The sequence below is a fragment of the Pleurodeles waltl genome, chromosome 10 (genome assembly GCF_031143425.1).
Source record: "Pleurodeles waltl isolate 20211129_DDA chromosome 10, aPleWal1.hap1.20221129, whole genome shotgun sequence".
Classification (NCBI taxonomy): Eukaryota; Metazoa; Chordata; class Amphibia; order Caudata; family Salamandridae; genus Pleurodeles; species Pleurodeles waltl.
In genome coordinates, this window is record NC_090449.1 from 33,915,105 (window position 1) to 34,190,720 (window position 275,616).

Consider the following 275,616-nt stretch of genomic DNA (forward strand, 5'->3'; position numbering starts at 1 on the left):
GTAAATTCCAGAAAAACACTGGTGAACATTAGAAAAAGAAATATAGTCTTCACCATTCGTGTTAAAGCATCACTGTAGGTCTCTTAGGTTGTTTGTTGAGCTCAGATGCCACATTAGACTGTATGATTTGGAGGGTGCGAATGTGAATTTGAAATGTCTGTCTAATAAGACATCCATGGAAAGATTGATATCTTCACCGAGTATTGTGTACAAGTTACTTAGAATATCCAAGATCTTCTCATTGGTGCTGAGCCAGGATTTTGTGGAGTATATTATTTATTTATTTGTCCATGTATGTAGCGCACCTGGACATACCGGTATTTGGGTGCTCTACGTTACACTAGGGTTAGCAACAACTGGATTACACTGAAATAGGGGAAGGATCAATTAAAAAACAATGATTTTCTTAGAGTAGAAACTTAGAGTACATTTCTGTAGTAACTGTGTGGGAATTAGACTAGAAATGTGAGATGAAGGGAGGATTAATGAAAACATTGAGACAATGCTGATTTTTTCAGGTTAAAGAAATCTAAGTAACAAGTCCGTATGATCAATATGGAGTCAGTCTATGAATTTTCTTTAAAGTTGAGCTTGAGCTGCTTTCAGAAGCTCGGTGTGCTGAGGTTGGGAGGTATCCAGGCTGTGGCCACCCAGAGAAGGACTGTTTCTGTGCTGTAGTCGTGAGTGCGCGATGCACAGATGTTTAGTACATTTAGATCCATGACACGCTTTGTAGCCTTGTTAGAAAGATAGGTTCCCGGGCCTGATTTTGCAGAAATCATCTCCATCTAGTATGTTTTGGAAATGTGTGTTAAAATGATAGTCTTCTTCTCAACAGCCAGTGCACCTACGATCATCTTTCTTTGTTGGTTCACAGGACAACAAGTCTGAAACAAATGTCCAGTCCACAAGGCCTGGATAATCATCAGCTCAATAGTAACGTACAAAGCAAATCATGCATATTAAGTAAGAAAACTGGGTGTGAGCTAACTATATGGCTGCTATTGCCAAGACACACGTGTAGAGGCCGCCCCCCATCTCTCCTGTCCCCCCCCCCACCACCACCACCTTTGTCAGACGGTTCCTTCTTCCAGTGTCCGCATCTTTCTCATCTTCCTATTTCTTTCTCATTTGAATAGCCTCCCCCTTACCAATTCTGGCTTCTTGCAGAAGGATAATCTCTTCTGTAAGACTACGGCAGTGGTTCTTAACCTCTTGACATCTGTGGAGCTGTACTGAATCACTGGTCGAAGTCTGGGACTCCAACCAAAGCAATGTCTGCGACGTGAACTTCAGAAAATACCCATAACTACAGAGACAGGTGTAGAGCAAATCAATACAAAATTATGAAATATTTTCTGTAATTCACAAAAAAAACCTTACATTTTAATTTTAAAGCTGGAGCTTTTCAAAATGTTATAATTGTTAAACACAAATTGATATGCTAGATTCCAGAATATCACTCTGTCTTTTTTTTATCCTAATGCATGCTGTCTGTCTTTTCGGTTCATGCTAGCGCCTGAAATGAAGCCAATTGTTCATAATACTTGCTATATTGGCACTGCTCCCACGAATAAAGCTCAAGAGATCAACTTAATTTTATCCTTCAATTTAAGGTCCTTTCACATTTACAGAACTTTTTAAAATGTTTAATTTTTACGTTTTGGTTTTTTTGTGTATATACCTTATTATTCTGCATCAATCTTACATTTTCGAAACAGTCTCGACCCTGTTTTCCAGTAACCTTGCTACTCTGTGCGCATCAACAGCAAATCTCGCGAGAGTGATTTAAATGTGACTTTGACCAGGAAGTCTCCCGTGAATGTCTCTCCCTGCACCACCCGATACAGGCACTCCAGGCACCAGTGTTAGTGGCTGAGTGGAAGAAGCCAGTGGAACGGCTTGTGAGAACCAGGACAAACACAGATAAGGTTAAGGATGCATCAAACACAGATCAGGTTAAGGATGCATCAAACACAGATCAGGTTAAGGATGCATCATAGTCCCCTACAAAAGTGATGCTGTCTGTGCCAAGAGATTAAGCCAAGTTATAAAATGAAGACCAGGACCTGAAGCTTTGCATGCTTGGCAACCTTTGTTAAGAATACACTATGAACGAGAAGTATAATGAACCATAGTAGTGATAAAATATGAGGGACGGGGGAGAATCCATCGTCCACTCCCATTTTTTAACTCTATGGGGAATAGGGCTGCGCTCTCCCCCATTCCTATGTGCGCCAACACCTTAGCCCCACTCAAGAAACCCACCGCCAACCAAGGAAAGAAAAAACCAGCCTGGTTCACAGACGAACTGACCGCCTCCAAAAGCCTCTGCCAGAAGCTCAAGAAGAAGTGGATCTTAGAGCGCACACCCGACAACCTCGCCTCCCTCAAAGACGCCAACCGTGAACACCACCAACGGATCCGAGTCGCCAAGCGCGCCCACTTCACTGAACGCATCAACAACAACGCCCACGACTGCAAAGAACTCTTCGGCATCGTGAAGGAACTCTCAAACCCCAACGCCAACTCCAACGACATCCCGCCCTCCCAGAAACTCTGCGACGACCTCTCCACCTTCTTCCACCAGAAAATCACAACCATCCACGACAGCTTCAACGCCACTCCGCCGCCAGACCCCACCCCTGACATCTCCACAGACGCCTGCCGCCTCACCGCCTGGACCCATGTGGACGACACCGAAACAATAACAACCATGAACACCATCCACTCAGGCTCTCCCACGGACCCATGCCCACATCACGTGTTCAACAAAGCCAACGCCATCATCGCCCCCAAACTCCACAAGATCATCAACCTCTCCTTCGACTCCGCCACCTTCCCAGACAGCTGGAAACACGCAGAAATCCAACCCCTCCTCAAGAAACCCAAGGCTGACCCCAACGACCTCAAAAACTTCCGACCGATCTCTCTCCTCCCTTTTCCAGCAAAAGTCATCGAGAAGATCGTCAACACACAGCTCGCCCACTTCCTCGAAGACAACTCCATCCTAGACCCCTCTCAATCCGGTTTCAGACGAAACCACAGCACCGAGACTGCACTCCTCGCCACCACAGATGACATCAGAACTCAAATGAACAACGGCGAAACCTCGGCCCTCATCCTCCTCGACCTATCAGCCGCTTTTGACACAGTCTGCCACCGCACCCTACTGACCCGCCTCCATGAAGCCGGCATCCAAGATAAAGCCCTCAACTGGATCTCATCCTTCCTCTCCGACAGAACCCAGAGAGTCCGACTCTCCCCTTTCTGCTCCAAAGCCACCAACCTCATCTGCGGCGTCCCCCAAGGCTCCTCCCTCAGCCCTACGTTGTTCAACGTCTACATGGCCCCCCTCGCTAAACTGGCCCGCCAACATCACCTCAGCATCATCTCCTACGCCGACGACACCCAGCTCGTCCTCTCCCTGACCAAAGACCCACTCACCGCCAAAACCAACCTCCACGAGGGACTAAAAGCCATCGCCGAGTGGATGAACGACAGCCGCCTGAAGTTAAACTCCGACAAGACGGAAGTCCTCATCCTCGGGCGCACCCCTTCGGCCTGGAACGACTCCTGGTGGCCCACCGACTTCGGACCCCCACCCACCCCAACCAGCCATGCAAGAAACCTCGGCTTCATCCTGGACTCCGCCCTCACCATGTCCAAACAGGTCAGCGCCGTCTCCTCTTCCTGCTTCAACACCCTTCGAATGCTACGCAGAATTTTCAAGTGGATCCCAACAGGAACCAGAAAGACGGTGACCCAAGCCCTCGTCAGTAGCAGACTTGACTACGGCAACGCACTCTACACAGGCATCCCAACAAAAGACATCAAACGACTCCAGCGTATCCAAAATGCATCCGCCCGCCTGATCCTCGACATACCCCGCCGATGTCACATCTCCCCTCACCTGAAGGACCTCCACTGGCTCCCCGTGGACAAGAGGATCACCTTTAAACTCCTCACCCACGCTCACAAGGCTCTACACAACACCGGACCTACCTACCTCAACTCCAGACTCAACTTTTACGCCCCCACTCGTCAACTCCGCTCTGCCAATCTCGCCCTCGCCATCGTCCCCAGGATCCAGCGCAAGACCTCCGGCGGCAGATCCTTCTCCTTCCTCGCCGCCAAGACCTGGAACTCTCTCCCCACCTCTCTACGCCAGACCCAGGACCTCCTCACCTTCAGGAGACTCCTCAAGACCTGGCTCTTCGACCGTTAACAGCTCACCCACCCCCCCCCAGCGCCTCGAAACCCTGACGGGTACATAGTGCGCTTTACAAATGAAATGATTGATTGATTGATTGATTGTGCCACAGCCGTGTGTGCCAGTTATATCACAGGGTCTTTACTGGTCACGCTGTCCCCCCTAGTACAACTAGTGATGCACCTCATCAGTGAGAACAGATCCAGCCGTCGGTGCAGATCAACCCTAGGCAGCTCTCACAGGAGATGCGTCTCTCAAACTCAACAACTAGAGCAAGCAAATCACCAACAACGCGGGCCCTACCTGTAGACAGTGTGCTGCCATATTGGACGGCCACTGAATAAAGCAATGAGAGTGGAACGGATGTAGTACCTTACCACGTCTAGCTGTGATGCACTGAGCGATGCTGCCGGGACTTTGTGACCTACAGGTAGTAACGGGCCCTTTCCAGGTCTTGGTTACGGGTCTGGGTGTGTAGCACTCTTAACACAGGATGGAGTTTGGAGGATGGGTTACTCATTACAAATGTGACAGATGTCCCATCTGCTGAATGACAGGTGTCCTGGCGTAGTATATACCTGTAGGCTGACAGGGTATCCATCACATATGCGATGATATAACCTGTCCTCCAAACTCTCTATCAGATCCTTCATTTTCCCAGATTCCTTCCATCTTGAATTGATTACGTTTTTGGCAGTTTTTCAGTAATACTTGATTTTCACGGTGGTTTGCCAAGATTCGGCTCCTGGTAAGTTGTGGGGGCGAGTTGCTATTTCTTTATACGGGGGTCACACCTTTACTATGGCCAGCAATGTTTATTTTCAGTGTTTTTGTATATGTATTTTGGGAGCTTGTGCACCCGTGCTGTGCAGAACTAACTTAACTTAGCGCACCCAGAGTGGACTATGGAGCTCGCCTTGGCGAGACAGAGGTTGTACGCAGGTGGGCCCTATTGGCCGTAATATTTCTTGATTACACCTACAAACAGGCATTTGCTTCATCAATATTTACAGACCTGATGGGTCCTACCTTTGGCGTGCTTCAGAAACCTACGATACTTTATCACGTTGGGCCAGAGTACTTGGGTGGACATAAGTGACACACCTGTGCATCTGAGTTTGCAGTCCACAGTTAGTAGTAACATAAATACCTATGTGGGACTGTTTGAGGTCCAAGAGATTGTTGTTGTATTTAATGAATGCAGATGGAATTAAGAGCAAGTTATAAGATATACTACATGGTTTGAGGGTTTTTTGTCTGCTTTTTGATTGATAAATACAACTGAAATTATGTTCATTAAATGTAACTGGATAACACACTGTTAAATAACCAAGATTTGACGTGACTGGAAGAATAATTAATTTGTTATAATTAAATCAGTATTACATGCAACATGATTATTATTGGTAGGCTTGGAAATGTGATACGATCGTATGAACCATTAATTTGTTGTACTTCAATGATGATCTAAAGAAAATGTACAGTTTTTGAGATTGAAGAGAATTTGCCTATTTACTATGGTCATATTGTTTAATATGTATGGATTCATGCCGGGTGTTAGGAAATGCCTCCTTGGCATGGTTACCCCCTGACTTTTTGCCTTTGCTGATGCCAAGTTATGATTTGAAAGTGTGCTGGGACCCTGCTAACCAGGCCCCAGCACCAGTGTTCTTTCCCTAAACTGTAACTTTGTCTCCACCACTGGCACACCCTGGCATCCAGGTAAGTCCCTTGTAACTGGTACCCCTGGTACCAAGGGCCCTGATGCCAGGGAAGGTCTCTAAGGGCTGCAGCATGTCTTATGCCACCCTGGGGACCCCTCACCCAGCACAGACACACTGCTTGCCAGCTTGTGTGTGCTAGTGGGGATAAAACGACTAAGTCGACATGGTACTCCCCTCAGGGTGCCATGCCAACCTCACACTGCCTATGGCATAGATAAGTCACCCCTCTAGAAGCCCTTACAGCCCTAAGGCAGGGTGCACTATACCACAGGTGAGGGCATAGGTAGATGAGCACTATGCCCCTACAGTGTCTAAGCAAAACCTTAGACATTGTAAGTGCAGGGTAGCCATAAGAGTATATGGTCTGGAAGTCTGTCATACACGAACTTCACAGCACCATAATGGCTACACTGAAAACTGGGAAGTTTGGTATCAAACTTCTCAGCACAATAAATGCACACTGATGCCAGTGTACATTTTATTGTAAAATACACCCAGAGGGCATCTTAGAGATGCTCCCTGAAAACATACCCGACTTCCAGTGTGGGCTGACTAGTTTTACCAGCCTGCCACACACCAGACATGTTGCTGGCCACATGGGGAGAGTGCCTTTGTCACTCTGTGGCCAGGAACAAAGCCTGTACTGGGTGGAGGTGCTTCTCACCTCCCCCTGCAGGAACTGTAACACCTGGCGGTGAGCCTCAACAGGTCACCTCCTTTGTTACAGCGCCACAGGGCATCCCAGCTAGTGGAGATGCCCACCCCCTAAAGCCACGGCCCCACTTTTGGCGGCAAGGCTAGAGGAGATAATGAGAAAAACAAGGAGGAGTCACTGGCCAGTCAGGACAACCCCTAAGGTGTCCTGAGCTGAGGTGACTCTGTCTTTTAGGAATCCTCCATCTGTGAAATCCTCCATCTTGCAGATGGAGGATTCCCCCAATAGGATTAGGGATGTTCTCCCCTCCCCTCGGGGAGGAGGCACAAAGAGGGTGTAGCCACCCTCAGGGCTAGTAGCCACTGGCTACTAACCTCCCAGACCTAAACACACCCCTAAATTGAGTATTTAGGGGCTCCCAGAACCTAGGAAGATAGATTCCTGCAACCTGAAGACGAAGAAGGACTGCTGACCTAAAAGCCCTGCAGAGAAGACAGAGACACCAACTGCTTTGGCCCCAGCCCTACCGGCCTGTCTCCCCACTTCAAGAAAACTGTAACAGCGACGTGTCCCCCAGGGTCCAGCGACCTCTGAAGCCTCAGAGGACTACCCTGCATCTAAAAGGACCAAGAACTCCTGAGGACAGCGCCCTGTTCCACAAAGACTGAAACTTGCAACAAAGAAACAACTTTTAAAGGACTACACGTTTCCCGCCGGAAGCGTGAGACTTTCCACTCTGCACCCAACGCCCCCGGCTCGACCTGCGAAGAAACAACACTACAGGGAGGACTCCCCGGCGACTGCGACCCTGTGAGTAGCCAGAGTTGGCCCCCTGAACCCCCCCAGCGACGCCTGCAGAGGGAATCCAGAGGCTCCCCCTGACCGTGACTGCCTGCTTCAAAGAACCCAACGCCTGGGAAACCCACTGCACCTGCAGCCCCCAGGACCTGAAGGATCTGACCTCCAGTGCAGGAGCGACCCCCAGGTGGCGCTCTCCCTTGCCCAGGTGGTGGCTACCCCGAGGAGCACCCCACCTTGCCTGCCTGCTTCGCTGAAGAGACCCCTGGGTCTCCCATTGAAACCAATTACAAACCCGACGCCTGTTTGCACTCTGCACCCGGCCGCCCATGTGCCGCTGAGGGTGTACTTTTTGTGCTGACTTGTGTCCCCCCCCCGGTGCCCTACAAAACACCCCTGGTCTGCCCTCCGAAGTCACGGGTACTTACCTGCTGGCAGACTGGAACCGGGGCATCCCCTTCTCCATTGAAGCCTATGTGTTTTGGGCACCACTTTGACCTCTGCACCTGACCGGCCCTGAGCCGCTGGTGTGGTAACTTTGGGGTTGCCCTGAACCCCCAATGGTGGGCTACCTTGGACCCAACTTTGAACCTTGTAGATGCTTTACTTACCTGCAAAACTAACCAATACTTACCTCCCCCAGGAACTGTTGAATTTTGCAGTGTGTCCAATTTTAAAATATCTTATTGCCATTTTTGCGACAACTGTACATGCTATTGTGATGATTCAAAGTTCCTAAGATACCTGAGTGAAATACCTTTCATTTAAAGTATTGTTTGTAAATCTTGAACCTGTGGTTCTTAAAATAAACTAAGAAAATATATTTTTCTATATAAAAAACCTATTGACCTGGAATTGTCTTTGAGTGTGTGTTCCTCATTTATTGCTTGTGTGTGTACAACAAATGCTTAACACTACCCTCTGATAAGCCTACTGCTCGACCACACTACCACAAAATAGAGCATTAGAATTATCTCTTTTTGCCACTATCTTACCTCTAAGGGGAACCCTTGGACTCTGTGCATGCTCTTTCTTACTTTGAAATAGTACATACAGAGCCAACTTCCTACATTGGTGGATCAGCGGTGGGGTACAAGACTTTGCATTTGCTGGACTACTCAGCCAATACCTGATCACACAACTAAATTCCAAAAATTGTCATTAGAAACAGATTTTTGAAATTTGAGCTATTTTTCTAAATTTTTTAAAGTCCTGCTAGGGCCTTGTGTTAGTCCCTGTTAGCATTTCTTTTAGAGTTTAAAAGTTTTGTAAAAGTTTGATTTAAGTTCTAGAGATAGTTTTAGATTCTTAAAAAGTATTCCAGCTTTTAGAAACTTAGGCCCTAATTCTGAGTCTGACGGGCGGCGGAGGCCGCCCGCCAGACTTCCCCCCTCCGAAATACCGCTCCGCGGTCGAAAGACCGCGGAGGGTATTCCGAGTTTTCCCCTGGGCTGGCGGGCGGTCTTCGCAAGACCGCCCGCCAGCCCAGGGGAAAACTCCCTTCCCACGATGACGCCGGCTCGTAATAGAGCCGGCGGAGTGGGAAGGTGCGACGGGTGCAGTTGCACCCGTCGCGTATTTCAGTGTCTGCTTTGCAGACACTGAAATACTTTTAGGGGCCCTTTTACGGGGGCCCCTGCCGTGCCCATGCCATAGGCATGGGCACGGCAGGGGCCCCCAGGGGCCCCGCGACTCCCCCTCCCGCCATCCGGTTCCCGGCGGGAGAACCGCCAGGAACTGGATGGCGGGAGGGGGAGTCGGAATCCTCCATGGCTGCGGAGCGCGCTCCGCAGCCATGGAGGATTCCTACGAGCGGCGGAAAGTCAGCGGGAGACCGCTGGCTTTCCGCGTCTGACCGCGGCTAAACCGCTGCGGTCAGAATGCTCGTAGGAGCACCGCCAGCCTGTTGGCGGTGCTCCCGTGGTCGGTGGCCCTGGCGGCCACCGACCGCCAGGGTCGGAATGACCCGCTTAATGTCTACTATAGAAGAGATTGTGATGGAACTCAACCTCACCCCTTACTTGCATCTTAGGATGGCAGAGTTAAGGTCTCTCTGTAAAATCAAAAAGATAAAAACTGGTTCAAACCCTACCAAAGTACAGCTCCAGGAGCTCTTGGCAGAGTTTGCTAAAAACAACCCCTCTGATGATGGCCTCACAGAGGGGGGCACTAGTGGGTTGGAGGAACTCCCACCTCCACTCCTAGTCAGGGAGACCAGGGTTTCTCCAACCCTGACTCCAGAAGTGATAGTCAGAGATTGTGCTTCTCTCACAGGAGAGTCCAACAGCTCTGCAAGCATTGAGGGCAGCCTCAATGAAGATAACCTCCTGCTAGCCAGGTTGGCCAAAAGATTGGCTTTGGAAAGATAGATCCTAGCCATAGAAAGGGAAAGACAAGAGATGGGCTTAGGTCCCATCAATGGTGGCAGCAATATAAATAGGGTCAGAGATTCTCTTGACATGCTAAAAATCCCCAAAGGGATTGTAACTAAATATGAAGGTGGTGATGACATCACCAAATGGTTCACAGCTTTTGAGAGGGCTTGTGCAGCCAGAAAAGTAAACAGATCTCACTGGGTTGCTCTCCTTTGGAAAATGTTCACTGGAAAGTGTAGGGATAGACTCTTCACACTCTCTGGAAAAGATGCAGAATCCTATGACCTCATGAAGGCTACCCTGATTGAGGGCTTTGGATTCTCAACTGAGGAGTACAGGATTAGGTTAAGGGGGGCTCAAAAATCCTCGAGCCAGACCTGGGTTGATTTTGTTGACTTCTCAGTCAAAACACTGGATGGTTGGATTAATGGCAGTGGTGTAAATGATTATGATGGGCTGAACAATCTGTTTATGAAAGAACACCTTTTAAGTAATTGTTTCAATGATAAACTGCATCAGCATCTGGTAGACCTAGGACCAATTTCTCCCCAAGAATTGGCAAAGAAGGCGGACCGTTGGGTCAAGACTAGGGTGACCAAGACTTCCACAGGGGTTGACCAAAAGAAAGGGGTCACAAAGCCTCCCCAGGGGAAGAGTGTTGAGACATCCAAGGGTAAAAGTAAAGAATCTTCTACAGGGCACCAAAAACCTGCTCAGGAGGGAGGGTCCAAAGCCTCTTCACAATCCAATTTTGGGCACAAGGGTAAAAACTTTGATCCCAAGAAGGTCTGGTGTCGTAGCTGTAATCAGCAGGGACACCAAACTGGAGACAAGGCCTGTCCCAAGAAAGGTTCCACTTCAAACTCTACTCCAGTTAGCACTGGAATAGCTAGTCTCCAGGTGGGATCAACAGTGTGCCCAGAGCAAATCAGGGTTCACACTGAAGCTACATTAGTCTCTGAGGGTGGGGTGGACTTAGCCACACTGGCCGCCTGGCCGCCTAATATGCAAAAATACAGGCAGCAACTCTTAATTAATGGGGGACTAGTATAGAAGGCCTGAGGGATACAGGTGCCAGTGTCACCATGATGACAGAAAAACTGGTTTCCCCAGGACAATACCTGACTGGACAAACTTATCCAGTCACCAACGCTGACAATCAGACTAAAGTACATCCCATGGCTATGGTAACTTTAGAATGGGGAGGAGGTCAATGGCCTGAAACAGGTAGTAGTCTCCTCAAATATCCCTGTAGACTGTTTGCTTGAAAATGACCTGGAGTCCTCAGCATGGGCTGAGGTAGAACTCAAAACCCATGCAGCCATGCTGGGTATCCCTGAACTGGTGTGTGTCAAGACAAGGGCACAGTGCAAAGCTCAGGGTGAAAAAGTGGTGTTGGAGCCTGGAATAATGATCCAACCCTCCAAGAGAAAAGGAAAGAAGACTGGGGAACCAACTTCAACACAACAAAAGAAAAAGAACCTCTCTTCCCAGGAAGAAGTTCTGCCCTCTGAGGGAACTGAGCCCATGGAGTTAGAACCTTATCAGGTTGAGCTCCTAGGCTCAGGGGGACCCACAAGGGAACAGTTGTGTAAGGGGCAAGACACCTGTCCCTCTCTTGAAGGCCTTAGGCAGCAAGCTACTGAAGAGACCAAAGGAAAAATCACTGGAACCCATAGAGTCTAATGGGAAGATGGACTCCTCTACACTGAGGCAAGAGATCCCAAACCTGGTACCACTAGGAGAGTGGTAGTGCCTCAGGAGTTTAGGAAGTTCATTCTGACCTTAGCTCATGATATTCCACTTACTGGGCATTTGGGAAAAACCAAGACTTGGGAAAGGTTAGTTAACCATTTCTATTGGCCCAACATGTCCCAAAAAGTAAAGGAGTTTTGTGTCTCCTGCGCGACCTGTCAAGCCAGTGGTAAGACAGGTGGCCATCCAAAGGCCCCCCTCATTCCACTTCCACTGGTGGGGGTCCCCTTTGAAAGAGTGGGTGTGGACATAGTGGGTCCACTTGAACCCCCCACAGCCTCAGGGAACCAATACATACTAGTAGTCGTGGATCATGCTACTAGATACCCTGAAGCAATTCCCCTTAGGTCCACTACTGCCCCTGCAGTAGCTAAAGCACTCATTGGTATTTTTACCAGAGTAGGATTTCCTAAGGAGGTGGTGTCTGACAGGGGAACCAACTTCATGTCAGCATACCTGAAGCACATGTGGAATGAGTGTGGGGTGACTTACAAATTCACCACATCATACCATCCACAAACCAATGGTCTTGTGGAAAGATTCAACAAGACATTGAAGGGCATAATCATGGGGCTCCCTGAAAAACTCAAAAGGAGATGGGATGTCCTCTTGCCATGTCTGTTTTTCGCCTACAGAGAGGTGCCTCAGGAGGGAGTAGGGTTTTCCCCCTTTGAACTTCTGTTTGGCCATCCTGTCAGGGGACCACTAGCTCTTGTAAAAGAAGGCTGGGAGAGACCCCTTCATGAGCCTAAACAAGATATAGTGGACTATGTACTAGGCCTATGTTCAAGGATGGCAGAGTACATGGAAAAGGCAAGTAAAAACCTTGAGGCCAGCCAACAGCTCCAGAAAATGTGGTATGACCAAAAGGCTGCTATGGTTGAATTTCAGCCAAGGCAGAAAGTCTGGATTCTGGAGCCTATGGCTCCCAGGGCACTTCAGAACAGATGGAGTGGCCCTTACCCAGTGCTAAAGAGGAAGAGTCAGGTCACCTACCTGGTAGACCTAGGCACTAGCAGGACCCCCAAAAGGGTGATCCATGTGAACCACCTCAAACTCTTTCATGACAGGGCCGATGTGAATCTGTTGATGGTGACAGATGAGGACCAGGAAGCTGAGAGTGAACCTCTCCCTGATCTCCTCTCCACTGACCCTAAAGATGGCTCAGTTGATGGAGTGATCTATTCAGACACCCTCTCTGGCCAACAGCAATCTGACTGTAGGAAAGTCCTGCAACAGTTTGCTGAGCTCTTTTCCCTAACCCCTGGTCAGACACACCTGTGTACCCTTGAGGTGGACACAGGAGACAGCATGCCTGTCAAAAACAAAATTTTCAGACAGTCTGGCCAAGTTAAGAAAAGCATCAAAGTGGAAGTCCACAAGATGCTGGAATTGGGAGTCATTGAGCACTCTGACAGCCCTTGGGCTAACCCAGTGGTCTTAGTCCCCAAACCTCACACCAAGGATGGTAAGAGAGAGATTAGGTTTTGTGTGGACTACAGGGGACTTAATTATGTCACCAAGACAGATGCCAATCCCATTCCAAGGGCAGATGAATTAATAGACAAACTAGGTGCTGCCAGACACTTAAGTACCTTTGACTTGACAGCAGGGTACTGGCAAATAAAAATGGCACCTGGAGCAAAAGAGAAAACAGCATTCTCCACACCTGATGGGCATTATCAGTTTACTGTAATGCCCTTTGGCTTAAAGAATGCCCCTGCCACCTTCCAAAGGTTGGTGAATCAAGTCCTTGCTGGCTTGGAGTCCTTTAGTGCAGCTTATCTTGACAATATTGCTGTCTTTAGCTCCAGCTGGCAGGATCACCTGGTCCACCTGAAGAAGGTTTTGAAGGCCCTGCAAGCAGCAGGCCTCTCTATCAAGGCATCCAAATGTCAGATAGGGCAGGGAACTGTGGTTTACTTGGGACACCTTATAGGTGGAGGCCAGGTTCAGCCACTTCAACCCAAGATACAGACTAATCTGGACTGGGTAGCTCCAAAAACCCAGACTCAAGTCAGGGCATTCCTTGGCTTGACTGGCTACTACAGGAGGTTTGTGAAGGGATATGGATCAATAGTGACACCCCTGACAGAACTTACCTCCAAGAAAATGCCTAAGAAGGTAAACTGGATTATAAAATGCCAACAGGCCTTTGAGACCCTGAAACAAGCTATGTGCACAGCACCAGTTCTAAAAGCTCCAGATTACTCAAAGCAGTTCATTGTGCAGACTGATGCCTCTGAACATGGGATAGGGGCAGTTTTGTCCCAAACAAATGATGATGGCCTTGACCAGCCTGTTGCTTTCATTAGCAGGAGGTTACTCCCCAGGGAGCAGCGTTGGAGTGCCATTGAGAGGGGGGCCTTTGCTGTGGTTTGGTCCCTGAAGAAGCTGAGACCATACCTCTTTGGTACTCACTTTGTAGTTCAAACTGACCACAGACCTCTCAGATGGCTAATGCAAATGAAAGGTGAAAATCCAAAACTGTTGAGGTGGTCCATCTCCCTACAGGGAATTGACTTTATAGTGGAACACAGACCTGGGACTGCCCATGCCAATGCAGATGGCCTTTCCAGGTTCTTCCACTTAGAAAATGAAGACTCTCTTGGGAAAGGTTAGTCTCATCCTCTTTTGTTTGGGGGGATGGGGGAGGGGTGTAAGGAAATGCCTCCTTGGCATGGTTACCCCTGTGACTTCTTGCCTTTTCTGTTGCCAAGTTATGATTTGAAAGTGTGCTGAGGCCTGCTAACCAGGCCCCAGCACCAGTGTTCTTTCCCTAAACTGTACCTTTGTCTCCACAATTGGCACACCCTGGCATCCAGGTAAGTACCTTGTAACTGGCACCCCTGGTACCAAGGGCCCTGATGCCAGGGAAGGTCTCTAAGGGCTGCAGCATGTCTTATGCTACCCTGGGGACCCCTCACTCAGCAGAGACACACTGCTTGCCAGCTTTTGTGTGCTTCTGGGGAGAAAATGACTAAGTCGACATGGCACTCCCCTCAGGGTGCCATGCCAACCTCACACTGCCTATGGCATAGATAAGTCACCCCTCTAGCAGGCCTTACAGCCCTAAAGCAGGGTGCACTATACCACAGGTGAGGGCATAGGTGCATCAGCACTATGCCCCTACAGTGTTTAAGGAAAATCTTAGACATTGTAAGTGCAGGGTAGCCATAAGAGTATATGGTCTGGGAGTCTGTCATACACGAACTCCACAGCACCATAATGGCTACACTGAAAACTGGGAAGTTTGGTATCAAACTTCTCAGCACAATAAATGCACACTGATGCCAGTGTACATTTTATTGCAAAATACACCCAGAGGGCATCTTAGAGATGCCCCCTGAAAACATACCCGACTTCCCATGTGGGCTGACTAGTTTTACCAGCCTGCCACACACCAGACATGTTGCTGGCCACATCGGGAGAGTGCCTTTGTCACTCTGTGGCCAGGAACAAAGCCTGTACTGGGTGGAGGTGCTTCTCACCTCCCCCTGCAGGAACTGTAATACCTGGCGGTGAGCCTCAAAGGCTCACCCCCTTTGTTACAGCGCCACAGGGAATCCCAGCTAGTGGAGATGCCCTCCCCCTCCGGCCACGGCCCCACTTTTGACGGCAAGGCTAGAGGAGATAATGAGAAAAACGAGGAGTCACTGGCCAGTCAGGACAACCCCTAAGGTGTCCTGAGCTGAGGTGACTCTGACTTTTAGAAATCTTGCAGATGGAGGATTCCCCCAATAGGATTAGGGATGTGCCCCCTCCCCTCAGGGAGGAGGCACAAAGAGGGTGTAGCCACCCTCAGGGCTAGTAGCCATTGGCTACTAACCTCCCAGACCTAAACACACCCCTAAATTGAGTATTTAGGGGCTCCCAGAACCTAGGAAGATGGATTCCTGCAACCTGAAGACGAAGAAGAACTGCTGACCTGAAAGCCCTGCAGAGAAGACGGAGACACCAACTGCTTTGGCCCCAGCCCTACCGGCCTGTCTCCCCACTTCAAGAAAAACTGCAACAGCGACGTGTCCCCCAGGGTCCAGCGACCTCTGAAGCCTCAGAGGACTACCCTGCATCTAAAAGGACCAAGAACTCCAGAGGACAGTGCCCTGTTCCACAAAGACTGAAACTTGCAACAAAGAAACAACTTTTAAAGGACTACACGTTTCCCGCCGGAGGCGTGAGACTTTCCACTCTGCACCCAACGCCCCCGGCTCGACCTGCGGAGAAACAACACTACAGGGGGGACTCCCAGGCGACTGCGACCCTGTGAGTAGCCAGAGTTGACCCCCCTGAGCCCCCCCAGCGACACCTGCAGAGGGAATCCAGAGGCTCCCCCTGACCGTGACTGCCTGCTTCAAAGAACCCGACGCCTGGGAAACCCACGGCACCCGCAGCCCCCAGGACCTGAAGGATCCGACCTCCAGTGCAGGAGCGACCCCCAGGTGGCGCTCTCCCTTGCCCAGGTGGTGGCTACCCCGAGGAGCCCCCCCTTGCCTGCCTGCTTCGCTGAAGTGACCCCTGGGTCTCCCATTGAAACCAATTAACCAATTGCAAACCCGACGCCTGTTTGCACTCTGCACCCGGCCGCCCCTGTGCCGCTAAGGGTGTACTTTTTGTGCTGACTTGTGTCCCCCCCGGTGCCCTACAAAACCCCCCAGGTCTGCCTTCCGAAGTCGCGGGTACTTACCTGCTGGCAGACTGGAACCGGGGCACCCCCTTCTCCATTGAAGCCTATGTGTTTTGGGCACCACTTTGACCTCTGCACCTGACTGGCCCTGAGCTGCTGGTGTGGTAACTTTGGGGTTGCCCTGAACCCCCAACGGTGGACTACCTTGGACCCAACTTTGAACCCTGTAGGTGCTTTACTTACCTGCAAAACTAACCAATACTTACCTCCCCCAGGAACTGTTGAATTTTGCACTGTGTCCAATTTTAAAATTGCTTATTGCCATTTTTGCCAAAACTGTACATGCTATTGTGATGATTCAAAGTTCCTCAGATACCTGAGTGAAATACCTTTCATTTAAAGTATTGTTTGTAAATCTTGAACCTGTGGTTCTTAAAATAAACTAAGAAAATATATTTTTCTATATAAAAACCTATTGGCCTGGAGTGTGTGTTCCTCATTTATTGCCTATGTGTGTACAACAAATGCTTAACACTACCCTCTGATAAACCTACTTCTCAACCACACTACCACAAAATAGAGCATTAGAATTATCTCGTTTTGCCACTATCTTACCTCTAAGGGGAACCCTTGGACTCTGTGCATGCTATTTCTTACTTTGAAATAGTACATACAGAGCCAACTTCCTACACCGGGGTAATTTAGTTTTTGTAGTGGGGTTGAGAGATTAATTAATGTGATTTTTTTATGATGGCCTCATGTGAATGTAGTAAGGAAACCAATATGTCAACTAGAAAACTGCTGTTTTCTGCTCAACGAACAATCACCTTAAAACCAAGAAGAGTTTAAAACAGAAGACCAAGTCATTCAGCATGTGCCACAGCAGTGTTGTTACTGTTAATATGCACTTTTTAAGATGTTCTATGCTGTTATTCGCGTCTTGGTGTTTAAGACGCACCCGTCCACAGAGTGATGAAAATTTTCATCTATCTATTGGCTTTGTTTTTTTGCATGTTGTACAACAGTTGAGCTGCAGCACAACATGGCTTAAAGTGAAAAAAGTGCTATACCGAGGCCAGCATTGTGAGCGTCAGTTTTATTTTTTACTTTGTCATGTTGCAACATGTAAAAAACAGTGACAATTTGCATAGGTGAAACCTGTTGGCTTTGCCAGTGGTTTTTCTTCTTATCCTCATAAGATTCAGCATAGGGCAGAGCGTCAGCCCAGGTCAGTCACTGGCTCTCTTGCACTGAGTAATGACATGTTGTATCATCACCTGTCACATCATATGCTAACAAGAAGTGCACTTCAGTGTCAGGGCTGCTGGGCCAATACTTTACTAGTGCACTTTTTCTTTCCAGTCTTTATCCTGTTTTATTGGTCATCATTTTTAGCTTAAAATATATTTTCATGTTACAGTAATTCAAAGCCAATGGTACCTGTTTTTTGCCAAACATTTGGCTGGCTGGCATATTTACACGGCATGCTTTTCTATTTCCTTTTTCAATTTGTAATATATGCTTGCAATAAGAAAATCATATATATATAATCAAACACACACACACACACACATATATATATATATATATATATATTTGATCTGGAACAACATTCTTTCAAACATTTTCGTAATCACCAAAATCCATATATTATATCCAATTTTGCAGGAGAAACGTAGAATAGGTGATAATTATTGCACCCCAGTGAGGGCGGCAGAAATGCGTTATCATTATTGAGGACTTTGATAGACGTTTTCCTATTGTAGTAAACTTTACATCATTTAAACTTGTTGTTATTGAAGATTCGTCATAGTTGGAATTTCATCATGATGTTTCCTCATAAAAGTGTTCAACATATATCTGTGCCAGTGCCCTTCTGGCACTTTGTTCCTCTGAATCTTAAAAAAAGAGTGATTATTGTGGCAGGGTGATGCTTGGACAACTCTATTGTCTATTTCAGTGGTTCCCAACCTGTGGTCCGGGAACCCCTGTGGATCTGCTAAGCCTTCTCATAGGGTCCGCAACTGCTTAGGAAATTAAATAATATTAACAGATTAGGTCCCCAGCTTTCAGTAATAACTCACTAGAGGTCCCCGGATTCCAATAATGATTCAGTGGAGGTCCCCGGGTTCCAGTAATGATAAAGTGGGGATCCACAGAAGTCAAAAGGTGGGGAACCACTGGTCTATTTGGAAATGTTCTTTGGCTTTTTCATCAATGAGAAAATGTGCCTTCCATTCTTTCCAAGTCCTCTTTCCTCCCCAATGTAGTTGTTAGTCAGGTTCGAAAGATTCTGCTTTCATAGAATGTCTCTCCGCAGGTCCTGCACATACCTCACCACCACAATTGTCCAATAAGATGTAGAGAAATAGGTGAGCAATGTGGATGGTCTTCTTTAGTGCATACTGCTTTAGCCTCACAATTCTACACCTCCAGGTGACATCCCAACACTCAGAAAGCATAGTGTTTTTGTCATAATTTTCCTGAATACACATTCAGGGCAGCTGCATGGCCCGCAGCACATGCCTTGAGCAGACATGGTCACTATCTGTATCTTCCTAACTCGGATATTCACCTTAGTCATGTTTTCAAAGGTTCTTCTTTGCATTATAATAGTTGTTCTCTGTGGCAACTCAGCAGCAAGACTCATCCTCCACCTCCCAAGATGGACCCACATCTCACCCCACCTTAAGAAGCTACACTGGCTTCCAATCCAGAAGAGATGGCAGTTCCAGATGTTGACCAGCACAAAGCCTTGCACAATAAAGGACCAGCGTACATCAACAAACGCATGACCTTCGACCAACTGACCAGACACCTGCGATCCACCTCCCTCTTCCTCGTAGACACCCCCCAGATCTGCCGAGCCAAAAGTGGAGGATGCTCATTCTCACATCTGGCGGCCAAAGCTTGGAATAACCTTCCCCTGCTCCTCAGGACCACTTCATCCCTCCAGCAATTCAGGAAATGACTCAAGAACTAATTGTTTGCATGACCGATCAGCACTCAACAGCTAGCAACTCCAGCACCTCGAGACCCTCACGGGTGATCTGCAGCGCTATATAGATGATTGATTGTTCTCCCCTTTGTTCACTTTCTTGCACCTGACCCCCACAAGGGGGCGATATAAAATCCACTCTATGGTGAATCCAGTTCCTCTTGTCCACCTCAACAGTGGTGGTGAGGGAATGTAGCATTCCCATGATGTGCGGCCCAAGGTGGACTCCAAGGAAGAACTGTGGACACCTCAGCGACAGTGGGAACATAGTGGACTGCCATCACCCACCGTCCCGCTCTCTTATAGCCCTCAGCAAACATGACTGGTGTCCCCAGTGCAGTTAGAGGGTGCAGCCACGAGCGCTGCATGAGGTACTTATGTTGCACCGGCCTCACATGGTTTTGTGGTTCAACAACATGAGAAGCAGTCTCTGGCCCCACCACCAGGCGGCGCTAGCCCCTGGGAATGGAAGAGGTTTGTGGGAGTACCAGCATCATCCCAAAATTAGCTTTTAAAGGTAAATAACTCGTGTCTCTTGCTGATTTTGGTAGTGTAAGCACCACGGAGTTGGCAAAGGTAAACAACGGTTATGTTTGAATAGCGCCAAGAAGCCCAGTTGGATGAAGATGTACAGAAATGCACCTGTTGTTGTGCCACTGGGCAGTGTGCGCATAGAGGGTTTGCCCGGGTGCTGCCCTGGCACACTCTGAGGGCTGTCACTAGAGTGCGGAGCCGTGCCAGGGCTCTTTCACGAGAAGTAGGAAGTGGGCGCTGCAGAGAGGAAGCAGAGAGGGCTTCTCGGTGCTACCAGAGTGAGCCCTCAGTGTGACGAAGCCCAGTGGTTTCTTCCCCGCTTCCTGTGCGAGCAGAACGACTTCAGCAGAACGAGGAGGCGAAGTCACTTCTCGGCGGAAGTCCCCTAGCAGCGCCCAGGCCACCCACGTCCCGGGTCCCAGGTTGGGCCCCGCCGCAAAGAGAAGGGAGGATGAGCCGTGGGGGCAACAGGTCGGCCCCCCGGGACGGGCAGGTGGACAATGTGCCCTCCTGCCTGCTGCAGAGCCAGGAGAACGAGAAAGTCTTCGAGCTGCTGGGCAGGAAATGCACGGTGAGGCCCTCTCGGTTATAGTGCCTGGACAGCCGAGTGCCTTCAGGCGCTTTTGACAGCGCGAGGTTGAGGGGACTGAGTTGAGTGTGAAACATGGCTGTGTGTCTCTGACTTTGAAATCCACCAAGGATGCCAAGGCTCTCAACCTGTTGGGTCTCAAAGGAGGATACGTTAAGGTGTATGTGTCAAGAATGGTGCCTGGTGGCCATTGTAACGCGCGCAGCGCTAGCTTGGTTTGATCGCAGGGTCACAGATTTGACCATCGGCGCTTCCTCTCCGCCTTCGCCCCTTTGGAGGTTGATGAGTAGCAAGAAATTTACATTGTCTTGCAGTAGCGCCTAGAAGCCACAAATGGAGAAGGTGCGATCGTGAATCTCGTTTGGGAGGGTGGGGACGGTGTGCAGGGTGGGAGTGACTAAATTCTATTCTACTTGTCTCGGGGGGGTGGGGGGGGGGGGGGGGGGGGTTGACTAAATATGGTTCACTGGTAGGCGATATTCTCCAACTGAGGGTGAACTGAGAGGTGTGTAAACGTGCTGCAAAAGTTACCACTGGGATGTTGATTTATTTTGGGGCTTTGTGCACCTGATCTGGAAGCTTCTTGCCTGCGTCACAGGGAATGACGTATTTCACCTGCAGGCCGAGCTAATTCCAGCATGTGCTTGTGGAAATGGGAAGCCTGTAGCATTGCACACTTGATGGGTGTGGGAGCCTGTAGCATTGCACACTTGATGGGTGGGGAAGGACTATAGCATTGCACACTTGATGGGTGGGGGAGCCTGTAGCATTGCACACTTGGTGGGTGGGGAAGGACTATAGCATTGCACACTTGATGGGTGGGGGAGCCTGTAGCATTGCACACTTGATGGGTGCGGGAGCCTGTGGCATTGTACACTTGATGGGTGGGAGGGAAGGACTGTAGAATTGCACACTTGATTGATGGGTGTGGGAGACTATAGCATTGCACACTTGATGGGTGGGCGGGGGAGGACTGTAGCATTGCACACTTAATGGGTGCGGGAGCCTGTAGCACTGCATACTTGATAGGTGAGTGGGGAAGCCTGTAGCATGGTACACTTGATGGGTTCGGAAGCCTGTAGCACTGCACACTTGATGGGTGCGGGAGCCTGTAGCACTGCACACTTGATGGGCGGGAGCCTGTAGCACTGCACACTTGATAGGTGGGTGGGTAAGCCTGTAGCATTGCACACTTGATAGGTGGGTGGGGAAGCCTGTAGCATTGCACACTTGATGGGTGTGGGAGCCTGTAGCATTGCACACTTGATGGGTGCGGGAGCCTGTAGCATTGCACACTTGATGGGTGGGCGGGGGAGGACTGTAGCATTGCACACTTGATGGGCGCGGGAGCCTGTAGCATTGCACACTTAATGGGTGCGGGAGCCTGTAGCACTGCACACTTGATGGGTGGGCGGGGGAGGACTGTAGCACTGCACACTTAATGGGTGCGGGAGCCTGTAGCACTGCACACTTGATAGGTGGGTGGGGAAACCTGTAGCATTGCACACTTGATGGGTGCGGGAGCCTGTAGCACTGCACACTTGATAGGTGGGTGGGGAAGACTGTAGCATTGCACACTTGATTGATGGGTGGGGAAGCCTGTAGCATTGCACACTTGATGGGTGCGCAAGCCTGTAGCATTGCACACTTGATGAGTGGGCGGGGGAAGACTGTAGCACTGCACACTTAATGGGTGCAGGAGCCTGTATCACTGCACACTTGATGAGTGGGTGGGGAAGCCTGTAGCATTGCAAACTTGATGGGTGCGGGAACCTGTAGCATTGCACACCTGATGGGTGGGCGGGGAAGCCTGTAGCATTGCACACTTGATGAGTGGGCGGGGGAGGACTGTAGCACTGCACACTTGATGGGTGGGGGAGCCTGTAGCATTGCACACCTGATGAGTGGGAGGGGAAGCCTGTAGCATTGCGCACTTGATGAGTGGGCGGGGGAGGACTGTAGCATTGCACACTTGATGGGTGTGGGAGCCTGTAGCATTGCACACTTGATGGGTGGGAGGGGAAGTCTGTAGCATTGCACACTTGATGGGTGCAGAAGCCTGTAGAATTGCACACTTGATGGGTGCGGGAGCCTGTAGCATAGCACGCTTGATGGGTGCAGGAGCCTGTAGCATTGCACACTCGTTGCACACTTGATGGGTGTGGGAGCCTGTAGCATTGCACATTTGATGGATGCAGGAGCCTGTAGCATTGCACATTTGATTGGTGGATGGGGAAGCCTGTAGCATTGCACACCTGATGAGTGGGAGGGGAAGCCTGTAGCATTGCGCACTTGATGAGTGGGCGGGGGAGGACTGTAGCATTGCACACTTGATGGGTGTGGGAGCCTGTAGCATTGCACACTTGATGGGTGGGAGGGGAAGCCTGTAGCATTGCACACTTGATGGGTGCAGAAGCCTGTAGAATTGCACACTTGATGGGTGCGGGAGCCTGTAGCATAGCACGCTTGATGGGTGCAGGAGCCGGTAGCATTGCACACTCGTTGCACACTTGATGGGTGTGGGAGCCTGTAGCATTGCACATTTGATGGATGCAGGAGCCTGTAGCATTGCACATTTGATTGGTGGATGGGGAAGCCTGTAGCATTGCACACTTGATGGGTGCGGGAGCCTGTAGCATTGCACACTGGATTGGTGGGAGGAGAAACCTGTAGCACTTCAAACTTGATAGGTGCGGAAGCCTGTAGCATTGCACACTTGATGGGTGCGGGAGCCAGTAGCATTGCACTCTTATTGCACACTTGATGGGTGCGGGAGCCTGTAGCATTGCACACTTGATGGATACAGGAGCCTGTAGCATTGCACATTTGATTGGTGGATGGGGAAGCTTGTAGCATTGCACACTTGATGGGTGCGGGAGCCTGTAGCATTGCACACTTGATTGGTGGGCGGGGAAGCCTGTAGCACCGCACACTTGATGGGTGCGGAAGCCTGTAGCCTTGCACACTTGATGGTTGCGGAAGCCAGTAGCATTGCACACTCATTGCACACTTGATCGTTGCGGGAGCCTGTAGCATTGCACACTTGATGGGTGTGGGAGCCTGTAACTTTGCACACAATGGGTGGTGGAGCCTGTAGCATTGCACACCTGATGGGTAGGCGGGGAAGCCTGTAGCATTGAACACTTGATGGGTGCGGAAGCCTGTAGCATTGCACACTCATTGCACACTTGATGGGTGCGGGAGGCTGTATCATTGCACACTCATTGCACACTTGATGGGTGCGAAAGCCTGTAGCACTGTACACTTGATGGGTGCAGGAGCCTGTAGCATTGCACACTCATTGCACACTTGATGGGTGCAGGAGCCTTTAGCATTGCCCACTTGATGGGTGCAGGAGCCTGTAGCATTGCACACTTGGTGGGTGCGGGAGCCTGTAGCATTGCACACTTGATGGGTGCGGGAGCCTGTAGCATTGCACACTTGATGGGTGCGGGAGCCTGTAGCATTGCACACTCATTGCACACTTGATGGGTGCGGGAGCCTGTAGCATTGCACTTGATGGGTGCGGGATCCTGTAGCATTGCACACTTGATGGGTGCGGGAGCCTGTAGCATTGCACACTTGATGGGTGCGGGAGCCTGTAGCATTGCACACTCATTGCACACTTGATGGGTGCGGGAGCCTGTAGCATTGCACACTTGATGGGTGCAGGAGCCTGTAGCATTGCACACTCATTGCACGCTTGATAGGTGCCGGAGTCTACAGCATTGCACTCTTGATGGGTGCGGAAGCCTGTAGCAATGCACACTTGATGGGTGGATGTAAGGAAGGTGCCCCCCATGTCATTACGTACTCTTTTTCCAGTGTTAAGCTTTGTGTGACAACCTATTGCATTCTGGGTGTTTTGCATCCTTTTTAGTAATTAGGCTAACACACCTGATCCCAGGTATTTTCAGGTGCAAAGCCCAGGACAGGAGACACTGTCGGTAATGACAGAGTGATGTGGTCACCCTTCAGCTAGCTGGCATGCTAGAGCCCCAGGCATGTCACGTTCACTTGGCCGACAGGGATACTTTACCCTTGATGCTGTTGCCACCCTGTTCAGGGTTTCAGCCAAGAGAGCAAAAATGTCCTCTCCCTGCAGAGGTAGAGTTGTTACCTTGCTCCTTGTTTCCAATCCAGGGATTTTATTTTTCATTGTTTTCAGGTGCATTAGTCCATTTAGTTCACCAAGACTGCAGCTCCCAGAATGCCATTAGTTTGTCAAATAAAAGCGCAGAGATGGAAACCTGATAATACTGTCCCTGGATCGGGGAAAGGCTTTTGCCATTTTTTAGCTTGGCGTAGGTGGCACTGGCTAATCCTGTACTTAAAGACTTTGCTGAACAAATGGCAAAGGACTTAGTCACTTTTCTAGTTTGGATGAGTGGCACAGTGCGGAACCTGTGCTTAACAACTCTGTTAGAAAAGTAGACATTTGAAGTGAGTAGTTTCAGGGTGTTGGTGCTGCTGTAGAGTGTCCATTATCTCTTCCTTTTTGCATTTGTCACCCTAAATGGAAAGGGTATGCCCAGACATGGGCTTCCGTGCTCGCTATGCCGCCATATTGAAGATAGCCTGGCTCATGAGGGGTAGTACCCCGAAACCAGTCACAGGATGCTTGTTTCTGGTCCAGGGAGGGCCTGCCTGGCAGCTCGGGCTAGAGTGTTCCCAGAGGGAGCAGGGTCATGACTGATTTGTATACGGCTGGGTGCAAACTGGAATAGCACGGTGAGCAAAAAATGTGATGGATCAAACCCAGATCTGTGACTGGGTGGTGAATGTTTGATTTGTTCTGCATTCCATCCATCATCTGTTCTTTTTGCATTTGTCACCCTAAGTGGAAAGGGTATGCCCAGACGTGAGTCCTGTGGTCACTATGCCATCAGATTCAAGCTAGTCTGGTTGATGAGAGGTTGTACCCCAAAACTGGTCCCAAGATGCTTGTTTCTGGTCTAGGGAGGACCTAGCCTGGCAGTTCCAGTTGGACTGTTCCCAAAGGGAGAAGGGTCAAGACTGATCTGAATATGGCTGGGTCCAAACTGGAATGGCATGGCGAACAAAATAAACTGATGGAGTAAACCCAGATCGATGACTGGGGGTGAATGTTTGGTTTGGTCTGCATTCCGTCCATCAACTGTTCTTTTTGCATTTGTTGCTCTAAATGGGAAGGGTATACCAAGATGTGGGTCCCATGCTCGCTATGCCACCAGATTCAAGCTAGCCTGGCTCATGAGGGGTAATAGCACGAAACCGGACCCATTATGCTTTTTTCTGGTCCAGGGTGGACGTGGTTTGGCAGTTCGGGCTGGACTGTTCCCAGAGGGAGCAGGGTCAAGACTGATTTGCATACGGCTGGGTCCAAACTGGAATGGCATGGCGAGCAAAAAAAGTGATGGATTAAACCCAGATCTGTGACTGGGCATGAATGTTTGATTTGTTTTGCATTCCGCCCATCATCTGTTTTTTCTTGCTGTAGTGTTCCATATTAAGGAGCTTCTCTCCACCTAAAAGTTTCTATTACCCAGAGTTCCCTACTTCAACACACACACACACACACACACACACACACATATAATCTATGTATTTATATATTCACTTAAAAAATCCAAAGGTTACAGGGACGTTATAGTTAGGCTCACATTTTAAACATTCAAATCTATAGAAATTCACCAGTTATAGTTAGTTACCTTTAGTAACTATAACTCATGGCCTAAGATAACTATTATTCATGCCCCCACCATGCACAGTTTTTTCGTCAAACATTTTACTGCAAATATTCCATTGATATTATCAATGATGTTATGGAAGATGGCAGGAGTACCGTAATTTGTGGGGTAATTAGCAGTGCATGGTGAGAGCGTGAGTTATAGTTATCTAATAACACAATTTATAATTATTTGAGGTGACTATAACTATAACTGGTGAATTTCTATGGTTTCGTACATTGAAAATGTGAGCCTAACATTTTGTTTTTCTACTCGCAATTTGCAATTCCCAAGCAGATCGAAAATTGCGAGTTGTAAAACAAAAATTTGTACATCTGGCCCATAGTGTATATGTGAGAGAAAAGAGATTTCCTGTGAACTGAGCTATTGCTGGTATGTGTGTGACCCTTCCGCCACTGCTGCCTCTGCTGCTCTTGTTTTGGGCGTGTTTACTGTTCTATATCTTTGGACACATGTGTGTGTGTGCACGTGTGTCTGTGCTTGATTGAGCACGTGTGCACGCTTGTCAGCCTTCCTCCACTGCTGCCTCTTCTGCACTTGTTCTTGTGAGAGACGTGTTTATTTTTGTTTTAGAAGTTTGCACATGTGTGTGTGTTGTGTGTGTGTGTGTGTGTGTGCATGCGCGAGCCTCCCTCCACTGCTGCATGTGCTGCCCTTGTTTTTGTGAGAGACATGTTTACTGTGTTTGTAGAAGTTTGGTTGTTTGTGTGTGTGTCATGCTCTGCTGCTTCATGTATGTGTTAGGGAAGCTTGCACTGCCTGTGACGTCCATGTTTTGTGTGGGCGAAAAGAACTTGCACTGCTGCCAAGAGAGGTGGAAGGCGATGGTGCAAGCAGGATGCTTTAAAAAGCGCGAGTCATGGCTGCAGAATCTCAATAATGGCTTTTTATGGACTCTTCATTGTCAGGGCAGGGGCAAGGTTAAAAGAGGCACACGTTCCATAAAACAAGCATTTACAAATGTAGGTTTCAATTGCCTGACCAACTCTCCATGACCCAGGCATTGGTAAAGAAGTGCCTGCACTGGGTTTTGGAGGGGGGGTGGTCTAAGAAACCCCAGTACATTGCACATTGCATAGGATCTTTGGCATTAGTCCCTCCTTTCCCTGAGTGTGTTTGGACTTTACTGTAATCAACATTCCCACATTTGTGCCTTGGCACCACCATACCATGGGTGCGCAAAACGTTACAGACATTATCACTATTCAGTCAGTGGTAGCATCATGCCAAGGTGAGTGACTTGATGCTATCCATCCCCAGTGTGTCGCAGGTATCACTATGCAGGGCCAGCAGTATAGCATTGTTGGTCTCTTTGATGCCTGCAAAATGACAACAATTAACCCTATTGTCAAATCAATGTCCACAATATTTAAAAAATCATCACAATACTGCCAGAACCACAATTGTCCCATGGATATCGAAACTACGCCAGAAAATACTACTATAGCGCCAAAGTGAACGTTGGGCATGGGGTGGGTGTCTTTGTGCAATAGATGCCCACCATATGCACAGAATTACCACCATAGAACCAAGACCACCTTTCTTCCATGGGCAGTAATTCCAGTGCCATGAGTGCGCAAAGTATGTTAGGAATGGCCACCAATCTGTCAGGACCAGCATTATGTCACTGACAGACACCATACCACGGATGCCCACAATATGGCAGGAATGGCAACAAATATGCTATGCCCATCATTTTACTAAGGGCTTTATGGAATGGATGCCTACAAATTGTCAAAACGTACTATCACTGTGCCAAGCAAGCATTTTAGTTATGGTGGTAAGCATGCCAAGGACGTACATAAGCTGCCAATACATATTATAATTATAGTAGGGAGATCATTTTACCAGGCATGGCCAATGAGCCTTTTGCCCTGGCGGAGAGGAGGTAAGCTGATGTGCCTGGGTAGAGGACTAGCAAGCTCAAATGCCTAGGTAGAGGGCTAGCAAGCTGGAGTGCCTCTGTAGAGGGCTAGCAAGCTGGAGTGCCTGGGTAGAGGGCTAGCAAGCTGGAGTACCTGGTATAGAGGACCAGGCAAGCTGGAGTAACTGGGATAAATTGCCAGGCAACCTGCAGTGCCTAGGGATGAGAGAAGTCAGGCTGGTGGGCCTGAGATAGAGGGAAGGCACGCTGGAGTGCCTGGGTAGAGGGCTAGCAAGCTGGAGTGCCTGGGTAGAGGAATAGTAAGCTGGAGTGCCTGGAAAAAAGGGCTAGCAAGCTGGAGTGCCTGGGCAGAGAGAGCAAGCTATGGTGCTTGGGTAGAGGGCTAGCAAGCTGGAGTGCCTGGAATAAAGGGCTAGCAAGCTGGAGTGCCTTGGCAGAGAGAGCAAGCTATGGTGCTTGGTTAGAGGGCTAGCAAGCTGGAGTGCCTGGAATAAAGGGCTAGCAAGCTGGAGTGCCTGGGCAGAGAGAGCAAGCTGTGGTGCTTGGGTAGAGGGCTAGCAAGCTGGAGTGCCTGGAATAAAGGGCTAGCAAGCTGGAGTGCCTTGGCAGAGAGAGCAAGCTATGGTGCTTGGTTAGAGGGCTAGCAAGCTGGAGTGCCTGGAATAAAGGGCTAGCAAGCTGGAGTGCCTGGGCAGAGAGAGCAAGCTGTGGTGCTTGGGTAGAGGGCTAGCAAGCTGGAGTGCCTGGAATAAAGGGCTAGCAAGCTGGAGTGCCTTGGCAGAGAGAGCAAGCTATGGTGCTTGGTTAGAGGGCTAGCAAGCTGGAGTGCCTGGAATAAAGGGCTAGCAAGCTGGAGTGCCTGGGCAGAGAGAGCAAGCTGTGGTGCTTGGGTAGAGGGCTAGCAAGCTGGAGTGCCTGGAATAAAGGGCTAGCAAGCTGGAGTGCCTTGGCAGAGAGAGCAAGCTATGGTGCTTGGTTAGAGGGCTAGCAAGCTGGAGTGCCTGGAATAAAGGGCTAGCAAGCTGGAGTGCCTGGGCAGAGAGAGCAAGCTATGGTGCTTGGGTAGAGGGCTAGCAAACTGGAATGCCTGGGTAGAGGGCTAGCAAGCTGGAGTGCCTTGGCAGAGAGAGCAAGCTATGGTGCTTGGTTAGAGGGCTAGCAAGCTGGAGTGCCTGGAATAAAGGGCTAGCAAGCTGGAGTGCCTGGGCAGAGAGAGCAAGCTGTGGTGCTTGGGTAGAGGGCTAGCAAGCTGGAGTGCCTGGAATAAAGGGCTAGCAAGCTGGAGTGCCTTGGCAGAGAGAGCAAGCTATGGTGCTTGGTTAGAGGGCTAGCAAGCTGGAGTGCCTGGAATAGAGGGCTAGCAAGCTGGAGTGTCTGGGCAGAGAGAGCAAGCTATGGTGCTTGGGTAGAGGGCTAGCAAACTGGAATGCCTGGGTAGAGGGCTAGCAAGCTGTGGTGCTTGGGTAGAGGGCTAGCAAGCTAATGTGCCTGGGTTAGTGGGAACCTTTTACCAAAAGCGCTTTCTAAATATATTCATGATTGTTTTTTAGCATTTAAAAAAAAATATTGTGTATTATTATTGCGATTATTTATGCATTGTGATTTTGTGGGGGGGTGGGGAAGGGGAGCTCGAAATACGAACTGTTGTGAGAAGTCCTATGGTAAAACTGTGATGTAAGATCATGTTAAATAATGATATTCATACCAGAATGTAGTAAAATTTCTTAAATGTTTCTAATAAATGAGATCATTTTTTAACTAAACACAGGTGTGCTAGTGTAGTACATGTTGCTACTGAAAATTCCTCCTCAGAACTAAGGGACATATTTATCATTGAGGTGCTTCTCCCGTGCGCCACGCAAGGAGTCACAGCTACTAAGTCAGATATATCAAGCCACGCAAGCCCACCCTACGTGGCCTGCATGGCTTGATAAATCTAGAGTAATGCAATGCAGCACAAATCACTGCCTTGCCCTACCTCGCCCCAGGAAGGCGTTCCATGGGCGTTGCGGTGTTCCCCCACATCCACCTATGGATTTCGGCACATTCCCAGTTTACCAACACCTGTACTGGGAACACTGGGAATGGGTCAAGATGCTGCGTCTTCCCACAGGGGGCTCGACAATAAGGGATATCTTTATTTCTACCTGTTGTTTCCTCTTTCTAAGTGTGCTGCATCCTGCACAAAAACAATCCTGCATCCAATGCAGACACCCTTGTACCACGGTGCAAGGGTGCCTGCGTTATCGCTAGGCATCCAAGAGGGCGCCGAGCACGGAAAGGCCAGGAATGCGCTCTATGATGTTGAATATGGCACAGTCCTGCCCTTTCATTTTAACGCAGTGCAGTGCAGCACAGTGGCTTAATGCGCTGCAGTGCATGAAAGTTTGACAAATGTGGCCCGAAAGGTGCAAAAGGTAATACTTGCTACTCTCAAGGTCTTGCTTAAAGGGAGCACCTTTTTGTAATAGGTTTAATAAACCCTGCCCCCCTCTGCAGTTTGAATGGTTACTCTCCAAATTGGGGAATATGGAGTAAAGGGCCAGGCAAGCGGGAGTGCCTGGCATGTGGGATGCAGGGGAGAGGTTGGCCAAGGAGGACTGCCACGTGTGGGAAAGTGGCCATTGGGTATGGTGGGGCAGCCACAGATAAGTTGAGGGGCATTGGGCGGTTGTGGGTGTTGTAGGGGAGAGAGGTGACCCCAGAACCCGTTAGTGGGAGGTTCTCCTCAGCAGGGAATTGCTTTTATTGTTTCTTCCCTTGCTAGAAAGGCTGGCAGTCGATGCACTTTATTTGAATGTTTCAGGAATATCCAAGTAAAACGAAATTAGGTTAGTCTACAGGGGAGCTGTGAACACACACTAAGCACCAGAACTGCCAACTAAAACAAACATTTCACAGTGTGAGGAGCGGGCAGGCCTTGGAGATGGCATGGCCTTCTGCCAAGAAGCACCTAAGATGCACTTTTTCCTGTGCCCATCCCCAAACAACCTCCTCCACAACAGAAAAAAAGAATTGCTGAGGCTGGTGCCGATGGCCCGGGGTCTTTTCACACCCCTCAGTGGATGTTGGCAGTTCAAAGCTTCCGAAAAAGAGCTGGAAATCTCTGCCAATGTGTGATAATTCCTCGTCACCGGGTGACCATGTGAAGGGAGCTGGTATTGTGTGTCACATGATGGCACCCTGGGAGTTGGCAGGTCTGCAGCACAGCCACGATATACAATTATCTGGCAATCTTTCATCAGCAGATTGCCCCGTCTGTTTCTGATTTGATGGTTGTGCATAGAAGCCAAGAAGATCCGTATATCAAGCATCAGATGTGACACAATCTCATATGCCATGGACCACCCAGCGACACAAACCATTCCAGAGTCTGGTCTGTGATGAAGATGGTAGAACCGCTGGGAAAGAGACACCCCCGTCTTTCAGAAAGCACTGCAATACCATGGATGACTGTGTGCTCTATAAATACCAAATAGCAGTACGATAACATACTCAGGGGAGAGGGTCTCAGACTTGAACTGTCCTATAGGGCAATCTAGCAGTGCCAAAAGGGTTGGTCTGACAGGTCATTGTGTGGGCCATTTTTGGGCTGTTTGTGGGCTTGTTTTATGGTCTGCTGGGCTTATTTCTCTGATATTACCACAAATATTGCTTGCAGCAAGAACAAATGCCTGCTATGCCCCATACAGTTTTAAAACATCTATACAGTTTGTCTTTACAAGTTCAAAACCGCCTCAATTTACAGAAAGTAGACAACTTGGTTAGCTACCTGATTCGTTAATGGACGGCACATTTATTTTGGTACCCAGGCCTGTTTCCTATCACAGACTGACCCTGGAGGATCTTTTCAGTTCTTGACTGTTATGAGCTTTTCAAAGTGTTTGGTGGGAACATGATAGGGTTTGGGTAGGGAGATGTGAGGCCATGTAGGCAGGGGCTCCAGGCTTCGGGAATAAAATCCTCTAAAGGGATTGTTGCCTTAAAGAACATCCTCAATGTCTGTGCAGTCGGTGTCAGAAGAGATCTTGTACGGCGCTCTGTGAGTATTTTGAAGTGGAAGGAATTTCTTGCTAAAGACTGTCCATTTCTTTATAAATGTGAACATGGATCTCCTGATGTCACAATGCGAGGTTCATGTTCAAATGAAGACTCATGTTTATGAGAGCTTTTGTGTCTTGCTTGGATAAGGTCTCCTTGACCTTTATGAGATGGCCTGGCTCTCCTCTTTGGTGCAGTGGGAGTGAGGACTCCGTCATTTGGGCAAGACGTGTTCTTCCACCCAACTAGCGACCCACCTGTGCCAGGTACTTGCCATTAGTATTGTCAAAGATGTCTGCCATCTCTCAGAATTCAACCAAACTCAGAGATATTGAGTTAAAAGTGAGCATGGTCTTTCTCTGAATGCCAGTGCATCACTCTCCTCACTTGGGACCACCGGGGCATGATCTTCCAGTGTTGGAAGTCCACATGCTCAGCGAAGTCCTTGAACTCTTTCCCGGGGACCCTGTCAGGACTGACAACTGTTTGGGTTCCAAAGGTATGGAAGAACTTGCTCAAGGCTGGATCGATGACTTCAGCCGAGGTTCTTAGAACATCCATGACCTAGGAAGCTGGGACTTTTCATCCATGACAGCAGGAAGGTGTTGCCCAGTGGGAGCTGGTCTAAGGAAACCAATGTCCAGCTCCTCCCTTTTGACAGCAGGGGTAGGGTTTAAATGGACTATTTTTACTTAGGGTCTGACAGATAGTGACATTCACTGAGCATCTCTTACAATTGTCCAGAACTCGATATCAGGCCTTTTATCACAGCAGTAGTTTGATGTCCTCAGTCCCCTGTTGTATTCATGAGCCAGATCAGGGGCACATTTTCTCTAAGTCTTTGGTGAGATGAATTGGGTCCCATGGAGCAGCAGACCCTCGGACTGGCCTGCAAGTTCTCCCTGAAAGTCCTAAAACTTTCACAACATCTGAGTTGCTGCTTTTGTGGACCCTCTTCTCATGCTGAAAGTATGTCAGATGTCAAGTGTATACTCAGAAGTCAGGACGGGATTCTTTCGAGCAGCCTTGAAGACATTGTTTTTTGTCAGTGGACATGGGTCGGGCTTGCTGTAAAATGTAGCGCATGCCTTTTGTGGCGGAAGATGGTCAGAATTCTATAAAGGAGAACAGAAATTTCAAAAAGCAACTAGTAGGTTTGTGGCTTTACCTAGTTGGTGTATTCCAGGCCAAATTCGAGGGTCCTTGGTTTGTGCAGGGATTCATAGGCCTGAATCCTGAGGGAACTAGGAGCTTACTACTGATATCCATTGGTCCTACATACTATTTCCCCTGCAAATCAAGCACCAGATAGACCCCTTTAGCACTTTACTCCCAATGCTAGATGTGGACGAACAGTCCAAGGCTTACTCAGGGAGGTGATTCGGGGTCCAAGACTCAGAACTTACCTGAGCACACAGTGTCCCATCAATAATTACACTATCCAAGCAATACTTGGTCTTAATAAAAGATAAATATCTTATTCTCACATCTCAAAACTACTCAAGTGCTTAATGGATTACAAGCACAACACCAAACAAAAGACTACTCTTCTGCGTTATTATGTAACTAAAGCACTAGACTCTCTCAGGAGGTGGTAGCGGATGCATTGGGAATAACATCTTCAACACTAATATGGCAAGTGCTTGGGCTATCATCTTCCCCAAATCTGTGACCGTCTGGTCTGTCTCTGGTATCAATGTTCATAAAGTTCTGTCCTCCCTTCCCTTGTTCAGCAATTGCCAGCGGAGGAGCAGTTGTAGTTTTTCCTTGGCCACAGATACAGTACAGCCTCCACCACCACTTCATCCGGTCATTGCAGGCCTCATGTGTAGGCCAACCTCTCTTTCTGGCGCCTTTGCAAGAGACAAAAATGGAATGGTTACTCGAGTCAAGCGGTTGGAGGTTGAGTTCACATGCAACCCGGCATTAACGAGTGGTATTCTGAGGACAGAGGCACCCGCCAAAAAGTTTCTTTTGGGCATGGGCTCCCCACACTGGGTCACAGTGACATTGGTTTTTCCCATGCACAGTGCTTAATTTGAGCCAGTGGGTTCCGGTGCTCGACACTGGCACTTTAGGTCAACACCGGCTCTTATAACAGCCTGCCACACGGTGGCACTGTTTGTCTAATTTTGTAAGGAGTACAACAATAGTTGCTTAATAATTAAAAATACATTAAAACACTAATATCTATCACCCAAAGCTATAAGAATAGCTTGGGTGGCATGTATTAGTCATTTTTAATGTATATCTGAAGTCTGAATTGTCACACTTGTATGAGTTTGATGATTAGTTGTGATGGTACTGTCATTGGCAGTGCTAGTGGGGGCAGTGGGTGGTGCAAGCTGTAGTGGCCTTCGAGGACCCTAGCACTTTTATTTTTACAAATTAAGTACTGCCCACGGGCACTGACATAATGAAGCCGCACTGGGCCTCAGTGACGCAGGCAGCACAGGTAGTCACATACTGAAGCTGCACAGTGGTGTTGAGCACAATTATGTTGGCAGTCTGTGCTTGTTCATGATGAAGCAGGACAGATGCACTGGGGCATCAGGGGCATGATGATCTCTGCAGCCGAAGCAGTCATGCAGAGAGCGGTCCCATTGCTCCAGGCCTGCTTTGTTCCACAGTACGATACTGCATGGGGCACATACGTGCATATTTCTTATGTGGTCAACCGCTGCACTGTCACAGCAACAGTATCCCTCAGTTCCTCCAGATATTCTCCGTCTGGTGTGGTGACTACAGCACTCCTCCACACAGCTCCCAGGCAGGTGCCACACCGGGCAGCCCACTCTGGGCTCCGCATCATTGGAAGAGGCTTTGCAGGGGACACTTAGACTGCACCTATCTGAGCACAGCAGGTATTCAACAACAGGTTGCAGTCTATTGGGTGATGGCCCCCCATCCCTTTGGGAAACTGGCAATCAGGCTTCAGCTCTGGATCAAAGACGTCCTCCTACACCCTGGCGAGTGCAGCCTCCGTAGGGCCTGCGAAATCCTGCACCACTAAGTCGAAGCTCCAGCCACTCATACAGTCCTTCCAGATATCCTTTGACGGTTCCAGGTTCTGCCCAATAAAAGATTTCTTGAGAGTTCTACATTTGATGTATTGGTTGCAGCAAAGTTAGACACAGTTTTTATTATTCAGCTGATGGCAGGACGGAGTGGGGGCTTGTGAAGCTCTCTTGCAAAGTGCACTCTTCTAGATCTGAGTAACACTTGCCTCAGCAAGAGTCTTTCAAAACACCTGAATCCCATCACTTGGTTCAAACAATTCAAAACATGAAATATCATTCTGATGTCCTTTTAAAATACTACCAGGTGGTTGAGACACCAGAATTCAAGCGCTTGTATGTTTACTATCCTGCGTATGTCCTGAAAGTCATGATGTAACTGGGGAACTTTATGAGCTGACATTGATGGTAATTAGGATGAGTTTGGAGAAGAAATGAGGCGCGTTGAGTTGATGTGGCATGTCATGGTTATAAGAGGTCTCTGGGTCTGGAGCTTAGGTTAGGTTGTCTCATGAATGCACAGATCCTGGCTCAACATTCTGAGATTTTTGGGCACTTGAACAGTTTTTGGGCACTAGAACAGTTTTTGTGCACTTGAACAATTATAGAGACTCAGGGCATGTGAAGATACACTGGTTCAGTGCTGTCCTGCTGAAACAGATTCTGTCTCTTTCCCGTACTTGTTGCATTACTGTATATTGTATATGATTCCTCTGTAGAGCCGCGCAACAAGTTAGAAAGACTCTTATATGTGCAGGTATTTGTCGTCCTTTAAGCTTTCTGAGGTTTTGGTGCAGTTTGGGTGACAAGCATCTGCTTTGTGCTTTGGAGGCGCTGCAGCTTGTGAGATTAGGTGGCACAGCACCTGTAGGCAACATATCTTAATAGCTTCCCTCAAGCCTAGCGACACAGGAAAGTGGAACTCCCACAAGTCCAAAGCCAACTATTGTGAAACTTACATGTGGAAAGTGCCTTTTGTAAAAACGCGTCCCTGTTTTTGAAATGCAAAAGGGCCATATCTTCAAACAACAGTCCAGAATGTGAAAGGATCCTTCGACAGTAGCACATAGTTTCAAAGGTAAGTCATTTTTCAAGTGCCAGCCAGTGCAATTTTGACAGAGCAGATCCCATAGAACACCGCCTAGGGAGGGTCAATCGCAGGCGGGCTGCTACTTTATGTCAATGATGGAGTCTCATCAACCAGGGCAGCTTAAGTCCTAAATTGAGGACAATACAATAGTCCAGTCTTGAAATAATCAAGGTCTGGACCACTGTCTTTCTGGCATCCTCAGGAAGAAATCCAAGAATCCTGCTGAGGATTTCAAAATCCCAAAGCTTGCTAGGGCTGTGATCTGATTATCTAAAGACAGCTTGATGTTAGACGTGATGAACGAGTTACTTACCTTCGGTAACGACTTTTCTGGTGGATACATTAGCTACCTGTGGATTCCTCACCTAATGAATACTCCCATGGCGCCAGCATTCGACGGAAATCTTCTTCCTAGTCTCTGCACGTCGACGAGGACGTCACTCTAGCCCACGCAACGCCGTCTGACGTCATACAGGCAATAAGAGGTCCTCGCCGACGTGCCGACGTCAGTACCAACATTTTTTACGTGCATGAGAATAACAACCCAATGCAATGAAAGAGCAAGGCAACATCCCATAACATTGTAAAATACACAACATTGCAATAAAATGGCTGTAGATTTAATATAACTCTCTCTTTTTTTTTTTTAACAAACAAATATATGCAAATCATGTATATACACAAAGATATATACATATATATATACATATAAATATATACAAGTATCCATAATTACAACATCTATTGCAACCCTGAAGACCAAGAGGAGCGCACTCAAAGATTACTTGGTAAGACCAGAAAGGCAACGGGGAGGCGAGTGGGACCGTGAGGAATCCACAGGTAGCTAATGTATCCACCAGAAAAGTCGTTACCGAAGGTAAGTAACTCGTTCTTCTGATGGATACAACTACCTGTGGATTCCTCACCTAATGAATAGAGTCCCAAAGCAGTACCACTCCCGGTGGTGGGTGCCGAAATGGTCAAACCAAGAAATCCTGCAGCACTGACCGTGCAAAATGGCCGTCCCTTCTGACCTCAGAGTCCAAACAGTAATGTTTCGCAAAAGTGTGAAGGGACGACCAAGTTGCGGCCTTGCAGATGTCGACCACAGGAACACCCCTGGCCAAGGCCGAAGTGGCCGACTTAGCTCTGGTGGAATGAGCTCTAATGCCATCAGGAGATCCTTCTTTGCCAAAGAGTAACAGATTTTAATGCAAAGAACAACCCACCTGGAGAGTGTTCTCTTGTGGACTGCCTTTCCTCTCCTCTTGCCCACGTATCCGATGAACAGCTGATCCTCCAGCCTGAAGTCCTTTGTTCTATCAATGTAGAAGCTTAACGCCCTCTTTAGGTCCAAGCGATGTAGTCTCTCTTCCTCCTTTGAAGGATGAGGCGGAGGATAGAACGTGGACAAAGTAATTGTCTGGGCCAAATGGAAGGGTGAAACAACCTTCGGGAGGAAAGCAGCCTTGGTCCTCAACACCACCTTATCCCCATAAAAAGTTGTATAAGGGGGTTTTACCGATAAGGCTTGCAACTCACTCACTCTCCTTGCAGATGTTATAGCCACCAGGAAGACTGTTTTAATAACCAAATACCTTAAGGGGCAAGAACGCATAGGCTCAAAAGGGGACCCCATAAGGAAAGTGAGGACCAAGGACAAATCCCATTGAGGCATAACAAATGGTTTTGGAGGATATTTATTTCGAAGACCTTTCAAGAATCTGAGAACAATAGGGGATTTAAATAACGATGGTTGGTCTGGAAGACAAATGAAGGCTGACAAAGCCGACAAATAACCCTTAATGGTAGCCACTGCACAACCTTTCTGCGCTAGAGACAGAGCAAAAGACAAAACGTCCGACAGATGAGCTTATAAGGGATCAATCTGTCTCCACACCACATAACAAATTTAGACCACCTATTAGCGTAGATAGATTTAGTGGAGTGTCGCCTGGCCGCTAATATAACATCCACTACATCAGGCGGGAGAGAGAAGGAACTCAGGTTGCCCCGTTCAATCTCCAGGCATGTAGGTGTAGACTCTGGAGGTTGGGGTGTAAAACCTGCCCCTGCGACTGCGAGAGGAGGTCTGCCCTGAGAGGGAGACGGAGCGGAGGGCACAGCGAGAGTTGGAGAAGGTCGGAGTACCACACCCTCCTTGGCCAATCCGGAGCTATTAAGATGACTTGGGCCTGGTCTTGGCAAATCTTCCTCAACACTCGAGGAATCAAGGGTATGGGGGGAAACGCGTAAAGCAACTGGTCGCACCAGGTTATCAGAAACGCGCCCCCCAATGCTCCCTGCACCGGATACTGGAGGCTGCAGAATAACAGACAATGCGCATTCTCCCGAGTGGCAAACAGATCTATCCGAGGAAACCCCCACATCTGAAAGATTAAACGGACTTGATCTGGATGGAGACGCCACTCGTGGTCGGCCGAGAATTGGCGACTGAGACTGTCCGCACGTACATTCAAGACCCCGGCCAAATGATTTGCTACCAAGCAAATCTGATGGTCCTTTGCCCAGGACCATAGTCGAAGAGCTTCTCTGCAGAGAAGGTACGACCCTACTCCTTCCTGTTTGTTTATGTACCACATCGTGGTAGTATTGTCCGTCAGGACCTGTACCGACTGACCACGAAGGGAAGGGAGGAAGGCCTTGAGAGCCAGACGTACAGCCCGTAACTCTAACAGATTGATATGAAACATCTGTTCCTCTGGAGACCAAAGTCCTTTGATCTCCAGATCCCCCAGATGAGCTCCCCACCCTAGAGTGGAAGCATCCGTTATGACCGAGGCCACTGGTGGCGACTGCGCGAACGGCTTTCCTTGTGAAAGATTGTTGCTCGCAATCCACCACTTCAAGTCCACAGCAGCATCTCTGGAGATCTTGACCACACCTTCTAGATATCCCTTGTGTTGAGACCACTGCCTTCGGAGGCACCACTGAAGAGCCCTCATGTGCCAGCGAGCATGCGTGACCAACAGTATGCAGGAGGCAAACAGACCGAGCAGACGAAGGACCTTGAGGACTGGAACTACCGCTCCATTTCGAAACATTGGAACCAATTCCTGAATATCTTGAACCCGCTGAGGCGGAGGAAAGGCTCGATTCAATGTTGTATCCAGTACTGCCCCTATGAACAGGAGGCGCTGAGAGGGCTCCAGGTGAGATTTGGGCACGTTCACCGAAAAGCCCAGGTTGAACAACAACTGGGTTGTTGACTGCAGATGATACGACACAAGCTCCGGGGACTTGGCTTTGATCAACCAGTCGTCCAAGTAAGGGAATACTGCTTTCCCCTTCCTTCTGAGCTCTGCCGCAACCACTGACATCACCTTCGTGAAGACTCGAGGTGCTGAAGTAAGACCAAACGGAAGGACCGCAAACTGATAATGCTGCGACCCTACCACAAACCAGAGATACTTCCTGTGTGACTTGAGTATCGGAATATGAAAATAAGCATCCTGCAAGTCGACAGACACCATCCAATCTTCTTTGTTCAACGCCAAAAGCACCTGTGCTAGGGTCAGCATCTTGAACTTTTCCTGATTGAGGAACCAATTCAAGACCCTCAGATCCAGGATCGGTCTCAACCGACCATCCTTCTTGGGAATCAGGAAGTACCTTGAGTAACAACCTCGACCCCTTTCCTGCTCTGGGACCAACTCCACCGCGCCCTTTGAAAGGAGGACTTGAACCTCCTGTTCTAGCAAGAGGAGGTGTTCTTCTGAACAATAAGATGGGCGGGGCGGGAGGGGGGGCGGACCCTCCCGAAAGGGAAGGGTGTAGCCTTTTTCCACAATACTGATAACCCAAGTGTCCGTTGTAATAGTCCCCCACTTGTGGAGAAAATGCCGTAATCTTCCCCCTACAGGAGAGGAGTGAGTGGGAAATGGTGGAAGCCTAAGGCTGCTTTCCCTGCTGCACCCCTCCAGAGGACGAGGAAGAGGCAGATTGCTGTTGAGAGGCTCCTCTGGTGCGGCCCCTACCTCTCCCTCTAAATGATCTATAGGGGTGGGAAGAGGCGGGTTGCTGGAACCTCCCCCGAAAGGAAGAGGAGGAAGAGCCACGCCCAAATCCACGAAACCTCCTGAAAAACCTGGAAGAGGCAGAGGAAGAAGGAGATTGCAGCCCTAACGATTTGGCTGTGGCCCTGCTCTCTTTAAACTGCTCCAAGGCCGAATCTGCCTTTGCTCCAAACAGTTTGTCCCCATCAAACGGGAGGTCTAATAGGGTCGACTGCACGTCCGCAGAAAACCCTGAATTACGGAGCCAGGCCTGTCTCCTCGCCACCACAGCCGTGCCCATCGCCCTAGCCACCGAGTCGGTCGTGTCCAGCCCAGACTGGATAATCTGGGTTGCGGCAGCCTGGGCGTCCGAGAGCACATCCAAGAGTCCCCGGGGAAGCTCTGTAAAAGAAGATGAAATATCATCCATAAGAGCATGGATATATCTCCCCAGAATGCAAGTTGCGTTGGTGGCCTTCAACGCCAAACTGCAAGATGAAAATATTTTCTTGGATTGCGCATCCAGTTTTTTGGAGTCCCTGTCTCCAGGTACCGTCGGGAAAGATCCAGGCGCTGATTTCGATGAACAGGAGGCTTGCACCACCAAGCTCTCCGGCGTAGGGTGTCTTGAAAGAAAGCCAGGGTCAGATGGTGCAGCCCGATATCTTCTGGCCACAGCCCTATGAACTGCCGAGGAAGATACAGGCTTCTTCCACACCTCCAACACCGGATCAAGCAAAGCCTCATTAAACGGCAAGAGAGGCTCTGCTGCAGCAGAGGCCGGATGCAGCACCTCCGTCAATAAATTCTGCTTCGCCTCTGCCACCGGCAAAGGCAGGTCCAGAAAGTTAGCTGCCTTCCTCACCACCGCGTGAAAGGTAGCAGCCTCCTCCGTATACTCCCCTGGAGATGAAAGGTCCCACTCAGGGGAAGTATCCAGCCCACTGGCCGTATCCAGACCATGCAGTCCATCACCAGAGTCCTCAATCTCTCCTTCCTCCAGGACTCGCTGGTACTCCTGCTCTTCCAAAAGACGGAGAGCACGCCTCCTCGAATGTAGTCTCTGCTCAATACGCGGAGTCGACATGGCCTCTGCCGAAGTCGAAGATCGGCGCCGATCTCCAAAAGCATCCGACGCCGCATCCGGCGCCACAGGCAGCTTCGGCGCCGATGAAGGAGCAGGACGAAGAGATCTTGGAGCAGATGGACCCACCGGACACACAGGACGAAATCCCGACGTCAACGGGATGGAAACCTCCGGAGCCAATCCCTCTGAAGCCACCGGAGCGGCCACCGGCGCCGACACCGGCGCCGAGCCCACATTCCCAAAAGGGAGAAAGGGCATAAAGGGTGCCGGCCGAATAGGCGCAGGATCACCCAATGAAAAGGCCAAAGGCCCCGAAGGACCAGCCGGAGCACCTCCTGGAGCCATCTGCTGAAAAATGGTATACATCGCATTCAGAAATGCGGTACTATCGGCTCTAGGGGCGGGAAAAGCCGGATACTGAGGTGCCTGAATCGAAGGCGACCCAGACGCCGGCCTCGACGTCCACGACGCCGGAGACATCACAAGTGGCTGCATCACCTCAACCACAGACGCTTGTCCAGGTGAAGTCGGTGACGCCAGAGAGGGCAACGGCGTCGATGGATGCGGCGTGACCGTGGGACTGACCTCCCAAGTCCTCCGACGCCGAGCCGAAGGCGACCTTGAACGAGTCTCCTTGCTGGAATGATGCCGTGAATCTCTACGGCGCCGGGAGTCTCGATGACGCCGATGAGACCTTGGCGAGGAAGACTTTTTGTGATGTTTTTCCTTTCTCTTCGACAGGAATAGTTTAGCCTCACGTTCTTTGAGGGCCTTCGGATTCATGTGCTGACATGAATCGCAAGTCACGACGTCGTGGTCGGAGCTCAAACACCAGAGACAGTCGGAGTGAGGATCTGTAACGGACATCTTGCCCCCACACTCTCGACAGGGCTTGAAACCCGACTTTCTCTGAGACATTGTTACCGCAGAGAAGAACTACGCAGCAGAAAATACACTGTAACTACTAAAGTAACAGTAGCTCCCTCGAAGATAACCGTTTCGAATGCACGGAAAAAAGGGAACTGACGTCGGCGAGGACCTCTTATTGCCTGTATGACGTCAGATGGCGTCGCGTGGGCTAGAGTGACGTCCTCGTCGACGTGCAGAGACTAGGAAGAAGATTTCCGTCGAATGCTGGCGCCATGGGAGTATTCATTAGGTGAGGAATCCACAGGTAGTTGTATCCATCAGAAACCAAGGTTCTTAACTTTCAGTTTATGAGAGGGTAGAGGGCTGAGCATTTCCGGCCACTAGGCAGGGGACCAGATTGACAGCTGGTTCCCAAGAATACGGACCTCAGTTTTTCCAGCATTTAGTTTGAGGCAATTCTCGGCCACCTCCCTCAAACAAACCCTTAACAGAGCAGCAGTGTCAGTTTCCTTCTGAGACAGCTTGATAACCAGTGGCGTATCATTGGCATTCAAAATGATGTTAAAGCCGTACCGTGCGATGATGTCAGCCAGGGGCGCATATATAGATTGAATAGCATGGAGCTCAGAAAAGAGCCTTGAGGCACCCTGTTGGCAAAAGGTTCATCCACAAACCTTTTGCCTCCTTCCTCCTATTTCTTAGTGAGCCTGCAGCACTGATTGTGTGACCCAGATGAGTAGCCCTGTGAACCTGTCTCAGACCTGCCATTGCAGTGTCTGTGTATGCAGTTTGACACTGCCATTTCGTCCCCGCAAGTGCACCCACTTGCCAGGCCCAAACCTTCCCTTTTACTACATGTAAGTCACCCTCGAAGGTAGGTCCAAAGCAGCCCCATGGTCAGGGTGCAGTGTATTTAAAAGGTAGGACAAGTACTGATGTGTTTTACATGTCCTGATAGTGAAATACTGCTACATTCAGTTTTCACTATTGCAAGGCCTATCTCTCCCATAGGGTAACATGGGGATTGCTTGAAATATCTTTTAAGTGGAGTTTCCCGTTGGGAGCAATTGGAGATTTGGAGTTTGGGGTCTCTGAACTCACAACTTAAAAGTTCATCTTTTAGTAAAGGTGTTTTTTAGACTTTAAGTTTGAAAATGCCACTTCTAGAAAGTCGCCATTTTCTTGCTTAACCATTCTGTGCCTAAGCCTGGCTGCTGAATACGTCTCGGTCAGACTGACAGCTGGGCAGTCTGTGAATTCACTCTAGACAGTCACATAATGGGAGATGAGGTGTGTCCTGCATATCCTAATGGGTCTTCCTGAGCTAGAGTGGAGGGAGGAGCTGACACTTACACCTAAATAGGGCTGTGCCTGTCCTCACACAAAACAGTCTTCAACCCCCTAGAGTGTGTCTGGGCCAGGACAGGGAGAAGCAGGGTCTTGGGCACTGCAAAGACTTTCCTTTTATGTTTGCCTGCTTCAAAGGCAGCAGTGAGTATAAGTATTGGACTGCTGACCGCACAACTTCAGAACACTTCTAGACTGAGGACATTTTGCCAGGAAGAAGAGCTAGATGCTGTATAAAGAACTGCCACTCTTCCTGTTGCTTTGATGTGCTGGCCTGCAGGTTTCTACTGGACTTGGCTTTCTACATCCTGCTTTCTAAGGTTCTCCAAGGGCTTGAACTCAGCTTGCCTCCTATTGTTGAGTCCTAGGGCTCTTCTGCTGAGAGTCCTGACTTGCCAAGTGGTGCCAAATCTACTCCCTGGGCCCTAGGAAGTGATAGCTGGTGACTGAAGTAACACCGAGGCATCAAAGCTATTGCAGCAGAAAAATCTAAGCAGCGCCGGCACTGTGGCTGATAAATCTAAGCAGCGCCTGTCTCTTGGCTGCAAAATCGAGGCATCACCTGCTTCAGTGTGGATCCATTGTTGCCATGTGTCTGGATTTTCCACGCATCATTCGTGGCTGTCATTTTCTTCATCGATGCTGCACCGCCGTAAGGAATTGACGCCTCGCCAGCCTGGCGAGGAAAAGAATCAAAGCATCGCCCCTCCGTTAGGAAAAGAATCAATGCATCACCAACCTGGCAGGAAAAGAATCCATGCATTGCCCGTCCAGCGGGGGAAATAATCAATGCATTGCTTCCTTTTTCGACGCATCACCTCCTTTGCGGCCTGCACCATCTTTGTTTTGGACACATCCTAGTGACTGTGTGTTTTAAGGATACAACCGCTGATTTTTCAGGATTAAGATTCTTTTAAACCTTTAAAAGGTGATAACTCTGTATATGTTGGATAGTTGTCGTTTTGGTCTTGTTTTACTCAGGTAAATATTGGCTATTTTTCCAAACTGGTATTGAGTACTTTTGTGGTGTTCTCACTGTGTTACTATGTGTGTATATACAAATACTTTACACATTGCCTCTGAGATACCTCTGACTGCTTGTGCCAAGATACCAAGGAGATGAGGAGGGGTTGTCTTAGGTGTGACTCCTTTACCCTGAATAGAGTGAAGGTCCCACGTTGGACCAGGTGTAAACTGACTGCCAACTAGAGACCCCATTTATAACACAATCCCTGTTGCAGTGGGAGAATCTAGGATTGAAAAGGTTTTAGCAACACCATTTAACACCTGCTTTCAAAAGGTATTATTTTGTTTTTTTAAGTGAATTTCTATAATTTTTTTATTCTATTTCCTAACTATAACATCCTTGTACCTTTGCAGCCCTCTATAACCACCGAAACTTGTGCAACACACGGCCTTTGTAGTACAGAAACAGGCAGGGAGAATGTCCCATTACAGCGGGACCAGGGCAGCCCAATAATAAGTAAAAAGAAAAAAGAACAGTGCAAGATCCGCTACTCTAAAAGTATATTTTTTCACAAATTGTAAGGAGGGCATGCATGTGTCCCCCTCCCCGAGCCACTTCTTCCCCCAGGAACCAGATTCCATGGTGCCTGGCGTGCTATTGATAGGAGCCCTTGAGCCCATTCCTAGGCTCCAATGTGAGGTGTTAGAAGGGGGAGCTCGGCGCCTGGTGGTGGTGTGGCGCTCTTTCTCCCCATGCCTGTGGGGGGTGGGGCAACCACCATAGTACAGAAACCCTACCTGCATGGAGCGAGCAGGGAAATGGAGATGCCTGCTCCTGGGCTGGCAAAGAGCACAGTGCAGGCCTGACTGGGAGCTGGCTGGGCAGTGCAGGAACAGGTTCCACGTGCTACCCCAACATAAACAAAGGCCACTTGGTACCCCGTGGGAGACCGAAGCACCCATTAAAAAAAAGAAAGAAAAAAACAATCATGCTGTGCAAAGCGCATTGCTCTAATTGTCACGCTCCGGCAAAGTAGCCTCTCATAGTGCCTCGCAATGGCCAGGGCACCACAAAGGTACCACTGCAGTGTTGTGGCGGGGGCTGCAGACAGCCCAGTAGGCCTCTCACCAAAAACGACCCATAAGTCTCCTGAGTTACTGAATTCATGATCCCAGAAGAGTTCTTAATTGTTTTCAAAGCTCTCCAGAGCTGGAGTTTATGCTCTACCTTTCAGGGGTGCAGGGACCCTTTGTGATTTGGTTCTGTGGCTGCATTTTATGGCCTGAAGCATGTTTAAAAAAGTACTAAAAAACTCAAAACACATTCTGTTTTAAATAAGTGTTTTATTTTAAGTAGATTTGCAACAATTATTATTATAACATGAAATGTGAAGCGTGTTAAGAAATATATTAGATGACAAGGGTGACTTTTTGACGAAGCCAATAGGTCTAACTTTCATATGTTGATGTGCTGACCCCTTATAAAGCAAATAGTCATGCCTTTTATATTTTGGTCAGACCCTTTGACAGAGCCAGTAGGTTCGCAATACTTAAAAAGACACCAGTTTATATTGTTACATTACTGTAAAAAACCCTCAGAAATTCACTGAAAGTGAAAGTGACTTTATAGTTAGGTATGGTAATAACATCTTATTTTACTTTTTTTTTTTACTCAGAAATTCGCAGAAAATACCAAAGGTTAAAGTGGCGTAGTTAGGTCTGGTAATGATATCTAACCTTACATTAATAAACCTGCGAAATTTACTGTAAACTACTAAAGGTTAAAGTGACGTAGTTAAAGGAGAATCTGAGTTAAAACATAACATTTGAAACTAAAAAACACTGAAATTCAGCACTTATAGTTAATTGAATTAACTATAAATTGCATACTTCCTGTGCACTACTTATGACCTGACTAATTACATTACTCATGTGTTGTGTGAATTATATCATTGATAACATCACCAATGACATCTGAAATTACATTACTGATGACATCACTTTTAATTTTGTAGCTGTGGTGACAGAAAAATATGAAAGTTACTCCCAGCAGCAACCTCAAATAAATGCCCGGGTGTGTAGAGCTTTAACGGTTTACAAGGTAGATGCTTCTGAAAGGCTTTGAGGGAGACATCTAGTGGCATCATAGAATTACTCACTGCATTACTGAAATATTACATTGATTACTTTTGAGTAGGTTAAATGTTAATTTGCCTGGCCCTCAGTGCAGGAACTCAAGTTGATCTGCAACTATTAATTAGTTGGACCCGGGATCCGTGCTGGCCTAGTGAATTATGCTGAATTTGTCACAGTGTAATTTGCCAACACCGAGACAAATTCAGAAGTACCTGCACATTGACTTTGTTTTCACCTGCAGCCCCGCCCAAAAGAGAGGCCTGATTTAAAGGGCCATTAGCCCTCCTTTTGTTTGCTAAATGGAGCTATGTGGAGCCTAACACGTAGATGTCAATGCAATTGTGGTGAAACAAAGGTGCACAGCTTGTTCAGTTCACAAGTACTTAAGAGGAACTATGGTTTCCTGGCAGGTGTTTGACTTTGTGCATCCCCCTTATGTAAGATATCTTTATGTGCTGTAAGAATGTTAGATGTATCTGTCTGTATGAGTAATTACACGAAACGATTTAAATAGCACCGATTTTTAGCAACCTTGAAACATTGAAAGATTGTGGGAAAAACATTCTAAACCTATTCCTTGCAGTATGCATGCAGTTATTTGTTGCCAGTTAATGCCTCACTGTGCTATATTCGAAGGATCCCAACTTATGAACTGCAAGTAACAAAATAATCTTTGTGGCAAAAGTAGCAAACCAGCGAGCTTTCTACATTAAATATAAATCTGTGATCTGCATATTACACAATGTGCTTTGCAGCAGGCACAAGAACCCACTATGCTACATCAATACTGTCACTAGACAAAACAAAGATTTCTACAGCAAGCGCATTAAGCACCAGAGTTATCTTACCAGTATTATTAGCTATAAAAATTGCTGGGCACACAATGAACTATTCATTAGGTTCCTTAACCCCTGAAAATATTTTACAACACTGCCTCTTTGTGACAAATTAGGCCAGAAAAGATTTACAGTCACATTTCTCTATGTTGCTAATTTCTTTGCAATAGAGTTTAAAAAAAGTAAATGTGTAAGTTGACTGTCAACTTTCCATGACTCTGCCCCTTGTGGCTCCACACCTTTCCCGCAGCCACACCGCTGGCGACATTTGAAAGTGGTAGGGTGTAACATTTGGGTACGATTTTCATGTAGCGAGCTAACTCAATGAACAAACATAGGTTTCAGAGGGGGGTCCTCCTGAGAAAATTTTCAAAAAAGATTGGCAAATGATGCATTTTAAAGCTAATTTTAATAAAGAATTTAGTGAGTAACTAAGAAAGTTTATGAAGCAAAGGTAAACATGTAGTCTTGAAATATCTAAACACATTAAAAACTGTCCACATCTTTATGCATTAGTAAGTTCCACAGTCACGGTAGTGGGAAGATTGTACATCGCAACAACTTCAAACCCTTTAAAGTGTATGTTTGCCAGTGTCTTCCACTGTATAGGGCATCAACATTGGAAGAAAATGCTGTAACCAGCCTTTGCGAGCACCCACAGCTGCTGGCTGTAGTCAGGCATGCAGAAATATTTACAGACAGGTCTTTAAGTGGGATGAAAAAAGCGTGAGATGAAAAAAGTGTGGGGTTTCTAAAAGGGAGCGTGTGAAATAAATTTATGTGATTCCCATAGTGGGCCACCCTAAAGGTATTTTTGTTTTCCTCTGACCTGTTATTGCATTCAGATACATAACAATGGTTGGTTGCTCTTTAAGATAAATAAATAACAACAATGATTTGTCATAAATAACTAACGTTGAAAATGTTTCAATTCTGAAATTGTGAGCCTGTGAATTAAATATCACTGAGGCTTGTGGAAGGAGTATGGGCCTAATTACGACCTTGGCGGATGTGCTAATCCTTCACAAAGGTGACGGGTATCCCCCCGCTGTTTTACAAGTTCCATAGGACATTGTGATGGAGTAGCCCATCCGCCAAGGTCATAATCAGGCCCTCAGTTATGTGTACTTTATGTTGGATATGCATGCTCTTTTTCTCTCCACATCCCGTCCATTTGTGTGTCTTCAACCTGATCTCTTTCCTCTTCAGCACCCTCTTTTCACCCTCACCTGAGTTCACTTCCTTGCATTTCCCTCACTTCACCACCAACAAACATACACCGCATTTAGTCACATGTAACCTCTTTATTTTCTCTTAATTTTGCCTTGTAAATATTTTGATAAGTGTGTACCCTTTTCACACACATTTACACACAATTTCAATTGCAACTGGAATGCGTGACCATTGCTCTGTGTACTCTGCAGAGAGGCCAACCCACTGACAGGCACTGGGAAAAGCTCGCACTACCTTCAATATCAGCGCCAGAGCTCACAATCATGGCCTTTCATAGACCCCTGGCGCGACTCAAAGTGTGCAGTGTACAAGAGTAAAAATATGCACAAAACAAACGCAGAAACACAACCTGATGGAAATAACGAATACACTTGAGTAATGCAAGATTAAGTAAAACATGTGAAATGAAACAGGAACTAAATCACTTGACATCCAATAATGTTTTTAACACTCTTTATTTGGAAATCAATCCGTGTTTTTGGCATTAATGTTGAGGGCATGAACATAGGGCCAGTTTTAATGCCAAGTGAAAGAACCAGATCTCCAGAATAACCCAACCACAAATATCAATCATGTTGCAGCGTGTAATTGTCTTTTAAATCAAAAAATTTCCAGAGTGGGGATACATTTGTATTTGTATTTTGTATTTGTATTTGTATTTGAAAAGCGCGTTCTAGCCATACCATCAAGGGCTAAGCGGAAAGAAGTGACAGTGAGAGAAAAAGAAGATGTGGGAGTAGCATCAACTTTCAAGTAAAAACAGTTAAATTTTGAGTGAAAAGAGCCAAGTTTTTAGCTGTTTCCAAAATGGCATAAAAATTTCCCCTTTCCTGATATGGAGCGGTAGAGTGTTCCAAAGTTTGGCTGCCGCCACCGAGAAAGCTCTGTCACCCCATTTAGATTTCCGGCTGCGGGGGACTGTGGCCAGATAGACTGGTGGACCTAAGGTGGCAGCTAGGCACATACCATTTCAGAGTTGTGCAAAGGTATTTGGACCCTTTGGAATGCAGAGCTTTATGTGTGAGGTAAAGCGCTTTAAAGAAAATACTTATGGCTTCTCTACAGGTAGCCAGTGCAGCTGCCTCAGGCTTTCACTTGCGGGCGCCAACCTCGGAAGATCCAGCACCAGGCGGACTGCAGTGTTCTGTGTCAGTTGCAGTTTGTGGAGAGAGCCTTTGTTGATGTTCGGCATCAAAGCATTGCAATAGTCCAATTTAGATATTACTAAAGCAAGAATCACTGAGATTCTGGGATCCTTCTGTAAGAAGGGGAGAATTTTCTGGAGGGTTTTGATCGCCCCTCAGCAGGTTTTAGTAGTATGATTCATCTGTAGGTCAAAAGACACAGCGTTGTCAAATAAGATCCCTAAACATCTTGCCACTGGTATGGGCACAGGCAGGTCTCAGCAAGATTGCGGCTACCAGCGAGAGTTCCATAAGGAGCTGTTGGCACCGAAGGATTTCAGTTTTCTTTCTTTTCATTTTTAGTCAATTGTGGCTCATTCATTTATTAATCTCAATTATGCAGTTGTAGAACCTGTCAGCTACCTCTTCCCAGTTCCTATTAAGACATTCTAGAAATATTGAGCCAATCAATCTAAATATAAAAGCACTTTAATAGGCAACACATATGTGCCATATTGTAGGCACTCAAACTATTTAATGTTTGTTTAAATTTTTCTGGTATTCCACAAATCAGGACACTAGAAGCACATATTTCTCCATTTGTGCTTGAGCCAGATATTTGGATCAACTTCCCAAGGGAACTAAAGCCCTGTCTATCTTTTGGATCAACTTCACCTGTGAACAAATAAAGTCGCTCCACTTCTAAAGGGGCCAGCAACCTACAGACAAGGCATTGGGTGTATCAGAGTTGAAGGCCAGCATGACCAGGCATCTTAGCTCAATATACCTAATCCACTTATTGCATCACAACACTTACCATTACAAGGACAAGGACCAAATCTCTTGTACATCGCTCACATCCAGTCCTACACTATGATGATTGCAAAGGATGGGATCTATGCCTGTGGATGACAGATGTCTGGCCTCACTCAGGGATTCAACCTGCAATGCCTGAAACTAGCATCACTAGCCTACATTGGATACCACCATAGTCTACATTGGCACAGAAGGGCTTTAGAAAGGTGTTCCCTGCCCTATATCATGTGTCACATTGCAGAAAGTTTATTTACTGCCTGGCTTCCGGTTCATTGTTCAGAACGAGGTGGGGCAGGCAGCCTGTGAGAACCAGCCCTGACTTAAATACATTGATTTGTTTAGAGACACAATTGTATCTCTAAATTAATCAATTTATTGAATATTTTTTGCTGTAAACATGTAGGAATTTCAGAGGGGTGCAGTCCCAGAGTCCTAATGGAAAAAACGCCCCTGACTTTTACCCCCACTTTATGGGTATTCAGCTAAAATATTTTACATTTCCAGCACTGCCTGGACTAATGAAAATCCTCTCACCGTCTCATTTACCCCCACCCCCCAACAACACAACCACAGAACCTTCCTACTAAAAAGTGGACTCTCAGTATGGGTGACTGCTCACCCGCCTTCTGAGGGACAGGGAAGGTGCAAGCTGTGAGGCCATATCAGACACAGAGTAGCAATGCTGGGCTGACAAACAGGAAGTACACGCTGTAGAGCACTTCCTACTTCAGCTGCAGTGGAGCTTGAGATACACAGGAAGCAGGCCTCCGGCATGAGTTACCACAGCGAGACATCCGATGCTCCTCCGTGCTTCTGGTTGATGCTGGGGGAGGGGATTATTGGTACTTAACGTTACCGATTGGAGGTGGGACAGAGGGATCCCCTTGAAGTGAGCGAACGAAACTACAACTATGGCATTAGCAAACCAGCCATGTCACGCAAAGGATCTTTCTTCACCCAGACATGGGCGGAAGGATTGAATCACACAAAGGCACTTGTTATGAGTTTACAGGATTGTGGTGAGGTAATCCCAGGGAAGGGGACATAAATCTTCACCAAAATCAGGCAAATACAAGATTTGCATCCAGGATGTAAAGTAATCATACAAACCAAGAATACCAGGTCTTTTTCTGGTGTTTTTTAATCAGACTTGGGGTGTAAATAGACTGACAACTCTGCACTGCTTAGCGCAGACCAAAACTTTCGTGGAGGGACTGGTGGGCATTGGAGAGAGGCACAGGTTAGCAAGTATGGTATAGTAAGAGAGTTCATTGTTTGGTCCCTCTATGTTGTGTCCTGGGCAAATGGGAGAACACTTGGCCCCAGACCTCTGCCTACAACGTGAGGCTGTTCCTGCTTGTCAGGCGAACCCATTAGGCCTGACCTCTGCCAATGTCCTATGTCTCTGCCTGGGGGAATGGAAGGTTATATTTAGTAGTGCGCACTAACACCAGGCAGGGTATCCTAGCACTGAGCAGGTGTAAGTCTAGGCATATCTAGGACATAGTGGGGCTATCTGAAAAGCAAGGGCCTCAGCTTCTTGAAGAATTCAAGAAGTGAGGAGGAGGTCCCGCAAGTCGTTCTCTGTAAGGAGCGACTGCCAGATCTAGCTTTCTGCATGTGTGGGATTTGTGCAAGCAAGAATCCAGGTGAGTGGAGGTGTCTGGAGTTTTTTAAAAATAAAATTTGATTGTTGAAGTATTTTGAGCCATTGTTATGTAGTGCCTTGAAAGTATGCGGGAGAATTTTTATCTGCATTCACTTGTTAATAGGGATGCAGTGGAGCTCCTTCAGGTGTGGTGTGATGTGAGTGCAGTGTGGGAGATTGAGGGCGATTCTGGGTTTCAAGCACTGAATGGACGGCAGCCTTCTGGTGAGTTTTTGTTGATCCCAGGATAGAGGGTGTTCCTGCAGTCAAACCTGCTTGTTACCAGGGTGTGCATGACAGTTTTCCAGATGCTGATTGGGAGCCATTTGAAAATCTTCATTGTATGGAAGCATGAGGAGGTGACGGCACTGACTTTGGCAGCCATACTGAGTTTGCTGTCAATGATACACCCAAGGTCCTTGGCAACGGTGGTAGGGGTGGGTGTAGGTCCTAGCTCTATTGGAAGCAGGAGAAGTCTCACGTAATGTGCTCTTCCCAAAGATCACAATTTCAGTCATGTCAATGTTCAGCTTTAGACAGCCGGTCTTCATCTAATGGGTGATTTCAATCATGCAGCCATTGAATGTGATCTGAGTACTGGGCGTCTTGTCCATGCAGGAGAGAATGAGTTGCGTGTTGTCGGCATGTAGTGATCTGTGCATCTACCAGCAGGAGAGGTTGTGGCATGGTTGGCGATAGCATATCCTATTCCCCGATGCAGATGGTGGGGTGGATAGGGGCCCTTTTTGCCCTAGTCCACAGCCTGTGGCCGGGTCCACTGGATGTGACTAGGGGCATAGTTGGAGGTAGAGATTACTGCTTAGTGGGGTTTGATCAACGATGGGTTAGGTAAAGCCTGGGCCTGATTGTGGTGAGTATTGTATGCTCCGCCTATGGTGTTGCAGGGGTTTGGCCTGTGCTCCTGTCCACTGCCTCCGTCTCTGTCTGTGTAGCAGACGGGCACCCAGTGAAACAAGGCCCTGTGTCTCAGTGCTCAAAATTACCCGGCCTAGTATTTGAAAATATTATAATTCTGAACCCAGAGATATCGGACTACTTGGAATGCCCCTTGGCGATATCTTTCCTTCAGGATTAATACCCATGAGGTGGGAGAATGTCGCTAATCATAATGAGAGTCACGGTAATCTTGAAAAGTGCTATTTTACGGCAAGTCTGGACCAGAGTTTTGGGTTGAGTGATGTCATTTAAAAACCTGGAGTTGATGTACCACATCTTTGGTAGTGGTAGTTCTCTGTCAGGTACTGCAACTCCAATGTACGCTGAGGTCAGTCTCTTTCATGAATTCGCCTGTGCAGATCTTGATGTGCCGGAGGCTATATTGAATCCACCATACTTAGATACAATTCCACTCTACACACAACTGTGCACAGACTATACAACAGCCAGACCGACAAGTTCCAGACATCCGTTCTATGATCCCTGTGTTTCACCAGATGTGCTGGGTCTTAGTGAGGATGGCTCTCTGGCTCCTTGGGCTGCTAACGTCTTGCATCCTACTGGCTGATCATGCCAATTGGCACATGAAAGCCTTGCCATGGGACCTGAAGTCTCAATGGACCCAGCACCAAGGGAACCTGTCAGATTGCATCCAGGTGCCGGATGAGACTGCAAAAGGTCTGTAGTCGTGCCTGCTTGACACAATTGTACCAGCGGCAAACCCTTTCCCTTATCTCACCTAGAGATGATAGAGGTGACAGATGAGTCACTCCTGAGTTGGGAAGGTTTTCTAGGAGAGGTGGAGATCAGAGCACTCTGGTCTCCACATCAGTTTATTGGAGTTGTGGGTGATTCACTTGAAGCTGAATGCCTTCGTGCCCTCCATCAAGGGATGGCTGGTGCCAGTTCCCATGCACAACAACAGCACCATATAGGACTTCAGCAAACAAGACAGGCTGGGGTTCTGGATCTTGTGCCAATAGGGCCTGTGCCTCTGGAGCTGGCAAAATCGTAGGGGATTTCCCTGGTGGTACACCACCTGGCAGGATCCTTAAATGCCACGGTGGATTAACTCAGCTGGCGATGCATAGCAGATCATAAATGGCATTTTCAACGTGATGTGACACAGGGTATCTTCCAACAGTAAGGAGAAACCTGACTTGACCTCTTTGCCACTGCCAGGAACTTGCTATGTCAACACTTTTATGCTTTTAGGAGCTGGAGGTTCCAAAAAGTCTCTCTCTGAGATGCATTCTGCCTAGTGTGATCAGACTCCTGTATGCCTTCCTTCTGCTACCTGTCCTGCCCCATGCTCTGAAGATCAGGAATGACCGTACCTAAAATCTTTTTAGTGGCTTTAGATTGGGCCTGGAGAGTGTGGTGCACAGAACTGATGGGCTTAAGCATCTGTCATCTGATCAGGCTGCCACTTTCTGAAGACCTTCTGCAGCAGCAGCAGGGCAGGACCTTGCAATCGAGCCTGTGCAAACTGTACCTTCATGTGTGGAGCTTGCTCAGTGATGGTTGATCTCCCTCCCGGGTTTGTGGATGAAATCCTGGCAGGCAGGAACCCTTCCAAAAAATCTGTGTTTGCAGGGTGCTGGGACAAGTTTGTGGCTTGCTGTGGTACCCGGCAGTTGGATTCGTTGCATGCAAAACTGTCAGATGTGTTGTTGTTTGCTTTGTTTCTGGTCTAGCAAGGTCTAGCTCTGGGCACCTTTAAAGGTTACCTGTTGACGCTCTTGACCGTTTTATGCATAACGGACCAACCTTTCCTGTTCCAATCTCTGGTTGTGATGTGTTTCTTGAAATTTTTACAACACATGTTTACACCTAAGCACCTTTTGGTACCACAGTGGGACTTCAATCTGGTTCTCAATGAAACCAAGGCGGCACCTCATGCTGCATCCATAGCAACCCAGGTATTCACACTAAACACCACAACCTTAAAAGGGAAGTCAAGGGCTAGTATTCAAACAAAGGCATCTTTGCAAATGAAATTCCCTGAATGGAAATGTTGGTGTTGAATGAGAGAGCTTATGGATTGGTTGTTGTTTTTCTTTAACATCTAAATAGTTGATAGTCTCTTGTGTAGAGCACTCTCTGGATTTCAAATTTGTATTCCTGAAAGGAGAACTCAAAAGATTGCAGGTTGTGAGCCCTGCAATGATGTACCTTCATTGAGTTTGTTAATTGTTGTTTAGAGGACTGCCTTAGGGGGCTATTTGGTGGTTGAATGCTGCTTCTTTGGTTTCCAGGTTGTGCAATTGTTGTGTCTCCTTATGTAAGGAAGCTGCTGGCAGGCCTATTTGGGAGACAAGGTTCAGTTTTGTCAAAAATGTACTCAAAGCTCCTGATGACTCAGGCATGCAGAGTCATGAAGGTAAAAAGGTTTTCCGGTGAGAAATCTTTGGCTCATCTTTGTTAGGGCGGCAAGAGTATCAACCTTATATTCCAGGCAAAAATGCCTATGCCTATCCTAACAGTACCGTTAAATGAAATTAAAACTCCAAGGTCCAAACTAATGTAAGATAAAAGGATGAACAAATTCTTTATAAAAAGAAGAAAAAACTGATCATAGGAAACTAAAGAGTAGACTTAGCCAAGTCTTCTTTAGGAAGTTGAGAGGGGTACTTGATAAAAACATTAGTGAGGCAACCCCTGGGATCCGTCTCAACAAGAGTATCAATGTGTTTTTAATTAGATCTTCAGATAATTCTCCACTAGATTCTAGCCATGAGGTACTAGGTTGTGGGGGCTTCTCCAGTTGACTGCTCCACTCTTATTTTCAGAAACTGAGCCACACATGACTCACTCCATGGATGGCTGACCTTACTTGTACTGGCCAGTCCACTCACAGATTTCTTGCAAGTTATGCGCATCTCTTAACAAGCTGCATTGCTTCCAGCAAGCTGCAGTCTCCTATGAAGCAGGTGTCATGAGCAACACAGATACCACATTTTTGCGCCTGGAAACTCCCATAGGGCTTTGTAAAAAAAAGGTTCATCGTGGCAGGAAAAGGCTCTCAGATTAAAAATCTTTTCAGGCACCAAGCTCCTCTGCTAAGTTTAGCTGTCAAAGCCCCTAGGAGAATAAAGAGAATGTTCAGATTTACCTTTCAACAGCTGTCAGGTCACTAGCCTGTGCAGATAGAGGTCGTCATTATGAGTCTGGTGGTGTTGGACCGCCCGCCAGCCGTGGCGGTGCAGACGTCCGTATGAGTGCTGTGGTGTACTGTGAGCAATACAGCCACTTCACCACCTGTACCGCCAGTGCGGTACGACCACCGATGACGGCGGTAGCCATATTCAGGCCGGCAGAAAGGCCCATCCAGCCCACTGTATTACAATTCACCACACTGCCACAATTTCTAAGGCGGAACCACCGCCACACAAAGCCTGGGGGAAAGGAGCCGTATAAAAGGAAGCACTCACCGTAGGGACACATACGAGGCTGACGATGACATGGCATGTGAACTCGAGATCTTCCCAGTGCACCTCTTTTGAATCAGTGCAATGATGTCCACTCCTCCCCTTAAAAATTGTCTTCCTAATTGCAATAACATCCACTCACAGGGTGAAGGTACTTTGGGCCCTTTCAGTCAATCCTTCCTATACCACCTTTTTTCCAAATAAACTGCTATTAAGGACTTCAACTGGTTTCCTACCAAAAGTGGTGACACTTCTCATTTTGGAGAAGCCATCAGTCTCCCAACCTTCTTTGTTCCACCTTGTCACATGAAAAAAGAAGAGAGACTCCATCTTTTGGACCTCAAGAGGGCACTCAGCTTTTACATCAATGGCACCAGAGAACACAGAGTGGACAATCAGTTCTTGATGAGATTCTCTGTGGGAAAGAAGGGCAAGGCAGTGCAGAAATTGACTACATCTTGATACATAGTCCTCTGCATTAAAATCTGCTATGCACTGGCTCGAAAGCAGCCTCCAGAAGGTCTAAGGGATCACTTCACCAGAGCCAAGCCTCCTACCACTGTTGGCACATGGAGTACCTGTCCTCAGTATCTGTAAGGCAGCTACCTGGACATCTGTGCACACATTCACGAAGCACTACTGCCTCAACAGCCAGGTCTGATGAGATGGGTATTTTGCCTACTTGGTCCTGCAGGTCCTTTTAGTCGGAGCCACAGACTCACCACCTGGGAAGGTACTGCTTTGATATCCAATCACAAGATGAGTAATCTGCACCTAGAAATATCCATCAGAAGAGCAAGCTACTTACTTTTGTTAATCTATCTAACCCTGACTGCCATAGCAGTGTGCCCGTGCCCTTGTTGCCCACAGCATTTGGAGGACATAGCAGGACCGGCAGCCGCAGTCTTCTCTAGATCCATCTTACCTATTATGCATTTGGCACTGTGGTAGCTATGAGCTGTCCCAGCAGCCAGGATACCATCAGACTCTGACTGCAGACTAAGAAGTGTAAAAAATAAGGGAGTATGCCTTTTCCATCTATGTATGTGTACCCAGGATTTGAGTAACATCCCTGTATCTATCACGACCAAGCAGATGCTACTTCAGGTTAGGAAAGAACTGAAGAGTCACCTCTTTAGAGAAAACTACATCACACTGCATTAATGCAGAGGCCTAATGTAGGCCTCTGCAGAGCAGGGGGGCTCTAACACTTCAGGGGGCCTCAGTCAACCTAATGCCAAATAATATTTGTGAACTATAGAACACTCGGGCCCCTCATTCACATTCTACTGGGGGTAGCGATAATTTTGCAATACTCCGCTGCACTAAGAGTCCACCACCCAGCCACCTCTCACTCATTCACTTTGCGCTTGCCTTTGACCCTGTCCAGCGCTCCTCTGCCTTTTGGTTAGGTTTGTGCTATAGAAATACCACATACATACATACATATATACGTTGGGGCACTTTACAGTGCTGTGCAAGAGAAACCACACTATTCCCTGTGGGGTATCTGTTCCATGCGCAGGAAAGCTCACATTTTTAGCTGTTTTCCTCAAAAATAGTGTGTATGTGAGATAAACGTGCTTTCCTTTTACATGTGTTCTGCTTGTTCTATATGTGTGTGTGTGTGTGTGAAACTCCCTCCACTGCTGCCTGTGCCCTACCTGTTTTGTGAAAAAAGTATTTATTCTGATGACTGATATGATTATGTAGCGCTACTACCCCAAAAGAGGCGTCCTGATGCTGATAAAACTAAGGAAGAGCCTATATTGTGATTGCGGATAGAAGGGTTTTAGACTTCAATATGATTTTTTCCGTACGAAGATTAGGTGGCAAAGCATCCCAGACCTTTGCTGTCCCTACAGAAGGAGATCGGGTTCCAATCTGGCCCCTTTATATCTGGGAACAATCACGAAGTTGAGAGACCTGGAACAAAGAGCACAAGCAGGACTGTCCCAGAGAAGAACTGTGGACATATAATAACTTCTTGCAGAAGGGGCGTAAATGGCTTTATGACATAGGCCTGATTTAGATCTTGGCGGATGGGATACCACTTCACAAATGTGACGGATATCCCATCCGCCATATTACGATCCCCATAGGATATAATGGGATTGTAATACGGCAAACCGTATGTCCGTCACGTTTGTGATGGAGTATTCCCCTCCACCAAGTTCTAAATCAGGCCCATTGACACAATGGCCCTCATCGCCAGACTTGCGGTGGCGGTCCCACCGCCAACAGACTGGCGTTGGGACTGCCACATTATAACCGTGGCAGAGCCGCCACAGTCGAACCACCGACACCGCCAGGCTGCCGCAAGCCGCAGCCTGGCGGTCCCGGTGGTTGTCATCCTCCTTGCAGCACCCCCCTGGGGATTACGAGTCCCCATACCACCAACCTTTCCATGGTGGTTTAAACCACCATGGAAAAGCTGGCAGAATGGGGGCATTGGGGGACCCAAGCACTGCCCATGCAATTGGCATGGGCAGTGCAGGGGCCCCCATGCACAGCCCCGTCACGCATTCCACTGCCCAAGTTACGGGCAGTGGAATGCGTCCATTAGGAGCCGGCATCAACGTTAAGGCCCTGTTCATCGCAGGGCCAGTGGGCAGAAACTCTGTTTCTGCCTGCCAGCCCTACGGTTAACTTCTAATAGTGCTGGCGGGGTTCAGGCCACACAGGCGGCCTGGAGGCGGGAAGAGTTTGGCGGGAGGCCTCCACCACCCACCAAACTCGTAATGAGGGCCTATGTCTTAAATAGACTCCTTTTAGGAACTGTTAGCTGGGTCATGTGAGAGGAAACCAGGCCAGACGTAGAACAGAATTCTGGATTACCAGTAATCACCAGATAAGATAATGGGGAAGAGCCCAAAACAATGAATTACAGTAGTTTGATATGGCTATTTTTAGGGCTTGCACCAGACATTTCCTGGAGGAAAGAGGCAAGTATAGTGCAATCTTTCCAATAATGCTCAAGTGACAGAAGCAGGTGGAAGTCAGGCTGTTTATACGGTACTCAAAGGAAAGCAAGGGGTGAAAAATGACCCCAAGATTTCTTGCACATTTAGTCCGAGTGGGAAGAGGCCCTAAAGTTCTAGGCACTATTCGGAAGTCCAGTATGGGGTATTACCAAAGAGGAGAACTTCTGGCTTTATCCAGAGGAACACTTACCTCTTACGCAGTACCTTTTGTTTATGTTTATGAAACAGTTTGAACTGCTGCTCTAGGGGTGGGGAGATGGGGTGCATGTGCATCTGTGTGTGCGCGTCTATGTTTGTGTGCATGTGTGTGTCACTGTCTGTGTGCATCTGTGTGTGTGTGTACATCTCTGTGTCTATGTGTGTGCATCTGTGTGTGTGTATATGTGTGTGTGTGCATCTGTGTGTGCATCCATGTATGTGCGTCTGCGCGTCTGTGTATGTACGCGTCTGTGTGTGTGCATGTGTATGTGCACCTGTGTGTGTGCATTTCTGTGTCTGCGTGTGTCTGTGAGTGTGCATCTGTGTGTGTCTGCACGTCTCTGTGTGTGTGTGTGAATGCGCTGCAGCGCGTGGAACTCCTTACAGGGGTGCGGTCAGGATTTTGGGGAAAGATAGTTAGGACTCAATTTTCATGATGACACCAAGGGCCTGACTTATACTTTTTTTAGCGCTGCATTATCGTAATTTTTTTTACACAAAATGGCACAAACTTACAAAATTCAATTATATCTTTTTAAGTTTGCGCATCTTTTGTGTCAAAAAATGACACAAATGCGGCTCAAAAAAAGTTTAAGTGAGGCCCTAGGATCACCAGGGGATGGGCTCTGTTTTAAAGTCATCAGGGGCTTTGAAAGGCTTGCGGTGTCTGATAAGTCTTAGGGACTGATTTACAGTTTGACACACCCCGGACATCTGCCCTTCCTGCACAAAAACAATCACAAAGCGTGTTTTCCTCTTTCTATGTGTGCTGCAAAATGCAACACACATATAAAAAGGAAAAAACAAGGAGAAATTAAGGTATTTCTCCTTGTTACACCTCCCTTACAGGATGTGTAGGCTTTTGACGCATTCCCAGGTTTACAAATCCTTGTGAATCAGGGAATGCATCAAAATCCATGGTTGTTGCGTGGCTGCGTAGGAACATGCAGCCCCCAAAACACCCATGGAACAACTCTTTGATGCAGACTAAGGCAACGCAGCGACTTGCGCTGCAATGCCTTACTCCATGTCTACAAGGCCATGTAAAACTATGCAAAGAGGCTCTGTGTGACCTTGTAGTTATGGGCCTGCAGCCTGTGCTGTTGATGCATCAAAAAAAGCTCGCACCAGTGGAGCATGCCGCTTGTAAATATGGCCCTTAGTGTATAAACATAAATGACCTCTACAGAAAAACAAGGGGTGTGGAGCGCGTTTGAGTAGATGTTTTGCATCCACCAAACTTTAAATAACCCTTTAGTTTGTAAATGGCCTTTGAGGACGCCTTGTCGACACAAAGCTCCTGGTGGAGGTTCTGGTCAAGTTTAAAGCGTAAGGACTTGGCTGAGTTAGTACCTTGAGGCTGACATTAGTCTGGCGTAGGGCGCACAGCAGATGTCATTGAGTTTACATTTCTCCTGTAGTGAGACAGAGAATTTCTACTTTGGCATTATTTAGGAGCTGATACAGTCTGCCAGGACAACATTTGCCATTGCTGCCCTCCACCTGCCTTAATTAGACATACTTATCAGGATATCGATGCCTAGAGTGCTTCACTGGTGTAGTGGATGCGTCAAAGACACATATGAATGCCATCGGGCACTATATTTTTTGGCCCACTCAGCATTATTTTTTGTTTTTTTCTCATACAAACTCCCAAATTAGGACTATGTTTGCAAAAAACAAAAAAGTTGTGGCTTTTGGGTGTGAGGTGTTTTCTCCCTGCACATCAGGACTATTGTCCTTTCTGCTCTCCAAGCCCACCATGCAGTGACTATCAGGGGAGACAGCAATGCCTACATAGGGCCCGGTCCCATCACTGTGACCAGGAGGTCCTGTGGCAGGTGGCTAGCTGGGTTAAGGGTTTGAGGCTGTGGACACTTCCTTCCATGTCCATTCCTTCAATTGGAATCCATAGGAAGATATAATGATTGACATTGTGAAAGGCTATTGACAGGCAAGTAGTAGTAGGAGCCAGATGTTCGTTATTGCCGTATATGTGGAGTATGTCATCAGCAGGTATCAAGAGTAGTGGCTTCTGTTCTGTGGCCTCAGCAGAATGCTGCTTGTGTTCTCCTAGGTGCTTGTTTGATTCAAGTAGAATTTCCGCTGAGGTGTAACACGGTTTTGGATTAGATTAGCTGCAAAGGTTAGGTCTGTGATGGGGCAGAAATGTTCTGCTTTGTTTCCATTTGCTGTAGGTTTTTTAGGAGCGGCATTACATAGCCTGTTTTTAACTATTCTAGGGCCTGATCTAGGTAAATGGGATTATTCCATCACAAATATCGGATATCCCGTTCACCGTACTACGATCCCAATATATACTATGGAGGTCGTATTGTGGCGGAATGAATATGAGCTGTGTCTGTGACAGAGTATTCCATCAGCAAAGATCATAATCAGGCCCCTAGCCTGTATCTTTTTTTGTGAGCATCTGATTTTTTTCAAGGATGGGGGAGCCAAAGATAGTCTCTTTTTCTTTGGCGGTTGCAAGACATTGGGTCAATAGAGTCATATGAAGGTTTTGTGTTATGGATGATCTTTTCAATGGCAGAGGGTGAGGTGGGTTCAGATTCTGACCATGAAGCTAGTTTTTCCTTGATGCAGGGGAACACTGTGATTTCAGGCCATCTGAGAGGTGCTCTTGTTCAATGTATGTGATTTTCTTCTGACAGAAAGTGGTACACTACTCATATCTTTCCTCAGGCACAGAGTATATACTTGTACGGAAGCGGAATTCTTGTACAAGTCTGAACAGTTTTCTGGATCTGTTCTTGTTCAGACCAGTCTTTTATATGCTTTGGTTTGGAGTATGTTTCTCTTGTTCTCTCTTGTTTCTCTTTGATCTGATTTGGTTTTGAGTATGTTTCTCTTGTTCTCGCTTGTTTGTCTTTGATCTGCTTTGGTTTTGACTATGTTTCTCTTGTTCTCTTCTGTTTCTCTTTGATGTGATTTGGTTTGGAGTAGGTTTCTCTTGTTCTCTCTTTGATATGCTTTAGCTTCGAGTATGTTTCTCTTTTAGTTGTGCCTTTTTTATTTTGGAAGGAATTTGTGAGATGTCTTGTTTTTCCTCAATCCTCTCTCAAACAAGCTGACTTTCCTCCATTCATTGTTCAGTTGCTTGAAGTATCATTCTGATGTTTCCTTTTCCATTTAAGTGGGGCCCTCTTGATTTAGGATGTTGAACAGTATTTTGCCATAGTGTCCTAGGACTGTGGTTATTTTCAGAGAATGGTTTGTTGTTTCTACAGTTTTGCAGTTTTCATTTTTTAGAGTGCAAAGTTTGTTTCTGAGAAGATTGCCTGGTGTTTGCACTTGAACAGTTTGCAAATTTCTGACTCAGGTCAATTCTTTTAGGGTTTTCTTATCAAGCACATGACCTTGAGTAAGGGGGGCATTGCATTTTATTTTATTTCCATACCCATACCCCGTGTGAGGCATAGAGCGCTTTTTAATGAAAGGGATTAAACAGTGGTCAGACCAATCATCTAGTTTGGGTGAGTGTAGACTTGTTTGATCTTTTTTGGCAATATTAATAGATAAGGTACCTCCTGTATTGTGCATAATAGACTTCAAGTGTTGCGAGAGATCACGGTTGTTGGAAAAGACTGAGAAGGATAAGTTACTTACCTGTAAATCCTAGTTCTCTTCCAGGGGTATCCTCATCAAAGTCATAAACATTGAATATTACCGCCCTTGTGCGGGGACCCCGGAGCATATATAAAATACACACATATTATACATGTGTAAAACAGCAATGCAGGCTATAATGTTAAAACAGGCTAAAATGCTTTATTTCTATGAAGTTTTTTTTTTTTTTTTTTTTTTTATATTATAAAATTACAATAGAGAATAAATATCTACCCAAGCCCCCAAAACTGGGCTTAGGGAAGTAAGCAGCAGTAAACTCTAGAGAAAAAAAGAAAAAACTGCATTGAAAAACAATGGAGCATTCTTAGCCAATAGGCTGCATGCAGGTTAACACAGGAGAACCATAAAAACTTTGGCACCGTGCCTTTAAGACCCTGAGCACTCCAGTATCCCACCATGCCTCAGGGGTGAAGGAAAGGTGACAGTTGGTTCACAGTTAGGTCAGTTCTCTTTTACGGTGACAATCTGTGTAACTAATTCAAAATACAGTCTGTCCTGCACTTCTAGGAGACGTGCGTCCGGGGAGGAGGGTGGGTTGTTTATGACTTTGATGAGGATACCCCTGGAAGAGAACTAGGATTTACAGGTAAGTAACTTATCCTTCTCTTCCAGGGGATCCTCATCAATAGTCATAAACATTGAATAGATTAGCAAGCCCATCCCTAAACTCTGTGGACTGTCCGATACAAGTGCAGGAATAGATACGTATTATGCAAATAAATTTCTCAGAGAGGCCTGCCCCACTTGGGCATCCGCCCTTGCATCTGAGTCTAAACAGTAATGTCTAGTAAACGTATGCACAGACTTCCATGTAGCAGCCTTACAAATCTCAGATATTGGAACATTGTTAAGGAGGGCAGCAGTAGCCGCTTTTCCCCTTGTGGAATGCGCTTTAGGCCTCGCTATTAATTGTTTATTAGCCAGCTGGTAAGTATTAACAATACAAGAAACTATCGATCTTGAAATTGTTCGTTTAGATGCTGCCTCTCCTGTCCTCAAATGACCATAGTTTACAAACAAGCGGTTAGAATGTCTAATCGATTTTGTCTTATCCAGATAAAATTTCAGCACTCTTTTCAAGTCTAAGGAGTGCAATGCTTTCTCTGCCGGAGTCTCCGGATTGGGAAAGAAAGTCGGTAAAGATATGGTCTGATTGATATGGAATTCTGACACCACCTTCGGAAGGAAAGATGGGTGAGTTCGTAGAACCACTCTATTGTCATGAAAAACCGTGTACGGTTCTTTGGAAGACAAGGCCTGGATTTCACTGACCCTCCTCGCTGAAGTAATGGCCACTAGAAAAGCCGTCTTCCACGTAAGGTGTTGTAAAGAGGCCTTATGTATAGGCTCAAAAGGAGGGCCCATAAGTTTTGCCAAGACTATGTTCAGTTCCCATGGAGGAGAAGGTCTCCGAATGGGCGGAAAAACTTTCTTCAAACCTTCTAAGAAATCCTTGACTACAGGTTTCGTAAAGAAGGATTCCTGAGAAGGTGACTTGCGATAGGCTGTAATAGCAGACAAATGTACCTTAATAGACGATACCTGCAGACCGGACTTCGCTAGATGAAGCAAACAGGACAGTATGACATCCTCCTGCGCCCGTATGGGATTATGACCTTGCTGACAGCACCATATGTAGAATCTCTTCCACTTAAAAGAGTAAGAACGCCGCGTGGAAGGCCGTTTGGACTCTTTCAAGATGTTCATGCACTCCTGTGAGAGTCCTAGGTGCCCATACTGCAGGAATTCAGGAGCCATGCTGTTAAGCTCAGAGAGGGTAGGTTGGGATGTAGAATTCTGCCCTCCATTCTGCTCAGAAGATCCGGTCTGCACGGCAGCCTCCTGTGAGGTTTTTCCGACAGGTTGAGGAGATCTGTGTACTAGAATTGACGGGCCATTGTGGCGCTATAAGAGTCATTCTGGTCCTGGATCTGTAAAGTTTGCTGATCACTGCCGGAATGAGGGGAATCGGCGGAAAAGCGTAGAGAAATATCCCTGACCAGTCGATCAACAGGGCATTCCCTCGAGATCCCGGACGGTAGAACCTGGATGCGAAGTCTGGGCATTTCTTGTTTACTTCGTCTGCGAAGAGATCCAGTTGAGGCCGACCCCATTGCGCGAAGATGTATTCTGCGACTTCGCCGTGTAGGACCCAATCGTGAGCGTCCTCTAGGTGTCTGCTCAGAAAGTCTGCTTCCACGTTCTGCTGACCTGGCAGGTGAACCGCTGTAATTGACATTCCTCTGGCCAGGAGCCAATGCCATATCGCTTGGGACTCTCGCGATAGGGGTAGGGATCTCGTTCCCCCTTGTTTGTTCAAGTAATACATTGTGGTTGTATTGTCCGTCTGTATTAAGAGCGTTTTCCCCTGAATTAGTGGTATGAAAGACTTGAGAGCCAGATGGCCCGCTCTGAGTTCTAGCAGATTGATGTGGTACTGCTTTTCCTTGTCTGACCACAGACCTTGCGCTTGAAAGGGACCCAGATGAGCCCCCCATCCCTGAAGAGACGCATCCGTTACTAGGGTGTCGGATGGAAGCACCTGGTGAAACGGAGCACCCACTGACAGGTGAGGTCTGTGCATCCACCATCTCAATGACTGAAGTGCTACCGCCGGTAGCTGCACCGTGTCCTCCCAGCGACCTGTTCTTTGGCTCCAGTTGGTCTCCAATGCCTCTTGGAGGGGTCTCATGTGGAGCCTGGCATTTGGGACAATAAAAATGCATGATGCCATGGAGCCCAGCAGCGATGTCACCTGACGTGCCGTCGGTGCGTTGGCTCTCTACAGGTCCTGACACTTCCTGTCTATTAGAACATTGGAATGTTGGGGGCTCCATTGAAAACAATGGAGTGCTGCGGGCTTTTACTGGCCGGTAAAAGCCCGCAGCGCCAACATTCCAATGTTCGCTTTGTTCACAGCAACAGCTGTGAACAAAGCCTCTCGGAGCCCTAGGGGATTTTAATCCCCTCGGGCTCCGTGAACATTTTTTTTTTTAATAGAACATTCTGCCCTGTATGGCAGAATGTTCTAATAGCCTTAGAACCCGCCGTAGCGGGCTCTACCGGCTATTAAAGTCCCTCTCCCTTGTTAAATGCCCTCACCTTCGGCTCGGGCATTTAACGCGGGCAGCGGGCCTTTAATAGCCGGTAGAGCCCGCTACGGCGGGTTCTAAGGCTATATTGAGGATAGTCGTTCCTCCGAAGGATACACTTTTTGGAGTTCTGTGTTTATGATAGCTCCCAGGTAGTGAAGATTCTGTGTTGGAATCAAGGTTGACTTTTGGTAATTGACCTGAAGACCTAGAGCTTCGCAAACTCCGAGTACAATGTCCCGATGGCTTCTCGCCTGCTCCGGAGAAGAAGCCTTTAGTAGCCAGTCGTCTAGGTATGGATATATGTATATCCTTTGTTTTCGAAGATGCGCCGCCACCACTGCCATACATTTCGAGAAAACTCTTGGGGCAGATTTCAGGCCAAAGGGTAGAACTCTGAACTGGTAATGCTGTAACACTACTCTGAAGCGCAGGAATTTTCGATGTTTGGGAGCTATTGGGATGTGAAAGTACGCATCCTGCAGGTCGATGGAGCACATCCAGTCTCCCTGATGTAGTTGAGGGAAAATCTGGTGAAGCGCTAGCATCCTGAACTTCTGCTTCCTTATGTATTTGTTCAGCAGCCGTAGGTCCAGAATTGGCCTGAAAACGCCCTCTCGACCCTTCTTCGCCACCAGAAAATAACAGGAGTAGACCCCCTGTCCTCTGTGTGCAGGTGGAATCTTTTCTAAGGCATTCTTTTTTAGGAGGGCAAGAGCCTCCTTGCATAGCAAGCTGAGATGAGATGGATTGTCTTTGGTTGGTGGCAAGCGTGGTGGAGGCTGTTTGAAAAGAAGAGAATAGCCATGTTCGACAATATTGAGCACCCATTTGTCTCTTGTGATAGAGTGCCACTCGCGAAGATAAGCTGTAATACTTCCCCCCACCGGAGTGGTGTACAGTGTCGAGGGAAGCGAGATTTCATTGCTTGGTGGGTGCTTTCGGAGTGGACTGTTGAGGTCTACTTGACCCTCGCTCCCTTGTGTTTCTCCGTTGAAAAGGAGGGCGTCTCTGTCGTTGCTGCGACCTTTGCGACCAATGAGGGGTTTGAATCCTCTGCTGGAAAGGGCGCCTGTCATACGGCCTGTACCTCCGCCTGAAATCTTTCTTTCTTTCCAGGCCCACTGCCCTCATGGTATCCACCTCGGTCTTCAAGCGGGCCATTTCTTCGTCTGCATGGGCACCGAATAGAGAGTTCCCGGCGAATGGGAGATTCAGGATGTGTTGTTGTGCTTCCTGTTTCAAACCAGTGAGTCTCAGCCAGGAAGATCTCCTTGCACAGATTCCATGTGCGTACCCATGAGCAGCTAAATCCGCCCCATCTGCTGCCGCGCTGATAACCTGGTTGGATACCAGGCATCCTTCTTGCAGTATCTCCTGGAAATCTTGTCTGTCCTCTCTGGGCAATTTTTCTGTGAATCTACTGAGCGAGTCCCACAGAGAACGATCATACCTGCCCAGGAGCGCAGACGCACTGGAGACTTTCATTGCCGAAGCCGCCGTCCCGCATATCTTTCTCCCCAGAGAGTCTAGATGCCTGCTCTCTTTATCCGGGGGTACCGTGGATGAAGATGCCACCGAGTGGGTTTTTCGGGCGGCAGCTATTATAACCGAGTCCGGTGGCGGATCCTTCCTAAGGAACAAAGGGTCCTGTTCAGGAGCCTTGTTTTTTTTGAGAATCCTAGCCGGGGCAGATTTAATCGAGGCTGGGGCCAGAAAAGTGTCCATGGTTGGCTGCAACAAACCAGGCACTAGAGGCAGCAGCTTTTTTGATGCTGATCTCTGTTGTAGAGTCTCAAAGATGACTGATGAGGAGGTAGATGGCTCTGGAACCTCTATGTTGAGTTTCTGCGCTCCTCTTAGCAGCACCTCGTTAAACGTGGTAATGTCATCCACCGGTGAGACTCTAGCAGGTGGTGAATCTGTTAGGGTGGGTGAGTAACGCCCCACAGATGAACCTGATGAAGACCAAGAGGGTGATCTTCTTGAACGAGACCTGGATCTTCGTTGAGAACGAGACCTGCTGCGAGACGCTGTAGCCGAGCGCCTAGGCCTCGCGGCCGGTTGGCGAGGAGCAGAACGAGCCCGTTCTGCCCTGGCTGTCGGTGATGGCGTTCTTGGCAGGGAGGCAGTAGGCGAATACATTCGCGAATATTGCGAATCTGGGGAGGCCGCTGGTCTGTTAAGGCTCTCCAGCCATCTCGGAGATAGATTGATGGGCGAGACATGCCCAGATGATGCCGCTCTTGATCGAGAAGAGTCGCTTGGTATGGAGACCACTGGAGATGGCGTGGCCTTGTCTGGCGTGGGGCGATGTTCTGCTCCCTGTGGGACAGGTAAAACCTGCGTCGACGGCTGTGTCGACGTCGAGGGGGCCCAGCCGGTTGCTCTTGCCTCGACGTTGAGTGCCTCGACGTAGAGTGCCTTGACGTCGAACGGCGATCCTTGGACCTCGACCTGCTCACCGTCGTGTGCCTCGGCGTGGAGCGGTGGGAGGTCGACGGCGGATGTCTCTCATGCCGTCGTGGTGATTTCGACGTCGTGTGTCCTGGCGTCGGGGGGCGCACAGCCTTTGGCGGCGACCGGGCACGCCGGCGATGGCTCGACGTCGATCGGCGGGCTGCCGTCGACGGAGACCTGCCCCTGCGATGATGTTCCCTCGACGCCATTTCCTTCGACGTCGGGTGTGTCGCCGTCGACGGCGATCTATGCCGGTGAGACGGTGGTAGCGACGACGTAGACGGTGAACAAACAGGTACTTTCCTACCTGCTGACGTCGACCGAGCCATTCTCTCCTGAGAATGGCCTTCTGGTTGTCTGGGAAGTGAGGAGGACGATGTTCTTTGCCTCTCCTGAAGCCCATGTAGCCGGATCTTCTCTCTGTCTTTCAGAGTCCTCTTAGACATGTTCTTGCAGTACTTACAAGTGTCAGGGCAGTGACTCTGAGGCTGGCACACTATACACAGAGAGTGGGGATCTGACTGGGCCTTCTTCTTCCCACAAGCAGGGCATTTGACAAAAAGTGAAGGCATTTTTCTGTCAGGAAAAAACTGCCTAGCTCAGACAAAGATGTTATTTGTCGAATGAAAAGTGAAAAAACGCTTTTTTAAAGAATTTTTCTGAGGAAAACTCAGAAAAACTGAGAGCTCAATGCTCCAGGATCCTCTCAGAAGAAGCTGGAAAAAAGAACTGACCTAACTGTGAACCAACTGTCACCTTTCCTTCACCCCTGAGGCATGGTGGGATACTGGAGGTGCTCAGGGTTTTAAAGGCACGGTGCCAAAGTTTTTATGGTTCTCCTGTGTTAACCTGCATGCAGCCTATTGGCTAAGAATGCTCCATTGTTTTTCAATGCAGTTTTTTCTCTTTTTCTCTAGAGTTTACTGCTGCTTACTTCCCTAAGCCCAGTTTTGGGGGCTTGGGTAGATATTTATTCTCTATTGTAATTTTATAATATTAAAAAAAAAAAAAACTTCATAGAAATAAAGCATTTTAGCCTGTTTTAACATTATAGCCTGCATTGCTGTTTTACACATGTATAATATGTGTGTATTTTATATATGCTCTGGGGTCCCCGCACAAGGGCGGGAATATTCAATGTTTATGCCTATTGATGAGGATTCCCTGGAAGAGAAGTTTGATGTAGCTGTGTAAACTTGTGAGTTCCACTTCAGTTTACAATTCTTTGTGAAGATATTCTGTCAGCAGGACCGGTTTGGTTGGCCATATGGTCTGTATATTCTACAGCACATTTCTTGGTATTCCTTTCAGCTCCCATACAGCACGCTATGCTTGCACACTGCCTCAAACCGCAGTATCATCTAACAGTCCCATAAGTTTCCCAGTTCTCTTTGATATCTTCGAGTCCCACGTTCCATAGCAATTGTGAATCTTTCAGCGGAGGGATATCACCCCACTCTCCCAGCACTACAGACTGTACACACTCTTTGTACAGTTACTTTCATGACGTCTGGTGGAGCCTCACAGACCAGTTTCCAGAAGGTTCCAATTCTAGGGCAGAACCATAAAGTGTGGAGTAAAGAACCTTGTAGGTTGCATCCCCCTAGGTACAGATTGACACTTACCCACCCCATTGTAAGAAGGAGAATATGAGTTTAATAAACCCTGTTCAGGATTTTAAATTGCACCAGGTGGGAGCTAAACCTACTTCTAACCTCCCTATGATCCATGAGTGCTTCATTGCAGTACGAGTCATCCATGGAAGCCTGGGCACTTCCTGCCTTGGCCAGAGATGACCCAGGTCACAGGTGCATTATTTAGCAATGTCGTGTTTACTAGAGACGTCTTCAAGGGAGCTACAGAAAGTTTCCTCACCAGGTGGCGTTTCTCCAGGACGTCCCTGTGAGAGTTGTACATCTGTGTAGGGCATATGTAAAGCAGTTGGATCTATATCTGTCTATCCTGACTAATGTAAACTTGATCTGGAGCTGCTGAAATGACACCCGGCTTTCAGTCCCCAAAAGATCTCCTAGCGTTGAGACCCCTATGCACACCTTAGTGTTAGAACCTGATGGTGTACCATTTCCAACATCATTAGTGCCTCCTGAAAAACTGCCCTCCCCATGAGCATGGATGAAAAGTTGCGAGAGGACCACTGTTGGGTTGTTTAACCAGATGAAAGATGCAAGTTAAATGCATGCAGGGGAGATTCTAAGTTAGTTTACCTGTACAAGACACTGGGGGTCATTACAACCCTGGCGGTCAAAGACCGCCAGGGCTGTTTTGACGGAAGCCATGGTATTACGACCAAAGGCGGAAGCGCCGTGGTCGCACCGTCGGGACCGGCGGTTTACCGCCACTTCAGTCCCGGCGGTTTTAATCCGCCAGGGCAGCGCTCCCAGGGGATTACGAGTCCCCCTACCGCCAGCCTTTTCCTGGCGGTTTGAACCGCCAGGAAAAAACTGGCAGTACGGGGAGTCGCGGGGCATGGGCAGTGCAGGGGCCCCCTGACACGGCCCCATGCAGCTTTTCACTCTCTGCTATGCAGAGAGTGAAAAGCGCGACGGGTGCAACTGCACCCGTCACACTGCTGCAACACCACCGGCTCCATTTGGAGCCGGCTCCTGTGTTGCGCCGTGATCCTCGCTGGCCCGGCAGGCGGAAACCAGGTTTCTGCCTGCCCGCCCAGCGGGGATTTCAAAATGACCGCGGCGGGAGTGTGGCTGCATTGGTGGCCGCCCGGCGGTCCAACCTTGGCGGGTGGCTTCAGCCGCCCGCCAAGGTTGTAATGAGGGCCATTGTTTTTCTTTTCGTCCAGTCACTTGCCAGTAGGCATGTATTTGCACACATTTGGTTACTGATTAACCCTTGAATCTCCCGTACAGGATTACCAAATACCTGCTACTTACTGCTATAAGTTCTGAATCACTTTGTGCTTTATAAGCATTTAGGTTGTATGTTTTGGCATAAATAAAATGGCATGCTTCAGTACAAAGGGGGACGTGATTGCTATGTGTGTTGGTCAGTGATATTGGGCTTGGCCTCCTGAAGACTAATGTTCTTTCCACCTTCTCTGTCTCCAGACATTGGCCACCTCGGTGGTGCAGCTCTACCTGGCCCTGCCGCACAGCAGCAACCGGTGGTCCAAGCAGCAGACCGGGGTCCTGTGCTTTGTGAAGGACAACCCCAAGCGCTCCTACTTCATACGAATCTACGACCTCAAGGTAAAGGAAGAGGGTGGCGGCCGAATGGTTAAATTCGCCTCGATAGGGCGGGTTCCCTCAGCCCCTGCTAGAGTCCAGCCTGCTAGGACCTCCCTTCCGTCCTCGTCTCCTCCCTGGCACCCGTAGAATGGTTTAGTGGTGCCTCCTGTACATGCCATTATCGTCTCTAGCATCCCCTTGATAGGGCCTCGACAGACTGGTGATGAGCAAACTGCAAACAGAAAGATGCTCCTCTAACAACTCGCCCGCACGCAACTTATTCGGCCATAAAATAACTCTCTCAAACATATGTGTCACTCTCACACTGAGGCCAACCCTGAGGCCAACCCTGAAGTCTCTCTCTCAGTCACAGCTAGAGGCCCGGTCACTCACCAAGACTTGGCCCACAATCACCTGATGACCTCACTCTACCTTCCTCCCAAGGGCCGAATGTTCCTCCTAGGGTCCTGGTCAAGCCCAAAATAGCTTGCAGGAACACTAGAGAAACATACCTGGCATGAGGCCTGGTTTCCATTTAACCTCTCTTCTCTCAAACCCTATTGAACCAGTCACTTTAGACCTGTGACCTTCTGGATACAAATATGTCTCTGAAGAGGTGATTGTGACTTGTTGGACATATTTATGTCTCTGAAGAGGTCATTGTGACCTGCTGGTTATACTTATGTCTGTACAAGAGGCACATTAAGCCATCAGGCTGTCTTAGTCCATATTTAACGTGTCCATGTATTACCTTCCATATACAACATTCACACAGAGTTATAAGTTGTTTTCATTACAATGGGCTATCTCACTCTTGTTTCATCGGGCCACAGCTTTCGTCATCCATGCACTACTCCCCTGTTTAAAGCTGTTTCACCTCTTTCTTTCAATATTTGCTCAAATACCAAATCTCCACTATAGAGTGTGTCACTGTTTTGTTGGCAACTGTTCCCAAGTTTGGCATGATCTTTTCGACACTCGGAGGCGAAGATGCAGAAGTTTCTCTGAACTCCCAATAGAGGTTTGTTGATGCCCGAACAACTCTCAGCAAGAGTTTTCATAAGACACACTCTTGTTACTGGTCTACTTTCATTGACAAGTTTGGCCCCACAGCTTTTTTCACATCAAAGGCCTCTGCACAGCAGAGACCCTGTCTTGGGATCCCTTGAGCATCTTTGCTAGGCTGTTGTGGGCTCTGAAGGTGCTCAGGGTCACCTGGAGCCAAAGCTGCAGGATTAGGCAGGGATAGGACCGACACTGGGCTGTGGAACTGGGGCAAGATCTACAGTCGAAGCGGGAGTGAGTATGGGCAGGGGATGGAGGGGCATGGTATTGAAGTGGCAGTGGGCCATGGGAGTTGGAGGGCAAGCTCGGCTGTTGATGAGTCATAAAGGAGTTTAAACTATTGGTGAGAGAGTGGAGTTGCAGTAGAATAAGAATAATGTTCCATTGTGCTTGATTACAGGGATATTGGGGTCAAGGACCCTGGTGGGCAAGAATTGATTTAGGGGCCATGATCATCTGGTTTTCAGAGGTTTGCCTCTTCCCACGGACAGCATTACGTTATGATATATTAACCATTTCCCAAATCTTGCTTTTCAGGAAGAGAAGATGGTTTGGGAACAGGAGCTGTTTTCCCAGTTTACCTACCTGACGCCAACTCCATTCTTCCACACCTTTACTGCAGATGTGAGTATCACACAGCATCTCTGAGGCCAGTGGGGGGTCCCAAGTCATGAAGGATGCATTTGTCGCATAAGGACTCACTCCAGACAACTACCTCAGGCGAGCTGAGGTGGGCCTGGGTACTGATACTCCCCACACAGAGTCAGCTTGACTTGTCTACGGGACCAGGAGTAGGCCCTATCTGAGGACACAAGAGCTAACTCCAGGGGGAGCAGGGAACACCTGGTGTTTGATCACAGTATTAGATACAGCATTTTAGGTCTAGGGACATCCCAGATTATATTAGAAATACCCTCTTAGGGGAACCTGGCAGAAGACAAAGAGTTAGGTATGATCAACAGCTCATGGCTCCTTCAGTGCAGCATCTGCAGCAGTGTTCGTCAAAAATTGGTGTAGAGAAGATCTGGCAAGAAAATAAAAGAAAGCAAAAGCCCGTTCTTGGGCCTGTTTTCACGGCATACTGGATAATGTACGTCTGTGGTCACAGGTGGACAAAATAATTGAAATAGTGAAAGGAGAGTACCCATGTTTTGCTGTTGTATTGGTGGGGCTAAGGACATGCTTGGGCCTCAATTGTAGTCTTTATTTAGTAGCCCAGTACTGTACAGGTGAGGCCACGCATAGGCAGAGACCTCCAACGTAGTATGCATTTATTAGCCCGTTATTGCAGTGGTGGGGCTGCTTATAGGCTCTACTATACTACGGTAGTATGCATGTATGAGCCCGGTACTGCAGTTGTGGGGCTAAGAATAGACTTAGGCCTCCACTGTAGTATGCATGTAGTGCCTTGTTACTGCAATGGTGCGGTTGTGCATATACTCACGCCTCCATCGTAGTATGTATTAGGCTGTTCCTGCAGTGGTTGAGCTATGCTTAGACTCAGGCCTCCACCGTAGTATGCATGTAGTAGCACAGTACTGCAGTGGTGTGGCTACGCATAGAGTCAGCCCTCCACCACAATATGCATGTATTAGCCCATTACTGCAGTTCTTGGTCTACACATGGACTCAAGCCTTCACTGTAGTATGAATATAGTAGACTGATATGGCAATGGTGGGGCTGCGCATAGGCTCACGCCTCCATCGTAGTGTGTATGTATTAGGCTGTTCCTGCAGTGGTTGAACTAAGCTAAGACCCAGTCCTTCACCATAGTATGCATGTTTTAGCGCAGTACTGCAGTGGGTGGGGCTGCGCATAGACTGAGGCGTTCACAGTAGTATGCATGTAGTTCTCTGATACTGCACTGGTGGGGCTACACATAGACTCAGGCCTCCACCGCAGTATGCATTTATTAGCCTGTTACTGCTGTGATAGGTCTAAGTATAGACTCATGCCTCATAGTATGCATGTAATAGTCTGATATGACAATGGTGTGGCTGTGCATAGACTCAGGCCTCCATTGTAGTATGTATGTATTAGGCTGTTCCTGCAGTGGTTGAGTTACGCTTGGACTCAGACCTCCACTGTGGTATGCATGTATTAGCACGGTACTGCAGTGGTGGCACTATGCATAGACTCATGCCTTCACCGTAGTATGCATGTATTAGCACAGTACTGCACTGGTGGGGCTATGCATAGACTCAGACCTCCACCATAGTATGCATGTGTTAGCAAAGTACTGCAGTGGGTGGGGCTGCGCATAGACTCATGCCTTTGCCATAGTATGCATATAGTAGCCTGATAAGGGAGTGGTGGGGCTGCGCATAGATTCAGGCCTCCATTGTAGTATGTATGCATTAGGCTGTTCCTGCAGTGGTTGAGCTACGCTTAGACTCAGGCCTCCACCATACTATGCATGTATTAGGCTGTTACTGCAATGGTGGGGCTGTGCATAGACTCAGGCCTCCACCTTAGTATGCATGTGGTACCCTTATACTGAAGTGGTGGGGCTACGCATAGACTCAGGCCTCCACAGTAGTGGGCATGCAGTATCCTGATACTGCACTGCTGGGGCAATGCATAGACTCAGGTCTCCACCGCAGTATGCATGTAATAGCCCGTTACTGAAGTGGTGTGTCTACGCATAGACTCAAGCCTCCACCCTAGTATGCATCTATTAGCACAGTACTGCAGTGGGTGGGGCTGCGCATCAACTAAGATCTCCATCGTAGTATGCATGCATTAGCACAATACTGCAGTGGTGGGGCTATGCATAGACTCAGACCTCCACCGTAGTATGCATGTGTTAGCACAATACTGAAGTGGTGGGGCTGTGCATAAACTCAGGCCTCCACCATAGTATGCATGTATTAGAAAAGTACTGCAGTGGTGGGGCTTTGCATAGACTCAGGCCCCACTGCAGTATGAATGTAGTACCCCGATACTGCAGTGTTGGGGCTATGCATAGGCTCAGGCCTCCACCGCAATATGTAGGTATTAGGCTGTTACAGCAGTGGTGGGTCTACGCATAGACTCAGACCTCCACTGTAGTATGCATGTAGTAGCACAGTACTGCAGTGGTGGGGCTGTGTATAGACTCGGACCTCCACCGTAGTATGCATGTGTTAGCACAGTACTGCAGTGGTGAGGCTGTACATAGACTCAAGCCTCCACCGTAGTATGCATGTAGTACACTGATACTGCAGTAGTGGGGGTACGCATAGACTCAGGCCTCCACCGTATTATGCATGTATTAGCCCAGCTTTGCAATGGTAGGGCTACACATAGGGTCAAGCCTCTACTGCAGTAAGCATGTATTAGCCTGATACTATGCATAGACTCAGGCCTCTACTGCAGTAAGCAGGTAGTAGCCTGATATTAAGCATACGCTCAGGCTTCTACAGTAGTATACATGTATTAGCACAATACTGCAGTGGTGAGCTGTGCATAGGGTCAAGTCTCTACTGCAGTAAGCATGTAGTAGCCCGATATTAAGCATAAGCTCAGGCCTCCACAGTAGTATGCATGTATTAAGCCGTAACTGCAGTGGTGGAGCTGTGCATAGGGTCAAGCCTCAAACCCTGATATTTTAGATAAGCTCAGGCCTCTACTGTAGTATGCATCTATTAGCACCTTACTGCAGTGATGGAGCTGTGCATACGGTCAAGCCTCTACTGCAGTATGCATGTATTAGCACAGTACTACAGTGGTGGGGCTGTACATAGACTAAGACCTCCACCGTAGTATGCATGTATTAGCACAGTACTGCAGTGGTTGGGCTGTGCAAAGACTCAGGCCTCCACTGTAGTATGCATGTATTAGCACAGTACTGCAGTGGTGGGGCTACGCATTTAATCAGGCTTCTACTGTGGTCTGCAAGTAGTACCCTGATACTGCAGTGGTGGGGCTATGCTTAAACTCAGGTCTCTACCGTAGTATGCATGTAGTAGTACAGTACTGCAGTGGTGGGGCTGTATATAGACTCAGGCCTCCACCATAGTATGCATGTATTAGCACAGTACTGCAGTGATGGGGCTACGCATAGACTCAGGCCTCCACCATAGTATGCATTTATTAGCACAGTACTGCAGTGATGGGGCTACGCATAGACTCAGGCCTCCACCATAGTATGCATGTATTAGCACAGTACTGCAGTGATGGGGCTACGCATAGACTCAGGCCTCCACCATAGTATGCATGTATTAGGACAGTACTGCACTGTTGGGGCTACACATAGGGTCAAGCCTCTATTGCAGTAAGCATGTAGTAGCCTGATATTACGCATAAGCTCAGGCTTCTCCTGTGGTATACATGTGTTCGTACAGTACTGCAGTACTCCACCATAGTATGCATGTATTAGCACAGTACTGCAGTGGTCGGGATACGCATAGACTCAAGCTTCTACTGCAGTATGCATGTATTAGCACAGTACTGCAGTGGTGGGGCTACGCATAGACTCAAGCCTCTACTGCAGTAAGCATGTATTAGCACAGTACTGCAGTGGTGGAGCTGTGCATAGGGTCAAGCCTCTACTGCAGTATTAAGCATGTAGTAGCCTGATATTACGCATAAGCTCAGGCCTCTGCTGTAGTATACATGTGTTCGCACAGTACTGCAGTGATGGAGCTTTGCATAGACTCAGGGCTCCACCGTAGTATGCATGTATTAGCACCGTACTGCAGTGGTGGAGCTGTGCATAGGTTCAAGCCTCTACTGGAGTATGCATGTAGTAGCCCAATATTTTGCATAAGATCAGGCCTCTACTGCAGTATGCATGTAGTAGTCTGATATTACGCATAGGCTCAGGCCTCTGCTGCAGTATACATGTGTTTGCACAGTACTGCAGTAGGTTGGTCTATGCATAGACTCAGGGCTCCACCGTAGTATGAATGTACAAGCACAGTACTGCAGTGGTGGAGGTGTGCATAAACTCAGGCCTCTACTGCAGTAAGCATGTAGCAGCCTGAGATTTCGCATAAGCTCAGGCCTCTTCTGTTGTATGCATGTAGTAGCCTGATATTTCGCATAAGCTCAGGCCTCTTCTGCAGTATGCATGTAGTAGCCTGAGATTTCGCATAAGCTCAGGCCTCTTCTGCAGCATGACTGTAGTAGCCTGATATTTCGCATAAGCTCAGGCCTCTTCTGCAGTATGCATGTAGTAGCCTGATATTACGCATAAGCTCAGGTCTCTACTGCAGCAGCATCGATTAGCCCGGAACTGTCCTTGAAGTGGAGGGAGTTTGAAAACTTCAAATAAGGGAATGAAGGGGCTGTTAAGAATCCAAGATTTGCTATTTCTGTTTTCAAACGATCACGTATGAAAACAGAACTTTGATTCTTTTTTCACTTTGTCAGTTTCATTTTGAAGTGTGCAGCAAAAACGAAGCATCTCTTCCCGTCACAAAGTGTGACGGTTTTCAAGGCTGGGAGTTGCCCACGAGCCATCTTCACACTCAAATGTGTTAAAAGTGAAACTGCGAGTTAGCATTTTTTAAATTTGAGTTTGTAATTCTCCACGTTCAATGGAAAAGAAACCACATGCTTACTTCCCTGTTCCCCCTCGATACCAGGTGTCACCCCTGACAACGGCCGTAAAATGACGTCAGGATGTGGATGTATTTGTGATAATCGAGTACATTTCCTCAGTATACACACTGTTCTTGTGCACAGAGATGAGCTTCACGCTGCCCGATGCCCTGGGTTTGAGAGTGATGCACACCTCGGCCGCTTTTCTCATCTGCTAAGGGCTTTATTCCACATTCACACCCAGTGGGCCTGATTCCCAAAGGGAGCTTACACTTTTGAGAAAGTTGCAGTTTCGAGTAAGTTTACCACCTTTTGACTATTCATAAAATCCGGGTGTACATATATTCCAAAAGTGCAGCTTACTCTTGGATTTTGTGAATAGCAGAAAAGTATTAAACTTACTCAGCAGTGTAAATTACTCAAAAGTGTGAGGTACCTTTGTGAATCAGTCCCTAAGAGTATGGGAACCACCACCGAGGAAATGTCCTGCCTTCCCAGTATCTTGCTGGTGCTTCAGAAATCACACCATGAGGCCCAGCTTTAGTAATGCACTGCGCTAGCCAGCCGCAGAGGGCCCTCAAGGGCACAAGGCAGAGACCTTTTAAGGCATGGCCAATCTAGGCTTTGGCCCTGGGCCCCGGCCTTACAGGGCCCCTGCTAGAGCCAGCTCTGTTCTGCAGAGTCTTGCTCTGATACCTTGAAGAGTTTGGTATAAATGAACGAGTTACTTACCTTCGGTAACGACTTTTCTGGTGGATACATTAGCTACCTGTGGATTCCTCACCTAATGAATACTCCCATGGCGCCAGCATTCGACGGAAATCTTCTTACTAGTCTCTGCACGTCGACGAGGACGTCACTCTAGCCCACGCGACGCCGTCTGACGTCATACAGGCAATAAGAGGTCCTCGACGACGTGCCGACGTCAGTACCAATCATTTTTTACGTGCATGAGAACAACCAGGCAATGCAATGAAAGAGCAAGGCAACATCCCATTACATTGTAAAAATACACAACATTGCATGAATAACTGTAAATCTTTTATATATATATATAACTCTCTCTTTTTAAAATATATATACACATCAAGTATATACACAAAGATATATACATATATACATATATAAATATAATATATACAACTTCTATTGCACCCTCAAAGACCAAGAGGAGCGTACTCAAGGATTACTTGGTAAGACCAGAAAGGCAACGGGGAGGCGGGTGGGACCGTGAGGAATCCACAGGTAGCTAATGTATCCACCAGAAAAGTCGTTACCGAAGGTAAGTAACTCGTTCTTCTGATGGATACAACTACCTGTGGATTCCTCACCTAATGAATAGAGTCCCAAAGCAGTACCACGCCCGGTGGTGGGTGCCTAAATGGTCAAACCAAGAAATCCTGCAGCACTGACCGTGCAAAATGGCCGTCCCTTCTAACCTCAGAATCCAAACAGTAATGTTTTGCAAAAGTGTGAAGGGACGACCAAGTTGCGGCCTTGCAGATGTCGACCACAGGAACACCTCTGGCAAAGGCCGAAGTGGCCGACTTAGCTCTGGTGGAATGAGCTCTAATGCCCTCAGGAGGATCCTTCTTTGCCAAAGAGTAACAGATTTTAATGCAAAGAACAACCCACCTGGATAGTGTTCTCTTGTGGACTGCCTTTCCTCTCCTCTTGCCCACGTATCCAATAAACAGCTGATCCTCCAGCCTGAAATCCTTTGTTCTATCAATAAAGAAGCTCAACGCCCTCTTTGGGTCCAGACGGTGCAGTCTTTCTTCCTCTTTGGAAGGATGAGGCGGAGGATAGAACGTGGACAAAGTAATTGCCTGAGCCAAATGGAAAGGTGAAACAACCTTCGGGAGGAAAGCAGCCTTGGTCCTCAACACCACCTTATCCCCATAAAAAGTTGTATAAGGGGGCTTTACTGATAAGGCCTGCAACTCACTCACTCTCCTTGCTGATGTTATAGCTATCAGGAAGACTGTTTTTAAAACCAAATACCTTAAGGGGCAAGAATGCATAGGTTCAAAAGGGGACCCCGTAAGGAAAGTCAGGACCAAGGACAAATCCCATTGCGGCATAACAAATGGCTTTGGAGGATATTTATTTAGAAGACCTTTCAAGAATCTGATAACAATAGGGGATTTAAATAAAGATGGTTGGTCTGGAAGACATATGAAGGCTGACAAGGCCGATAAATAACCCTTAATGGTAGCCACTGCACAACCTTTCTGCGCTAGAGACAGAGCAAAAGACAAAACGTCCGATAGATGAGCATGCAAAGGATCAATCTGCCTCTCTCCACACCACGCAACAAATTTAGACCATCTATTAGCGTAGATAGATTTAGTGGAGTGTCGCCTGGCCGCTAATATAACATCCACTACCTCAGGCGGGAGAGAGAAGGAACTCAGGTTGCCCCGTTCAATCTCCAGGCATGTAGGTGCAGACTCTGGAGGTTGGGGTGTAAAACCTGCCCCTGCGACTGCGAGAGGAGGTCTGCCCTGAAAGGGAGACGGAGCGGAGGGCACCTTGAGAGTTGGAGAAGGTCGGAGTACCATACCCTCCTTGGCCAATCCGGAGCTATTAGGATGACTAGAGCCCGGTCCTGGCGAATCTTCCTCAATACTCGAGGAATCAGGGGTATGGGAGGAAACGCGTAAAGCAACTGGCCGCACCAGGTTATTTGAAACGCGTCCCCCAACGCTCCCTGCATCGGATACTGGAGGATGCAGAATAACGGACAATGCGCGTTCTCTCGAGTGGCAAACAGATCTACCCGAGGAAACCCCCACCTCTGGAAGATTAAACGGACTTGATCTGGATGGAGACGCCACTCGTGGTCTGCCGAGAATTGGCGACTGAGACTGTCCGCACGCACGTTCAAGACTCCGGCCAGATGGTTTGCTATCAAGCAAATCTGATGGTCCTTTGCCCAGGACCATAGTCGAAGAGCTTCTCTGCAGAGAAGGTACGACCCCACTCCTCCCTGCTTGTTTATGTACCACATCGTGGTAGTATTGTCCGTTAGGACCTGTACCGACTGACCACGAAGGGAAGGGAGGAAGGCCTTGAGAGCCAGACGTACAGCCTGTAACTCTAACAGATTGATGTGAAACATCTGTTCCTCTGGAGACCAAAGGCCTTTGATCTCCAGATCCCCCAGATGAGCTCCCCACCCTAGAGTGGAAGCATCCGTTATGACTGTGGCCACTGGTGGCGACTGCTGGAACGGCTTTCCTTGTGAAAGATTGTTGCTTGCAATCCACCACTTCAAATCCACAGCAGCATCTCTGGAGATCTTGACAGTACTCTCTAGATCCCCTTTGTGTTGAGACCACTGCCTTCGGAGGCACCACTGAAGAGCCCTCATGTGCCAGCGAGCATGCGTGACCAACAGAATGCAGGAGGCAAACAGACCGAGCAGACGAAGGACCTTGAGGACTGGAACTACCGCTCCATTTCGAAACATTGGAACCAAATCCTGAATATCTTGAATCCGCTGAGGCGGAGGAAAGGCTCGGTTCAATGTTGTATCCAGTACTGCCCCTATGAACAGGAGGCGCTGAGAGGGCTCTAGGTGAGATTTGGGCTCGTTCACCGAAAAACCCAGGTCGAACAACAACTGGGTTGTTGACTACAGATGATGCGACACAAGCTCCGGGGACTTGGCTTTGATCAACCAGTCGTCCAAGTAAGGGAATACTGCTATCCCCTTCCTTCTGAGTTCTGCCGCAACCGCCGACATCACCTTCGTGAAGACTCGAGGTGCTGAAGTAAGACCAAACGGAAGGACCGCAAACTGATAGTGCTGCGATCCCACCACAAACCGGAGATACTTCCTGTGTGACTTGAGTATCGGGATATGAAAGTAAGCATCCTGCAAGTCGACAGACACCATCCAGTCTTCCTTGTTCAACGCCAAAAGCACCTGTGCTAGGGTCAGCATCTTGAACTTTTCCTGCTTGAGGAACCAATTCAAGATCCTCAGGTCCAGGATTGGTCTCAAACGACCATCCTTCTTGGGAATCAGGAAATACCTTGAGTAACATCCTCGACCCCTTTCCTGCTCTGGGACCAACTCCACCGCGCCCTTTGAAAGGAGGGCTTGTACCTCCTGTTCTAGCAACAGGAGGTGTTCTTCTGAACAATAAGAAGGGCGGGGCGGGATGAGGGGCGGGAACTCCCGAAAGGGAAGGGTGTAGCCTTTTCCCACAATACTGAGAACCCAAGTGTCCGTTGTAACAGTCTTCCATTTGGTGAGAAAATGCTGTAATCTTCCCCCTACAGGAGAGGAGTGAGTGGGAAATGGTGGAAGCCTAAGGCTGCTTCCCCTGCTGCACCCCGCCAGAGGATGAGGAAGAGGCAGAGTGCTGCTGAGAGGCTCCTCTGGTGCGGACCCTACCTCTCCCTCTAAAAGATCTATAGGGATGGGAAGAGGCAGGTTGCTGATATCTTCCCCGAAAGGAAGAGGAGGAAGAGCCACGCCCAAATCCACGAAACCTCCTGAAAAATCTGGAAGAGGCCGTGGAAGAAGGAGCTTGGAGCCCTAACGACTTAGCCGTGGCCCTGCTCTCCTTAAAACGTTCCAAGGCCGAATCAGCCTTGGCTCCAAACAGTTTGTCCCCATCAAACGGGAGATCCAACAATGTGGACTGTACATCCGCAGAAAAGCCCGAGTTACGGAGCCAGGCCTGCCTCCTTGCCACCACAGTTGTGCCCATTGCTCTGGCTACCGAGTCGGTCGTATCCAGTCCAGTCTGGATAATCTGGGTCGCAGCAGCCTGGGCATTTGAAACAACATCCAAAAGACCCTGGGGAAGCTCTGTAAATGATGAGGAAATGTCATCCATCAGAGCATGAATATACCTCCCCAGGATACAGGTTGCGTTGGTGGCCTTCAACGCCAGACTGCAGGACGAAAAAATCTTCTTGGACTGCGCCTCCAGTTTCTTTGAATCTCTGTCCCCAGGCACCGTCGGGAAAGAACCAGGCGCTGACTTGGATGAACAGGAGGCCTGCACCACCAAGCTCTCCGGCGTAGGGTGCCTAGACAGAAAACCAGGGTCAGTTGGAGCCGCCCGATACCTCCTGGCCACGGCTCTGTGAACTGCTGGGGAAGATGCCGGCCTCTTCCACACCTCTAACACCGGATCCAGCAGAGCGTCATTAAATGGCAAAAGAGGCTCCGCCGCAGCTGAGGCCGGATGTAGCACCTCTGTTAGAAGGTTTTGTTTAGCCTCCACCACCGGCAAAGGCAGGTCCAAAAAACTAGCTGCCTTCCGTACCACTGCGTGAAAGGAAGCAGCCTCCTCAGTATATTCTCCCGGGGACGAAAGATCCCACTCAGGGGAAGTGTCCAGCCCACTGGCCGACTCCAGACCACGCAGCCCATCACCCGAGTCCTCTAGCTCTCCTTCCTCCAGGGCTCGTTGGTACTCCTGCTCCTCTAATACACGGAGAGCACGTCTCCTCGAATGAAGCCGTTGTTCAATACGCGGAGTCGACAATGCCTCCGCCGAAGTCGAAGATCGGTGCCGATCTTCAGAAGCCACCGACGCCGCGTCCGGCGCCACAGGTAACTTCGGCGCCGACGAAAGAGCAGTCGAAGCAGATGGACCCACCAGAGTCACAGGCCGAAATCCCGACGTCGACGGGATGGAAATCCCCGGGGCCAATCCCTCTGAAGCCACCGGAGCGGCCACCGGCGCCGACACCGGCGCCGAGCCCACGTTCCCAAAAGGGAGAAAGGGCATAAAGGGTGCCGGCCGAAGAGGCGCAGGATCACCCAATGAAAAGGCCAAAGGCCCAGCCGGAGCACCCCCTGGAGCCATCTGTTGGAAGATGGCATACATCGCATTCAAGAATGCGGAACTATCGGCTCCAGGGGTGGGAAAAGCCGGATACTGGGGTGCCTGTCTCGGAGGCGACCCCGACGCCGGCCTCGACGTCTGCGACGCCGGAGATAACACCTGAGGCTCCAATACCTCAATCACCGACGCCTGTCCAGGTGAAGTCGGAGACGCCGGAGAGGGCAACGGCGTCAAAGGATGCGGCGTAACCGTGGGACTGATCTCCCATGTCCTTCGGCGCCAATCCGAAGACCTGGAACGAGTCTCCTTTGAATGACGCCGAGATTCTCTACGGCGCCGGGAGTCTCGATGACGCCGATGTCTTGGCGAAGAAGACTTCTTGTGATGCTTCTCCTTCGATTTCGCCATAAACAGCTTCGCCTCACGTTCCTTGAGGGCCTTTGGATTCATGTGCTGGCATGAATCACAAGTCGAGACGTCGTGGTCGGAGCTCAAACACCAAAGGCAGTCGGAATGAGGATCCGTCACTGACATCTTGCCTCCACACTCACGACAAGGCTTGAATCCAGACTTTCTCTGCGACATTATTACCACAGCGAAAGACTACGCAGCAAAAATACACTGTAACCACAAAAGTAACAGTTGCTCCCTCGAAGATAACCGTTTCGAATGCACGGAAAAAAGGGAACTGACGTCGGCACATCGTCGAGGACCTCTTATTGCCTGTATGACGTCAGACGGCGTCGTGTGGGCTAGAGTGACGTCCTCGTCGACGTGCAGAGACTAGTAAGAAGATTTCCGTCGAATGCTGGCGCCATGGGAGTATTCATTAGGAGAGGAATCCACAGGTAGTTGTATCCATCAGAAACTGCTTTACTTTAATTTATTTTTAATGTGGATGATGTGTGAAGTCTATTACATACATTTTGCAGAGAAATATTGTATTTATGTTCCATACAACATCCATAAAAACATTTCTTTTACATCAAAACAGGACCTCACATGTGAGAAATGGGAGGGTGTCACAGGGGTTATTTGCCGCAATATCACTGTGCTGGTGCTGTTACAATATTGAAAACACAGGACACTATCCCTGAATATTAGATATAAACACATTCAGAATCTGAACGAGTGTGTCTGTACTTTGTTAGTGAACTGGCCAAAAAGGGTATGAAAAAGCTGAAACTGGATCATAAATCCTAAGCTGTTCCAAACAGCCCCCCCCCCCAATACATTTGCCCAAAGCCCCCAGAATCCGTAATAGCGGAGGAGCATTGCCCCCCTGGCCAAGCAATGGCAAATAAAATGATAATAAAATAATTCCATTATTGCTTTATTTTTCACTGCCTGACTGAGCCATGCATGTCTAGGGTGTGGCGGGTCAGGCCGGGCCATAGGAAGGAGGAGTGGTGGGAACTGTAAATTGTGCAAGTCTGTTTGGCTGGCTGCCTTAGGGCGGCCAAACCCACATGTGCATGTACATTTCTCCAACCCACCGGCTGCCTGAGCGAGCATCAAACCAGCCCGCCCAGGCCAATCCCGGCACTGCTCTCATGCTTGGTATAGCATGAGAGCAGAGTCTGGATTGGGAACCTGTGCCCCAGTGACTGCTGGGAAGAAAGGAGCGATGGAAGCACCGAGGTATGTTTATTTAATTATTATTTTTAACCTCCCCCCAACTAACAGTAACCCCCTCAGCCCACCATCCTTGGTTGGCAGAAGGCGCCACTGCTGACTGGGCTTTGCTTAAAAAATTTACGCCTACTCGAAGATGGCGCAAACAAGGTGAAATGTGTTTATCCCTCAAAAAACAGCGCATTGCATGTGTGCTGCAGTGCACAGCACACTTCAAATGCATGACAACCTTCTGAATATGTCTAGGCTTACTACTTTGTACTAGAAGTTTATGCCTCCAATGCAAATTCTGCTAGACAGGGGCATGCTCACCTTCCCACCATGTTGCGAGGCTGTGCGTTGCGCAGCGCAGGGGATAACATCAGCAGGAGACCAATCTTGTACATAATCAATCCAAAAAAATTATAGAGCGCGCTACTCACCCGTGAGGGTCTCAAGGCACTTGTGGGGGGAGGGGGTGGGGGTGAGGGAGGGGTTACTGTTCGCACTGTTGCCCTGAATTATGGGCTTTTGACGCTGGGCAGCGAAGCAAGTCACCTTCCTGTGCGCCCTGCGCCAAAGGGAAAGGACAGGAATACGCTGTATCTATGCAATACAACGCATTCCTGTCCTTCCCACTGCCCTGGCATCGCTTTGGCTGCCTAGCACCAACAAAGGCATGGTGCAGGATTGTTTTTATGCTATGCAGGAAGGGACACCTTCCAGCATAAACCCAATCCTGGGATGCAGAATGTAGCACACATTGAGAGAGGAAAAAAACAGGAGAAATAAAGTTATTTCTCAGTGTCGCGCCTCCTCTGGGGAGGTATAAGGTTTTTGTGCATCCCAGGTTTACATGGCCTTGTACCTCTGGGAATGCGTCACCATCCATGGGTGTTGCGTGGGAACAACCACTGCATGCCCATGGAACGCCTCCTTGTGCAGAGTGAGGCAACGTAGCGATTTGTGCTGCCTTACCTTACTCCATATCTATGAGGCCATTCAAAGCCGTGCACAGTGGCTTTGTGTGGCCTCACAGATACGGCTGAAAGGTTTGTGTCACCGTTGTGTCACTAAATGTGACGCAACGGCGGCACAAGCCTCTCATAAATATGCCCCTGTGTGATTTTTCCCTTTTGCACCGTGCAAAGCAGCAGATTTGTGTGCTACTATAATTATTAAGTGTATGAGTCCTAGTTTGAGGTGGTTCCTGCCTTGGACGAGGAATGTGAGTATTCATGTTGCCAAAGATTGCCGCCTGTCCAAGTTTGACCCAATAGTGCAAGGAGAGACTTCTCTGTGTTGGGGCCTGGAAAGGTTTTTGTTTTGTCAAATAGAACACCTGCTCATCTGGGACCTCTGTTGTATGAAGGTCTGGATACAACTTTGTTTTGAAGAAAATATCTGCTAAATTGTGGTTTGTAGTATGTTTTGATTTGGAGCAAACTTTACATCATATGCTTCCAGTCTCCCGTCTTTTTACTTATATATCCACTTGTTTTTATTTTTAAAAGCAACAGTATAAGAAATTGAAATACAGTATTAAACTTTAACTAAGAGTAAGATTTCCTAATGAAGTTTAAAGAGCTGCAGATTCTTACACCTGCAGGTGCTGCAGTGTTAATATTTTCAGATAAATTAGTCATTTTAACTTACTGCTTATCATACTAAAGCCCTGCAGAACCCAATGTGTGAGAGCACATTTATCAGTTTCGAAGTTATTTGTTCACATATCAAAACATAAAAAATGAATACAAATAAAAAATGAGGAAAAAATGAACAGGTATAAGAGTGATATGACTGATATGTAATAAAAAAAATAAAAATAGATTGATGTAAAAACGAATGTATAGACAGTTCTGGAGCATAGACTGGCTTTATGTAAATGTGGCAGCCCTAACACAGTGTCCCCGAGCTATGAGGCAGAAAGCCTGTAGACTTTATCACAAGCATGTGAAGGCCAAGAAAACAAAGCACAATAACTTCCTTGAGACTGACTAATTAGCGTTGTTTAAGCAAGCAGGCCACCATACCCCAGTGTATTTGTGACCACTGATATCAGGCCTTCATTTAAAGATTTTCGCAATTGTGCAGAAGTCGTGCTAAATGTCATTAAGCAATTAATTTCCGGTTGAAGACAGTGGTTCCCAACCTGTGGTCCAGGGACCCCTGGCGGTCCACGAATCCTCCTCAGGGGGTCCGCGACTGCTTAGAAAATTAAAAAATGTTAACAGATTAGGTCCCCAGCTTTCAGTAATGACTCAGTGGGGGGTCCCCAGATTCCAATTATGATTCAGTGGGGGTCCCCGGGTTCCAGTAATGATAAAGTGGGGGTCCACAGAAGTCAAAATGTTGGGAACCTCTGCTCTAAACCAAAATAATGTGGCATCAGTGCATCACAACCTTTGTGATATCACGTGGTGGCACACAACAACGTGCCTGTGAGCGGAAGCCATAGACTGGTGCCAACTCTGTGCTGATAAATGGGAACTACCTCTCAAAAGAACAGTTTACACAAGCTGTTCCTCATTTAAAAGTAAATGTAAATAACAAGTACAACAATTACCTATTCTTGTGTTACGCAAATTTACCATACATCTCTATATAAGGGCCAGTGTGTTAATGGTTTGTTTACATCTGCCCATCCACAATGATTTTTGATTGCATGTTTATGCTTAATAGATGCTTTCTCCCACTTTTAACAAGCATTGGTAAAGCCAGTAGGTCTGCCGATTGCACGACAGTGCTGACAAAAGCAAAAAAGCCTGCTTCAGTGCAAAACAATTAAAAAGGATTGTGTTGTGGATACAATGCAAGCAAAACAATTTAAAGGAATTGGGTTGTGTATACAATGCAAGCAAAACAATTGGCAACCTGCATTTTTGCAACCAGTAAAGTAGTTTATGAACCTATGTACTAATCATTGATTCGTAAAATTCGAATTCAGAGTGAGTCGTAATCGGACCTACCTCATGAATAGTAACAAGGTAGGTCACACATCACCACTCACTTCATGCCATCACAGGGATTGTAGCCTTCTGGAGTTAGTCAAACACCTGGTAACAATCCCATTTCAGGAGCTATTAAAGATTACAAAACCCTAAACTGTGATTAATGCATAAGGAAGACGTATTTTGTGGTAGCAAACTCTGAACTAGAATGTTTGCAACGGCGAAAGAGTGTACTTTTCAGTTGTAAAATAATCCCTCTTTCATTCCATGGTAGGATGAAGAATACATGGAAAGCCAATAAAAAAAGGGTGAGACTAATATGCTTCTGTGGGCTGATACAAGATGTGAGTGAAAAAGTCTTAAGCCAATGAATGAAGATTCCTGAGCCATAAAAGGCAATGGGTGAAGGAGGCTGATGCAAATCCCCTTAGAGTATAGATAGAGCACAATACACATGCCAGTAGTGGCACAAGTGCCATACAAGTTAAGCCTAATAAATATATTAGTTCATCCTAAACATCTTGGATCTTCCACTACAAGGAGAAGAAAATGAGTTACTTACCTGTAACTGTGGTTCTCCAGTATTGGTATCTTTCATAGATTCACATGCTTGAATCATTCCCCTTCGTCGAAGTGGGAGTCCCACGGTACATAGAAAGCAGTAAATAGATAAAAAACGTTTTTTTTTTTTTTTTTACTGAAATCCATAGGAAAAAACACATTCAATTGTAGAACTATCAGCCTCTTTATAAAGAGCCCAAACTTCAACCAATCAGGCGTGACCACCTCCTTAGAACCCTCAGCACAGAGGCTCAGTCTGTCAGATTTCTCCGCACTAGAGTACACAGGAAAAAATCCCAGAAGGTGAGCCTCTCTGGGGAGGAGGGTGGGTCGCATGTGAATCTATGAAAGATACCAATACTGGAGAACCACAGTTACAGGTAAGTAACTCATTTTCTTCTCCAGTATTGGGGTATCTTTCATAGATTCACATGCTTGAATCAGAATAGCCAGCAGTAAGAACAAACTATTACTTTTTGTAGTACCAATAGAATGCATAAACATAATGCATGTTGTCTGAATGTATATAAGCAATTAACATCTGCAAATTAAGTGCTAACCATATTAAGTACATATAGTATCCATCTATTAATATATATATATATATATATATATATATACATATATATATATATATATATATATATATATATATATATATATATATATATATATATCTACACATACACCTCTACCTATATAAAAAAACATATGTATCTATAACTGCACCTATGCAAGTATATACTTTAAATTATACCTCAAACAATACACAGAGGACGGAGGGTAGAGATTATAGGCTCACCTTATGTGAACAAATTGCGCAAAACTGCTTGTCCTACCGCAGCATTCACCTTGTCAGTAGCTTCCAGGCAGTAATGCTGGGTGAAAGTATGAGCACGTGTCCATGTTGCCGCCCTGCAGATCTGGTTCAGAGGGGTTCCAGCGAACAGAGCTGTGGAAGTGGATACCGCTCTAGTGGAATGTGCCCGGACATTGGATGATAATGGCTTCCCCGCCAACTGGTGGGTCAACTGAATGGCAGAAGAGATCCAGCGCGCTATAGTTTGTTTAGTAACTGCGTTACCGTGATTGATCTTTCCATAGCTGATAAATAATTGTTCAGATTTACAGAAACCACTTGTCCTTTCTATATAGAACTTTAAACAGCGTTTAATGTCTAAAGAATGCAGAGCTCGTTCCGCTGCCGTTTGAGGATTTGGAAAAAATTTTCTTAGAACTACTGGTTCGTTTAAGTGAAAAGATGATGGAACTTTAGGTATAAACCTTGGATTTGTTCTCAAAATGACCACCTCTGGCTTGAATTGAAGGAAAGGTGGAGAAATTGTAATGGCCTGAATATCGCTGACTCTCCTTGCCGATGTCAAGGCTAAAAGAAGGGCCGTTTTAAAAGAAACTAACTTTAGATCCACTCTATGAATAGGCTCGAATGGATGTTTCATTAATTGGGAGAGTACAATGTTCAAATGCCATTGTGGTGCAGGACGATGAATTGGTGGAAACATTCTGAACAAACCTTTAAGAAATTGTTTTATTATTCTGGAGGACCATAGTGAAGGGGACCGAGACGTTCGTCGGTAACGTGATATGGCAGCCAAATGCACCTTAATCGATGAATGCGAAAGACCGGATTTAGCTAAATGCAATAAATATGGCAAAATCTGTTCAGGAGATGATGTTAGAGGATGGATGCTGGAAGCTGCGCACCACAAACAAAACCTCTTCCACTTGAACTTGTATGTGCGATTTGTAGACTGAGCTCTGGCACAGGCAAGCACCTCTCTGCAATCCGGAGGAATATTCAATCCATCGAATTCATAGAATTCAGGAGCCAGGCTGATAAACGAAGAGATGTCGGGTTGGGATGACGAACCTGACCTTGGCTCATTGTCAACAGATCCGGTATTGCCTTCAGCCGAATGTGAGGTTGTTCCGATAGCAATAGAAGTTCTGTGAACCAGAACTGGCGCGGCCACCTGGGAGCGATTAGAAGAATCCTGCATTGTTCCCTCTTCATCTTTAGCAGAAGTCTCGGGATGAGTGGAAGCGGGGGAAAAGCGTATGCATAAATCCCTGACCATCTGATCAAAAACGCATTCCCCCTTCGAACCCCTCTGCGGACGCCAGCTTGCGAAATGTCGGCATTTCTTGTTGTCTTTGGTCGCGAACAGATCTAGAGTGGGTTTGCCCCAAAGACGAAAGAGAGTGTCGAGAACCGATTGATTGAGTTCCCACTCGTGGCAGCTGGTTCGATTCCTGCTCAAGGCATCTGCCCAGGTGTTGGTGATCCCTGGGAGATGTTCTGCTCGGATGGAGATTCGATGCCACAGCTTCTGCGCCTCCAGAGATAATGCCCGAGATCTTGTGCCTCCCTGCTTGTTGATATAATGCATGACCGTGGTGTTGTCCGTCCTTATCAAAACTGAAGAGTCTCTGATGTTCGTGAGGAAGGATTTGAGTGCCAAAGCCACCGCTCTTAACTCTAATACATTTATGTGGAGAGTTGATTCTTGAGTGGACCATTTTCCCCTCACGGAAAGATCCTGTAAATGAGCACCCCATCCCTCCAGGGATGCGTCTGTTGTTACTATGTGCATGGTCCTGTCCTTCAGAAATGACAGTCCGTTTGAGATGAGGGGAGTTTCCTTCCACCACCTGAAAGCCTGTTTTGCTGCAGGGGTGATTTGTACTACCTCGTCGAAAGAGCCCTCTGTCTGTTTCCATTGGTTGTCTAGTTGTTGCTGAAGAGTCCTCATGTGCAGACGACAGTTCCTTATCAACGGAATGCAAGACGATAGTATCCCTAGAAAAGACTTGTAAGTCCGCACTGAAACGGACCTTCTTTTGCTGAGCCGTGCTGCTAAGTTTCGAAGTTTCTCTCTTCTGTCCTGCGAAGCAAAGGCTTTCGCTTGTAAAGTGTCTAAGATGGCTCCTAGAAACGTGATGTTCTGAGTGGGCTCTATGTGAGACTTGGGGTAATTGACTGTCAAACCCAAAGCTCCGAAAAGGGAGACATCTTTCCGTGTCTCTGGCAGCCTTCGACGCTGTACGTGCCTTTATTAGCCAGTCGTCTAGGTACGGGAACACCTGTACCCCTAATTGCCTGAGGTGGGCTGCCACTGGCGCCAAAACCTTGGTGAACACTCTTGGAGCCGACTTGAGGCCAAACGGAAGCACTCTGAACTGGTAGTGAATGCCTGCGACCCTGAACCGCAAGAATTTCCGATGATTGGGGTGAATTGGAATGTGTAAATATGTGTGAGGTCATAAAATCCCCTCGGTTGAGCAGGCTCAGAACGTCTTGAAGAGAGATCATGCGAAAAGATTGCTTCTTGAGGTATCTGTTGAGCGAACGAAGATCGAGAATAGGCCTCCAGTCTCCGGTCTTCTTCCTGATAAGGAAAAAACGGGAGTAAAAACCTGTTCCCCTCTGGTTTCTTGGCACGATCTCTATTGCTCCCTTGCTCATTAAGCTTGGGAAACGTTGAGATGGGCTGGCGGGGGGCCTCTTGGTGGTACTTGAGGAGGAGGTTGGTTCAATTCTAGTGTATGCCCCCGATTGATAATATCCAAAACCCATCTGTCTGTTGTTATTCTGGACCATTGGTGTAGAAATTCGGAAATTGTGCCCCCTATAAGAGTGTTGATATAGGGGCTGGGTGCAGACACTTGATGAGGGTCACTGCTTTCTTGCTGTTTCTTTGGTTCTGAAAGCAGACTTTCCTCTCGTTTGTTGTCTGAAGCGAGCTGATGATTGTTGACGAAAGGAATGCGGCTGTTGCTGGCCATAGGTTGAGCGAAATTGCCCTTGGTAAGAAGAGTAAGGTCGATATTGTTGAAAACCTCCTCTATGTGAAAAGGTTCCTCTCCCTCTCGCTCCCCGAAAGGGTTGCCTTTTGTACTGAAGCGTTGCAAGTGACCTGGCTGTTTCAGTGTCTGCCTTAATAGACTGCAATGCATCGTCGACATGTTTACCAAACAAAAGCTCGCCATCATACGGCATGTCCAGAACCTTCAATTAACCTTCCGGCCTAAAAGAGGTAGCCTTTAGCCACCCTTGGCGTCTGAGTACCGCCGCCCCGGCCAATTGTCGAAACCCTGTGGAGGAAACATCAATGGCAGAGTCTATGATTTCCGCCGAAATCTTTTCTCCTTCTTGCAGAATTCTGCGTGCTTCTGCTCTACTGGTCTCAGGTATCATATCAATGAATTGTGACATGTCAGACCACATCTGACGATCGTATCTCCCAAGTATTGCTAGAGAGTTAGCCGCTCTAACCGTGGTGGCAGCCATAGTTGAATTTTTTTTACCTATGGAGTCCAAACGACGTCCTTCCTTGTCTGGAGGGGCAGTCAGAGAAGCCAACGGATTCCTGGATCTTCTCTGAGCTGCTTGTGAAATAACCGAATCCGGTTTAGGATGGCTGATCAGGCATGCTGGGGAGTTGTCGGGTGCCTTATATTTCTTTTCTAGTCTGGGCAAGAATGCAGGAATGGAGGACGGAGTCTGCATGACTTTTAGGCCCTCTTCCCAGATGAAATCGACAATGGGAATGGCCCTTACTGATTTTCTAGTGTCTTCTTTGAAATCATAAAGAAAGCAATCTGATTGTTTTGACGTAATCGGTAGCTGGAATCTTTTTGCAGCTCTTTCCATGACACTATGGAAACCCCCAATGTCCTGCGGTGGAGAGTCTACTGGCGGTGGTGTAGACGGAGATGGAGTCTGGATCTGATACTCATCCCACTCCGGTATGAGAGAGTCTGAGTCCTGTATCTCCCCTTCCTCCTGTTCCTCCTCGGATGACGGTGACGCAATACCCTGAACCGATGGAGGTGCTGTGGTAGGGCCTGGGAATCCGGAAGGCCTAGCTGGAGTGGACACTGGTGTCTGTGGAGGCTGCACCGGTGTAGAAGAACCAGGCGGGGGAAACCTCGCATAGTAGTCCTGCATCATTTGTTGAAGGTTGTTAATCAATGATACCGGCATCTGTACTGTCTGTTCTTGTTGCTCGAAATGCCCCTGATCCTGTTGGTGCGGAAAAGGCTGAAGATCCTCCTCTTCATCTTCCTCTTGGCATTTTATACGTAGTTCGGACGGACTACGCGCTACCGGAAAAAATCCGTCATCAGAGTAACCATCGCCGTCATCATCATCATCAGCAAAAAGATGCTGCGGAGGAACTGGTGCAACCTTGCTGGGCGATGTATGCGATAGCAGCAATAAAGACGACCTGCTCTGCACAGGTAAAATCCTTTGCGGTAGGTAAGGAGATGTTCCAGGATAATGAGTCGTCGACGGAACTGTCGTCGACGGAGCACTCGTCGGTGGTGTCCTCGTCGACGGTGCAGGCATCGACGGAGCAGGCGTCTACGGGGCCGTCGGTGTAGTTGGTGTCGGTGGTACCAGTGTCGACGAAGGTCCCGTCGACGAAGTTAATGTCACTACGCCACCCGTCGACGGGGTTGTCGTCGACGGAGTTGTCGCTGTCAGGCGCGTCGATGGAATCTTCGTCGGCGAAACCGACGGCGACCTTCTGAATTTCTTCGTCGATGAATGCGTCGACGGCAAAGATTTTAGCTTCTTACCCGTCGACGGCTTCTTAGTGATCTTCAAAGTGTGCGACGACGGACCATACTTTAAACTCACCGATGTTATCGTCGTAGACGACATCGGAGACAAAGTCACTATCATCGGTGATGGAGGAGCTGTAAACGTAGCCGTCACTGTAGTCGTCGTCACAGGTAGACCTGTCGTCGACGGAGCGCTCGTCGACGGTGTCGATTTTTTGGACGTCGATGGAGGCAGTGAACTTGAAGGCTTTTTAAGCTTCTTTGAAGAAGAAGCAGGTGTTGATGGCTCTGAGTGAATCCTGCCACATGCTACCTTGGATGTTGAAGGTAGATCCCCGGTGTCCTTAAAAGCATGCAGCTTCTTGGCTGACTTACTGCTTGTAGGGGATAGGCTCTCCACAGACCTCTTCCTTTTCTTTGAGGCCACTGAGGTGTCACTCTCCTCTTCAGAAAGAGCTTCTCTTGCCTTCTTTTTCTGGAGCCAAAGTAGGAGCCTGGCTTCTCTGTCCCTCAGAGTCTTGTTAGGAAAGGTCCTGCATATCTTACAGTCCTTGACCGTATGCTCTGGATGTAAGCAATAGATACATTCTTTGTGAGGGTCCTCACAGTGAAGTCTCAATTTGCCACAGGTCCCACAAGGTCTAAAAAGACCTTTTCTTGTAGACATGATGGAAAAAATGTTGTACAAAAAAAAGTCAAGTGAAAATTTTTAACGATTTCTCTTGAAGAGGTAGAAAACTGAGCAAAGCTCAGGGAGACTCCCTTACACACGACGTGCGGTAGAAAATCTGACAGACTGAGCCTCTGTGCTGAGGGTTCTAAGGAGGTGGTCACGCCTGATTGGTTGAAGTTTGGGCTCTTTATAAAGAGGCTGATAGTTCTACAATTGAATGTGTTTTTTCCTATGGATTTCAGTAAAAAAAAAAAAAAAAAAAAAAAGTTTTTTATCTATTTACTGCTTTCTATGTACCGTGGGACTCCCACTTCGACGACAGGGAATGATTCAAGCATGTGAATCTATGAAAGATACCCCAATACTGGAGAAATGCTACTTCCTGTATTGGCTTTCCCTTTGACCCGGAAATAGAGATGCATTCACTGCATTGTCTGTGCATATCAAGCATAGCCAGGCACCCTTTTTGATACTGATAAACTCAAATGATGACAGCCTGACTGTGGTCACTGTATCTAAACATTGACTTCCCTTGTGCACAGGAATGTCAAGCCGGCCTGAACTTTGCGGATGAGCAGGAGGCTGAAGCCTTTCTTGACGTGGTGACCGAGAAGATTGAAAAGCGACACAACAGGCAAGGTAAGGCAGGGTACTAGGCGCAGACGGGTGGCAACGGCTGTGAAAACGTGTGCGATATCAGCCTGGTGGCTATCTACCAGGCCTAAAAGAACAAAGTGATGTGGCCCTCCTTGTGACAATATTTCTACAATTAATAAACCGTTTTACTGTCCATCCCACTGTCAGTCCTCCATTTGTCAGTCCTTCTCTTGTACTGGGATATAAAGAGGTCTTTGGCCATCAGAGCTAGTCTAAGGCCCTCCCCGGAGCCTACACTGCAGGAGTCAGGCCCCCACAACTGCTGCTCCACACTTGTCCGCACTCATTGGACTATGCAGAGGGCCTCAGTTCTCAGCACCGTTAGTCCCTCCATTAGGGATATAAGGAGAGCGCAAGTCCCTAGTAGTGTTTGTCCATTCCCTGCCCGCGGATACGTTAAGGGATTCAGTCCTCAGCCCTGCTAGTCCAGTCTGCCCTACCCTGGCACTGTGGAGAGAGGTTCAGGCATCAGAATTGTCAGCATCTCCCTTGTTGTGGGGTCTTGGGCAAAATTTACTTAGGCATTTAGAAATCATAAAGCTTGCACTGCACAAATTAGCAAGTTTTGCAATTGCAAAATCCTACATTGCAATACACTAAAGTGACATTTTAAGCCGCAGTTAGTGGGTGAATGAAAGCTATAGTGTTGACACTGGCAAGGCATCTCCGCTGCACTGCTGTCCAGGTGCGCGTTCTTTGATAAGTGCACCGCAGCGGTCATGGTAAACCGGCAAAGGCGCTAAAATAAAACCAGGCGTGCTGCCTCTGCGGTCCCTGCCTAACAGTACGAGTCTCTGTGATTGGTCAGCTCATGCGGACACTTGTATACACTCTGATATAGAGTTTGGCTGTGACAACCCTACATAACAGTACGAGCAGCTGAGTGCTTTGGAGGGAGTAGACAGCAGACCCTTGAACCACTTCATGTCCACCATTATCAGCTTTAATGGGCACATAGCGTCACGTATGGAGTGCCTCCACTTCTTTAATTTTAGATCAGGGGTACAATACATTTAATGGGTGACCACCAGACCTTCTCAGTAGCAAACACGTATTCTTCAGGCAGTGAGGAACTGCTCTTTTAGATTTCCATTTCAAGCACTAACTCTGGTGTCCCTTCACTATGTGCCAATTCTTTTTATAATTGCAATGTCAGCACTTTGTGCATGCAGAAATGATGATCTACTGTCCGTTGCAGCTCTCCATCACTGCACTTGGATTCATTGACAAGTATTCACAGATGAGTTCATGTAGCAAGAATATTATTGGTGCTGGGTTTCTGCAAATCCTTGCAAATTGACATTTTTGCACTGGGGCAGGTCTGGTAAAACTAAAGCAGATCAGACCAGGTTAATCGCAGATGCTCTACAAACAAGGCATTCTCAATCTGGCCATTCATACATATGTCCCGAAAGAGAGCGCCGTCTCTAGCCCTGTCAGTCCTTCCCTGGGTACTATGCAAGTTAAAGACAGTAAAGGCACCTTTGTGATCTAGCTGTGTCTGAACTTGATGCCTGTTGATGGTGAGCAGATGGTTTTATGCTGGAGCCAGTGTCAAGCCTGACTGCTGTCAATGCTGATCTAAGAAAGTGTCTCCGCTCCATTCTCTTCCTAGAAAAACGCCAGCTTCCACTGCCACCTCCCCCTACCACTGATGGTGAGTCCTTGCGTTCCTTATTTTCCAGTGTGAACACAGTTATATTTTCAATATGTGATCGACATGAGAAGTATTGAGGCCTAAAGAGAGAGAAAAGCTGTACCAACGTCTTCATGTAATGTTAACATATATTAGAACACTGGATTGTTGAAAGCTCCTTGAAGACAGATGCATGCCTCAGGGCCAATAACAACTGTTACAGACCTTGTGCTCCAACAAATGCAGTGTTTTTCTTTCTGTTTCTCTTTGTTTATTTGCAAACATTCTTCCTCCAATCGTTGTAAAATTGAAATAGCATTTTAGCCCTTCTGTCTCGGACTATGCCACTTTCTAAAGGCCCTCACCTTAGTTATAGGCTCCATGTCTGCAGCTCGGATGTATAACTTGGGTTCAGGGCCTTTAACAACTGTCACAGCCATTGGCAGTGGTATATTACTACTCTGTTCCTAAAGAGGACACATTGGATTGCAATCTTGCTCTACACTAAACTGTCAGTTACATTATCTCAGAAGAACACAACAGGTCTTTCAAATCATGTGCTTTAGAGCAGTGTTTCTCAAACTATGAGTCGTGACTCACTGGGTTGTAGGCCAATTTTTGGTGGTTCGCAAAGTCCAAGCAATAAATAAATAGGACTTTAATTTCTGTTTTTATCTTGCCGCTTTTACTGTGCTTCAAAACAGAGGCCAAATGCAAGGCAATGTCTTATGACAAATTGCTGATTTTTAACTTGAGGATTAGTGGTTAGATACTCCTCTCACTTTGCAATCAGAGAAAGAAAAGTAAAGTGAATGATGGGATAATCTTGCTGGGGTACAGGTGTGTGAAAGAAAAGGCCGTAGTATGTCATGTTTTTGTAACACTACAAAATGTAAACACCTGTAAACGGACTGTACACATTCAGCAGTTAGGAAAGCAAAAACCAAACACATTTTTTGTAATTCTGAGCTGTGCTGAAAACAGAGATGTTAATAGGATGAAAACAAATCAAGACACTCTACTTGATGGTGCATACAAGATAAATATTCACTCAAATCCGATTTCCTCACTTTATCATTTGTGTGGACTATGGTTTATCAGTAAAACGGTATGTCTGTGGAAATCAGATGTGCTTTCTGTAAATGACAGTGCTCTACCACATAACGCTTTAGTCACATTAAAAAATGACCCACCTCTTGTCCATTGAAGGGTCCCAAAAGTTTGTTCTAAAAATTAGGTTGTGGTCCTAAAAAATATGGGAACCACTGCTTTAAAGAGTAGATATGATATTTCCTGGTTTGTTAAATTAGAATGTATTAGTGTATTTGAATGTATTGTTAAGGTAAAGATTAATCACAAAAAAGAATTGTGGTGTAGTAAGAATGATGGCTGATATGCCACCAAGTGTCGAAGTCTAGTAAGACTGAACAAAAGTCCATCATTTGTTTCTCTGCCCTGGAAGGGTGTTCTACAGACAGTTGTCTTTCCAGCCTGGATGCACATTTTTTTACGCTGTTTTGATTAAGGGCTATAGGGCGGAGCAGTCACCCACTTTTCTAAATAAACTGCGACCAGTTGGCTCAATGAACCTCACACCTAGGCTTGCCCTACAATGATTTCACGTGCAACCTTGTACAGTGACAGCAATTAACACCTTCTCTCGCTTAGTCCTCTAGGCCAGCGGTCCTTAGCATTTTGACATTTTGCAAACCCTTCCTCCCCCAACTAAAAGACTATTAAAAAGCAGGGACTCCTGCATAAGCAATTTCTATGTTTGAACCTAAATAAAAATACAGCCAACTACAGAAACAAGTATACATCCCTTAAATGTGCAGATTATGAAATATTTTAATTTACGAACAAAAACATATACAAAAATAAATTTTTTAAGGGAAGGTTGAGCCTTTCAAACTGTAGTTTTATTTCAAAAAGATGAAGGGATATGCAAGATACTAGCATTTCACTTGTTGTTTTGCTCCTAGTGCATACTCTGTTTTTGTCACACTAAAGTATACAACAAAACGATGAATGGAAAAGTCACTGGTAATCACTTGGGATGCATTCCAGTCCATTGTTATTTTGCAAACCATGCCACCTCAGTGTGCACCCAGCGATATACAAATCAGCCTTGGTCCTACTCCAATCGGAACAGTCCAGCCCAAACTGCCAGGAACTGCCTGAACTGGAACACAAGCCTCATAAGAACAGTTCCACCCTTATTAGGGCCAATCAGTCAGGTATAGCTTGGTTCCAGTGGCACAGTGAGCACAGGACCCACATCTGGGCTCACCTGTCCCGCTTATGGTGTTGCATTAAGGTGTACAAAAAAGTTATGATAGAAACTTTTTTTTGTCAGTGAATACTTCAATTAAGGCGACCACTTGTCCATTCTACTGTTTGCTACACTTGCATTGCTCCTACAAATCAAGCAAAGGTGTCCAACCTTACGATTAGAGTTTTCCCCTGACTGTTTTTTTACCGGCTTGACCAGTATTTTAATATCCAGCCATTCCAAAATAATTGGAAAATGACTCAAAGCCAGAATTTTTCCTTCTTATCTGTACATGGTTTAAACAGTAAATGTAAGATGACAGCACTTTAAAATATGTTCTATAGCTGCATTAATGACCACTAACTGATAAGTAAATTAAACAGATACAGAAAGGCCACATCAAAATTAATACAGGCCATTTTCTATAAAGCCCCATTTACATATCATGTCCAGCCCTTTGCAGAATCTTAAAACATGAATAAATGGCTAGTATTTTTCTCTGTGATAAGTGGTAACCCTTCCTACATTATTGAGATGGTGAAATGTCATGATAGTGTTATGCGGGTCTGCGGATCATCAAAACACTTTTAAAAATAGCAGTTATTGAATGGTGCGCTTTCAGCTGTTGGGAACTGTTGGTCTGTTGGTTTGTGGCTTTGCCTATACAGAATGTTTCTTCCTCGATAGTTTTGTCAAATACTTTAACACTAAAGCAGTCTGGCTGTTTGTCATACAGTTCTCTTTTGTTGGAAGGGTGCTATCCCCACGGTTCCTGTCATTCCTGATGTCTTCGACTTATCAGCAACATTTGATCTCAGACAGGTGGATGAAAGGTTTTGTAAAGTTTGACACCTAGTCTGAAGAGTGCTCCAGCGCTATTTTTAAAGGCCGAGAAATCCGATCACCAATTCCAGGTTAAGCTATATTGAATAGTCTTTTTGAACCAAGACTCATTGCTGGCGCGGCACACTTACCCAGGTACGGAGTTCCTTTCCCCGATTATCAGAACCATGAAGAATATTCCCTTGATCTGGTATGACTGAGCCTGGGCATTTGTGCTAAGAGGGCATCAGAAGATCTAAGGTCCTCATTTTTGGGGTCTTAGCGTAGGGCAACACAGCATGTCACCTTGCTGTGCTACCCTATGCCAGACCGTAAGAGCAGGAATGCACCATATTTATGCAATAGGGTGCATTCCTGACCTTTCTCTAACCACTGGTGCCATTTCAGCAGCCTAGTGCCAACGCAGACATCCTTGCACCATGATCAAGGGGGCCTGTGCTGTCGGCAGGATTGGTTTTGTGGAGGAAGGGACACCTCCTTCCATGTGTGCAGAATGCAGAACACATGGAAAGAGGAAAAATACAAGGAGGACTATAAAGGTTTCTCGTCGTTACGCCTCACCTCAAGAGGCATATGGTTTTGGCGCATCCCCAGGTTTACGTGCTTTTGTAAATCTGGTGGAGCATCAAAATCCATGGGTGTTGCAAGGGAACACCCACCACAACACCCGTGGAATGCCAAGCACAGAGTAATGCAACGCAGCAATTTACGCTGCCTTGCCTTACTCCATATCTCTGAGACCATTCAAAGCCATGCAAATTGGCTTTGCGTGGCCTCATAGATATTTTAATCTGTGCCATCAGAGCACGACAAAAAAATGGCACTCCGGTGGATCACGGGGCTCATATATATGCCCCTAAGTGTTCTAGTGGGCATGTAATGCACATTCGATCAGAAAGGTATTTAGACAGAATCTGGTAGAATGTTCGATGGACTGTCAAAAAGGCCTTAAACAGATTCTGCTTTTTTATGGGTAGTTTACGCAGTCCTTAAGATGATACGCGACTGGGGTGCATTTAGGAATATTTGAAATAAGCAGCGATTGTCTGCAGCCTGCTAATCAGCCTGTCCCGAAGACCGAGCAAACGAACGTTAGTGTAATCTAGCCTAGAGGTAATTAACGCATAGATATCTTTTTGGGTGAAGCCAATGGTTACAAAGTCCAAAAACCTTTTTTAAAGTTTGAAGGAGTGCTATGCACATGCCGACAACTGACATCACTTGAGGCTGGTAGACAGACTACAATCAAATTTTACTCCCAGATTTATAGCCACCTTAACAAGCTGAGGCCGGGGAGGGAGGTTCCAGCCAATAATTTGAGATTTAGTTCTTATTCTGACCAAAAAGTTAGATGTCCGTTTTATTAGAGTTTCAATGTAAGTATCTCTCTCTCATCCTCTCAAAGACCTTGGCTAAACACTTTTAAAGGTGGGCAGCGGGCATACGGGAGAAGGGTCAACAGAGCTGACCAGCTGTGTGTCATCTGCATAAGAGACAACCTTAAAGCCAAATGACTCTATCAGAGCAGCTAAAGGAGCCATATAGATGTTAAACAAAGTCCGGATTAATGAAGAACCCTGCAGCATCCCAAAGTGTAGACGTCTGCTGTTCGATGAGTAAGGGAGCATGCAAACAGCTTGTTCTCTGTCCTTCAGGAAGGACTTTATCCTGACAATCGCTGAGCCACCCACCCCAGTGTCTGCCAGCCATTGCAAAAGAATGGAATATAGCACAGTACTGAAGGCATGCAATACATCTAAAAGAATAAGGGCAGCATTTTTGCCTTGGTCCAAAGAAATTCTAATAGCTTTGGACACGTCTAATAATTTGGTCCCCGTACTTTCTCTTATGAGGCTGGTGTGTGGGAACATGTCTTGGAGGTGGAACTCTGCCACTGGAAGCGGTTGCTATAGCAACCAGTGGCAGGTACTGCGGCACATTGACGTTGCACCTATACTCTGCATTGCATTTTGATGCTGGGAGTACAACATTGTGCACATTAACTTTGAAAACAAAATATCAAAATGTGGATTTGAAGACTACAGTACCGAAATGTACTGGAATTAGATTCAGGAGATGAAACGTATTTTTCTATAGCGTACTGCTATGAGAGTACTTCTACAAAACGACTTTTTTTTTTTTTAGAGTTACCGGGGGCTGGTTGTGCACATCTGGCCTCAGGTGGCATTGCGTGTGAGTTAGGTAACGAAGCATCATGGCAGCACACTTTAATCCAGGTAAATGCCAGCTCATCTCATGGTCACTTGTCATGCATTCACGAATATATATTGCCTGTAGAGACTCCGATGACAAATGAGAGTGCAAATTTGAGGACTACATGTTCCAGAATGCATCAGGATCATACGGAGGTGCCAACACAAGATACCCTTGAGTACTGTCACGTGAAAGTACTACAGGCCACTGATATGATAAATGGTTTTTCTAGCTCTTCTTCCTTTGCTTGGGGGCAGGAACTGAGCCAAAGGCCTTGTGTTTTACATACAGCTTGCTCCTCCAGTTTTCTCTTTTGTGGCGCTATCAGGGGCATGTGTTAATACTAACTAACGCAATAGTACGTGATTTTGATGAACTTGGAAGGAAATTTAACACAACACTCAAATAGAACCAGACATTCTGGCACCAAGGAGGGCTCGGAAGGGCAGCTGCTATTGACTACAGGCTGCACTCAGTCACAGCAAGCCGAGCAGTGCTGTCTGGAGCCAATCAGTCAATCAACCGGTGGGTGCTCTGGGTAAAGGTAAGCTTTGTTCGCCCCCAAAATGACAAATTTACATCTCTCGACTTAATTTGTATGCATCATGTTAAGGGGTTGTGCAATTTGGCTATGTGGGAATTTTAGAGAAACATTCTGCCAGTATATTCGGTTCTGTCACAGATTGGAGGATCTTTTTTTTTTACTATCCAACTGTATAGAAGATCCCATGTGCAGTGTGTTCCACTGAGGTTCCAGTGATAAAAGCCTGTGGGCCTGATTTAGAACTCGGTGGATGGGTTGCTGCATTACAACAGTGTCGAAATCTAAATCCCATTATATTCTAAGACAGTGGTTCCCAACCTTTGCTCCGGGGACCCCCGGGGGTCCGCGAAGCCTCCTCAGGGGGTCCGCGAAGCCTCCTCAGGGGGTCCGCGACTGCTTAGAAAACTAAATAACATCAACAGATTAGGCCCTCACCTTTCAGTAATGACTAAGTAGGGGGTCCCCAGAATCCTATAAAGATGCAGTGGGGGTCCCCAGACTCCAGTAATGGTAAAGTGGGGGTCCACAGAAGTCAAAAGGTTGGGAACCACTGTTCTATGAGATTTGTGGCGGAGTAACCCCTCTCCCAAGTGGTAGATCAGGCCCTTAGTTGGCTTCCACCTAAAGGCAGTTCACAGTCACGTTCAGTAGTTACCATCTATGCCACAAGAGGTCGCTGTAGCATTCAAAACAAAACAAGGGCTTTCCACAGGCCTCACTTGCCCCCAGCACTTTCTCTTCAAAGACAGGACGGATAAGTTACTTACCTGTAAATCCTAGTTCTCTTCCAGGGGTATCCTCATCAAAGTCATAAACATTGAATATTCCCGCCCCCGTGCGGGGATCCTGAAGCATATATAAAAACACACATGTATAAGTATGAAATATATATGAAAAAATAACATTTTTAGTAGATAATTTCCATACAATATTCATGTATATATGTGTATAATAGCAATGCAGACTATGTTGATACAGGCTAAAATGCTTTATTTCTATGGAGTTTTTTTTTTTTAATACATTAACACTCTCCCTTATAATTACAAAAAACTTTCTGAAGCCCAATTGGAGGGCAAAGAAAAATACCAGCAACACATGTGAAAAGAGAAAAACTACATTGAAAATAACAGAGCATTATTAGCCAATAGACTGCATGCAAGTCAATACAGCAGAACCACAAAATTTGGCACCGTGCCTTTAAGACCCTGAGCACCTCCAGTATCCCACCGTGCCTCAGGGGTACAGGCGAGGTGAAAGTTGGTTCACAGTTAGGTCAGTTCTTTTTTCCGGCTTCTTCTGAGAGGATCCTGGAGCATTGACATCTCAGTTTTTCTGAGTTTTTTACAGAAAAATATTCAAAAACATTGTTTTTTCTACCTTCACTCGACGTTTTTCACCTCTTTCTGAGTGAGGGGATTTTTTCCTGTCTGGAAAATGCCTTCTCTTTTTGTGAAGTGCCCTTCCTGTGGGAAGAAGAAGGCCCAGTCTGATCCACACTCTGTCTGCATTGTGTGTTTGCCTCAGAGTTACTGCCCTGAAACCTGCAGACATTGTAAAAACATGTCTAAAAGGACTCTGAAGGACAGAGAGAAGATACGACTTCATGGGCTTCATGAGAGGCAGAAAACATCATCCTCTTCTCTTCCAAGACATTCTACAAGCCATTCTCATGAGCGACAGGCTAGATCGATGTCAGCTGGTAAGAAAATATCTGATTGTTCTCCGTCGACGTCATCGCTGCCGCTGTCGCATCATCGGACCTTATCGCCGGCGACCCGACTGGCGTCGAGGGATACGACGCCGAAAGCTCATCTCCCTCATCGGGACATCTCTATAAGGAGTGGATCGTCCAGACGGTCAAGGGCCTCATCGTCAGGGCACATCTCACCCATAAACCTATCGCCTAGATGGTTGGAGAGCCTTAACAAGGCGTCAGCTTCTCCAGACTCTCAGTACTCTTGCATGTGCTCACCATCAGTGTCACTACCGAGGACACCATCGCCAACGGCGCATACAGAGCGGGCTCGCTCTACGTCTTGCCAGTCTATCCCTAGGCCTCGACGCACTCCCACAAGATCTCGGAGCAGGTCACGCTCCCAGAGGAGGTCTAGGTCAAGGTCGCGCCATCAGCGAAGGACCCCTTCTTGGTCCACATCGTCGAGGTCTTCCATAAGAGGTTACTCCCTGACTCTGACAGACTCTCCACCAGCTAGAGTTTCCCCTGTGGATGATATAACAACTTTCAATGAGGTGCTGCTCAAGGGAGTACAAAAGCTTAACATTGATGTCCCGGAACCTTCAACTTCCTCATCAGTGATCTTCAAAACCTTGCAGCACAGAACATCTTCCAGGAAGTTGTTACCACTCGTGCCTGGTATTCTCCAGCCGACCATGGAGACTTTTTTGACACCAGCAAGCCTCCATTCAGCTCCTGCTAGGATCTTGAAAAAGTACAAGGCCCCAGATCAGGATCCTTTATTTCTCAGGGCTGATCCACCACCAGACTCAGTCATATTAGCCGCAGCCCGCAAGACGCATTCGGTGGCGTCATCGTCAACTGTACCGCCAGACAAGGAGAGCAGACATCTGGACTCTCTGGGTAGGAAGATGTGTGGCACGGCGGCGGCGATGATGAAGGTCTCCAATGCCTCAGCACTCCTGGGCAGATATGATCGATCCCTCTGGGACTCGCTAAACAGATTTGCGGAAAAGCTGCCAAGGGAGGACAGGCAGGACTTCCAGCAGATCCTTCAAGACGGGAGTTTGGTGGCCAATCAAATCATCAGCGCAGCTGCAGACGGTGCGGACTTGGCGGCCCATGGATACACGCATGGGGTTTGCCCAAGAAGATCTTCCTGGCTGAGGCTCACAGAGTTAAAGCAAGAGGCGCAACAACGTATCATGAACCTTCCGTTTAACGGAAACTCGTTATTTGGTGCCCACACGGATGATGAGATGGCACTATGAAGGCGGAGGTCGACACAATGAGGGCAGTTGGTCTGGAAAGAAGGAAAGATTTCAGAAGGAGGTATAGACCTTACGACAGGCGCCCACTCCAACAGAGGGTTCAAACCCTTCATTGGTCCCAGAGACCGCAACAGAAGCAAGGGCGTCCTCTCTTCCAGTCTCACAAGGCCACAAGAGACCGACGATCAAGCAGGCCTCAGCAGTCTACCCCCAAAACCCCCGCCAAGCAATGAGGGTTCACTTTCCTTAATACCGTCCACCACTCCGGTTGGGGGAAGTATCACAGAGTTTGCTCACGAGTGGCATGGCATAACAAGAGACAAATGGGTGCTGAACATTGTAGAGAATGGATACTCTCTTCTTTTCCGACACCCTCCACATCATTTACCACCAAACAGGTCGAAGCCTGCTCACATGAACTTACTACGCAAAGAAGTTTGCATCCTGTTAGAGAAAAGAGCAATAGAAAAGGTGCCAGCCACTCAAAGGGGAAAAGGAGTATACTCCCAATATTTTTTAGTAGCAAAAAAGGGTCGTGAAGGAGTCTTCAGACCTATTCTAGACTTGAGGCTGTTCAACAAGTTCATCCGTAAACAAAAATTCAGAATGCTGGCTCTTCATCAGATTTTCCCTCAGCTGCATTGAGGAGACTGGATGTGCTCCATAGATCTGCAGGATGCGTATTTTCATATTCCGATTGTGCCCAAACATCGAAAATTCCTTCGGTTTGTGATAGCCTCTCAACACTATCAGTTCAGGGTGCTGCCTTTCAGCCTCAAATCTGCCCTCGCGCATTCTCCAAGTGTGTAGCAACGGTAGCGGCACATTTAAGGAAGCAGGAAATCTTCATTTATCCATACCTAGGCGATTTGCTACTGAAAGCCTCCTCTCCGGAACAGGCGAAAAAACATCTAAGCATGGTCCTCAGTATTTTCCGCTCTCTAGGTCATCCCAACTCAAACCCTCCACTACCTGGGGGCAATACTGAATACAGAGCTAGAAAAAGTGTATCCTTCGGAGGAACGACTATCATCAATAAGGAGGAAGTGTCACAATCTTCTTGGTTCCCCCGCGCCTACGGCCCGTCAGGTGACATCTCTGTTGGGCTCCATGGCCTCGTGCATTTTCATTGTCCCGAATGCCAGACTGCATATGAGACCTCTTCAAGAGACTCTAGAAGAGCAGTGGAATCAACACAGGCCAATGGGAGGACAGGATACGTTTTCCTATCGGAGTACGGCAATCATTGCAATGGTGGACGCGCAGACATCACCTGTCAGTAGGGGTTCCGTTTCACCAACCAATTCCTTCCGACACTCTGGTAACGGATGCATCGCTGCAGGGCTGGGGGGCTCACCTGGGTTACCTTCAAGCTCAGGGCTTGTGGTCCAGCAAAGAGAAGACTTACCATATCAACCTGCTGGAGCTCAGAGCGGTTCATCTGGCTCTCAAATCATTTGCACCATCGATTCAGGGAAAGTCTCTGCTGGTGCAGACGGACAATACAACGACAATGTATTATCTGAACAAACAAGGGGGTACGAGATCCCGCCCCCTGTCTCGGGAGTCTCAAACCATTTGGCACTGGCTGATAGCGAGAGGAATGTCTCTTACAGCGATCCACCTCCCAGGGCAACAAAACATAGAGGGAGATTTCCTAAGCAGAACCCTCGCGGACGCCCACGACTGGGTTCTTCATGACAAGGTCATCGCAGACATCTTCTTTCAGTGGGGTCAGCCTCAGTTAGATCTGTTTGCAGACGAAGTAAACAAAAAATGCCCAGACTTCGCGTCCAGGTTCTACCGTCCAGGGACTCAAGGGAATGCCCTGTTGATAGACTGGTAAGGGATATTTCTCTACGCTTTTCCACCGATCCCCCTGATACCAGCGGTGATAAACAAACTCTACAGATCCAACACCAGAATGATACTCATAGCCCCGCAATGGTCTCGACAATTATGGTACACAGATCTTTGTAGTTTGGTGCCGGGGTACGGGTTGGTGGGTGGGAAGCCGAAGATCCCTTGTTTACCCGCTGTACCGACTTCCTGGGGATGGATTTTACTCACAATTCCTCCCCCTCTCAGTACAGCCTGGATGTTCTCAGCGTCTGATTTTCCATTTATTTCACTAGAGAGCAGCATCGCACCATAATTGCAGGACATTCGCATTGCAATGCTGTGACTTGCTCACTAAACGTAAATCCTACCATGAGATAAACTTTTTGGGGACTGTATTGACTTTTGGAACAGATGGCCTGTCTCTGGCCGGGTGCTCAGATTCAAGTATGTCTGGTCCTCTGGGATCTTAACCTGGTGTGCGCACGCTTCACAGTTGGCCTTACAACCTTCTGCGGTCTGGGAGGGGGATGGGACTAACGCCTCACCTTTAAAGTCAGGTGCAAAAACTACACGTTGGGGTAAATAATCCTTGGGTCAAATGTCAAGACTGTTTTTGTCCTCGATTCAAGGTGTTGTGTAAACATGAGGGGTAACGTCATTAGACATTTTACGCCCGTTTTGGGTCGATTGTTATCAGTGGCGGCTCCTCCGCTATGGCAGAGGAGCGTCGCCACACCCCCGCCCCACCCCACCAGCAACTGCTGCAAATCATTTAACAACTCAAGGATAATAAAATATGTTTATTATCCTTTCGTTCTTAAAGGGGTAGGGCACTGGGGATGACAAGCACTGAGGGGAGTGCACTGTGCACTCTCTTCAGTGCGCATGTATGTTTGGCCGGCCGTCTGGGGCCGGCCAAACACACATGCGCAGAGTGTTCTCTCCAGCCCGGCACTGTGTTGCCGGGCTGGAGAGAACAGGCAGAGGCTCCCAGTCTGTCTGGGAGCACCCTGGCTGGGAACCTGTGCCTGCTTACTGCTGAGGAGACGGAGGAGCGGTGCCGTGGCGTAAGGTACTTTAAAAAGAAAAATTTGATTACTATTCCCCCTTCCCCTGCACGCCGCTCCACCCCCTGTAGCACCTGCTAGCTGCGACTGATTGTTACCCACTTGTCTATGTTTTCCGCTCGTTATTTCTACAGTGCAAGTTGATTGTAAGTATTAATAAAACAGTAGACTGAATGTAATTGCTGCTTTACAGCTGTTGTGTGGTAGTGCTAAAACCAGTGCTGTTTGCACAATGCTAAGCTGCTTTATTGAGCCTAATGATATACATTTAGATACAGGCAGTGCTTAATTTGTAAATAGAAAGAGTGCCCGGAATTCTGCTCAGAAAGTGCACCTAAACATCAGTACAAGGAATGCCAACGCGGCGTAGCCTGGACTCCATCTCAGTCTTCTTTCATCCACCACCAGACACTCCTTGTGCCTTTATCTCACTCTTGCAAGTTCCCTTTGAGCGATTTTCACATCTGCCCACTTCTTTCCGAGTAGTGTGTTTTTTCCCTGTCTTGCTCTATGGAAATCTCCAATGCTTAAAAATAAGTGCCGGTGGCCCCCACAGCCACAATTAAGCACTGGTTATAGGAGATCCGCCTACTCACAAACACTCACTTTAGATTTTACAAAAATGTGTAACATCAGGGTTTCTTGTAAAGCGCCTTAATGCCCTCGGATCAGGCTTGCGCTATAAGTGTGCTACAGACTGGAGTCTAAGGGGGACCAGTATTTTTTAACGAGAATGCAGTTGCCCTCTGTTTTTCTTGCGTTAAATTGTTTTTCAGTTTCTTTTCAATAAGGAGATTTTTCTCCCTGCATTTTTTCGAATCCTTTTGCAGGATGAACCCTGCATGAGTTGAATGCTTCCGAGGCCTTTCATTTACATGGATCAAATGAGTTCTAGCAAGGTTTGATTCGCAGCAGAAGGTTTAATATGCCATTAATGGGCATGGATTGCTCATTATACCTTAGAGTCATTTCCTGTTGGGTATCCCCTGCCCAAAGAGCATTCAAGCCTATGCAAGCAGGCAGATCAGAAACTGATTATGTTGTCTTTCAGAGACATAAGCTCCTGTTTCTTAGTTATATGATATCCTAGGGAAAATTTACTAACATTTTGCACCAGATTTGTGTCACGAACGTTATACTGACCCCATGCAAAGTGTTATATTGGGATTTACATTCTAATGCAAATCCTGATTTGCATTAGAAGGCAGCCAAAAGTAACGCAAAATAGTGCTGTGTGTTACTTTGTGTCAAGGGGCTATTCAATGAGTGGACATTGACTTTTCCAAAGCAGCCATCCATAGATTTTATTGCAAATCCTAACATTGGTAAACAGGGATTTGAGCCAATAATTCCTCTAGGCAAATGTAAAGGTTAAGAAAGTTTTTGTTTTGCAATACTTTTCCAACTTTGCAGGTGTCTGCCCTGTACACCACACACACACAAAGTGGGAAAAGTGTTAAACTGTGTCAATGCATAGTATTCTATCACGGAGGTGTGCCTTTCCAGTACAAAACCTATGCTTGACATCATACACATATCTGTGGTGGAAAGATGTGCGTGTTGGCGCAGGTCAACCTTAAGTACAGCTGCAGATGGGGAGAGAAACAGCACCATGTCATAATAAATGTGGAATTTTTCACCTCTCTCCCTTTCGCACAGCACAACAACTTTTGTTGCTGCATGAAAACTTAGCAAATTTGGCCCAACATTCTCTCCATCAGCTTAACTCTACTCAGGCCATTACATGGATTTTATGCTATGGTGGCATAAAGACAGAGAAATCTGAAAGAAACCGGGAAGGAAAATGTGACTGGAGCCTGGAGGTGTGCCACAATCAGGGCACAACTCACAGACCACGTTGTACACCTGTGTTTAACTGAAGTTCAACTTTAGTGCACAGATTGCAAGATTTATGAGTGCACAATCAAGTAGTCAATGTACAAAATGTAAAGTTCCACTTGAAAAACCAACTACTCATGTAATATGATGCAACTATGGCGTAATATTCTTTAGGATAAATCTAGTCCCAGTTGTGGGGACTGGGCGTTCCACAGAGGACATGTCTGCCCAAGTAGTGAACACACACATTTGTGAAGTAGTGGATACTCACAAACTTGTCAAAGGCCCATTCCCATCTTGGCTACAGTTGAAAAGTTAATGTTGACAGGGGAACATCTTCACAATTGGTGTGGGGGGAGTTATAGTGGAAGTGGCTTCTCCATCTGCAGAAATATTTTCCTCTGGAAAGAGAGAAGGAAAAAGTTAGCAGGAGCACATTCGTGTACGCTAAGCATTTACACATTTAGCATTTTATGTAAACTGTATGCATTTATGCACGCGTAGATGCTTATACATTTGAGTACTCCTGGAAAACGGTGTTGTAGCTACCAGGGACGTCTCTTGAACTAGTTGAGAATTCAAAGAAAGAGCTTGCATTTACTCCTGTAAGTCTAAAGGGGCGAGTGTGCCAGTGTATATTTTAATTGCAGAACTTTGACCCAGAGTGATACTTCCACAAAAGCATTCTCAGCCTGCGGTCACACAAAGATTGCCAGAGATCCCACGCTCTTTCTTCAGACTGCCAGGTCTGACGAGAGGGGAGGAAATAAAACCTGGCAGGGCAGAAGGCAGCATGTAGGGGGCGCCACAATATTTTTAATAGATCAGTGAGTTTTAACAAAACAAATGAAAGAAAGTGGGCTATGGAGGAGTCTTGAAAATAGGAGAAGGGGAAGACAGAAGAGTGAAAAAATTAAAGTAGGAAGTGAAACAGAAAGAACTAAAAGGAAGTGAGCGACTCAAAACTTGGATTAAGCAGTTTTAGGGCTTGAAGTGTTTTTAGTTTAAGGAAGGGCACACCGACAGACGTCTGTTCTGTTCTGTTGGTCTCGGAGCTGTGCCCTGAGTAGTCTGAAAGTGCCTCTAAACGCCTGTCGGGCTGGCTGTGGTGGGGCCCAGTGCAGGCAGAACAAGTCTCACTTGTCAGGAGTGAACCTCATGCAGTTAAATATACTCTATCTCTGGTCCTGCTTAAATGATTGTACTCTGGACTCAGTCTTTAAAAGCATCATTTGGACCGCCACTTCTGAAGCCTTCATACCGGTGGCCTCCTGAAGTCTGCGATTTGCATCGAACTGCTTCTGACCCACGGCCTCGTAGAAGACCGGATAGATTATAAGTAGTGCTCCCGGCTTTATGGTATTTAGCTTTTTGACATTTCCGTTTGTATTTAACCATATTTATTTTTTGCTAATTTTATCTGTGTTTATATGTATTTATTTTAGGTTTTGTGAAAAAATGAAGCTCAAACTAGTATGTTTCCATATTTATTTAACCAAAAAATGTACAATCTTGTTTGGATGTCTGCCAGTTTTCAATGATTCTGAAACATATAGGTGATAAATAAATACAATTTCCGGAAAATATGAAACTTTTAGCATCAACATTATTATATATATATATATATATATATATATATATATATATATATATATATATATATACACACTGCTCTTTAAGCATCATTATTAAAATGTCTTTATGTTTTTCAACCCATTTACCTGTCAATCCGCACAGCTATTGGCCCGAGGGTCATTACTGATAGTATTTAGAATTGATCAGAAAAGATAATGATTTCCATTTATATCCACAGTTAAAAATAAATACAGACAGGAAAATAAATGGTTTTCTGCCTGTACTCATCTGTAAAAATCAGTAAAAAACGGAAAACAGGGACCCTTAGTTATAGATAAAGGTGAAACGAACCTCCCAAGCTCTCCGCACAGGACCTAATTTGGGTGGTGGAGCAGGGTCGAGGACTGTGGCGAGACTCTTTACGCCTACTGAGTCTACCTCTGCCAAGTGCGCGACCCCGCTTCACGCGTTTCCAGACCCGGGAAGAAAAGTAACTACTGGTAAGAAAGGCGCAGGAGCTTTGGGTGAGGGGCGCCCAGGGCCTCTCCTTTGCAGACCCAGCTGCGTTCCTGTGGTACTCCAGCTGCCTGTTCGCTCTTCCTTCAACAAGCTTTCATTTGATGTCTCCTAGGGCTTGTGCCTGTGGACAGAAGAATCAGCATGCCTCTGCCCCCGCCGCCCGGAGGCGAGATAAACGGTAAGATCTGGCAACACGAGGTAGGAGAACACTTAGTCTTTGAGGTCTTCAGTCGCACCTGACAGAGGAGGCTTGGCGTGTGAGAGTTATGAAGAGACGCGTTCATGTGGTATGGACCACTGTGTCTGCTGGCCATGGATCTAACTCACAAGCTACTAGGATCCTTTCTTCATTGTCACCTGTGTGACGCACACAACTCCATACAAGGGTGTCACACACCTGCATTGTAATTCCCACTTCCGTGAGCCAATCCTTCAAATAAAATAAAATTCCTGATGACCAAATTAAAGTAGTGGAGGGGTTGAAGCACCATAGACCAGTGGTTCCCAACCTTTTGACTTCTGTGGACCCCCATTTTATCAATACTAGAGCCCGGGGACCCCTACTGAATCATTATTGGAATCCGGGGACCCCCACTGAGTCATTACTGATAGTTGGAACCTAATATTATTAAATTTTCTAAATAGTCGCGGACCCCCTGAGGAGGCTTTGCGGACCCCCAGGGGTCCATGGCCCACAGGTTGGGAACCACTGCTAGACTATTCCAGTTACTTGGGCTAGAAACTAAGGGGCATATTTACAAGACAGTGGCGTATGATAGATGATGTGCCACTTTTCTTGCGCCCCCTACTGGCACCTAACAACACTATGGTTGTGCCGTATTTACAATAAACAGCGCACCATGGCGGTCGTTAGCACAATACAGTCAACATTTTTTACGATATTGTGGCGCTTTGCTACACTAGTGTCAAACAGTTTGACGCTAGCGCAGCAAGGCACAAGGAGGCCCATTGAATACAATGGGTGGGTCACTCTTAGCGTAAAAAGATTATGCTGTGTCGGTGCTAAGGTGGCGCAAGAGTCTTGTAAATATGCTCCTAACTATTTAGCATAGCACGGATTAGAGAACTTCACCCAAAAAAGCTGACGTTTGCTTCTTTCTCCGTCTGATACATATATATAAATCAATATATAGATTGGATTTTATTTTTGGCACAGGATGATTAGGTAGTGCTTTCCTTCCTCTCTTTACTCTTTTAAAAAAATCTTTTTTTGACTTGTATTTCATTTACTTTACACATACTGAAGATTGTATGATGCCTTTGTAGTTTTCTTGATTACTTTACATTTAATGTACCTCAGTGGGAGCATTTTTATTGCACTTCCCAGTACCACTTTATTGCTTTAACTTGTTTGAAAAAATCACCTAATTTAAACTTTCTTGCTGTTAAATATTGTATGCCCCTGTTTCATGGAGGTCTTTAGAGCAGCTCCTGTAGCAATTGCTATCTTCCCTACTGTAAAGTCTCCCTACTGGGAGAAGTAACGCCCACTGCTGCACAGGGAAGACCTGCTGAATCACAGCTTGGCCACTGCAACGGGGAGGCATATTTTCCCCCTCCAAGATGGCTTCTACCACCAAGGCTGGAGACAATTACAGGAACAACTCAGAAGTAGCAATCCCCCATGCCAGGCCCTCAATAGCCTCCTTGTGACTTCTTACCATATTAACACTGACCTGCGCCTACACCCACTGCAGGAGTGATGAAGTGTCAGCCATTAGGTTAAGGTTAAATAAAAACTCTTTGACATGAAGAAGACTGTCAGCCGGCCAGCAGAATACTGAGGTTGGTTCTTTTGGCAGACATCCTGCTACTATATTTCTGTACATGCGCCCATAAGGGTCCTCAGACTTTTCATAGAATCATACATGTTTGACTTTGTACTATTCAGTAAATATTCACCTGAATAATTGTTGGTACCATTGAAAGAGGCTGTAAGTTTATCTGCGGTCTTGTTGGGGGAATTTCTGATTTTGGTTGCTGGCTTGAGTTTTAATTTTGGCAGCACCCCAGGTAAAAGTTGATGCACAGAGGGGATCTGCTGGGGTGACATCACAGCACTCTGATTGACACCCGCTGGCGGCAGAGAATGACGGCCACAAATACTGCCCTTCTGAAGAAGGTACTAGCATGGGATTCACCTTCAAAGAAGTCTGTGCCTCTTGCATTATCACCGATCAATGCTTGTTTGGTCTTCACGTGTAAAGATCCTAACATCCATTTGTCTCCAGGGCCCCCCAATCACCATTCTTCGCCTGCCCCCGCCAGCATGAACATGATGGCAGTCAACATCCCAAACCCAGACATTACAACATCCAGATACAGAGGCCTTCTACCACCTGTAACCACCACCAGCAAGAAGAAGGAGAAGAAGGGCAAGAAGAAGTTCTCAAAGGCTGACATTGGCGCCCCCAGTGGTTTCAAGTGAGTAATGCAGCTGTCACTCACTCTAGGTGTCAATGCTACATTGGAAATTAATGGGAAGCTTTATCAAAACTTTGCGCTGATGCAAAGCGACGCAAAGCAGCACAGTCTTGAGATGCAATCCAACCACAAAGCTTTTAAAACACTGCCCCTTTTGTATCTTTACTCCACTTTGGTGTTCCATGGTTGGTACTTGTGCATTCCAGGTCAACCATACATGGCTTTTGATGCAAAGCACTAGCTACTAGAATTGTGATGCAAAGCCCTGGCTACTAGAATTGTTAGGCCGGGCTTTGACTAAAAACGTAACACCTCTTGAAGGTGGATGCAAAGTAGTTGAAGTGTTTCTATTTCTACTTCCTTTCCACACATTGCATGTGTGCTGCACCATACATCACACATCCAAGTGCATGAAATATTTTACAAAAAATATGTAGACAACAAGGCCCATATTTATACTTTTTTAGTGCCGCATTTGCATCATTTTGTGATGCAAAAGTGTTGCAAACTTACAAAATACAATTGTATTTTGAAAGTTTGCGCGATTTTGCGTCAAAAAATGACGCAAATGTGGCGCTAAAAAGTATAAATATGGGCCAAAATTTATTACTGGAAGGGTACCCTTCCAAAACAAAAACAATGCCAGACATCGTGTACACAACACTGTTTAACTACAGTGCAAAGGTGTGTGTATGATGCTAGGCAGCCATAAAACCTTAAAGAGCACCAGCGCAGAGGAAGAGGTCGGCCGCAGGCCATATTTAGGAAATATGGGTCTGCAATGGTGTCTCCCATAAGTGCAACAAAAATGTGGTTGCTGTGTTGCTCTACTGTTGTGTAGATCTGATGTGTTAATGATGTGTAAGTCGGCCCCTACAGTTTATAGTGGGATTCTCATATATTATTGGAAATGGGCTAAACATTTGAAAGGGATTGTTGTAGTGGGATGGTGATATTTTTTGGAAGTGAGGTTTATACTGGAACTACAGTCTTATGATGTGATAGGGGTATTGTGTTAGAAATGTAGTTCACATTGGCATATGGTGATATTGAGACATTGATTTGGAAATGTGGGTTTAGTTTGCAAATACTTTGTTATGGTGGGGTACGGGTGTAGCACCAAAAATGTGTTTTTACAGTGGAAATAAGTTGTTGGAGTGGAATGGGGTATTGCGTCGGAAATGTAGTTTTACATTGGGAATGGGTTGTTAGACTGGGATTAAGATACTGTTTTGGACATTGAGTTTACATTGGGAATGGATAGTTACAGTGGGATTAGGATATTGTTGTGGAAATAAACTGTACATTGGGATTAGGATATTATAGTGTGATTAGGATATTGTTTTGGAAATCCATTTTAAACTGGGAAGGGGCTGTTAAACTGGGATTAGGATATTGTTTTGGAAATCCAGTTTACATTGGGAATAGGTTGTTATAGTGGGATTAGGATATTGTTTGGGAAATCTACTTTACATTGGGAATGTGTTGTTAAAGTGGGATTGGGATATTGTTTTGGAAATCCAGTTTACATTGGGAGTGGGTTGTTGAAGTGGGATTCGGATATTGTTTTGGAATGTCTAGACATATTTAAACATTGCCATCTTTATAAAATAATTGTGAACAATTCTGAGGGTGGGGCCCAATTTATTTTTCAACTGGGGGAACGGCATTAAAAAGTTTGGAGACCACTGTTATGGAGGGATTAGGTTATTGTTTTGGGAATCTAGTTTACACTGGGAATAAGTTGTTAAAGTGGGACTGGAATATTGTTTTGGAAAAGGAATTTCCATTGGAAGTGTATTGTTATGGTGGGATACTGGTATGGCAGTGGAAATGGGGTTGTACTTTGGAAACAGGTTACAGTAGTAAGGCTGGAATATTGTTTTGGAAATGGCCTTTATATAGAAAACCGGGTGTTATCCTGAGATTAGCATATTATTGGAAATAGGGTTTTACTTTGGAGATGGGTGTTATTGTGCGATTGGGGTATTTCTGTAACTTGGGTGTTATTTTGTAAATTCGGTATTATACTGTGTTTTTGTTATAGGGGCTCGGTCGTAGGAGCAGGTTTTAGGCTTTTGCAATTAAACAACCAATTTATGATTATTTAAGTTAAAAAATATCAGTTGTTTTAATGTGTCATACTCTTATAATTATAATTTAATTTGCTTTGTGGAATTATTCTAACTCTATTTGTAGCGGTCTCCTTAGATGGAATGCATAGACAGGTATATGCGCCTGCAGTACGGGCAGGACCTCAGCCTCTCTCTTAGGAGCTTTTGAGAACCATGGAGTGCGCTGCACTGTACAATCCAGAGGTTAACATGGCTATTTATGTATTATTTGTTACAGCAGTTTTGTAACATGCTGGCTTGTCACCTTCCTGCTACTTCTGAGCACCAGTTAGAGATGGATTGGTTCCCTCAGCATGGGTAGATTACCTTCAAGGGTGCACCTCACGAGTCCTGAGAGAGGTCTCCCTAAGGTAAACCATAGTCCTTTTCAGAAGAGGGAAAAGGAAGGAAGAGGTCAGGTTAGTATGGGGTGGGTAATGGGTAGGTTGATAAAACGTGAACCTCGCAAGTATTTTAGAACTCGGCAGATGGATTGCTCCGTCACAGAGGTGACAGATATCACATCTGCCAAAATCTAAATCCCATTCTATTCCTGGTGGGATTTAGATTTCAGCAAGTAGGATATCCGTCACCATTGTGACGGAGTAACCCGTCTGTGGAGTTCTGAATCAGGCTATTAGTCTCTGAATCAAATCAGAAGTGGATGGCCAGATTAGCTTTTTTCAGTCAATGAGAATCTTATGATGTCTGGTATGAAATAAAGATCAATCAGTTATTCAGGTGGTGAGAAATGGTCCCCTGGAGTTTTAATCATTCACTGCTGTTTCCAGATGGCTCATCAGCATATATATATATACCAGCCATTGTTGGTTTCTTTAAGTGGTTCACCTGTGATGGGTTGTGTTAGTTTTTTTCCAGTCAGTCTAAGGAATCTCTGCACAGCTCTGTTTTCAGCTGTTTCCTGAACCAGAGGTGGTTATGTTCTGATCTTACAGCTGGGAAGAGGTCTTTGCCAGCTTAAGTCTTTGGACACAGTGCTTTGCCTGCATTCTTCATCTATTTATTTTTTTGTTACCAGTGAGTGAGAATGTATTGATCTGGATACCCTGTTTGATACTTAGGGGCATACTTATTAAAAGTGGAGCTGCACCCAGTGCAGCGCCACTTTTCTTGCGCCTCTTAGCGCCCCTAGCGCCACCATGTGAGCGCTGTATTTAATTTATGGCGCACTATGGCAGTAATTAGGGATCTGGCGTCAGAATTGTTTTACACTAGTTTGGTGCTTTGCAGGATTTGTGTAAATTTTTTGACGCTAAGCCTGCAAAGCACCGAGAGGCCCCTGGTAACCAATGGGAGCCTCCTTTTAATGCTCAGAACAGGTGTTAAAAGGGCTGAAAAAAATTATGCAAACAAATCTCTTAGAATTCTTTGCACCATTTTTTCGACCCCTTTAATGGGGGAATGCCCCACTTGCATACATTATGCCTGGCGCAGGCATAATGCAGCGCAAAGGGTTACAAAGTGGCGCAATACATGCATCTATCCATATAACGCTACATTAGTGTTAAATAAAAAATGACTCTAATGTGTCATTAGAATGACACCAGGCCTTCTTAAATCTGGGCCTTAGTGTGGTGAAAGTTTTTGGAGCTTGCTGAAGCCCCTTTTCCTCTATACGTCATACATGGTTCATAGGTCTAGACTATTACCCTGGGCCCCACTGGAAAGCAATTGAATAATTTCATGTAATCCCATCGTCAGGGGTTTGGGCTTAGTATAGTAGCCTCATTTTCAAACAATAGATGTCTTTTTAGAAGTTGTTTTAGGCAGGCCAGAGCACACAATGTCAGTCAGAGCCAACATGAACAGACCAGTTGGTTTAGGAAGACATAAGACTTTTTATGTCAAGCTCGTTAAATATTGATGGTTTTAGCCTCTGTAAAATGTGAAGAATAGATCTGCATCCGAGATGCTGCCCACGTTTTTCACTTTGTGCTGGATTTGGAGATTGGTATAATGCCAGAGGCAATCCTTTATGGAGTTTACTGATAGAACAACTGTTGAGAGGGAGCAACTGTACAATGAACAATAATGTTTCATTTATTCCTTGATCCTGTTTACAATCACAGGTGAATTTGCCTAACATCAATGTACATCTGGAATGTGAGATTTTATTTCTCGATTACTTGCACCAGCGTGCACATGTCATTATTGAAGAGTTCTGGTGACAGAGACTTGCTCTTTTGGGACTGCGCAAGTGAACCTGCGTAAAGAGGACTTTGCGTACCAAACTCAAATTTGTTGGTTACATTTGTGGACAGCTCACTGGATCCAACCTAGGGCTGTTTCAGAAGTGCCCATACATTCCTTCAGCCTTTTGAGTAGCAGGTACGGTTGTTCCTCTCACAGGTAGCTGGCAGATTGGTGAGACTTTCTTCAGGTTGAACCACTTTGCCCAGTGCATTAGGCAGGTCCTCACTTATGTTATCTGAAGCAGTTTCTGGTACTCTTGTCAGAAGCCTGATTGTTCGTCAATGTCCCTGAACTTGGCTTATCTCTTCCCCTTCCAATATCATACTCCGGAATTAGAGATTTAAAAGTGCCTGTATTTGTTAGTGTCTTCGAACTCACATTGGATTTCTTTGGTCGAAGATGGGTGTTTCGCATACCTGGTGATATCCAGTTATCCACTGGTGCATTCAGTAGTTTTATGGCATCATGATCGAGAGTGGGGAGGAGGTCTTTGATGCGAGAAGCCAAACACAGTTCCACCAGAAGGTTAGATGCATTAACCAGGGGTACTATGGCAGGGACTGCTGTTACGTCGGATGGCTGACATGCTGTTAGCTTTGGATATCAATTGAGTGTTTGTGCTTGGGGAAATGTTAATTGGGTTTTCAGTATTGTTTCTCTGATTTTGACTTGAAAGTTTGGCTTACAGAAGTAGGGCACATTCTTGCTAAGCTATTGGTTACCCTTAGTGGTAATTTATACAATCCTAGATTTGCCCTGCTCATGCAAGACTTTTAATATTCCCTCAATATGCTGAGGCTTCATGAACCCACTTGTCAAATGGCTTTATAATGATATCCTATCTGTAGCTTGTTCTTGATGATGTCCCAATCTGTCATTAAGCTGCACTTTTGATCTTCGTATTTTCTCTCTTAAGTTTGGCCATTTCTGTGCTGTTCCGTGTGTTTGGCACTTTGGTCCTGGGGTTCATAATGATCTTTTTCAAAGGAGTCGACATGTGGAGTGCAGGTGAGATGTTGGATGTAAATGTACTTAGGTGTTTTTCAGACGTACTTCGTCACAAGATTTCTTTCAGGCCATCATTAAGGATTTTTGAAATACTGGCTTTTCTATGCTTTTATTGGACTGATAGGTGTGGACCTGGGTGATCTTGGGTGTATTTTACAGTGTTTTTCATCTATTTACTTGAATGAGATCATAGAGTGGTCTGAAACAGATTTGAGATTGTACCTCTGGGTTCATCACCTTGGTGCCATAGATGAACACTAGCTCCAAATTGTGACCTGCTGTGCGTGAGGGACTCTGGTCTATTTGACTGAAGGCGAGAACGTTGAGGTTATCTATGACGCTGGTAAATTTTCAGTTGTCTCCACCCATAAATTAAAGTCACCCATTATCAGCATCCTTTTTGCCCAGGTTTGCATGTTTAGTGCTAGTTCAATGAATTCATCTTTGGAAGGTTTTGTCAAATCCAGGTTTATAGAGGAGACATTGGGCCTCATTATGCACACAGCAATCCAGACCTCCATGCCGGTGGTGGGGGAAATTACCGCCATCTGCATGGCGGTACGGACTGCCATATTATAAACATAGGGGGGAGCGCCACAGGCGGCCCTCCGCCACCGCCAGGCTACCACTGCCAGGCAGCCTGACGATGGTGGAGTTCTCTATCCGACAGGGCAGCGCTGCCTCCAGATAAAGAACCAGTGTTCCGCCAGCCATTCCCTGGCGGTTTCACCCGCCAGGGAAAGGCTGGCTGAAGGGGTGCTCCAGGGCCCCCGTGCACAGCCCCATCGCGCAGGTCACATCCTGTTTTATGGGCAGTGATATGCGCGATGGGGGCGCTGCACCCGCCGCACTGCGGCATTGACGACTGCTCCATGTGGATCCGTCTGCAATATCCAGGCCCAGCATTCCGCTCAACAGGCTGGCGGATTGTGTTCAGACCACCAGCATAAACATGGCGGGATTATAATGAGGCCCATTGTTTGCAAAACGTCTCAATGCAAATGATGTTTGGATCTGGTGTCCCCTGAATTGTGCAGCATATGGCGCATGTAAGGGGAGTCGACACACAAATCGGTTTTGCATCAGTTATACATGTGTTACTACTGCTATTTTACAAGGTTTGTTATTGCCATTACCACCACTGAAATTCTTGTGGTATCACCCAGTGCAAAACGTGAGAGCAAATTGTGCTCAACTCTAGATGAGAAAATGCAAACACGGACACAAACGTTGGCCGGTCTAAAAGATCCTGCATGACACACAGAGGAATGCCAGAGTTTACGTAAAGCCTCCGCGCATTCTGCATTTCAGGTGGCCTTTAGATTGGCCTGGAACCGGGTGGGTAGCAATTGGTTAACAGTAAGTGCTGAGAAAACTGGAAGACTGAAGGTCAGTGATAGAACTGACATATTGATTGACACATAGTCAGTGAGAGAACTGACATATTAGTTGACACATATTGGTTGACAGAAATGGGTCCTTCCTCTCTACTGTCTAACTCAGTGAATAGCTGAAGGCATAAAATAGATCATTCACTACCTTTGTCGATATCTTCACTGGTTTCCATATAATTTTTTTTAATTTAAGGATGATCATTTAGCGCCACATGTTTTCAACAGAAGACGGCAGAAGAACATCAGTTTCCACCCTAATTGTATTTTTCTTCTAACCAACCTGCTGGATGTCCAAAATGGAGTAGCACGTATGACCTTGAGAGCTGTACAAAGCTTCCCATCTCTGTCGCCTTCTTCGTCATATTCTGTGGTTTCCCATTAAACACACTGTCAATATAAGTCCCCATGTATCATTTTCAAAGCCCCTGCAGAGATGTACCTCTACTTTCATTACATATCATTCAGGTGATACATTCCTTGGCAAGGTGTGTGGCAACCAACCTACTGGTGATAACAAAAAACCTAGAGACCCAGATTTGGCAACTATGATTGTTGACTCTGCGCTTCCAGGCTTTGGAACTCCCTTCCGCAACAATTCACCATGAGCATAATCTGTTACCATAAACTTGTCCATGTAAATCCTGGTCTTTTCACCAAGCTTACTTTCACTCTAAGGGCCGTACTTATCTTAGAGTTTGTCAGGTGGGATGCTCTGTATCACACGTGGCGGCTGTCTTGTCTGTATTATTATAAGTGCATTATAGCCCATGGCATTTGTAATATGATGGGTGGAATATTCCTCGCCCCCCATATTAGCATCCCGTCTAGAAACAAGAACCCTTGGGTGTATGTATGCACTATAAGAGCAAGTTACTTACCTTCGGTAACGCTTTTTCTGGTGGATACACTAGCTACCTGTGGATTCCTCACCTAATGAATTCTCCCCATGCGTAGCATTCGACGGAAACTTCTCTCCAGGTCTGCACGTCGGCGAGGACGTCACAATTGCACGACTCCACGCGGCTCCGCCTGACATCATTGTGGCAATAAGAAGCCCTTGCCGGCGTGCTGATGTCAGTTTACGCCATTTTTTACATACCTTTGAGACGAATAGATAAACATTGATAACCCAAACACTTCATAACTGTATCCAATAAACCTTTATGGAAAAAGCAATCACCAAAAATAGAAACAATACCAATGCACCTTCCTAAAAGTTCTACACCATTATGAACAAAATTCAGAACTTGCAAAATAAACAGAAATACAACTATATATATATATATATATATATATATATATATATATATATATATATATATATATATATAAATAATATATACAAATGCATACCCAAGGAGATCTCGGCATGACCAGACAGACAACGAGGAGGCAGGAGGGCCCGTGAGGAATCCACAGGTAGCTAGTGTATCCACCAGAAAAAGCGTTACCGAAGGTAAGTAACTTGCTCTTGTGATGGATACAACTACCTGTGGATTCCTCACCTAATGAATAGAGTCCCAAAGCAGTACCACCTCGGAGGAGGGTGTCCGTCTGGTCATACCAAGAACTCCTGCAGCACAGACCGCGCAAAATGGCCATCCCTCCTCACCTCCGAATCCAAGCAATAATGCTTTGCAAAGGTGTGGAGGGAAGACCAAGTAGCGGCCTTACAAATGTCCGCCACTGGAACACCTCTGGCCAGGGCCGATGTGGTCGACTTGGCCCTGGTGGAATGGGCTCTGACCCCTCAGGAGGATCCTTCTTCGCCAATGAATAACATATCTTAATACAAAGAACGACCCACCTGGATAGCATTCGTTTGTGGACAGCCTTCCCCTTCCTCTTCCCCACGTATCCAATAAAGAGTTGGTCATCCAAGCGGAACTCTCTCGTCCTGTCTATGTAAAAACTGAAAGCCCTCCTGGGGTCCAGACGATGGAGTCTTTCCTCCTCCTTAGATGGATGCGGAGGAGGGTAGAATGTCGAGAGAGCGATAGATTGTCCCAAATGAAATGGAGTCACTATCTTGGGGAGGAAAGCCGCCCTGGTCCTCAAAACCAGCTTGTCTTTATGAAAGGTTGGAAAAGGTGGATGAACAGCTCACCTACACGTCTAGCCGACGTGATGTCCGTCAGAAACACAGTTATTAAAACCAACAACCTTAAAGGGCAAGAATGAAGTGGCTCAAAGGGAGAGCCTATCAAAAAAGTTAACACCAGATTTAAATCCGATTGGGGCATGATAAACGGAGTAGGAGGAAACCTCTTGGTAAGCCCCTTCAAAAACCTTAACACTAAAGGGGATTTGAACAAAGAGGGTTGATCAGAAAGACATAAGAAGGCCGAAAGATAACCTTTGACAGTGGCCACAGCGCAACCTCGCAGCGCTAGTGACAAAGCAAACAGCAATATATCTGACAGATGGGCCGATAAAATAACGTCCAACACCTCTTGCGGAAGAGAAAAAGCACTCAGGTTGCCCAGTTCAATCTCCAGGCATGAAGGTGCAGGCTCTGGAGGTGGGGGTGTAGAACCTGCCCCTGCGGCTGTGAGAGGAGGTCTGCCCTGAGAGGGAGACAGAGCGGAGGGCACAGTGAGAGTTGGAGTAGGTCTGCGCACCACACCCTTCGTGGCCAATCCGGAGCTATTAGAATGACTAGGGCCCGGTCTTGGCGAATCGTCCTCAGAACCCAAGGAATCAAGGATATGGGGGGAAACGCGTAAAGCAACTGTCCGCGCCAGGACATCTGAAATGCGTCCCCCAACGCTCCTTGGATCGGATACTGAAGGCTGCAGAACGACGGGCAGTGCACGTTCTCCCGAGTGGCAAATAGGTCTATCCGGGGAAAACCCCACATCCGAAAGATGTAAAGAACCAGATCTGGATGAAGACGCCACTCGTGATCGTCTGAGAAGAGCCGACTGAGACTGTCCGCACGCATGTTTTGAACCGCGGCCAAATGGTTTGCTATAACGTAAAGCCAATGGTCCTGAGCCCAGGACCAGAGCCGCAGAGCCTCTCTGCAGAGAAGGTACGACCCTACTCCTCCCTGTTTGTTGATGTACCACATTGTGGTCGTGTTGTCCGTCAGGACTTGAACCGACTGACCGCGAAGGGAAGGGAGGAAGGCCTTGAGGGCCAAACGAATCGCCTGCAGTTCCAGCAGATTGATATGAAACATCTGCTCCACTGGAGACCAACGACCCTTGATCTCCAGGTCCCCCAGAGGAGCTCCCCACCCCAAAGTGGAGGCATCCGTTATCACTGCTGTCACTGGAGGAGGCAGTGAAAACGGCTTTCCTTGAGACAGGTTGCCGCCCGCAGCCCACTATTGTAGATCCGCTGCAGTGTCTCTGGAGATCTTTATCGACTCCTCGAGATCCCCTTTGTGTTGAAACCACTATCTGCGGAGGCACCACTGAAGAGCCCTCATGTGCCAACGTACATGAGTGACCAACAGAATGCAAGAAGCGAAAAAACGAAGGACCTTGAGGACTGGATCAACCGCTCCTTCTTGAAACATTGGAATCAACGCCTGAATGTCCTGGATCCGCTGTGGCGGAGGAAAGGCCCGATTCAATGTAGTGTCCAGTACTGCCCCTATGAACAGAAGGCGTTGAGAGGGCTCCAGGTGTGACATGGGCACATTTATTGAAAAGCCCAGACTGAACAACAACTGGGTTGCCAGCTGCAAATGATGCAGCACAAGCTCCGGAGACTTGGCTTTGATCAACCAATCGTCCAGGTAAGGGAATACAGCTATCCCTTTCCTTCTGAGGTCTGCTGCAACAACCGCCATCACCTTCGTGAAGACCGAGGTGCGGAAGTAAGACCAAAAGGAAGGACCGCAAACTGGTAGTGTTGCGACCCCACCACAAACCGGAGATACTTGCTGTGACCTGAGAATGAGAAAATGGAAATAAGCGTCCTGCAAGTCGACAGACACCATCCAATCCTCCTTGTTCAACGCCATAAGTACCTGTGCTAGAGTCAGCATTTTGAATTTCTCCTGCTTGAGGAACAAATTCAAAATGCTCAGGTCCAAGATAGGCCTCAGACGACCATCCTTTTTGGGGATCAGAAATTACCTTGAATAACATCCCTGACCCCTCTCCTGCTTGGGAACCAACTCCACTGCACCTTTGACAATAGGGACAGAACCTCCTGTTCTAGCAACAGGAGATGGTCTTCTGAACAAAAGGAAGGACGGGAAGGGAAGGGAGGAGGAATCTCCTGAAAGGGAAGGGCATAGCCTTTTCTCACCACACTAATGATCCAGGAATCAGATGTTATGGACTCCCACGTGGGAAGAAAAAGAGATAACCTTCCCCCTACCGGAGAGGCATGAGAAGCTATGGCGAGAGGACTAGGGCTGCTTTCCTTGTTGCATCCCTCCTGAGGAAGAGGAAGGGTGCTGCTGCTGGGTGGCCCCTCTAGTGCGGACCCTACCCCGCCCCCTAAATGATCGATAAGGGAGGCTCGAAGACTGCTCTCCTGCCAGCTGCGATCTCCCACGAAAGGAAGCCCCTCGTCCAAAAACTTGCAGCCGTCTAAAGATCTAAATGGGGTCGAAACAGTCTGCAGGCCCAAGGACTTAGTAGTGGCCCTACACTCCTTAAAACGCTCTATCGCAGAGTCCGCTTTAGATCCAAACAATTTAGCCCCATCAAAAGGCAAGTCCAAGAGCGTGGCCTGAACATCTGGTGAAAATCCAGATGTGCGCATCCAAGCATGGCGCCTGGTGGCAACAGAGGTTCCCATGGCTCTAGCAACAAAGTCCGTGGTATCCAGCCCTGGCTGTATGACTTGCGTAGCCGCTGCCTGGGCATCCGAAAGTAGGCCATGCAAGCCTTGGGGCATGTCCGGTAACGCTGTCTTCGCTGCATCCATTTTTGCGTATATGTACCTGCCAAGGATGTAGGTAGCATTAGCAGATTTCAATGCCATGCTACACGAGGAGAACATTTTCTTGGCCGACTGTTTCATACGCTTGGACTCCCGGTCAGATGGTACTCCCGGAAAGGAGCCAGGAGCAGACTGTGAGGAACAGGATGCCTGTACGACCAGACTCTCTGGAGACGGATGCTTCGACAGAAATTCGGGGTCTCCAAGTGCAGACCTATACCGTCTGGCCACCGACCTGCTCACAGCCGACGAAGTGACAGGTTTCTTCCACACCTCTTCTATTGGCTCCATGAGAGCCTCATTGAATGGCAACAGAGGATCTGCAATGGCTGTGGCAGGATGAAGTACCTCTGTCAGGAGGTTGGTTTTAACCTGCGCCATAGGCAGGGGAAGTTCCAGGAATTCCGCAGCCTTCCTGATGACAGAATGAAAGGTGGCTGCTTCCTCTGTATACTCCCCTGGGGAGGCCAGGTCCCATTCTGGGAAAGTATCTAGTCCACTGGCCATATCCAACCCCTGAAACTCACTCTGGGGCTAAGCAATCTCTCCTTCCTCAAGGATCTGCTGCTGGTATTCCCTCTCCTCTAACAACCTGAGGGCCTTCCTTCTGGACCGCAATTTGGCCTCCAACCCCGGTGTCGACATGGAGTGCAACGACATCGGCCAATGGCGCCGAGAAGGCGTCATTACAGGATCTCCGGATCCTCCCGATGCCGTAGATGGATCCATCGGCGCCGTGGATATACGCCCTGCACCAGTCGACGCCATCCGGCTTCGGGGCTCCATCTCAACAGACAATGGTGTCAAAGGTCTCTCCCTCGACGTCGACCGCTGCACCGCCGGCACCGGCCTAGTGTCTCCTGCCGGGCAGAACGGCATAAACGGCGTCGGCCTGTACGGAGCCGGAACGCCTACGTTGAATGCCAGGGGACCAGTGGGGCCAGCCGGCACACCACCTCCCGGAGCCATGTTCTGGAAAATAGCAAACATGGCATTTAGAAATGCCGCCGGATTCGTACCCGGAGCCGGGAATGCAGGATAGTCCTGAGGTGCCGGCGCCGGACTCGACTCCTGCGTGCCTGGATGCGCTGGAGAAGCTTGTTGACTCTGAGGCTGCACAACCTCAAAGACCGACGGCGCCGGGGATGTCTGCGGAGTCAACGGTTGAGAGGACACGTTGGGATGACCTCCCAGGACTTACGGCGTCGATTCAACGGAGACCTCAACTCCGACCGGCTTCTGGATCGACGCCTGGAATCACGATGATGCCGCTTTTTGTGACTTGAATTCCCAGAGGATGATCTGTGGTGCAGTTTTCTCTCCTTCTTAGCCTTGTCTAAGAACAGCTTAGCTTCACGTTCCTTCAAGGCCTTCGGGTTCATTTTTTGGCATGAACCACATTCCTGGACGTCGTGGACCGAACTCAGGCACCAAAGACAGTCGTTGTGGGGGTCAGTCACCGACATCCGACCTCCGCATTCTCTGCAGGGCTTGAAACCTGACTTCTTCGGGGCCGACATGTCGACGAAAAACACAAAGGGCCTGATTACAACTTTGGAGGAGGTGTTAATCCGTCCCAAAAGTGACGGATATACCACCAGCCGTATTACGAGTCCATTATATCCTTTGGAACTCGTAATACGGCTGGTGGTATATCCGTCACATTTGGGACGGATTAACACCTCTTCCAAAGTTGTAATCAGGCCCAATGTATCCCTTCCGAAGAGCAAACGATACAGGTAGCTGGAAAAGTAACTGTTATCGAAGGCGCTGAAAAAAGGGAACTGACGTCAGCACACCGGCGAGGGCCTCTTATTGCCACGATGACGTCAGGCGGAGCCGCGTGGAGTGGGGCAATTGTGACGTCCTCGCCGACGTGCAGAGCTGGAGAAAAGTTTCTGTTGAATGTTACGCATGGGGAGAATTCATTAGGTGAGGAATCCACAGGTAGTTGTATCCATCAGAAATATCTTTAACATAAAAACACAAAGCCGGGCATTAAAAATATACATTATTTAGAAAACTGTCCACATTCTGTGAAAACTGTATTTACAGTGTTTCATTTGGTTCATTTTGCCTACATGGCCATGACGCTGAGGGCCAAGCTTGTGTCATGCAAATCCTAATCCACGTCCCGTGTAGTGAGTGTTGTTTAGCAGAAAAAAACTGGACCTCAAGTGACCCAGTTGTAAACGCAGAGTTTCCCACAGGGAATTCCTAATCTGAGTTCTATTAGAGAGGGAAAGAAGCAAACCTTCAGTCTTTCACAAGCGGGGCCTCAATACAAAATAATACTGGAGAAGCAACAGGTGCTGCTAATAGTGCAGGGCTCCGCTTCCCAGTTTGTTGCTGTAAGTAGCCATACGGCCCCCAGAAAACATGTTTGATGCAGTCACAAGCACTTGAATTGGCTCTTGACTCCCACAGGTAACTAATGCAAACTAGACTGGAGGGCAGGTCACGCGATCACCCGTAGAGCACTCCCGACAGGCTCACGCCTGCATGTTTTCTACCTGGGGCTTCATTAAGTGATGTTTAACCACCCCCAAGTGAAGGTCCTTGAGAGATAAAATAAGATACTTTTGGACACTCCTAAGACTTGGGGACCCATGAAAGAGGACTGATTGCTTGAGCACTACCTTTAAGATTTTTACTATCTGTGTTCGTGCAACAGCCAGGCTAGCTTTCGTGCCTAAAGGCAGCTTCCTCCTTCACGCCAATGTACTGAACCCAGACCCATCTCATGAGCGTCTTAGCATAATTTTCTTCTGCATAGGATTGCATCTAGTAAGGACTTTGAAGGGCTTAACATGAATAGTAAATATGCACGGTGTGAAATGAGATCGCGGGGGACTCTACATATGTCCTAGTAACAGAAGGTCTAACTGTCCCCTAGTGCACACTTGAGTGTGCTCTGTCTCACCACCTAGATCGCACTGGGTTTCCACACTCATTGTCATCCAGAGAGGTCTTCTGAGAGTCACTTCATGTGATGAGGGCAGTGATGAAATGACACAGTTTAGGGCTAGGCAAAGGATGTTGCACGCGGGCTTCTTAGTGTGCCAAATCAATGCCACGAGTTTCAGGAAATTGGTGCGGGCAGGACTTAAAAACAGCTCTTGCCAAGATGTTGGCCTATCCAGAGAATTCTGTCCCAGGCTTCCAATCCAATAGAAGTAGGGACTTTCCCTGTGATGTCAGTTCCTGTCTGAATCATATACCAGGGGGGCATGTACATAATATCCTTCTGAAGCTGGAAGATCCGTTATAAAACCTGTACACGATTTATGCCTTTAATTCCATTCGACTTTAACAGAAGAGAAAATAAATAAACGGCAACGCGTTCTTGACTTGGACATATCATATGCCTGTTGTTTTTTTGTGTGCGAGGTGTGTAAAGTTCAAACGTATAAGACGGAATTTCTCTGAGTTAGTGCATAAACTTTAAACTGAAATAAATTGAAAGCAGTGAGCAGAGACTGCCTCTCGCTGTTTCCGGCTTGTTCTGCCTGAAGATCACGCATTAATTGTTAGAAATTCAGAGCTGTATGTTTGAACCTCAGACACTTCAGGCACAAATAACAGGTGCCTGTCCCTACACGGAGCCACCATGACAGCATCAGGCATTCAAGAGAAGAAGGTTCGCTTCTCACGCACGTAGGCAGCACGTTGCTGCATGCTGTGCTCAGCCGTGGTTAAGCCTCCTCCACCCCTAGTCTGCATTAGCGTTACGGCACTCATGGTCCCCGGAGTGGTGTTCCTCGAGCTGCCTGGAGCACAAGGTGACTAGGGTGGTGACTGGACTCCAGAGTTTAGTGCTGAGCAAAAGATGACAAACTTCAGCCTCTTCTTTGTGTGCCAAGCCAACACCATGGGTTTTAGGAAAGGGGGGTGGACAAGCCTTGTCAAATGCCTTTTCAAGATGAAGACTTCCATCTGAGGTTCAAAGTTCAAGAAGAAGTGGTCTTTTCTGCTGATGTCCAGGCCGGTGATGTCTGGTGATAAGGCGACATTTACAAACGATAGTTGCTTTTCAATACATTTGTTCCCTTATTTTTCGTTGTATTCTCTGCCCCTTGCTTCTAGTCTTGTCCTTGATTTTTGCTTCTTAAAGTTGGATCTTGTCTTGGATCTACCTCTGGATATCCTTACTTACTTTTTTTTCTTCTCTGATTTCAAGCAGCAGTTTGGTACCCTGTTATTAACGTCTTTGTTAATCTTCATCTTCAGCCAAGAGCTACAACATTGCTAAGGGTTTTTTTATCCTTTGTGATTTCTTCCATTCGAAGCGTTTCTAAGATTCTGTTAAGGAGACATTTGACAACTATCAAGTGTAAGGATGGCACTTTGGCTACTGGTGGAAGTCACTCTTTCTTTGGGCAGTAAAGAAGGAGTCTCCGCTGACCTTCTCAATGGCCAGTCCCTAACACAGCCAAACCAAGTAGAGATTTAGGGGCATATTTACAAGCCCTTAGCGCCACAGGTGCCTCACTTTTTGTGACGCCCCAGTGGCACTCTGCACTACACCATATTAACAAAGCAGCGCCAAGCCACTTTTTGTGGCTTAATGCAGCCTTGTAAATGTGAGCCCCTCCAATGCAGTTTTTCTGCGGCAGAGGGGCGTGCAGTGGGTGTTGCTGTGGACGTTTCATCACAACACCCATTGGTTTTGGTGCTGCCCCAGATTTACAAGGAATCGTAAATCTGAGGAAGCGCCACTCCAGGGGTAGCGTTAGCATGGCGCAACAAGGAGAAATACTCTTATTTTCCCTCATTTTAGCTTTTTCTATGTGTGCTGCATTCTGCAGCGTACATAGAGCAAAAGGCCATGAGTGATTGCTTATGGGCAGGAAGGTGTACCTTCCTGCACATAAACAATCATTCAGTGTTGACAATTTGCTACTTCTATACGTTTTATGCGCAGGCAAGGGCACCTTCCTGCACATAAACAATAATTCCCTTCAACACAGACACCTCTGCACTATGGTGCAAGGATGCTTGCATTAATTTAGTGCCAGCGCTAGGGGAAACACAGGGGTGTGCCGTATTTTATGCCAGTTCCTTGTAAATATACCACTTTGCTTTTCAATTGAAATGGTTACTTAGCTGAAGGTTGCCACATATGTGATGACAGCTAGGTTAGAGACCTCTCACATGCCACTGCTTAAGAATGCCATTAGTTGAAAAAGCTGCTATTTTATCATCCATATCCTGGGGGAGTGGTTAAAGAGGTGGCCGCTGACGGAGTCAGAAGTATGTTCTGCAGCGGAGTTCTAAGCAGAGGCAGCGCGTAGAGAAAATGTCAAACGCATACATATGCATCAGAAAGTGTCCAGCTACACAAGACTTTGAAATGCAGCCGTTGTGACATGCTCAGAGTCACCCAGCGAGGTAAATGCGGGAAATGTAATCCAACACAACACCAATGAAAAACAACATAGAGGTGTGCAAAGGTGGACAGTTTCCTTTCCACTCAATTCTACCTCAAAACCTCTGTGTGCAGAATGAGGCTCACATAAAAAGAGGAAAAAACAAGGAGAAATAAAGATAATTCTCCTCGTTACGCCTCACCTGTGGAGGTGTAGCATTTTGACGCATTTCCAGGTCTACCACTAATGGTAAACCTGGGAATTTGCCAAAATCTATGGGAGGATGAGTGGGAACACCCACGTTCCACTCCTGGAACGCCTTGCTGCTACAAAGTATCATGCCATGCAGGTCCAAGCAAGGTGGCCTGTTGCGTGGCTTGATAAATGTAATTGCTCTTGCGCCCTCTTGCATGGCCCAAGGGGGACGCAAACCCTTGATAAATATGCCCAGTAAATTGTGAACTTTTCAGCCACATTTGCTTCTCATCAGCATAGTTGTAGTACTTAATGCTGAGGCTTCAAAGAAGAGTAGTGAGTGACTGAAGATGATTATTAAAAAAGAGATAAATTATGGTCCTTCTTGCCCATGGGGAAACTTACCTGGGTCTTACATGATACAAGCCACAAATATGAACAGATGAGGAGACCTTTGCTAGACTGTATGTCTGCCGCTTAAACAACAGTTTTGGGATACCCAAAATCTCTTGGATTATTGAAATTAGTGGACGGTCTGGATATTTGAGAGGGTATGTAATCAGCTGTTAGTATGCATGAGTTGGATGGGTTCCTTAACATACACTGGAAAACCGTTCTTGACCATTATTTTTTTATCTGTTCGAGGCAAGGCTTTTTTGAGGTTGTTATTTTTGTATTTATAATAAAGCCTCACTGAGGTCTAATATTATTTGGTTATTTTGAATTGTAAAAAACAATAAAATATCAATAAAATACCAATACTGATCGGCCATAATGAGGAAATAGGCATTACTGTGGTAGGTATGTTCTACTCTGTGTGTGCAAATTGTGACCAGTGACTCTGATATAAAATGGGACTTTGGTCTTTCTTCCATGTCTGGAATATATTACTAAATTTGGGAGGCAGCTGCGTGTTAGTGTGCGAGGCACCATGATTAGAAATAATCCATGAATGTGGATAGTTTGGACTTCTCTTGGCCGTCTTTTACCCATGATCTTTTCAGTGAAACAAACACACCATCTCCAAGATCTTCTTTAAATTCTCCTATCCTTTCTTCCTTAGGCATGTGAAGCACGTCGGATGGGACCCTAACAGTGGTTTTGATGTACGTATCTGCTCACCTTCAGTGGCCCATATGAGGTATTCAGAGCATGTTGATAGACTCCACCTGATCTGGCCACTGACTCTGCACTAAGAGGGGAAGTAGCATAGGATGGTGTGCAAGGCTTCCCTCTGAATCCTTTACCAGACTCTAAAACATCAGTCTCGTCCATGATGGGCCAACATTGTCTTTTCCCCATCTCTGACCAAGGTCTTCTTCCACTTGTGTCACCTGCCATCAGAGAACTTGTCTGGCAAAATGCCTGACATTTTAACATTTAATGTCCAAATAAAAGCCCCACTCCCCAAAACAGGGGTGACCATACTCTCCTCTCAATGTGGCAGTGACATTTGTATGCTCAGATGTCCACAAATCTTCTGGGACTAAATAGTCGGTGAGTGGTAAAAATGGTTCACCTGACCCTAGTTATTGTCTGCTTGGGCAGAGAGAGATGTCAATATGTCTCTGCTCAGGAAGTCCCGAGCAATAGAGACATTTAGGGCCATATTTATGACCCAGTTTGCATCCCTGTTGCACCACGCAAGTTGGTGCAAGAGTGACACAAACCTTAAGTGAGATTTATGAAGCCACAAAAGGCCACTTTGCTTCATAAATCCGAGTAATGCACCTGAGCGCAAACAGCAGTGTTACATTACTCTGAGCCAGGGAGATATTTTCATGGGTGTTGCGTGGGTGTTCTCACGTAGTATCCATGGATTCTGACCCATTCTGAGATTTACAAGAACATGAAACTTGGGTATGCGCGAAACTGTACGCTTCCCCAGGTAGGTGCAACAAGGAGAAATATTTTTATTTTTCCTCGTTTTTTCCTCTTTCTGCACCGCACATGGAAATAGGAAAATGCCTCCAAGGATTGTTTTGTGCAGGAAAGTGCCCCTTCCTGCACAAAAGCAAAGCTGCCTACACACAGGCACACTTGCACCAACTTGCTGCCTTGAACTACTCTGCTGCAGGGAAGCGTTCCATGCGTGGAGCGTGAGTGTTGCCCCGCATCCACCATGGACGCGCCGTATTAGACACATACGGAGCGCATTCCTGCCCTTTCCCTGTGACACAGGGCAGTGCAGCAGGGTGACTTGCTGAATTGGCCTGCGCCACAAAACCCATAAATATGGGCCCTAGAACTGGCCCTAATGACCAATAAATGTTCTGTAATGGAACCATGACAGAGAAAAAAGGCTTGCAGAAGAGAGGCATGGACTGCATACTTAACTATCATCATTCAAGACTCACCAAAGTGCTTCATAATAAAAAACATATTCAAAATGGCAGCTGAAAATCTTGAAAGGTCACAAGGGTTCCAGAGGATTGGAATGTTGTCCATCCCTGGTGTTTCAGAACACATTGGTACCAATACACGTGCACCATCAGATCTAAAGCATGAGTGAATCTAAAGCCAAGAGAGGTCAACATAACATAAATTCTACCAGTGGATTTTTTTACTGATTTAGCACTTCCTTACAATACGGAGAATTTGCCATTACCACACAACTATATCAGGCACAGGTAGACTTTCATATGTCCACAACCAGTCTTGAAAGATGTTGGCAAATACAGATTCAAGTGCAAAGACAAGCACATTCATGTAAGAAAAAAAGAACAGGGAGGGGCTTTTGATCTGGTAGGTCAGTGGACCGGGTTAGGCAGGGCACGCTGTCCTGTTCACACTTCGGGCGGGTGTCGTTGATCGTGCTTTGTTGCTGTGGGAGTCATAGCACAGCCAATGAGAAAAGAGCTGAACCCTCACTAAATGGGTAGCAAGGTCTGGAACTGTATTAGGAATGAAGCAGGCAACACCCGAGGTGGTCTCCTGATGTTCTCCCGGTCCCTCAAACTCCATCCTGGTCCAGACCCACCAGACTCCAGACCTTCTCCAGTTCTGCGAGGAGCTGAAAGCCCAGCAAGCAACACCTCATCACAAAGTAACAGCGAGAGTGCATGACCGGTGTGCGTTTCAGCTCCCACACTCACTCCCATTGCATCCAACACCTTCTCACACCAGTAGTTCTTCCACTCTGCTCGCTACCCCTACTCTCCCCATAAGCTTCGCCCAGCACCCTTTCTGCACTGTAAACCCCCAGCCCTGATACTGTATCCCTACCAACCATGTTGAATCAAACTCCTTCTGCAGTAAGCAAAGTCAAAGTCCCATTGTGTAAGGTGTTATGATATTTTGTAGCTGTTTAGGTGCGACGGGCAGTGTCCTGCATATAACCTAACCTTTAACACCCACCTTTTCAGAGTGTTTTACCCCACTGGGGACTATAAACACACTCTCCTGCCTTCCATCCAGGTCAATGCGCTGGACCCAGAGCTGAAAGCCCTGTTCTCCCATGCCGGCATCAGCGATGACCAGTTGACGGATGTTGAGACCTCCAAGCTGATCTACGACTTCATTGAACAGCAGGGCGGAGTCGAGGCCGTCAAACAGGAAATGAGGAGGAGCGGTAAGTGGGGGATGCTGTGGTTGAGGTGTCCTGGAATCAAGCTGAGCCCATTTTGTGGCACACCACAGTCCTAACACAGGGGCCTGCTACCTCCCCACCTGACCCTTCCGTTGGATGGTCACTGATGTGAAAACTTTAGTTCGACTCGCCCAAACTATCTGCAGCACATCCTGAGATTTGCATGACTGGAGATCTGCTTCTACTTTATAAAGCAGGCACATGTGGACTGTGAGTGAATACCTCTGCTAAAGGGCAGGTATTGGCAAAACATGAAAAATACTTGACACCCTGATGCAATATAAGCAGAGACTACATCATAAATCCCTGTAGACAATCTCAGCAGAGAAAATAAAGCAATAATGAATTACTAGGACAAACAGCATTTCTAATTGCGGAGGGGGCAATATTGCAGCACTGCTCTTGCAAACTTCAAAAGTTATCTGTGTGTGAAAAAATATCCAAAAAGAAGATTGTTACCAGAGAAAATCCATGGAAAACTTACTTTCCATCCAGAGAACGTTCGTGCTATTTTGTTTCCAATGGGAAATTAACCTTTAAAAAAAACTGTTTTGCTTGCTCTGCACTTCGCTCTCTTGAGGGTAGTACAGGGATTTTTTAACTTAGTCAAGTGCAAACATTTAGATCTGATATCAGAGCTCAAACTTCGCCCACCCCTACATCTAATTTAAATCCAGATACCAAGTTACCATAGCTTTGAAACATATTCAGCTTGTTGGCAGTGATGATCCTGAAGTGTTGTGCTTGTGAGCTGGGGTAAGGGTGGGTCCTAGGTCTGTAGGCCACCAGGCTGAGTCCCACAGCAAGGCATATTTTTAAAAAATCACATTTTGGTCTTTTCAGTGTTTAGCTTGAGACAGTTGGACTTCATCTGAATGTGTCTGCTCATTAGAGACAACTCTGGTATTTGTAGTTCTATGGCCTGGCAGGATTCAGAGCTGCTTTCTGTAGTAAGTGAAGGATGGTGGCAAGTTTCATAGCAACATATGGATTGTTTTGACGATACCTGGAGTGGTGGGGTTTGTTTCAGACTAGGAGGATTGGTTTAGCTCCAGCAGAAGGACCCTGAGGAGTAAGTATCTGTAGGCTGAGCTTGTCTGAACTCAATCCTGTGATCTCTCGGTCCACTCTTTCTCCTGTACTAGTCTTTCTCAGGTCAAGCCTTGTGCTAGGCCAGATTTTGGTGTTTTGTGGTATTGACAGCAAAGCAGAAGAGCACATGCTTTCTTCAAGCATATCCCTATTCACTAACTCTAACGCACTGGAGGGTTTGTATGTCAGAATATACAAAAATATCATGCTACAAGAATATCGCAGCAGGAATATCAACAACTGAAGTATCATGGAGATAAGTATGCACGGGTAAGAATAGATCTACTATTCTCGGCTTCACAGCTGTGCATGTTGATGATATTTATAAAGTGCCTAATCTACAAATTAATAGGTGCTGGTGTCAAAAGTGTTTTTTTCTCAAAAGCCTGTGGCTGATGCTGCAGAACGTGGGAGTTGGCGCGTGCCACTGGCTTCTAGTTTTGTTTCTACCTCATGCCTCTTTTGTCCACAATCCCACACTTCTTGCTTCTTTATTTCACTCTTACAGCTTATTTTTATTCTCTGCTTTCTCCCTTTGCCACTGTTTCTCTAAAATTCACTCCCCCCCTTTCCCTCTCCTCTGTGATTTTTTTCTCTTGTTCTGTTTCAAAGTCTGAATATTACAAAGATGTGTCGGTCTGTAAGGATGAGGGCTGTTGGGCCCCACCTGCAACCACAGGCTCAGATTTAGCACTGTATGTATATATAGTAAGCCTATACCCAATAATAAACACTTACCTTGTCCATATTTTGGTCATGTTTATTAGTCTATAATAGCAGAGCATGAGATTTAAAACATGCTACTCTGGTGCTACGTCCCTAGTTTAGAGTTGGTAAATATGTATTTTTCTAATTTCTATCAGGAGGTTCCAGTGGGAGTTGACACTCCACCTTCCATTATCACCCAATACTAAACAGAGGGGGGTTTGTCTGTGTGTCCGTACGTGTGTGTGTGTGTGCGCGTGCATACATGCGCGAAGATGCAGAAAAGAGGGTAAAGCTGCCTCTTCTAACCAGGTCTCCAAGCCCACATTAAGGTCTTTAAAGAGCTCACTAAGCACACCTTTTCTCTGCTCACAGACTCCGAGTCCTTCCCTGGTCTATCAAAAACAAATCTGATGGGGTTCCTGGTGACTCCATGTTAAGGTGAAATAGTTCCTGGCTCAAATACATCCTGCCAAGTTTTACTCGGAAGATGAGACAGTTCCCTTATATCAGGACCAAGGCATTTTGAAAAAAAGTGTACCTTTACGCATAGGTATCAGACATTAATCACAAGCCACCTCTAAAGGTGGATGCTCTGTCTCCTTTGGAGGAACAGTGGGCCTGTGATCCGCTGGGAAGCAAGGCCAGACCTCATGATCAGTTTATGTCGCATTAACTGTCCTGGTCTAGTCAGTTCAGAAGCAGATCGAACTGTGTTCAGTTGATCTAGCATAGGGGTCGTCAGTGTAAGTCCAGAAGGGCCATATGCATGCTAGATTTTCAGGATTTCTACATACAGTATATGTTAAATATACAAATAGCTCATTTAAAAATGAACACCCCTATTAATGGACACAACCCCATCTGGAAATGCACTTGATGCTACAGCACTACCCAATTGAAGCTTAGAATTATCAATAACAGGCTCTTCTCGTGTATCTTAGTGCAACTCAAATTCCCTTGAGTCCCAGCAGTCTTGGTATGTCATCTCTAGAACTAGGGTGTTCACATATGTGGGTTTGAATTTACCATTATAAAGGATTGTATGAAAAAATAATTTTAGCAATTAACATTCTTTTCCTTCTCCACAGGACCAGCTCCTCCTCCACCGCCACCCTCCCGCTCAGGTCCTCCGCATCCTCCACCACCCTCTGGCCCACCACCATCTATTCCATCTCCTGGTCGGGGAAGGTCAGGGCCCCTTCCACCTGTTCCAGGAGCTCATGGCAGTCTTCCACCTACCCCCAGCAGAGGTGCATGTCCCTCACCGCCACAACGAGGCCCTGCAGCACATCCTACACGGAGTACACCCCCTCCTCCTCCGCCCATCTCCCGCTCCGGGCCTCCTCCGCCACCTCCTCCTGGTGGAGGTGGGCCTCCTCCACCACCTCCGCCTCCCCTACCATCTTTTGGTGGTGGTGCGCCACCTTTGCCTCCATCAGGAGGACCTCCCCTGCCTCCTCAAGGGGGGTCTAGCCCTTCAGGGTCTCAGCCAACACCTCCTCCCAAGAGCCGTGGAGCTCTTCTGGACCAAATCAGACAAGGAATCCAACTCAACAAGGTGAGTTTATTCGTGTTGTGTACATTACAGAAAGCACTACGTTCACAGTTTTTCTATGGGAGGGTGTTGCAGTACCAGGGGTGGCCCTTGTGTCTTGCTCGACTTACTCTAGGTCTTAGATAGAGTACATTTAAGACTGTTTTGGGTCATTTTTGGCTGTGGTAACTTTAGAGGTGCAGTTTGTGAATAGAAATGGGCTTACTCTTTTGTGAGTCGGTGCATGTCCATCCCCTCACCCCTTTCAAACCCTCCCTTAAGTCCTCCATACTGTTGCCTAACCTCCCATTAGTTATATTTCCCATTTTCCAGCCACTCCCCTCAATCCACCCATATTTACTACTAAGACGTAAGTGTGTGTGTGTGCAGAGATCTCCGCATTCGGAGCAGAGATCTCTGCATAGAAAGATAGGAGAGGCGGAGACGTTGACCTCTGCACATAGGTTAGTGAATAGCATTTGGTAATATGTGAGTAATACTATTGTAGTACTGTTAAGCATACTACATTCTACAAAATGTAGATAACGAATAGGCTCCTATTTGTGTATTCCTTATATTTCAAGAGACTTTTAGAAATAACAAAAATTCCTTTTGTTGTTTCATGTCATAGGATCACTTTATGTTCAACAAATGGCAGGTGGGTTACTCTGTCACCCTGATGGACACCCCATCGTTCTTTTTACAAATGCCATAGTGAACTTATAATAAGGCATGCAGGATAGCTATCACGTTACGATGGATTAACCTTTCCAAGGAACTCTAAATCAGGATATTAGTTCCCTACTCCTTCAAGATAGTTGAGATTCAAAAGTTAAACAATCAAAGTTTGTATCTCCACATACAACAATATATCTTGAGAAAACATCTTTGTGTTCAGATTCTGTTTTCCAAAACACACTTCATGGAATTGGCAACCAGATTCTAAGGTATCCATATCCAAGTCTTGGCTATGGCAACAAGGTTTCTTGATTGCCTCGCAATGACACTGTGATTCACGAGGAAGCTTATACCAAAATGGCCGCTCCTGTTTCTGAAAAACATGGGAATTCAGTGGAATCATGGGAAATGTAGTTTGACTTTGCATACAGACACTAGTGTGTCATTCAGAGAGGCAAGCCTTTTGCCAAGTGTCTCTGACATTTCGTGAACACCTCCAACCTTTCCTTCCCTTGAGTGCTGTCAGCATGAGCAAGTTTGGAGTTGGAGCTGGCTCTTGTGCGTCTGGCAAACACTGCAAGAGGTGCCCCAGATCATTACAGTACACTGAGATTCCTGAACGACGTTCTAGCTGTGCTTGCTTTCTTCACTGAGAATTGTAAGTGTCCCTCTAACCAGGCCTGCTGTGAACAATGAGGATTATGGGCATCCTTTTAGCTGCACTTAGTGAATGGACTGAGAATCATGAGCACGCCTCTAGTCATGTCTGCTGACCCACTGAGAATCTCACTGCACATGGGCGACTAAGGGTAGATGGATGGAACTTGTCTAGTACACATTTGTGTATAATATTTATATGCACAGGTCTCTTATTGTGGAGGCATCCAGTGGACGTGCAGGTGTGGAGCCACCACTGGACTGGGAATACCAGTTCAATTTTTTTGTAATGTGTTTTGGACACTCAAAATGTTCTTGGCTGCAGGGATTTTATAGAGATTTTCAGGAGTCTATGCTCAAACACACTTGGTTGTCCATGCTTCCACCCATGGACATTAAGAAACAAGCCAAGCTGGATCGGTAATTACAAAGAAAATAAAACATGTCTTTTGTTTCTTCCTTTAGACTCTTATAAGTTGCCCAAGATGATGAGTCCACGCACCTCTCCTTTTCGGTGATCTTTAGAACTTCACTGTACAGCATCTCTGCATTAGCTGCATTGAATCTATACTAGTTTTATTATTTCAATTTATCTAAAGCATGTGTCAACTGTCTGAGGTCTAACAGCCGTAGGATAACCCCTGGGTCTTATACAAAAAGGCCTACCATGGTGACCTGCTGCTAGACAGGATCATGTATCATTGCACTGAACAGAGCTGCACCGAGGACCGATCGGCCATTGTTATACATTCATGAAAGACCCCTCCTCCTAAGAGGTGGGCAACACTGAAAGATGTGCAGCCCTACAGTTCCTGCCAATGAGATGCTTGCTCCACATCTCCATGCCCAAGCATAAAATAATGTCCTGATTTTTCCATGGCGTGAATGCATACATTAGCAGTTATGGAGAACTTTAGGCATGTTTCGAAGACCTACTCTAATTCATGGGTCTCACTCTGCAACTCTGGGCAATAGCTTGCTTAATCTCCACAACGGCCCAAACAGCGCTGGGATGACTGGCTTCACCTTGGGGGTTGCCCAGGAGTGGGCACCTCACAGGGAAAAGCCAGGAGGGGTTCCACAGCGGTATGCGTTCAGCGCCTCGATACCTTAGGGTCGGAGTGGACTTTACCAGTACGAATTTACATTCTATGGCTACCATATTGGATGTTGGTCTGCCCTTATCAATGATTTCTGATGTTTGCAGGAGTGAATGCTCTTATGGACCCTGACAGACTGTTCTTTTGCCTCTGGCAGGTTACTGACACGGACGGTGCCACGTCCCCTTCAGAGAGCCCCGAAGGCCTTGTTGGTGCCCTGATGCAGGTGATGCAGAAAAGAAGCAAAGCCATCCACTCTTCAGGTGAGTTTTGCTCACCGCCTCCTCTCTGTGCTTACAGGTGTTTCTAACTAACAATCGGAGAGAGTGTGTGCTTCTGAAGAATACGTTCCACACTAATGAGTTCACAAAGATGGGACTTTGAGTTGGAAGGGCTTAGCATCATAGACTGAGGACACCCATCTGATGGAGACCACTAAGTCCTGAGGACTTTACTATAGTACAGTTTAGGAGATTAGTCACTTTATACACTGAAGAGAGGCAGCCTTCTTGGGTACACAGAATCTGAAAACTATTGATGGCAAGTGGCACCTTCCGTGTATCTGCAGGATTACCCGTTACACGGACAGAGCTATTGCATCATGAGGAGCTGACAAGGCATTAAAGGTAGTGGCCATTGATATCACCATTGAAGATGCTGAATGCTGCAGATTCGCATGCCATGACACAGGGGCACATTGATAGTGGTCACACAATGAGGAGAAGGGAAAGTTACTTGTAGTTCTAGTCTTCCTTCAGGAGCGTGTGGGTCCTCCGTGTGTGATGGGATAAAGCGATTGTTATGAATACAGAGGAATATTATGGAGCGCGGCTTGTCATCTGTCACTGTCTGGAGAGTATGTAGTGTATGTACCACTGGTTCTCAGTGAGTGAAGGATATGGAGGTGTAAATCTCAACAAGGCTTACAGGTAAGTAACTTCATTCATATCCATGAACATAAGCTTCTCTCCATATTAGGAGGTGACAAGGCCAGAAGAAGTAATGGAAACGGAAGGAATTGAAATATTAAAAATGTTGAGTGGATTGCTTTTGCAGTGATCCTACCCATTTTGTGTCTTTGTCCTGGAGTGAGTTTTCAGACAAATGTCCCTCTTAAATGTGTGGACTGATTTCCAAATGTTGTTCATAAGACCGCTTCTCTGAATAGAAGCGCTGGCTTCTAGGTCTCGAAAACATCTGCTAGCTTTCAAACACCATTAGAAGAGACTGAGACTATGTGAAGGCAGTGGTGTAACGAAACTTAAGGGGGCCCCACTGGGAAGTCCCTGGAGGGGGCACCCTTCCCCCTGGACCCAGTCAGCGGCATGCCACCCGTGCACAGTATACTCTGCTGAGGGGGCTCCCTGGAGCTCGCCCCACCCCAGGCACCGCGGGGCTTGCGGGGACATTTGTTACTCCACTGTGTGAAGGGCTCTTGAACAGTCCTACCAGCGCCATAGTTTACTAAAGGGTTCCTAAATCTCTAATCTGGTTTTGGCCAGATAGTACTGTCTGGCTTCTTTCAAATGCAAGGTGTGAAGTAAACTCTCAACTGGAAAAGACTACCCAGGAAAAAATAAACAAAGTGGAAGAGAGTGGGTTTTAGATGCATCTAATTCTTGTAGACTACCGTACAAGATTCATCAAAAGAGCCTAGATTTAACAACCACTTGAGTGATGTTATGACCACTAAGGCCACTATCTATGAAAGACACTGAGGGTCAGATTTGTACATTATTTTAACCCAGATATCCTTCACTTTGCCTTATTCAACTTCCAAGGGAATGCTGGTCTTATCAAAGGCCATAGACATTCAGAAGGGTCTTTAAGTGAAGGGTGTCTGAGAAATGCTTTTTCTGCACTGCAAAACGCTGCTTGTAAGTATATGGAGGAGACTTTAGGCTTGATCTGGCTATACAAACAGGTAAACAAATATCATTTTCTGGGCATGTTATTGGAACAGTGCTCTTGTTGCAACATCATATGCAGGAGCTTTTCCAATTGAAGGCCTAAGAGGACCACATGGGAAAATGGTGAACCTCTTTCAGAATGTTCATGCATTTCAGAGGAAGCGTCCAGTGCTTGTGAAGCATACACACAGAGGCCGCGTCTGTAAGCATGTGATGCAGGGTACTTATGAAATGGGCAGCTTTTCATCTAGGACAAAACATCCAGTCTACACAGCATCTACTCCGTGGCTTCTTTGGGAGAAAAACATCTGAAAACCACTGCTGACTTGGCCATGTAAGAAAATTTAGAATAATTCCAACCCTTGATAGTTTGAGCTTTAGAATGGCTTTCAGTAGAAGAACAACAACAAATGGACAGCAGATCAGAAGAGTGGTCCATGGAGGCTGCTCTTTGGAGCGCACAGTCAAAGACAATCAGAAGCTATTGTGCCGGCCACACCTGCTAACACTTTGGTTGCTCATCTGAAATTACTTAACAATCTCAAGACTAGGAGGCAGTCGTAGTTCAAAGTTGAACATACTTATGACCTTGTTTGTGTAGCGTTTGCACCAGTCACTGTGGTACATGTGCAACACAAACCTTGCTTGGCCCAAAGGGGCTTCATAGATCTCGGGTAATGCAACGCAGTGCAGATCGCAGTGTTACATTACTGTGCACCAGGGAGGCGTTTCCATGGGTGTTGCTTGGGTGTTCCCACATACCATCCATGGATTTTGATACATTCCCAAATTTACTAGAAGTGGTAGACCTGGGAATGTGACAAAAACTTACTCCTCCCCAGGTGAAGAGTAACACTGAGAAATATCTTTATTTATCCTTGTTTTTTTCTCTGTGTGTGCTGCAGCACACGTGGAAAGAGGAAAAAGCCTCAAATTGTTTATGTGCAGGAAGAACGAGTTACTTACCTTCGGTAACGACTTTTCTGGTGGATACATTAGCTACCTGTGGATTCCTCACCTCATGAATACTCCCATGGCGCCAGCATTCTACGGAAATCTTCTTACTAGTCTCTGCACGTCGACGAGGACGTCACTGTCTCGCACGCGACGCCGTCTGACGTCATACAGGCAATAAGAGGTCCTCGACGACGTGCGGACGTCAGTACCAATCATTTTTTACGTGCATGAGAACAACCAGGCAATGCAATGAAAGAACAAAGCAACATCCATTATATTGTAAAAATACACCACATTGTATGAATAACTGTAAATCTTTTTTATGTACATATATATATATATATATATATATATATATAAAACTCTTTCTTTTAAAAATATATACACACACCAAGTATATACATAAAGATATATACACATATACCCATATATATATATAAATATATTATATATATACATCTATTGCACCCTCAAAGATCAAGAGGAGCGCACTCAAGGATTACTTGGCAAGACCATAAAGGCAACGGGGAGGCGGGTGGGACCGTGAGGAATCCACAGGTAGCTAATGTATCCACCAGAAAAGTCGTTACCGAAGGTAAGTAACTCGTTCTTCTGATGGATACAACTACCTGTGGATTCCTCACCTCATGAATAGAGTCCCAAAGCAGTACCACGCCCGGCGGTGGGTGCCTAAATGGTCAAACCAAGAAATCCTGCAGCACTGACCGTGCAAAATGGCCGTCCCTTCTAACCTCAGAATCTAAACAGTAATGTTTTGCAAAAGTGTGAAGGGACGACCAAGTTGCGGCCTTGCAGATGTCGACCACAGGAACACCTCTGGCTAAGGCCGAAGTGGCCGACTTAGCTCTGGTGGAATGAGCTCTAATGCCCTCAGGAGGATCCTTCTTTGCCAAAGAGTAACATATTTTAATGCAAAGAACAACCCACCTGGATAGTGTTCTCTTGTGGACTGCCTTTCCTCTCCTCTTGCCCACGTATCCAATAAACAGCTGATCCTCCAGCCTGAAATCCTTTGTTCTATTGATAAAGAAGCTCAACGCTCTCTTTGGATCCAGACGGTGCAGTCTTTCTTCCTCTTTGGAAGGATGAGGCGGAGGATAGAACGTGGACAAAGTAATTGCCTGAGCCAAATGGAAGGGTGAAACAACCTTCGGGAGGAAAGCAGCCTTGGTCCTCAACACCACCTTATCCCCATAAAAAGTTGTATAAGGGGGTTTTACTGATAAGGCCTGCAACTCACTCACTCTCCTTGCTGATGTTATAGCTATCAGGAAGACTGTTTTTAAAAACAAATACCTTAAGGGGCAAGAATGCATAGGTTCAAAAGGGGACCCCATAAGGAAAGTCAGGACTAAGGACAAATCCCATTGCGGCATAACGAATGGCTTTGGAGGATATTGATTTAGAAGACCTTTCAAGAATCTGATAACAATAGGGGATTTAAATAAAGATGGTTGGTCTGGAAGACATATGAAGGCTGACAAGGCCGATAAATAACCTTTAATGGTAGCCACTGCACAACCTTTCTGCGCCAGAGATAGAGCAAAAGACAAAACGTCCGATAGATGAGCTTGTAAAGGATCAATCTGCCTCTCTCCACACCACGCAACAAATTTAGACCACCTATTAGCGTAGATAGATTTAGTGGAATGTCGCCTGGCCGCTAATATAACATCCACTACCTCAGGCGGGAGAGAGAAGGAACTCAGGTTGCCCCGTTCAATCTCCAGGCATGTAGGTGCAGACTCTGGAGGTTGGGGTGTAGAACCTGCCCCTGCGACTGCGAGAGGAGGTCTGCCCTGAAAGGGAGACGGAGCGGCGGGCACGTTGAGAGTTGGAGAAGGTCGGAGTACCACACCCTCCTTGGCCAATCCGGAGCTATTACGATTACTAGAGCCCGGTCTTGGCGAATCTTCCTCAATACTCGAGGAATCAAGGGTATGGGAGGAAACGCGTAAAGCAACTGGCCGCACCAGGTCATTTGAAACGCGTCCCCCAATGCTTCCTGCATCGGATACTGAAGGCTGCAGAACAACGGACAATGCGCGTTCTCTCGAGTGGCGAACAGATCTACCCGAGGAAACCCCCACTTCTGGAAGATTAAACGGACTTGATCTGGATGGAGACGCCACTCGTGGTCTGCCGAGAAGTGGCGACTGAGACTGTCCGCACGCACGTTCAAGACTCCGGCCAGATGGTTTGCTATCAAGCAAATCCGATGGTCCTTTGCCCAGGACCATAGTCGAAGAGCTTCTCTGCAGAGAAGGTACGACCCCACTCCTCCCTGCTTGTTTATGTACCACATCGTGGTAGTATTGTCCGTTAGGACCTGTACCGACTGACCACGAAGGGAAGGGAGGAAGGCCTTGAGAGCCAGACGTACAGCCCGTAACTCTAACAGATTGATGTGAAACATCTGTTCCTCTGGAGACCAAAGACCTTTGATCTCCAGATCCCCCAGATGAGCTCCCCACCCTAGAGTGGAAGCATCCGTTATGACTGTGGCCACTGGTGGCGACTGCTGGAACGGTTTTCCTTGTGAAAGATTGTTGCTTGCAATCCACCACTTCAAATCCACAGCAGCATCTCTGGAGATCTTGACAGTACCCTCTAGATCCCCTCTGTGTTGAGACCACTGCCTTCGGAGGCACCACTGAAGAGCCCTCATGTGCCAGCGAGCATGCGTGACCAACAGAATGCAGGAGGCAAAAAGACCGAGCAGACGAAGGACCTTGAGGACTGGAACTACCGCTCCGTTTCGAAACATTGGAACCAAATCCTGAATATCTTGAATCCGCTGAGGCGGAGGAAAGGCCCGACCCAATGTCGTATCCAGTACTGCCCCTATGAACAGGAGGCGCTGAGAGGGCTCCAGGTGAGATTTGGGCTCATTCACCGAAAAGCCCAGGTCGAACAACAACTGGGTTGTTGACTGCAGATGACGCAACACAAGCTCCGGGGACTTGGCTTTGATCAACCAATCGTCCAAGTAAGGGAATACTGCTATCCCCTTCCTTCTGAGCTCTGCCGCAACCACCGACATCACCTTCGTGAAGACTCGAGGTGCTGAAGTAAGACCAAACGGAAGGACCGCAAACTGGTAGTGTTGCGATCCCACCACAAACCGGAGATACTTCCTGTGTGACTTGAGTATCGGGATATGAAAGTAAGCATCTTGCAAGTCGACAGACACCATCCAGTCTTCCATGTTCAACGCCAAAAGCACCTGTGCTAGGGTCAGCATCTTGAACTTTTCCTGCTTGAGGAACCAATTCAAGATCCTCAGGTCCAGAATTGGTCTCAAACGACCATCCTTCTTGGGAATCAGGAAATACCTTGAGTAAACTCCTTGACCCCTTTCCTGCTCCGGGACCAACTCCACCGCGCCCTTTAAAAGGAGGACTTCCACCTCCTGTTCTAGCAACAGGAGGTGTTCTTGTGAACAATACGAAGGGCGGGGCGGGATGAGGGGCGGAAACTCCCGAAAGGGAAGGGTGTAGCCTTTTCCCACAACACTGAGAACCCAAGTGTCCGACGTAACAGTCTCCCATTTGGTGAGAAAATGCTGTAATCTTCCCCCTACAGGAGAGGAGTGAGTGGGAAATGGTGGAAGCCTAAGGCTGCTTCCCCTGCTGCACCCAGCCAGAGGATGAGGAAGAGGCAGAGTGCTGCTGAGAGGCTCCCCTGGTGCGGACCCTACCCCTCCCCCTAAAAGATCTATAGGGGTGGGAAGAGGCAGGTTGCTGATATCTTCCCCGAAAGGAAGAGGAGGAAGAGCCACGCCCAAATCCACGAAACCTCCTGAAGAATCTGGAAGAGGCCGTGGAAGAAGGAGCTTGGAGTCCCAATGACTTAGCCGTGGCCCTGCTCTCCTTAAAACGTTCCAAGGCCGAATCAGCCTTAGCCCCAAACAGTTTGTCCCCATCAAACGGGAGATCCAACAATGTGGACTGTACATCTGCCGAAAAGCCCGAGTTACGTAGCCAGGCCTGTCTCCTTTCCACCACAGTTGTGCCCATTGCTCTGGCTACCGAGTCGGTGGTATCCAGTCCCGTCTGGATAATTTGGGTCGCAGCAGCCTGGGCATCAGAGACAAGATCCAAAAGACCCTGGGGAAGCTCTGTAAACGAAGAGGAGATGTCATCCATCAGAGCATGAATATACCTCCCCAGGATACAGGTCGCATTAGTGGCTTTTAACGCCAGACTGCAGGACGAAAAAATCTTCTTCGACTGCGCCTCTAGCTTTTTTGAGTCTCTGTCCCCAGGCACCGTCGGGAAAGAACCAGGCGCTGATTTGGACGAACAGGAGGCCTGCACAACCAAGCTCTCCGGCGTAGGGTGCCTAGATAGGAAACCAGGATCAGTTGGAGCCGTCCGATACCTCCTGGCCACGGCTCTGTGAACTGCTGGGGAAGATGCCGGCTTCTTCCACACCTCTAAAACCGGATCCAGCAGAGCGTCATTAAAAGGTAATAGAGGCTCCGCCGCGGCTGAGGCCGGATGCAACACCTCTGTCAAAAGGTTTTGTTTCGCCTCCACCACCGGCAAAGGCAGGTCCAAAAAACTAGCTGCCTTCCGTACCACTGTATGAAAGGAAGCAGCTTCCTCGGTATATTCCCCCGGGGACGAAAGGTCCCACTCAGGGGAAGTGTCCAGCCCACTGGCCGACTCCAGTCCACGCAGCCCATCACCCGAGTCCTCTAGCTCTCCTTCCTCTAGGGCTCGTTGGTACTCCTGCTCCTCTAGTACCCGGAGAGCACGCCTCCTTGAATGCAGTCGTTGCTCAATCCGCGGAGTCGACAACACCTCCGCCGAAGTCGGAGATCGGCGCCGATCTTCCGAAGCCACCGACGCCGCATCCGGCGCCACAGGTAACTTCGGCGCCGACTGAAGAGCAGATGAAACGGATGGACCCACCGGAGTCACAGGCCGAAATCTCGACGTCGACGGGATGGAAATCCCTGGGGCCAATCCCTCCAAAGCCATCGGAGCGGCCACCGGCGCCGACACTGGCGCCGAGCCCACGTTCCCAAACGGGAGAAAGGGCATAAAGGGTGCCGGCCGAAGAGGCGCAGGATCACCCAAAGAAAAGGCCAAAGGCCCAGCCGGAGCACCCCCTGGAGCCATCTGTTGGAAGATGGCATACATCGCATTCAAGAATGCGGAACTATCGGCTCCAGGGGTGGGAAAAGCCGGATACTGGGGTGCCTGACTCGGAGGCGACCCCGACGCCGGCCTCGGCGTCTGCGCCGGAGAAAACACCTGAGGCTCCAATACCTCAATCACCGACGCCTGTCCAGGCGAAGTTGGAGACGTCGGAGAGAGCAACGGCGTCGAAGGATGCGGCGTCACCGTGGGGCTGACCTCCCATGTCCTCCGGCGCCGATCCGGAGACCTGGAACGAGCCTCCCTTGAATGACGCCGAGATTCTCTACGGCGCCGGGAGTCTCGATGACGCCGATGTCTTGGAGAAGACTTTTTCTTGTGATGCTTCTCCTTTGACTTGGCCATAAACAGCTTCGCCTCGCGTTCTTTAATGGCCTTCGGATTCATGTGCTGACACGAATCACAAGTCGAGACGTCGTGGTCGGAGCTCAAACACCAAAGGCAATCGGAATGAGGATCCGTCACCGACATCTTGCCTCCACACTCACGACAAGGCTTAAATCCAGACTTTCTCTGCGACATTATTTCCACAGAGAAAGAGTACGCAGCAAGATATACACTGTAACCGCAAGAGTAACAGTTGCTCCCTCGAAGATAACCGTTTCGAATGCACGGAAAAAAGGGAACTGACGTCCGCACGTCGTCGAGGACCTCTTATTGCCTGTATGACGTCAGACGGCGTCGCGTGCGAGACAGTGACGTCCTCGTCGACGTGCAGAGACTAGTAAGAAGATTTCCGTAGAATGCTGGCGCCATGGGAGTATTCATGAGGTGAGGAATCCACAGGTAGTTGTATCCATCAGAAAGCCCTCCTTCCTGCACAAAAACATTCCTGCATGCAAAGCAGGTAACCTGCACCATGGTGTAAGGGTGCCTGCATTGGTGCTAGGCAGCCAAAGGGGCGTCAGCACTGGGGAAAATGCAGGAACGGACTGTATTCTTATAAATACAGCGCAGTTCTGTCCTTTCTCTGTCACGCAGCGCAGTGAGTTAACTTGCTGCACTGCATGGCTATCCCTGTAAACATGCCCCAGAATCTTTTTCTTTTTTGCCTGATGCTCTTTGAAACGACCGAAGGGGTGTTAGGGAGGGGAAGGGAGCGAGAAGCTATTGCATGCTCTGGAGTGCTAGAAAAAGAAATGTGCTGTATCTGCTGATTAAAATGTTTCAAACACAAAAGCATCTCTTCATGGAAGAGGGTTCTGCATACCTGGATGCAAAGTTTACATATCTTGCCTTTCTTGCCATGGCGAAGAAGGTCTCCACAGTTCAGAGAAGTCTTGGTTGATGACCCAGCCTTGATACTCGGAGAGTGAGCCCTCTAAGGCACTGTCCTTATGATGAACACCTGGACGATGGATTGCTTGAAGGCCTCTGGCACAGAGTTTGTGCTGCAAGCACTGGGGCTCATTCAAGAGACCCCTGGTCCTCCTTCCTCCATGCTTGTTTAGATACTATAAGTCAGCAGTGTTTTCTTTCTGCTCTCACCGTTTCTGTATTGATCCAAGGGCCCAGAAGAGATGGAATCTGTTTGTGTGATGGGAATAAGCTTGAAGGACAACACTTTCTGGTTTTGGCTTACTATTTCCACTTGTGTTGGGACTGTGAAGTAAATGTTGCATGGCAATTTTACTGCTGCTCGCTCCTACTCATGAGCTGCCTTCGCTGAATTCTCCGCTTGTGTCTTCTTGTACCCTTATCCAGCGATCCTCCCTGTGACTTCTCCCCAGGTTGTGTAGTTTCTGATTGCATTACAATTTCCTTCTCCCTGTGTGGTCTAGCTGTGGTTTCATCGTGCCACATATGTTGCTTGTTCAGGTATGAGCCATGTCCACCTTTTGCTTCCAGGTCAAGGCCTGCCTCCTTGACCTGGAAGTGCCATAGCTCTACCCTCTTATGACTTCTCTTGCTTTGTTCTCTGCAGATGAAGAGGAAGATGCTGGTGGGGACGATGAAGATGATGATGAGTGGGATGACTGAGCAGACATCCTCTCCACCCTACTACCACCAGACAGTCCTGAAGGACACGTCCCCACAGACGTGCACCGGGTGGGTGTACGCTGAAGACCTCTGTTCAAAGAATCCAGCATCCCTTCACCCCCTCTCTCCTACCAGCCCCAACTCCTTCCCCCCTTCCACCCGTCTCCCCCCGGGTACCTGCAGGTCTCACTTCCCACAGTCGAGCAAGAGTGACTCCATTTTGTACAACTTGGGAGTAGTATGCTGTCTCTCCCATAGCTTATCAAGTCCATTGGCAGTAGCTCCCTGAAGCTGCTACTAGTGGTGCGCAGTGCTTTACAAGCTCCCATCAATGTATGAATAAATTGTTCCCGGTTAAAGCCGGTGCAGTGCATTGGGGAACCTGCATGGGAGGTGGCTTTTTCCATTAACAAACCATCCCTTTAACCGAGCCTGATAAAATGTGACTGTGCTCCCAGGCAAGTGGGTGCTTTTCTCAGTATAACACGTTTACATCACCAGGACCTTCTGCTGTGTGGCTGTACACCTGGGAGGCAAGGTGCTTCTCTCACTAACACACATGCCCATCACCAGGGCCTACTGTAGTGTGGCTGTACACCTGGAGGCAAGGTGCTTCTCTCACTAACACACATGCCCATCACCAGGGCCTACTGTAGTGTGGCTGTACACCTGGAGGCAAGGTGCTTCTCTCACTAACACACATGCCAATCACCAGGGCCTACTGTAGTGTGGATGTACACCTGGAGGCAAGGTGCTTCTCTCACTAACACACATGCCAATCACCAGGGCCTACTGTAGTGTGGATGTACACCTGGAGGCAAGGTGCTTCTCTCACTAACACACATGCCCATCACCAGGGCCTACTGTAGTGTGGATGTACACCTGGGAGGCAAGGTGCTTCTGTCACTAACACACATGCCCATCACCAGGGCCTACTGTAGTGTGGCTGTACACCTGGGAGGCAAGGTGCTTCTGTAACTAACACACATGCCCATCACCAGGGCCTACTGTAGTGTGGCTGTGCACCTGGAGGCTAGGTGCTTCTGTAACTAACACACATGCCCATCACCAGGGCCTACTGTATTGTGGCTGTGCACCTGGAGGCAAGGTGCTTCTCTCACTAAGACACATGCCCATCACCAGGGCCTACTGTAGTGTGGCTGTACACCTGGGAGGCAAGGTGCTTCTCTCACTAACACACATGCCCATCACCAGGGCCTACTGTAGTGTGACTGTACACCTGGAGGCAAGGTGCTTCTCTCAATAAGACACATGCCCATCACCAGGGCCTACTGTAGTGTGGATGTACACCTGGGAGGCAAGGTGCTTCTGTCACTAACACACATGCCCATCACCAGGGCCTACTGTAGTGTGGCTGTACACCTGGGAGGCAAGGTGCTTCTGTAACTAACACACATGCCCATCACCAGGGCCTACTGTAGTGTGGCTGTGCACCTGGAGGCTAGGTGCTTCTGTAACTAACACACATGCCCATCACCAGGGCCTACTGTATTGTGGCTGTGCACCTGGAGGCAAGGTGCTTCTCTCACTAAGACACATGCCCATCACCAGGGCCTACTGTAGTGTGGCTGTACACCTGGGAGGCAAGGTGCTTCTCTCACTAACACACATGCCCATCACCAGGGCCTACTGTAGTGTGACTGTACACCTGGAGGCAAGGTGCTTCTCTCAATAAGACACATGCCCATCACCAGGACCTACTGTAGTGTGGCTGTGCACCTGGGAGGCAAGGTGCATCACCAGGGCCTACTGTAGTGTAGCTGTGCACCTGGAGGCAAGGTGCTTCTCTCACTAAGACACATGCCCATCACCAAGGCCTACTGTAGTGTGGCTGTACACCTGGGAGGGAAGGTGCTTCTGTCACTAACACACATGCCCATCACCAGGGCCTACTGTAGTGTGACTGTACACCTGGGAGGCAAGGTGCTTCTCTCACTAACACACATGCCCATCACCTACTGCAGTGTGCCTGCGCCCCTGGATGGCAGAGTGCTTCTCACTAACACCCCACTCCACTATGACCTCCAGCTGTGTGTCTGCGCCCCGAGGACCAGTACCTTCTGCAGTGTGTCTGCTGCCTTAGGAGTCACGGTGCTTCTCTCACTAACACTCATTCCCATCACCAGGATCTACAAAGTGTGTGTCTTTAGGAGACGGAGAGCTTCTCTCTGCCACACCCGTCTCCAGCACCGCAGCATAATGCAGTGCGTCCTTATCTCCGTACTCCTCAAGGTAGAGTGTTCCCTGTACACCAGAGGCAGGGAGATTCCCTCACTCAGATGCCACCCCAGCACCGCAGCATAATACAGTGCGTCCTAGTGTCCGTACTCCACAAGGTAAAGTGTTCCCAGTACACCACAGAGGCAGGGAGATTCCCTCACTGAGACGCCACCGCAGCACCACAGCATCATACAGTGCATCCTTGTGTCCGTACTCCGCAAGGTAGAGTGTTCCCAGTACACCAGAGGCAGGGAGATTCCCTCACTCAGATGCCACCCCAGCACCGCAGCATAATACAGTGCGTCCTAGTGTCCGTACTCCGCAAGGTAGAGTGTTCCCAGTACACCACAGAGGCAGGGAGATTCCCTCACGGAGACGCCACCGCAGCACCGCAGCATCATACAGTGCATCCTTGTGTCCGTACTCTGCAAGGTAGTGTTCCCAGTACACCAGAGGCAGGGAGATTCCCTCACTGAGACGCCACCGCAGCACCGCAGCATCATACAGTGCATCCTTGTGTCCGTACTCCTCAAGGTAGAGTGTTCCCAGTACACCAGAGGCAGGGAGATTCCCTCACTGAGACGCCACCCCAGCACCGCAGCATAATACAGTGCGTCCTAGTGTCCGTACTCCACAAGGTAAAGTGTTCCCAGTACACCACAGAGGCAGGGAGATTCCCTCACTCAGACGCCACCCCAGCACCGCAGCATCATACAGTGCATCCTTGTGTCCGTACTCTGCAAGGTAGTGTTCCCAGTACACCACAGAGGCAGGGAGATTCCCTCACTGAGACGCCACCGCAGCACCGCAGCATCATACAGTGCATCCTTGTGTCCGTACTCTGCAAGGTAGTGTTCCCAGTACACCAGAGGCAGGGAGATTCCCTCACTGAGACGCCACCGCAGCACCGCAGCATCATACAGTGCATCCTTGTGTCCGTACTCTGCAAGGTAGTGTTCCCAGTACACCAGAGGCAGGGAGATTCCCTCACTGAGACGCCACCGCAGCACCGCAGCATCATACAGTGCATCCTTGTGTCCGTACTCTGCAAGGTAGTGTCCCCAGTACACCACAGAGGCAGGGAGATTCCCTCACTGAGACGCCACTGCAGCACCACAGCATCATACAGTGCATCCTTGTGTCCGTACTCCTCAAGGTAGAGTGTTCCCAGTACACCACAGAGGCAGGGAGATTCCCTCACTGAGACGCCACCGCAGCACCGCAGCATCATACAGTGCATCCTTGTGTCCGTACTCCTCAAGGTAGAGTGTTCCCAGTACACCAGAGGCAGGGAGATTCCCTCACTGAGACGCCACCAGAGGCAGGGAGATTCCCTCACTCAGACGCCACCCCAGCACCGCAGCATAATACAGTGCGTCCTAGTGTCCGTACTCCACAAGGTAAAGTGTTCCCAGTACACCACAGAGGCAGGGAGATTCCCTCACTCAGACGCCACCCCAGCACCGCAGCATCATACAGTGCATCCTTGTGTCCGTACTCTGCAAGGTAGTGTTCCCAGTACACCACAGAGGCAGGGAGATTCCCTCACTGAGACGTCACCCCAGCACCGCAGCATCATACAGTGCATCCTTGTGTCCGTACTCCTCAAGGTAGAGTGTTCCCAGTACACCACAGAGGCAGGGAGATTCCCTCACTCAGACGCCACCCCAGCACCGCAGCATCATACAGTGCATCCTTGTGTCCGTACTCTGCAAGGTAGTGTTCCCAGTACACCACAGAGGCAGGGAGATTCCCTCACTGAGACGCCACCCCAGCACCGCAGCATCATACAGTGCATCCTTGTGTCCGTACTCCTCAAGGTAGAGTGTTCCCAGTACACCACAGAGGCAGGGAGATTCCCTCACTGAGACGCCACCCCAGCACCGCAGCATAATACAGTGCGTCCTAGTGTCCGTACTCCACAAGGTAAAGTGTTCCCAGTACACCACAGAGGAAGGGAGATTCCCTCACTGAGACGCCACCGCAGCACCGCAGCATCATACAGTGCATCCTTGTGTCCGTACTCTGCAAGGTAGTGTTCCCTGTACACCAGAGGCAGGGAGATTCCCTCACTGAGACGCCACCCCAGCACCGCAGCATAATACAGTGCGTCCTAGTGTCCGTACTCCACAAGGTAAAGTGTTCCCAGTACACCACAGAGGCAGGGAGATTCCCTCACTGAGACGCCACCGCAGCACCGCAGCATCATACAGTGCATCCTTGTGTCCGTACTCTGCAAGGTAGTGTTCCCAGTACACCACAGAGGCAGGGAGATTCCCTCACTGAGACGCCACCGCAGCACCGCAGCATCATACAGTGCATCCTAGTGTCCGTACTCCACAAGGTAAAGTGTTCCCAGTACACCACAGAGGCAGGGAGATTCCCTCACTGAGACGCCACCGCAGCACCGCAGCATCATACAGTGCATCCTTGTGTCCGTACTCTGCAAGGTAGAGTGTTCCCAGTACACCAGAGGCAGGGAGATTCCCTCACTCAGATGCCACCCAGCACCGCAGCATCATACAGTGCATCCTTGTGTCCGTACTCTGCAAGGTAGTGTTCCCAGTACACCACAGAGGCAGGGAGATTCCCTCACTGAGACGCCACCCCAGCACCGCAGCATCATACAGTGCATCCTTGTGTCCGTACTTCTCAAGGTAGAGTGTTCCCAGTACACCACAGAGGCAGGGAGATTCCCTCACTGAGACGCCACCCCAGCACCGCAGCATAATACAGTGCGTCCTAGTGTCCGTACTCCACAAGGTAAAGTGTTCCCAGTACACCACAGAGGCAGGGAGATTCCCTCACTGAGACGCCACCGCAGCACCGCAGCATCATACAGTGCATCCTTGTGTCCGTACTCCGCAAGGTAGTGTTCCCAGTACACCACAGAGGCAGGGAGATTCCCTCACTGAGACGCCACCGCAGCACCGCAGCATCATACAGTGCATCCTTGTGTCCGTACTCCTCAAGGTAGTGTTCCCAGTACACCACAGAGGCAGGGAGATTCCCTCACTGAGACGCCACCGCAGCGTCATACAGTGCATCCTTGTGTCCGTACTCCTCAAGGTAGTGTTCCCAGTACACCACAGAGGCAGGGAGATTCCCTCACTGAGACGCCACCGCAGCACCGCAGCATCATACAGTGCATCCTTGTGTCCGTACTCCGCAAGGTAGTGTTCCCAGTACACCACAGAGGCAGGGAGATTCCCTCACTGAGACGCCACCCCAGCACCGCAGCATCATACAGTGCATCCTCGTGTCCGTACTCCTCAAGGTAGAGTGTTCCCAGTACACCACAGAGGCAGGGAGATTCCCTCACTGAGACGCCACCCCAGCACCGCAGCATCATACAGTGCATCCTTGTGTCCGTACTCCTCAAGGTAGTGTTCCCAGTACACCAGAGGCAGGGAGATTCCCTCACTGAGACGCCACCCCAGCACCGCAGCATCATACAGTGCATCCTTGTGTCCGTACTCCGCAAGGTAGTGTTCCCAGTACACCAGAGGCAGGGAGATTCCCTCACTCAGATGCCACCCCAGCACCAGAGCATAACACTGCGTGCCGACACTCCTAGAAGGCAAGGAGCACATTTTGCTGATTCCCACAGAAGTCAGAGTCAGGCATGTAGCCCCAAGAGCCAATGCAGAAGGCCAGCCTCATATAAGGATATGAAAAACTTTCAAATCGAGTAAAAGCTTCATTTCTTAAGAGCAGTTTTTTTAGTTTAGTACATTAGAACACATGACTGCACTGAGTGGCATTTGTTAAAAGTAATATATATATTTTTTTTATAAATGAATTTTAAAGATGTACTTAGAAACAATCCTAAACCCTGACATGCTCTGGCAACAATGCATTACATGGAGCAAGAGACAAATCAGTGTCACACATTCATTGTCTAAGTATCCAACATTGTTACTGCCTGGAGTAACGCGGTTATCTATGATAGCACATATGAGGAAAGCATGTCGGACAGCACACGTTCCGAACTGAATTACGTCACAGTGCTCTGGAACTTGACAAGCAAGAGAAACGAGGAACAGTGAAGTAAAACTATTTGCTTAGAATCACACAATTTGGTGAAGTGGGAAAGCTGTGATTCGAGCCCAGTTTCCCTGGCAATACACTGAACAATGGAGCCACGGAGATCTCCTCATCTCCTGTTTAACCCCAACGGAAAATACTCTGTGTTTAATTCTTTCAGGAGCGAAGTTAGTACACAGTATTTAATAAATACGTATAAAATGTTAAATCAATTTGACACAATATTCTTTCTTGAAGAGAGTACAAATGTAAATGTAAGAGAATGCTGTGACCGGAATATATTTATGGTAATATTATCGCTGCGCTTCTATGGTGTATCAAGGGTGTAACACAGGCCCCTGCGGTGCAGGGGGGTGGGGGCTCCAACCGTTCAGGAGGCCCCATCCCTTCTGGAGGCTACCCTTGCCCTTCAGGGGGCCTCCTTCACCCCAATGCCATGAATATACATGAGATGTGGGAGACTCAGGGGCCCCTCATCACATCGTGCAGGGCCCCCCCATCAACTTGCGGTTCACCACTGGGGTGTATAGTGGTGTGGTGCATAGCAGGGTGCGGGTGATGTCTGATTATGAACAATTGCATGATCACTAGTTATTCTCCAAACCCATAGTTCCTTTTATACATTGGTGTGAGATTGAGTGGAGCTTCCAGAGGGTAAGTAATCAGCCTTGGTTGTCCTTTGGGAGAAAAACACAGGGACAAAAACACAAGGAGAGGCAGTGCAGTTGTTAAAGTCACAGATATACAAATCCTAAATGCGTCATGAGGTTGAGAGAAGCCATTAATAAATGCTGAATAACTGAAAAACAAGTCATAGTTGGTCTACTTTTGACCATCGAGTAGTCATGAAAAGAAAACCTGGCATGTGGGACCAGCCTACTGACAGTGTGGCTGCAGATTTAGGAGGCAGGGGCGCTTCTGTCATTAATAAACCATCCTATCACACATGCATAGAAAGTACACAGTGTGTTGTTACACCTCGAAGGCAGGCACCTTCGCTGTCACCTAAAAACATCTCCCGCATCTGGGTCTGAGACAGTCTCTGTAGATGTCCAAGACAAGGAAGCTCCTCTTTCACTCGAGATATAAGAAGTTATCTTTGAATTATGTACTTAAAATGAGCAGTGTGAAACAAAATCCCTGCCCCACAGAAGGCGAACGCAAATCTCCGTGCTAGGACTTGTCATTCTCAACTGTGCCCGTTTGGTGGCAGTGTCTGCCAATATAAAAAAAAAATCAAGCATGGATTTTTTTGTTTCAAATAGAAATCTTTCGTGCACCTTGGCGTGAATGCTTGAGCAAGGAATCTAAAAGCTCTAGTGCCCAGGGTCACTTGTCTAATCAGCTCTAACTTCTGAAATCAATTGCTAACCCTTTGATCGCGCGGTGACGGAGACCCACCTCCCGCCGGTGGCGCTGACCTTGAGGGGCGGTGGGAGGGAGGGGGGTTTAAAAGCGCCTGCTGCAGAGTTCCTTTTGTGTCCATCATTTTTCAGGCAACAATAAAAATTGCCAAGATAATGCTCCTGCTGGAGAGAAAGTGCTCAGAAATTGGTCTAGTTGCAGTTTTGACTCAGCTTAAAGTAGCTCAGATGGTAAACGTGCCTGCTCCAGAGGTGTATTTTATGTGGTTAGCTCAGTTGGTCACTGCTTTTGTCACAAAGATCCTTTTGTTACTTGTAGTTCATAGGTTACAATCCTGATATAGCCCAGTGCCTTATGAACTTTCATCAAAGAGCTACACGCAAACCTCATTGTATACGTTAGTACTATGTCCCCACTTTCTGTCTTTCATTGTCTATTCCTTTTGTCACCAAAAGTGATCATTTTGGTAGAAATACATTCTTATTAGTAAAGGCAACCCAAACCATGGCGGCAAGTTCCAAATCCTGTTTGTGCTTCCCCAGAACAATCAATCTTAAAATATACTGCCTACTAGTATGAATTACATGTGATTCCTACACCTTGTAATCCTCCTTGTTTTATGTTACATTTTGTATAGGTTGATTTATACACAAATGATTCATTCTCTCTGTATAATGTGTGTGATGAAATGTGCGCTGACACCCTACACTGGTATGAGTGGTGGCAGGGGCGTTGTCACCCCTTGCTTTAGCAGCTACAGCGGAGCGGGGTTTTTGATGGGTCTCTTCTGTTTGCAAAGTGGCAAAGGCTCATCATTGATGTGAAAGGATGGGAAGGTGAGTGAGTGAAAGGATGGGTGGGTAGGTGAAGGGGTGGATGGATAGATGCATGTATGAATGAGTGAAAGGACGGATGTAAGGATGGATGACTGAAAGGGAGGAAGGATAGATATGTGAAAGGGTGCATGGATGAGTGAGTGAAAGGATGTATGATTCTGGCATAGTTGGACTCTTGCTCTAGGCAAGACTGCTGGGTAAGGGATGACAGCACTTTTGTTTATAGGCTACTAGGCCAATCCTACAACAATACGCAACTGTTGTCCCAACCCTCCCGGCTCACAAGCAGCACCTCACCAAAAAACACAAAACAGTCAAAGGTGATTTGTGGCAGCCTTTACGCATGGACTCAAAAGTGTGACATCTCAGGGAGCGTCATGATTAAATGGAGATTACCCCTTTCTCACATTAATAACATGTCTCAATCACACACAGGCAATGAAGAAGATGCAGTAAAGTTTTCAATAGGTTTTATTTTAGTAAGACTGCAATCTGCAATAAGTTGCATGGGCTGCAATGATTAAGACAATTAACAGTGCAAGAAATAAAATGGTAAGAACAAGAGTCATTAGTACAAAGACCCCCACCATCTTGCAATATCATGAAATAACATGAAGTGTGTGATATGTCCTGATACCCTAGCATATAGGCCAAACCCCTAACCTAGAAGAGAGCTAGGTATGTTAAACCTCAATCTGTCAATGCCATGTCCATGAGAAAAGCCCCCAACCCTCGTTACCTTGGAATGAGGTCTCTAGCTCAGACTCTGCAGGAACATGAAGACTGGGTCAATGTCAAGGCGACGTGCCGCATCGATAGCAGCGATGGCATCTGGTCAGAATCCCTCTGACTATCTGATAAAGTGAGGAGTATTTATACAGATCTACTTGGAACCCTGACATAGGTTTCTTCCCAAACAATAGATTACAAGCGTGCTTGGGACGGTAATTAGTATAAACAATTCCCTCAACAGCATGAAGAGGAAAAGTACCTAAAGTGAACACCTACAGTTTGTTTGTATTTGTCACCTGATCTTGACGCCTTAGCGCGGTGGCACTGCTAAAGCAAATCAAAACATGGGCCTAAGTCAAAACAAGCCAGCCATCTTAAAAGAATTAATTAAATAAATGCACTAAAACAGAGCAAGCTAAGTAGGGTAAAAGTCACTGGGCGACGGGGTACGAGTCTGCAAGCCGCAGGCTAAGCTAACTCCTGTATACCATTAAACCAAACTAGGATTCACTACACCCTCCCCATTGCCGTAACAAGTACGATGCCATATCTGGACACCACTGAAGGTAAAATTAATCCAAATGCTAAAAATGCTCTGGACTAAAAGCTAAAAGCATAAAAACTAGCTAAAAATCCTCCTAAAAACATGTTAAAATCAATATGTGAAAAAGATATCAAGAGATATAGGGGGTCATTCTGAGTTTGGCGGTCGGCAGTCGACGCCCGCCAAACTTACTCCCCCGAATGACCGCTCCGCGGTCATAAGACTGCAGGGGCCATTCAGACTTTCCCGCTGGGCCGGCGGGCGTCCGCCAAGAGAGCGCCCGCCGGCCCAGCGGGAAAGGCCCTGCAACACAGAAGCCGTCTCCGAATGGAGCCGGCGGTGTTGCAGGGGTGCGACGGGTGCAGTTGCACCCGTCGCGATTTTCACTGTCTGCATAGCAGACAGTGAAAATCATGCTGGGGCCCTGTGAGGGGGCCCCATGACACCCGTTCCCGCCATCCTGTTCCTGGCGGTAAAAACCGCCAGAAACAAGGTGGCAGGAAGGGGGTCGGAATCTCCATGGCGGCGCTGCTTGCAGCACTGCCATGGAGATTCAGCCCAGCCAGGGGAAATCCGGCGGGAAACCGCCGGATCCCCTTTTCTGACTGCGGCTTTACCGCCGCGGTCAGAATGGGCACTGAAGCACCGCCAGACTTATTGGAAAGCCACACTTGAAAAGAGTGGGATGACTCCGAAGAGTCTGGAAGATGGACACAAATCCAGAACAAACAGCCTTAAAGAAATGTACAATCCCGACTGTGCTCAAGGCGTTAAAAATTCTGGAAACCAATTCTCCAAAGTGCTTGGGGAAGTTGGTATTTAATAGGGATTGTATCTCGGCTGATGATCTCGCAATCTGCAGAGCATATGTCTGGAAGATGGACAAAAATCCAGAACCAACAGCCTTAAAGAAATGTACAATCCCGACTGTGCTCGAGGCGTTAAAAATTCTGGAAACCAATTCTCCAAAGTGCTTGGGGAAGTTGGTATTTAATAGGGATTGTATCTCGGCTGATGATCTCGCAATCTGAAGAGCATATGTCTCTCTGGCGCATGTCTACACGACCTGTTTTTGAAACAGTAGCGCCTTTAGTTTGCTCAGCTTGTCATAATTTACATTAATAGCATTAATGTGAGGCAACATGTCTGATAACTTTATCTCTCGTGTGTGTGCAGGGGGGGGGGAGAATAAAACATGTCCACAACACGTAACGACCTTAGAAACCAAAATTGAGTAGGCAGTTCCTGGTCGCATACCGCAACAGCTATGGTCGCTCAGCACCACATAACTTCCATCTGAAGGTACATGAAATGCTGTTCGAATTAAAGGGACGGGAGTACCCTTCAGAAAACAAGCCAAGTTTGCGACCCCCGCATTGCAAAGGCTGTGTAGGGACACCTGTTTGCAAATCATTGAATGACTAACAGTAGTCTCACATTCGCTTCCGCTAAGAAAGACCTCTGTTTTTCCGTTCAGACACTTGTAATCAAAGGGCAACTCCTACTCTTCTTTAATATAGCTATCGCCCAGTCGTTTGTACCTGCCCACGGCAAGATATTTCATGCATTTCGAAAAACGAAAAGTGGAAATGGGCAAATTAATGATACCATGTAAGAGCCATACTGTTAAGGGACTCTCTGCAACTGTGGAAGGCAGCTTTTCTAACTTCTCTACATGGAGCATGGTGAAACTCGCTTCCCTTTTAGCCATTGTCTGCTGTTCTTTGGATAAATTAAAAGCAGTGAACAATTCACTACCGTTAATATATTTCCATGGAATTCGGCGATTTTTTAATGTCTGTAACGAACGAGTTACTTACCTTCGGTAACGACTTTTCTGGTGGATACATTAGCTACCTGTGCATTCCTCACCTAATGAATACTCCCATTGCGCCAGCATTCGACGAAAATCTTCTTCCTAGCTTCTGCACGTCGACGAGGACGTCACAATTGCCCACGCGACGCCGTCTGACGTCATACAGGCAATAAGAGGTCATCGCCGACGTCAGTACCAACATTTTTTACGTGCCTGAGAATAATAGGCCATTGAGATGAAAGAACAAATAGCAAAATTTAATGATATTCCAAATAAATACATCATTCTAAGAACTCAATCCTTCTTTTTTTTTTTTTAAAGACAAATAAATAAATATATGAACAATATATATCAATATGAATATATATACAGAATATCTTCAAGTCCTCAAAACCAAGAGGAGCACACTCAAGAATTACTTGGCTAGACCAGACAGGCCACGGGGAGGCGGGTGGGACCGTGAGGAATCCACAGGTAGCTAATGTATCCGCCAGAAAAGTCGTTACCGAAGGTAAGTAACTCGTTCTTCTGATGGATACAACTACCTGTGGATTCCTCACCTAATGAATAGAGTCCCAAAGCAGTACCGCACTCGGTGGAGGGTGCCTGAATGGTCAAACCAAGAAATCCTGCAGCACCGACCGTGCAAAATGGCCATCCCTTCTGACCTCAGAGTCCAAGCAGTAATGCTTCGCAAAAGTATGAAGGGATGACCAAGTTGCGGCCTTGCAGATGTCAACCACAGGAACACCCCTAGCCAAGGTCGAAGAGGCTGACTTAGCTCTGGTGGAATGAGCTCTTATACCATCAGGGGGTTCCTTCTTTGCTAAAGAGTAACACATTTTAATGCAAAGAACAATCCACCTGGAGAGTGTTCTCTTGTGGACTGCCTTTCCTCTCCTCTTTCCCACGTACCCGATGAAGAGCTGATCCTCCAGCCTGAAATCCTTCGTTCTGTCTATATAAAAGCTTCGCGCCCTGCTTGGATCTAAGCGGTGAAGTCTCTCTTCTTCCTTTGAAGGATGAGGCAGAGGATAAAACGTGGAAAGAGTAATCGTCTGGGCCATATGAAAGGATGAAACAACCTCCGGTAGGAAAGCAGCCTTGGTCCTCAACACCACCTTATCCCGATAAAAAGATGTATAAGGGGGTTTTACAGATAGAGCTTGCAACTCACTCACTCTCCTTGCAGAAGTAATTGCAACCAGAAAAACCGTCTTTAGGACCAATAATCTCATGGGGCAAGAGTGCATAGGCTCAAAAGGGGACCCCATAAGGAAAGTTAGAACCAAGTTCAAATCCCACTGAGGCATAACGAAAGGAGTAGGAGGGAATTTATTCATAAGACCCTTCAAGAATCTAAGTACTATAGGGGATTTAAACAAAGAAGGCTGCTCTGGAAGACAAAGAAAGGCTAAAAGGGCAGACAAGTATCCCTTAACCGTAGCCACTGCACAACCCCTCTGTGCTAGAGACAATGCAAAAGATACCACAAATTTAGACCACCTATTAGCGTAGATAGATTTAGTGGAGTGTCGCCTGGCCGCTAAGATAACATCCGCTACCTCAGGCGGGAGAGAGAAAGAACTCAGGTTGCCCCTTTCAATCTCCAGGTATGAAGGTACAGGCTCTGGAGGTGGGGGTGTAAAACCTGCCCCTGCGACTGTGAGAGGAGGTCTGCCCTGAGAGGGAGACGGAGCAATGTATCTCCCTATAATGCATGTAGCATTGGTGGACTTCAACGCCATGCTACATGACGAGAACACCTTCTTGGATGACATGTCCATCTTCTTAGAGTCTCTAACTGAGGGTACAGCTGGAAAGGACCCAGGAGCAGATCGAGCTGAGCACGAAGCCTGGACCACCAGGCTTTCAGGTGTTGGGTGCCTGGAAAGAAAACCTGGGTCAGCCGGTGCAACCCGATACCTCCGAGCCACAGATCTATTGACGGCTTCTTCCTGACTTCCATAATGGGGTCCAGTAGTGCTTCATTGAAAGGCAAAAGTGGCTCTGCAGATGTAGAGGCACGGTGCAACACTTCCGTCAAGATGTTCTGCTTGGCCTCAGTCACTGGCAAAGGGAGGTCCAGAAAGTCAGCTGCCTTTCTGATGACAGAATGAAAAGTGGCCGCCTCCTCTGTGTACCCCCCAGGTTATGACAAGTCCCATTCAGGGGAGGTATCCAGACCACTAGCAGTGTCAAGTCCATGGAGACCCTCACGAGAGTCCTCGATCTCCTCTTCCTCCAAGGCTTGCCTCCGGTATTCCTGTTCTTCAAGGAGACGAAGACCAAGCCTCCTCGAATGCAGCCTCTCCTCTATCCTCGGCGTCGACATGGCGTCAGCGGACATCGAAGAATGACGCCGATCCTCGGATCCGTCAGACGCCGGGTCTACAGGCACCATGGTTCTCTTCGGCGCCGAACGAGGAGCCGGACGGTGTGAAGACTGTCCCGGAGTCGGAGGAGGTCTAGTCGGCGTCACTGGCTGAGACATCGAAGCCGCAGGAGCCGAAGCCTCAGGAGCCGAAGCCACCGGAGCCGATACCGGCGCTGAGCCCACGTTCCCCAGGGGGAGAAAGGGCATAAAGGGTGCCGGTCGAAGTGGAGCCGGAGCACCCACGGTGAAGGCCAAAGGGCCCGAAGGACCAGCCGGTCCACCACCTGGAGCCATCTGTTGGAATGCAGTACTATCAGCTCCAGGGGCCGGGGAAGCCGGGTACTGGGGTGTCTGGTTCGAAGGCGACACCGACGCCGGTCTCGACGTCTGCAAAGACGGAGAAAACATCTGAGGCTGCAGAACCTCGAACACTGAAGGAGGATGGCCCGATGACATGGGTGAAGTCGGTGAAGCCGGAGATGGTAACGGCGTCGTCGGCTGGGGAGTGACAGTGGGACTGACTTCCCAAGTCTTCCGACGTCGAGTTGATGGAGACCTCGATCGAGACCTCTCCCTACTCGACCGGCACCGTGATTCTCGACGACGCCAGGAGTCCCGATGACGCCGATGAGACTTTGGTGACGACGACTTTCGGTGACGTCTCTTCTCCTTCTTTTTCAATTTCGCAAGAAAAAGTTTGGCCTCACGCTCTTTCAGGGCCTTAGGATTCATATGTTGACAAGAATTGCACTTATCAACATCGTGGTCGGAACTAGGACACCACAAGCAGTCAGAATGTGGGTCCGTTACCGACATTTTGCCACCACACTCACGGCAGGGCTTGAATCCTGACTTTCTTTGCGACATTGTATTGTCTCAAAGTAAAAATAGCCAAAAACACACTGTAACTGTTGATACAGCAACAGTAGCTCCCTCAAAGATAACCGTTTCGAATGGCACGGAAAAAAGGGAACTGACGTCGGCAAGTCGGCGAGGACCTCTTATTGCTTGTATGACGTCAGACGGCGTCGTGTGGCCAATTGTGACGTCCTCGTCGACTTGCAGAAGCTAGGAAGAAGATTTCCGTCGAATTCTGGCGCAATGGGAGTATTCATTAGGTGAGGAATCCACAGGTAGTTGTATCCATCAGAAATCCAACCTAACTGCATGATGGAACGCAGCTGACTTTGCCCATGATATAAACGGGACATGTCTGCCTGAATAATATCTATAGCAGATGACACTATGTTTGTCAGCGAATAAATCCTGCTGGACAAAGTGTTCATGCCGTTATCGACAACAGCTAAAGCCTTTTCTAAGTTTTTGTTATCTATTTGCCTTAAATGCACAGCAACTTCTATCCTAGAAAGCTTCCAGATCACGTTGTACATAGCATATATGAATCTTTTAGAGCGTGGTTTTCTAGGACCTAGCAAAAGGTTCTGCAAGTCTACATTTTCAGCAAGAGTGTTAAGATGTTCCTTGACTGCGGCAAATGTGCTAGACTGTACCCATTGTTGGCACAGTTTACCCACACTATGGGCCTCATTATGACCCTGGCGGGCGGCAGAGGCCGCCCGCCAGGATGCCGCCCTCCAAAATACCGCGCCGCGGTCAAAAGACCGCAGCGGGTATTACAAGTTTTCCCCTGGGCTGGCGGGCGGTTGCTGAAAAACCACCCGCCAGCCCAGGGGAAAACGACCTTCCCACGAGGATGTCGGCTCGTAATCGAGCCGGCGGAGTGGGAAGGTGCGACGGGTGCAGTGGCACCCGTCGCGTATTTCAGTGTCTGCAAGGCAGACACTGAAATACATTGCGGGGCCCTCTTACGGGGGCCCCTGCCGTGCCCATGCCATTGGCATGGGCACGGCAGGGGCCCCCAGGGGCCCCGCGACCCCCCCTACCGCCATCCTGTTCATGGCGGCTTTCCCGCCATGAACAGGATGGCGGTAGGGGGGGTCAGAATCCTCATGGCTGCGGAGCGTGCTCCGCAGCCATGGAGGATTCACACGAGCAGCGGAAAGTCAGCGGGAGACCGCTGACTTTCCGCTTCTGACCGCGGCTGAACCGCCGCGGTCAGAATGCTCGTTGGAGCACCGCCAGCCTGTTGGCGGTGCTCCCGTGGTCGGTGGCCCTGGCGGCCACCGGCCGCCAGGGTCAGAATGACCCTCTATATGTTGTAACTATACCTGTGTGTTGACCCGAGATAAAGCAAGGGTCTGGCCGGGTAATCTTGAAACCCCTTGAGGAATTCAAAAAACGTGCCTGACATCCATTGGTGTCTATTGCCCAAATTAACCACTGGAGGGACTGGAAAGTGAAGAATTATAAGTACCAGCCTGAACCTTAGCATCTAGCTCTTCCTCTGTGACATTCAGGAATAATTGCCAATCGATAAACTTCGCAGGTGTGGGGATACTGGTGGTGTTCATTTCTTTAATTTTTGCTAGCCCCAGACAGGATGTCTGCTGAATGGTGTTATTTAAAAAGATCATTTGGACAGGAATCAGGCATGCTCTAAATAAAGCTTCCCTACCCTGTATTTGCCAATCTTGTGTTCCCCATACACGTTTTAAATCAACAGTGTTCTTCCAGTATTCGTAACCTTCAACTGTAAGACAGGAAACAAAGGACTCTGAATAAATCAGCTTGGTATCAGTTAGCAAAATGTTACTAATTTTCGAAGCGGGTAACATTTTTTGTGTCATGCCCAGTGAAATAAGTGAACTTGTCTAAATAGTGTTTTTGGGCTCCCCACTGGTGGTGTAGAACAGTGTTCCCACTGGGTGAAGTTAAGTACAGGTCTGTGTCTAGTAGCACGGTGCAGATAGAAATGTCCCCAGTTATTATAACATAACATTTCCCCATGATTCATTATCTATATACATCATCACTTTCAAACACTGAATAGTCCTTCGTTTTAGTTAACATAGAATCAACTGTCTGGACATCCCAATCATAAGATACAACACTAGGTGTAAAGACATCTGTCATACAAATTTTGAACACATACGGAATTTGAATGACCTCAGTAGGCCTGCATATATCAAATGGAACATTGTCCCACACAATACCATCAGGAATTGGTACAGCTGAAATGTTCACAAGGGACAAGTCTCTTCGGGCCTTATGTGAGGAATGATGTGGAGTTAAGACTTCATCCACAAGCTCAACTGAGGAGCTTTCAGGAAGGTAATGACAATTTACAAGTAAAAAGAAAACAGTCAAAAACCCAATCCATAGGAACAATGCAAAAAACTTCAAACAGAACCATAAATAGTTTAATGGGCGAATTAAATAGGCCATAGGTACAGCTTACGTGTCTTTGATACATTTTCAATTGCTGGAATGGATGAGTCTGAAGAAAAATCATCAATGTCAAAGAAATAACCAGAGGCTCTCTCTGCAAAAACAGGAGCAGGTGCATTACTGGTAGATTGATCCACGTCACGTGGAGGCTCATGGTAGATGGTGTCATCAGTCTGTGTAGTGTTGGTGTAAAAAACAGCCAAATTTTGGACAGGTGCTGTCGTTGATGTGGTAACTGGAATCAGCAAGAGCTCATTTTCTGCCCTCCCCATGGTCGAGGAGGTGTTTGAAACATCCTTGGACATTGTTATGTAGTCCTAAGTAGCGTTGTTGAGTCTACTTTGAAGAGCTATGTCCTGTTGGGTGGTGAGAAGGAATCGGGAACTACCCAAGGGACCTCGGGGTCTATTGATTAGGATCACCCACATGGTGAACTTTGACGTCATCAATGGAAATTAATCTGTTTGTTCTGGAACCAAGCAATGGTGGTAAGATGGCAGTTCTGGTACCTTGTACTTCCAAGACTGGGACTTTTGCTCTGTAGGATGAACCAAATTCCTTTTTCACAGCGATCTTCTCACGTACCAGATCCCCAACTTTAGGAATCCAGCCAGTGGAAGTTGTTGATATATCCCTTATTCCTAAGGTGGCAGCACTGGCAGATGATTTATCGTCACAAAATTGCTGAAGCTCCTGTAAGACAGTGAAAAATTCATTTATGTCAAACGGTGTGTCTGCTGCCACCAAACCAGCGCCATCAAGATCTGGGACATACATTGTATCCCAAAGAAAACCTCATAAGGAGTGCGTCCCCCCCAAGGACCATCTTGGCAGATTGGTCAGTGCTCTCTGGTCCCCATATAGGTGATGAAACCAACTGCGGCTAGAACCTAATACTCTGGCTGTTAAGGAGTGCTTTACATCACAGTTCCGCCTCTCCACGTCTGAATTTCCCTCAGGATGGTACGGTGAGGAGTAATGGAGTTCAACATCCATCGTCCCCATGGTGTCCCTGAATGCCTTAGAGGCAAATGCAGGGCCCTGGTCTGAATGGAATGCCGCAACCGCATATGTACCGATAAAGATCAGCAAGTCTTTTATAACAGTTTGAGCGTCAGCCGACCACTGAGGCCATACCTACAGGAATCTAATACAAGAATCAACAGCGACTAAGATGTATTTGTATGCACCATCAGGTTGGAGTGGACCGCAATGGTCCAGGTACACACACTGTAGTGGCCTGCTGGACACTAAGAGGGATGTCTGCGGTGGGCGTTTTATATTAGAGCCCTTTATTTGTGGCAAATGTCACAACAAAGGACATATTGTTTTGTCTGTTTGTATTGGCCTGGCCACCAGAAGCATTTCTCTAAGGGTGTAACTGTGGCCGAAATACCAGCATGTGCAGAAGCGACACCCTTCTGCGCTGCTTTAATTAGTCCTAGTCTCTGGTGTTCGTTGGGGATCACTCAATCTCCAACCCCAGGAATTGTTGCGTAAGCAACATTCTGTGTACTGATGTGGTATGAATATTTTGTAGGGCATGCTTTTGGGAAAGACAGCTGAAGCCTTCACGACAGTCAGTATTTCATTATCCAATCCTGTCTGAGAATGAGTCACTGCAGCCACAGAAGCCGTAGCTACTGCGGATTTGGCTGCTTCATCAGCCAAAGTGTTACCTATAACATGTACTCCGACACGTTGGCGGCCCAATGTATGTACTACATGGACACACAGTAGCTTATCCTTAAGATCAGCCACCCTCCACCACAAAGTTTTGTGTTTTATGGTGTTCCCTTTGGAATCTCTAAACCCGTTCAGCTTCCAATGATTGAGGTAATCATTGTAGGACTGGATGCAGCAGTAAGAGTCAAAGACTATCAAAGTCGGCAACCCTGGCTCTGTATGTTCTAGCACTAGAAGAAGGGCTTCAAGTTCAGCCAGCTGAGCTGTGCAGTCCCCTAGGGTCTGCGTGTAGGTATTATGAGGGTGGAAAACTCCATCCTTCATCACTCTACTCACGGCTGCGCAATCGGCTAAATATTGATGTTTGGTACCTACAGCTGGTTGTGCTGAACCATCAGTATAAATGACAGTATGGTATCTGTCAAGTGGTAATATATCTAGAGGAGCGGGGTACTCCTGTTCATATTGGAGATATTTTTGCGTCTGAAGTTTTGGATCAAAGATGTAACCAACATCATTGGCGGTCAGGGAGGTAGCCAGCTTGAATTCGACGTGGATGTAGTGCTTTAGCGTTAGGAACGCTTACTCTAGTAACAGCCTCTAAGGCTGGCACCGGAGTAACAACATAATACGTTTCCCTTGGGCTAGTGGCCTCTCCTTAATGACAGCCATTTGAACTGCGGTCAGGATTTTTTCTGTAGGTGCAAAACATTGTTCTGCATTGGAGTATAAATGGGATTTATATGCTATGGGCACTGTGTCACTCTCGTTAAAGGTGACATAAGTAACCCCAATGGCACCAGCTGTTATTCTGATGATCAATTTAGTTTTATCACATGTATGTAAATGTTTGGCTTCTAGCATGTCCTGTTGCAATTCCCTAAGGATGCATGTGTGTTCAACTGTCCAGTGTTTGCTTGAAAAATCTGGGCGTATTAAGTCATAAAGTGGCTTGATATGTTGTGCATAGTCAGGAATGTATGTTCTGCCAAAATAAAAAAAAGGCAAGTAGAGACTGTAGCTTCTTGAGCGTGTTAGGTGGGTGCAGTTGTGCACATTTCTCTAGGAAGTGCAGCCCAGGCTCTTCCCCTCGTTTGATAGTTCATATCCCAGGAACAATACACTGAGAAAGGCTATCTTACTTTTCTTAAAGTAAAATTTGTAACTAAGGTCTGAAACTCCTAAAATGATCCGATCGACCCTGACAAGATGAATGGTGAGGTCGTCGTCTGTGAGATAGATGTCATCCACATAGGATAGCGCCTCGGGATCAAGATCATGTAATATTGATGTTACACGGGCTGAGAACAGTCCCGGACTGTTCCTATAGCCTTGGGGCAAACGGCAAAAGCGTTACTATGAGCCAAATGAGAAAGCACTCAGGTCCCGACTTTCTTGTGCTAAGTTTTGGCAGAAGAACCCGTTGGAAATATCCAACGTTGTTTTGTACTTTTTGCGCACTATATTGTTAATAAGTGCTGTGCTATGTGAATTTTGTATAGCGTATGTTCGTGTACGACTGTTTAAGTGTCTGTAATCTAAGAATATTCTGTAGGAGTGGTCAGGTTCTGCAACTGGGAATAACAGATTATTCATTGCAAAGGCACAGGGCTCAATTACTCCTTGGTACTCAAGCTGAGTGAGGATCTCCCTCAATGGAGCCTTAACTTCGTGTTTAATGGGATATTGTGGCTGAGGTTGGGGTGTAGACCCGTTAGGTATTACATGACAAGGAGAGTCCTTGTCCCAACCTAGATGATTGCGGTATAATGCAGGAGCCTGCATTAAAGCCCAATCAACAGTGTAGGCTTGTTTTACCGCCTCCGGAACAAGATCAGAGAAAGAATGCAAAATTACATCTTCCCCAATTGAGAGCTTACGGACGTGCCCAGGTGACCAGTCTCTTTCGGCCAATAGGATATCACAATTAAGTTCATCCCAGAATATTGCTTTAATAGTGTGCTCTATGTCTCCCTCAATTTAAATTTTTAAATCATAAACCCTATCGGGTGGGAGAACGCGCCCGTCCGCAGATTCAACTGCAATTAAATCGCTAGTTGCTGTCGCATCCAGATGATCTTTCAGACTCTGGCGACATATTGTGACCTCTGCTGCGCTGTGTAACAGTGTCACTGCCCACGTCATGTTCTTCAGCAATGCTCTCAAGTGTACTGGTATTTTTAATTGACAGTGCTGCCGCCTTTTTCTTTTTAAACTGTGGCTTCTGTTGTGGGGACTTATCTTCTTTTTTGTCTGAAGACTGTGGTGAGTCTTTCTTTTGTTTCACGTATTCAGGACGTCAGTCAGGACGGCCCCCTCTCTCGCTACATCTATCTGGTGCGTCCTGAAACGAACAAGAGGGACGTGGATCAGTATATCTAACAGGAGCTTATATACTTTTTTCTATTTCTGAGAGTGTATCCCTTTCGGATTTCTCCAGATGTGGAGAATCTGCTCTCTTATTTCGTCTTTCTTTAAATTGTTTCTGCTTATCCCAGCACTTCTTAGTATTTTCCTGTGCTTGTTTAGTACCTTCCTTAGGGGTGGTACATTGTATTTCAAATTTTTTTTGGTTTGGTTCCCAAACTATCCCGTCCTATACTAGTATAGGTATCGGAAATATCTTTCAGTAGTTCTCTTTCCTGGTCCAAATGTGGAATCTCTCGGAGACACTGGCGTATTGCCAGTGCTACCGCTTCCCCTTTAATGTTACTGAGTATTATTGAAGCGACTGCGTCAAAGTTATGCATTAATTTCATCCCCAAATCCAGGGCTGGTGCAGCCCCGTGTTCATTCTGTATCTGTTTTAACACTTCCGGTAAATTGGCAGGTGTCGGGGTACCATGTGTGGTAGTGTATATTGCAGCGAGGACTGTACCCCATGTGGCGCAGTCATCCACTGAGGGAATCATCCCAAAAGGAAGGAAATATAGTGAGAATTAGATGTTTCTCCTGTGGTCCCGTATGGGGAAACACAGATTCCAGCTGATTTATTTTCTGGGCTATCCATTCTCCCATTCTGTGGGCACTTTACCCATAATGGTATGTACCGTTGGTGGATTAATCCCAGTAGCCAATTGATATCCAGCAGGTGCTGGTGGTGATGGACGCGCTGGTGTTGTATTCAATGTTCCCATTACGAACTGAATTAGTCGTCTGTAAAGCGTTACTAATTCAAGATATAGGCCCTCATTATGAACACGGCGGTTCAGCCAGCCATGCCGGCGGTGGCTAAAAAGCCTGCCACCCGGCATGGCGGGCTGAACCGCCATATAACACCCACCGCCAGGCTGCCTCCGACAGGCAGCTTGATGGTGGAAGGCATCATTATCCGACAGGGCAGCGCTGCTGCCCTCTCGGATTATGATCTCTACTGCTCCCAGCCTTTCCCTTGCGGGTTCCCCTGCCAGGGAAAGGCTGGTGTAAGGGGTACTCTGGGGCCCCCCTGGGGGCCCATGCGCTGCCCATGCACTTGGCATGGTCAGTGCAGGGGCCCATGTGCAGGGCCCCATCCCGCAGGTCACTGCCCGATTTACAGGCAGTGATCTGCGCGATGGGTGCAGCTGCACCCGCCGCACAGAGGCATTGACGGTGGCTCCATGTGGAGCCGCCGTCAATGTCCCGGCCAAGCGTTCCGCCGGCCCAGCAAAATGTTTAATATGCGGCCGGCGGGAACCCAGGGGGGCTGGCGGTCAGTAGAATGACCGCCAGCCTGAACATGGCAGTGAAAACCGCTGTGTTCATAATGAGGGCCATAATTCTTGCAGGACTGCTGCCTGCATGTTTTGAATACCTGGGTGAGGTGTGGATGTGGCAAACATAGGCCACGCTGGTCCATCATTACCTAAAGGACCTAATCTCATGCATTGTATTATATGTGGTATGGCGCCTTCAAATAATTATTTCGAGATACTGGTATGCTTGGTACCGTTGAGGTATGTTCGCAATGCTATATGTGTGGAATGTGTCTGATCTGTCATTTTTCCCAGGAAATGTGACCCAAGAATAAAATATTTCTGTTTGGTAAGCTTTATTAGCTTCTACTACGAATGTAACATCCTCGCCCTCTTCTGTTAAGCCATGCGCTACTAAATGTAAAGTTAAGGCTTGTCTAGCATTTTCAGGAATGTCTATGGCTTTAGCCATAATGTAAAACTGAGTAAAGAGATGGAACACCAAGTGGGGAGTAAAGTCCTTTTATGAGTTCGAGCTTGAACAACCTACAGCCTAATTAGGTTGTCCCTGTTCAGCTGAGGAGGATCTTCCTCAAGACCACGGACTTCTCCGTTTAATGGTACTTAGGGTACCTGTAGTGTGTGAGACTGGGATAATCGAGGTATCCGTACATTAGTGCCTAAACACCATCGTTGGTGGTGCCATGTCATTGTTGGACTCTTGCTCTAGGCAAGACTGCTGGTTTAAGGATGATAGTACTTACGTTTGTAGGCGACTATGCCCATCCTACAACAAAGCGCAACTGTCACCCATCCCTTCCAGCTCACAAGCAGTACCTCACCAAAAACCCAAAACAGTCAAAGGTGATTTATGGCAGCCTTTACGCATGAACTCAAAAGTGTGACATCTCAGGGAGCATTGTGTTTAAATGGAGATTACCCCTTTCTCACATTACCAACATGTCTCAATCACACACAGGCAATGAAGAAGATGCAGTAAAGTTTCAATAGGTTTTATTTAGAAAAACTGCATTCTGCGATAAGTTGCATGGGCCGCAATGATTAAGATAATGAACAGTGCAAGAAATAAAATGGTAAAAACAAGAGTCATTAATACAAAGACCCCCACCATCTTGTAATGTCATGAAATAAGATGAAGTGTGTGATATGTCCTGATACCCTAGCATATAGGCTAACCCCCTAACCTAGAAGAGAGCTAGGTATGTTAAACCTCAATCTGCCAATGCCATGTCCATGTGAAGAGCCCCCAACCCTCGTTACCTTGGAATGAGGTCTCTAGCTCAGACTCCACAGGAACACGAAGACTGGGTCAGTGTCAAGGCGACGTGCTGCATCGATAGCAGCGATGGAATCTGGTCAGAATCCCTCTGACTATCTGATAAAGTGAGCAGTGTTTATAGAGATCTACTTGGACCCCTGATGTAGGTTTGTTCCCAAACAATAGATAACATGGCATGCTTGGGACGTTAATTAGTATAAAAAATTCCCTCGACAGCATGAAGAGGGAAAGTACCTAAAGTGAACACCTACAGTTTGTTTGTATTTGTCGCATGATCTTGACGCCTTAGCGCGGTAGCACTGATAATGCAAATCAAAACATGGGCCTAAGTCAAAACAAGGCAGCAATCTTAAAAGAATTAATTAAACAAATGCGCTAAAACAGAGCAAGCTAAGTAGGGTAAAAGTCAGTGGGTGTGAGTCTGCAAGCCGCAGGCTAAGCTAACTCCTGTATCCCATTAAAACAAACTAGTATTCACTACAATTCGTGAAAGGGTAAATGTATGGATGGATGGGTTGAAAGGGTGGATAGATGTATGACAGAAGAAAGGATGGATGAGTGCAAGAATGGGTGAATGAGTGAAAGGGAGAACAGATCGAATGCTGGATGAAAGTGTGGATGGATAGATGAGCAAACGGGTGAATGGATGGATGAGTGAGTGAAAAGATGGATGAGATTGAAATGGTGGATGTGTGGGTAGGTGAAGGGGTAGATGATAGAAGCACGATGAATGAGTGAAGGGATGGATGCAAGGATGGATGAGTGCTGGGGTTATGGATGGATAAATGGATGGATGTGTGAAAGGGTGGGTGGATGGATGATGGAAGGATGGATGGATGAGTGAGTGAAAGCTTTCATGATACATGAAGGGGTACATTTAGGGATGGATAGATGGATGGGTTGAAAGCATGGGTGGTAGGACGGATGAGTGCAAGCAAGGGTGAGTGATTGAAAAGGAGCACAGGTGGATTGCTGGATGAAAGTGTGGATGGATGGATAAATGGATGGATGAGTGAAAGGGTGAATGGACAGATGAGTGAAAGAAAGAATGGAAGGGTGGATGGATCTGTGAGTGAAATGGCAGACGAATGGGTGAGTGAAAAGGTAGGTGGATGGATAGATGCTTGAATGTATGAGTGAATGGATGTATGTAAGAATGGATGAGTGAAAGAGAGGAGGGATGGATGGATGAGTAAGTGAAAGGGTGGATGGATGAATCAGTGAAAGGTAGGATGGATAGGTCTCTGGGTGAAACGGATGAATGGGTGTATGAGAAGGTGGATGGATAGATGCATGGATGAATGAGTGAAAGGATGAATGTACACATGTATGAGTGGAAGGATAGTGGTGTGGATGGATGAGTGAAAGGTGAATGAATGGATGAGTGAGTGAAAGGGTGGATTGATGAGTGAAAGGGAAAACAATAGATTGATGAGTGGGTGAATGGATGGAGTGAAAGTGTGGATAGTAAGGATGAGTGAACAGATGATGGATGAGTGAAAGGATGGATGCAAGGATGAGTGAGTAAAAGGGAGGGGAGATTGATGGCTGATGAGTTGGTGGATCGACAAATAAGTGGAAGGGTAAATGGATGGATGAATAAGTGGATGGATAAGTCGAAGTGTGTATGAATGAGTGAAAGGATGGAGGGCTGAGGGAAAGGATGGATGGATGAGTGAAAGGGAGAGTGGATGGAGTGAAAGGACGGATGAGTGAAGGGGTGGATGGATGAGCAAAAGGATAGATGCATGGATGACTGAAAAAATGGATGGATGGTAGAATGGATGAAAAGGGGGTGGATAAGTGAAATAATGTATGATTGAGTGAAAGGATAGATAGGTTTGAAAATAGAAAGGTTTGGATATGGAAGGGAGGACAGATGGGTGGAACGGTGACAGACTGAATGTCGGATGAAAGATTGAATGTCTGACAGAATGTAAAGGTGAAAGGGTGAATATCAGCGGTGGTGGAAAGATGAATGGAAAGATGCTTGGCTGGGAGAGACAAACAAGCTCTTTCGGGGAGGTTTGTGATAACTTGTTTCGCTTATGTGGTGCCATAAGAGCTTTGGTTCAAAGTGTGTGGGGGGGGAGGGGGTGAAGGGTATTTTGATTTCCGGGCTACACCCTTAGTAGCAGTAAAAAAAACGAATTTAATGCATGTGTGAGTACAGCTATGAAGAGATGAGGGGTACTGTCAGAAGGTGTTAGTGAGGGAATACATGCAGAAGGAGGTCATGGGAGGAGCAGCAAAGAAGACTGATGCACCAGGCGCCAGCAGTGTAAAGCAGGCCCTGCAGACACTTCAATATTTCTTTTTTCAAACTTGTGTATATGCTTTTCACTGTCAGCGCCACCCACGAGAACCCATGTGGGGACAAGAACATGTAATTTCAAAGACTTGGGCCCAGATGTATACTTTTTCACGCAAAACTGCATTAACTCAGTTTTGCCTGAAAAAGTTTAACACCGGCTTGCACCGTTCCAAGACGCTGGCCGGGTGTCATATTTATGGAATGATGGTAGCCGGCGATAAGGCCCGGATAGCATCATACCAAAGGATGCTAGCTGGGTGGGGGAGGCGTAGGGGGAACAGGAGGTTATGCGTCAAAGGATAATGCTAGTCTGGTTAGAGGCATAAAAATGCCTCTAACCAGACTAGCGTCATTTTTTGACGTACAACCCCCATGGACATGACTCCTGTCTTAGTAACGACAGGAGTCATGTCCACCACTCCAATGGGCATGCCCAGGGGACATATGTCATTGGCCATTGAGCCCAGTGCCATGTAGGGGGGCCCAAGTTAAGCCCCCCTATGGCACTTTTGAAAGTACTTAACTTACTTACTTGGGATAGGGTCCCCCATCCTCTAGTGTCACTCTGGAGTGGGTGGGGGTGTCCCTGGGGCTAGGGAAGGGCATGTGGGCCCATTCCATGGTCTCTGACCATGGAAATAGGCTCACATGACCCCCTGACGCCTGCCCTGACCCGGGCTTAGCGCCATTATTTAAGGTCCCCTTCCCTCATCCCTGATTTTAGCATGGGGGATAAATATGGCGCTAAGGACATATCGTCATTTTTTGCACAGGAATGCGTACCTGCAGCTCATTGAAGCAAGGTAGTTTCCCGGAAGCAAAAAATGACGCTAATTCCAAAAGTATAAATATGGAGTTAGGTTTGTGCCGAATTTGCGTAAAAAAAATTATGCAAATTCAGCGCCAAAAGAGTATAAATCTGGGCCTTGGAGCATACCATCTGGCCCTGAAGGATTCCAAACAGCCTGCGTAGCATACCTGCACCTTGAACTGTACACTGGATTACCTTCTGTACACTCTATTTTAGCTAAGTACACACACACCCTCTCGTGCACCCATTCCATCACACACAAATGTAAGTGATGTGTCACAAGTTATCAAACGTGGATGTTTTGCTGGCTCAATGACATTCGCGGCAAATTAAAAAGGTGATTGCCTGTGAATTTTGATAAAGTAACGACATTTGTACACCTCATCATGCTTCCAACATTTAGGCCCGGATTTATACTTTTTTTGCGTGGCATTACTGTCATTTTTTGATGCAAAAGAGGCACAAACTTACAAAATACAATTGTATTTTGTAAATTTGCGCCGCATTTGCGTCAGTAAATGACGGTAATGCGCCGATAAAAAAGTATAAATCAGGGCCTTAATGTTCAAAGGTATACCAAAGATTGGGAAACTGTGCCCATCCCAGCCAGCCCTGCTATAATGGCATCAGCCGAGTTCAAAATTGAGGATGCTGGGGAAAAAAATATGAAAAAAATCTGTGATAGCCATGCAGGGCAGCTCGAAGAGATCTGTAATTAAAAGCATTCCCTTTTTTGTTTGTTTTCTTCTGTACTGCTTTTAGATTTTAAAGTAAAGCATTGAGCTTCTTGTAGTTCTTTCAGTGGTGAAAGGAGAGAAAATCCCTTTGCAGCAGAGGCCATGAATGTTGAACTGTGTTGTATGTTTCTTGTCGTCAGAGTCTGCTGCTTACAAGAAGGTCCTACTTTCATGAGAGCATAAATGGGATCCAGAATAGTGATGTAACTGCTATAATAACTACCAGTATCTATTTTGTGCAATGCCATTTTGCCTATATTTTGCACACTGTTACTTTTTGGGTCTCGTCTACAGACAGCTTGCAGCCAAGTCCAATACTTTCAGTAGGGTTTATGTCACCCCGTTTCTTACCATTGGTTGACTTTCTTGTCAATCACGTTTGCCTGCTTCTGATTCAATGGTTTTTCTTGTTGAGGTCTGGCATGAGAGTGCATGTGCTGCCAGACATAATGTAATCATCCGAAAAAAGGGCTTTCAGGAGTACTACAGACAAGGACTACGGCTCCGTCCACATGTAGGGAGCCGGGACTACATGTTTTGATTGGTCAGAAGTTATGTGCTTCGACAGAAAAACTGCTTCCTCTCCACACAGCTGCAATTACTTTGTTTATCCAGCTGCCTGGGAACTTTCAGGGGCACAAACATGACATTGCAATGCTGTTACAATATCTTAGATACCTAGGTAATTTACAATGATTGTTTTTATCTGGCTGTAGCACAAATGGGAGTAGTACAGGCATACAGAATGTTTTGCACTTCCAGCACCCTCCCCTTCTGTCGTTAACTTTAGACTTTAGAGTGCAATTTTGTTTTGGCGTGCATCACGGGATGCACAAGGCTACATACATCTACATGGAGTTTTTGGTCCGGCTGGACTGTGCAGCTGTCACTAGACCTTATGGGATGAACAGAAAAGAGCTTTCAGATTATTACTGAGAGAGGGTCTAAGGCTCCACCCGCACTGTTTCCTCTTAGTGCAAGATTTTATTGGGCCGAATTTGGGTACTTCCACTAAAAATTGCACTTCTTTTTGCCCATGAAAAAGTCTATACTTAATACAGCAGAACTAAGTTGGTTATGGCGGCAAGCCAGTGATGATGGCTATGGACCTGAACTGCTTATTCTGAAATGTTATTATATGGGTGCATATTTACATGCCCCTAGCGCCACTGCAGCATCTCTCTTTGTGACGCTCCAGTGGCGCTGTGCACTGCCCCATATTTACAAGGCGGCACTAAGCCACTTTTTGTGGTTTAACACCGCCTTGTAAATATGGGCCCCTCCGACGCAGTTTTCTGCGCAGAGGGGCGTGCAATGGATGTTGTTGTGGGCGTTCCACCGCAACACCCATTTCTTTTGACGCTGCGCCAGATTTACAAGAACTTGTTAATCTGTGGCAGCACCAAGTACTAACACTACCCGAGGAGTGGCGTTAGCATGGTGCAACAAGGAGAAATACTTTTATTTCTCCTCGTTTTGCTTTTACTATGTGTGTTGCATTCTGCAGCACATATAGAAAGAGCAAAAGGCCAAGAATGATTATGTGCAGGAAGGTCCTTTCCTGCACATAAACAATCATTCACTAATGATGATTTGCCACTTCTACATTCTGCAGCACACATAGAAGTAACTAATTGCCATTGTAGATTGTTTATATGCAGTAAGCACATAAACAATCATTCCCTTCAACGCAGACACCCTTGCTCTATGGTGCAAGGATGACTGTGTTGGCTTTGGCAGCTAAATTTAGTACCAGCGGAAGGGGAAACACAGGGGTGCACCGTATTTGTGTACTGTGCATTCCTGCGTGTCAGAAGTGATGCAGCGTGGCGATGCCAATTTTGGTACACTTCTGTGTAAATATGTCCCTTAGCATATGCTAAAGTCTACAGGCATTTAAGTGTGGATTATTATTGCTCTGTATTAAAGCTCACAGATAGGTATTCTGGTACACTGAGTCTCACAGTTCATCATAGTAGGCAATGGTTCTGGTGTTGGTTACCTTGTGTGGCGAACCATGCATATACAAGGTTTTCTGTGTGAGAGTGCGTGTTAGATCTTAGGGGAGACTGTATTTTTCTTAGCCAACTATAATTTTGTACATCTTTCTAATTGTATGACTGTGTGTCTGATGGTTGACTTGTGGGAAAGCTTACACTCAAAACTGTAAACCTGGTTTGGTTATGGTAACAAGCAGTGATTTTAAATGGGAAAAAGTAGAAACATACTCACAAACATTAGTGCAGCCTAGGGGGCCGGGCAAGACGGCAGATTTAGGGGTGCGGTCAGGGGGTGGGTCTACTGGGAAACATTTCAAATTTCTTGGTGTGGGTGTCTGCAATATATAATGCATTCAGGGTGCCCTTACACGTATAAAATGACACTTTTCATAATCTCGTTCAATAATATTATCGGTCATGTATAAAAAAAAATGCCACTTCCTAAATGGCACATGAATGACATTTGAATTTGGACATTATACGCCAATTCCAGCTATGATGGGCAGATTGACGAACACACGTGGACACTGAAGTGCTACCCATCAATACTAGTTAGCACATTGTTAATTTGGAGATTTCCCTTCTTGTCAAAGGCATTGGTTCATTGAAAGTACAATCTGTAATTCTTCGTCCACTGAGATCAATTGTAAAAACTAAAGTTTATTCACCCGAGAGGACGCATGGGGGTTAAAAATCACAAACTAAGGAAGTAGAGGGAACCAACTTTATGATGGTACAGATGGAACTTCACGTCACTGAATGCAGAGCATTAATCTGGATTAGATCTGCAAGCCCTGTTGGACCCACTCAATACCTACAGCCTCGTACCAACCCCCACACAGAGACCTAATGAAAGAACCAAGAGGTCCTACAGGGGTAAAGAGCATCCTTAATGCTTTGCAGCATTTAACATAGGTCCGATGAGTACCCCAACCTCAGCATCACTGGTCTGAGAACCCTGGGGTGGGTTAGATGTGCCCTTTGTTTTTAGAGTCCCAACTCCAGGACTCAGGAAACGTTACACACGACAATGAGGGTTACAAGGTTTAGGAGCCACTCATCATCCACAATCGTATGTTATGTTAATGGTGCTTGGGCTGCAGAAACACATAATCAGGATTTAAAACACAATGTAGCCGTAGGGGTAATCTTTACTGATAAGACCTCATTACCACCCAAAGGGCGACCTTTTAGCAACAGTAGAATAACAAAGGAGTGACGAAAAAATATAAGGTTCTGAACCTATGGCTTGCAGTTTGCATGCAGCTCCTTGACACTAGTTTATAGCTCACAGTGCTATATCAGAAATGTAACTTGTGGGATGCAAATAACACATGGATCTGGGTGAGAAAAGCAATAATTCACTATGGCATCTAAATACATTATACACATGTAATCCGCATGTTACATGGTATGCGTTGCAGGCCCATTACCCTTCTACGCTACTTCATGAGGAGTCAAAACACAGCACATGGGGAATGTACTTTCCATGTGCCCATTGACAGACCAAATAAATGAGAATCCAAACAAGGTCTTCAGAATTAGGACAAAATACTTTTTTGGTAGACTACTTCTAAATTACGAGGAGGAAGGTAGATGCATACTTTATCAAAGATGATGCAGTCCTGTCCAGTATCCAAGACTGGTGCAGACCTTGCTCTTTGGAGGAGTCACCTCATGCCAAGTACTATGAGACATGGATTTTTATGACAGCCCAGAGCATTCTGGGTGTTGCCGTCTAGCTTTGCTTCCAATGAACTAATGTGACCAACACATCTGGTAGTGGTGATGTGTTGGTGAAGAGATCAGAAGTTCAAAGGGTGCCCTTGATAATGAAGTGAGAAGGCTGGACCAGTAGCATGTGAATGCTGGAGGGTGCACATGCTGGTCGCATATGAGGACATTAGGGGGTGTTATGTGCTGTGTGCATTAAAGCATTGTGTGGATTATGGCACTAGAGAGGTGGGGTCATGTGGTGGAGGCACTGAGGCATTTAGAGGGATGGGTGCGCATACTTGGATTGGTTATGGCAGTAGTGAGGTGGGATCAGGTGATGGAGGCACTGAAGCATTTAGAGGGATGAGTGCACATACTTGGGTGGGTTGTGGCACTAGTGAGATGGGGTCATGTGGTGGAAGCACTGGAGTATTTAGAGGGATGGGTGCACATACTTGGATTGGTTATGGCAGCAGTGAGGTGGGATCAGGTGATGGAGGCACTGAAGCATTTAGAGGGATGGGTGCACATACTTGGATTGGTTATGGCAGTAGTGAGGTGGGGGTCATGTGATAGAGGCACTAAAGTATTTAGAGGGACGGGTGCACATACTTGGATTAGTTATGCCAGTAGTGAGGTGGGATCAGGTGAAGGAGGCACTGAAGCGTTTAGAGGGATGGGTGCACATACTTGGGTGGGTTGTGGCACTAGTGAGGTGGGGTCATGTGGTGGAGGAACTGAAGTATTTAGAGGGATGGGTGAACATACTTGGATTGGTTATGGCAGTAGTGAGGTGGGGTGATGTGATGGAGGCACTGAAGTATTTAGAGGTATGGGTGCACATACTTGGGTTGGTTGTGGCACTAGTGAGGTGGGATGAGGTGATGGAGGCACTGAAGCATTTAGAGGGATGGGTGCACATACTTGGGTGGGTTATGGCACTAGTGAGGTGGGGTCATGTGATGGAGGCACTGAAGCATTTAGAGGGATACATGGGTGAGTTATGGCAGTAGTGAGGTGGGGTCATGTGATGGAGGCACTGAAGCATTTAGAGGGATGGGTGCACATACTTGGGTGGGTTTTAGAGAGGTGGATGCGCATGCCAGGGGCATAGGGCATAGTACAGCATGGAGGGGAGGTGGCATGTGTCAGGTGTGTTACTGACCCGCCACGTGCTGGGGGGGGGAAAGACCATGGCATTACAGCTGTGTGTGTACCTAATTGGGGGGTTCAACTCCATTTGGGGGGGGGGGTATAGTGCCATGTGTTGTGTGCATTAAAGCACTGGGGTGATTATAACATTAGAGAGGAGTGGTTGTGAGTTGGAGGCATTATGCTATCAGGTGTGTGCAAGGCACCCTGGATGGAATACAGGTCGTCAGCCCCTATGAACTTAAGGCCATACTCTGAAGGCTCTGTGGATGCAAAGCAGCAACAGCACATAAGAGACTATGTAAGCCAGGTCAGTACCACCAGGCTTCCCCAGGGTGATGGTGAGTCACTGGGTCAATGTGGAAGAAGCTCCACTGATTGCCACCCACAATTATTCCTTTAGTCCTTAACGCAGTACATACAGTTATTACCCAGTTGATGGAGGCCCTGCAAGAGACTTTAAGATCACAAGTGTTGAACTCACTCGACTATCTAACTGCCTGATTCTAGATTTTCAAACTGACCCGAAATACGGCTCTTTGACCGGCTCCTGTGTCACAAAATACCACATGCAACACCATGTGTGTGCTCATGCCTCAGTGAGCAAGTGGTGCTAGGGGTCTGTCCAACTTCTTTATTCTTTTATTCGTCTCCTGTTGGGCAGCTACTCATCCCCAGTCACAAGCGGAAGCCTCCCCCAATCCCTTCCTTGCTGGCACTTTCACCCCATCATTAATATATAATGCAGTGGTTGTGATCATCTGCTCTAATGAGACTTTTATTGCCCAATGACATTCTTTTCAGGAACCCTGAGGGTATTAGAAGTTTGCATAGAATAATAATAAGGATCAAAGCCTGTGCCTTGCCATTCCATATAGCTCGTTGATGCCAGTTCAGTGGTGCTGGAACAATTTTCAGAGTGGGGTGCTGCCTTCAATGGTACATCACTGATGTCATAGGGACTGTGACAAACCCAAGCATTGCACAAAGAACAAGTCTAGCAAATGAGCCACGCCCATTCAGCAGGAGAGTGGTAAGGGTGTGAGGTGTAGAGTGGTGCATTGTGTGGTAGCATGGTGTCATTTACAGGCAGCACATGTTCCATACAAATGACCACTAAATTGGCACAGACGAGCAAAGTTACTTACCTTCGGTAGCGCTTTTTCTGGTGGATACACTAGCTACCTGTGGCTTCCTCACCTAATGAATTCTCCCCATGTGCAGCATTCGACTGAAACTTCTTTCCAGATCTGCACGTCGGCGAGGACGTCACAATTGCCCGACTCCACGCTGCTCTGCCTGACGTCATCGGGGCAATAAGAGGCCCTCGCCGGCGTGCTGACGTCAGTTTACGCCATTTTTTGACGTGCCTTTGAGACAAATAGGTGAATATTGACATTCCAAACACCTCACATCTATATTCAAGAAAACCTTTATAGAAAAGGCAAAAGCCAACAATAGTAACAATACCAATACATGTCCGCAAAAGTTTTGCACAATCATGAATGTATACCAACACATACAAATAGAACCATATATACAAAAATATCTATAAACTTATATCCTCATACTGCAGAAACAATCAACAATACATGTACACACCCAAGGAAATCTCGGTATGACCAGACAGACTACGCGGAGGGGGGAGGGACTGTGAGGAATCCACAGGTAGCTATTCCACCAGAAAAAGCGTTACCGAAGGTAAGTAACTTGCTCTTCTGATGGATACAACTACCTGTGGATTCCTCACCTAATGAATAGAGTCCCAAAGCAGTACCGCCTCAGAGGAGGGTGTCCGTCTGGTCACACCAAAAAATCCTGCAGCACAGACCACACAAACTGGCCATCCCTCCTCACCTCCGAGTCCAAGCAATAATGCTTTACAAAGGTGTGGAGGGAAGTCCAAGTTGCGGCCTTACAAATGTCCACCACTGGAACACCTCTAGCCAGGGCCGATGTGGCCAATGTGGCCGACTTAGCCCTGGTGGAATGGGCCTGAATCTCACTTACACGCCTAGCAGACGTGATGGCAGTCTTTATAACTAAAAACCTTAAAGGGCAAGAATGAAGCAGCTGAAAAGGAGAGCACATCAAAAAGGTTAAGACCAGATTTAGATCCCACTGGGGCATGAGAAACGGAGTGGGAGGAAACCTATTAGTAAGCCCCTTCAAAAACCTCAATACTAAAGGGGATTTGAACAAAGAGGGTTGATCAGGAAGACATAAGAAAGCCGAAAGGGCCGAAAGATAGCCTTTGACAGTAGCAACAGCACAGCCTTGGACAATGCAAACATCAATATGTCCGACAAATGGGCACTTAAGGGATTAATTTGTCTCTCTCCACACCAATCAACGAATCTAGCCCATCTGATCGCATAGACAGATTTGGTAGAGTGTCGCCGGGCCGATAAAATAACATCCGGTGGGAGAGAAAAAGAACTCAGGTTGCCCCTTTCAATCTCCAGGCATGAAGGTGCAGGCTCTGGAGGTAGGGGTGTAGAACCCACCCCTGCAACTGCGAGAGGAGGTCTGCCCTGAAAGGGAGACGGATCGGAGGGCACAGTGAGAGCTGGAGAAGGTCCGTGTACCACACCCTTCTTGGGCAATCTGGGGCTATCAATATGACTTGGGCCCGGTCTTGGCGAATCTTCCTCAGAACTCGAGGAATCAAGGGCATGGGGGGAAACACGTAAAGCAACTGGCCGTTCCAGGACATCTGAAATGCGCCCCCCAACGCTTCCTGCATCGGATTCTCCCGAGTGGCAAATAGGTCTACCTGGGGAAATCCCCACATCCGAAAGATGTAAAGGATCAGATCTGGATGAAGACGCCACTCGTGATCGGCTGAGAGGAGCCGACTGAGACTGTCCGCACGCACGTTTTAAACCCCGGCCAGATGGTTTGCCATTAAGCAAATCCGATGGTCCTCTGCCTAGGACCAGAGCCGCAGAGCCTCTCTGCAGAGAAGATACGACCCTACTCCTCCCTGCTTGTTGATATACCACATCGCGGTCATATTGTCCGTCAAGACTTGTACCGACTGACCGCGATTGGAAGGGAGGAAGGCCTTGAGGGCCAAACGTATCTCCCGCAATTCCAGCACATTGATATGAAACACCTGCTTCACTGGAGACCAACGACCTTTGATCTCCAGGTCCCCCAGATGAGCTCGCCACCCCAAAGTGGAGGCATCCGTTATCACCGTGGTCACTGGAGGCGGCAACGAGAACGGCTTTCCTCAAGACAGGTTGCCGACCGCGCCCCACCATTGAAGATCCACTGCAGGGTCTCTGGAGATACTTATCGACTCCTCGAGATCTCCTTAGTGCTGAAACCACTGCCTGCGGAGGCACCACTAAAGAGCCCTCATGTGCCAGCGTGCATGAGTGACCAACAGAATGCAAGAAGCAAACAGACAGAGCAAACGAAGGACCTTGAGGACTGGAACAACCGCTCCTTCTTGAAACATTGGAATCAATGCCTGAATTTCCTGAATCCGCTGTGGCGGAGGAAAGGCTCAATTCAATGTAGTGTCCAATACTGCCCCTATGAACAGGAGGCGTTGGGAGGGCTTCAGATGAGACTTGGGCACGTTTATTGAAAAGCCCAGACTGAACAACAACTGGGTTGTCATCGGCAGATGATGCAGCACAAGCTCCGGAGACTTGGCTTTGATCAACCAATCGTCCAGCTAAGGGAATACTGCTATTCCCTTCCTCCTGAGGTCCGCTGCCACCACCGCCATCACCTTCATGAAGACTCGAGGTGCGGAAGGAAGACCAAACGGAAGGACCGCAAACTGGTAGTGCTGCGACCCTACCACAAAACGGAGATACTTCCTGTGTGACTTGAGAATGGGAATATGGAAATAAGCATCCTGCAAGTCGACAGACACCATCCAATCTTCCTTATTCAACGCCATAAGAATCTGTGTTAGAGTCAACATCCTGAATTTCTCCTGTTTGAGGAACCAATTCAAAATCCTCAGGTCCAGGATAGGCCTCAAGCAAACCATCCTTTTTGGGGATCAGAAAATACCTTTAATAACATCCCTGACCCCTCTCTTGCTCGGGAACCAACTCCACTGCACCCTTTGTCAAGAGGGATAAAACCTCCTGTTCTAACAACAGGAGATGATCTTCTGAACAAAAGGAAGGACGGGAGGAAAGGGAGGAGGAATCTCCCGAAAGGGAAGGGCATAGCCTTTCCTTACCACACTGATGACCCAGGAATCGGATGTTATCGACTCCCATATGGGAAGAAAAAGAGACAACTTTCCCCCTACCGGAGAAACGTGGGACGCAATGGTTAGTGGACTAGGGTTGCTTTCCCTGTTGCATCCCTCCTGAGGAAGAGGAAGAGGAAGGGTGCTGCTGTTGGGTGGCCCTCTAGTGCGGACTCTACCCTGCCCTCTAAATGATCTGTAAGGGAGGATCGAAGGCTGTTGGGCTGCCTGCTGCAATCTCCCACGAACGGACGCCCCTCGTCCAAATACTCTAAGCAGTCTAAAGGACCTAAAGAACGAGTTACTTACCTTCGGTAACGACTTTTCTGGTGGATACATTAGCTACCTGTGGATTCCTCACCTAATGAATACTCCCATGGCGCCAGCATTCTACGGAAATCTTCTTCCTAGCTTCTGCACGTCGACGAGGACGTCACTCTAGCCCACGCAACGCCGTCTGACGTCATACAGGCAATAAGAGGTCCTCGCCGACGTGCCGACGTCAGTACCAACATTTTTTTACGTGCATGAGAATAATAAACCAATGCAATGAAAAGAGCAAAGCAACATTCCATAACATTGTAAATCACACAACATTGCAGATGAGCATGTAAGGGATCAATCTGTCTCTCTCCACACCACATAACAAATTTAGACCACCTATTAGCGTAGATAGATTTAGTGGAGTGTCGCCTGGCCGCTAATATAACATCCACTACATCAGGCGGGAGAGAGAAGGAACTCAGGTTGCCCCGCTCAATCTCCAGGCATGTAGGTGCAGACTCTGGAGGTTGGGGTGTAAAACCTGCCCCTGCGACTGCGAGAAGAGGTCTGCCCTGAGAGGGAGACCGAGCGGAGGGCACAGTGAGAGTTGGAGAAGGTCGGAGTACCACACCCTCCTTGGCCAATCCGGAGCTATTAAGATGACTTGGGCCCGGTCTTGGCGAATCTTCCTCAACACTCGAGGAATCAAGGGTATGGGGGGAAACGCGTAAAGCAACTGGTCGCACCAGGTTATCAGAAACGCGTCCCCCAATGCTCCCTGCACCGGATACTGGAGGCTGCAGAATAACGCACAATGCGCGTTCTCCAGAGTGGCAAACAGATCTATCCGAGGAAACCCCCACATCTGGAAGATTAAACGGACTTGATCTGGATGGAGACGCCACTCGTGGTCGGCCGAGAATTGGCGACTGAGACTGTCCGCACGTACATTCAAGACCCAGGCCAGATGATTTGCTACCAAGCAAATCTGATGGTCCTTTGCTCAGGACCATAGTCGAAGAGCTTCTCTGCAGAGAAGGTACGACCCTACTCCTCCCTGTTTGTTTATGTACCACATCGTGGTAGTATTGTCCGTCAGGACCTGTACCGACTGACCACGAAGGGAAGGGAGGAAGGCCTTAAGAGCCAGACGTACAGCCCGTAACTCTAACAGATTGATATGAAACATCTGTTCCTCTGGAGACCAAAGTCCTTTGATCTCCAGATCCCCCAGATGAGCTCCCCACCCTAGAGTGGAAGCATCCGTTATGACCGTGGCCACTGGTGGAGGCTGCGCGAACGGCTTTCCTTGTGAAAGATTGTTGCTCGCAATCCACCACTTCAAGTCCACAGCAGCATCTCTGGAGATCTTGACCACACCTTCTAGATCTCCTTTGTGTTGAGACCACTGCCTTCAGAGGCACCACTGAAGAGCCCTCATGTGACAGCGAGCATGCGTGACCAACAGTATGCAGGAGGCAAACAGACCGAGCAGACGAAAGACCTTGAGGACTGGAACTACCGCTCCATTTCGAAACATTGGAACCAATTCCTGAATATCTTGAATCCGCTGAGGCGGAGGAAAGGCTTGATTCAATGTTGTATCCAGTACTGCCCCTATGAACAGGAGGCGCTGAGAGGGCTCCAGGTGAGATTTGGGCACGTTCACCGAAAAGCCCAGGTCGAACAACAACTGGGTTGTTGACTGCAGATGATGCGACACAAGCTCCGGAGACTTGGCTTTGATCAACCAGTCGTCCAAGTAAGGGAATACTGCTATCCCCTTCCTTCTGAGCTCTGCCGCAACCACCGACATCACCTTCGTGAAGACTCGAGGTGCTGAAGTAAGACCAAACGGGAGGACCGCAAACTGATAGTGCTGCGACCCTACCACAAACCGGAGATACTTCCTGTGCGACTTGAGTATCGGGATATGAAAATAAGCGTCCTGCAAGTCGACAGACACCATCCAATCTTCTTTGTTCAACGCCAAAAGCACCTGTGCTAGGGTCAGCATCTTGAACTTTTCCTGTTTGAGGAACCAATTCAAGATCCTCAGATCCAGGATCGGTCTCAACCGACCATCCTTCTTGGGAATCAGGAAGTACCTTGAGTAACAACCTCAACCCCTTTCCTGCTCTGGGACCAACTCCACCGCGCCCTTTAATAGGAGGACTTGAACTTCCTGTTCTAACAACAGGAGGTGTTCTTTTGAACAGTAAGATGGGCGGGGCGGGATGGGGGGTGAAAACTCCCGAAAGGGAAGGGTGTAGCCTTATCTCCCAATGCTGGTAATCCAGGCGTCTGATGTGATGACCTCCCACTTGTGAAGAAAATACAGTAACCTTCCCCCTACAGGAGAGGAGTGAGTGGGAATTGGTGGAAGCCTAAGGCTGCTTTCCCTGCTGCACCCCTCCAGAGGGAGAGGAAGAGGCAGAGTGCTGCTGAGAGGCTCCCCTGGTACGGACCCTACCCCTCCCTCTAAAAGATCTATAGGCGAGAGAAGAGGTAGGCTGCTGGAATTTCCCCCAAAAGGAGGAGGAGGATGAGCCACGACCAAATCCTCGAAACTTCCTAAAAAATCTGGAGGAGGCAGAAGAAGTGGCTTGTAATCCTAACGACTTGGCCGTGGCCCTGCTCTCCTTAAACTTCTCCAAGGCCGAATCGGCCTTGGCACCAAAGAGCTTGTCTCCATCAAAAGGGAGGTCCAACAGGGTCGACTGCACATCTGAAGAGAACCCTGAGTTGCGAAGCCAAGCCTGTCTTCTCGCAACCACAGCCGTGCCCATCGCTCTGGCCACTGAGTCAGTTGTATCCAACCCAGATTGGATAACCTGGGTTGCAGCAGCTTGAGCGTCTGACACAAGATTTAACAGCCCTTGAGGAACCTCTGCATGCGTAGATGTTATTTCGTACATCAGAGCATAAATGTACCTCCCCAAAATACACGTAGCATTGGTAGACTTTAACGCCATGCTACAAGACGAGAACACTTTCTTGGATTGCATGTCCATCTTTTTGGAGTCCCTATCCGCTGGCACTGATGCAAAAGACCCAGGCGCAGATCTTGCCGAGCAGGAAGCCTGGACCACCAAGCTTTCAGGCGTAGGGTGTCTGGTAAGAAAGCCAGGGTCAGTTGGTGCAGCCCGATACCTCCTGGCCACAGACCTATTGACAGCCAAGGAAGATACGGGCTTCTTCCAGACCTCCAACACAGGTTCCAGCAGCGCCTCGTTAAACGGCAAAAGAGGTTCTGCTGATGTAGAGGCCGGATGTAAAACCTCAGTCAGCAGATTTTGCTTCGCCTCACTTACCGGCAAAGGCAGTTCCAGGAAGTTAGCTGCCTTCTTTATCACAGCATGAAAAGTGGCCGCCTCTTCAGTATACTCCCCTGGAGATGACAAGTCACACTCAGGGGAAGTATCAAGGCCACTAGTGGTGTCCAGCCCATGAAGACCCTCGCCAGAGTCCTCAATTTCTCCTTCCTCCAGAACCTGCTGATACTCTTGTTCTTCCAAGAGACGGAGAGCACCTCTCCTCGAATGCAGCCTCTCCTCGATCCTCGGCGTCGACATCGCGTCAGCAGATGTCGAAGAACGACGCCGATCACCGGATCCGTCCGACGCCGGGTCAACAGGCGCCACAGGTAGCTTCGGCGCCGAACCAGGAGTCGGATGAAGAGAAGACTGCTTCGGAGTCGCAGAAGGCCCAGATGGCGTCACTGGCCGAAACACCGAAGCGGCTGGAGTCGAAACCTCCGGAGCCGAAGTCCCTGGAGCCACCGGAGCCGACACCGGCGCCGAGCCCACGTTCCCCAGGGGGAGAAAGGGCATGAAGGGTGCTGGTCGCAGCGGAGCCGGAGCACCCAAACTGAAAGCAAAAGGACCCGAAGGCCCAGCCGGTGCGCCACCTGGAGCCATCTGCTGAAAGATGGAATACATTGCATTTAAAAATGCGGTATTATCGGCTCCAGGGGCCGGAAAAGCTGGATACTGGGGTGCCTGGATCGAAGGTGACACCGACGCCGGCCTCGGCGTCTGCAACATCGGAGAGAACATTTGAGGCTGAGGCACCTCAAATACTGAAGGCGGCTGGCCCGAAGACCCGGGCGAAGTCGGCGAGGCTGGAGAAGGCAGCGGCGTCGACGGATGAGGAGTGACTGTGGGACTGACCTCCCAAGTCTTCCGACGCCGAGTGGATGGCGACCTCGACTGAGACCTCTCCTTACTCGACCGGCGCCGTGATTCCCGACGGCGCCGGGAGTCTCGATGATGCCGATGAGACTTCGGCGAGGAGGATTTTCTATGGTGCCTCTTCTCCTTTTTCTTCGACTTCGCCATAAAAAGTTTGGCCTCTCGTTCCTTCAGGGCTTTCGGATTCATGTGCTGACATGAATCACACCTGGCCACATCATGGTCGGAACTCAAACACCACAAACAGTCCGAATGTGGGTCAGTAACTGACATTTTGCCCCCACACTCTCGACAGGGCTTAAATCCTGACTTCCTCTGAGACATAGTAACGTCAGAGAGAAAACACAGCCAAAAACACACTGTAACTGCCGAACAGCAACAGTAGCTCCCTCGAAGATAACCGTTTCGAATGGCACGGAAAAAAGGGAACTGACGTCGGCGAGGACCTCTTATTGCCTGTATGACGTCAGACGGCGTCGCGTGGGCAAATGTGACGTCCTCGTCGACGTACAGAAGCTAGGAAAAGATTCCCGTCGAATGCTGGCACAATGGGAGTATTCATCAGGTGAGGAATCCACAGGTAGTTGTATCCATCAGAAAGGAGTCGAAACAGCCTGCAGGCCCAAGGATTTTGCTGTTGCCCTACACTCCTTAAAGCGCTCCAACGCAGAGTCAGCTTTAGTACCAAATAATTTAGCACCATCAAAGGGCACGTCTAAGACCGTGGCTTGAACATCCGATGAAAACCCCGAAGTGCGCAACCAAGCATGACGCCTGGTGGCAATGGAGGTTCCCATGGCTCTAGCAACAGAGTCCGTGGTCAGTCAAGTCCCGACTCTATGACCTGCGTCTCCGCTGACTGGGCATCCGAGAGGAGTCCTTGTAAGTCTTGGAGCATGTCTGGCAATGCTGCTTTAGCTGCATCCATTATTGCATGAATGTATCTGCCCAGGATACACGTAGCATTAGCGGATTTCAGTGCCATGCTGCAGGAGGAGAAAACCTTCTTGGCAGACTGTTCCATGCGCTTGGACTCCCTGTCAGATGGCACTCCAGGGAAGGAGCCAGAAGCAGACTTCGACGAACAGGACGCCTGCACGACCAGACTCTCAGGAGACGGATGTTTGGAAAGAAATTCGGGGTCTCCAGGCGCTGACCTGTACCGTCTGGCCACCGACCTGCTCACTGCTGACGTAGAAACAGGCTTCTTCCAAATCTCCACTATGGGATCCATAAGAGCTTCATTAAATGGTAATAACGGATCCGCAATAGCTGTAGCAGGATGAAGCACCTCCGTCAGGATATCAGTCTTGACCTGTGTCATTGGAAGTGGGAGTTCTAGGAAGTCAGCAGCCTTCCTGATGACAGAATGAAATGAGGCTGCTTCTTCAGTATATTCCCCGGGTGAGGCCAAATCCCACTCTGGGGAAGTATCCATCCTACTGGCAGTGTCCAACCCCTGAAAATCACTTAGGGGCTCTGCAATCTCCCCTTCCTCAAGGAGCTGTCTTTGGTACTCTCTCTCCTCCAACAACCTGAGGGCCTTTCTCCGGGACCGCAATTTCGCCTCCAGCCCCGGCGTCGACAAAGAGTGGACCGACGTCAGAGAACGGTGCAGAGAAGGGTCACCACAGGATCTCCGGACCCCCCGATGCCGGTGATGGATCCACCCGGACTTCTTTGGGGCAGACATCTCGAAGAAACACAAAGTATCCCTCTCGACAGCAAACGATACAAGATCTGGAGAAATAACAGCTATCAAAGGCACGGAAAAAAGGGAACTGACGTCAGCACGCCAGCGAGGGCCTCTTATTGCCACAATGTCAGGCGGAGCCGCGTGGAGTCGGGCAATTGTGATGTCCTCACCGACGTGCAGAGCTGGAAAGAAGTTTCCGTTGAATGCTGCGCATGGGGAAAATTCATTAGGTGAGGAATCCACGAGTAGTTGTATCCATCAGAAATGCCCTTCTACTGAAAAACTATACAGTGCACAAATGACAATGTGTGGAAATCAGGTTCCAGCTGGTGGAATAGAGAGTGTGTCATGGGCCTGAGTGCAGTAAATGAAATAGGGCCCCTGGCCTATGTCTGATCTGTGAAATACAATACGCAGGGTTCAGTGGTCCTTGCGGGGTCTGTGCTCTGGTGCCACTGCACCTGCTGCATCAATGGTAGCCACGCCCATGCTTCCAGCGAATATTTATCTTTAGCACATCACCAAGTAAAGTGTCTTGCTTTGTTCTGACCCTATTAAAACCTTCTTTCATGTATCACCATTACAAAAGAACGAGCTTCATGTGTGCTTTATAAACAATTGTTTTGAAATATTATTACAGTTCATTTACATATATTTACATTTTGTTGTTTGTTAGTAAAAAAAAAAATGACATCCTACAACCTTTCTAAATTCATCTCACTCTGCAGTCAGAGAAAGAAAAGTAAACAATCTGCAGCATCTGCTGGACATTCGACCTTCGCAACAAAAAGAAAAACAAAATATAAAGGCATATTTATTGTTCTTTCATCTTCTTAACTACAGTGTGGTTATTTTGGGGGTGCTGCCCCACCCGACACCTCCTACTTCCAGGGCCTATACTGCTTCCAAGGAAAGGTGAGCAGCTCGACCCAAATGTGAAAAAAACAATCAGACTAACAAAAACACAATTCCCTAAGCATCATGATTGGTCTAGCTGTTTGGCAAGTCTAACTTACTTTTTTTTCAATCCCTTGAAAACTGCTGGGCACTAGAAGAATGAGTTACTTACCTTCAGTAACGACTTTTCTGGTGGATACATTAGCTACCTGTGGATTCCTCACCTAATGAATACTCCCATTGCGCCAGCACTCGACGGAAATCTTCTTCCTAGCTTCTGCACGTCGACGAGGACGTCACAGTTGCCCACGCGACGCCGTCTGACGTCATACAGGCAATAAGAGGTACTCGCCGACGTGCCGACGTCAGTACCAACATTTTTTTACGTGCCTGAGAATAATAGGCTATTGAGATGAAAGAACAATAGTAATATTTAATGACATTTCAAAAAACACATTATTCTGAGAATTCAACCTACCATCTTTTTTTTTTTTTTACAAGTAAATAAATATATGAACTATATATATATATATATATATATATATAAAAACATATATACATAATATATACCAATCCTCAAAACCAAGAGGAGCACACTCAAGATTTACTTGGTTAGACCAAACAGGCAACGGGGAGGCGGGTGGGACCGTGAGGAATCCACAGGTAGCTAATGTATCCACCAGAAAAGTCGTTACCAAAGGTAAGTAACTCGTTCTTCTGATGGATACAACTACCTGTGGATTCTTCACCTAATGAATAGAGTCCCAAAGCAGTACCGCACTCGGTAGTGGGTGCCTGAATGGTCAAACCAAGAAATCCTGCAGCACTGACCGTGCAAAATGGCCGTCCCTTCTGACCTCAGAGTCCAAGCAGTAATGCTTCGCAAAAGTGTGAAGGGATGACCAAGTTGCGGCCTTGCAGATGTCGACCACAGGAACACCCCTAGCCAAGGCCGAGGAGGCCGACTTAGCTCTGGTGGAATGAGCTCTTATACCATCAGGGGGATCCTTCTTTGCTAAAGAATAACACATTTTAATGCAAAGAACAACCCACCTGGAGAGTGTTCTCTTGTGGACTGCCTTTCCTCTCCTCTTTCCCACGTATCCGATGAAAAGCTTTTCCTCCAGCCTGAAATCCTTTGTCCTGTCTATATAAAAGCTTAACGCCCTCTTTGGGTCCAAGCGGTGTAGTCTCTCTTCTTCCTTTGACGGATGAGGCGGAGGATAAAATGTAGATAGAGTAATTGTCTGGGCCAAATGAAAGGGTGAAACAACCTTCAGAAGGAAAGCAGCCTTGGTCCTCAACACCACCTCATCCCCATAAAAAGATGTATAAGGGGGTTTAACCGATAGAGCCTGCAACTCACTCACTCTCCTTGCAGATGTAATAGCAACCAGGAAAACTGTTTTAAGAACTAACAATCTTATGGGGCAAGAATGCATAGGCTCAAAAGGGGACCCCATAAGGAAAGTTAGAACCAAGGACAAATCCCATTGAGGCATAACGAAAGGATTTGGAGGAGATTTATTCATAAGGCCCTTCAAGAATCTAAGTACTATTGGAGATTTAAATAAAGAAGGCTGGTCTGGAAGACAAAGAAAGGCTGACAAGGCAGACAAGTAACCCTTAACAGTAGCCACTGCACAACCCCTCTGTGCTAAAGACAAAGCAAAAGATAAAACATCCGACAAATGAGCACGTAAGGGATCAATCTGCCTCTCTCCACACCATACCACAAATTTAGACCACCTATTAGCGTAGATAGATTTAGTGGAGTGTCGCCTGGCCGATAAGATAACATCCACTACCTCAGGCGGGATAGAAAAGGAACTCGGTTGCCCCGTTCAATCTCCAGGCATGAAGGTGCAGGCTCTGGAGGTTGGGGTGTAAAACCTGCCCCTGCGACTGCGAGAGGAGGTCTGCCCTGAGAGGGAGACGGAGCGGAGGGCACAGTGAGAGTTGGAGAAGGTCGGAATACCGCACCCTCCTTGGCCAATCCAGAGCAATTAAGATTACTTGGGCCCGGTCTTGGCGTATTTTCCTCTAAACACGAGGAATCAAGGGTATGGGGGGAAACGCATAAAGCAACTGGTCGCACCAGGTCATCTGAAACGCGTCCCCCAACGCTCCTTGTACCGGATACTGGAGGCTGCAGAATAACGGGCAGTGCGAGTTCTCCCAGGTGGCAAACAGATCTATCCGAGGAAACCCCCACATCTGGAAGATTAGACGGACTTGATCCGGATGGAGGCGCCAATCGTGGTTGGCCGAGAAATGGCGGCTGAGACTGTCTGCACGTACGTTCAAGACTCCGGCCAGATGATTTGCTACCAAGCAAATCTGATGGTCCTTTGCCCAGGACCATAGCCGAAGAGCTTCCCTGCAGAGAAGGTACGACCCTACCCCTCCCTGTTTGTTTATATACCACATCGCGGTAGTATTGTCCGTCAGGACCTGAACCGACTGACCACGAAGGGATGGGAGGAAGGCCTTGAGAGCCAGACGTACAGCCCGTAACTCCAACAGATTGATATGAAACATCTGTTCCACTGGAGACCAAAGCCCCTTGATCTCCAGGTCCCCCAGATGAGCTCCCCACCCTAGAGTGGAAGCATCCGTTATTACTGTGGCCACAGGCGGAGCTTGCGAGAACGGCCTTCCTTGGGAAAGATTGCCGTCCGCAATCCACCACTTCAAATCCGTGGCAGCATCTCTGGAGATCTTTACAGAACCTTCGAGATCCCCTTTGTGTTGAGACCACTGCCTTCGGAGACACCACTGAAGAGCCCTCATGTGCCAGCGAGCATGCGTGACCAACAGTATGCAGGAGGCAAACAGACCGAGCAGACTTAGGACCTTGAGGACTGGAATGACCGCTCCACTTTGAAACATTGGAACCAACGCCTGAATATCTTGAATCCGCTGAGGCAGAGGAAAGGCTCGATTCAATGTTGTATCCGGTACTGCCCCTATGAACAGGAGGCGCTGAGAGGGCTCTAGGTGAGATTTGGGCACGTTCAACGAAAAGCCCAGGTCGAACAACAACTGGGTTGTCGACTGCAGATGATGCAACACGAGCTCCGGGGACTTGGCTTTGATCAACCAGTCGTCCAGGTAGGGGAATACTGCTATCCCCTTCCTTCTGAGCTCTGCCGCAACCACCGACATCACCTTCGTGAAGACTCGAGGTGCTGAAGTAAGACCAAACGGGAGGACCGCAAACTGATAGTGCTGCGACCCCACCACAAACCGGAGATACTTCCTGTGCGACTTGAGTATCGGGATATGAAAGTAAGCATCCTGCAAGTCGACAGACACCATCCAATCTCCATTGTTCAACGCCAAAAGCACCTGAGCTAGGGTCAGCATCTTGAACTTTTCCTGTTTGAGGAACCAATTCAAGATCCTCAGGTCCAGGATTGGTCTCAACCGACCATCCTTCTTGGGAATCAGGAAGTACCTTGAGTAACAACCTTGACCCCTTTCCTGCTCTGGAACCAACTCCACCGCGCCCTTTGAAAGGAGGACTTGAACCTCCTGTTCTAACAACAGGAGGTGTTCTTCTGAACAGTAAGATGGGCGGGCGGGATGGGGGGCGGAAACTCCCGAAAGGGAAGGGTACAGCCTTTTCTCACAATGCTGGTAATCCAGGAGTCCGATGTGATGACCTCCCACTTGTGGAGAAAACACAGTAACCTCCCCCCTACAGGAGAGGAGTGAGTGGGAATTGGTGGAAGCCTAAGGCTGCTTCCCCTGCTGCACCCCTCGAGAGGAAGAGGAAGAGGCAGAGTGCTGCTGAGAGGCTCCCCTGGTACGGACCCTACCCCTCCCTCTAAAAGATCTATACGAGAGAGCAGAGGTAGGCTGCTGGAATTTCCCTCGAAAGGAGGAGGAGCCACGACCAAATCCTCGAAACCTCCTAAAAAATCTGGAGGATGCAGAAGAAGTGGCTTGCAAGCCCAGTGACTTGGCCGTGGCCCTGCTTTCCTTGAACCTCTCTAAGGCTGAATCCGCCTTGGCACCAAAGAGCTTGTCCCCATCAAAAGGAAGGTCCAGTAGGGTCGACTGTACATCCGAGGAAAGTCCTGAGTTACGAAGCCAAGCCTGCCTCCTCGTAACTACAGCCGTGCCCATTGCTCTAGCCACAGAGTCAGTTGTATCCAACCCAGATTGGATAACCTGAGTTGCAGCTGCTTGAGCGTCCAATACCAGATTCAAAAGCCCCTGAGGGACCTCCGTATGCGTAGATGCAATTTCGTCCATCAGAGCATAAATGTACCTTCCTAAAATACATGTAGCATTGGTGGATTTTAATGCCATGCTACATGACGAGAACACCTTTTTGGATGCCATGTCCATCTTCTTGGAGTCTCTATCCGAGGGCACAGTTGGAAAAGAACCAGGAGCAGACCTTGCCGAGCAGGAAGCCTGGACCACCAAGCTTTTAGGTGTTGGATGTCTGGTAAGAAAACCAGGGTCAGCCGGTGCAGCCCGATACCTCCTAGCCACAGATCTATTGACAGCTGAAGAAGATACCGGCTTCTTCCAGACTTCCAAAACAGGTTCCAGCAGCGCCACATTGAACGGCAAAAGTGGTTCTGCCGATGTAGAGGCCGGGTGCAACACCTCTGTCAACAAATTTTTTCAGTCACCGGCAAAGGAAGATCCAAGAAGTTAGCTGCCTTCCTGATAACAGCATGAAAAGTGGCCGCCTCTTCTGTATACTCCCCGGGAGATGACAAGTCCCACTCGGGGGAAGTATCTAGGCCACTAGCAGTGTCCAGCCCATGGAGACCCTCATGAGAGTCCTCAATCTCTCCTTCCTCCAGGTTTTGTCCCTGGTACTCCTGTTCTTCAAGGAGGCGGAGAGCAAGCCTCCTCGAGTGCAGCCTCTCCTCAATCCTCGGTGTCGACATGGCGTCAGCAGATGTCGAAGAACGACGCCGATCTCCGGATCCGTCCGACGCCGATCTCCGAATCCGTCCGACGCCGGGTCTACAGGCGCCACAGGTACCTTCGGCGCCGAACCAGGAGTCGGTGGAGAGAAGACTGCTTCGGAGTCGTAGGAGGTCTAGATGGCGCCACTGGTTGAAACATCGAAGCAGCCGGAGCCGAAGATGTTGAAGCCTCAGGAGCCACCAGAGCCGATCCCGGCGCCGAGCCCACATTCCCTAGGGGGAGAAAGGGCATAAAGGGTGCCGGTCGAAGTGGAGCCGGAGCACCCATGTTGGAAGCCAAAGGGCCCGAAGGCCTAGCCAGTCCACCACCTGGAGCCATCTTCCGATGGAGAACATTGCATTTAAAAATGCGGTATTATCGGCTCCAGGGGCCGGGAAAGCCGGGTACTGGGGTGCCTGGTTCAAAGGCGACACCGACGCCGGCCTCGACGTCTGCAACGTCAGAGAAAACATTTGAGGCTGCGGAACCTCAAACACTGAAGGTGGTTGGCCCGATGACCCGGGCGAATTCGGTGAGGCTGGAGAAGGCAACGGCGTCGACGGATGGGGAGTGACAGTGGGACTGACCTCCCAAGTCTTCCGACGCCGAGTCGATGGTGACCTCGACCGAGACCTCTCTTTGCTCGATCGGCGCTGTGATTCTCGACGACACCGGGAGTCCCGATGACGCCGATGAGACTTCGGAGACGAGGATTTTCGATGGTGTCTCTTCTCCCTCTTTTTTGACTTCGCCAGAAAAAGCTTGGCCTCGCGCTCTTTCAGGGCCTTCGGATTCATATGCTGACAAGAATCACACTTGTCAACATCATGATCAGAACTCAGACACCACAAACAGTCAGAATGTGGGTCCGTCACCGACATTTTGCCCCCACACTCACGACAGGGCTTAAATCCGGACTTTCTCTGCGACATTGTAATCTCAGAGAAAAATAGATCCAAAAACACACTGTAACTGTCGAACAGCAACAGTAGCTCCCTCGAAGATAACCGTTTCGAATGGCACAGAAAAAAGGAAAGTGATGTCAGACGGCGTCGCGTGGGCAACTGTGACGTCCTCGTCGACGTGCAGAAGCTAGGAAGAAGATTTCCGTCGAGTGCTGGCGCAATGGGAGTATTTATTAGGTGAAGAATCCACAGGTAGTTGTATCCATCAGAAAAGATCTCTGCAGTAGGCGCTGGATGGATAGGGCTCCAGCAGCAGCAGTGCTTAATTTGAGCCAGTGATTTCCGGTGTTTGACAACGGCACTTCTCAGCACCAGCTGTTATGTCAGTCTACCACATGGTGGCCTGCCTGTCTAGTTTTGAGATGAACAGAACTGTGTTTATTAAGTCAATTCACTTTGAAAATGATTAATACCAGCATCTCACACCATTATAGCTTTGTACGGCCTCAAAGTCTGAATCGTCACACCTGTAGACGTCTGATGGTTAGTTGTTATGTAGGCACTGTCACTGGCAGCAGTTGCAGGGGCAACGGGTGGTGCCCGCTGCAGTGACCTTCCGAGAAGGGCCTTGGCATTTAATATTTTTACAAATTAAGCACTGAGCTGCAGGAATCCATTTCTTAATTCCTGAGTACTGGATTTCAAAGATATGGGAACCCATCTTGCAGGACTCCGGTCCTTGCTTCTCCAGATGGCCCACGGTAACCTGGCTGGCACTGGAGGAAAACCTGTTCTGTAGGTACTGCTCCTTGCTGGCTCCTCGCCCTTGACCCTTGCCATAGTTAAAGAACTAAGGGAAACCCACCCACTTCTGGAACCTCCACTGGCTACCCGTCCAGAACAGATGCCAATTTAAGATGTTGACACACTCCTACAAAGCCCTCAACAACCAAGGACCAGCATATCTTAACCACAACCTGAACTACCACCAACTCTCCAGAAACCTTCACTCCACCTCCCTCACCCTTGCACAGACACCACGCATCCGCCAAAGCCACAGTGGAGGCCCTTTCTTCTCCTACCTCACCGCCAAGTCTTGGAACAACCTTCCCCTCCACCCCCGGATGTCACCCTCTCTGGCGGAATTCTGGAACAGACTAAAGCCCTGGCTTTTTGACTGCACACAGCAACGTAGAGCCTCGGTACCCCTACAGGGGAATAGCAGCACTGTACAAATACTGACTGATTGATTGTAAACTGTATTTAACAAGGGCTTCCTTTCCATCCCGCCACACAGCTAAATGGTGATGTCACACGTTGAGCTGACACCCCCATGGCTCATCACTGCCAGTGTGTAATGGTATTCATGTGAGCCTGTCCACAGAGTTTAAATGCTATGTGTGCTTACATGATAAATATTTCTTAACAAAATTGCCTCAATAAACATCGGTACTCTCCTTGGGTATGGAGAAGTTCAGGTACTTACTTATAGAGGAGGAACAAAAGTCTCAGTACTCAGTACCATTGAGCGCTGGCCCATTTAAAGCACTGGTAACTAGCTATTGGTGCGCTGGGAAACAATATGACCATAGGTCTTGTCTGCTTATTATTAAACGTTATGACAAAGTTAGTTGGTTTAACTTAATAATTGTGAAAAACATTTGCTTAACCCAGTAGGCATTTAACAGTTAGTTGTATTACATTGTGTTACAGGCTATAGACAGGCATATTGTTATGCATAATGTCGCCGATTACTGTACTAGCAAGGGTTTTGATGCTGACCACTCACTCTGAAAACCCCTGGGAATTCCACTGTGAGGATTATTGTAAGGCTCTTTTGAGAGGGGTTGTATGTTGTTTTTCAAGCTGTATTTTTCTACATATTTGTAATTTTATGACTATGAATAATGGTTGCCAGTTTATGTGCACTTGAATAGGCCAGTGCTGGGCACAGTGTATAGCCAAAGTTAAAAGGTAATGACTATAATTCATTGGGAAAAGTTGTGCCATAGGTTTGACCTGTTCATTATGAAATGCTATAACAAAGCCAGGAGGCCTGACATAACTATTGTGAAACCTACAGAACAAATATAGCGGTCTCAGCGCACCTTGGTTTACTAAACATTGTCTATATGTGATTTTGTATACTAACCTTGGGTATCATTGGCTGATCAGTGAGTGATGGATGGCAGGGCACGCAACACATTCCTGACCTGAAAATAGTTACTTCACTGGTTGCAAAATACAGTAATCAATGTTTTCCAATTATTTGTTCAGGGTCTTTGATTTTATTCATTTTTTTGTCACAAAATACTACTTAAATTTACTGTGTGGCTGTTTGACGACCACATTTATCCTTCACCTCTCCAATCCACCATGGGGAGTTGAACGGTCAATGTGATTGTCCGACAGCGATTCAGCGATGTTTTATTCAATCTCATTAGAGACCTTGTTACAAGTGCTCTCATGCATCAATTTGTTTTTATCCTTATATTCTGTCCTCAAATAAGGGATCTCTATGATCATGTTTTGCTCTTTTGTTCGCTTTTCCTATCAGATGTTCAGAATAATGTCTTTCCATAAGTTTCATAGATAGTTTTTCTGCCTCAATATTATATTCCTCTGTGTCAGAGCAGTTCCTTCTTATTCGAAGGAGGTGCCACACCAGCAGGTTGTCTCTCTAAGGGATCGAGGCTGTGCACTTTCGAAATACGACAAAACTGTTCTTACCTGTAGCTTTTGTGAAAACCTTTGTTTTTAACGTTCACTTATCGGCTCTAATGGATGCATTTAAGAAGGAGATTTCCATGTTGCTCATAAGTTTTAAATATGGGCTGCTCTTGTTATGGTCCCACAGTCGGGTAAGACACATATGACAGTGACGTTTTTTCCACCATTCATGACCTGCGGAGCTGTGTGAAGATTACACTTTTATGTTTACATGTTGTCAGATGCAAAATAGATGTATAATCCTACTGCAATACATCACTGCATTTGCTTGCAGGTTTGTGTGTGTTGTTATGTATATTGATCTGACTACAAAAACCTTGATTCAATGCAGATATATAACAATGGTATGAACCCACAATTGAATTTTGTGATATGTTTTACTCATACAAATAATTAAGGATGAGTCAACCTATTGCGTGTTTTATGTTTTTATGTTGTGTTGTATGTTGTGTGTCCAGAGACAACGAGGAAAGGACAATAGATGGTGAAAAACACACCAATACTATTTCCAGAGCATTTTCTCTAGTCCTGATGAAAGCGTTGGACCCTTAGGGGGCAATAAGTAGAGGCCGAAACATGTTGACACTAGAAATGTAGAGCAGTTTTACCCCACAGACACCCAACTTCTGTTTTTATTTATACAGTGGATACCCACTTTGAAAGGGATACCTGTATTTTTAAATTTCAATAGACCGGGCCAAAACAGTATCTCAAAGTGCTCCCTAAAACACGGTTGAGCCCATCCTGGTTTAAAAGGACCAGGATAAGGCCCACTGATAAAGCTTGCCACTAGTACAGTGGGTATGGGGCTTTTATGAAACGTAAATAGGTTTTCTGTGGGGTGCATTTCATTTTCTTCATTCCTCGATTACTTGTTGGATATATATTGTATGATACCCAGCTGTGACTGTTCCAAACGTAAACCGCACAGATTAAATTTGCTAAATCTTTACTGTGGGCAAAAGAATATATGTAACAGACTATGAAAGTTGTATATAGATGCTGCAAGTAAGGACAGAGCCAGTGGTAAGTGAGATATTGATAAGAGAACAGAAAAATGCACTGGTCACATTTGTCAATTCTTTTATCCTCAGTAATGCCATATCCGTTTAGGGATACCATCTATACCAGTGGTTCCCAACCTGTGGTCCAGGGACCCCTGGGGGTCCGCGGAGCCTTCTCAGGGGGTCTGCGAGAGCCTAGAAAATTAAAAAATATTAACAAATATTGAAAAATTAGGTCCCCAGCTTCCAGTAAGGACTCAGGCGGGAGTCCCCGGATTCCCATGATGATTCAGTGGGGGTCCCTGGGTTCCATTAATGTTAAGGCAGGGGTCCACAGAAATCAAAAGGTTGGGAACCACTGATCTATACAGTTCATGAGTGTTGTGCCCTTTCTTCAAGTCCTTAGTAAAGTGCACTACATGTCCCCAAGGGCCTGCAAATTAAATGCTACTAGTTGGTCTGCAGCACTGGTTGTGCCAATCACTTATGGAGCCCCTTAAGCATGTCTCAGGCCTGCCATTGCAGAGCCTGTGTATACAGTTTTACACTGCCTTTTCGATGTGGCAAAATAAACCTTTTACCAGGCCCAACCCTTACTTTTTAATACAAGTAGATCACCCTTACGGTACACAGTGGATAGCATTTGCCTATGGCTAGGTACAAACTGGGGTGACATGGCAAGCAAAATAACAATGGATTAAACCCAGATCTGAGACTGGGGTAAATGTTTGAAAAGTTTAAACACTCCGTCCATCATTTTATTTTGTGGTGTTGAATGTGCACCCTAAGTGGCTAGGGTATGCCCAGACATAGGTCCCTTGCTCGCTGCGCCTCTGGATTCAAGCAAGCCTGGCTGATGAGGAGTGATACCACGAAACCTGTCCCAGGATGCTTGTTTCCAGTCCAGGGAGGACCTGGCTTGGCAGTTCAGGCTAGACTGTTCCCATGGGGAGCAGGGTCAAGACTGATTTGCATATGGCTGGGTCCAAACTGGAGTGAAGTGGTGAGCAAAATAATGATGGATTAAACCCAAGTCTGTGACTGGAGGTGAGTTTTTTAACAGTTTCAACACTCCGTCCATTATTTTATTTTGTGATGTTGCTAGGTCATGAATAACCCAGAGGACAAGGTACAATGTAGTTAAAATGTGGGACATGTACTTTTAGGTTTTACATGTCCTAGTAGTGCAATAAACTCCCGAAGTTATTTTCCACTACAGCAAGACCTAAATCTCTCCCACAGAATAACACTGGGGTTACACTATTACATCTTATAAGTGTAATTCACCATTTGGAAAACATAAACTCTTCGAATCTGGTGTCTCTGGAACCACAATTTTAAATCACAACTTAAGGTGAAGTCAGATTTTAAATTGTAATTCTGAAAATGTCACTTTTAGAAAGTTGGAGTTTTCCTACTTTAGCCATTTGGTGCTGTCTCTGATCACTTGTCTGAGGTGGGTGACAGCTGGGCTTTATGTATTCCCTCTAGACAGCCACACACAGTGGGAATTGAGGTGTGATTTAATGGGCCATCCTGAGAGGATGGGAGGGAGGAACTGAACCCAGCCTCACTTACACCTGAATAGGCTGTGTCCTGTCGCCACACAAAGGGCTGCATACACCCTTGTAGTGGGTCTGGAGCCATGGCAGCAAAGGCAGGACCTCTGTGCACTTCAAAGGCATGTCTTAGAAGTCTCCCCCACTTCAAAGGCCCAACTGGTGTACGTACTGGACCTCTGACATGACCAACTCAGTACACTTCTGGACCTGTCTTGGAAGAAGGAGTGCTGTGCTGCTGAAGGACTGCCACTATGCTGGACTGCTGCTCTGCTGGACTCCTGCCTTGCTGTGCTGCCTGCTGTTCCTCTGCCCGGCTGAGAAGGGTTGGACCTCCATCGCTTGAACCCAGAGTGACTTCAAGGGCTAGCTGGCTGGCCTCCTGATCTGAAGTCTCAGGGACATAAAAGACTTCCAACCAACTTGTGTCTCCACCTGGACTCTGCCAGTGGTGAGTGTCCTGCCAAGTGGTGCCACCCCAGTCTTGGACTCTTGGAAGTGGGCTTACGGGTGTCTGTGACTGCTGAACCGATGCATCATGTGTTGTATGGGCAGAATCAATGTACCTCTACAGTTGCATGGGCAGAATCGATGCAGCACCACTTTTGCATGGACAGAACCGGCGAATCGCCTTCAAAACCAACATTATGGTACTTTCTCCAATGCAAAGTCCTCACATCCTCGTCGACAATGCCGATACTCGGGATCGCAGCCTCTGCACTCTCCGGACTCGGCACGTCGCCTCGACAACAATACAGCTAGGACCCACACCTGAACTCCACCGTATCTCGGTGCCAACACATCACCATCAATGCCTGGGGTACACTGACACATCTCCTCAACTGCGTGAGAAAAATCAACGCATCTCCTCGACAGTGTGGTTCAGATCCAATACAACCATGAATTAAGGTACTTTGGTTCAGCGGAAACAACGGGGTACCTGTATCAGGCCCATCCACCAGCGCGGTCAGCCTGAATTTGTGGCTTTTTCGTGGTCCAGTGTGACCAGATATTCTCAACTGGCGCTTTTTGCTTTTAAGCTCTATTTCACCGTTTATTCTTTTAAAACTCATAACTCAAGTTCTACTTATTGGATTATTGTTGTTTTGGTCTTGTTTTAGTTATTACATTTAGAGCTATGTTTCTAAATTGGTGTGGTATCTTTTTGTGTGCTGTTTTCACTGTTTTACTGTTTCAAGTGTTGCACAAATATTTTAGACCTTGCCTCTACATTAAGCCTCACTACTCTGTGCCAAGCTACCAGAGGGTGAGCTCAGGCTAATTTGTCATTTGCTTGTGCCTTACCCTGACTAGGACTGTGGTTCCTGCTTGATCAGGGTGTATATCTCTGTCAACCAGAAGAATAAGTTACTTACCTTCGGTAACGCTTTTTCTGGTGGATACAGTAGCTACCTGTGGATTCCTCACCAAAAGAATTCTCCCCTCACGCCAGCCCTCGACAGAAATTTCTTCTAGCTCTGCACGTCGACGATGACTTCACAATCGCCCGACTCCACGCGACGCCACTTGACGTCATCCAGGCAATAAGAAGCCCTCGTCGATGTGCAGACATCAGTTATCACCATTTTTTTTACGTGCCATAGAGGCGAACTAGCTCAACCTAAAGAGTACATATTCATCCAGAACAGGTGAAAACGAAATATTTAATATAAAAGTCAATAAAAACCACAGTTATGAATGCTCAATTTGAGACAAAAATAAATAAATATATGTACAATTCCAGTTCGAAATATCCTTTCCACTATCTTAACTTGTCAAGGAAAAGTATATACAATGAACACAACTATATGCATGAAAAAACTATATACATATATATGCAAGTCTAAGGATGCGCACCCAAAGAGATCCTGGTTTGACCAGTCAGGCAACGGGGAGGTGGGTGGGACCGTGAGGAATCCACAGGTAGCTACTGTATCCACCAGAAAAAGCGTTACCGAAGGTAAGTAACTTATTCTTCTGATGGATACACCTACCTGTGGATTCCTCACCAAAAGAATAGAGTCCCCAAGCAGTATAACCTCCGGTGGCGGGTGCCCAAATGGTCAAACCAAGAAATCTTGCAGCACCGAGCGAGCAAAATGGCCATCCCTCCTGACCTCAGAGTCCAAACAGTAATGTTTGGCAAAAGTATGGAGGGATGCCCAGGTCGCTGCCCTGTAGATGTCAGCCACAGGAACACCTCTAGCCAAAGCCGATGAAGTTGCTTTGGCCCTGGTGGAATGGGCACAAAGCCCCACAGGTGGATCTCTCTTCGCCAAAGAATAGCAGATCTTAATACATAGAATGACGCACCTGGATAGCGTTCTCTTGTGGACCGCTCTACCTTTCCTCTTCCCCACGTATCCAACGAAGAGCTGTTTATCCTGTCTGAACTCTTTCGTCCTGGCGACGTAGAAGCTCAGTGCTCTTCGCGGATCCAGCCGGTGGAGCCTCTCTTCCTCCTTGGATAGATGAGGTGGAGGGTAAAAGGAAGAGAGAGTAATTGACTGCCCCAGGTGAAAGGGTGTAACAACCTTCGGGAGGAAAGCCGTCTTGGTCCTCAACACCACTTTGTCCTTGAAGAAGGAAAGGTATGGGGTTTCTACAGTGAGAGCCTGAAGCTCACTAACCCTTCTGGCAGATGTTATTGCCACCAGGAAAACAGTTTTAAATAACAGGAACCGTAAAGAACAAGAGTGCATAGGTTCAAACGGGCCCCCATAAGAAAAGTTAAAACTAAGTTAAGGTCCCACTGAGGCATAACGAATGGCGTGGGCAGATACTTATTAGTGAGTCCCTTTAGAAACTTTAAAACAATTGGTGATTTAAAGAAGGATGGTTGATCAGGAAGGCACAGAAAAGCAGATAGTTCAGACAGAAAAACTGTAAAACCCTTCTGTGCTAAATAGAGCGCAAATGACAAAATGTCAGATAAACCAGCTCTTAAAGGATCTAAACTATTCTCTCCACACCAGCTTGCAAACTTAGCCCAACGACTTGCATAGATTGACTTGGTGGAGTGTCGCCACCACATCTGGATGGAGAGAAAAGGAACTCAGATTGCCCCGTTCAATCTCCAGGCATGAAGATGCAGGCTCTGGAGGTGGGGGTGTAGAATCTGCCCCTGCGACTGCGAGAGGAGGTGCACCCTGCAAGAGAAACGGAGCGGAGGGCACTGAGAGAGTTGGAATAAGTCCGAATACCACACCCTTCTCGGCCAATCCGGAGCTATTAGGATGACTTGGGCTCGGTCTTGGCGGATCTTCCTGAGAACTCGAGGAATCAAGGGTATGGGGGAAACGCGTAAAGTAACTGACCCTTCCAGGTCATCTGAAACGCATCCCCCAATGCTCCTTGCACCGGATACTGGAGGCTGCAAAATAGCGGGCACTGCGCATTCTCTTGAGTGGCAAACAGATCTATTTGCGGATATCCCCACATCCTGAAGATACCCAGAACTAGATCTGGATGAAGACGCCACTCATGGTCGACCGAACTGCGTCGACTGAGAATGTCCGCACGCAAATTCAGGACTCCGGCCAAGTGATGTGCAATCAAGCAGATCTTGTGGTCTTGAAGCCAAGACCAGAGACGAAGAGCTTCTCTGCAGAGAAGATACGACCCCACTCCTCCCTGTTTGTTTATATACCACATCGCGGTCGTGTTGTCCGTTAGAATTTGGACTGACTGACCGCGAATGGAGGGAGGAAGGCCTTGAGTGCCAGACGTACTGCCCGCAACTCTAACAGATTGATGTGCAATATCTGTTCCCCTGGAGACCAAAGGCCTTTGATCTCCAGGTCCCCCAGATGAGCTCCCCACCCTAGAGTGGAAGCATCCGTTACCACTGTGGCCACTGGAGGAGGCAGCGAGAACGGCCTTCCTTGAGACAGGTTGTCGACCGCTGCCCACCATTGAAGATCCACTGCAGTGTCTCTGGAGATCTTTATCGAATCTTCAAGATCCCCTTTGTGCTGAAACCACTGCTTGCGGACACACCACTGGAGAGCCCTCATGTGCCAGCGTGCATGAGTGACCAACAGTATGCAAGAAGCGAACAGACCGAGCAGACGAAGGACCTTGAGGACTGGAACTACCACTCCATTTCGAAACATCGGAATCAATGCCTGGATGTCCTGAACCCGCTGGGGCGGAGGAAAGGCCCGATTTAATGTCGTGTCCAATACTGCCCCTATGAACAGGAGGCGTTGAGAGGGCTCCAGGTGAGATTTGGGTACATTGACTGAAAAACCCAGGTCGTACAACAATTGAGTTGTCGACTGGAGATGGCACCGCACGAGCTCAGGAGTTTTGGCCTTGATCAACCAATCGTCCAGATAGGGAAACACAGCTATTCCCCTTTTTCTGAGCTCTGCTGCTACCACCGCCATCACCTTCGTGAAGACTCGAGGTGCTGAAGTAAGACCAAAGGGAAGGACCGCAAACTGATAATACTGCGATCCTACTACAAACCGGAGATACTTCCTGTGCGATTTGAGGATCGGTATATGAAAATACGCATCCTGCAAATCGACCGACACCATCCAGTCTCCTTCGTTCAACGCCAAAAGAACCTGTGAGAGGGTCAGCATTTTGAATTTTTCCTGTTTGAGGAACCAATTCAAAATCCTCAAGTCCAGAATCGGTCTCAGCCGACCATCCTTTTTGGGAATCAGGAAGTATCTTGAATAACACCCCTGACCCCTCTCTTGCTCGGGAACCAACTCTATCGCACCTTTTTCTAATAGAGATACTATCTCCTGCTGTAATAGGAGAAGATGGTCTTCCGAACAGAAGGATGGGCGGGGAGGGAAGGTAGGAGGGAATTCCCGAAAGGGAAGAGCGTACCCCTTCTTCACAATGTCGATGACCCAGGAGTCCGATGTTATGACCTCCCACACTGGAAGAAAATAGGCAAGCCTCCCCCCTACCGGAGATGAATGGACAGGGAGTGGAGGAGGACTACGGCTGCTTTCCTTGCTGCACCCCTCCCGAGGAAGAGGAAGAGGCAGAGTGCTGCAAGGTGGCTCCTCTCGTACGGACTCTGCCCCTGCCCCTGAAGGATCTGTACGGCAGGGTAGAAACAGATTGTTGTGGTCCTTGTAATCTTCCCCGAAAGGAACCACGTCCAAATCCCTTAAATCTCCGAAAGCCTCTAAAGGATGATGAGGCCGACGACTGGAGTCCCAAAGACCTAGCAGTCGCTCTGCTTTCTTTAAAACGTTCCAGGGCAGAGTCAGCCTTTGTGCCGAAGAGCTTCTCCCCATCAAACGGAAGATCAAGGAGTGCGGCCTGCACGTCCGAAGAGAAGCCAGATGACCGAAGCCAAGACTGACGTCTAGAGACTACGGTCGTGCCCATTGCCCTAGCCACCGAGTCCGAAGTGTCCAACCCAGACTGGATCACTTGCGTTGCAGCCGCCTGAGCATCCGCCAAAAGTTGTAGCATCTCCTGGGACAAATTAGGGTGGCCATTTGCCTCTTCCATAAGAGCATTGATGTAACGCCTTAGTATGCATGTTGCATTAGAAGATTTCAGGGCCATACTGCAAGATGAAAATGTCTTTTTAGCGGTATGGTCCATCTTTTTTGACTCTCTGTCCGCAGGAGTCCCAGGAAACGAACCAGGAGAAGATCTAGACGAACACGAGGCTTGCACCACTAGACTCTCCGGCGTTGGTTGTCTAGAAAGAAACACCGGATCCCCAGGCGCCGTCCTGTACCGCTGAGCCACCGCTCTGTTGACCGCAGTGGTGGACACAGGTTTTAGCCAGATATCCTTAATGGGGTCCAGCAAAGCCTCATTGAATGGCAGAAGAGGCTCAGCCGAAGCAGACGCCGGATGCAGAACCTCTGTCAACAAGTTCCTCTTGACTTCCGCGGTAGGAAGGGGAAGATCCAAAATGTCTGCAGCCTTGCGAATTACTGCATGGAATGAAGCAGCTTCCTCCGTGACCTCTCCAGGGGAAGCCAGATCCCATTCCGGGGTAGTGTCTAGGCCACTAGCTGAATCCAGTCCCTGGAAGTCACCAGAGGGCTCTAAGACTTCACCTTCCTCCAGGTGTTGCCTCGCGTACTCTTCTTCCTCCAAGAGATGAAGAGCCAGACGTCTTGACTTAAGTCTTGACTCCAAGTCTGGAGTCGACAAGGCGTCGGCCGACGCCGAAGATCTCCGTCAGCGCCGAAACTCGGATCCGTCCGAAGCCGTTGGCTCCGGCTCCAAAGGGGTCTTCAACGTCGATTGGATCCGAGGCGAATCCGACGGAGCCGTAACAGGTGTAGCAATCCTGGGCGACGTCATAGGCATCGGCGCCGCTTCAGGTGCAGCAGATAAAAACGGGGTGAACGGCGCCAACCTGTAAGATGCCGGAACACCCAAATCATAGGCCAGAGGGCCACATGGACCTGCACGACTTCCACCCGGCGACATGGAAGCAAAGATGTTATACATAGCGTTTAAAAACGCCGCAGGGTCCGATCCCGGAGTCGGGAAAGCCGGGTACTGCTGCTGCTGCACCGGCGCCGGCAAGGCTGCCGAAGAGGGTCCAGGTAACTCCTGGCCAGGAGAACCTTCAGGCCTCTGGGGAGGCTCGACCTCAAAGACGGACCCGGGTGACGTCGGGGTCGTCTGAGGCTGAGTGGTGACGGTCGGGCTTATCTCCCACGTCGGACGACGCCGAGCTGACGGAGAAGCCGATCTAGATCTGGACCGTCCCTTGCTCGATGGGCACCGAGATCCATGACGGCGCCGAGAGCCACTATGATGGTGGCGAGACCTCGAGGATCTCGACGAAGACTCCCTCCTATGACGCCTCTCCTTCTTCTTCTTGGACCGGGCCAAGAACAATTTTGCCTTCCTTTCTTTAAGTGCCTTAGGGTTCATGTGTTGACACGAACCGCATGCCTCGACCTCATGGTCGGAACTAGGGCACCAGAGGCAGTTTTCGTGGGGGTCGGTAACCGCCATTCAACCCCCACACTGGCTACAAGGTTTAAAGCCGGATTTTCTAGGTTGTGTCATCGTAACCGCCGTTGGAAACAGTAGCTCCCTGTGAGCCTCGAAGAAGTAACCGTTATTCGGGCACGGAAAAAAGGGAACTGACGTCTGCACGTCGACGAGGGCTTCTTATTGCCTGGATGACGTCATGTGGCGTCGCGTGGAGTCGGTCGATTGTGACGTCATCGTCCAGAGCTAGAAGAAATTTCCGTCGAGGGCTGGCGCGAGGGGAGAATTCTTTTGGTGAGGAATCCACAGGTAGGTGTATCCATCAGAAACCCAGTTTCTAACAATGTGTGGCCAAGAGAACCTAAGCCACCCATAATACAGGATTTGCAACTTTAGTCATCTGTGTCATTCATTGTGAAAAAGTTTTTTTTTTGTCTGTACTTACTTGCCTCCCGAAACAATTTATAAGCTTGATGGATATGAGGGAACACCCTGTTATTATACTTTCAATTATCTTGCTTCCTAGGAATACTGGGTTGCCCCCTGTTCTCTTTGGGGACCTCAGGTAGTATAGAGATTTCAGAGCATTGGTGTGGAGACAGCATCTTGAGCTGTTGGAGCTCATCAGCCGTCCCTGCAGTCCCCAATGGCATTACTGAGTGCCACAAGCAGATGAAAACTGTGAAGGCACACTCCACTGTGGAGATGATATCCAAGATGGTGCCCATTAATTGAGTATGCTGGGAACTTGAGACCCTGGCGAAAGTGGCGTAACAAAACTAGAGGGTGGCAGGGAAAGGAAGTAAAACCATAAGGGCCTCTCATCTTTCTGCAGCCTCTCAGTCACATGTAAATTATTTGTTGTATAGCACCTCTCATACCAGTGTAGGGTGTCAGAACTTTTTACATGAGTCTACAAGGTGTAGGATTCACATGTCAGCCGCACTGGTAGGCATTTTCTTAGAGTGCTTGGTCTGGAGAAGCACAAACTCAGGACTCAGAAAATAACACAGTGGTTAGCATTAACTTTAATAATAACAATGCATTCCTACACAAGCAAACCTTTTTTAACAACATAAGGAAGATGAAAGACTGGGAAAAAAATCATAACTTTCTACTTTCTAATAATTGTGCCATGTAGTTTGCATGCAGCTCTTTGATGGCAGTTCACAATTCACTGTGCTAGATTAGGATTGTAATTTATGAACTGCACAGTAACAAAAGAATATCTATGAGAAAAGCAGTAACCCGCTGTGCTATGCACAGAAAATACTGTTCTTTGCATTATATATTTTGTTTGCAGCAGGCATATTAACCATCTGCGCTACCTCAGATGCGTCAAAACTGCCGCTAGACAAAACTCCCATCTCTCTCCAGTAGGTATATTAATCACCAGAGTTATCTTGACGCCTTTATTTTTGCCCGAAAGCTGCTGAACATACAAGGAACTTTGCAGTGCTTTTAATACTGCTGCACAAAGGAATTACTAGATATAAAAACATGCATCAGTTTCAAGAGGCCCCAGCTGGAGAAGTGCCTTCCTGCCCCAGGCCTGCAGACCCCCTGGGAGTATGTCATGGACCCTTGGGGGGCCGTGGACGACAGGTTGGGAACCGCTGCTTTATCCCACTGGGTGCTCTGCTATCATTCAACCATAGATTAATCATTTTAGAAAGTACTTTGAAATGTGCAGGATTTCAAGTCTATATTTAGAGATAGGCTAAGATGTTCTCTCTAAAGAAGTTTTTGGGAAAAGAGGTGACATACTATATGTCAAAGTATATTAGAACAGCAATACTGACCAAAGCCTGATGGGTCTTAAAGAACAAGTTACTTACCTTCTGTAACGCTTTTTCTGGTGGATACACTGACTACCTGTGGATTCCTCACCTTATGAATTCGATCCTTGCGCCAGCATCCGACGGAAAGTCTTCTTCCTAGCTGTCTACGTCGACGAGGACGTCATAATGGCACTGCTCCACGTGACTCCGTCTGACGTCAGCGTGCCAATAAGAGGTCCCCGTCGGCGTACTAACGTCAGTTTCACCTCACTTTTTTCGTGCCTTTAAAGCAAATAGGAGTAAACCGACCATGAAAATTGATAAATAATATAGAAAGATATACACACACAAAAACCTTGATCATTTAAATAATCCATTCTTATTGAAAGCTGGGATACATAAATATACAAAATAAATAGAGAAATATCACTATATACATATAAATATACATATATATGCGCTTTCATATATATAAATATAAACCTAAATACTGCAAGATAAGAGTGTAACCAGGCAGGCAACGGGGAGGCGGGAGGGACCGTGAGGAATCCACAGGTAGTCAGTGTATCCACCAGAAAAAGCGTTACCGAAGGTAAGTAACTTGTTCTTCTGATGGATACAACTACCTGTGGATTCCTCACCTTATGAATAGAGTCCCAAGCAGTACCGCACTCGGTGGTGGGTGCCCACCTGATTACACTAAGAAATCTTGCAATACCGAGCGAGCAAAGTGACCGTCCTCCTCATCTCGGAGTCTAAACAGTAATGTTTCACGAAAGTATGGAGGGACGCCCAAGTTGCCGCTTTACATATGTCTATCAATGGAACTCCCCTCGCCAAAGCCAAGGATGCGGATTTAGCCCTAGTAGAGTGGGCCCTGATACCTTTAGGAGGGACCTTTTTTGCCAAAGAGTAACAGATCTTTATACACAAGATGACCCACCTGGAGAGTGTGGGCAGCTCTGCCTTTTCTGTACAGCTCTGCCTTTTTGTTGACCAGCATACCCAACAAACAGGTGCTCATCCAAACGAAAGTCTTTAGTTCTTTCAAGACAAAAACTCAGGGCCCTCTTAGGATCCAACCTATGGAGTCTCTCTTCTTCTTTAGACGGGTGGGGAGGAGGGTAAAAAGCAGGAAGAGTGATATTCTGCCCTAAATGAAAAGGGGTGACAACTTTCGGCAGAAAAGCAGCCCTGGTTTTTAGAACCACTTTATCAGGGGAAAACACAGTGAAAGGAGGCTTAACGGAGAGCGCCTGAAGCTCACCAATCCTAGCAGAAGTAATTGCGATCAAGAAAACAGTCTTGAAGGCTAAATATCTCAATGGACATGAATGCATGGGCTCGAAAGGCGAACCCATTAAAAATGTTAAAACAAGATTTAAGTCCCACTGAGGCATGTGAAAAGGAGTAGGAGGAAAGCTATTCACCAAACCCTTAAGGAACCTATGTACAATGAGAGACTTGAATAAAGATGGCTGATCCGGAAGGCAAAGAACCGCCGACAGAACTGCCAAATAACCCTTAACTGTAGCTATAGCACAGCCTTTCTTCGCCAAACTGAGAACAAACAAAAGTACATCTGAAAGATGGGCCTTTAAAGGATCTTTTTGGTTCTCTCCACACCACAACACAAATTGTGCCCACCTTCCGGCATAAATAGACTTAGTGGAGTGTCGCCTGGACGATAGTATAACATCCACTACATCCGGTGGGAGAGAAAAATAACTCAGGTTGCCCCGTTCAATCTCCAGGCATGAAGGTGCAGGCTCTGGAGGTGGGGTGTAGAACCTGCCCCTGCGATTGAGAGAGGAGATCTGCCCTGAGCGGGAGACGGAGCGGAGGGCACTGAGAGAGTTGAAGTAGGTCTATATACCATACCCTTCTCGGCCAGTCCGGTGCTACCAATATGACTTGGCCCGGTCTTGACGAACCTTCCTCAAAACTCGAGGAATCAAGGGTATTGGGGGAAACGTGTAAAGTAAATGGCCGTTCCAGGACATCTGAAACGCGTCCCTCAACGCCCCTTGCATCGGATACTGGAGGCTGCCGAATAACGGGCAATGCGCGTTCTCCCGAGTAGCAAATAAATCCACCTGAGGAGTACCCCACATCTCGAAGATGTGGAGGACTACATCCGGATGGAGACGCCACTCGTGATCTAATGAGAAGTGACGACTGAGAACGTCCGCACGTACATTCAACACTCCGGCCAAATGATTTGCCATCAAACAAATCCGATGGTCCTGGGCCCAGGACCAGAGTCGTAGGGCTTCTCGGCAAAGAAGATACGACCCCACTCCTCCTTGCTTGTTTATATACCACATCGCGGTAGTGTTGTTCGTCAGGATCTGAACTGACTGACCGCAAAGGGAAGGGAGGAAGGCCTTGAGCGCCAAACGTACAGCCCGCAATTCCAACAGATTGATATGCAACATCTGTTCCACTGGAGACAAACGACCCTTGATCTCCAGGTCCCCCAGATGAGCTCCCCACCCTAGAGTGGAAGCATCCGATATCACTGTGGCCACCGGAGGTGGTAGTGAAAACGGTTTCCCTTGGGAAAGGTTGCCGTCCACTGACCACCAATGAAGATCTGTTACAGCGTCCCTGGAGATCTTTATTGAATCCCTGAGATCCCCTTTGTGCTGGAACCACATTCTGCGGAGACACCACTGAAGAGCCCTCATATGCCAGCGAGCATGAGTGACCAACAGAATGCAAGAAGCAAACAGACCTAGCAGGCGTAAGACTTTGAGGACTGGAACTGCCGCTCCTCTTTGAAACAAATGAATCAGTGCCTGAATGTCCCGCACCTGCTGAGGCGAGGGGTAGGCCCGAAACCTTGTCGTGTCCAATACTGCCCCTATGAACAGGAGGCGTTGAGAGGGCTCCAGGTGAGACTTGGGTACGTTCACCAAAAAACCCAGATCGAACAACAACTGCGTTGTCATTCGCAGATGAGACAACACAATCTCTGGAGACTTGGCTTTGATCAACCAATCGTCCAGGTAGGGAAAAACCGCTACCTCCCTCTTTCTGAGATGTGCTGCAACAACTGCCATCACCTTTGTGAAGACCCGGGGTGCTGAAGTAAGACCAAACGGGAGGACCGCAAACTGGTAATGCTGCGATCCGACCACAAAACGGAGATACTTCCTGTGTGACTTGACTATGGGAACATGAAAGTACGCATCCTGCAAGTCGACAGACACCATCCAGTCTCCTTCGTTCAACGCCAACAGCACCTGCGCTAGGGTCAGCATTTTTAATTTTTCCTGCTTGAGGAACAAATTCAAAATCCTCAAGTCTAGGATCGGCCTTAGACGACCGTCCACTTTGGGAATCAGGAAATACCTTGAATAACACCCCTGACCCCTTTCCTGCAACGGTACCAACTCTATAGCGCCCTTTGCCAACATGACTACAACCTCTTGTTGCAACAACAGAAGATGTTCTTCTGAACAAAAGGAGGGACGGGGAGGAAAGGGAGGAGGAAACTCCTGAAAGGGGAGAGCATAGGCCTTTTCCACAATTCCTAGCACCCACGAGTCTGTTGTAATTGACCTCCATTGCTGCAGAAAAAGACTCAATCTTCCTCCTACACGAGAAGGGTGACTGATAAAGTGGGGAAAACTAGGGCTGCTTCTGCTGCTGTCCACCCGAGGAGGGCACTGAGAGAGTTGAAGTAGGTCTATATACCATACCCTTCTCGGCCAGTCCGGTGCTACCAATATGACTTGGCCCGGTCTTGACGAACCTTCCTCAAAACTCGAGGAATCAAGGGTATTGGGGGAAACGTGTAAAGTAAATGGCCGTTCCAGGACATCTGAAACGCGTCCCCCAACGCCCCTTGCATCGGATACTGGAGGCTGCCGAATAACGGGCAATGCGCGTTCTCCCGAGTAGCAAATAAATCCACCTGAGGAGTACCCCACATCTCGAAGATGTGGAGGACTACATCCGGATGGAGACGCCACTCGTGATCTAATGAGAAGTGACGACTGAGAACGTCCGCACGTAATTGACCTCCATTGCTGCAGAAAAAGACTCAATGATAACTGATAAAGTGGGGAAAACTAGGGCTGCTTCTGCTGCTGTCCACCCGAGGAGGATGAAGAAGAAGAGAGCTGCTGGGCTGGACCTCTAGTCCTGCCCCTACCTCGCCCTCTGAAGGCACGATAGGGCGGGTTGGCAGGTTGTTGGGCATAAGATTGAGACCTACGAAAGGCAGAACCTCTAGCAAACCCTCGAAACCTACAAAAAGGTCTGTACAATGTAGCAGAAGGGGTCTGCAAACCCAGGGACTTAGCTGTAGCCAGACAGTCCTTAAACCGTTCAAGGGCAGAATCTGCCTTGTCCCCAAACAGCTTTTCCCCATCAAATGGAAGGTCCATTAAAGTGGATTGTACATCCGACGAGAAACCCGAAGACCTTAGCCAGGCATGCCTTCTCGTAGCCACCGATGTTCCCATGGCCCTGGCTATAGAATCCGTAGTATCCAGGCCAGATTGAATAATCTGAAAAGAAAAGGGCCCCAAAAGATTTTCGCACTTTCTGTGGCAGATCTTTTGCCATCTCCTTCGCAGAGTCCATTAGGGCATGAATGTATCTGCCTAGCACACAAGTGGAATTGGTAGCTTTCAGGGCCATGCTGCAAGAAGAGAAGATTTTCTTCGAGGATTGCTCCATCCTCTTGGATTCTCTGTCTGTTGGAACACCAGGGAATGTACCGGGGCAGATTTTGCAGAACATGATGCCTGAACCACCAAACTCTCCGGAGTCGGGTGACGAGATAGAAAGGATGGATCTCCTGGGGCACTCCTATGCCTTCTCGCCACTGCCCTATTCACCGCAGGAGATGTCACCGGCTTTTTCCACAGGTCCATATTAGGCTCAGTCAACGCCTCATTAAAAGGCAACAAGGGGTCAGCACTGGAGGAAGAAGGATGAAGAACCTCCGTGAGCAGGTTAGTCTTGACTTCTGCCGAGGACAAAGGCAAATCCAGATAGTCAGCCGCCTTCCTCACCACAGCATGGAAAGAGGAGGCCTCCTCAGTAAACTCCCCCGGAGAAGCAATGTCCCACTCCGGGGAAGTATCCAAACCACTTGCAGTGGCAAGTCCTTGGAAATCATCAGAATTCTCTATCTCACCTTCCTCAAGCCTTCTGTATTCCTCTTCCTCCAGAAGCCTCAAAGCCTTCCTTCGAGATCTTAAATGCGTTTCCAGAGCCGGCGTCGACAAGGACTCCATCGACGCTGATGATCTCAGACCTTTAATTGGTTCTGGAAGGCTCCCGGATTCAACCGGCGCTGGAGCCGGCCCGAAGTCAGCAGATGACCTCCATGACGCCGAATGTGCAGAAGGAGATGGAGCCGGTCTGGATGAGGCCACCAATGACGCCGGATGGCGCAGAGAAGGAGTCGGACGAGAAGCCGACGGATCCACGGTCCCAGGCGAAGGACTCCTGCCAGGGGAAACCCCCGGCGCCAGACCACCAGGCTCTGAAGGGCAGAAAGGCATGAATGGAGCAGCCCTGTACGACGCCGGCGAGCCCAAATTGAATGCCAATGGCCCCGTGGGACCCGCCGGTGCACCAGCAGGGGCCATGGCTTGAAACACAGCATACATCGCATTCAAAAATGCGGCCGGATCCGTCCCTGGAGTCGGGAACGCTGGGTACTGCTGTGTAGACGTCTGGGGAACATCAGGATCCCTCGGCGCCGGTGAGAAACGAGGACTACCCTGAGTGACCTCATAGACTGAAGGTGCCGGTGACAACCCCGGACTCTCCGGCTGAGGCGTGACCGTAGGACTCATTTCCCACGTCTTCTGGCACCGTGACAAACGAGACCTCGAACAACTCCTCGATCAGCTCCGCTCCGACCGGCGCCGAGAGTCATGACGGCGCCGGGAGTCATGATGACGCCGCTTCTTATGTTTTTTGGGAGAAGCATGGGAAGAAATCTTCTTGTGTTCCTTCTTCATTGCCTCGGCCAAGAAGAGCTTTGCTTCTCGTTCCTTCAGAGCTTTCGGATTCATGCTCTGGCACGAAGAACAGCCTTCCACATCATGCTCAGAGCTCAAACACCAAATACAATCCGAATGGGGGTCGGTCACTGACATCCGACCCCCGCATTCCCTACACGGCTTAAACCCGGACTTCTTCGGAGGCGACATTGTAACTTCAAGAGATCGCTACAGTAACCAACGGGCCAGGAGAGAAACCGTTGAAGTCGAATGCACGGAAAAAGGAAAAACTGACGTTAGTACGCCGACGGGGACCTCTTATTGGCACGCTGACGTCAGACGGAGTCACGCGGAGCCGTGCCATTATGATGTCCTCGTCGACATAGACAGCTAGGAAGAAGACTTTCCGTCGGATGCTGGCGACAAGGATCGAATTCATAAGGTGAGGAATCCACAGGTAGTTGTATCCATCAGAAAATGACTTTTTGTAGGAGGTTTGGGGGGTCTCCTACATGGATACTGTTAGAAATGAGGTTTCTAGTTGGCAGTAGTTTGCACCCTGTCCAAGTAGGGACACTCACTCTAGTCAGGGCAAGGGTGCCACACAGCTAAAATAACCCCTGCTCACACCCTTGGTAGCTTGGCACAAGCAGTCAGGCTTATCTCAGAGGCAATGTGTAGGAAGTTGGCTCTGTATGTGCTATTTCAAAGTAAGGAATAGCATGCACAGAGTCCAAGGGTTCCCCTTAGAGGTAAAATAGTGGTAAAAATAGATAATACTAATGCTCTTTTTTGTGGTAGTGTGGTCGAGCAGTAGGCTTATCCAAGGAGTAGTGTTAAGCATTTGTTGTACATACACATAGACAATAAATGAGGTACACACACTCAGAGACAAATCCAGCCAATAGGTTTTTGTATAGAAAAATATCTTTTCTTAGTTTATTTTAAGAACCACAGGTTCAAATTTAACATGTAATATCTTATTTGAAAGGTATTTCAGGTAAGTACATTAGGAACTTCAAATCATAAAAATTGCATGTATACTTTTCAAGTTATTGACAAATAGCTGTTTTAAAAGTGGACACAGTGCAATTTTCACAGTTCCTGGGGGAGGTAAGTTTTTGTTAGTTTTACCAGGTAAGTAAGACACTTACAGGGTTCAGTTCTTGGTCCAAGGTAGCCCACCGTTGGGGGTTCAGAGCAACCCCAAAGTCACCACACCAGCAGCTCAGGGCCGGTCAGGTGCAGAGTTCAAAGTGGTGCCCAAAACACATAGGCTAGAATGGAGTGAAGGGGGTGCCCCGGTTCCGGTCTGCTTGCAGGTAAGTACCCGCGTCTTCGGAGGGCAGACCAGGGGGGTTTTGTAGGGCACCGGGGGGGGACACAAGCCCACACAGAAATTTCACCCTCAGCAGCGCGGGGGCGGCCGGGTGCAGTGTAGAAACAAGCGTCGGGTTCGCAATGTTAGTTTATGAGAGATCTCGGGATCTCTTCAGCGCTGCAGGCAGGCAAGGGGGGGGGTTCCTCGGGGAAACCTCCACTTGGGCAAGGGAGAGGGACTCCTGGGGGTCACTTCTCCAGTGAAAGTCCGGTCCTTCGGGTCCTGGGGGCTGCGGGTGCAGGGTCTCTCCCAAGCGTCGGGACTTTGGATTCAAAGAGTCGCGGTCAGGGGAAGCCTCGGGATTCCCTCTGCAGGCGGCGCTGTGGGGGCTCAGGGGGGACAGGTTTTGGTACTCACAGTATCAGAGTAGTCCTGGGGTCCCTCCTGAGGTGTTGGATCTCCACCAGCCGAGTCGGGGTCGCCGGGTGCAGTGTTGCAAGTCTCACGCTTCTTGCGGGGAGCTTGCAGGGTTCTTTCAAAGCTGCTGGAAACAAAGTTGCAGCCTTTCTTGGAGCAGGTCCGCTGTCCTCGGGAGTTTCTTGTCTTTTCGAAGCAGGGGCAGTCCTCAGAGGATGTCGAGGTCGCTGGTCCCTTTGGAAGGCGTCGCTGGAGCAGGATCTTTGGAAGGCAGGAGACAGGCCGGTGAGTTTCTGGAGCCAAGGCAGTTGTCGTCTTCTGGTCTTCCTCTGCAGGGGTTTTCAGCTAGGCAGTCCTTCTTCTTGTAGTTGCAGGAATCTAATTTTCTAGGGTTCAGGGTAGCCCTTAAATACTAAATTTAAGGGCGTGTTTAGGTCTGGGGGGTTAGTAGCCAATGGCTACTAGCCCTGAGGGTGGGTACACCCTCTTTGTGCCTCCTCCCAAGGGGAGGGGGTCACAATCCTAACCCTATTGGGGGAATCCTCCATCTGCAAGATGGAGGATTTCTAAAAGTCAGAGTCGCCTCAGCTCAGGACACCTTAGGGGCTGTCCTGACTGGCCAGTGACTCCTCCTTGTTGCTTTCTTTGTTCCCTCCAGCCTTGCCGCCAAAAGTGGGGGCCGTGGCCGGAGGGGGCGGGCAACTCCACTAAGCTGGAGTGCCCTGCTGGGCTGTGACAAAGGGGTGAGCCTTTGAGGCTCACCGCCAGGTGTTACAGCTCCTGCCTGGGGGAGGTGTTAGCATCTCCACCCAGTGCAGGCTTTGTTACTGGCCTCAGAGTGACAAAGGCACTCTCCCCATGGGGCCAGCAACATGTCTCTAGTGTGGCAGGCTGCTGGAACTAGTCAGCCTACACAGACAGTCGGTTAAGTTTCAGGGGGCACCTCTAAGGTGCCCTCTGGGGTGTATTTTGCAATAAAATGTACACTGGCATCAGTGTGCATTTATTGTGCTGAGAAGTTTGATACCAAACTTCCCAGTTTTCAGTGTAGCCATTATGGTGCTGTGGAGGTCGTGTAAAACAGACTCCCAGACCATATACTCTTATGGCTACCCTGCACTTACAATGTCTAAGGTTTTGTTTAGACACTGTAGGGGCACAGTGCTCATGCACTGGTACCCTCACCTATGGTATAGTGCACCCTGCCTTAGGGCTGTAAGGCCTGCTAGAGGGGTGTCTTACCTATACTGCATAGGCAGTGAGAGGCTGGCATGGCACCCTGAAGGGAGTGCCATGTCGACTTACTCATTTTGTTCTCACTAGCACACACAGGCTTGTAAGCAGTGTGTCTGTGCTGAGTGAGGGGTCTCTAGGGTGGCATAAGACATGCTGCAGCCCTTAGAGACCTTCCTTGGCATCAGGGCCCTTGGTACTAGAAGTACCAGTTACAAGGGACTTATCTGAATGCCAGGGTGTGCCAATTGTGGATACAATGGTACATTTTAGGTGAAGGAACACTGGTGCTGGGGCCTGGTTAGCAGGGTCCCAGCACTCTTCTCAGTCAAGTCAGCATCAGTATCAGGCAAAAAGTGGGGGGTAACTGCAACAGGGAGCCATTTCTTTACACAAGCCCCCCCCAGCCCACAGGCCAGGAGACTCAGCCCAAGCTGGGAGAGTCTTCCTAGTCTGTCAGGCGAGGAAGAGTAGGAGAAATAGGCTGGTTAGTTGCAGGGCCTACTCTGCCTTACATCCTTCTGTTCAGGTCATTCCCTTTGGGGAACTGACCTACTTCCACAGTGATAGGACCTAGTCTGAATTGCCTCTTGTCTGCCTCTTCAATGTCTCCACCCATTCTTTCTATTTTGGTCTTAGAGGTATCCACCTCTGCTAACCTTATCTTGGCCAGGGTTACCCCTAGCTTACCCAGAGAGGTTACCCAGAGCTGGAGTAACCCCACCATGACCAATAGGGTCAGGGGGCCTAACTTGCTATTTGGCATGGGGTCAGACCACCATGCTAAGGATAGTGCAGCCATAAAGGCTAACACCCAGCAGAGGCCACTGACAGCTGTCAGTGCCCAGAACCACACCTTTAGCTCTTCACCTAAAAGGGAAGGGGCTAAGTTACAGGCCTCTTTGGGTTCAGGTTGCCTGTCTGCTGTATTAGAGTGGGGGGTTACCACATCTTGTAGTAAACACCCTTCTTCCACTCTTTCCTCTGTTAGCTGAGGAGCCACCCACTCAGGTTTAACAGTTGCCTGACTAGCCAGGACTTCTTGTGGGTCAGGTTGGACTTTATCAGGGCCATTTTTGGAGTTCTCCCCTACTGGAGCAGAATCTCCTTGGCTTGCTGTAACCTTGGCTAAAGGTTGTCCACCCTTCCTACTCTGTTTTCTTTTCTTCTTCTTCTGGGGCCTGCTTGCATTTACTGCAGAGGCAGGACTTCCAGAATCCTTGGGAGAGGACTGGCACTGGACCAGTTCCTCTCTTGGGCTCTGACTAACCTCTGGGTAGTCATTTCCAAGGAGACAATCAAGGGGGAGGTCTGTACTGACTACTACCCTTCTCCAGCTAAGAGTGCCACCCACTTCTATGGGTACTAAAGCCACAGGCCTCTTAGTGACTCTGTCTAGGCTAACTCTTACCCTGGCAGTCTCACCTGGGATGTACTGGTTTGAGAGCACCAGCCTGTCATGCACAATAGTGTGACTGGCACAAGTGTCTCTCAGGGCAGTGGTTGGGATTCCATTCACCAGTAGGTGGTGGAAGTGTCTACTTCCCTCTGGAATCTCCAACTCACCTGTTGGGCCCTGTTTCCAGTTGAAGGCTATGAAGACCTCCTCATCTGAGGAGTCATCTCCCATGGCTACACTGGTTACCCCTGGAATTTTGTTCTGGGGTTTGTTTTTGGGACAAGAAGTGTCCTTGGTGTGGTGCCCAGACTGTTTACAGTTGTGGCACCATGCCTTAGTGGCATCCCAGTTCTTACCCTGGTACCCACCTTTGTTTTGGGTTGTGTCTTGGGGCCCACCCACCTGTTCTGGTTTTTGGGGGCCTACAGAGGACTCTTTTTCTTTGTTTCTAGTGTCACCCACTTTCTCCTGGGGAGTTTTTGTAACCCCTTTCTTTTGGTCACCCCCAGTGGAAGTTTTGGTTACCCTAGTCTTGACCCAGTGGTCTGCCTTCTTTCCCAATTCTTGGGGAGAAATTGGACCTAGGTCTACCAGATACTGATGCAACTTTTCATTGAAGCAGTTACTTAAAATGTGTTCTTTCATAAACAAATTATAAAGCCCAACATAGTCACACACTTCATTTCCAGTTAACCAACCATCTAGTGTTTTTACTGAGTAGTCTACAAAATCAACCCAGGTCTGGCTCGAGGATTTTTGAGCCCCCCTGAATCTAATTCTATACTCCTCAGTGGAGAATCCAAAGCCCTCAATCAGGGTACCCTTCATGAGGTCATAAGATTCTGCATCTTTTCCAGAGAGTGTGAGGAGTCTATCCCTACACTTTCCAGTGAACATTTCCCAAAGGAGAGCACCCCAGTGAGATCTGTTTACTTTTCTGGTTACACAAGCCCTCTCAAAAGCTGTGAACCATTTGGTGATGTCATCACCATCTTCATATTTTGTTACAATCCCTTTGGGGATTTTTAGGATGTCAGGAGAATCTCTGACCCTATTTAAGTTGCTGCCACCATCGATGGGACCTAGGCCCATCTCTTTTCTTTCCCTTTCTATGGCTAGGAGCTGCTTTTCCAAAGCCAATCTTTTGACCATCCTGGCTAACAGGGGGTCATCTTCACTGGAGTTATCCTCAGTGATTTCAGAGGTGTTGGTCTCTCCTGTGAGGGAACCAGCATCTCTGACTATTATTTTTGGAGTCAGGGTTTGAGGGACCCTGTTCTCCCTAGATAGGACTGGTAGGGGGGAATTTTCCTCCAAGTCACTATCCTCTTCCTCTGAGTTGCTACCCTCAGAGGGGTTGGTCTTTTCAAACTCTGCCAAAAGCTCCTGGAGCTGTATTTTGGTAGGTTTGGGGCCCATTGTTATTTTCTTTATTTTACAGAGTGACCTTAGCTCCCTCATCTTAAGATGGAGGTAAGGTGTGGTGTCGAGTTCCACCACAGTCACATCTGTGCTAGACATTTTGCTTCTAAAAGTTGGAATACTTTTTAAGAATCTACAACTGGTTCTAGAATCTAATTCAAACTTTTACAAATTTTTTAACTCTAAAAGAAATGCTAAACAGGATCTAACACAAGGCCCTAGCAGGTCTTTTAAGAATTTAGAAAACTTTTCAAATTGCAAAAATCAATTTCTAATGACAATTTTGGAATTTGTCGTGTGATCAGGTATTGGCTGAGTAGTCCAGCAAATGCAAAGTCTTGTACCCCACCGCTGATCCACCAATGTAGGAAGTTGGCTCTGTATGTGCTATTTCAAAGTAAGGAATAGCATGCACAGAGTCCAAGGGTTCCCCTTAGAGGTAAAATAGTGGTAAAAATAGATAATACTAATGCTCTTTTTTGTGGTAGTGTGGTCGAGCAGTAGGCTTATCCAAGGAGTAGTGTTAAGCATTTGTTGTACATACACATAGACAATAAATGAGGTACACACACTCAGAGACAAATCCAGCCAATAGGTTTTTGTATAGAAAAATATCTTTTCTTAGTTTATTTTAAGAACCACAGGTTCAAATTTAACATGTAATATCTTATTTGAAAGGTATTTCAGGTAAGTACATTAGGAACTTCAAATCATAAAAATTGCATGTATACTTTTCAAGTTATTGACAAATAGCTGTTTTAAAAGTGGACACAGTGCAATTTTCACAGTTCCTGGGGGAGGTAAGTTTTTGTTAGTTTTACCAGGTAAGTAAGACACTTACAGGGTTCAGTTCTTGGTCCAAGGTAGCCCACCGTTGGGGGTTCAGAGCAACCCCAAAGTCACCACACCAGCAGCTCAGGGCCGGTCAGGTGCAGAGTTCAAAGTGGTGCCCAAAACACATAGGCTAGAATGGAGTGAAGGGGGTGCCCCGGTTCCGGTCTGCTTGCAGGTAAGTACCCGCGTCTTCGGAGGGCAGACCAGGGGGGTTTTGTAGGGCAGCGGGGGGGGACACAAGCCCACACAGAAATTTCACCCTCAGCAGCGCGGGGGCGGCCGGGTGCAGTGTAGAAACAAGCGTCGGGTTCGCAATGTTAGTTTATGAGAGATCTCGGGATCTCTTCAGCACTGCAGGCAGGCAAGGGGGGGTTCCTCGGGGAAACCTCCACTTGGGCAAGGGAGAGGGACTCCTGGGGGTCACTTCTCCAGTGAAAGTCCGGTCCTTCGGGTCCTGGGGGCTGCGGGTGCAGGGTCTCTCCCAAGCGTCGGGACTTTGGATTCAAAGAGTCGCGGTCAGGGGAAGCCTCGGGATTCCCTCTGCAGGCGGCGCTGTGGGGGCTCAGGGGGGACAGGTTTTGGTACTCACCGTATCAGAGTAGTCCTGGGGTCCCTCCTGAGGTGTTGGATCTCCACCAGCCGAGTCGGGGTCGCCGGGTGCAGTGTTGCAAGTCTCACGCTTCTTGCGGGGAGCTTGCAGGGTTCTTTCAAAGCTGCTGGAAACAAAGTTGCAGCCTTTCTTGGAGCAGGTCCGCTGTCCTCGGGAGTTTCTTGTCTTTTCGAAGCAGGGGCAGTCCTCAGAGGATGTCGAGGTCGCTGGTCCCTTTGGAAGGAGTCGCTGGAGCAGGATCTTTGGAAGGCAGGAGACAGGCCGGTGAGTTTCTGGAGCCAAGGCAGTTGTCGTCTTCTGGTCTTCCTCTGCAGGGGTTTTCAGCTAGGCAGTCCTTCTTCTTGTAGTTGCAGGAATCTAATTTTCTAGGGTTCAGGGTAGCCCTTAAATACTAAATTTAAGGGCGTGTTTAGGTCTGGGGGGTTAGTAGCCAATGGCTACTAGCCCTGAGGGTGGGTACACCCTCTTTGTGCCTCCTCCCAAGGGGAGGGGGTCACAATCCTAACCCTATTGGGGGAATCCTCCATCTGCAAGATGGAGGATTTCTAAAAGTCAGAGTTGCCTCAGCTCAGGACACCTTAGGGGCTGTCCTGACTGGCCAGTGACTCCTCCTTGTTGCTTTCTTTGTTCCCTCCAGCCTTGCCGCCAAAAGTGGGGGCCGTGGCCGGAGGGGGCGGGCAACTCCACTAAGCTGGAGTGCCCTGCTGGGCTGTGACAAAGGGGTGAGCCTTTGAGGCTCACCGCCAGGTGTTACAGCTCCTGCCTGGGGGAGGTGTTAGCATCTCCACCCAGTGCAGGCTTTGTTACTGGCCTCAGAGTGACAAAGGCACTCTCCCCATGGGGCCAGCAACATGTCTCTAGTGTGGCAGGCTGCTGGAACTAGTCAGCCTACACAGACAGTCGGTTAAGTTTCAGGGGGCACCTCTAAGGTGCCCTCTGGGGTGTATTTTGCAATAAAATGTACACTGGCATCAGTGTGCATTTATTGTGCTGAGAAGTTTGATACCAAACTTCCCAGTTTTCAGTGTAGCCATTATGGTGCTGTGGAGGTCGTGTAAAACAGACTCCCAGACCATATACTCTTATGGCTACCCTGCACTTACAATGTCTAAGGTTTTGTTTAGACACTGTAGGGGCACAGTGCTCATGCACTGGTACCCTCACCTATGGTATAGTGCACCCTGCCTTAGGGCTGTAAGGCCTGCTAGAGGGGTGTCTTACCTATACTGCATAGGCAGTGAGAGGCTGGCATGGCACCCTGAGGGGAGTGCCATGTCGACTTACTCATTTTGTTCTCACTAGCACACACAGGCTTGTAAGCAGTGTGTCTGTGCTGAGTGAGGGGTCTCTAGGGTGGCATAAGACATGCTGCAGCCCTTAGAGACCTTCCTTGGCATCAGGGCCCTTGGTACTAGAAGTACCAGTTACAAGGGACTTATCTGAATGCCAGGGTGTGCCAATTGTGGATACAATGGTACATTTTAGGTGAAGGAACACTGGTGCTGGGGCCTGGTTAGCAGGGTCCCAGCACTCTTCTCAGTCAAGTCAGCATCAGTATCAGGCAAAAAGTGGGGGGTAACTGCAACAGGGAGCCATTTCTTTACACAATGTGTAACACAGTGAAAACACCACAAAAGTGCTCCGCAACAGTTTAAAAGAAATAGCCAATATTTATCTAATCTAAAAATATACATACACAAGTAAAGATATCACTTTTTGAAGGTTAAAATGAGTCTTAATCCACAGGAATCAATGGTTGTAGCCTTTTAACACACAGTACTTGGGGTGCGTCAAAAAGAAGATGCGGGCCACAGGAGAGCTGAGGCACTGGAAAATCAAAGGTATGTGTCTGTTCCTTACTGGCAAGGGAGGTGATGCGTCAAATCCTTACTGGCAGGACAGGTGATACATTGGTTCTCTCCTCGCAGGAGAGACGATGCGTTGGTTTCCGGTTACGCAGCCTTGGTTCCTTACTGAGGTGCGGGGTCAATGAGAAAGTGACGCCCAGGGACAACGCGTGGAAATCCAGATGCGATGCTATGATAGAACTGCAGTGGAACAGGCGCTGCATCAATTCTTCCACCGCAAGACAGGAGCTGAGTCGATTTCTTCAGCTGGAAGACGGGCACTGCAACGATTTTCAGCTGCGGCGCTCCAATACGTACATTTTCATCCTCAGGACACCAGTTTCCACTTCCAAGGTCCAAGGGACTGGATTTGGCACCACTTGGCAAGTCAGAACTCTCAGCAGAAGAGTCCAAGCACTGGTAGATGAAGTCCTTGATGTCCTTGAGACTTCTTAAGAGGAGGCAAGCTCCGCTCAAGCCCCTGGAGAACCTTAGAAAGCAGGATGTAGAAAGCAAAGTCCAGTCCTTTCACTCCCAGGACAGACACATCAAGCAGCAGGCCAGCACAGCAAAGCAACAGGCAGAGTGACAATCCCTCCTACAGCATCCAGCTCTTCTTCCTGGCAAAATGGCCTCAGTCCAGAAATGTTCTGAGGTTGTGGTCTCAGAGGTCCAATACTTATATTCATTTCTGCCTTTGAAGTAGGCAAATGTCAAATGAAAGTCTTGGTAGTGCACAAGACCCTGCCTTTCCTTGCCTTGGCCCCCGACACACTCCAGGGGGTTGGAGATTGCTTTGAGTGAAGACAGGCACAGCCCTATTCAGGTGTACGTGTCAGCTCCTCCCACCACTCTAGCCCAGGAAGACCCATCAGGATATGCTGGGTACACCTCAGCTTCCTTTGTGTGACTGTCTAGAGTGAATTCACAAACAGCCAAACTGTCATCCTGACCCGGATGTGCATTCCACAGGCAGGCAGAGGCACAGAATGGTCAAGCAAGAACATTTCCACTTTCTAAAAGTGGCATTTTCAAACTTACAATCTAACATTCAACTTCACCAAAAGATGTATTTTTAAATTGTGAGTTCAGAGACCCCAAACTCCAGCTCTCTATCTGCTCCCAATGGGAAATTACACTTAAAATATATTTCAAGGTAATTCCCATGTTAACATATGGGAGAGGTAGGCCTTGCAGTAGTGAAAAACAAATTTAGCAGTATTTCACTATCAGGACATGTAAAAGACACCAGTATGTCTTACCTTTTAAATACACTGCACCCTGCTCATGGGGCTACTTGGGCCTACCTTAGGGGTGAGTACCACGTAGTAAATGGGAAGGTTTGGGCCTGGCAAGTGGGTGCACTTGCCAGGTTGAATTGGCAGTTCAAACCTGCACACACAGACACTGCAGTGGTGGGTCTGAGACATATTTACAGACCTACTCATGTGGGTGGCACCACCAGCACTGCAGGCCCACTAGTAGCAATTGATTTACAGGCCCTGGGCACACATGGTGCACTATACTAGGGACTTACTAGTAAATCAGATACGCCAATCATGACAAATCCAATTACCAATACAATTTACACAGGGAGCACTTGCACTTCAACACTGCTAAAGTGCCTACAGTCCCAAAACCAGCAAAAACGAAGTTCAGCACAGGATCAAAACAGGAAGTCAGAAGCCAAAAAGACAGGGGAAACCACGCAAAGGGCTAACACGTCTAACAGATACTTTAAGAAGTTGTGCAAACCAGAACATCTTAATGCACACATCCAAATTAAAAAGCTCTTTAGTGGTGATGGGGTGAGTGCAATAGTAAACATTTCTCTGTAAAATAAATGTTGCCAACTACCACACCCACAGTATACACTATTGCCAGTCCCCGTGTGGTGGGTAACAGGATTTCTCACATACACATTTATTCACATTTTCTCACACTTTTGGCCCACATGGATGAGCACACATACACACAGAGTTTCAGAGAGAGACTGTGTTAGAGAGAGAGTCAAAAAGTAAAAGGGAAAGACGCAGAAGTATACTGACAAGTATGTCAGTCTAATATGCCCTCATAAACGCTGAACCTGAAGATAAAGGCGCGTAGGCTAAAGTTGTACAGGTACTAGTGTGGGCTGTGTATGTGGCACGATTAGATGGCACCAAATAGTCTTAAGGGACCACATCTAAGCTCCAGTGCAAGGTTGTTGTCATTCCGGGCAAAGATGCATTTTCTACCACTGTCACGTGATCACTGCCCCGTGATGTCAGAGAAAAATAAAAGTAAAACTGGTGCAAAGCGTCAGAATCTGAACTTCTGGAGACAAATATTCAGACACTTGTTATGGCACAGCCCTCTATCAGGTTTCTTTTAACTGACCTCATCCAGAAAACGACCACAGCATTTTAATCCTCTCTATGAGATTCTCAGAAGAAAATCTGGGAGGTACAGGTGTGAACATGCAACTGTATGAGAGCTGCCAGACCTACATACATGTAAATAAACATCCTATACAGTCACTCCCACCACTACAGTCACTTCCTCCGGGCAGTCCCCTCCCAGGAAGCACCAAGCAGAGTGAGAGTGGACGGGCACTGATTTAATCAGCAAACACCCACCACCAACCAGAATAACCAAGGAGACGAGCACAAGGGGATGGAGGGGGGAGAAATATTGACAGTCAAGGGAGGAGAGAGAAAGATGCGTGGAGGTGCGTGAGAACGAGAAGACTAGAGACAGTCCTGCAGGGGGCGGGGGGGCGGGCGTAAGAGAGGTGGAGACTGTCGAGGAAAGAGTGGCAGTTATTGACGAAATACAATACAGGAGGAGAAAACCAGCAAGGACGTTTGTGTAATGGAACTGGTGCTCATTTAAAGCGCTCAAATACCCTTCTGGTCGATTTGGCGCTGTATAAAAGTGCAAAAAAAAAAAACAGGACGCTTTAAAGCAACACATCAGTGTGTAAGTCAACCAGCTGGTGTCCCGAGCACCCCCGAACCCCACCCGCACACCCCATACCCCTCACTAAAGAGTCTTTGATCCACTTCAAACAACCCCACGTGGTACTACCTCCGGCCATAAAAGAGCCACAGGTTTGAAGTAAAGCGCTACACGCTGCAGCCTGGAACAGAGGCTGTCTCATCATAGACAGCGCTTCGGGGACCATAGAAAACTACAGCAAACACTTTACACTCTGGTGACATCACTAGTGTATCTCACCGCGACACTGCGCTGGCAGTGTGTGCTGAACTTGGAGCACCTCGCTTTTAATGCAGTTTTACACGAACACCAGTGACGTCACACAAGCTCACATGCACTATATTATTCTCTATAGGCGCAGAAGATGAAGTGATTTGCCCAGATTCACGGGGTGACGAGCCGGTGTTCCATTTCCAAAGAGAGAAGCGTCCGCGCCCACTTTAGACTACGCCAGAAGCTCCCAGAGCGAGAACAAGGGGTCCCTGTCCTGACACCAGTTCAGCATTGTGAAAGGGGTGACTGGGTTCACTTTTTGCCATTTGCCTTTGCGGACGTCATTGTGTACAGATCCAGCCACAGAACAGTCATAATCGTACACTGACCCCCAAAAAAGTGCAATTTTCAAACAACCGACATATCCGGAAGTGTCTCATAAAAAGAAACTATAGCTTCGCCTAATTAAAGTTTGACAGCAGGTTTTTGGAGACGATTTTTTTGTTTTTTCAGATAAATGTATATTTTCTCATCCAAGCGGGGTGCGCACTTGCAGCTGATGCCTGCCTAACGGTTGACCAACTCCTGCTTTTAATTTTGTCCAAAAATAACACAGATTCCCAGGGAATAGTGATGTAAATCCTTTAATTTTCCATAATTTGAGGGCAAACAGATAACATAAGCGTGTTGCAACCTTGTGCTCTTGGTCACAACTATTGAGTCCTTCCTCAATGTCACTTTTTTTCTTGCCCAATTTTGCCTATTATGATGCATTGTGGGAATTGTAGTTCCCATATTTGGGGGAAAAAACACAGTAAACTAATTCTGTTACACTCCCATGAATAAATGAAAAAGGGAAACGATAAACAGTGTATCTGATCAGTTTTTATCAAAATTATTGTTACTTTTCGAGTATATATTTATATAAGGAATGTCAATATCAGTTACTACATCTTGGGCCACCTTTTAGAGTTCACAAACGGTGCCGTTCGCAGAATCCGGCCATTTGTGACCTTTAAAAAGCTTTTTGGTACGTAGCAATGCAAACTGCGATCCGGTAACCTGTAACTGAATCGCAACTTGCCTTTGTGATTTAGTATTAGGAAGGGGTGTGCTTAGGGCGTGTGCAGGGCGTCCCTTCCTAATACCGAATCGCAGTGCTATGTATGCATGGTTTGCGACTGAAATGTGGTCGCAAAACATTTGCAGGTTACCAGCAATTTCAAATTGGTGGTAACCCATTTGCAAATGGGAAGGGGTCTCCCTTTGTGAATGTTTGTAAAAGCATTTTTTAGGAGCAGACAGTGGTTCCTGAGATAAATGCCTACTCTTGCAGGTGCTAAAAATGAGATAAAAAATATTGCAGGGAAAACTCGTAGATTTCACTATGCCATTTTTTGCGGCCTCCCTGCATGGGTACACCACCTTGCATACATTACACCTGGTGCATGAATAATGAGGTTCATGGGGTTACAAAGTGGAGCAATGCATGCTTTGTACCACTTTGTAAATATGGCACAGGGGTAATGGCCTCCTTAACGCCACAGTAGCGTAAACAAAATATGGCGTTAGTGGGGTGCAAGGAGGTGTAAGGGCCTTGTAAATCTGGCCCTATTTGTCACTTAATTCTAGGCCACTCTACACCTCTGTATGCCACTCCACTCTATGCCACTCCACTTCCTTCTACTCCAATCTACTCCACTTCACTGCAAGCGCTATACGAACTCTCTTTGAAGCAGCAAATAGTGAAATGTATTCTACATATTTTAGGAGAGACAAGTGCTTTTAAGAACATTACAGGCATATCCGCTGACAGTCCCTCGTGCCCAGTGGTGTAACAAAGGTCCCCGCAGCCTTGAGGAGCCCCGAGCAACAGGTGCCACCCCACAACAAAATATCGTGGGCTGAGAGTTCCGGACTGGGTCGGGGTGGGGGTTGTAGGGAGACCTCCATGTACTTTGCAGGGCGGCTCCCTCAAGTTTTGTTACGGCACTGCTCTTACCGTACATAAAAGGAGAAAAACTGGTTTATATGAAAAATACATAGAAGGCCGATGCGTCCAAATAACCAATAACATTCATCTTACAAGCTAATAAAGAAACAGCAAGATTCCTAAAGTGCTGCAGTGAGGTCTGTTTAAAACTCGGCCGTAAAATTCATTACATTAAGGATAAAGTGAAGTGGGAATACATAATTAAAAGCGTCACTTCCGACACATAGAGACTGTCAGCACAGCGCCAAGTAGCTAGTGAGCCCCATCAGGTAAGGATGCGGTTACTGGTGGCTGTTCACATCTACTACTTTCATATACTTGAGAAAATGGACCGTCATATGCCCAGAATCGCCCTTTAAGCAAACATCAGCTGAACAAGAACTATTAGACAAACATCGGTTTTAGCCAATATTTTAGCGCTGTTCCAATAACATGAATGAACGACCCGGATCCACCCCACAAGGGGCAAGAACTATCCTAGCTATTCCCCAGCTCTGCAAAGCTATGGATTGTAAACATTTCCCAAGCATCCCGCACATGACTGGCTTTAAAGACAAACTGAGAGGCTGGCCAGAGACGATCGATGGGCGTATTTATGAATAAGTAGCACAGCGCAGCACGTGCCACATTTATCCAAAACGGTGCATTCCTGTCCTTTCCCCTGCACTGGCGCACAATGGGCAGCCTAGCGCCAACGCTGGCAACCTTGCACCATGGTACTAGCTTCCTCTTTTGCATATGGGATCGTTTTTGAGCAGGAATGCACACTTTCCTGCACAAAAACAATCCCCCAGGGTTTTTGCCCCTTTCTGTGTGTGCTGCAGAATGCAGCCCACAGTAAATAAGTGAAAGAAAATGAGTAGTGTAAGGAAATGCCTCCTTGGCATGGTTACCCCCTGACTTTTTGCCTTTGCTGATACCAAGTTATGATTTGAAAGTGTGCTGAGGCCTGCCAACCAGACCCCAGCACCAGTGTTCTTTCCCTAACCTGTACTTTTGTTTCCACAATTGGCACACCCTGGCATCCAGGTAAGTCCCTTGTAACTGGTACCCCTGGTACCAAGGGCCCTGAGGGTCTCTAAGGGCTGTAGCATGTCTTATGCCACCCTGGGGACCCCTCACTCAGCACAGACACACTGCTTGCAGATTGTGTGTGCTGGTGGGGATAAAATGACTAAGTCGACATGGCACTCCCATCAGGGTGCCATGCCAACCTCACACTGCCTATAGGTATAGATAAGTCACCCCTCTAGCAGGTCTTGCAGCCCTAAGGCAGGGCGCACTATACCATAGGTGAGGGCATAAGTGCATGAGCACTATGCCCCTACAGTGTCTAAGCAAAACCTTAGACATTGTAAGTGCAGGGTAGCCATAAGAGTATATGGTCTGGGAGTCTGTCATGCACGAACTCCACAGCACCATAATGGCTACACTGAAAACTGTGAAGTTTAGTATCAATCTTCTCAGCACAATAAATGCACACTGATGCCAGTGTACATTTTATTGCAACATACACCCCAGAGGGCACCTTAGAGGTGCCCCCTGAAACCTTAACCGACTAGCAGTGCAGGCTGACTGGTTTTAGCAGCCTGCCACACACCAAACCTGTTGCTGGCCACATGGGGAGAGTGCCTTTGTCACTCCGTGGCTAGTAACAAAGCCTGTACTGTGTGGAGGTGCTTCTCACCTCCCCCTGTAGGAACTGTAACACCTGGCGGTGAGCCTCAAAGGCTCACCCCCTTTGTTTAAGCACCCCAGGGCACTCCAGCTAGTGGAGTTGCCCGCCCCCTCCGGCCACGGCCCCACTTTTGGCGGCAAGGCCGGAGGAGATGATGAGAAAAACAAGGAGGAGTCACTGGTCAGTCAGGACAGCCCCTAAGGTGTCCTGAGCTGAGGAGACTCTGACTTTTAGAAATCCTCCATCTTGCAGATGGAGGATTCCCCCAATAGGGATAGGAATGTGCTCCCCTCAGGGAGGAGGCACAAAGAGGGTGTAGCCACCCTCAAGGCTAATAGCCATTTGCTACTAACCCCCCAGACCTAAACACACCCCTAAATCGAGTATTTAGGGGCTCCCAGAACACAGCAAGATAGATTCCTGCAACCTAAGACAAAGAAGGACTGCTGAGCTGAAAACCTGCAGAGAAGATGGAGACACCAACTGCTTTGGCCCCAGCTCTACCGGCCTGTCTCCCCACTTCTAAAGACACTGCTCCAGCGACGCGTTCCACAGGGTCCAGCGACCTCTGAAGCCTCAGAGGACTACCTTGCATCTAGAAGGACCAAGAACTCCCAAGGACAGCGGCTCTGCTCCACAAAGACTCCAACTTTGCAACAAAGAAGCAACTTTGAAACAACACACGTTTCCCGCCGGAAGCATGAGACTTTGCACTCTGCAGCCGACGCCCCCGGCTCGACTTGTGGAGAACAAACACCACAGGGAGGACTCCCCGGCGACTACGAGACCGTGAGTAGCCAGAGTTGAACCCCTGACCCCCACAGCAACGCCTGCAGAGGGAATCCCGAGGCTCCCCCCTGACCGCGACTGCCTGCTGCAAAGACCCGACACCTGGTAAAGACACTGCACCCGCAGCTCCTAGGACCTGAAGGATCCGACCTCCAGTGCAGGAGCGACCCCCAGGTGGCCCTCTCCCTTGCCCAGGTGGTGGCTACCCCGAGGAGCCCCCCCCCTTGCCTGCATCGCTGAAGAGACCCCTTGGTCTCCCATTGAAACCTATTGCAAACACGATGCCTGTTTGCACACTGCACCCGGCCGCCCCCATGCCGCTGAGGGTGTACTTTTTGTGCTGACTTGTGTCCCCCCCGGTGCCCTACAAACCCCCCCTGGTCTGCCCTCCGAAGACGCGGGTACTTACCTGCTGGCAGACTGGAACCGGGACACCCCCATCTCCATTGAAGCCTATGCGTTTTGGGCACCGCTTTGACCTCTGCACCTGACCGGCCCTGAGCTGCTGGTGTGGTAACTTTGGGGTTGTCCTGAACCCCCAACGGTGGGCTACCTTGGACCCAACTTTGAACCCTGTAGGTGGTTTACTTACCTGCAAATCTAACAAACATTTACCTCCCCCAGGAACTGTTGAAAATTGCACTGTCTAGTTTTAAAATAGCTATTTGCCATTTGTGTGAAAACTGTATATGCTATTTTGCTAATTCAAAGTTCCTAAAGTTCCTAAGTGAAATACCTTTCATTTAAAGTATTGTTTGTAAATCTTGAACGTGTGGTTCTTAAAATAAACTAAGAAAATATATTTTTCTATATAAAAACCTATTGGCCTGGAATTGTCTCTGAGTGTGTGTTCCTCATTTATTGCCTGTGTGTGTACAACAAATGCTTAACACTACCCTCTGATAAGCCTACTGCTCAACCACACTACCACAAAATAGAGCATTAGAATTATCTCTTTTTGCCACGATTTTACCTCTAAGGGGAACCCTTGGACTCTGTGCATGCTATTTCTTACTTTGAAATAGTACATGCAGAGCCAACTTCCTACAAGGAGAATTAAAGATATTTCTTCTTGTTATTCCTCACTTGGGGAGGCCTAGGTTTTCTGTGCTTTCCCAGGTCTGCCACTTCTGGTACATCTAGAAATGAGTCAAAATCCCTGGGTATTGCATGGGAACACTCATGCAGTGACCATGGAACACCTCCCTGGCACAGAGTAAGGCAATGCAGCGATCTGAATTCTGTTACTTGACATTTGCAAGGTGACCTTTCTTGGCTTCATAAATCTCATCTTTAAGTCGTGTTCCACATGCAGCACATTGTGTGGTGCAAGTGCAGCGCAACTAGGATCATAAAAATGGCCCTCCATGTATCAGCTATCGCCTCGCTTTCTGTCTCTCGAATGCCTCCTCCCAGTCCCAATTAAAACTGGAGTTCCATCTGGTCAATTGTAAATTAGTCCTTCAAATCCAGATTCCTTTCCTCTTGCTGGAAAGGCAGGATTTGAACCCTTGGTTCCTGATTCCATATTGCACAGCTAAGCCACTGGATCGATATTGTCTCTGTCCTAACACCAAACAACACAGCCCCTTTGTTTGATTTTCACACACGTTGTGCATTTGAACTGCCAAGACAAGTTTAAGCACAAATAAACCGCTTTAGATTTTACGCTCTTATGTTCAGTGTTTAATATTTTTGTATGCTTAGAATAACTGCAGTAGTGAGAGAAATGGGCGGTATCTGGGATGCAGGAGCCATGGCACCTTTGTGTAAGTGTCCTCCCCTCTAGTATAAGCCAGATTTGAGTCTTAGCTCACCCACCTATAGTTAAATTACACATATACACCCTTATTACTCCTCGACCCCTATCCCTGAATGCAGTGAGGGCCACGTGGTATGGGTCCCAGTCCCTCCCAGTACATTTCAACGGTGTGGTGATGTGGAACAGTAGAAGGCTTTTGTCTCCTGAATATGGATTCATGCACTGAAACCCATATTTGTCATGGTTTTGTGTTGCCCTTGTGCCATGCTAGAGGGCGCAAGGACAATGCAAAACCTTGAGTGATATTTACCAAGCCATGAAAGGCCCCAGGGAGGAGTTACACAGGTGGAGTGTGGGTGTCCCCAAATGTCACCCATGGAACTTGGTGCCTTCTCAGGTTTACCATTAGTGGTAGATATGGGAATGCATCAAGATCCATGCCTTCCGGGGTGAGGTATAACAAAGAAAAATATATGTTTATTTCTCCTCATGTTTTCCTCTTTCTATGTGTGCTGAAAGAGGAAAATGCATCTGAGGATTGGGTTGTGCAGGAAGGTGTCCCTTCCTGCACAAAAACAATCCTGCCTAAAACGCAGGCACCCTCGCACCAAGGTGCAAGGGAACCTGCATTGACACTGGCCAACCACAAGTGCACCAGCGATAAAAAAGAACAGGAATGCAGGGCATAATGTTAAATATGGCACATGTCTGCCCTTTCACGCAGCGCAAGGTGGCTTGCTGAGTTGCATTGCATGAATTTTTGGTGAATATGGCCTTGAGTGTCAAGTGTAAATAACTATGCCTTTTCTACAGTGCCTCTAGCTAGGTCAGTAACAGTTCACACTCTCCGTGCACTATTTCATGCCCGACAGTGCAGGCTAAGCATACAGAGGAAGACTGCAGCAGGTGCTCTGATGTAACAGGGCCCTGAGCAAGACACCCTCAAGCCCTGGCTACATGAAAAATAAATGTGCCTCTGTGCAACAGAACCATCTCCTCTGGCAACGACTGATGATATTCTATTTATGTATTTATGTTTTATTCATTTGCAGTTTTATATAGTGCAAACGTGGCCAATGGCCATTCAAGTGCTGCACAAGAAAACAGGTTCGACAACTGTCAAGATCAGCAAAGTAAAGCAACAAAAAAAATAACTTGACAAGGTACAAGAGTTCAGGTTCAAACTGTTGTTCAAAATAAATCTATAAGCAAACAATATGAAATCAAGATATTGGCAGAGACGAGTCCATAGCGCAGGGGTGAACATAGTTGCCAAAATGCCTTTCAAGAAGGAGGATTTTAAGATCCTTTTTTAAAGATAGAATGACATCGGGTCATGCGAAGGGCTGGAGGAAGGGAGATCCAAATCCTTGCTGCGCTTCTAAAAAAGGAGTGGTTCTTATAGTTTTTTTGGTTGAACGTGGGCAGGTCCAGAAGAAGGGCCTCTGTGTTTATTTTTCAAATCATGCTGAGCGCCAAAGATTTTTAGTTTTCCAGTCAGGTTGGAGGGAGACGAGTCATGAAAGGCACTGTGCGTGATGGAAGCAGTTTTAAACTGTGCTCTGACTTCAGTGGGAAGTCACTGAAAGGTCCACAGGATGAATATTATGCAGTCAAATTGTCTGCAGCATGAGACAAATCGATCAGGTGAATGGAGCACAGTGGGCTTTTGGTGGACGGGAGTGAAAAGAAGTTCCATAGTCCAATCTGGAGTGCACCAGCACTTGGGCAGCAGCTTTTGAGTCTGGTTCTGGTATGAAATGCCTGATGGCCCAAAAAAGTTTAGTTGGAACTGGGAAGTTTTGGCCATAGTAGCTGTTAGACCTGTCAGTATTGAGGTGGTCTTCCTCCAACCTTTCCTTTCCCCCCTCCTGTTTTGCTGAATTCGTTTTTGGTGGCCTCAGGCCTCTGCACGTTACCATTGCTAACCAGTGCTAAAGTGCCAATGCTCACTCCCTAACACATGGAAAAATGGCTTACGCCTGATTGGCATTTTTAAGTTACTGATAAGTCCCTAGTAAAGTCAGGGATGTGGAATTTAATAAAATATCTACTTGTCCATGGAACAGGTTGCTTCTGAAATCTACTTGTAATGTAAAAAAGATCTAGTTGTCCCTTTGGTGCCATGTAGTGGAGCAACAAATTATGGCAGAATCTCATTATGTAAGAGCTCTGATAATAGCCTCTCTGATTATGCCAGGGCTAATTTCCTTATTTTGCCCCCATTCCCCAGATCGACATACTGGGGCTGGAGGAAGCAGTAAGCAATAGTTCCAGGGCTGGAATGCCTTTGAGTCTGCAAACTTATCAACTTGCATGTTTTAAGGATTTTCACCAGCTCTTCTCTAATCTTTTCCCATAATGAGAAAGGTTGTCAATTTACTCCTGACAAGGGCAGAAGTAGAAGTTCTTCCAGGTTGGGAAAAAAGTGGTTGGAGGGAAAGTGAACTTGTAAATGCTCAATAGATTTTCAAATGAGCAAATCTATACATGCATATTTGCTTGTGCTAAAATACAGTTCACAAATTTTCTAGGAGGTCGATTTCTTGGTCTACTTGTGTAAGTTCTTGTGAATTCACAAAAGCCACTAATTCTAAGACATATACCATGGTTGCACTTTTGTGACTTTTCTTGACGAATTGGGTCCCTAATTAGGTCTGGCGTTAACAAAGTCATTTTGTTTTTATTAAACTTGTATTTCTCTCACTATTGTCTGGCTTTACTGTGTGTGATGGCATTCTACTCTTCCACAAGGAGCATATTGGCACACAAAGTAGTTTTGTTCAGTGCCAGGAACCACTGTGGCAGTCAGTGGCGTAGCAAAACTGGAGGGGGCACCCTGCAAAGAACATGGATTGGCCCCCCTTCCAGACTCACTCAGGGAAGGTTCTGTGATGAGGGAGCCCTCTGGAAGGGGGTTGCGGGGCCTTTCAATTTTTTTCTTTCTTTTTGACAGTCTTTGTTACAATGGTGAGGGCCTGGCAGCTCCCGCAACAATGAAATGTTGCAAAAGCCATGTTCAAAACAAAACACGCATTGACGAAACCAAAAGACTCACAAAAAAAAGTCAGACCGGTTGGCTTTGCCAGTGCCTGTTTATTTTCATGCTTCCCATAATCTTGTTGAAAATGGTTACACTGATATTTCCATTAGGAATATTTTTGGGAAATGCTAGCATGCACCAACAAAGTTTACTAAATGATGTTTCAAAGAAACAGCACCTCAATTTCATAGTAGCAAAACGTTTTTTTCCTACTTGCATTTTTGTCTTAACATTTTCTTTTGAAAGCAAATAATCATCACTCTTACTTACAAGCTTCTGCAAACATTTGCATCTAATCAGAGAGCATTCTGGGAGCATTATACTTAGCCTCGTATTGTAAAACATTTCAAAGAAGTGTGTACACTTTTTAATTTGTTTTTACTGGAATCACTGTTAGTAGTGGAGTGAGACCTTAAAACGTTAATTTACAGCACTCACCCTAATAATTAAGGCTTTTAATTAATGTACCATAAATGCAAGTTCAAACAGCATTAACACATGGGCACACATATTACCTCACCTGCAGACAGTTCCCTTCTCTGTAAACTAGCTGCAAAAGGGTTTGTGCTGCAGGCAGTTGGGCATACTTGTCCCAAATACAAAATAACCATGAAAACCTGTTGCCCCTAATCCCAAGCAATATGTCCCTGGTGTTGGGTCATAGGAATTCCACATCACTGAAAGTGGTATACTATACACCCAGGGCCAGTAAATTAAATGCTACCACTGTGCCTGCAGTACTTATTGTGCCACTCACTTAAGTAGCCTCTTATAACATGTCTCTGGCCTCCCATTGCAGCCAGTGTGCAATTTTAAACTGCAAATTTGACTTGGCAAAATAAAACGTTTGTCAAGCCTAAAATTCTTTGTTTAATACATATAGGTCACCCCTAAGCTAAGCCCTAAACAAGCCACTGGGCAGGGTGCAGTGTTTTGAAAAACCTTGGATATGTATGTTTACGTTTTACATGTCCTGGTAGTAAAAAACTCTCAAATTCATGTTTTACTACTGTGGGGCCTACCGTTTCCATAGGATAACATTAGGTTACCTTATTACAGATAATCTTTGGTTCGCAGCAGGTAGAAATTTCATATTTGGTGTCTGAGGAATTGTACTTTAAAATCACCTTTAAATGTAAAGTCAGATTTTAAGTCACAATTCTGAAAATGCCACTTTTAGAAAGTTGGCATTTTCATGTCATAACCATTTTGTGACAGCAGCCTTTTTCCTGGATCACGTGGCTAGATGCAGTTGGCAGTTGCCCTTTGTGCATTCCTTACAGTAACACAATAGGGAAATTGGGTGTTAGCAAGATGGGCCATCCTGACAGTATGGAAAGAGCAGAGCTGTGCAAAGCCCTAAATGCACTTCAAGTAAACTGCCTCAGCCCACACACAAAGAACATCAGACTAGCCTTTTTTGCCCCAGACTTCCTGGGACCAGGGTAGGGAAGAAGAAAATTCCATCACTATCTGTGGGGAGAAATCCAGAAGTTTCTTCCCCTTCAATGCTCTTCAGTCTACTTCTGGACCTGCAGAGGTCTCTCAGAAGACTCCCCTTCAGAGAACTGCCCTACTGCACCAAGAGAACTGCCCTGCTGCCTGAAGCCTGCCTTGTGCTGCCATCAGAGAACTGCCCTGCTGCTTGAGACCTGCTTTCCGCCTTGAACCCAGGGCTACCAGAGTTACACAAGGGCTAGTTAGCTGGCCTCTTGATCAGATCCAAAGGGACAGAAAAGGCTTCAACCATCTTGAACCTGCATCTTGACTCAGTCTGACTGAGTCTTGACCCTCCAAGTGGTGCCCCTCCTTTCCTGGACCCTTTAAAGTAGGGCTAAAAGTGCTCAAATAGCCCATTCAATAGCCTATTCAAAACTGGCCAAAAAGTGCTCTGAGAATCACGAGGAGACTGGGATCTGACTTCTAACCGATCTGCCCAATGTGCATTTACAGTTGGCCTGACTTCACTGTAGCTCATGCTACATTCTACACCACAGCAGCAAATCCAGTTGAGCAGCTCTTTAAAGGGTATCTGGCCTCCTGGAGCCCTCGTTGACCACACACTGCAGCTGCATCCTGCTGGAGATTTTCGACTTCCCAAAAAAAGAGACTATGTCCAAACGTAGAACTCTTTACCGTGACTTCATCCAGTAGCCCCCTGACCATGACGCCTCAGCCTCGGAAACCACCAACTGCCTTGCTCCACTGAAGTTTACCTTCTCAGACATTTCTCTACAATAATTCTTCTAGAACCAAGGGCAAGCGGAGACTGGGCCAAATACACTTTGGGGATTATTTATAAGCTCCTAGCGCCAGCGACTCTCGGGTGACGCTGCGCCCATTTTCACATTTACATGGCCGCTCTAAGCCACTTCGCATGGCTTAAAGCTGCCTTGTAAATATGGGCCCCCAAAGCAGTTATCTGCAGCAGAGGGGCTTGCATAGGGTGTTGCTCTGGGTGTGTTCACCCAACACACATTGCTTTCGACACTGCCCCAGATTTACGAGAAATTGTGAATCTGAGGCAGCATCAAAAACTAACACAACGGGTGGCGTTAGAGTGGCGCAACGAGGAGCGATAGTTTTATTTCTCCTCACTTTTGCTTTTTCTATGTGTGCCGCATTCTACAGCACACATAGAAAAAGCAAAACGCCAATAATGATTGCTTATGTACAGGAAGGTGTCCCTTCCTGCACATAAATAATCATTAAATAATGACTTTTGCGACTTCTAAGTGTGCTGCATTCTGTAAAAAAATATCATTGATTGTTTATGTGCAGGGAGGTACACCTTCCTGCACATAAACAATCATTGCCCGCAACGCAGGCCCCCTTGCACTATGGTGCAAGGGTGCCTGCGTTGGCGCTAGGCAGCTAATTTTAGCCCCAGCGCAGGGGGAGAGGACAGAAATGCGCTGTATCTTGTAGCTATGGTGCATTTCTGTCCTTTCCCGGTGGCGCAGGGTGGTGCAGCAAGACACTTTCTGAGCCAACCTGCACCAGAGGGGCTTGTAAATAAGCCCCTCTGTATATCCAAACCATGTTCCACAGTGGTCAGCCGTAACTTACGACTTTGCCCTGGTCTCATGTGAGTAGATGTCTGCAGCTGGTGCTTTGATCTTTTAGGCGCTATTTTTCACTTTAAAAATTAATAACTCCGGTTCTACTGATTACATTTTTGTCGTTTTGGTGTCAAATAATTTATTACATTTTCATCTAGTGTTCTAAATGATTTTGGGATTTATTTGTGCTGTGCCTTCATTTTATTACTGTTTAAGTGCTGCACAAATACTTTACACACTGCCTCTAAGTTAAGCCTGACTGCTTTTGTGCCAAGCTACCAGAAGGTTAAGCACAGGTTAATTTAGTGACTTTTGTGGTTCACCCTGACAAGATTTGCAGCTGTTGCTTGAGAAGGGCTCATATTACCACCATCCACCCCCACCGTTCATTTTTGACTCTGAAGTTTAGAAGTTTAAATTGACTATCTAGGATAAAGCCCAGAGAATTGGCATTCAATTTGATGCCTGGTTTGAAAACCAAAGGCAGAGAAGTATTCCATTCACTCATGGAAACGGGTTGAATATCTTGGGAGAGATTAAAAGGAAATTCATTTTAGCAGGGCTGATTTTGAAATGGGAGAGCAGCATCCATTTTTAGGTCTCACCTAAGACAGCCATTTCATGGTATCAAGGTAGGCTACATTGTAATAGTTTTGTTTCTTTTCTCCAAAGACAAGCCACCAAAGTGGCAGGATGTTTTTGAAAACCAAAAAAAAATGTCATCCTTTGGCAAGCACAGAGTTTTCAGCCCAGCTTGTAAGGGACGTTGTTTTATTTTTTAATGCCCAGAACATCCATAAGGGAAGGCCTTGACAAGAAAACCCATTGGGCCCGATTCACATAGGTAAACTTACACCAAAAGTCTAAGTTTAGATCTAAAGTCTAACTTTACTAATAGTAAATTTAGACTTTTGGTTCAAGTTTGGACTTTTATTCTAAACTTAAACTAAAATATCAACTTAGACCTTAAGTCTAACTTTACTTGTAGTAAATATAGACTTTAGATCTAAACTTAGGCTTTTGGACTAAACTTAGACTTTTGGTCTAAGTTTGCCTTTGTGAATTGGGCCCCACTGTCCAAAGGCCCACCCTAAAAAAGGCACTTCTTCCATGGAGCTAACAGTTCTCAGGCAGTTGGTCCACTGGGATGATGTTTCCGACAACAAAGTGGTTGATCCCCAGCAGTCAGAAAAAAAACTGTTACTTTATATCTAAATGAGGAGGGGGCTCCAAGAAGTGGGCAGATGAAGCATCCAACAATTTTTGGTCGTTCTGTATTACCTCTAAATGAGGCCCTGCGTCTGTGAGTAATTCGATGAAATACAGATAAAACAATTTAATAAACTCCTTAAAATAGAACCTCCTCCTGTTCAGAAAACACCCAAGGCTAGACCTCCTTAGAAATGTCCTGCAATGAATACTGACTACGCAGTGATAAAGTATAACTATAAAGGGATATCATCCCTCACGTTCAACTGGACTCGCCCTACTCTTGCATCCTATTAATATGTATTTAGTACTATTTTTTATAGCCTACAATGTTCTGTAGAGATCTTAATGTATTGGCTCCCCTTAAGTGACAAATATACTTGAAAACGGACTTACCAGCACAATGACTATGCATCAGAAGGGTCGGAGCCATAACCTGGCGGAAGGTCCAGGACAAAGATGGCAGACAGCAACATGGTGGCACCGCCTTCCTGTCCGTTACACCTGGGGGGAGTGGGAGAATGGAATTATAAGGGCAGGAAAAGTGTGGGGAAAAAATGTGCCATAAGGGCGCTGGCGGGTTGGGGAGTGCACTGGTGCGAAAGGGCCAGTCCTTGGGGGCAGAATGTACCTCAGGTTGACCAGCAGAGACTGCGGCCATTGGACTGTTCCATTAGTTGATTCCATGGGGCAAATATACAGGCACCTTGGTGAGGAACGGCTGTGCCTGAACATCCTCAGGGTGCGTCCAGCAGCAGAAGTGGGATGTCAGGAACAGCCAGAACCACCACAGGAGGCCACAGGGGCAGACCATCCACTATGGCGAAGGAGTGTAGCCCCACTGACGAAAAGCGGATAAATAAAGGGATAATAAAAGTATTTTATTATCCCTTTATTTTTTCATCTTCGTAGGGCGGGACCAGCCTCCTCCATGTCAAGTGGAGGAGGAGTGGTATGTGCGCTTCTAAGTGTGCGTGTCAGTTTGGCCGTCCGTCCGAGTGGAGACCAAGCACAGTGCCCCACTCTCTCCCTGAGCGGCATTTATGCCCGCTCAGGCCAATCACAGCACTTCTTTCATGCTGTGTAACAGCATGAGAGAAGTGTCATGATTGGTCGGGGAGAGAAGCACACAAGGCAGCTGGCGGGAGCAGCAGATCATGGAAGGACAGGTAAGTCTATTTTTTTTATTTTTTAACTGCCCCCCTGTAAACTCTCCTCCCCCCCTTTTGCACTCTGCCCAAAGAAAAGGACCAAAAGAGAAAGGGCCTCACTTCAGTAGCCATCATGGTGACGGTAGAACCGGCTTCTCAGCACAGCAACCACATGGTGAGCAAATAAGCACAATCTTTATGGAATGTCTTGAAGCATTGCTGGGCACTGGATGGGTGGTACAAAGATGTGCACACCGTTAATTCAACTGGCTTGCAAATCCAGCCCTCTACCACCAAGGAGCACGAGATGGACCACTCAACGAGTTTAGAAGATTCAATCAGACTTGTGTGGGGGTGGAGGGGGGAGGGGGGGCAAAGAGCACAAATGAGGCATTATCACAGACACAAGGAACAAAGATACACCAGCACAGGCTGGGCCAAGGATTAATACCAACTGGAAACCAATTTATAGAATAGCAAGAGTCTGGTGGTTGGTCTCAAGACCTGCAGCTGCGGAGCATGACAGGGAGTATGGAGCCCAGGGAGAACCAAGGGGCAGGCAGAGCTGCCCACAAGGCCCCTCTTACACTACACGACCACAGCATACATGAGACGTTCCCCAGGTCAACCCTCCATCATGGCAGAAACCACAGGTGTAGTAGCAAGCCTGATACAGCTTTCTGTGTAGGAAAGGATTTGGAATTCACTGACATCTTTTCACTACTGGAAATTCAGTGAGAAGGGTCTGACTTACTGAATCATGACAGAAAAGAGAAAGAGAGGAAGCAGTTGAGAAAACAGAAGAATAATGAAATCTGGATTGACGCCATCCGAGTAATGGCAAATATAATTGTGGAAATGTCCCACATTGTACTGCTGACCTATGGTTGTAGGCACAAAATACATGAAGCACACATCTGTATGGGGGTGATGCATGGCTACAATATGATCAGAGGCTCTGCTTAAAAATGCAAACACGGCCTACAATGGAATGGACCATGATGATGTTTCTGGATATATGCACAAAATGGTAGCAGCCACGGAACGGATTGGCAGACCAGATCAGTCCCTTACCCCCAATTTTAAAAGCAGCCAAAAGAAATTCAGAACACATAGAGGCTCTTGGGGCAAAAATGAATCTTGATTCCAAAAGGCACCAGCGCATTAGGCTGGAAATGGGAGAAAGGATAATGCTCAGGGGGACAATTCTGTAAATGTAGGCACATATGTAGTGCATGTTGATGGGAGTACCCACCCATGGGCAGAACAAGGAAAGAAACATAGGAGACACCCTGTGACCATACCATGACAGAAAGGGTCACGCCGAAGGGCGGGCATCACATAAAGAAATCTGCAATGGTCTACACACCAGTGGACAGAAATAGGCAGATCCACACAATACTTAAACAATTACCATAGAGAGAAGGAGGCACACTCCTGTAGGGATTCAAGGACTGCTTGAAGGTTTCCCCATTCCTTATGAGGGCCCAGAAAAGGGCTGAGATAGTGCTCTCTTAAAATCTGCAAAAGAACAACGGGCTGTGATCTGGGAGACAGTTGAGAAAGAAATATAATTTGGCAGAATACAAGGGCCATTCACAGAACCAACCCTTCCAAATTGTGAGGTATCACCATCTGGAGTGGTAACTTAGAAAGACCCAAACCACTACAAATTGAAATAGAATCTCTCTTTGCCGTAGGCAGATCTAGTGAGCAACAGGTTAAACCAAGGACACTACACCGCGTTCTACAGCTCTTTTGGCAAAGGGGTAGACCTAGTAAGGTTAGTGGGGGCATTGATGGCAAAGGTCGACAGTCTGCATTTTGACTACTGCCAGAGCATCCTGAAAGCTTCAAGCTGATAGGCTTCAATTTGAGGACGATATTATTTTGACTTGTGTGTGCCTATGGGCTGCTTCGTCTCATAAGCATATTTCAAAATGTTCAACAACTTCCTCAAATGTGCCCCGAGGACAGCACACCCAGACTTTCTGCTAATAGGTGAGCCTGATTCAAGTCAATGCCACAGCCTGTTGAGCACTTTCATCTAAATCAATGAGACTCTTGGTGTCCCAAGACAGAAGGGCCTAAAACCACACCACTCCTCCTTGATATTGAATTCGACTAAGAGAGAGGAGTATGCACACTACCAATGGAGAAGGTTAAGGCCCTCAGACTAGGCATCAACAACCTATGTGGGAGGGAGAAGGCCACCTTGCACGAAATTTAGGAACTGATGGGAAAACTCACCTTTGCAGCATTGGTCATCCCGGCAGATAGGATCATCGCCAAACTAACCAAGGGACTTGGGAAGAAACAACACTGTCAGGCTAGGTGCAGGCATGTGCAAAGACATGCACATGTGGCTTGCATTGCTAACCAGTGCAATGGGACAAAGATATCGGGGCAGTCCTAGGTATGATCACCGGAAGTAGAGCAACACAGAAAAAAGCAGAGAGCGAAGGTTTGGTATGGCACGGGGCTCAGCATGGTGCATGTAGGAGTGGCCAATGGCTTGGAAAGCAAGGCGACTAACAAAGTACCTTATTATTTTAGACGTATTTCCATTTGTGGCAGCAGTACACATGTGAAAGGGGAGTCTAAGGGACAAGAAACTAATGCCCTATTCAGACAACCTAAGAGTAGTGCAAAAGATAAACTACCTTGGATGCTACAGCTAATGAGGACCCTATCCAGAACTCAATTGTGGGCAAATATGGAATTGAAAGCGGGGCACATAGAGGGTCAACAAATGCCAGAGCTAAAGCCCTCTTGTAGTATTCTTGGACAAGCCACAACAGGAACAAATGTAGATACAGCAGAGTTGTGGTATGATACAGGTTTATTTCCAAATATAATCCACAAAGGAAACTTCATCCACCATGAAGACAAAGTGCATCCACTCCACTCCCAGGTCCTCGCAAGACTCCACGTTCTACATTACGAAGAGTCTAAGAGGACAAGAGATAGTAGGGAGAGAAGTGGAAGCAACCAACTGGGGCAAACCTAAAACTAAGGGAGACACAATAATGGCATTGAAAGATACAACCTGTAATAATCATACAAATTACAATAGAGAAAATGTATAACACACCACACCTCTCTTCATTTGCGTTCAGGAAATTCAGACAGCTGGCTACAAAGCAGACCAACAGATGACTCCAATGCCAGGCCACTGCGGAGACTAATTGGGCCAGACTGGACTGGCTAGCTCAGAAGATGAGGTTTAGGTCCTGGTGACCTTTGTGAGCGTGACTGAGCTGGGTGGCATAAAGCAACACAAGCAAGGTACGAATGCACAGCCAGCAATGGGACAGTTCATTGAACTGGCTAATTAGAAACGCAAAGCAAGGTCCTGGGCACATACACACGTCTCAGAGCTGGTGCATCACGGCAAAATACAGCTAGGCAACGACCCTACTGAGAGCTATTACATAAGTGCATAAGAATGTGGCTGGGGAAACCCAGAAAGAGGTGACAGCAGCTGGCCCCTTCTGTGGAAAAGGCTCTGGGCTTGTACGATGGTCCTGACATGGTGCTCATCCACCTGGGAACGAACGGAGTTGACAACATTGGGCAAAAGACAGCTCTTAGAAGTCATGAAAAAAGGCTTAGCTCAGTGCGGTATGACAAAGATTATTTTGTAAGAGGTAATCCCCTGTTTGAATCGAAGGAGACTTATCCCACAATGTGATAGGGATCCAGGAGCAAGCTCAACATCAATGTACACAAATTCTTCAGGACCATGGGGTATGCTGTGAAAGTCATGGAATGATCAACCCGAAAGTAGCAGGTTTCTCTGGCAAAGACAGGGTCCACCTTCCAGAGATGAGCATGCAGATGTTCATGGACAACATCAGGGGTGCCTTGGAGCAGGCATAGTGGCATTAGAGGGTCGATAATATTATTGGACAGAATCACAAAGGGGTGAAAACCTATTGGCATTGTGGTGGTGAAGGCAAAGAAAAACTTAAAACCTCTGGCTCTTGAATGGGATGGAATTACACTCTGCAGGCTCTGCGATGTCAGACGGAAGGGCCAGCTGGGCTGAAAAACATGAGAAATAATAATGCAGACTCAGCACTTGCTGCCCAAGGGGTTAGCAGCGTGGAGTAAACCGATAGCAGGTATGTATTGGAAGATTCCAAAAGTGGGCAAAGACACCCCATGTCAGCATCAGCAAACAAGGGCTGCAAAAATGAAATACCAGACATCGAGTTACACTGTGACATGTTTTGACAATGATCCCCCACCTCCATGTGGTAGACGGATGGATGTGTTGGTATGTGTGAATAAACTGTGGCCAGCTAATGACCATACTATAGAGGCAAGACCTAGTGGCTTTGCCATTGCTTGTTACACTGCTCTCTTTTGAACAATGTGTGTCATACCCTATATGTTTTGGACTCCCCTATCAGACAGAGTAAGTTATCCGTTTGTAAAGACCTATTGTCGACATAGTGGTCTTAGAGCCCAGCCCTAACTCATCGATTGGCTTGGCATTCTCATGTGCTTGCTTCTGATTTGTTAACTTTTGTGGGCTTTCCCTCCACTTCTTGTGTTTTTCTCTACCCTGCAACATGTCTTGGTTTCTTGTGTTCTTCAAGTCCTTACTTTTCTAGAAATACTTTTTTCTTCTTGCTTAAGCAGTCCATGAGAGTGCATGGATTTTCTAATTGACTCCCTTGTGTACGTATCTTCCAACCTCCTCTGCACTCCCTGGCCTTTGTGGTTCCCTGCAAGCCCCTCCGTTTTGTGCTGCCCCTTGTATGCTTCTCTACCATGCATTGCTTTCTTGCCCAGTTCCTTTTCCCCAAACTCAAAGTGGCTGTCTCTCACCCATGTGCATCTCTTGCTTTGTGCTTGATGTCGCTCTTCCCCCACTTTTCATGTTCCTTCTCGCCATTTATGCCCTCTATGTTACTTCTACTGCTTACTTTCCAGGCACTATTTGTTTCTTTTTAAATAAACACTCCATGAGAATGCATGTGTTTTCAAGTTACCTACATCACGTACCTCTCTTCGACCTCCGCTGAGCTCCATGTAGCTCTGAAATGTGCATGTACCCCGGCCCTCACTGTCCTCCCCTTCGTATGCATCTTCTCCCCCCATATTTCTTTCCGCCTGCGTGCTATTCCCACAGCTCCATTTGTTCTCTCTTGCCTGTGTGCTTTTCTTCCCCCATGCTTGTGTCGCTTCCACCCCCTGCCCTCCATTTTACTTCCCCCAGCCATGCTCTCCATGTTGCTTCCCCTCACATGCACATTTTCCTTTTCTCCTCTCTAGCCATGCTCCACAGTATTGCGGATGCTGCATGGCATCTTTAAAAACCATTGGCAAAGTCAATTGGGCCCAAAGGCAAAACCTGTTGGCTTTGGCAGTGCTTTTTAGGTCGCAACCTACCAGACAGCGCAGCTGTTTGGCTTGCTAAAGTCAACTTGGGGACATTCAGAAAAATGACCAAGGGGAAAGTATTCTGCCTGTTGCTTGTCATTGGCTTTGTAGTTTGTAAATCACATTTTCTTGCTTTCCATTTGCTGGCTTTATTTGTTTTAGGGTGTCCAGCTTGAGTTCGTAACTACCTTTGCCCAAACTTTATTTACAGTATCCTTCCAAGTGCTCCCTTTCTGTAAACCGGCCTGTAAATCTTGTTCTTATCTCATCACATTTGCTATGCATTCAAAGACCCGTGTCAAATGTGAGGCACTGTTTTCCTATTGTGCTTGTTTACTTTTCTTTCTCTGTCTTCAAAGTGAGAAGATTTATGTGAGAATCTGGCTGGAGACTGGGGATAGGAAAGATGTTTCCTCTAGCACGCCACAACATTTAAATGAACCGTGTAAGTATTTCAGAATATATCAGAATTAGGAACACAAGGCACATTTTTTGTTTCTTTCTAAAGTGTGTTAGAAACAAATAATTGAATACGATCAAAACAAATTATTACACTAGGTGATGCAATTTCCACACATTTTCGCCTGTGCACTGTATAATTTTATTAGTAAAACTGGATGTCTGTGCAAATGTAATGGTCATTGCCATTGAAAATGTGTTGTCTGTAATGGCAGTGTGCTACCACACAATGAATACTAAACTATGCCAATCCATTCTACTCTGCCCACTCCACAACACTGCACCACTCCATTTTACACCACTTCATGCTACTGCACTCTGCACCACTCTATGCACACTCGTCTCTACCCTGTACCACTCTATCCTAATGTATTCTTCCTACTGTACACAATTAAACACTTCACCACTGTACTCTATACCACTCCAGTCTAGGCCACACCAACCTACTCTGCACTACTCCACTTTATGCCACTGTACTCCAGGCCACTCTGCAACACTGGACTTTATGCCACTGCATTCTATGCCAATACACTCTACGTCAACACACTTTACTCTATAACACTCAACTCTATGCCCCGGCACTCTACACCAATCCACTGTATACCACTCTGATCTACTCCGCACCATTGCAATCCATGCCACTGCACTCTGTGCTACTTTACTCTATGCCAATACATTCTAGATCACTCTACGCAACTGCACTCTACCCTGCACCACTCTACTCTACGCCACTTCACCATACTCTGAAATAATCTACTCTAGGCCAGTCCACTCTATGCCACTCTACTCCTAACCACTATACTCTACGCCACTGCACTCTACACCACTGCACTCTACTCTGCACACTGTACTCTATGCCACTGCTCTCTCTGCCACTCCACTTCACTCCCCTCTTGACACTCTACTCTCCAACATTCCACTCTCCCCCACACTACTCCATTCTATGCCACAGCACTCTATGGGACTCTACTCTACTCTGAACCATTCTATGCTACTCTACTCTGCAAGACTCTCCACTACTGCGCTCTAAGCCACTCTACTCCACTCTACTCTCCAAAATTCCACTCTCCCCCACTCTAGTCTGCACTACTCCATGCCACTGCGCTCTATGGGACTATACTGTACTCTGCACCACTCTATGCTACTCTACTCTGCAGCACTCACTGCCACTGCACTCTATGCCACTCGACTCTACTCTGTATTCTCCACCACTGGACTCTGTCACTCTACTCTACGGCACTCTATGTCAATCCACTCTACGCCACTCCACTATGCGCCACTCCACTCTCTTTCATTGCACTCTACTATGCACCACTCTAATCTATGCCACTGCATTCTATGGCGCTGCACTGTACGCTGCTTAATTTAATGCTACTGCACTCCATGCCACTGCACCCTACACCACTATACTCTGCAACACTCTACACCATTCTACTCTATGCCACTCCAGTGCATGCTACTCTACGCAACTCCACGCTATACCACTCTAGTACACAACACTCTATGCCACTCCACAACACTACTCCACTCTTTTCCATTCTACTCTATGACACTCCACTAACTTTTAGCCACGCTGAACATCAGCCACGCTGTTGTACGACATGGCTAAAACACACTGGCAAAGCCAATAGCTCTTGCATGGGCGCTACCTATTGGCTTTGCCAATCCTTGGTTTTGCTGCTGCTGTATCTGTTTGCGAGCGCCGCTGCCCTGATAAGCATCTTCTTCAGCTCTGGCCCTGGTTTTATGGCGGGATGTCAGACTTCCTGCTGATGGGAGATGGTTGACTCCTTTGTTTCATGCCAGGCTCCCGGTGCAGTGTTTGCCCCAGGAAGGGTCATTATCTTCAGCCCCCTCTGCTCCGGGTCACCTCACAGGAGCCCGTCCATGTATTACCATGCCTGACCCACCCCACCTCACCCGACCCCTTCACACCTCACCGCCCGGCTGTCTGTGCAGGGACAGCTGCTGCCCCACGCAGTGATGAGAGGACACCCCCTGGTGACTGCTAAGGGGGGATCTGAACCTGTTATATGTGTGTCCTGGTGGACGGATGTTCCAGAGGTGGGCCGAGGGAGCGACAGAGAGGGAGAGAGGTAGGGGGACGGCGAAGAGGCAGAGACGGGGAGGGCACGGAGAGGGAGGGGGGAGACAAACAGAAGTGGGAGAGAGAGGGAGAAAATAGAGAGGGGAAAGATGGTGGAAGAGAGAAGTAAAAAGATGAAGCGGGCGAGACAGAGAGGGGGCAAAGGGTCCCGACGGAAAGAGGAGGAAAGAGGGAGAGAACATGTGTGATAGGGATAGATAGAGCTAAAGAGGAGGAAGAGAGAGGAAAGGGGGGCAGGGAAGCGATAGAAAGCGGGAAAAGGCACAAACAGCGAGAGGAAGAAGAGGGTGAGAAAGAGAGACGGGGAAAGAGTCAGATAATAGGGCTATAGAAAGAGTCAAAAAAGAAAGAAAACCTTGCACTGAGGGAAGACACTTAAGCCCCTGCATCTACATGACAGTTCCAGGGAAGCCCCTCGCACCTTGAGGAGAGATGGAACAGCTGGGCCAGAGGGAGGAGACTGACCTCACCCAGCACTGGGGAAGAGGAGAATGACACCACCCAGCACAAGGGAGGGAAGAGAAGACTGACTTCACCCCGCACTGGGGAAGAGGGGAATGACATCACTGAGCACTAGGGAAGAGGAGAATGACACCACCCAGCACACGGGAGGGAGGAGACTGACCTCACCCAGCACTAGGGAAGAGGAGACGGACACCACCCAGCACCAGGGAGGGAGGAGACTGACCTCACCCAGCACTAGGGAAGAGGAGACTGACACCACTCAGCACTGGGACAGAGGGAAGAGGACACTGACACCACCCAGCACTGGGGAAGAGAGACTGACACCACCCAGCGCAAGGGAGGGAAGAGAAGACTGACTTCACCCCGCACTAGGGAAGAGGGGGCTGACACCACACAGCACTGGGGGAGAGAGACTGAGACCACCCAGCACCGGGACAGAGGGAAGAGGAGACTGACACCACCCAGCACAAGGGAGGTAAGAGAAGACTGGCATCACCCAGCACTAGGGAAGAGGAGACTGACACCACTCAGCACTGGGACAGAGGGAACAGGGGACTGACACCACTCAGCACTGAGACAGAGGGAAGTGAAGATTGACATCACCCAGCACCGGGGCAGAGGGAAGAGGACACTGACATCACCCGGCAGTGGGATAGAGGGAAGACAAGACTGACACCACTCAGCAGTGGGACAGAGGACTGACACCACCCAACACTGGGACAGGGGGAAGGGAAAACTCACATCACCCAGCACCGGGGAAGAGGGAAGAGGAGACTGAAACCACTTAGCACTATGGAAAAGGGAAGAGGAGACTGACACCACTCAGCACTGGGACAGAGGGAAGAGAAGACTAAAATCACCCAGCACTGGGACAGAGGGAGGAGGAGACTGACACCACTCAGCACTAGAGACACAGAGGACACTGACCTCACCCAGCACTAGGGAAGAGGGGAATGACACCACCTAGCTCTGGGACAGAAGAAAGAGGACACCAACATCACCCAGAAAAAGGGAAGAAGGAAGAGGAGACAGACACCACTCAGCACTATGCCTCAGGACTATGCCTCCTGGGTCCCTTGGGCTGGAGCTCCCTGGCTCGCCGGAGCCCTTGCTCCTTCACCAGATTATGCTAATGCACACATGGGCAAAATGACAAAAGGCGAGGGGGGAGAAAGAAAGGGAGCACAGGGTCAATCACAGTACCAAGAGCACAAATGGCATACACATAACTGTCATACACTGAAACTGAGAATGTGCAGTATGGGCCACACTGTCACACCATTGGCTAAGTACCACAGTAGGTAGGAGCCAAACACTGCCAGCTACACACCAACTGGGACCAGCTAAGCCCTGTCTGACATGGGAAGCCAATTACCTAGCTATCAAAAACATGCATTTCACCCTATTAACCTAAGGTGGACCACAGGCAATGTCTAAACTGGCATATTGGGGCATCCACTAACTAATACCCTGCACCCAAATCCAATGCCAGGCAACAGAGACGGTTGTCAAACACACTGTACTTACCCCCTTGTGGCTGCTGTGATGCCCTCAAGCGCCCATCCAGCTCTGGGTAGGCCACCACCAGTATGCGGGCCATCAGGGGGGTCAGGTTCCGATGGGCACCCCTCCCTCGCTGGGACGCCGTCCCCAGCTGGGCCTCCGCGGTCTTCCGGGCCCAGCGTCTCGGGTCCTCCCACTGTTTTCAGCAGTGGGTGGTCTGCCTGCTATAGACCCCCAGGGTCTGCACGTCCTTGGCGATGGCATGCCACAACCCCTTCTTCTGATGGGCGCTGACCTGCAGAGAAAACACAAATAGTGGGACAACATTAACCAGCCAATCCAGCCGGACACACCTATGGCCTACAAAATGCATTATCCCCTCATCAAGCACACACATGACCTGTACCCATGCATTAGAGCTGCCACCAGCCATACCCCCCATATGACACACTGCCAGCACACACACACATCTCCATGCAGCCATGTCACATACAATGTACCCATGGACTACTCACCTGTTGGTCTGGAGGCCCATATAACTGCCCATACAGGGGTAGGACCCCCATCCACGAGCCTCTCCAACTCCTTCAACGTGAAGGCTGGGGCCCTGTCTCCCGTTGCACGAGCCATGGCATGTTCCAGACACAGATCACAGCAGTACACGCAAAGGAGATGTCGTCATTTGGAAAGTCGGGGATCAAGTGAAGTGGTAGAAATAAAACGGTGGTCACGTCCATCGTGGTGAACACCGTTACAACCAGCGTTAATCATCATTGGTTCCCATACTCCATAGAGGGCTATGTTAGCCAATGAGGAATGGCACGGCGGTGCAGACCGCCTGCCGCCATGATGCAAGCGCCGGCGGAGTGAGGTCACTTCCACCTGTCCCTGAATACAGGTCAGGCGGGTGCCATTTTCTAATGCTGGTACACATGTACAGATTGATAAGTGCGTCATTGTAGTCAAATGTACTCACCTAAACAATTCCAGTGTACAACATACAACCGTGCTCTGTGTACACTGCTGTAGTGTGTTGATGGTTCCTCCTGGCATTCCCTTCTTACTTTTGGGTCCCGTAAGTACCAATTACTGCGGAGAAATAGGAGGAGAAGGCAAGCACCCATGTACAGACCCTTTGTGGACTTGGCTACACTGAAGGACAGGCACATCATTCTCACCTATCGTCTGGACAGGGCCACAATCACAGAGCTGTGCGCACAACTGGAGCCTGCTACCTGCTATCCATTGCACCACAGTAATACCCCCTCTTGTGCAGGTACTCTCAGTGCTCCATTTCCTGGCAACTGGCTCTTTCCAGGTGACAGTGGGCTTGGCTGCAGGAATGTCACAGTTAATGTTCTCTATTGTGCTTGCAAGGGTTTTGGCAGCCTTGCTCAAACACATGTGCAGCTACATCGCATTCCCCCAGGTAGATGATTTACCTGCTGTGAAGGCTGGATTCTATGCAATGGGACATACACCAGATGTAATTGGGGCTACTGACGGGACCCATATTGCCTTAGTCCCCCCCAGGGCCAAAGAACAAGTGTACAGGAATCAGAAGAGTTTTCACTTACTCAATGTCCAGATGGTGTGCCTTGCTGACCAGTACATCTCTCACGTCACTGCCAAGTATCCAGGGTCAGTGCATGATGCCTTTGTCCTGAGGAATAGCAGTCTCTCACAGTTGATGGCACAACTACAGGGTGTGGCTAATAGGTGAGCCTGTGGCCCCACCCAATGTATGTCACTGTACGCATTCAGCAGTCATAGCCCATGCCATTGTACAGGACTAATGTGTGTCCCTTACTTCTTGCAGGTGATTCCAGCTACCCAAACCTGTCCTGGCTCCTGACCACTGTTAGAAATCCAAGAACCGGGGCTGAAAATAGGTACAATGATGGTCATGGGTGTACCAGGAGGATTGTTGAAAGAACCTTCGGGATCCTGAAGGCTAGGTTCAGGTGCCTACATCTGACAGGTGGATCCCTACGCTACTCCCCTGAGAAGGTCTGCAGAATTGTTGTTGTGTGCTGCATGCTGCACAATTTGGCCCTCAGACGGCATGTGCCCTATCTGCAGGAGGAAAGGGGTTGGGGGGGACAATGCAGATGTAGCAGCAGTGGAAACTGAGTACAGTGAGGAGAAGGGGGAAGAGGAGGAAGAGGATGTAGACAACAGGTCACATATGATCCTGCAGTACCTCCAATGACACAGACTTTTGAACTAAACATTTTTACATTTTAGTGGTGTGCTGTGTGACTGTGGCATAATGCAAGTCATTACCCTTGCATCCCACTTGACTGTCACCTATGTCTTCCCTTATTGCAGATGTTGGTGTTGTTCCAACAGTGTACTACTGTGATGTGTACAGACTGCTGAGACACAATTGTAGGATGGACCAACATTTTACTTGACATTTACACAGGATAATACAGTTCACTGCAGTTCAATACATTGTACATGACCTGTAGATAAAGCACTATTACTCAAGTTGTGTCCAAGGGTGTTTATTGAAAATTGGTATACAGTGGGAAGTGCAAAGAGTGTGGTGATGGTTGGGAATAGTCCAGTGTAGTGGGCCAGTCTGTTTGTAGCACAGGTCAAGTGTCCAAGGGGCCATAGGAAGGGGGGCAATGGCAGTTCAAAGTGGATAAGGTGACACAGTGGAACACAAGGGGGACATTCAGGAAGGCCTCATTTCCTGGCAGTGATCTTTGTCTTGCCAAGTGTCTCTCTGGGTCGCAGGGACCGTTTGCGGGGTGGTTCACTTTCTACAGGGGAAGGGGTGCGGGTGGCCTGTGGGTCCTATGGCAGGGCCTCCTATCCACTAGCTGCAGCAGATATGGAGGGCTGGTCAACACACTGGCTAGTGGAAGGGGCCCGCTAGTATGCTGTGTAGTCCCTCATGATGTTGGCCATATCAACCAGCATCCCAGCATTGGAGACTATGGTGGTGTTCAGTACTTGCAATTCTTGCTTGATCTCCTGGTGGTGTTCCTCCTGCAGCCGCTGGTTTTCCTGCATGATGTTTATCACCTGACCCATCTTGTCCTGGGATTGTTGGTATGTCCCCAGGACATTAGTGAGTGCCTGGTGCACAGCTGTCCTCCGACCATCCCTGGCCTCCTGTGGCTGTGTTCCCTGAACGGTGTGTCCACTGCCACTGACCCCTGGGCCCTCATTGTCTTGCCTGTGAGGTGCAGACTGGGGTCCCTGTACAGGTGGGCACACTGCTGATCGACATGTCCTGGGGACAAAGGTCTGGGGATGTTGGGTGGCTGCTGTGGTGTTGGATACTGAGGTAGAAGGCTCTGTGGTGGACTTGGTGTGGGCTGGGGTAGCCGACTGACCAGTGGTCCCTGATGGATCAGAGAGTTCTTCCAGATCCAGAACTCCTGAGTTGCTGTCATCACTGGGGGCATCTTCTGGTGGGGGACTGGGTAGCCGTGGCACCACCTCGCCACTGATTGGCTGGGGCACCTGTGGGGAAGTAAGTGGTGTATTATGCTACATGTCTGTGACAAATTTTGCATCCCTAACTTCCACTATGTTATTGCTGTTGCCCTCAACCTCAGTTTGTATACAGTATGGTGCTGGATTGTGGAACTGTTAGTTCTCCATGCTGTGCATGCATTGGTGGTGGGTGTACATGCAGGGCTGGAAGGGATGTACATGCAGTGGGTATGGCATGCAGCGCTTGGCATTTAGGTTTGTTGATTGTGGTGGTGCACTGTGTGGGATGGAGTGGGGTGATGGGAGTTAGGGTGAGGGGGTCAAGATGTCATGCAGGTATGGGGGGTGATAGGTAGTACATGTTAAATCACCAGTGTCCAGTCCTCCGGCAACTCCGGCGAGTCCCTCAGGATGCAGGATTGCCAAGACTTGCTCCTCCCATGCTGTCAGATGTGGGGGTCCACTGCCAGTCCTCTGGATAGCGAGATGGTGCCTTGCTGCAATGGAACACACCTTCCCTAATAAGGCGTTCCACCTCTTCCTTATGTCATCCCTTGTGTGTGGATGTAGTCCCACAGCCTTCACCCTGTCCACGAGCTGTTGGTGGGTGTGGGTGTGTTTGTGTCAGGTGTGGGTTTTTTGTTCTGGCCAATGTTGTCTTGTTTTGTATTTGTGTGCCCATATCTGCCGCAGTGTTGTTCACCACCAATGGTTTACCGTTGTTGAATGTCCGCTGTGGTGATTTGTGGGTCATTGTTTGGAGGGCGTAGTATTGGTGGCGTAACAGTATGGGTGGTAGTTCTGTCAGTTTATCACGTTCAGTGGGTCTGGCGGATTTGTGGTTGTGGCTGTTTTCTGTCAGTTTCAAAAGACATTGATATTCATATCCTCTTTCCCCACCTTTTATTTTACATGTACATGGCTATCACATTAAGAATATATCGACTTTCATTACGGTTATTATTTCGTTCTACTAAAGTGGCCATCTTCTAGATGGTCTTTGCCTTCTTTTTACTCTATGTACTCCTTCCCCACTTTGTTCCTCAAGGATGCACTTGTGTCCACTTTTTTATCTCATCAATTTTACCAGGATATGTCTTTTGAAAGCTATGGGGTACCCCAAAAGTGGTATGTTAAATATTTTATATTTAGATGTATCTGGATTGTATTTTGTTTAGCTTCACTACATCTCCCAGAATGCTGCTTAATGGCAAAGATTTGACGTACACATATATAGGCAACATAAACAATGCACTCACTTGCCGTGATCAAGACTGTGATAGTCGGTATGCGTTGGTGATGAGGATGGTTGTTCTGAGGAAGAATACATATTGATATAAAGTCTTTTGGAGTGCTGCGAATTACTTTTGGAAGGATTTCATTGCAGGGAAATGGTCCATCCCTGACACAGGCACCAGCCGAGGAGCGCGCTGTGCGAGGACTGTATTGCTTGGAGATATATATATATATATATGTATATATATATATATCAACTCCACCAGGTCCAAAAGAAAAGGCGCGCTCTGTCACACGTCGGTGCCAGCATCAGGGAAGGACCTATTCCCATTAATCTTTATGCCAATTTAACAATCAAGTTAAGGATGCCGCACTCACAGGATTCCGTCAATCTTCTTTTATTCAGTAATAAAAAAAAACACCAACTAACGCCAACGCGTTTCGACCTTTCCGGTCTTGATCACGGTAAATCATTAATCCATTCCATGCACTACTTATACTCTTCCTCTAAGCCATGCCTTTATGTGGCATTCTGGGATATGTCGTTTTTTGCAAAATATATTGTGCTAAATACCCCACCACTTACTTAAATATTCCCCATAAGTGCTACTAATATAACAAAAGTACTAGAAATAGAGATACATCAATCTAACATCTCAGTGCAGCCAAACAGAGGAAAAAAACAAGATCATAACTACTACAACACCTGCTATACTCGTCATTGTTATTTGTAATAATATTCCACTGTCATTGCTATTTCCATTTTCAACTCTGAAATTTACATTTACTCCTTTTCAATATTTCGACCTGTACGTCCTCATTTCACCATAGGGATACTTCTCCCTGTTTTTGCCAACCTAAAAATTGTTGCAAGTTATTTTAATTGTTGATTTGTACAGAGACAGTGACATCTTGTTCCTATTTTTGGTTCAAAATCAGAGATGACAATATAACTCCTCATAGTAATTAATCCCATATGGCATCTTCATTTTTAGTTTGATAATGTATTTGGACTCCAACCGTCTCAGTCTCTGAACCCTATCACCCCCACGTTCATGTTTTTGTATTGTTGCAATACCATAATATTTCATGGACAACCAGTTCAAATCTGAATGAGTTTTCTAATGTTTAGTTATAGCATATGTGGTATCCTCATTTTGTACTGCCCTTATGTGTTCTAAAATACTCTTTTTTTAAGGGGCATATGGTACTGCCCACGTATTTGAGGCCACATCGACATTTTAAGACATATACAACAAAAGATGTTTCACATGTAATTCTCTCTTTGATCACTGCTTCTCTACCTCTAAAGTCTGTTATGGACTTTTTGTCACAGCCAATTTTGCATGCTTTACATTTTCTACAGCAAAAGAAACCCTTATGCCCCACTGATAGCCAATTGGGAGTTTTAGGTATCTCAAAATGACTTTTTACTAACATATCTTTTAAGGATGGTACTTTCCGATATGTGATTAAGGGGCAGGTTCCTACCCGTTGTCCAATGTCATTATCTTTTTGAATCAGGTGCCAATATTTCTTCAATATTTTCACAATTTGTTGATTTTCTTTGCTATAATCCAAGATTAATCTAATCTCATTATTTTCCCATTCTGACTGTTCTGATACATTTCTTTTCTTAGCCAACACCTGATCACTGGTTTTTTCCCTTGCCTTCATCTCTCCCTGCTTAATTGATTTTAATGTGTATCCCCTATTCATGAACCTCTGTCTGGTCTCATTAAATTTCTCATTCATAGCCTGTTCATCTGAACAGTTCCTTTTGATACGAATAAATTCACCATAAGGGATACTTCTAATCAAAGATCTAGGATGAAAACTAGTACCATGTAGAATACTATTGGTTGCTGCGGGTTTCCTGTATAGTGTAGTTTGTAATTTTCCTGCTACAATATACACTTGTACATCTAAAAATTCAATCGAGCTATTGCTTGTTTTATGTGTAAACTGTAGTCCTACATCATTGTTATTCAATGTGCTGAAAAATTCCTCAAATTCTTTCACAGTTCCATGCCAAATCAAAAACAAGTCATCTATGTAACAAAGCCAAATTATCACTTTGTCCATGTATCTATCATTCTCTTGACCCCAAGCTATGCATCTCTCCCACCACCCCATCGTGAGATTCGCATAGCTCGGGGAGAACGACATTCCCATCGCTGTCCCATAAATTTGTTTGTAAATCTGATGATTGAACAAAAAAATATTGTTATTGAGACACAGTTCTATCATCTCCAATAACATCTCAGAATATTTCAGAAAATGGATGCTTTTTTGCCACAAGAAAAATGTCACTGCATTTGTCCCCACTTGATGTGAAATGGAGGTGTACAATGACACAACATCTATTGTAACCAACAAATAATCAGAATGCCATACTACACCATCCAATGCTCTTAGAAAATCTCAAGCATCTTGTATATATAAGTTCAATCCTTTTACCACTGGGGCCAAATAATGATCTATATAGTTTGAAATGCCTTCATATAGTGAACCACAACTTGATATAATAGGCCTGCCAGGAGGTTTATCTAGGGTTTTCTGGATTTTCGGCAAGAAATATTGTTGGCATAATTGGATTGTTATTCATCATATATAGTTTTTCATCATAACTGGTCAATCCTTCTGAGTACCATTTTTCTAATCTTTCATTCAGGTCCCATATCAAGTCATGAATGTTCCAAATTACAATATTACCTCCCTTGTCCGCAGGTTTAATCACTATTGTTTGATTATCCATCAAACCTTTCAACGCTTCTCGTTGATCTTTTGTCAGATTTTCCTTATCTTGTTTATGAAAGGACTGTAATTTCTCTAGATCGCTCACTACCAAATCATGAAATATGCCAATTTTATTTCCTGGGGAGAGAGATGGGCAAAACTTAGATTTAGGTTTAAATTTTGTTCTGATCCTTAGATCTGTCTCAATGCCCAGTGTGGCCAGTATTTGTGTTTCAGTCTGCTCTTCGTCTCTTAAATTGTGGGTCAAATCATAGATTGTTTTTAAATCAGTACTTTGTTCAATATTTAGATCTAAATTCCAAATATCAGAACCTCCTTCCGACGTCACAGTGGGACCTACTTTAGAAAAATATTTCGCCAATTTCAATTTTCTTACAAACTTGTATAGGTCAATTCTTGTTTGGACAAAGTCCTGATGTTTCTCCGGGCAAAAACTTAAACCCTTCGATAAAACTGCTGTTTCTACTTTGTTTAATTCATAATTTGAGAGACTGACAATCAAATTTTCAGATTGCCCAACTGATGACTGTAGGTTCATTGTTCTTTCCGACTGCGTAGCATATAATCTTTTCCTTTTACCCCTCCTCGTCTTCCTCCTCCTGTAGGGTCTCGCCATCCCTGGCCCCTGCCTCTTCCTCCCCTTCCTCTGTTCCTCGGTGTTGTTTAATCCAGGTATAACAATTTCATTTTGTCTAAAAAAGTCATTTTTCTTATGTTTTTACTTGTGCCTTCACCTTCGCTCAGATCTGTTTCCGATCCACTTGTTTCTGTGTTCCTAGTTTGATCCAAATCTATGTGTCCCGCATGAAGCTGTTGTTCAATATATCAAATCTTTTTGCAAAGGTTAGGATCCGTCCTGATTCATAATCTTGAGCGTCCCTCAAAAACTTGCTTTTTTTCCGTTTTTCTATTTGATTTTCATTTTTGTCAAGGAAAGTATTCATAGTTTTTTTTGCATTTTTCCTTTTCTTCTTCTTGATCTAACATCCCAATTTGTTCTTCGAGTTCTTTAATATTCTGTCTTAGTTTTTGAATGTCATGTTTGGCATATTTGATTAGAATCTCCATCATACGTTTTGAACATTCCATAGTGTTCATACCCAATTCTTCAAGCATTTCAGGACTTATATCTGAATGATTTGGTAGAATAAAGATCCTCAGTCCTCTTGGGACTCTCCCTACTTGTATATATTTTTGCAATGTCATTATTTCCCAGCTTTTCTAAATTTCTTTTTTCATAAGACGTTCCAATTGCAAAAACAAATGTTTGACATTATTTTTCGAAACCGTTCCTGTGCTTGTTGGCGGTTGCCCCTGGTTTTGAGTGTTGCTGGTAATTTCAAAGACTGATTCAGCTCTCTGAATACGTTTAGCTAGTCTTTCTTCCATATTTTTCTGAAACTGATCCACCTATGCTTAATAGAAGTTCTAATATCACCTGTTGAGTGTGTAGAGTTATAATCACTTGGTGGGGTTTTCTTTAATTCAATTTTTATTTATCCATGGGATCCTGTGTGGTCTGTAAGACTATATCTTTCTTACATTTCGTAGCCACTACTGGAAAGTAATTCCTATTACTGTGACACCTACTGGTCCTGGTGTTTTTAATTCGAGATTTGGAGCCTTTGTTGATACTGAGATAGCCAAGTTCTCCAATTAAATGCCATGGAGATACGCTGTACTTTGTACCAAGCAATATTGTGATTTGTGACCCCCAATCATGACATATGAGAAATTGCCATTAGCTTGTTTGGTCTGTTTTATCTCCTTGGGATTATTGAGCACTTTCATTAGTTATGCACCCTTTTATATTCAATAATTTGTGAGCCTCCAATAAATACATTCACCACCTGCTCATAGGGTACAGTCAGACGGTGTCCCTCTCACCACTGAGTCCTTTTTCACCTTAGTGCTCAAAATGTTGATGATTAAATGCTTTGCTGATCCCAAAGGGGCGTGTGTGTCTAATATCATTGCACGTGTTGTTCATCCCAGTTGCTATTTTTATGGCTTGCACATTTCTTTCTTCTTTTTCCTTTCTCCCCCAGTCAAACGGAACAAACTGTTCTGCACAATTCCCTTTAGACAGCTATTTATGTTTCTATTGCCGTTTACAAAAGCGCGTATCTACATTGTCCTACACGCGTTAATTACTTAGAAGTTTCACCAGTCCTGGCATTTATTTTTAAAGAACCTGAACCGTGTTTGTTGTAACACGCGTCCAGTGTTTATTTAAGTCCTCTGTTTTAGGGAATAAAAGAAGATTGACGGAATCCTGTGAGTGCGGCATCCTTAACTTGATTGTTAAATTGGCATAAATATATATATATATATATATATAAAAACTTCTGCTGGTCACCAGTTAGTTAGTTAGGACCTAGTTTCCACTGAAAAAGTGTTTTTTGACTTACCTATATATTTGGCACCTTTTGATGAATCTTGACAGAATTCCCCCCCCCCAAAAAAATACACACAAAAAAACAAACAAAAAAAACAAGTGTCTTATAGGATCTTGTTGCACATGGAATGTTTTGGGGTTATCCGTCAAGGGGGGGCTGAGAAAGGAGGGGTGTCAAAAAAACATGTGTTTCTCATGTTAATTCCCCATTGAGGCTTTAGACACGCCTACAGGCCAAACTGCTAAACGGAATTACACAAAATGTGGCAGGAAGCCAGATCTTGGTGCACACACTGTACTTTTTCTGATTTGGTGTAAATCTGTTCAGTGGATTTAAGGTTAAAAAAATATAGATAAATAGGAACGTGGAGGATCCATGGATCCAGAAAATCAAGGCCCTGACAAGCTGGCCTCAACATAACCGAAAAGTTGTGGCCGCCATTTTGTCGCATTGGCTGGAGGATGGGAAAAATAAGAGTTAAAAAACACATAAGGGGTCAGGTATTCTGACTGACCCCATAAGACAAATCGAGGGGTTCGTTGGGGACTCCTCAGAGGAAAAAAAATTACCTTTTTTTTTCGTCCGATCCGTGGATCCTAGAGACAAATGAAAAAGAAAAAAAAAACACCCACCCCACTGCATCCAACCCCATGCTGTGCATGGCCAACGGCGGTGCGCAGGTTGGGTTTGGGTGCATGCGGAAGGGTTGGCCGCCAGCTGGTTATATTTACATGTGTTCATGCACAGAAATTCACTGAAAAATACAAATGTTACAGAAACGTTTAAGTTAGGTTCTGAATTTACTCACAAGAAAACAGAGGAGTTGATCAGTTATAGTTATGATTAACTTAACTAACTATAACTCACACCTTGCAGTGCACAGCTATTTACCCCACATATTACATAATTGATGGCATCTTTGATATTATCACTGCAACATCTGCAATAAAATTGTTGATGAGAAAACTGTGCATGGCAGGGGTGCGAGTTATAGTTAGTTGAGTTAATCATACCTATAACTGCTCAATTTCAATGAATTTGTACAAGTAAATTCAGAAACTTACAATAACATACCAGTAACCTCGGTTTTTTTCCAGTGGAGGAAAAAAATATATATATATTACACTGGAAGATTTATAAATATTGGACTTCCAAAAGCGCCTGGTGCTGCTCCAAGGCACTACCTCATCAAAACATGGTGAGTAGTTGCCTATTAAAGTTACTTATGTTGCTGATGCTGCCCGAAATAAAGGCTTCCGGAGACTGCATGCTTTATCTCAGTTCACATCATGGGATGTACATCAAGAAGGGAATGGATTGTTTATTTTGCCTGAAACTGATAGACATTTGAATAATGGTTTGGACGGCACGAGCTGTGAATAACAAGCATTTTGCGAAAGGCGAGCTCTATTGCCAATTCAATTCGAAAGTGAAAGAAATGTGCTCTAAAACACTGTGAAATGTGTCAACAGATGAAAGGAATAAGGACGATATTTAAGAAGCACAGTTTTCCACCAAAAAAATAAAAAATGGAAATGCCTTTTATTTCATTGTGTTTTATGAAACGTTCGTACTGAAAGGAGTAAAAATGCCACAATTGCTTTCAGGTGTGGTGAATAATTGTGAACTAACAATCCCAGAATGCAGTATATAAATCAGGATGGAAGTAGCAAAGTGGAAAGAACAGATGAAACCACTGGAAGAAGACACTTTGTCGAAACGCGCCGTGGGGTCTGTTTCGGAAGCTTTTAACACCGTGAATAAAAGATTTATCATGAATACAGCCTCCGGGAGTGCAGTGCTGTTTTTCTTTGGAGGTTATGTGAGAGTTTGGTCTTAACCCTAACGCTGCACCAGCAGGAAGGCATGTCGCTAACTAGGACCAAGTGCTTGTGTATGTTTAATTCAAATAGCAACAGTGCCCGGCATGAAGGAATGAATATAATTGGGAGCAAGCAAGGAAATACTTATTATCTGCGTGTGTACATTACACTGGAAGATTTATAAATATTTGACTTCCAAAAGCGCCTGGTGCTGCTCCAAGGCACTACCTCGTCAAAACAGGGTGAGTAGTTGCCTATTAAAGTTACCTATGTTGCTGATGCGGACCAAAATAAAGGGTCCGGAGACTGCATGCTTTATCTCAGTTCACATCATGGGATGTACATCAAGAAGGGAATGGATTGTTTATTTTGCCTGGAACTGATAGACATTTGAATAATGGGTTGGACGGCACGAGCTGTGAATAACAAGCATTTTGCGAAAGGCGAGCTCTATTGCCAATTTCAATTTGAAAGTGAAAGAAATGTGCTCTAAAACATTGTGAAGTGTGTCACCAGATGAAAGGAATAAGGATGATATTTAAGAAGCACAGTTTTCCACAAAAAAATTAAAAAAACGGAAATGCCTTTTATTTCATCGTGTTTTATGTAACGTTTGTGCTGAAAGGAGTAAAAATGCCACAATTGCTTTCAGGTGTGGTATAGGGTTCAGGAATAATTGTGAACTAACAATCCCAGAGTGCAGTCTATAAATCAGGATGGAAGAAGACACTTTGTCGAAACGTGTTGTGGGGTCTGTTTTGAAAGCTTTTAACACCGCGAATAAAAGATTTATCATAAATACAGCCTCCGGGAGTGCAGCGAGGTTTTTCTTTGGAGGTTATATATGTACCTACATACAAACATATATATATATATACATACATATACATATACACACACACACACACATATATATATATATATATATACACATACACACACACTGAAAAAAACAAAGGTTACAGAGACGATATAGTTAGGTTCTGAATTTACTGTTACAAAACCATAGAAATTCACCTGTTACAGTTAGAGTTATCTAAAGTAACTATAAACCGTGCCCTAGAGTTACTATAACTCGCAAGAGATTAAAAGAGAGAGAGAGAGGCAGACAGAGGGAGATAAAGAGATTTTAGGCTTTGCCTCAGAATGAGATATTTCTGCACAAATTGAATCGAAAAATGTATTTGTCAATTAAAAACAATAAGATCACCTTTCAGTATGAGCTTTAAAATTCCCAATTTAAAAAATAAAAAAAATAAAAAGGGGCAGAGAAATTACCAGGGATATACCTGGAGTCTAACTTTCAACGCTCATTGTGAAGGTCTGTGACCTTCACACTTAAGCTATTCTTTTTATATATATACTGTATATATATATTTTTTTTTAGCCCTTCATGAGCTATTTGGGACCGCAGGGTGGAGCCTCAAGGCCTCCCCCGCAGTCTCTGACCATTATTTAAATGTATTTTATTATATGCCCTATAGGGGCTATCTGGGAACATGGGGGGGAGCCTTGAGGCCTCCCCAGTGGTCCCACTGCTCCAGCAAGCAGGCAGCTACTTTTAACAGCAGCTCCCTGGTGGCTGGAGCAATGCTTTTATCTCTGTTCCCTGCACCTAAAGATAAAAGTCCACTTTCTGACAGCAGAACCTGTTTGACAAGTACTGCTGTCAGAAAGTGGAGTGTTTGCTGTGACTTGGCTGCAGCTCTCAAAGCTGCAGCCAAGCCATAGTAAAACAGCTATGTCCCAGGAGTGGGCACCCTTTAACATAGCAGGAGCCGGCCCTAGGGGGTGGCAGTCCCCAGGGCCATCAGTGGCTCTTTGTGGGGAGCCACACGGCTCCAGGGAGGTGGTGGTTGCTTGGGGCTAAAGGGGTCCAAAAAGCCATAGCAAACAGCTATGTCCCAGGGGTGGGCACCCTGTAACATAGCAGGCGCCGGCCCTAAGGGTTGGCGGTCCCAAGGGCCATCAGTGGCTCTTTGAGGGGAGCCACACGGCATCAGGGAGGAGGTGGTTCCTGGGGCTAAAGGGGTCCAAAAAGCCATAGTAAACAGCTATGTCCCAGGGGTGGGCACCCTGTAACATAGCAGGAGAAGGCCCTAGGGGGTGGCGGTCCCCAGGGCCATCAGTGGGTCTTTGAGGGGAGTGTGGCAGGCTGAACGGTATAAACCAGACTGAAACTGAGTAGTGCGGTAAGTAAGTAAGGCTTTTTATTATTGTTCTTTTTCTTGTCTGTTTTTGTTCAAAATATTACAGGTAACTATAGAGTCTTGAGTTATGGATCTTCTTTTCTTTAAACCTGTCGTTCTCCTTCCTCCCGCCTTCCAGGTCGGTGGCTTCTGGGAAACGCGGGCGGCTCCAGTGGAATACCGGCAAGAGAAATATGAGAACGCCAAGGTAAGTAAATTGGTTATTTCTGGGGTTTCTTTTCAGATAGGAAAAGGGGAAAGGTAAGTAGGGATATAGAGGTAGAGTGTAGAGACACCCGTGCAATGTACTAAAGGATTGTGATGTGCTTTACTTGACACACGGTGCTCCCGGGTAAGATGCAATAGTCAGTTCCGTTGTTCCCCGACTCGTCTCCGTCTCTCCTTCGACTCGCTCTCCTCCCCGGTCGCGTACTCCTTCCTTTTCACCGCCGGCGGCCCGGAAGACGTTGAGCGTTTCCCTGGAAACAGGGAAACGCGACCTTGACGCTGAGAGCGTTCCCATGGGAACGCGGATCTGACGTGTCGGGTTTACCCGACACGGAGTTGGTTGACTCTTCTGGCGGTGCGATCGGGGCTGTCCGATCACAGGGAGCCACACGGATCCGCGGAGGTGGTGGTTCCTGGGGCTAAAAGGGTCCAAAACGGGCACCCTTTCTAATTTTTGCAGGTTGCCCTGGGGAGGTGGCGGTCCACAGGGCGCGAGCGCCCTCCCACACATATCACAAAAAATATCCCGGGAAGGTGGTGGTACCCAGGGCTGTCTGAAGGCCAACGGGCCACCCACACACACTTAAAGCATTTTGCACTGGTAGGTGGTGGTTCCCAGGGCACAAGGGGGCTGCAGGCCCCTCCCCATATATCGCAATAAGCGCCCCGGGAGGCAAAATTATGAATGCCCCTGGGACCTGGCCCACCTGAGGGCTTATTAAAAAAAAAAAAAGCTGCAAATTCACGTATATTGTGAATCTGCAGTAATGTGTGTTTTTTTTGTTGTTTTTTTTGTATGCGTTTTCACTCAGGCCAAGGGGACCCTCTGGGACCCCACTACAAGAGCTAAGGGATCAGGGAGTCTATACCCTGGCCTCCTTTCTTTTTTTTTGCGTTTTGCTGAAGCTGAGTTCCAAAATGGCTCCTAACACTAGGTGGTTTGAAGTGCTGGCGGCCAATCAGAGCTGTGCATTTCCCTGTAAGAGCTTGTCTTTTTTTCGCGAATACTTTGCAGCCAGAGGTATACAAATTTGGATTTCTGAGTTCAGTTGCAGAGACTGCAATCTTTCAGAGGAGAGTGTCATAGAGTGCAGTGTTGTAGAATGCAGAGGCAGAGAGAGCATTGGCTTATAGCAGAGTAGTGCAGAGTGCAGTGGCAAGGAGTGCCATGGTGCATAGCAGAGTGGGTAGGGTGCCCTGGCACAGAGTAGAGTGGTGCACAGTAGAAAGGCGTAGAGTGTAATGCCTTATAGTGTAGTGGTACACAGTAGATTGGAGTGGTGTAGAGTGGACTGGTGTACAGTGTAGTTGCATACAGTGCAAGGGCATAAAGTGCATTGGCATAGAGTGCAGTAGAGTGACATACAGTAGAGTGCTACAGAGTAGACTGCAGTCGCACAGTGGCTCAGAGTAGAGTGCTGTAGAATTCAGTGGCAGAGAGAGCAAGGTTGCAGAATAGAGTGTTGTAGAGTGCATTCATTGGCTTGGAGTGGCATAAAGTGCACTAGTTTAGAGTGCAGTGTCCTATAGTTGTGCAGAGTAGATTGGTGTAGACTGCAGTGGCGTAGATTATAATGGTTTTAAATAAAGTGATATAGAGTGCATTGGTATACGGTGCAGAGTGAAGCAGGGTAGAATATAATGGTGTAGTGGGCAGTGGGGCAGAGTGCAGTGGTACATAGTAGAGTAGTGTACAGTAGAGAGGCGTTGAGTGAAATGGAGTAGAGTGGAGTGGTGCAGATTGGAGTGCAGTGATGCAGTTTGGAGATTCGTGGAGTAATGCAGAGTAGAGTGCAGTGGCGTGGAGTGGTGCAGAGTAAAGTGGAATATGCATGGTGTGGTAGCACACTGCCATTATAGACAACACATCTCCAATTGAAATGACCATTAAATTTGCACAGAAGTAAGTTTTACTGATAAATGTTTACAGCATGCAAATGATAACGTGTGGAAAGTCATCACCTAGAGTACTG

General features: G+C 47.3%; 1 protein-coding gene across 2 annotated transcripts; it reads left to right on the forward strand.

The window, feature by feature from the left end:
- The first annotated feature begins 20,009 nt into the window (after positions 1 to 20,009).
- Positions 20,010 to 159,386, forward strand: WAS (WASP actin nucleation promoting factor). Of its 2 annotated transcripts, XM_069209565.1 has the most exons (12): positions 20,010 to 20,250; positions 71,963 to 72,103; positions 73,685 to 73,771; positions 96,423 to 96,519; positions 98,153 to 98,194; positions 113,968 to 114,033; positions 116,108 to 116,300; positions 134,566 to 134,608; positions 136,920 to 137,073; positions 139,980 to 140,449; positions 143,018 to 143,123; positions 152,841 to 159,386. In XM_069209565.1, the coding sequence occupies exons 1-12, from the start codon at positions 20,131 to 20,133 to the stop codon at positions 152,894 to 152,896; spliced, it is 1,575 nt and encodes a 524-aa protein (XP_069065666.1). In that variant the 5' UTR covers positions 20,010 to 20,130; the 3' UTR covers positions 152,897 to 159,386. The 2 variants fall into 2 exon arrangements, with proteins under 2 accessions (XP_069065666.1, XP_069065667.1); XM_069209566.1 differs by lacking the exon at positions 98,153 to 98,194.
- Positions 159,387 to 275,616: the final 116,230 nt, after the last annotated feature.

Excerpts from the sequence above, each read along its gene's own strand:
- WAS (XM_069209565.1), top strand. The coding sequence starts at position 20,131 with ATGAGCCGTGGGGGCAACAGGTCGGCCCCCCGGGACGGGCAGGTGGAC. Across the intron at positions 73,772-96,422 it reads TCCACACCTTTACTGCAGAT|GAATGTCAAGCCGGCCTGAA; the intron begins GTGAGTATCACA and ends CCTTGTGCACAG. Across the intron at positions 134,609-136,919 it reads ACCCTAACAGTGGTTTTGAT|GTCAATGCGCTGGACCCAGA; the intron begins GTACGTATCTGC and ends CCTTCCATCCAG.